This window comes from Canis lupus, chromosome X (genome assembly GCF_048164855.1).
Source record: "Canis lupus baileyi chromosome X, mCanLup2.hap1, whole genome shotgun sequence".
Lineage (NCBI taxonomy): Eukaryota > Metazoa > Chordata > Mammalia > Carnivora > Canidae > Canis > Canis lupus.
This window is the reverse complement of record NC_132876.1, coordinates 22,659,558-22,945,864: the sequence shown is the minus strand read 5'-3', so window position 1 is coordinate 22,945,864 and position 286,307 is coordinate 22,659,558. Positions and strand designations below refer to the sequence as shown.

Genomic DNA, 286,307 nt, shown 5'->3' with positions numbered 1-286,307 from the left:
TTACATTTAAATGATGTTGCATGAAAAAACTTAAAATATTTCAGGTAAAGTTTAAATCCCCTTTGATCACCACTCCAATCACAATTCCCACCTCCCCTCCTCAAGAATGTATACGTATTGGGGCACCTGGGTGGCTCAGTCAGTTGAGCAACTAACTCTTGGTCTCAGCCCAGGTAGTGATCTCAGGGTGGTGAGATTGAGACCTGCCTGAGTCCAGCTATGGACTCACCGCAGAGTCTGCTTGAAATTCTCTCCCTCTCCCTCGGCCCCTCCCCACACTCACTCACTCTCTCTAATAAGTAAAATCTTAAAAAAGAATATATACATGCTTTAAAGTTAATTTCTAAAACATAAAGGAAAAAAAGGAAAGCATGTTGAAGTCTGAGCAGTAATAGATGAAGTTGCCAGCATTAAAATAGCCAGGCCCATATTAAAAAAGAAAAAAATGATGTACTGAAAATCCTTCTACAGTAATTTGTATAACTGATTATTTCCCTTAAATAAACTCTAAGTAGAGTGGAATTACTGGGTCAAAGGGTATGAATCCTTAAAGCCCATATTGCTTATTGCCAAAATGCTTTCCAGACAGTATCAATTTGCACGCCCATCCATCTGCAGCATATGAGAATGCCTGTCTCGTTGCATCCTAGATATGCAGGATAATTCTAAAAACAGAATAATTTTTCAATTCACTTTGATTTTAAAAATATCTGCCATATGGAACTTTTTTCCTTTTTTTGCAGAGTGGGGTGGATGCTGTGAAATCAAACAATAACAGTGCATCACAAGTTTTAAAAGAATGGGGATAGCTATTCATTAGAGAATGATATAAGTACCATCATGCCACCTTAATATTCCTTTGCATGTGCTTTACATGAAGACACCTGTGAGACAGGGTTCATGGTTCATCTTCCCCATGAGGCGCTATGATTCAAGGGAATCACAATGTCATCTTCTGCCCCTCAGCCCCCAGGCACAGAGCATACCCAGAACTGGGATGAACGTAAGTTGACAAAAACTCACTAACATAAACATACGAATGAATGCAAAAAATGCATTCGTCTATGGAGAGAAACATACTAAAAGGAGAAGTCACAACAATGTGACAGCTCAAGCCTGGGCTCCAGGCCCAGTGATCCGGCAAAACAGAATTGACCTTGCTAACACCTGCTGTGAGATGCAAGAGACCAGTTTCTCTATATGTTAATGGAAAGAGGATGATAAAAGAATCATCCAGATGGAAAAAAGATGGCACATACAACTCTCCCTCCTATCTTGCTCCTAACTACTCCAGCTTTACCAGGTCTCCCCTGAACTCCAGCTGCACCAAGACACCCAGCCTCTGCCTTCTCGCCACTGTTTCCACTTTCACCCCATCCCTAAGCTCAGATGTGCACAAACCTATGTCCGCTTAGCTCAACTAAAACAGTCTGGAATTCTTCAAAAAGAAATTCACTATGAAGCTAGAGGGAGGGACACCTGGGTGGCTCAAAGGTTGAGCATCTGCCTTTGGCTCAGGGCGTGATCCTAGAGTCCCGAGATCAAGTCCCACATCGGGCTTCCTGCATGGAGCCTGTTTCTTCCTCTGCCTGTGTCTCTGCCTCTCTCTCTCTCTCTCTCTCTCTCTCTGTCTCTCATGAATAAATAAATAAAATCTTTTAAAAAAAGAAGCTAGAGGGAAATGCAGCTAAAATAAACAAAAGAAATACAAAAGATTGGAAGCTTTCAAACCCTTCTAAAAGAGTACCAAATCAACACTGTAAACTTACACAACGTTGTGTCAATTACATCTTGATAAAACTGGAGGAAAAAACATCAAATGGAAATAGGAGAAAATATTTCATTGATGATAGCATGCATATAAACATTAGGAATAAACTCGGGGGCAGCCTGGGTAGCTCAGTGGTTTAGCACCACCTTCAGCCCAGGGCATGATCCTGGAGACCCAGGATTGAGTCCCATGTCAGGCTCCCTGCATGGAGGCTGTTTCTCCCTCTGTTTGTCTCTACCTCGCTGTCTCTCTGTTTCTCATGAATAAATAAATAATAATAAAATCTTAAAAAAAAAAAAGGAATAAACTCGGGCAGCCTGGGTGGCTCAGGGGTTTAGCACTGTCTTTAGCCCAGGGCTGATCCTGGAGACCCGGGATCAAGTCCCACGTTGGGCTCCCTGCATTGAGCCTGCTTCTCCCTCTGCCTGTGCCTCTGCCTCTCTCTGTCTCTCTCATGAATAAATAATAAAATCTTTTTAAAAAAGGAATACACTCAATATGAGAAATACAGAAACTAGATTTTAAAACTATAAAAATGTTATTCGGGATCCCTGGGTGGTGCAGCGGTTTGGCGCCTGCCTTTGGCCCAGGGCGTGATCCTGGAGACCCGGGATCGAATCCCACATCAGGCTCCTGGTGCATGGAGCCTGCTTCTCCCTCGGCCTGTGTCTCTGCCTCTCTCTCTCTCTCTCTCTCTCTCTGTGACTATCATAAATAAATTAAAAAAATTAAAAAAAAAATAAAACTTGAGGAGCGATTTAAAGCATTAAAAAAAAATGTTATTCAAGGGCATAAAATTTAATCTGAAAATAGAGACATAGTATTTTCTTAGGCAGATAATATTATACAAATGTAAATTCTCTCAAAAATATAAATGTAATGTAATATCTATTATAACTCTAATATGTTTGTGTGTTTCTAGTTAAATAAAATAATATTAAAATCAAAAATCAAACAAACACCCTAACAATCCAAAGGCTAACCATAGATTGGTGGTCCATGGGCATACCTTCTAGTCTTACAAGTTTTGGGTCCCGTTCTTCTACTTTATCTGGATTCAATGCTGATTCAAGCTACTTGGGTACTGGACTTGCAAACAATTTAGGCAGGCACTGCTGTTGGTCTGGGGAGCTTCTAGTTCCTCCTAGTACTAGTATCATGGCCTTTTTTTCCAGTGCGAGCTCCTAGGATATTCCCTCCTTTAGCCTCTAGCCCTTGGGATCTTCTGCTTCAATTTGTGGAGCCATCCTGGCTTCTGGCTAGTGTAGCACTTCATCTCTATCCCAAAGAGACCTACCCTGAGCTGAAAACTGCACTGTAATGAGCCTGTAACTACTTCCTTTACCTTCTTTTACCTTCCTAGAATTCTCAGTGGTTCCTGGCACCACGGCTGTCTCCTCTTACCTTGCGTATTGCCTTAAAGCAGGAATTCTTGGTGGGGCCTATGAATGTGCTTCAAAAGATCTATGAATCCCTGAAATCACCAAAACTATGTGTATATGCAAATATATAAGAATATTTTTATGAAAAGAAGGCTTAAAGCTTTCATTTAAAAAATCCAATGAGTTCATGACCCCCAAAAGTAAAAAAGCCTATCCTCTTGGGAACAGTGCAGCAGGACTTTGGTAACAAACCCCTCCTGAAACACAACCCAACACAAGGAAGAATGAAGCATATAGCTTTCAAGTCTTGCTAAATCTGCCTTACCAAAATCATAGGGTGGTCATGATCTCAGATTCAGGATCTTGCAGGAAAAAAACTAAAAATGACTCTTAATCTGCAATTACCATTATGATTCCATTCCCTTAGTGATTAAAGTCACTCACTGCACAGCATCTCACCAGCTGGTTAGAAAACTCACCTATCTCCATTTCTATGAAAGCCGCTTCATCTGGGAGGGCCCGAGGGATCACTCCTGGGTCACTGAAGCTGGTCCTCAACAGTGTAGCCATGGAGAAAAGGAAGAGCATGGCAGCAAACACAGGGATGGCAGGAGACAGCTGGACAGCCAGGTATCGACATCTGAAGAAAGCAGGCAATTGAACATTTAGCTATACCTACATTAGCTATACCTCAAACTGTTACCAGCGTGTCAATCTTGTCTTCACAACAAAATCAGCATGACCTTGAGGGAAGGGCCTATGTTTTTTTTCTTCTCTTGAATTACCCATAACTCCTAATATATGGCTCTGCACATAGTAGGAGATCAACACTTACTTGATCGATGCCACCTATAACCTAGAGAAGACAGTCTCAGGGGACTTCCCCTTATCAGCAAGTCTCAGCCTGCTGAGAACCACATTTCCTCTGTGCCTTGGGAAAGGCTCACACTAAGGTCAGGGAAGCAACTGGGCCTGGACTGGTAATTACCACAGGTTTCTCTCACTCTGAGAATGTCTAGAGCTTTTCATGACCTCTCATCAGGCATTAGCCCTGAGCTCAAGGAGGAGGAAGAAAAATGAGTACGATCCATGAAGCGGGGTCCCAGCATCAGGCAGAGGGTACATCTGGCATGCTTCAAGGCCAGTGAAAAGCTTCAGGGCTGCTGACTGTCTTTGCAACATCCATCTTCTTCTCTCCTCGATCAGCTCTGCTAGTAGGTGCTTAGTGACCTTAGGCAAGGGAATAAGAAAATTGTATCTCCTTGGCACCCCTTCCCAACATGTTTGCTCCCCCTCTTTCCTCATAATTCACCTGGAAGGCCACTCCCCTTCCTCTCTGGATATCCCAGTTCTACTCATCTTTCAGGTCCCAGAGACATCAACACCATCACTGTCAACATCACAACTTACTGAGCACTTGGCATATGCCAGGCACTGCACTAAGCCTTTTATATGCATTATCTCATTCAATTCTCACACTAACTCTATGAGGTAGTCTATTAGACCCATTTGATAAATGAAGAATCTGGGATTTAGAGAAATCTTGCCTCCTCTGATAGGCCTTTCCTAAGGTGCCCTAATCTCTCCCTTCTCTAGCGTCGTCCTCACTGTCAGAGCTTCACATTGTTTCCTAGCTGTTTTTCACTATGTTGACCTCATCTCCCCAGCTGGACTTCATGAGAGCAAGAACCTTGTCTTTTTGGAGTGGGGATGTTTGGGATTGAATTCTGGCTCCACCAGTTCCTAGTTGGGTGACTTAATTAACTTCAGTCTCCTTAGCTGTGAAATGAGGATAATAATAGTACTACATAGGGTCACTGTGTACATCAAATGCATGCATATAAATGAAATGCTTAGAACTGCACCTGAAACATAGTAAACGTTAAGTAAGTGTCAGCTATTAACATCACCATCATGGTTCTCTATCTCCCAGAGCTTAATACAAGTATGGGGACAAAGAAGCTATCAACAAATACTTGTTGCATTAAACTGAATTTCAAACCAAATAAATAGGAATATGTGATGAGAGTTATCACTGACCTATTTTTATTCTCTTCCTCCTGAGGCACATTTTTTCCTTCAATACAGAGATCTTCTCTTGGAGGCAGACTATAAGTGGATGAGCAAGGGCCAGAGGGAGAGCAGAGAAAGTAAGCTAAGGAAAAAACGCTTACCTCATCCACATGGGGATTAAGCAAGCTGCTGTCCACTCAGAGCAAACATTTAACCCCATGTTGTACATTCGCTGTAGTTTTGAAACAATACATATGAGATCTTCCCTCTGCCTCCCTGCCACACACATGACTGCAGGGGCCGGTGCGAACCAACTATTATATTAGGCTGAGCAGTTTGTCCTGAAGGTGAACATATGTAGTGAACCTGCAAAATGATTTTTGTGGCTTTTTGTTTGCTTGCCTGCTTGTTTGTTTTTAACAAAATCTTTGGTCATAGCCTGATTTTATATGATTTACTTCCTCCCCTAAAGGCTAAGGGTAGGGGGTAAATTTTGAAGAACTAAAGAATCTAAATATAGGGTAATTAAGGCCCTTGAATTTCACTAACTTGTGGAACCCCCTCTTTTCCACTGTTTCACCTTCAGTAGCACAGTTAATCAAGAAGTGAATTTGGAAACAAAAGTCACCTCTGCTATCAGGGACCCAAAGGACACAGGAGAAACACAAGACTGTTTTATGAACAAGCCAAGTAAAGTTACCACACTAACAGAAAAGAGCCATCTTTCTAGTCACTGCCCGTTTCTAAGATCACTCTTGAAAACAAGTAAGTAATTTCTCTAGGACTCACATTGCTCTGGGGGTACAGTCTCCAACAAATGAACTTAGAAAAATCAAAACTATCTGATTGGCCACCAAAGGGATTTTAAATTGTTTTATTACAAGAAAAAGATATAGAGAAAATAGAACTCTCTCTCTTTTTCTCTCTCTCTTTCTCTCGTACACACACACACACACACACACACAGACATCAATGTTGCCCCCCATGCATGAAGGATCCGAGATTAACCAAGTCCCATTCCAACACCTGCTTGTTAACCAGACAAAGGACAACTTAGATTTGAATTACACTACACCATCAAGGATAAAGGTCTCTGTAATCTCCACACGGACTATCTTCTGCACCTGCTAAAACAATCCATTCTGTATGTCAACAAGTACACAATAGGCCCATTGTATTGTTCTCCAGAGATGAGGCTATTGGCAGCCAGTTGTCACTAGTGAGTGGGTGTGGCTGGGAAGGCAGATGTGGGACCAGCAGGCCTTTCCACTCCAAGTAAGAGGAAACTTAGAGAGCCAGTGGCTAAGACTGTTGTTAACTACAACCTATAGTGTCTGTCTTTAATAGTTATGGTCAAAAATACCCCCTTAGGTTAATCTGATAACTGCAGCAAGCTAGAGATGTCTCTGACAGGAATAGGGTACATGAAGATTTGGTGGCAATTCCCAATACCAACCTGAAAAGTCAGGAGTATCCTTTTTTTTTTTTTTTTTTTTTTTTTTTTTTAGTCAGGAGTATCCTAAATCACGAATTCATCTTAGTGGAAGACTGGATATGTCATCCATGAATATAAGCTAACTGTTTTTGAAATCCTCTAGCATTTTCCATTTATATCACTTCTTGGAATAATTATATCCATATTCTTAAAACAGAACTCTCTTTTGTCTTCAAGGTGCCAAGAGGCTTTCCCCCTTCCAGAAGGTTTAGAAGTTGCTTTTCTCCCTTTTTAATTTTTTAAACTCAACCATGTCCCTACTAAGTATTCATTTATGCCACCTGAAGAGATATCATTATTTTAAGCCACCTTCTACCAACTTCTTGATTGGCCTCAGGCTCCCATAGCTGGGTAACATGACTGGACTTCCACATGTCCCATGGGCCACATGGTGGTACTGTCTAGCAGTAACCAGCAGTGCCAGGCTGGGCTGGTGTGTCATGTCCCATCCCCCAACCCTAGCATGCTAGTTCATTGGAGGGACAATGATAATGACACAGACTTCAATTGAGATGAAAAAAACTCAAAAGAGATTCATGAGTAGAGCTAGTAAGAAACCAGACAGATTCCATAGCAGGGCTCTGCCTCACAGACTAGGAGCACGGAATGGTGTTCTTTAAAATACTCTACCTCTAAGTCTCCCTAATAGCTCAGTGCAATCAATCCGCCAACAAGTGCTGTGGGTCTAACAAATGAAGAACAAGAGAAAATAGGAGTTAATTTTGTTAGGAAAACATAACTAACATATGAAACAGCTAGAGAAGAAGATAAGACCAATAATCAAGTGTTAGGAGGGTGATTCAGACTCTAAAGACTATAAGTGGTCAGAGAAGAGCTCTCGTGGGAAGCTGATGGCTGCTTAAAACTGCTCCTATGGCAGCTGTTAAGGGTGGCTTTAAGAAAGAGCTGTGCTTGGAACAGCAGAAAGGGCCCAAGGTTAGAGCCCTACGATGGCCCTTGTCCCACATAATAGTAATAAGCCTTTACTATAAGTCTTCACTCATATGGACAGTTTTCTGTTCTCTTACATACTACTTACCTTTAAAGCATAGTAAACATGTAGAATCACCTATAAGGCTGGCTCAAGGGTCTTCTGATGACACTCAAGAGTCTGCTTATAGGGAAAAAGTTTCCTTGAACACTAAAAACATAATTTAAAATCAGCCTCCAGATTGACTGCTATGTGAAGGTCAGAGGAAGATGCATAAGCCTATTTTGCTCCAGTAGTAATGGGGAAAATTAACCAAACAGGGACATTTTCAATTCTGAGGCAATGAGCCATCCTCTCACTGAGGAGGGCCAAAATCTCTATCTAGGCAAACTTGTTAGGTAGTTGCTAAATCACAGTGATAATAGCAAATTTCACTTTCAATTATAACAAAAACAACAAATTTCAAGTATATCAAATAACAAATTTCAGTTATAATGTACTCCTGCTCAAAAACTTAGAACAAATCCCTGCTGCTTATTATATGAATCCCCAAACCCCACAAGCCAGTATTCTAAGGCCTTCCATTAACTGGCCTTATCTAATCATCATCATAAGGTTCTTGCGTTCTCATTGCTCCATTCCAGAAATATCCCCCTAATTATCCTGAATTCACTAGCTTCTTGCTATTGCAAAAGGCATAAGGTGTCTCTTTTGTTCTTAAACACAATACCAGCTCAGGCATCTCTGAGGAAGAAGATTTAGGAAGTCTCTTCTCTCCCTCGATAAACATCTCAACTGATGTCAGCATGCTGGGGGACATCCCTGTTCTTTGGGCTCACTTTTCCCAAAATAGATCACTATACTAAATTAAGACTCGTTCTCAAAAGATGGAAGGGGTGCCTGGGTGGCACAGTCCATTAAGCCTTCAACTCTTGGATTTCAGCTCAGGTCAGTATCTCAGGGTCCTGGGATCGAGCCCCACATGAGGCTCCATGCTCAGCATAGAGTCTGCTTGAGACTCTCTCTCTCTCACCCTCTGCCTCTCCCACTTATATCCTCTCTTTCTCTAAAGTAAATAAATAAATTTTTTTTAAAAAGATGGGAGATGCATTCAATAGAGACTGACAGTGTGAAACTCATTACCACAAAAGGTAGTAGAGGCTGAAAATATATAGATAAATTCTGAATGACAGAACTGCAAAGGAAGGAAAGCATACTGTTCAGAAGACATAACCCAACCCTTCTCCAGGGAACGTGCTTTATCAGGAAGTTGAACTTAGCTACACACTATAACAGATTGATATCAGAGAGGCAACTGTGACTTTCTAAAACTGCCTTTGGTTAGCCAAGTCATACACAGAATCTTGAGCTAGGTAAAGTACAAGACAGAATCTCCACAGAAAAATTTTCCAGAGAATGTTTTCTTGGTTAGAGATCATAATAAAGTCACTTTTTCCTCTTCCCAATCTCATCTAAGTAACTTCAGGAACCTGGACCTTGGTACTACAGACACAAACATTCTGCTGTGTCAGTTTGGCTTTGGTCTACATAACTGTGTTTCTTTAAACCTGGTAACTTTGTGTTGTCAGATTGCCTTTTCTCTCCCACATATCTGCAGGGATATGGTGCTCTTCTCATCAGGATTAGGATCACCTGCATGGTAATGAGGTAGGGAACACACACTGCTTAATTTTTCTCCAAGCCATCCTCATTGGGGCAGCAGGGACTATGAGTAGCCACAGAGGTGATGATCTGTCCTAAGTCACAAAGCTTCCTTTCTAGGTTCACACTTAAAGATGGGCTTCTCTGTTCCTGCAAGGCTACCAGAATGCCATGCCAGAATGCTATTAGTTTTCTACAAAGATGCCTTCATTTCCTAGGAGCATGAGCTGGGGAGGCCCAAATAACCTAGATGCCACTAGGAAACACAATCACTAGCTAGAAAGAACCCAGAATATGCTGGTCTAGCATTTGGCACTATGTTCGCTTTAATAAATCTAAATGTCTTCAGGATTTCACACCCAAAAGGTAATAATGAGATGAAAAGCAGTGTCATACAGAGGCATTGGCTGGCTGACTAATCTGATAAAGGGACCTCTCTTCTGTGGGCCTAGTTTCCTCACCTGCACAAGGATGGAGATAGTCTCCAAGGCCCCTTCTAGTTCTACCATTCTATGATTCTGTGAGTCAAGATTGTTATATTTTAAGTGTATCCAGAATGTATGAATTCAGTTACATTTATTGACCACCTACTCTGTTAGGTCTGGTAGAGGGCACTATTGGGGCTACATAGACATAAAAGATAGTCCCTGACATTGAAAGAGCTCAAAGTGTAATTATCATAGAACTTAGAAATCTAAGAACTGTCCTATGATGATGTGTTAAATGAGCAGTATGTACAACTAGTCTTACAAATGCAGAAGTTACTGGAAAGGTTTCATGAAGGAAGACTCAAGAAGGGACTTGAAACAGAGGTAGAATTTGGATAGGCTAGGAGTGGGTCAATTACTAGGCAGCACTACAAGGCTTTTTTCAGTTTATCCAATTCAATGACTCCTCTGCACATCAAAAGCACCTGTGAAGGTCAGTCCAACAAGGTCTGATAGTACCTTGATACAATTTCCTCTACACACAGCACAAGGAGGCATAAGCACTGATCATTGACACAAACTGCTTTTGTGTCAAGAGGGGGTCAAGAGTCACACAGTCATCCTTGCCACAAGAAAAGTCTGGGTACCTTGACCCCACCAGTAATCTGGTCATAAAATTAAAAGAAACAGCTAGGAAGCCAACTCTAGAAGACAGTGAATGTGTTCCTTCCTCCAAGCTTTATCAGGAAGTTGACTTTGACCAAATACCACAATAGTCTTTGAGTAGCTGGACATCTCACAGTTGTCAGCGTCATTCCACTAGAATGTCCTGACATTACCAGCCAAGCTAGTGGCAACGTGTTCATGCAAGCTAGACAGGGTTTGGGCAGAAAAGACTGAGAATGGTTCATGTGGTCAAAGCTGAAACTGGCACACGCACTCACATCTAAATACCTCACCCTAAAAATAAATTAGAAAATCCTCTTTTATTTTTATTTATGTTTTTAGGAAATCTTTTTTTAAAGCACTGCATAATTTTCATGTTGCTTTTAAAGTCAATACATTTAACATAGATATAATTACATTTAAATATGGAATATATTTAAATACAGCTATCTACTGGTAATCTATCCTTCCCTTTTCAGGGTGTGTATTTGAATCTTCCAGACAAACATAATGGTTATACAGAATTTCAGACTCTCAGGGGTGCATGAGGCTTAGTGATAATCTAGTCCAATTTCCCATTCCCAGCAAGAATTCACTTTGTGACAGCAGCCCTGAGAGATGGCCACCCAGTATCTTTGGAAACACTTATAACAATACAGAGCTAACTAGCTCCTAAAGAGACAAACTTTTCTCATTTTATGTATTCAACCTACTCTCTGTCCACTCAAAATTATAGGTCCCTCCTCTGAGAAGTCGAAACGTGTGAAGGCAAAATCCAAAAACAAAAAGATACCACTGGCACTACTAACATTGCATGTTTTCATCAAGGGGTGCCCGCGTGCCTGACCAGATTCCTCAAGCCATCTGGCTGACCCAGGGCTGTGCCGTGGGCAGCTATAAATCAACTTGCACTTGTTCCTAAGCACCTGCTGCAGGCAAGACCCTATTATGGAAATGCAGGTCCAGATGTGCAGCAAGATCTCGACTTCCCCAAGGCAAAAGTGCAGCAGGCAGAGGATGTGCAATCCACACCCCTAGACAATTTGAGGATGAAAACAGACAGCCCTCTGTCACTGGTGGTTCAGATGCCATCACCTGCCTAAAGACAGGAGATTAGATCAGCTGATTTCCTGACGTCTTCCTAAGCTTTAATACTAACCAAGGGGCCCACATTCTGCCCCCCAAGTCCTACCCCCACACTGTGTGGTTGGTAGTGAATTATACTCCAAAGGAAAAGGTCGACCAGAAAGAGATTTCATGCTTCAGAGGCATGCTGCTGTCCTTTGTACAGCTTGTCACTGGCTAGTCATAAGGCAGCCACCACCTAGAGTCTCTGTGTGTCTATATATGACAGACCCAGGCAAACACATATGCGCACACATACAAACACACACGCATGTGCACAAACAGATTTCACTACCCTCAATAAAAAGGATTTATCGCCAGGGTCCTCTCTCCTTTGGTTAGATTTATGCTTTCCCATTCCACTCATTCGCTAACCTGTTAACTTCCTTCTTTCTTCCCCTCTCCATTCTCCTTCCCCCAGCCCTACCCTCAAACATAATTATTCTATCTGAGTGGCTCTGTTGATTAAGCACTGGACTCTTGATTGATTGATTGATTGACTCAGGTCATGATCTCAGGGCTATGGGATCAAGCCCTGTGTTGGGCTTCACACTCAGCATAGAGTCAGCTTGTCCCTCTTGCTCTGCTCTTCACCCAGCTTTCTCTCTCTCTCTCTCTCAAATAAATAAAGAAATAAAATCTTTTTTTAAAAAATTGCTCTATCACACAGACAGCTGGAACTCATGGCAGTTCACAAACAACCTCACCCCTCATATCTGAGGGCAAAGCACAAGAAGTAACTTGGGGGGGAAAGTCATTTTAGTAGAAAATTCAACCTGCCTCCGTCAAACAGTAACTTGGCTAATTATAAGCTTCATCCCACAGGCAGTTTTGCTCAGAGGCCTTTGGGGCCCAAGTGGGACAGATCCGAATCAGACTCTGTCTGGCTCCCAGATACAAAGAGGGCCAAATGCCAAACAGCTCCAAATTTCAAATTCCCCTGGACAGCCAAACCAGAGGTTGCCTGGGCCCAGAATTACCAGATCACTCAGGGCCTGGAAACAAATCTCATCTCTGTTTTAAATGGTTCCAACCACAAAAATTTAACTCTAGGATGGAAGGGTGTGGTGGCAAAAAGAGCTAGTGTTTCAGCAGGGGAAAGACTGAAAGAGAGGGAGAATGACAGAGAGTAGAGTTCGGCTCTGCACTTCAAAAAGAAGCAAGGCAGGAATAAAGAAAAAAAACCTTGAAGAGTGACAGGGGAAACATTTTTTTTAACAGTACACATATGCCTGCCTGACTGCACATGCTCTCACATGGACCACACACAAGTACACACACAGACACACACACACACACACTCCACCATAAACCTCAGACTGGGAAGCAACTAAGAAGCCATCACCAACCTGACTTTGCCAAATACTTCACAAAGTCGGCAGCAACAGCAGCAGCAAAAGTGCCTTTGACAAAGATCCTCTCTGACCTTCCTTTCCTAGCCCTGTTATAAACTGCCCCCCTCCCCCTGCTGTTATCCAAGCCAGCTGCAACCATCAAAAAGTCTGGCAAAGCAGCCTTAAAAAATCACTCTTGATGCACCGGGAAGGCCTGGAGCCCTCACAGAAGAAGGGCAAAAATGAGCTCCAGGAGAGCAAAGCTCATTTTAATTACCCACAAAGGCTGGCTGAGGAGCCCCCTCCTCCCTCTCATGGCCACGCCCCAGCATGGGAGCTCCATTTCCAGGTCACTCTAGTATATGAACTATAGCAGGCTCATACCAGGTGTGGCTTACAGTCTGTACACACACCTCTTGGCTCCCCGGGGCTCTCATAATAATCTCAAAATTAGCATTGCTCCCATCCCTCAAGTATATAGCATTCTCAGCACACCCAGTAGTCATGCCATAGTACCCTAGAATCCAACTGGCCACCTCCCTAGAGCAGTGACCTATACAGGATTCAAACAGTGACTCTAGTACTAGCTATTACATCACAGAAAAAAAAAATAACTCCAAGGCTGGTATCAGGCTCACAGAGAATACGGAGTTGTTTATGTTGAGTGATCTTGAGTGAAACTCACATTTAATAAGCACATATGTGCCACACATTCAGCGAGTTTGTAGCACATTTGAGGCTGAAACTGGTCTGCAGGTCCCCAGTAATTAGCTTTTCAATTTAATAGCTAGCAGAGAGCTGAGCCCTAAGGAAATAGGACCCAGAGTAACAGAATAGGTGAGTTTTGTGGTACAGAGTAATGACCATGAGGGCTACCCTTAGGCCCAGATGGGGTGGGGAAGAGGGATTCTGTCACTAAGTGCCTAAGGAGACCACTGAAAAGGAGAGGCTAATAACAAAGAAATTCCTTTTTTCCCAAATGTGCCAGGGATAGTCCCAAATCAGTGCTATAAAATTGGGGTCAAAGGTCTTGGCCTTTTTAGGAAGCATGGACTCTGCTATAAGCACAAAGAAATGAATTCAGTCAGCATGATCTAAGGACATTGCTCAAGAGGATAGTGCCATCCAAGGACCATCCACAAACTTCCCAGAAAGAGAGTTCTTCCCCTAGACCCAAAGTAACCATAATCAGGCAACTCTATTCAATGGAAACTCACTCGAAGGCGAAGAAGAGTGTACATGTCCCCAGGATGAGGAAGAGGGTCAAATAGAAGATGCCCTTTTGCCGGGCCATCATGACTCGCCCATCACAGCAGAAGGTGTTCCTGCCTGGGAGCTTCTCCCATTTCCGTGTCACCTTCTTTCTCACCACCATCACAGACATGACTGGAATTCCTGGTCCAAAATGGGCTTTGTGATTACAAGAGGGAAGAAACAGAAGCTGAGCCCAGGTTTGAAATCACGATGCCTGCTATTGCTGCCGCAGGGTCAAACATCATCAAAAGTCCAATTTCTAGGCCTAAGAAAAAGCACAAAAGGTAAAAAAAATGAGGCAGGAACAAGAAAATGCAGTTCAATCCTCCTTTCCCAGAGGTGGAAAGATGAGCACTGCCTGAAGGGGTAGGGGTAGGGAAGTGGGAAAAGTTTATTTCTAATCTGTGTTAGCAAAGGAGAAAAGGTTAAAGGTCCTCAAAAAAAAGAGGGGGGCTAGCATACCTTCTTAAATAAATCCCTATGCTTCCAATATAATACTGATGATTTGATCATCATAGAACTTTGGAACTAGAAGGGATTTTATGGGTGATAACCCCAATTACTTTATTTTGGAAGTGAGTAAAGTTAAGACCAAAGAGAGGAAGTAACTTGTCCAGGGTCACACAGCTGCAAAGCTAAGCCAAGAAAATACGTCTGCTGACTTCCAGTTCAGGGCACTTTCCACTATACCACTGTTCTATAATCATCAGTAAGAGGACTCTAAAAACAATAGTAGAGTTTGTGTCCCTAAGGAGCTATTCCCTCCCCTCCTCCACTTCACCTTCTTTCTTCAATTAGCCACTCAAATATGAATCACACCCGGGAACAAATCACCCTCTGGCAGGGCTAGGAGGTTCTGGACACTCTGTACACATATCCAGGTTGTATTTACTCAAAACAGATTTCCCCTAATCAAACCCTCTGTAACTTCCTGAGTCCGGGAAATGAATCAATCTTGACAGTCTAGCCTAACATTTGTGGGAATCTTAATGAAACCACATCACAGACCCATAGGTGAAAGGCTGACTTAAGCAGGAGAGGTTCTGGAATGGTTAGGGGTGGGGGTGGGGGTGGTGGAGTGGACATGGCAGCAGCTAAGAAAAGTCATAAAGGTGCTTGCTTTCTGGGACATTTCATAAGTGCCATCCCTACTCGGCATCCTGAACCCCACCCCCCCCACCCCCCCCCCCCACCCCCCCCCCGGCCCAGCCTTTTTCAGCCACTGCCCACCTTCTCCTCTCAGGTGTGGTGCTGTGGCCTCTATTTACTGAAACCACATGCCCCACGCTGGCAAGAATGAGGTGGAAGCCTGCAGACTGCCTGACTGATGAGAAACAACCAACCCAAAATCATTCCGGGCTGGAGAGGGCAAGGGTCCAAATAGAGACCAGGAGATGAGCAGGGAAATGAGAAAGCAAGAAGGCTTGGCCAAGGGGAGGGAGCACCAGAGGTGCAGAGAACACTTCCTTTGTGTAAAACTAACCTGGAAAACAATCTCCTCCAGATAAACCGGCCCAGCGGGGGAAGAGAGACCAGGAAGGGGAGCCGGGCCCTGGGAGAACAAAGATCAAAATCCGTCGAGAGCCAGCGACCGGCTCACCAGCCGGGAACCGGAGGCCCGAGTCCGGGGCGGGCGGCGGGCGGCGGGCGGCGGGCGCGGCCTCGGGAGGCCAGCCCTGCCTCCGCCACGCAGCGGACCACCGCCCCAGGCAGGTTGGGACGCGCGCCACCTCCACACGCTCGTACACACTCACACACGCCCCGCCACGTGTAGTCACCCGCGGCCAGGGGCTCGGCGGCTGCCCAGATGAGAAGGGCAGCTGCCGACGTCCGCACGGCCCGGAGCAGCGAAGGGGCTGGCAGCCCACCATGCGGCCGAGCCCAGGAGACCCCAACCCCCACCCCTCGTTACCTGAACCCGGGAGACCGAACTCGGCCGGGACTGAGGGCAGGAAGTGGACCGTCCCAGGGGACCACGTCAGCTGCCAGAGGTGGCAGCGACTTCTCCTTCCCAGCCCGGAGGCTGCCTCCTCCTGACAAGGGGCCCCAATGGTCGGGGCCCTAAACCAGCTGTGGCAACCGCCCACCGCTGGCCGAATGGAACGCTCCTCACGTCACCAGGTCGTTCCAGTAGTTGCTCGCCCGCCATTGGCTGCTCGGCCTCAGCGCCTCCGCCCCTGCCACCCCTGCCCCAAACTACCATTGGCTATCCCGAATGCCACTCGACGCTGCCTCCGCCCCACTCCCCCACCCATCTCCCGGCTTCGTGCCCACCTGCCAAGCCACTGCCAGCCTCCCTTTGGGGTCCGAGCGCCAATGTGAGAAGCGTCGCTTTCTACTGTTAGAGTTACACAGAGACGGAGGTTAAGGGTAGTGCAGATGGGACAAGGAGGGATGGGCTACCAACCTCCCCCCGCCACACACACACGGTGAGACACTGAAGCAACACTGGCTCATAGATCCGGGTGCTCACCCCATACTAGGTCCGCCCTGGGCCCCTTTGGCCCTACGTGCATGAAATCAACTTGCGATTTTACTCTTTATCAGCATAAAAACAAGTCCTCTGCCTCCCAAGTCCCATTCAGTAGTTTAGGGACCTCACCTCTGTCCCAGTCACCCTGGCCTGCATCTCTAAGGTTTCCGGAACAAAACAAACAAACATAAAAAGGAACTTGAAAGGGAGAACTGTCCCCAGGAACATGCAATCATTTTGCAGCACTGAAAACAAATAATTGATGGTGATGAAGTTACAGAAACTCTACTGACAGGACTTAAATTCTTCCAGTTCGGTAATGAGGTAAGATTGCCAAGAAGGTTGCAAATTACTGTTCGCTTTGGAGAGCTTTAGATAACTGGAGGGGGGCGGGGATACAAGGCAGAATCCCCACCCACCAACCACATTGATTCTTTCCTTCGGCCTCTCCCTTCTGCAGCTACAGCCACAATGAGCCACTGCTGATCCCAGTGAGCCTCATCCTTTGGAAGTTCGAGGTGGGTGTGGGAAAAACAGTTGAGAACCAGGGCATCACTATTATACAGCGGACTTTAAAAGATACCATATCTGCTTCTACTAGTATAGTTCCTTACTTCCAAATATAAGGGGAAATATGAGAAAGGGCTGAAAGTGGCCTCTCCTTACCCGTCACACTGCTGGGGACAGTGCCTAGGTTGCCAGCCATTTTCCTGAGCTTGAATAAAGTTTCTCTAGAGTGAGAATATTTGCAATTAATATGCAGGAGACTGCCAAAGCTCTTCCCAAGACAATTTTTGTGTGTGTTAGTTGAAGGACCACATACATGGTCAGAAACTATTTCTCCTTTATAGTATTTGGGTCCCACATGATATGAAGAAAAAAACTATGTAATGATAATTACATTTGACACTTTCATGGCACCACCCTTCAATCAAAAATTTAAAAGGATTGAAAAATCACTAGGTAATTCTCTTATGAGAGAGATGTGTTATAATTAATTTTAGGGTAAAGTATGTCTTTATAAAGCTTCTATTGTTCCTTAGCACTCATACTGATTATAATCATTGCTTTATTCCCTATAACCTGCATGATTGGTAGTATCATTGTCTCCAATTCTACCCTCTTTGAATCCTGGAGGGTGCTGGTATTGCATACACTTGGTATGGAACAGAGAAGAACTTCCCTTGGCTCCATAAAACCCCTGGATTCCTCAGCTAGTGTACACAAGATGCCCTTAGGAATAGCATGTTTGTCCCAGCTGCCATCCCAGTCAAAGATAAATCTCTGCAGCTTCCAAACATACTTTGTCCATATCTCAGATGTAGGTGAAGCCCAGGGAGTCCTGGAATCAATGTGTCACAGCAACACATTTCTGGGCCCTGCCCCTCCCTGGTATGGGTCACATCCCTCCGGGATTAAGTGGCTATGTAGGTCAGGCTTGTTTTATTATTATCTGTTATTGCTTGTGTTTACCACTAAAAGAAACATGAGGAAGATTTATATGAACAAATATTCCATAGCACTTCCTTCTATGTACTTACATCAGTTTATATAACCCTGAAAGTCTTAACGCACACACACAAGTAAATTGTGACTATAAAATGAGATGGTTTCTTTTTTCTCTTCTCTTCCCAACAAACCTCCCAGATTTTATGTATCCAAATGAGCACTGGTTCCCTTCAAGGAGAGTTACAGGCACATGATGAGCACTAGAAACACCACTGCAATCACCTTCTGTTGTGTGGTATACTATACATTTTGGTATGCCTCTTTAAAGATATCTGTCTCCATATTTATGGCTCCCATGATAGTATGTGTTTGTGGATGTGTAGGGATAAAATGCTGGCCTGAGTGCTGCCAGTGGGCTGCAGCTTGCCTGTTAGTTTTGCTCCAGGTGTTTCTTCTGCAAACACCCAAAGACCCATTTAGCACTGCATGTAAGAACAGACCCCCCCAAATCAGCCTTCATCCTGCATTCTAGCTCATGATGACCCTTTTCGTTTGCTCCATCTTCTCAAGTTCCAACCCTCCTCCCCACCCTTGTGTCCCTTCCCACTCCACCTACCTGACCTGCACTCCTTTCCCAACTCTTTGGCTATAAATTAATATATATTTGTACCATGAATTGATGAGTAAAAGAAAGAACCATGAGACACTCTGCCCACACATAACCAACTAGCTCTTAGGCAGCAGCTATTTCCCTGAGGCCTGGGCTGCTATCACTGACATAGAAGAGGCAGAATGGTGTGTATAGCAGAAGGCACAAAAGCTTTATGGCCAAATAGACCTGGATTCAAATTTTGGCTCTTAGTAGCTTATATAAACTTCTGTAAAATAGAGCTAATACCTATTTCATGGAATTATAAAGGAGATTAGAGATAATATGCAAGAAACGTCTGGCACATAGGAGAAACACAATCAACACTATATGTTATGATGATGACTATATGTAACTGCTTTACTATATGCAACTACACCCCATCTCCCTCCTTTATCTACACTGCTGACTAAGGGTAGAAAGGTCAGAAGAAGGAAACCCATTCTTCACTTTGTTGAACCTGTGTCATCCATGTACCCTCATATTTTCAGAGCCTCTAAATTTGTCACTGAAGTTAATCCTTATCTGCCTGACCTCTTGGTTTCCCAATCCCAGGGGCACCCTAGTCCCTGATTAGGAAAAGCTTGGGCAGTAATCTTGTTCTGGCCTAATGGCTGCTCTATAGCACCATTGTCTCAAGTGAATCCTCAACATTGCCATCATATCCATTTCAACAGGTGAGTGATCAATGGAATCTCTTTCATTACATACCTCCTGTATTCATAGCACTGTGCTGGGATTGTTGGCTCCTGTCAGACACTGAAAAACACCTGGAAGATACCACTGCATGAAAGCCAAACATACAGAAAGCCCTCATCCCCAGAAAATGCCTGGAGTGGCAGGGAGGGTGATATTACAATGCAACTGAACTCAAACCGAGCCTCTGTTTCTATCACTGATACCTGTCTGCTCCTGCTGGTTCTCAATTTTGTTTCATCTCTGAACTGTGGATTTCTGACTCCAGCCTGAATGGTTTTAGGTGCTATGCTTGAACCCTCAACACTAGCCCTAAGACTACTCTCGCACCAAGAAAGACCACTTATTAAGAACTCATAAGAGCCAGGAACTAAGCTAGGTGCTTTAAGACTAACCTAGGTTCCTAGGTTCCTATCTAGGTTCCTTAGATATCTAAACTTGATATCTAGGTGAGAGCATCTGATACTGACCCGGCACAACCCTGGTCTCTGACTCTGCCCAGCCTTATCATTCCAGGAGCTGACCTCGAGGGATTGTGTAGCCCAAAATATAAACTGGCTTATCAGTCAATCATTAAGTATGTACTGAGCACCCACAGTCCTCCCAGCCTATACTAAGCACTATAGGAAATACCAAAGAAGTATATGACATGATCCCAGGCTCTAAGGAACTTGAAATATTCAAAGACAGAAAAGAACAGCTCATGTGAAGTCATTAAATATAAATAAAAAACAGTGCAGAGTCCAGTTCTCAACTATGCACAGCAGAGCCTCCAACCTTTTAAGGAAAGCTTGCCTCAAAAGTTTGTACCCTCTCAAATACTGTTAGTAGAAGAGTAAATTAGCTATTTTTTTCAGTAGGGCTATTTAGGAGTATCAATGTTTTTACATTTCATAGCCATTGACCCAACAAACGTACTTCTATCAAGAAATAACACAGGGGGGACGCCTGGGTGGCTCAGTGGTTGAGCGTCTGCCTTTGGCTCAGGGCATAATCCTGGAGTCCCGGGATCGAGTCCCACATCTGGCTCCCTGCAGGGAGCCTGCTTCTTCCTCTGCCTGTGTCTCTGCCTCTCTCTGTGTGTGTCTCTCATAAATAAATAAATAAAATATTTTTTAAAAGAGAGACAGAAAAAAAAAAAAAAGAGAGACAGAAATAACACAGGGGTGCCTGGGCGGCTCAGTCAGTTAAACACCTGCCTTCAGTTCAAGTCATAATCTCAGTGTCCTGGGATCAAGCCCCATGTCAGGCTCCCTGCTTGGTGGGGAAGTCTGCTTCTCCCTCTCCTGCTCACCAACCCCCACTCATTCTCTCTCTCTCACTCTCTCTCTCTCTCAAATAAATAAAAAATCTTAAAAAAGAAATACTAGTGCCAAAGTCCAAAGATATATGTTCCAAATGTTTACTATAGCATTGCTTGTAATTGCAAAAGTTAGCAAACAAAAAATTCTTTATTGTATAGCAGTACTATGCAGCTATTAAAAATAATGAGATATAGCATATATACAGAAAAGAACAGACCATTGCCTTGCTGTATGTGTATATATTTTAATCAAATTATACATTAAAATCTAAGTATTGAAAAAATAAAAATAAAATAAAATCTAAGTATCGGGGCACCTGAGTGGCTCAGTCAGTTAAGTATCTGACTCTTGATTTCGGCTCAGGCCATGACCTCAGGGTAGTGGGATCGAGCGCCACATAGGGTGCCATGCTAACCATGAGATTCTCTCTATCCTCCTACTCCTCCCCCACTCAAAAAAATTAAAATTAAAAGAATTAAGTATCTATGTGCTGATACGCAAATATGCCTAATATATTAAGTTTAAAAACCCATTATCTAAATGTTTATAAAATCCAACTCCTATCAAACAAAAGAATTTATCTTGTGTATATGTATATGATTTTGTATATGCATATTTTTAAAGTATGGAAGGATATTTACTAAACATTAGTCACTTCTGGGGAGTGAGAGTGGTGAACAAACTTTTAAGTTTTATTTTATACACTTTAATGTCTGAATTAATTACGAGAAACATAATTTTAGAACTTAAAAATTAAGATTTAAAAAGGTATTTTAATAAGGCTCTGTATTTGTTCAATATGTCAGAATGACCACATGCATTTATCTGCTCTCCCTCCTAAGACACCATTAGAATTATAGTGAAGGGATTTAAAAGGTATAAGCACATACCAAAGAAAAGGGGCATCAGATGACAATATATGTAAAAAATGAAGGGAAAGGTGTTGACAGAATACACAGAACTAAGGCTGATTTGGGAGCTGATCAGCTCAGGAAAAATGCCATACAGAACATAGGAGGACTCCAGGAAAAAGGGCAATCAGCAAAAGCGATGATATGATTAAGAGCTAGGAAAATTAAGGATACAATAAAGGCACAGAATGCAAGAAATAAATCCAAAAGGAGCAGTAAAGAAATCCCAGGGAAAACAAAAGCTGTACAAGAAGTCCATGGGTCAAACATGAAGAAATGGTTCAAACTAACACAGGAAGTGGGCCTTAAGGAGAATAGAATTTATTTTGAGCAATAAACAAAATGAGAAAGAAACTGGAAAATAGAGATACGATAAAGAAGGCATATGTTTAATCTACCCATAGCAGAAATACATACATACATACATACATACATACATGGCAATCAGAAATTCAAGGAACATATAAAACTGTTTAAAATGCTATTTTCCAACAATTAAGGCAACTGGAACGGAATTATATAGAGCAAGCAATGGAGGTTGTAACATTGCAACTACAAAGAAGAAAATGTAATCAAGGCCCATCCCTTGGCTTTACACAGATATATATTTATATAGTCATAATAACATAAACACTATCCTTATTGGTTTTCAATTTGGGGGATCCAGTCTAGAGGCAAATAACAGAAAACTTAACTGTGATTACAAAGTATAAAGTAAATGTTAACAAACAATGTAAAAAAATAGCATATAGAAATTGGAGAGTAGACAAAATTAGGGGAAATGGAAAATTGCTGTAAAGGCTAATACTTCAGTTTTAGAAAGTGCAGAATCAAGAAATACTATCTGTAGAAGATGGAACAAAAAAGAGTTTTAAGAGTTTAAAAGTCTTCTATAAAGGCAGAAAGATAGCCAGGAAGACATACAAACAAAAAGATACACATTAGAATCGTTGTCTCTGGAGAGGTATACTAAGTAGAGGAACTAAAGAGAGTGAATAAGAGCCATGTATTTGGAGGAAGAGAGTAGTGGTGCTGCTGTGTAAGTGAGCAAAATCCCACCTATTAGAGCAGCAAGTCACTAGATGATGTTTAGAGCTGGTAAACCCTGATGGGCAGTATCCACATATCATTTAGAGAAAAGGGATCATTGGAATACTCCCCTTACTGATCTCCCCATTTCTATCTTTCCCCCATTTGGTCTATTATTAACACAGCAGCTAGAGAGATTCTTTTTTTTTTTTTAAGTATTTATTTATTTATTTATTTTAAAGATTTTATTTATTTATTCATGATAGTCACACAGAGGGAGACAGAGAGGCAGAGACACAGGCAGAGGGAGAAGCAGGCTCCATGCACCGGGAGCCCGACGTGGGATTCGATCCCGGGTCTCCAGGATCATGCCCCGGGCCAAAGGCAGGCGCCAAACCGCTGCGCCACCCAGGGATCCCTTTTTTTAAGTATTTATTTTAGAGAGGGAGAGAGATCGTGGGGTAGGGACGGGGCAGAGAGAGAGAGAATCTCAAGCAGACTCTGTGTGAGCATGCAGACCAACTCAGGACTTGATCTAAGGACCCTGAGATCATGACCTAAGCCAAAACCAAGATTCAGATGCTTCACTGACTGCACCATCCAGGCGTCCCTAGAGAGATTCTTTTAAACATTAACCCAGACCTTCCACCCAAAGCTTATCCAATGGCTTCCCATCTGTGAAATAATAGGAAAAATATATATATTGGTCTCTGCTCCCCAGTTCATGTGTGGCACAGAGCTAAAACCCTTGTAAATTCCTAAGTGGTAAGAGTACTACAGCATGTTTAGCTCTAATGTTTGGTCTTTGACCCTGATTCCTGACATAGGGCTCCTGAAACCCTTGTAATTTCCTGGAAGATAGAAGCATCTTTTGTTCTAATGAAGCAACTCTAAGTGGGCTCTTGGATGATTACTGGATGGGGGCTGGTCACCAGCAAGATCAAACCATGATTAGAAGCTTGGAATTTTCAGCCCCATCTTCATCAAGAGAAGGGAGAAGAGCTGGAAATGGAGTTAATGATTGATCATGCCTACAAGATGAAACCTCCAAAAAAGTCCCAGAAGTATGGGATTCGGAGAGCTTCCTGGTTGGTGAACACATCCATATGCCAGGAGGCTGACACACTCCAGCTCCATAAGGACAGGAGCTCCTACACTCGGGACCCTCCCAGATCCTGCCCTATGTAGACATGTCATCTCTTTCTGGCTGTTCATCTGTATCCTTTAGGGTATCCTTTAATAACCTTAGATCAACCTAAGTTAAGTGTCTCCCTGAGTTCCATGAGCTGCTGTAACAAACTAACCAAACCCCAGGAGAGGGTCATGGGAACCTCAGATTTATAAGGAGTCAGTCTGAAGCACAGGTGACAACCTGAACTTGCCACCGGCATCTGCAGTGGGATGGGGGGAACCATCTTGTGGGATTGAGTCCTTAACCTGTGGGACCTACTGCTATCTCCAGGTAGATATTGTCAGAATTGAATTAAATTGTAGGACACCCAGCTGGTATGACAGAAAATTCCTTGTTATAGGGGGGAAAAAACCCACACACCTGGTGTCAAAAGTGTTGCAAATGTGACAGTAGAGTGAGAGTAAAGGAGACATACAGGAGGGAAGAAGGAGACTTTTCTAACACATCATCTCCCTCAGAACAAAAGCCAAAGTCATTACAAGGGCTCACTAGATCTTATACAATCATTTGTCTCACCATCTCCCAACCCCTGCATGTCCTGCTACTCCCCCTTGTTCATTCTGCACCAGCCCCAGTGGTCTCCTTGCTGTTACTTGAACATGTCCGCGATCTTAGTACTGGCTGCACTTTCCACCTAGAATGATCTTTCCCCAGATAGATGCATGACTTGCTCTCTCACCTCCTTCAGAAGGTCCTTACTTAAATGTCCCCTTCTCAGAGAACTTTTCCCTGGCTACACTATTTGAACTTGCAGCAGCCCCCCCACAAAATCTCCCTATCTCTTTTCTCTGCTTTCTTTTTCTCCCATAGCACTTAGTGTCTTTTAACATACTACATATCTTAACTATGTATTTACAGTGTCTTTTTTTTATGATAGTCACACACACACACAGAGAGAGAGAGAGAGAGAGAGAGGCAGAGACATAGGCAGAGGGAGAAGCAGGCTCCATGCACCGGGAGCCCGACGTGGGATTCGATCCCGGGTCTCCAGGATCGCACCCTGGGCCAAAGGCAGGCGCCAAACCGCTGCGCCACCCAGGGATCTCTTTACAGTGTCTTTTAACATACTACATATCTTTTTTAAAAGATTTTATTTATTCATGAGAGACAGAGAGAGAGAGACAGAGAGAGGGAGAAGGAGAGAGAGGCAGAGACACAGGCAGAGGGAGAAGCAGGCTCCATGCGGGGAGCCTGACATAGGACTCGATCCCGTCTCCAGGATTGGGCCCTGGGCTGAAGGAGGCGCTAAACCGCTGAGCCACCCAGGCTGCCCACATACTACATATCTTAACTATGTATTTACAGTGTATTGTTGCTCTCCCCCACTAGAATGTGAACTTAATAAGAGCAGAGACTTTTGTGTTTTGTTCACCACTTTATCCCTAGTGCTGAGAACAGTGACTGGCACATAGTAGGTGCTTATTAAAGGCTAAACTGCAGAGGTGCCTGGTGTCTCAATTAGTTAAACATCTGCCTTCGGCTCAAGTCATGATCTCAGGTCCTGGGATCGAGCCCTGTGTTGGGTTCTCTATTCAGCAGGAAGTCTGCTAGCCCTTCTCCTGCTTATGCATTCTCTCTCTCTCTCTCTCTCTCTCTCTCTCTCTCTTCTCTCCTTCTCTCAAATAAATAGAAACCTTTTTTAAAAGGGGCTAAGTTAAAAAAAAAAAAACAAAAAAAAATAAAAAAATAAAAGGGGCTAAGTTAAAAAAATAAAAATAAAAATAAAAAGGGCTAAGTTGCATCCCCTCAAAATTCATATGTTCAAGTCCCAATATTACAGAATGTAACTGTATTTGGAGATTGGAAGTTCTATAAAGAGGTGATTGAGTTGAAATGAGACCATTGGCATGGTCCAGAATGACTGGTATTCTTAGAAGAAGGGGAAGAGACACCAGGGGTACAGATACAGAGGGACAATCACATAAAGAGGCAGCAAGAGGGTGGCCATCCACAAGTCACGGAGAAAGGCCTGGAATGGAACCTTCCCAGATGGTCCTCAGAGAAAACCAAACCTGCCACTATCTTCATCTTGGACCTCCAGCCTCTAGAGGTCCAGAACTGTGAAAGAATCAATTTCTGGGGACGTCTGGGTGGCTCAGCGGTTGAGCATCTGCCTTTGGCTCAGGGCGTGATCCCAGAGTCCTGGGATCGAGTCCTACATAGGGTTTCCTCCGGGGAGCCTGCTTCTCCCTCTGCCTGTGTCTCTGCCTCTCTCTGTGTGTCTCTCATGAATAAATAAATAAAATCTTTAAAAAAAAAAGAATCAATTTCTGCTGTTTAAGCCTCCCAGGCTGTGCTATTTTGTTATGGCAGCCCTAGCAAACAGAGAGCTCAGTGAATATGTGGTTTGAATGAATGGATGAACAGGTAGGTGGGTACAGCAGGAACATTAGAAAAACTCAAACCAGAAACAGCTTAAAAGTGGTGGACCTCAGGGATGGGAATACAGGTGAGGAGGAGTGGGGCAGGAGATAGTTTCTTTTTATTATAAGTCCTTTGGCTTTATTGAATTTTTATCTACATGAATGTATTATTTCAGTAGATATTCTTAAATGTTGATTTTTAAAAAGGGATTTTACAGAACAAAAGAATATAGGTTCATGAGGCTTAATATTACTGGTTCTCAATCCAGAGCAATTTTGCCCTCCAAGGACATCTGGCAATGCCTAGACCTTTCAGATTCTTAAACTGGGGGAGAGTGCTACCAGCATCAGTTTGGTCAAGGCTGGGGACACTGCTAAATATATTACGGTGCGCAGTACAGCACCCCACAAAATGTCAATAGTGGTGAGATTGAGAAATCCTTTTACATAATTGTGTGGATGATTGTGCCATAACAAGCTGTTAAGGAAAGTTATGGCTATTTAGTAAATAGAATTAACCTCTGAGAAGAATATAATATAGGAGAACGACACTACAATCCATTCTTTGGTGCCTTTGTCAGAGAAATATTCTGGACTGCATGATAGTTCTAATGGCAGAGCTAGGAACATGGGAGGCACAGTAAAGATAGGAGGACTGACTTCTGTCCGTAGGTCTTTATCCAAACCTTCAATACAGACAAATGTAAATGGCCATTCATCCCACATTTCCTCACTCTCACCTCACTGCCTCTCCCTGCCATTCTAATTCATCCCCTCTGCTCTCTATAAATCAATATTCAACACTCTTTTTTTTCTGTTATCCCAGACTCCAATTCCAAGATCTGCACCAGACCACAGCTCATGCTGGAATGCCTTTTCTGCACCTTCCAGCCAAGATTTCTTTCTTCTTTTACCTCTCTCATAAAATCTCCACTCCCTGGAAAAGAGGGAATAATTCCTCACAGGTTCCATCTTGTATAAAAACAGAACCCCTTCCTTGTTCAAAAACCTACCAAAAGCACCTACTTTCCCCCACACACCACTAAGTAAATAATATCTAATATATGGGTTTATTAGGTGTTTTGATTGTTGTATATTCATGATAAATGTGTCTGTGGTAGTGTTGTCCAGTTAGAGGTGGTGTAGACAAATGTCTGGTGATCTGCTTTGGGAATATGTTTTCCAAGGGGAGGGGTATGAGAAGAATCAAGGGCAGTCACTGTTCCATGCTATTGGTCAGAATATTAATTTTGACCTCAAAGAGCAACATTTTCATGTTGCCAGGTACTAAGAGCCTGCTAGGGAAGGGGAAAGATCCTGTTCCAGAAACAGGGCACTATGGAACATCTGTAGAAGGAAGCACAAGAGACTGGTAACAGTGGTTGCCCTCAGAGGTCAAAACTGGAGAACTTAGAGATAAAGGTGGGAGAGAAACCTCTAATTTTCAGTGTATATCCTTTCATAGCTTTGGAATTTTGTTCCATGTGTATTTATTAGCTTAAAAATTAATCAATTTTTGGGATGCCTGGATGGCTCAGCGGTTAAGCTCTGCTTTCACAATCAGGGCGTGATTCTGGAGTTCAGGGATCGAGTCCCATATGGGGCTCCCTGAGGAGAGCCTGCTTCTCCCTCTGCCTATGTCTCTGCCTCTCTCTCTCTCTCTCTCATGAATATATAAATAAAATCTTTTTAAAAATTAATCAATTTTTATGTCATTATACTGCACAAAACTATAGTATTTGTATCTCAAGTCAAACTTCTACCCAGCTACAAATGGATATGAAAATATCATGTTTTTTTATACTCAGAACTGAGGTATTAAATATATATCCTGGCAATCTGTTAGACTTTGAATCACACACTGAGAAAAAGACTAAAAAGAAATTATCTGCAATGATATGCTCCTTATTGATATGATTGTCTTTAAATGGCATGGAAACAGGCAGAAGAAAATGGACCTAAACTAAACTGTTCATATACTTCCCTAAAGCAATACTTATAAAAATAATTGGAAGTCTGAAAAAATGCAGCGAAAAAATTTTATTTACATTTTAATATAATATATAATTGATTCACCAGGAGCTTTATTTAAGTGCTCTGTGTTCTAGATGACAAGAGAAGACCATTTTATCTAGGAATAAATAGTTCTTTGCCTTGTTTTATTTTGGATGCAATAATGATGAATACCAAATCCCTTGGGATGAAAAAAATGCTTTATCAATAACTCCACTTCCTCAAATTTCCCTCATTTCTCCAGTGCCTAAATATCAAATGTCATAAGCTTAAACAAAACAAAGATATGGAAATGTCCCTTGTTCAGCCTGAGCCTCTTGTATGAAGATATGCTCCTTTTTTAAAAATATTTTTAAAATTCATTTATTCATGAGAGACAGAGAGAGAGAGAGAGAGAGGCAGAGACACAGGCAGAGGGAGAAGCAAACTCCATTCAGGGAGCCCGATGTGGGGCTAGATCCGGGGACCCCGGGACCACACCCTGAGCCAAAGGCAGACACTCAAACGCTGATCCACCCAGGCGTCCATACACCTTTTTTTTTTTTTTTAACCTGACCTGTAAGGCCCTTCTGAACTTGAGGAAGTCTACCAGACCTCTGGCCATCCAAGGTAAAGGGTCATCATTCTGGTATACCTCCCCCTGGCTACTCCAGGAAACTGACTTTAGTTCCCACTAATGAACCTCATCCTACTGACACCTCCTATCACATTTTGCTTCTAATCTATGAATTAATTTGCACAGCAGGTGAGCTGGAAACTAATTTTCAAAAGGTGACATGAGCATGTTTTAAAAATGTGCTTCTTAACCCCTCTTATAAATGATGAAGGAATCAGGCAGGCTAAGCTGAATCAGCTAAACGAGGCAATCTACCAACCTGGAGATACTCGGTATATTTCTTTCCCTATACCCTGTGTGTATCTGTTCTGGGTTGAATAGACATCCCATTGGTTATTATATTTATCTGTGGAAATTTGATCTCTGTTATTCTAAAATTAGAAAGTCATCTCTTCACCCTTACAAAGTCTGTGTCTATCTGATGACAGCTTTATTGGTTGTGAATGTATACTGATACATTTGTCTGTTAAGACTGCCATAACAAAATACATAGATTGAGTAGCTTAAACACAGAAATTGATTTTCTCACAGTTCTGGAGGCTAGAAGTCCCAGATCAAGGTGCCAGCCAGTTCAGTTCCTGGTGAGGGCTCTCTTCCACCCTTATGACCTCACTTAACCTTTATTACCTAGTTATAGGCTCTATCTCCAATACAGTCACATTGGGGGTTAAGGCTTCAGCATATGAACAGAGTGGAGGAATTCAGTTCATAACAACTGAATTCACAGTAAAACGGACTGTTTCATATTTTAGTGAATTATCAGGTTATCAAAGATATACGCAGAAGCATGTATCTACCCACATAGATACAAACATTATTTGTAGAATTAGTGGGGATGGTGCATAGAATGTATTTGAGGGAGGAGGAAGAAGGGTGTTAGGGAGGAATGGAAAAAATCAGCTGCTTGGAAAGGAAAGGAGAAACAGCCAAACTCTACAAGGGTGGTCTCTAACCAGGGGAGTGTTAAGTTTTTAGTGTAATCTTGCACCAAAGCAAACAAATTCCACAGAATTGAATAGGATTCTTTGAATCCCCACTCCTCCTAATGTGCACAAAGTCAAAGCTCTGCCAGGCAGGCTGGAATATGAACATTGGCCTAACCTGTCCCATCCTGATTTCAAGCTGGAGAATGGCAACTATGTCCCTTTTACTCACTGTCTACACTATTGCTGGGCAAAGAAGCATTTAAATGTTTTTGATGGTGATGATTATGGAGAAAAATGGAATATAAATGGCTACTGGCAAGTTTCATCGAAACAACTTTTATAACCCCATTATTAAAGAGATGAATATCTTCATATTCCTAAATAAGAGGTAATCACATGTCTAAAGCCTCTTTGCCCCTCACTTATTTTCTTAAAATGCTATTCTCATTTATTCTCAATCTTTTCTCCCAGGTGTGCATTAGTTACTATGGAAACATTGGGATACCATAGTTTGAGCATATCAACATTCCCACATTCTATTAGAATATGAAGCCAATTTATACTGTGGTATTGGAGAGAGAGTTCTCACTCAGAGTTATAAATGAATGCAAGACAAAATGAAATGCATGGCACTGCCACACAAATACAAGCCCCACTTAGCACCACCAAATGGGCAAGGCTCATCATATCTGCCCACTCCATGTATCAGAATCCTGACTGTAGTTATCAATGTAATTGTCTTAGTCTGTTCATGCTGCTGTAACAAAATACCATAAAAGGGGTTGGCGGGGGCTTATAAACAACAAACAGTTATTTTTCACAGTTCTGAAGGCTGGGAAGTTCAAACTCACATATTTGATGTCTAGTGAGAAACTGCTTCCTAGACAGTCAACATCTTCTCACCGTGCCCTCACATGATAGAAGCAGCAAGGGAGCTCTATGGGTCTCTTTTATAAGAACACTAATCTTATACATGAAGATTCCATTCTCATAACCTAACAACCTCCCAAAGGCCCCATCTACTAATATCATCACTTTAGGGGGTAAATTTCAACAGATGAATCTGGGGGGGGGGCAAAAACATTCAATCTATAGCAGAGGTCTACCAAGTAAAGACATTTATCCATTAAGAACATCAGCACGGGTTCTTTGTTCTTTTTGCTGTAATTGTCATTTATTCATAAACAATTTATTTGTGTCATTTCCACTTCAATCCAAAAGCTTTTAGGCTAGTCATTTTAAATTTCAAAGTGGCCAGATTTTTTTGCTGTAGTTTTATTGTTAATTTCTCATTTTTAATTTCATTGTGGTAAGAATCTACACATGTGTGTACCAACTACACATCTCGACCACAATGTGCCACATACAACTAAAACTGAATGTATCATCTTCTCTCTTGAACTCGATGCTCCTCCATATTCTTTATCTCAGTTGCAATACCACATCCACCCAATCACTCAAGCAAGAAAATCTGCAAGTCAGCTTCGCCTCCTCTCTCTCTTATTCATTAAATTGGATCAACCACCAAGCCCTACAAATTTTACCTCCTAAAAACCCTTCAAATTTCTCCCCTCCTCTATATTTCTTGACATCTACTAGTTAATGCTATGAGACATAAGGATTAAGTTTACTTCCACCACTCAGATCTCCCATACATCCCTTCCAATATAGTTTTAACATTAATTTTATTTCCTTGAATGGTTGTCTTTTTCGCTTTTTTAAAAGAGTTTCTTTCTTTCTTTCTTTCTTTCTTTCTTTCTTTCTTTCTTTCTGCTGAGCATGGAACCCAATGTGGGGTTCCATCCAACGACCCTGAGATCAGGACCCAAGCTGGGATCAAGAGTCAGCCTCTCAACCAACTGAGCCACCAAGGCGCCCCTCCTTTTCACTTTAAATAATATGCATAAACTTACATTTCCTGTTTGATCAACCATAGGTAGTTTCTCCTAACTGCCCATTTTGTAAGATGAAGACATTAGTATTCCATATTTCCCTCTCCCTCTTCCCACACCTACCTCCCAACTTACTTCTGCTTCTCCACATCTGTTTTCACACTTATCTGTGCCATCATCTTTTTTAAAAAATATTTTATTTATTTATTCATGAGAGACACAAAGAGAGGCAGAGACATAGGCAGAGGGAGAAGCAGGCTCCCTGCAGGGAGCCAGATGTGGGACTTGATCCTGGGACCCCAGAATCACGACCTGAGTCAAAGGCAGACACTCAACCACTGAGCCACCCAGGTGCACCCTGTGCCAACATTTTATCAAACTCCCTACTTGGTCTTCCTAGTCTCATTCTCAGCCCCTCTTAACTCTTCACATAATAGCCAGAGTGGGGGCAGCCCGGGTGGCTCAGCGGTTTAATGCAGCCTTTGGCTCGGGGCATGATCCTGGAGACCTGGGATTGAGTCCCACATCAGGCTCCATGCATGGAGCCTGCTTCTCCCTCTGCCTGTGTCTCTGCCTCTCTCTGTGTGTGTGTCTCTCATGAATAAATAAATAAAATCTTTTTAAAAATAGCCAGAGTGATCATTTATAAACACAAATCAATCTCTACTTTTGTCAATGACAGACTAGCTTGTTTCAGATTAACCACTCCATTGAGAGCAACTCCAAAAGCTGAACACATAAAAACATTTTTAGTTACATTGAAGGGTCATCAAGGCAACAAGAAATTGAGACAGGCCAAGATTCTGGAAGAGAGAGGGAGGAGGAGAGAGGAGAGATGTGAACAAGCTATCTGGCTGCATTTTTACTTTTAAGCCATTTGGTCATTTGAAAGCTGTAGAATTATAAGCTAAGAACCTTAGCAAAAAACAAAGCAGAAAATAGTGCCTGAGAGCTAAGAAGCTGAGAAAAGCTTTCAGAAGTCTAATGAAACTGAGAAGGGAAAATGGAGTTGAGTGGCCATGAAGGAGAAGCTCTGGTAAATACCACAGAATTTCAGCTGAATCCCCCAAAGGGCCACAACCCAGAAGTAAGAGAATGGGAAAAAGATCAGCTCTCATAAAGATGGAAGCCCAGTACCAATCTCTAATCAGATTAAGGTGATGTATCCCTATCCTGAGTGCTTGTCAGAGTAAAAAGTAAACCCCCTCTGGAGGAAGATAGCATCAACCAGCACCTCAAATTATCTCTTTAACTTTTTATATGTGGTCCAACATTCAATCACTAGTCATAAAGCATGCAAAAAGGTAACCACTGGCCGAAAAGCAAGAGAAAATAGGGACAGAACACTTGGGTGGCTCAGTCAGTTAAGCATCTGACTCTTGATCTCATCTCAGGTCTTGATCTCTGGGTCATGAGTTCAAGCCCTGCATTGGGCTCTATGCCTAGCATGGAGCCTACTGGGAAAAAAGAAAGAAAAGGAAATCAGGAGAAAAATAGACAATAGATACAGAGCCACAGAAAACCCAGATACCACAGTTCTCAGACATAGACTTTAAAATAAATGTAATTAATACATTCATGAAATTAAATGACATAATGGAGAATCACAGCTATAGAAGATTAATTGCCTATAGAAGAATTAAGAAAAATTGGGAGCCAGATTTCCCCCTTTTAACCTAGTAAGAGGGCTTGGGAGCAGCAGCAGCCTGATTACTATAATAAATTGCCATAGACTGGGAGGCTTAAATAACAGAAATTTATTTCTCATAGTTCTGAAGGTTGGGAATCTATGATCAGGACACCAGCATGGTCAAGTTCTGGTGAGAAGCTCTTCCTGGTTTGCAGATGGCCACCTTCTCATGGTACCCTTGTATCTCCTCTTTCTTATAAGGGTACTGATCTTCCATCCTCATGACCTTATCTAAACCCAATTATCTCCTAAAGGCCTCATCTCCAAATACCAACACATTGGGAATTAGAGCTCCAACATATGAATTTTGTGGGGATACAAACATTCAGTCCAGGGTGCCTGGGTGGCTCAGTGGTTGAGCATCTGCCTTTGGTCCAGGTCGTGATCCCGGGGTCCTGGGATCGAGTCCTATATTGGGCTCCCTGTGGGGAGACTGCTCCTCCCTCTGCCTGTGTCTCTGCCTCTCTCTGTGTCTCTCATGAATAAATAAATAAAATCTTAAAAAAAAACATTCAGTCCATAACAACTTTAATGACAGTGAGCAAACCCAGTGCCCAGATCTTGGTTTCTAAATACTAACCTCCATTAAAAGGAACCAGGGATCCTTGGAAAAAAGATTAATCCTAGGACGGGGGCACAGAAAGTATAAGACGAGCCTGAACCTTCTTTTTGTCCCTAAAAGTAAAGAAGTGCTCAAAGAGTAATGGGGGAAATATCAAAAGGACACAGAAGCCAACCTAAAAGGGCTCCATTGGCCAAATTAGACCATCATAGTAAATGATAGTAATAGATTAAGACCTATTAAATAAAGTAGGAAGTCATGAGTGCATAATAAAATGAATGAATAGGGATCCCTGGGTGGCACAGCGGTTTAGCGCCTGCCTTTGGCCCAGGGCGCGATCCTGGAGACCCGGGATCGAATCCCACATCGGGCTCCTGGTGCATGGAGCCTGCTTCTCCCTCTGCCTATGTCTCTGCCTCTCTCTCTCTCTCTGTGACTATCATAAATAAATAAAAATTTAAAAAAATAAAAATTAAATGAATGAATGAAAAGTTTGATGAGGAACTGGGGATAGATATAGATATACAGTTATACAGATATACAGTTTCAAAGAACCTGTCCACAAAATACTTAATATTTGTGAAGGCAAAAAGAATCACCCTACAGTCGAGAAGCCTGGAAGACATCAACTTAATGCAATGAAAGAACAAAGCATCACTTCTGTGGTTTCCTGCCAAAAACTTATAAACCAAATATAATCATGAGGAAATATCAGATAAACACAAGTTTATCTTGTTGTGGGACATTTTACAAAATAACTGGGGCATAATCTTTAAGTGTCAAAGTAATGAAGTCAAGGAAAAACAGAGCAACTACTGTAGATTGCGGGACACTAAATAGGCATGACAACCAATTGCAATGCTTCATTCTGAATTCGATTCTTTGGCTGTAAAAGATGTTATTGGCAAGTTGGTAAAACTTGAATGGGTATCTGGGTACTGGATAATAGTGATATATCAATGTTAATGTTCTGATTTGATGGTTATATTGTAGTTTTTAAGAGAATTCCCTTTGTTTTTTAGGAAATACACATGAAACTATTTTGAAATGATAGAACATCATGCCAGTTACTTACTCATAACAGGTTCAGGCAAAAAATTCTTCGTAATGTATTTAAAACTTTTCTGTAGGTTTGAGATTGTTTCAAAATATTTTTAATGTCTTATGAAGTTAAAAACATGATGAATTAAAATTTATAACATTAACAGCATACAACAACAGCTCAATTTATAAGGGAATAAATAGAGTTAAAGAATTGAAAGGTTCTTACACTAAGCAGTGGTAAAAGTAGTAACAGTAGGTTCTAGTCAATACTACATGTTGTAATTTTTAGGTTAACAACTAAAAGAAAAACAAAAGAATGTATTACTAGTAAACTAAAAGATGGAAAGTAGAATAATAAAAAATACATCATACTTAGTGGCTCACTTCCAAAGGACAGAGTATGGGAGGGGGAAAACATAGTAACTTTACAGTGAAGTAACCTGGCAGACACCGTCTTTTTTTTTAAGATTTTATTTATTTATTCATGAGAGAGACACAGAGGGAGAGAGAGGCAGAGACACAGGCAGAGGGAGAAGCGGGCTCCATGCAGGGAGCCAGACGCGGGACTCGATCCCGGGACTGCGTATCACGCCCCGGGCTGAAGGCAGGAGCCAAACCGCTAAGCCACCCAGGAATCCCCCCAGACACCATCTTAATCAAGGTTAATAGGACCAATGATAAGTCATGTTGATAGCATGTACCCTCCAATATGATGCGATGAGAAAGGCACTTCATCTCTGGGATACACTCTCTCAAAACCCAATAATCTAATCCAACCATGGGAAAACATCAGACAAACTCAAATTGAAGGACATTCTACAAAATGCCTGGTCAATCTTGCTCAAATCCTGTTAAGGTCATGAAATACAAAGACTAAGAAACTGTCACAAATCAGAGGAGACTATAGGGACACGACAACTAAAGGCAATGTGGTAGTACAGACTGGATCCTGAAGCAGACTATTTGGACTCTTGAAATCCAAATAACATCTGAAGTTCAGTTAATAAAGATGGAGAAATGTTCGTTTCCTAATTACAACAAATGAGAACATCCCAGAAAATTGAAATTAGGAGAAATTGGACCTGAGTGTGAGGTTTACAGGAACTTTCTGTATTACCTTTGCAACTTTTCTGTAAATCTAAAAATATTTCAAAAAAGAAAGTTTATATAAAACAAACTTCATAAATCCAAAAGTAGACAAGAAAGGAACAAAAGAAAAGAACAGGTATAATAAAGATGCCAGAAATAAACCTAGATATGTCAATAATTACATTAAATATTATTAAAGTTCCAATTAAAGAAATGGTCCAGGAGTGCCTACCTGGCTCAGTCAGTAGAGCATGCAACTCTTTTTTTTTAATATTTTATTTATTCATTCATGAGAGACACAGAGAGAGAGGCGGAGACACAGGCAGGGAGAGAAACAGGCTCCATGCAGGGAGCCCAATGTGGGACTTGATCCCGGGACTCCAGGATCACGCCCTGAGCTGAAGACAGACGCCCAACCACCAAACCACCCAGGCATCCCAGAGCACACAACTCTTGATCTCTAGGTTGTGAGTTGAAGCCCCACATTTGATGTAGAGCTTACTAAGAAAGAAAGAAAGAAAGAAAGAAAGAAAGAAAGAAAGAAAGAAAGAAAGAAAGGAAGAAAGAAAGAAAGAAGAAAGAAAGAAGAAAGAAAGAAAGACAGACATAGTCCAACTATATGAAAAAATCAACCATATATTGCTTGTGAGAGCTACATTTTAAGTGTAAGAATACAAAATGGTTAAAAATAAGCAACATATGGCAAAACAACACATCATGCAAGCAATAATAAAAATATATCAGGAGAGGGACTCCTGGGTGGTGGCTCAGTCACTTAAACATCTGCTTTCGGCTGGGGTCATGAGTTGGGCTCCCTGCGCAGCTGGGGGCCTGCTTCTCCCTCTCCCTCTGCTCCTCCCTCTCTCTCTTGCTCTCTCTCTAATAAATAAATAAAAATCATGCTCATGCATATTCTCCCTCTCTCTCTCTTTCTTTCTCTCTCTCTCTCTCATAAATAAATAGAAATCTTTAAAAAATATGTCAGGATAGCTATATGAATATTAGACAGAATAGACTTTATATTCTGGAGGATCTGGAAGGCTGTGTGCATACAAAGGGCTGCACACATGCTCACGGGAGATCAGAGATGGCTGACCTTAGGCCCTATACAAGCAAAGAGTATAAACCAGAGAAGACTTGTAAACTGCCTGAACTTAGAATGAGTATACCAACACATGCACAGATTCCCTAGGAAAAAGGTGGAAACCTTGCTGGCTCAAAGTATTTAAGCAAAATCTTTGACAAATAATTGACTAATCATTAAGTTATGATGACCCAAGGGTGAAACCTAGATGGCTAGGCTTAAAAATAAGAACAAGATTTTTTTTAAAAAACTGAGCAAAGATTCCAGTTGTCACATACTACAGGGGAGATGCACACTAGAAAATTAGTCCAAGCATTATCTCTAAGCAAAAACAAAGGAACATAGTGCAACACAAAAAATCAAAATAGCTCTCCAGCCATCCAAGATGCTGAAAGGAAAGAAGGCTAAATGGAAGAAGATGGCCCCAGCCTCTGCTGTTATGAATAAGAAGGAGGTCAAGAAGGTGGTCAATTTCCTATTTGAGAAAAGTCCCAAGGATTTTGGCATCGGACAGGACATCCAGTGCAAAAGGGACCTTGCCTACTTTGTCAAATGGCCCTACTACATCTGGCTGCAGCAACAAAGGGCTCTTCTCTATAAACATCTAAAAGTGCCTCCCACAATTAACCAGTTCACCCAGGCCTTGAACGTCAGCTACTCAACTGCTTAAGCTAGCCCACAAACACAGATCAGAGACAAAGAAGGAGAAGAAGCAGAGATTGTTGGCCCAGACTGAGAAGAAAGCTGCCAGCAAAGGGGATGTCCCCACTAAGAGGCTGCCTGTCTTTGAGCTGAGGTTAATACTGTCACCACCTTGGTGGAAACAAGAAGGTCCAGCTGGTAATGACTGCACATGATGTGGATCCCACTGAGCTGACTGTCTGCCTGCCCTGTGTCGTAAGACAGGGGTTCCCTACTGCATTATCAAGGGGGAGGCCAGGCTGCGGCATCTGGTCCACAGGAAGACCTACACCACTGTCACTTTCACACAGTATAACTTAGAAAACAAAAGAGCTCTGGTTAAGCTGGTGGAAGCCATCAGGACCAATTATAATGACAGATACAAGAAAATCCACCGCCACTGGGGAGGCATCGTCCAAATTCGATGACTCTCATTGCCAAGTTACAAAAGGCAAAGGCTAAATAACTGGCCACCAAACTGAGCTGAGTGGATGCTGTTGAATTTTCTGTACATAAAAGTAATAAAAAGTTTTAAATAAATAAACAAATAAATAAATAAAACAAAGAAAAAAGTATAGCCTATACACAAGGGGAAAAGCCTGTATAATATATATAAATTATAAGCCTGTATAATATATATATATATTTTTTGCCTGTATAATATATAAATTGTCCGCAGCAGGGCCTCCATGATAGTATTAGTACATAAAGACTTCAAATAAGCTATTGATAATATGTCCAAAGAGCTAAAAGAAACCACGTTTAAAAAATTAAAGGAATGCATGATGACAATGGCTCATCACATAGGGAACATTAATAAAGAGATATTAATTATAAAAAATAAATGAATAGGGACACCTGGGTAGCTCAGGGGTTGAGTGTCTGCCTTTAACTCAGGGTGTGATCCCGGAGTCCTGGGATCAAGTCCCACACCAGGCTTCCTGCATGGAGACTGCTTCTCCTTCTGCCTGTGTCTCTGCCTCTCTCTGTATGTCTCTCATGAATAAATAAATAAAATCTTTTTTAAAAGAAATGAATAAAAATTCTAGAGTTAAAAGGTACAATAATTGAAATGAAAAAATTCACTCAAGGGGTTCAACAGCAGATTTGAACTGACAGAAGAAAGAATCCGTGAACCCAAAGGTAGATCAATAGAGCCTATCCAGTCTAAAGAACAACATGTGAAAAGAATGAAGAAAACTGCAGAACCTCGAAGAGAGAGACCTGAGAGACTCCATCAAACACACCACATATGCATAATGGGAGTCCCAGAAAAGAAGAGGAAGGAATAGGAGTATAAGTATTTGAAGCAATGAGTGAAAACTTCACAAATTTGATGAAAAACGTTAATCTACACATCCAAGTTGATTTTCTACATCCAACCTACATCCAAGATCAATGAATTCTGAGTAGAACAAATTCAAAGATATTTATAGCTAGAGAGGTAGAGGTCATCAAACTGTTGAAAGCCAAAGAGAAAATCTGAAAATAGCAAGAGGAAAATCACATGTGATATACAAATGAACCACAATGAAATTAACAACTGACTTGTCATCAGAAACAATGGAGAAAAAAGGTAGTATTATGACATATTCAAAGTGCTGGGGAAGAAACTGTCAAGAATTCTAGGAGGCAGGTCACCATGGCAACAGTTCATGACAACACTTTCTTCTCCCAAGTTTCTGGGTGTCCCTTCAGGTCTTCTATTGTAAGCTGTGCTGAGGGGAAGGTGTGGAAGGTCTTTGACCTGACACCATGGGAGACAGAAGAGAGGACAACTTTGAAGATATGAGCATTGACTGCCTTAAACTGGAGTTATTGGAAGAAATCTATATGAGAGATTTAGTACAGCTTTCAATACTTGAAATAAGACACAAGATAGCGGAACTAGAAGCCAAACCCAATACTGACAATGAAGGTAGTGAATGGAAAACTCGTTATGAGGCACAACTTGAACTAAATAATCATCTAGAAAAGCAAATTGCTACGCTCAAAGAGAAAATGGAAAAAATCCATGGAAATCCTTCAGATAGACTATCTTCTATTCGTGTCTATGAGCGAATGCCAGTGGAATCCTTAAATGCATTACTTAGACAGCTGGAGAAAGAGAAAAGGAGTCTTGAAAATCAAGTGAAAAACTGTGCACTTAGACTGGAACAAGAGTCAAAGGCTTACAACAAAACCAATGATGAACGCCGTACATATCTAGCTGAAATGTCTCAGTTCTCTGGCTCACACCAAGTTTCTAAAAGGCAACAGATGGATCAACTTCAGAAAATAAAAGAGAATCATGTGAAAACAGGAAGATATAATTCAGCTAATCAGAAGATAGTAAATGCCAAGAAGGTACCAGCAAAAAAGATTACAAAACCAAACCATCTTCCAAAACTCAATCCGTGATTACAGAACCGGATAGATTTCTATTTCTTCCCTTTCTTCATAGGTACTCAACTTGTGAAGTTAGCATTCACTGCATTTTTTAGGGAATTAAATAGATTTTTTAAAAGAGCTATTAAAACTTCTTTAGCTCCTCTTCCAGATGTTTGTTCCTTTATCTGCGTGAAAATAATATTTTTAGTAATTTAGTTTCAAAAATTACTCTAGAAAGTAATTTTAGTGACTCTAATATATCTAATAGCAGCATTTGCGATTCTTAAAAAGTCCTAGAGAACCTGAAGGTTGTCATCGTTATACTTGCTTTAAATAATTTCTCCATGATATGCTTTGATAAGTAACATTGCTATTTCATTTGGTTTCTGGTCAGCTGTAATCTTTTTTTTTTTTTTTTTTTTGTCAGCTGTAATCTAAAAATGTGAACTTGGGATGCCTGGGTGGCTCAGTCAGTTAGGCATCTGACTCTTGATCTCAGCTCAGGTCTTGATCTCAGAGTTGGGAGCTCAAGCCCGGCTTGGAGCCAACTTTAAAAAATAAATAAATAAAAATAAAAATGTGAGTTCAAAAGATAAATAAAAACTTAAAAAACCTGAGTTCACCAAAATTTTTTCTATTTTAGTCTATATCATGCTCATTTTTTAGCCCAAAGTTTAAACAAAGTGGTAAATCAATGGCATTTAAAATCTGACTTGATAAAAATAAAAAAGTAAAAATGAAAAAGAATAAATTTTGACTTGAAATATCACAGTATTGAGGAAATATACTTCAATCAGGAATCAGCTTGGTTATAGTCCCTACTTTGCCATGAACTTGGGAGATATGGGGAAAGTCCCTTTACCTCATCTATTTCCTGCATCTGTAAAATGACTGAGGCAAACTATGTTACTTCTAAGGTTTCTTACCATTCTAGAAAATCAATATGTATTCAACTACAAGGTCCTGCCACTTAGCACATGGTGAATTAAGTCATGTTTGTGATGTTTATTAGTTTATAGAAATGACCTTATTTTTTGAACCAAACTTGGCAAATGTACACAATACTCAAGTCTAGAAGTGGAGATAGAATGGGGATAGGAGAGAGTTATTTTTTTTTTTTAGGAGAGAGTTCTTTTAGAAAATTGATAAGTTCTCGGGGCGCCTGGGTGGCTCAGTTAGTTAAGCTTCTGCCTTCAGCTCAAGGTCATGATCCCGGAGTCCTGGGATTGAGCCCCACATCGGGCTCTCTACTCAATGGGAGCCTGCTTCCTTCTCTGCCTCTCACCCCACTCATGCTCTCTCTCTCTCTCTCTCTCTCTCTCCTCGCTCTCTCAAATAAATAAATATAAATTGAAAAAAATTAAAGAATAAAATAACTTCTAAAAACAGGAAAATTTATTAAACTCTCCTATTCATTCATATTTCGACTATTTTTGTAACCATCACATAGGTCTTCAATACACACATAATTTATTTGTTCAACTTCATAAGTGTATTTAAATTCCCAGAAATCACCCAATAGTACAGTTTTTAGTTAATGGTGTTCTCACTTTGTATCTGTCACTAAAACCTAAAATCTATTCAGTATCACCAGTAATGAATACCAAATGCATTTCTAAAGCTATATCTATAGTTATTCACTTTCTTTAAGGAGAATGCATAAATTCCATATAGCCAAATAATTCTTTTATAGGACTACAAAATGTAGTGTAGTGAAATATAAAGTCACTTCATATAAATCACTCTACATTGGAGCTGTTTGGAAATATTTTCTCATATTCTTAAGCTAACTATAGATATTGGATACTATGGCTCATATTATCAAATATTAGATTTTAATGTTTTACACTATCTTTCTTAGTATTAGCAACAAATTGATAATCTTAATATTAGTAATAAATATAATCAGAGATCATCACTGAAGAATAAAATAAGGTTTTTTTCTATCTTACAGAGGTAGGCCATTGTAGGGATTGAATTGAAGAACATTTAAAATTATCTCAATTATTGTGATGGCCTATTAATTACCATGGGGATCCCTCACATTTAAGTGTTAGTTCTGCAGGGGCTTCTTTAGAATACATTCCAGATATCAAAATATGTCTGTCTTAAACACAGTGATAGAATGTTGATAGGGTAGTGAAAAGGGAGACTTTTGAAGATCTGTGTTCTTATATCAGTTTTGCCACTTCTAAGCTTCTGACTCTAAGTAAATCACCTTTTATTGCCTCACTTTCATTATATAGAAAGCTGGGAATATTTACCCTAACTACCACCTTGAGATTGCTGTACAGATCAAGAGTTATTTACTAAACATTTATTTATTTACTTCTTTATACTTTATTTCCCTCTGAAGGAGTGCAACTGAATTTAGAGGCATAAAGGCAACATCCACAACATAGAAAATGAAAATAAAAGTTAAATAGTTTTGCAAGTATTTGTGACTAAGAAAAACTCTAGCTTTAAGCTTTCTAACAGCCAGCACAAAGAAGGAATGAGTTACAGAGCTCTCATTATTTTTGCAGATGGAATACACAAGTAGTGAAAAGGTTTTCCCTTGTTCCCTATTTCTAAGCTCTGAATATAATTTGTCATGCAAGGTTTTAAAAGAAAGTGCAATTATTTATTGCAATATTCAGAGCAAAGATGAGAGTTTGGGATCCTTCTTTGTTTAATATTGAAATACTAATATTGAAATATTAATATCAGTAATTTTTAAGTTTAGAATTTGTAAAACAAAAAAGTGATAAAATAATATTATATTTCAAATTTTTAAATGTCTAAATGTATTACAAAATATCAAGAAATACCATTTTAAACACAGATGTTGCTATAATCAAAAAGACAGGTAACAAGTATTAAGGATGTGGATAAATAGGAACCCTCACACACCACTGATAAGGATGTACAACGGCACAGCCATTTTGGAAAACAGTTTGGCAGTTCCTCAAAAGATTAAACACAGAGTTATCATATGACTCAGAATTCCACCCCTACGGATATACCCAAGAAAAATTAAAGCCTATGTCCACATAAAACTTTGTACATGAATATCATGTACATGAATATCATGTACATGAATATCAACCTTGTACATGAATTCATGTACATGAATATCAACAACCTTGTTGTTCTTGTTCTTTTCAAGTTGTTTCTTGTTCTTTTTCAATGTTCAATTCTTATTGTACATGAATATCATGTACATGAATATCAACCCTGTACATGAATTCATGTACATGAATATCAACATTATTCATAATAGCCAAAAAGTGGAGGCAACTCAACTGTCCATCAACTGATAAATGGATAAACAAAGTGTAGTATATCCAAACAATGGCATATTATTCATCCATAAAAAGAAATGAAGTATTGATATATACTCTGACATGGATGAACTTTGAATATATGTGAGAAGGCAGTCACAAAATACCACATATGGCATAATTCCATTTATATAAAATGTCCAGAGGAGACAAATACATAAAGTCAGAAAGTAGATTAGTAGTGCCTGGGGCTGGTGGAGCCAGAGGGAGGGTAGGTGATGGGGATGTGACTGCAAAGGGTACAGGGTTTCTTTTGTGGGTGATAAAAATGTTCTAATGTTGATGGCACAACTCTAAGTATACTAAAAACCATTGAACACTTTGAGTTAATCGTATATGATTTATATCTCAATAATGCTGTTATTAAAAAAATTATCTTATACCCACCAAAATAACCTTTAAAAAGAATGAAGGCGGGATCCCTGGGTGGCTCAGCGGTTTAGCGCCTGCCTTCCGCCCAGGGCGTGATCCTGGAGTCCCGGGATCCAGTCCCGCGTCGGGCTCCCTGCATGGAGCCTGCTTCTCCCTAGGCCTGTTTCTCTGCCTCTCTCTCTTTGTGTCTCTCATGAATAAATAATAAAATCTTTTTAAAAAGTAAAATGAAATGAAATATGGTGACAACATGGGGATCTCTGGGTGGCTCGGTGGTTTAGTGCCTGCCTTCAGCCCAGGGAGTGATCCTGGAGTCCCAGGATCGAGTCACACGTCGGGATCCCTGCATGGAGCCTGCTTCTCCCTCTGCCTGTGTCTCTGACTGTGTGTGTGTGTGTGTGTGTGTGTGTGTGTGTGTGTGTGTGTCTCATGAATAAATAAATAAAATTTTTTAAAAAATAAAGAATGAAGGCCCCACAGAAAAAGACATTCCCAGGATCCCTGGGTGGCGCAGCGGTTTGGCACCTGCCTTTGGCCCAGGGCGCGATCCTGGAGACCCGGGATCGAATCCCACATCGGGCTCCCGGTGCATGGAGCCTGCTTCTCCCTCTGCCTGTGTCTCTGCCTCTCTCTCTCTCTGTGTGTGACTATCAGAAAGAAAGAAAGAAAGAAAGAAAGAAAGAAAGAAAGAAAGAAAGAAAGAAAGAAAGAAAGAAAGAAAGAAAGAAAGAAAGAAAGAAAAAGAAAGAAAAAGACATTCCCAGTGCAGGGGAGAAGCTCAGGAGAACTAATTACTATCAGATCTGCCTTACAAGAAATTTAAAAAAAAAAGGAAGTTCATCAGGCTGAAGAGAAATTGTAACTTGAATCCACACAAAGAAATAGAGCATCAATAAAGGTAATTACATAGGAAAACATAAAATACAATGTAAACATATTTTTCTTTACTTCTCACAACTGATTTAAAAGCCATCTGCATAAAACAATAATTATTAAAATATTGGCAGGTTTAGAATATATAAAGTGTAACAAATATGATAATAGCACAAAGGAAGAGAGAGGAAAGGGAGCAATATTAAAGCATTTCTGTACACTACCGGAAATAAGTTAGGATTAATGTGAAGTATATTGTTTTCGGTTAAAATGTATATTGTAATCCCCAGATCGACCACTAAGAAAATAATTCAACAAATAGAGTAAATAAAGGGAAATAAGATGGCACACTAGAAAACATCTATTTAATGCAAAAGTAGGCAGGAGGAAGAAATAGAGAAGAAAAAATACATGAGACATAGGAAATAGCAAAATGACAGTTAAAATTACATTTATATTATAATCAATAATTATATGAAATGTAAATGAAATAAGCATTAAAATAAAAATAGATGATCAGATAGATTTTAAAATGGTACCTGGGGTGCCCGGGTGGCTCAATCAGTTAAGCATTCGACTCTCAATTTCAGCTCAGGTCTTGATCTCAGGGTCATGAGTTCAGGCCCCACATTGGGTTCCATGCTGGGCTGGGAACTCACTTTGAAAAGGGACCTAACAGTATGCTGTCTAGAGAGACACTTTAGATTCAAGGCACAGATAGTTTGAAAGGATAGAAAATGATATACTGTGCAAACTGTAAGTAACCATAAGAGAGCTGGAACAGCTATCTCAACCCATTAGTCTGCTATTGCTGTGTAACAAATGGCCACAAATTTAGGAGCTTGAAAGAATAACCATTTATTAGTTTACAGTTCTGCAGGTCATAAGACCAGGCAAGTTCTCTGCTTAAGGACTCAAAAAGCAAAAATCAAAGTATTGGACAGGCTGGTTTCTTATCTAGAATCCCTAAGGAATAATCTGCTTCTAAACTAACTAACTAACTACAGCATCTGTTTCCAAGTTCAAAGAATCTGTTTCCAAGTTCATGTTGTTGGCAGAAATTCCATTCCTGGCAGCCATAAAATTAAGGTCCCCATTTCCTTGATACGTTGTCCCTACTATCTTTAAGCAAGCAACAGAATTTCAAATTCTTCTTGTGCATTGAATCTTTGTCAACTTAATTCAGCAACAGCCGGGGGGGGGGGGGGGGAGTCTTAAAGGGTTCACCTGATTAGGTCAGGCCCACCTAAATAATCTTTGTATAAGATTAACTGACTTGGGGCTTTTCAAATATTTTTTTTATGTTTTAAGCAACCTCTGCGTCTGATGTGGGGCTTTAATTCACTGCCCTAAGATCAAGAGTTGCATGCTCGACCGAGTGAGCCAGCCAGACACCCCTGACTTGGGGCTTTGATTACATCTGGAAAATTGATCATTTCTTAACAATATCCAGATTAGTATCTCAATGAATAAGAAGGGAACAGGAATCTTGTGGGGTCATCTTTAGAATACTGCCTACCACAAGTAATAAATAACAGATAAAATAGACTTTAACACAAATAATGTTAGAGGAAAAAATTACATTTTATTGTGATAAAGAGACTTAGCAATTATAAATACACACCTAACAAAGGAGTTCCAACATAAATGATACAAAAACTGACAGCACTGAAGGGAGAATAGTCTCTAATATCTTACTCTCAATAATTAATAGAACAAGCAGCAATGTCCACAATAGCCAAAGTACAGAAAGATCCCAGACGTCCATTGACAGATGAATGGATAAAGAAGATGATGTAGTGTAGGGACGCCTGGGGTTGAGTGTCTGCCTTTGGCTTAGGGTGTGATCACAGAGTTCCAGGATCAAGTCCCACATCGGGCTTCCTGCATGGAGCCTGCTTCTCTCTCTGCCTATGTCTCTGCCTCTCTCTCTGTGTCTCTCATGAATAAATAAATAAAATCTTTATTAAAAAAAAGATGTGGGAGGAGGGGCAAGACGGCGGAAGAGTAGGGTCGCCAAATCACCTGTCCCCACCAAATTACCTAGAAAACCTTCAAATTATCCTGAAAATCTATGAATTCGGCCTGAGATTTAAAGAGAGAACAGCTGGAATGCTGCAGTGAGAAGAGTTCGCGCTTCTATCAAGGTAGGAAGACGGGGGGGAAAAAAGAAATAAAGAAACAAAAGGCATCCAAGGGGGAGGGGCCCCGCGAGGAGCCGGGCTAAGGCTGGGGCGAGTGTCCCCAGGACAGGAGAGCCCCGTCCCGGAGAAGCAGGAGCTGCACCAACCTTCCCGGGCAGAAAGGGACTCCCAGGGAGTTGGAGCAGGACCCCAGGAGGGCGGGGATGCCCTTGGGCTCCCTGGGACACTAACAGACACCTGCACGCCGGGGAGACTGCGCCGAGCTCCCTAAGGGCTGCAGCGTGCACGGCGGGACCGGGAGCAGCGCGGAGGGGCTCGGGCGGAGGCTCCGCGGAGGGGGCTGCACGGCCGGGAGCGCGAATCCAACAGCGCAGGCCCAGGAGCACTGGGCGCGGAGACACAGCCCAGGATCCAGCCTCCCCCCGGGAAAGGCAGAGGCCGGGAGGGCCCAGGACAGCGAGGACGCTCCTGCCCCGAGCTGAGCAGATCAGCGTCCCTGCCCGGAGCCTCCAGGCCCCTGCAGACGGAGAGCTCTGTAGTTACTGCGGGAGCTGAATCCAGGACTCCAGAGCTGGCCCCGCCATTGGGGTTGTTCCTCCTGGGGCCTCACGGGGTAAACAACCCCCACTGAGCCCTGCACCAGGCAGGGGGCTGAGCAGCTCCCCCAAGTACTAACACCTGAAAATCAGCACAGCAGGCCCCTCCCCCAGAAGACCAAGTAGACGGACAAGTTCCACAGGAAGTCAAGGGACTTAAAGTATACAGAATCAGAAGATACACCCCGTGTTTGGTTTGGTTTTGGGTTTTTTGTTTGTTTGTTTGTTTGTTTGTTTTTTGTTTTTTGTTTTTTTTGGTTTGGTTTGGGGGTTTTTTTGCTTTTTGATTTGTTTCCTTCCCCCACCCTTTTTCTCCTTTCTTTCTTTTTCTTTCTCTTTTTCTTCTCTTTTTTTTTCTTCCTTTTTTCTTTTTCTCTTTTCTTTCCTTCTTTCTCTCCTCTTTTTTTCTCCTTTTCCCAATACAACTTGTTTTTGGCCACTCTGCACTGAGCAAAATGACTAGAAGGAAAACCTCACCTCAAAAGAAAGAATCACAAACAGTCCTCTCTCCCACAGAGTTACAAAATCTGGATTACAATTCAGTGTCAGAAAGCCAATTCAGAAGCACTATTATACAGCTACTGGTGGCTCTAGAAAAAAGCATAAAGGACTCAAGAGACTTCATGACTGCAGAATTTAGATCCAATCAGGTAGAAATTAAAAATCAATTGAATGAGATACAATCCAAACTAGGAGTCCTAACGACGAGGGTTAACGAGGTGGAAGAACGAGTGAGTGACATAGAAGACAAGTTGATGGCAAAGAGGGAAACTGAGGAAAAAAGAGACAAACAATTAAAAGACCATGAGGATAGATTAAGGGAAATAAACGACAGCCTGAGGAAGAAAAACTTACGTTTAATTGGGGTTCCCGAGGGCGCCAAAAGGGACAGAGGGCCAGAATATGTATTTGAACAAATCCTAGCTGAAAACTTTCCTAATCTGGGAAAGGAAACAGGCATTCAATCCAGGAAATAGAGAGATCCCCCCCTAAAATCAATAAAAACCATTCAACACCTCGACATTTAATAGTTAAGCTTGCAAATTCCAAAGATAAAGAGAAGATCCTTAAAACAGCAAGAGACAAGAAATCCCTGACTTTTATGGGGAGGAGTATTAGGTTTAATACTCTCCACAGAGACCTGGCAGGCCAGAAAGGGCTGGCAGGATATATTCAGGATCCTAAATCAGAAGAACATGCAACCAAGAATACTTTATCCAGCAAGTCTCTCATTCAAAATGGAAGGAGAGATAAAGAGCTTCCGAGACAGGCAGGAACTGAAAAAATATGTGACCTCCAAACCAGCTCTGCAAGAAATTTTAAGGGGGACTCTTGAAATTCCCCTTTAAGAAGAAGTTCAGTGGAACAATCCACAAAAACAAGGACTGAATAGATATCATGGTGACACTAAACTCATATCTCTCAATAGTAACTCTGAATGTGAACGGGCTTAATGACCCCATCAAAAGGCGCAGGGTTTCAGACTGGATAAAAAAGCAGGACCCATCTATTTGCTGGTCTACAAGAGACTCATTTTAGACAGAAGGACACCTACAGCCTGAAAATAAAAGGTTGGAGAACCATTTACCATTCGAATGGTCCTCAAAAGAAAGCAGGGGTAGCCATCCTTATATCAGATGAACTAAAATTTACCCTGAAGACTGTAGTGAGAGATGAAGAGGGACACTATATCATACTTAAAGGATCTATCCAACAAGAGGACTTAACAATCCTCAATATATATGCCCCGAATGTGGGAGCTGCCAAATATATAAATCAATTAATAACCAAAGTGAAGAAATACTTAGATAATAATACACTTATACTTGGTGACTTCAATCTAGCTCTTTCTATACTCGATAGGTCTTCTAAGCACAACATCTCCAAAGAAACGAGAGCTTTAAATGATACACTGGACCAGATGGATTTCACAGATATCTACAGAACTTTACATCCATACTCAACTGAATACACATTCTTCTCAAGTGCACATGGAACTTTCTCCAGAATAGACCACATACTGGGTCATAGATCGGGTCTGAACCAATACCAAAAGATTGGGATCGTCCCCTGCATATTCTCAGATCATAATGCCTTGAAATTAGAACTAAATCACAACAAGAAGTTTGGAAGGACCTCAAACACGTGGAGGTTAAGGACCATCCTTCTAAAAGATGAAAGGGTCAGCCAGGAAATTAAGGAAGAATTAAAAAGATTCATGGAAACTAATGAGAATGAAGATACAACCGTTCAAAATCTTTGGGATGCAGCAAAAGCAGTCCTGACGGGGAAATACATCGCAATACAAGCATCCATTCAAAAACTGGAAAGAACTCAAATACAAAAGCTAACCTTACACATAAAGGAGCTAGAGAAAGAACAGCAAATAGATCCTGCACCCAGCAGAAGAAGAGAGTTAATAAAGATTCGAGCAGAACTCAACGAAATCGAGACCAGAAGAACTGTGGAACAGATCAACAGAACCAGGAGTTGGTTCTTTGAAAGAATTAATAAGATAGATAAACCATTAGCCAGCCTTATTAAAAAGAAGAGAGAGAAGACTCAAATTAATAAAATCATGAATGAGAAAGGAGAGATCACTACCAACACCAAGGAAATACAAACGATTTTAAAAACATGAACAGCTATACGCCAATAAACTAGGCAATCTAGAAGAAATGGATGCATTCCTGGAAAGCCACAAATTACCAAAACTGGAACAGGAAGAAATAGAAAACCTGAACAGGCCAATAACCAGGGAGGAAATTGAAGCAGTCATCAAAAACCTCCCAAGACACAAAAGTCCAGGGCCAGATGGCTTCCCAGGGGAATTCTATCAAACGTTTAAAGAAGAAACCATACCTATTCTACTAAAGCTGTTTGGAAAGATAGAAAGAGATGGAGTACTTCCAAATTCGTTCTGTGAGGCCAGCATCATCTTAATTCCAAAACCAGACAAAGACCCCACCAAAAAGGAGTATTACAGACCAATATCCATGATGAACATGGATGCAAAAATTCTCAACAAGATACTAGCCAATAGGATCCAACAATACTTTAAGAAAATTATTCACCATGACCAAGTAGGATTTATCCCTGGGACACAAGGCTGGTTCAACACTCGTAAAACAATCAGTGTGATTCATCATATCAGCAAGAGAAAAACCAAGAACCATATGATCCTCTCATTAGATGCAGAGAAAGCATTTGACAAAATACAGCATCCATTCCTGATCAAAACTCTTCAGAGTGTAGGGATAGAGGGAACATTCCTCAACATCTTAAAAGCCATCTACGAAAAGCCCACAGCAAATATCATTCTCAATGGGGAAGCACTGGGAGCTTTTCCCCTAAGATCAGGAACAAGACAGGGATGTCCACTCTCACCACTGCTATTCAACATAGTACTGGAAGTCCTAGCCTCAGCAATCAGACAACAAAAAGACATTAAAGGCATTCAAATTGGCAAAGGAAAAGTCAAACTCTCCCTCTTCGCCGATGACATGATACTCTACATAGAAAACCCACAAGTCTCCAACCCAAGATTGCTAGAACTCATACAGCAATTTGGTAGCATGGCAGGATACAAAATCAATGCCCAGAAATCAGTGGCATTTCTATACACTAACAATGAGACTGAAGAAAGAGAAATTAAGGAGTCAATCCCATTTACAATTGTACCCAAAAGCATAAGATACCTAGGAATAAACCTAACCAAAGAGGTAAAGGATCTATACCCTAAAAACTACACAACACTTCTGAAAGAAATTGAGGAAGACACAAAGAGATGGAAAAATATTCCATGCTCATGGATTGGCAGAATTAATATTGTGAAAATGTCAATGTTACCCAGGCAATTTTCACATTTAATGCAATCCCTATCAAAATACCATGGACTTTCTTCAGAGAGTTAGAACAAATTATTTTAAGATTTGTGTGGAATCAGAAAAGACCCCGAATAGCCAGGGGAATTTTAAAAAAGAAAACCAGAGCTGGGGGCATCACAATGCCAGATTTCAGGTTGTACTACAAAGCTGTGGTCATCAAGACAGTGTGGTACTGGCACAAAAACAGACACATAGATCAATGGAACAGAATAGAGAACCCAGAAGTAGACCTTGAACTTTATGGTCAACTAATATTCAATAAAGGTGGAAAGACTATCCATTGGAAGAAAGACAGTCTCTTCAATAAATGGTGCTGGGAAAATTGGACATCCACATGCAGAAGAATGAAACTAGACCACTCTCTTTCACCATACACAAAGATAAACTCAAAATGGATGAAAGATCTAAATGTGAGACAAGATTCCATCAAAATCCTAGAGGAGAACACAGTCAACACCCTTTTTGAACTCAGCCACAGTAACTTCTTGCAAGATACATCCACGAAGGCAAAAGAAACAAAAGCAAAAATGAACTATTGGGACTTCATCAAGATAAGAAGCTTTTGCACAGCAAAGGATACAGTCAACAAAACTGAAAGACAACCTACAGAATGGGAGAAGATATTTGCAAATGACGTATCAGATAAAGGGCTAGTTTCCAAGATCTATAAAGAACTTATGAAACTCAACAGCAAAGAAACAAACAATCCAATCATGAAATGGGCAAAAGACATGAACAGAAATCTCACAGAGGAAGACATACACATGGCCAACACGCACATGAGAAAATGCTCTGCATCACTTGCCATCAGGGAAATACAAATCAAAACCACAATGAGATACCACCTCACACCAGTGAGAATGTGGAAAATTAACAAGGCAGGAAACCACAAATGTTGGAGAGGATGCGGAGAAAGGGAACCCTCTTACACTGTTGGTGGGAATGTGAACTGGTGCAGCCACTCTGGAAAACTGTGTGGAGGTTCCTCAAAGAGTTAAAAATAGACCTGCCCTACGACCCAGCAATTGCACTGTTGGGGATTTACCCCAAAGATACAGACGCAATGAAATGCCGGGACACCTGCACCCCGAGGTTTATAGCAGCAATGTCCACAATAGCCAAACTGTGGAAGGAGCCTCGGTGTCCATCAAAAGATGAATGGATAAAGAAGATGTGGTTTATGTATACAATGGAATATTACTCAGCCATTAGAAATGACAAATACCCACCATTTGCTTCAACGTGGATGGAACTGGAGAGTATTATGCTGAGTGAAGTAAGTCAATCAGAGAAGGACAAACATTATATGTTCTCATTCATTTAGGGAATATAAATAATAGTGAAAGGGAATAGAAGGGAAGGGAGAAGAAATGGGTAGGAAATATCAGAAAGGGAGACAGAACATAAAAACTCCTAACTCTGGGAAACGAACTAGGGGTGGTGGAAGGGAAGGTGGGCGGGGGGTGGGGGTGACTGGGTGACGGGCACTGGGGGGGGCACTTGACAGGATGAGCACTAGGTGTTATTCTGTATGTTGGTAAATTGAACACCAATAAAAAATAAATTTATTTAAAAAAATAAAAATAAAAGAAAAAAGAAAAAAAGATGTGGTATACACACACACACAATGGAATATTACTTAGCCCTCAAAAATAAAATCTTACCATTTGCAACTATGTAGATGGAACTAGGGAATATTGTGCTAAGCAAAATAAGTCAATCAGAGAAAGAATTATCATAGGATTTCACTCATATGTGAAATTTAAGAAACAAAACAGGAGATCATAGGGGAAAGGAGGGAAAAATGAAATAAGACAAAACCAGAGAGGGAAACAAACCATAAGAGACTCTTAATTCTAGGAAACAAATTGAGGGTTGCTAGAGGGAGGTGGCTGGGGGGAACTGAGTGATGGGCACTAAGGAGGGCTCTTGATGTAATAAGCACTGGGTGTTATATGCAATTGATGAATCACTAAACTCTACCTCTGAAACCAATAATATACTATATGTTAATTAATTGAATTTAAATAAAAAATTTAAAAATAATTAATAGGACAATTAGAGAAAAAAATCAGCAAGGATAAAGAAGACCTGAATAACACTGCAATAAAATTTAATCTAAATGATATCTATAGGACATTCCAACAACAACAACAGAATACACAATTTTTTTCAAATATACATTGAACATCCCACATTGTTTATGTTTATGCCCTATGTAGGCCATTAAACAAACTACAATAGATTTAAAAGGATTAAAATTTTTAAAAATAATTGAAATCATGCAATGTATATATCTGACCACAATGGCATTAGAAATCAACAATAGAGGGATCCCTGGGTGGCGCAGCGGTTTGGCGCCTGCCTTTGGCCCAGGGCGCGATCCTGGAAATCCGGGATCGAATCCCACATCGGGCTCCCGGTGCTTGGAGCCTGCTTCTCCCTCTGCCTGTGTCTCTGCCTCTCTCTCTCTCTCCGTGTGACTATCATGAATAAATAATAAAAAAAATAAAAAAAGAAAGAAATCAACAATAGAAGGAAATTTAGGAAATCCAGAAATATTTACAAATTAAACAATATATTTCTAATAACCCATAGGTAAAAGAATAAATCACAAGGGTAATTAAAAAGAAATTTGAGGACACCTGGGTTGCTCAGTGGTTGAGCATCTGCCTTTGGCTCAGGTCTTCATCTTGGAGGTCCGGGGATCAAGTGCTGCAAAAGGCTCCCTGCGTCTTCTCCCTCTATCTATGTCTCTGCCTCTGTGTGTGTGTGTGTCTCTCATGAATAAATAAAATCTTTAAAAATAATTTTAAAATAAAAATAAATTTGAACTGAATGAAAACCAAATCACAATGTGTTACAATGTATAAGATAAAGCTAAAGCAGTGCTTGGAGGGAAAACTATAGCTTGAAATTATAGGAGAAAAGAAGAAAGATCTCAAATAAATAACCTCAGTTTTTGCCTTAAGAATCTAGAGAAAGTAGAGCAAACTGAGCCCAAGGCAAACATTAGATGGAAATAATAGAATTTACAAAGTAAATGTAAGTAAGAAGAAATAGAAAGAGAAAAAATACATGAGATACAGAAAACAGCAAATGGCAGTTATAAATAAATTTATGTCATAATCAATAATTATATTAAATGTAAATGAAATAAGCAGTACAATAAAATAGATGATCAGACTAAATTTATTTTTTTAAAGATTTTGTTTATTTATTCATCAGAGACATAGAGAGAGAGGCAGAGACAGGCAGAGGGATAAGCAGGCTCTCTGCAGGGAGCCCGATGTGGCACTGGATCCCCAGGACTGGGATCACACCCTGAGCCAAAGGCAGATGCTCAACCACTGAGCCACCCAGGCCTCCCTGATCAGACTAAATTTAAAAACGGGATGGGGGGGGCTGGATGGCTCAAATGGTTAAGCATCCAACTCTTGATTTCAACTCAGGTCATGATCTCAGGATCATGGGATGGAGCCCGATGTCGGGCTCCTTGCTCAGCAGGTAGTTTGCTGGAGCTTCTCTCTCTTCCTCTCTTTCTGCCCTTCCCCCTGCTCTCTCTTCCTGTCTAGAAAAAATAAATCTGTTTTTTAAAATAAATCATATTGGGATGCCTGGATGGCTCAGTGGTGGAGTGTCTGCCTTCCGCTCAGGGCATGATCCCCGGGTCCTGGGATCCAATCCCACATTGGGCTCCCTGTGAGGAGTCTGCTTCTCCCTCTGCCTATGTCTCTGCCTCTCTGTGTCTCTCATGAATAAATAAAATCTTTAAAAATAAAAATAAAAAATAGGGGATCCCTGGGTGGCTCAGCGGTTTGGCTCCTGCCTTTGGCCCAGGGCGCGATCCTGGTGTCCCGGGATCGGTCCCACCTCGGGCTTCCAGCATGGAGCCTGCTTCTCCCTCTGCCTGTGTCTTTGCCTTTCGCTCTTTCTCTCTGTCTATCATGGATAAATAAATAAATCTTAAAAAAAATAAATAAAAATCATGTTAAGAAATGACAAATACCCACCATTTGCTTCAACGTGGATGGAACTGGAGGGTATTATGCTGAGTGAAGTAAGTCAGTCGGAGAAGGACAAACATTATATGTTCTCATTCATTTGGGGAATATAAATAATAGTGAAAGGGAATATAAGGGAAGGGAGAAGAAATGTGTGGGAAATATCAGAAAGGGAGACAGAACGTAAAGACTGCTAACTCTGGGAAACGAACTAGGGATGGTAGAAGGGGAGGAGGGCGGGGGGTGGGAGTGAATGGGTGACGGGCACTGGGGGTTATTCTGTATGTTAGTAAATTGAACACCAATAAAAAATAAATTAAAAAAAAGAAAACTTTAAGGTGTCGATAATAGAGGTTTTCAGGAGTAGGGCTTAAGTTGTCCCAAATAAGCATAGACATTTTATTATGGGAGTAAGAAGGAGGAACACAAGTAAAGGCATGAATCCTTATCGGTCAGCCCATAACTAGGTTTCTTATTTATATGCTAACATCTAAGAGAATGGATTTGAAACTTTGGAGGTTTCTAACAATATCTTGGTGGAGTTGTAAAGTGTTTTAGAAATAGGCTCTCATTAAGGTGGCAGGCCTGGCAGTTATGTCGTTGAACTGGAAAGTCTATGTAAAGATTAGTGGTATTTGTGTGTAATTAAAGGGAAGGAGTGTTTGTGGTGGTCATGGTCAGAGATGCAAGGCAGAAGATTGTGATGGATAGCTGGAAGAGAGTAGCAGAAGGCACTTTGGAGTGAGTAGTCCTCTCCCTAGGAGGTCGAGGGGTTGACTCATATGAGGCAGGTGTTTCCTGGGGAAAGCAATGATCTCCATTACTTTTTAGAACAATGCAGACAGTAGTAACCTCTACCAGATTTCCCTTTAGACATGGGAGTATAGGAGTGTATATTTTAGCAAAGAACAAAGAGTATGGCAGGATCATGAGCTCTGCAGACAGTGAGCTTAGGAACATAATAGGATCCCTAATATCAGAGGAAGAAAAGCAAGAATGTTCTGTGTCCATTTTGTGCCTTAAGAGAGACAGTTCATGTGCACTGTTTGAGTGGAGGTCTTGGCACCTAGGGTGAAGTTATCTCCAGCACAGGGAGTGAAGTCATCTGCAGTGGTGATATCTTGCACTAAGGTGGTGTTGTCTGAGGTGCTGTCAACTCCAGGGGTAAGTTCCTGAGCCAGGGCAATGTCATCTAGGGAATTTGGGTATCCTTTTTAAGGCGATACCTACTCAGGTTGATGTGGGTCTTAGCATTTGCCATGTTTGGTTGAAACAATGGCTTGCTTGGAGAGTTGGGCCTCCAGATTATAAACAAGTGAAAAAGTATTTAGACTTGTGATAAGACTACAATCACCAGAACGGCGTGCAGCTACAATTAAATAATTTGAGGTAAAAGTTTAGGCTCAAGTAGGTCATAGATCACATGAGAAGCTGCCCTGCCTATGGGAAAATCTATGTTTAACAGGTCAGGAGAATATGCATGTTTGATCTGGCTTCCAGCTCTTATGGGATGGAGCAAGAGCAAAAATCTATAAAGATTGGTTAAGGCCCAGGATAAGATAAAAACTCATAGAGACTGAAATTTGAAAATAAGTTTCTTGAGAAGACCATTATGTCTCTTAAACAGGCTACTTGGGACTTACTAGGGACATGGAAGTTCTATTGAGTGTCTTTTCCAAGAGCCAAGAATTGTATATTTTGAGGAATTAAATGTATACCTTTGTTACTATTATTATTTCTAACCCCAAAAGTAATGAGTGTCTTGGCAAGGCCTTACATTTAGAGGACAAGTCCTTCCATATTTTGGGTATCCATGAGGCAAGAGATTCCCAGAGTTCTTTAACCTGAAAGAGACCATTTTAAGGCAATGGTCATCAGTTGACAATAAATGTAAAGATGGTACCATTTGTTGGCTAGGGAATCCTGTGTTAAGATGACTACCTGAAGTTTGGCTAAGTGTGTTGTTTTTTGGGGTCCCATCTTTTATATGGAATATCCCGGCTAAAGGATGGGAAGCAGCAACATTTCACTTAGCTCAATCATGTATGACAGCAGTGCCACTGGCATAGTCTATGAACTCTATTGTTGATCACTCAGTTAATCCCTGGGGGTTTCTGAGGTATCCAAGTGTCCAGAGGAGAGGTGACTTCTTCTAGAACCTTGGCATCTGGCAAAGGACTGAAGACAGGAAAAGCTATCCCTCTTGCGAGTAGAATATGTCAGAGGGCTCAGATGTGGTTGCATCTTATTTTGTTTTTGTTTTTGTTTTTCTTAGATTTTATTTATTTATTTGAGAGAGAGAGCAAGCAAGAAAGCACGCAGGGAGGAAAGGCAGGGGGAAGAGAGAGGGGGGAAGAGGGAGAAGCAGACCCCCCCCACACTGAGCCAGGAGCCCAATGTGGGGCTTGATCCCAGGACCCTGGGACCATGATTTGAGCCAAAGGCAGATGCTTACTCAACTGAGCCACCCAGGCACCCCAGTTGCATCCTATTTTAAGAAGGCCTCTGTAGCTGTGCCAAGTTTGTGGAATGCTGTTTCCATGACTCAAAGGACACTGGGCAGCAGAGTATGTAGGATCAAGGCTCAGAATCTATGAAAGCCTCTATTTTCAGGAAAGCCCAGTAGATAGCAAGTCATCTTTGTTGTTGTTTGTTTTAATGGTGTATAGTATAAGATTTGAGGGAGGCAGTTTCTTGCACCTGAAGCCCTTGGTCAACTCACAGCCAGCCATCAGAAGCAGCCCAGACTCCAGCAGGTATGAGAAGTCATTGCCAAAGTGCTTTTGGTGAAGGAGCTGGGTTGCAGTGGGGGGGGGGGAGGTGTGGAAAAGTAACTGACAAGAAGGTCTGTGGATTTTAATTTGGGAACAAAATTTGTAAATGAGGAATAATTGTCATCAGAACCCAAGATGGACTAAAAGATCTTGGATTGGTATGTCTTTAGTGAGTATGTTTAATGAATCTCCTTGGAGGAGAGTTATCAATATAATGTCATACCTGTGTTCCTATAGAAAGGTGGATGTAGTTAAGATCTTGTCTGTAAAGACTGCATAATGGCATATCGGTTGAGGTGCACCATAGGTAGCTTGGAGGTAGATTGTGTCCCTTCAGAGGTAAAAGCAAACTGCAGTTGAGAGGCTGCTGAAATAGATACTGAACAGAAAATGGTAGCCAAATCTATAAAAGCAAAATATTTACCAGTTGCTCACTCAACAAAATCAGTAATTTAATAATATTGGATGTCTGATGTGGGGGGCCTTGATGGATGGGACCACAGCATAAAGATCATAGCGATCTACCATGAGGACTACCTGCAAACACACAAGTTTTTTATTTTCTTTATATATAGGAACAGGCAAAATTGGACTGTCAAAAAGAGGCAGTGAAGATAATCACCTCTTTATTAATTAGGTTTTATATAGTGAGTTTTAATCCTTGATTCCCCCCGTTTTAACTTATATTGGGCTAGGTTAAGTATTTTAACTGGGAGGTCTATGGAGTTCCATTTCATTAAGCCAATTTGTAAGTCTCAAAGACCTACTTTATTTTTTAAAGATTTTATTTATTTATTTGAGAGATAGAGAGAGAGAGATAGCAAGAGAGACACAAGCAGGGGGGAGGGGAAGAAGGAGAGGGAGAAACAGGCTCCTGGAAGAGCAGGAAGCCCCATGTGGGGCTCAATTCCAGGACCCTGGAATCACAACCTGAGCTGAAGGTAGCCACTTAACTGAGCCACCTTTAAAGACCTACTTTAACTTTAATTTACTATTTATTGTGTCAGAGCATGTATGTTCAAATGCAATATTTTAGGTCAATGGGTATTATAATTTTGATAACTTAGGCAAGGCTGTAATTAGAATGAGGCAAACCAATTTTTTTCTTCACTTTATATTTAGTTATCTTCTTAAGATTATAGTGGACACAATGCTTAAGTGTAGTGGGATTCCAAGACACAGCTATAATTTGAGCCCCATCTTGATTAAGTTCATAAAAGTCTTATCAATTGATGTATTTCAGCAAATGTTAAATTAGAACAAAGGTTGTAGAGGCACAATAGCCAATCAGCAGTCTTTCTATCATTTAGTTATATAAATTCTTTAGTATATAAATTTTGGATTTCCAACTGGATCAATTTGGGGCTTTGTTTTAATTTGGTTATATATATATATTTCATATATGCATATATAATTAATCTATTATATATTAATATTAAAATCTTATATATGTACACATAATTACTTAATTACATTTAATTTTCTCCCCCTGTATCTAGAAGTTTCTTTTAAAATCAGTAGATAATTTAGGGCTGGGGCGATTGGGAGGCTCAGTCGGTTTAAACACCCAACTCATGATTTCAGCCCAGATCATGATCTCAGGGTTGTAAGACTGAGTCTCACATCTGGTTCCCTGCTGGGCATGGAGTCTGCTTGAGAGTCTCTCTCTCCCTCTCCCTCTGCCCCCCACCCCTGCCTTTTCTCTCTCAATAAATAAATGCATCTTTAAAATAAAATAGGGGCACCTGGGTGGCTCAGCAGTTGAGCATCTGCCTTCAGCTCATGGTGTGATCCTGGAGTCTGGGATCAAGTCCCACATTGGGCTCCTTGCAGGGAGTCTGCTTCTCCCTCTTCCTATGTCTCTGTCTCTGTCTCTCTCTCTCTCTGTGCCTCTCATGAACAAATAAATAAAATCTTTTAAAAAGATTAAAAAGAGAGGCACACAGAGAGAGGAGAGAGGCAGAGACACAGGCAGAGGGAGAAGCAGGCTCCCTGCAGAGAGCCTGATGTGGGACTCAATCCCAGGACCATGGGATCATACCCTGAGCTGAATGCAGATGCTCAACCGCTGAGCCACTCAGGTGCCCAAATAAAAATATTTAAAAATTAAATTAATAAGTAATCTAGGGCTAGCACTATGTTTGTTAGACCTGCATTTGCTTAGTATATAAGGTTTAAAGTTCCCCTTTTCCCCCTTGAGCTTATATCTGCCTAAAACTGCAGTCTTTTGCCCCCTCTGTTTTAGGCTTGTAGCCACCTGAATCCATTGTCTTTAGTTTTTGTCTCCAGTTGATAAGAGGGAAAGAGGGGAGAGAAAAGGGACCTCAAGCCCATAAGCAACCTCTTATTGGCACCATCCTTGTCCCCATTAAGCTTTTTCCTTTTAAAATGGCCTGTGTGCCTAGGTAGCTAAACTCCCTCCCCCCTTTTTTCTTTTGGAACCTAGGTGTGTCAAAGCAGGGAAATCAGATTTGGCCCAGTGGACCAAGCTGTCCAAGGTAAGTTGATAACTAGTGAATTGGCAACCACCAACCAAGACTTCAGCACCTGAGACTAAATGAGGAATGCCATGAAATGCTCATGCCTTCAAGGTCCTCTTTGTTTTAGCTGGAAGGTCATGGCAGTATTCAGCAGATATATCATGAAGCAGTGGCATCCAGAGTGCCAGCATGCCAAGAGCTAGCCATGCCTTCGCCAGTAGCGCTTGATGTTTGGTAAAGCTAGTCAGTAAGCCAAGAGCAGTCTGGAAGCAAGCCCCCTACATTGAACATTGAGTCACCTAGCTTACTGTACCAAATTGTTCTATGTCCAGGTCTTAATTTATAAAGGTGACTGTGTGATAAAGGAGGGATAGGTTTAGGCCACTGACTTAATTGGGATTTCTGTAGGAAAGGTGAGACAGGGTAACATAAAAAGTTTAGGATTGGCTAGTGTGAATAATTTTGGCAGGCTCTAAATTACAGGGATGGTCTCTAGTTGCCTGATACTTGACCCCAGGATGATTAAGGTAAAGGAATATTGCCTCTTGTTTCTAGAGGAACTGTAAGTAACATTAAACTTTTCTTTCAATGGCATTTATCTCTCCATGTTGCCCCTCAGTAACATTTATCAATTAAGACCCGGGCATAGAACAACTTCACACCCATTAGGATAGCTATGAGGAAGGAAGGAAGGAAGGAAGGAAGGAAGGAAGGAAGGAAGGAAGGAAGGAAGGAAGGAAGGAAGGAAAAAGAGTATTAGAAAGGATGTAGGGAAATTGGAATGCTTGTGCATTGCTGCTGAGAATGTAAACTGGTGCAGCTGCTGCAGAAAATGACATGGCAATTCCTCAAAAAATTAAAAATTAAAGATAGAATTACCGTATAATCCAGCAATTCCACTTCTGTGTATATGCCAAAAAGAATTGAAAGCAGGGACTCTAACAGATACTTGTACACCAATGTTCACAGCAGCATTATTCACAATAGTCAAAAGGTGGTGCAGTGGCCTGAATGTCTGTTTATAGGCTACCAAGTCTGTGCCATTTTGTTACAGCAGCCCAAATGGACTAAGACAGGTGGCAATAACCCAAGTGCCCAATAACAGATGAATGGATAAACAAAATATGGTATATATGTATGCAATAGAACATTATTCAGTCATATAAAGAAGGAAATTCTGACACATGCTACAATATAGATAAACCATGAAAGACATTACGCTAAGTGGAAATAAACCAGTCACAAAGAGACAAGTATATGAGTCCACTTATATGAGGTACCTAGAGTAGTCAAAATTAGAGACAGCAACTATAATAGTGGTTGTCAGGGGCTGGGAGGAGGAAAAGCAGGGAGTTATTGTTTAACAGGTAAAGAGTTTCAGTTTGGGAAAATGATACAGTTCCGGAGGTTGCTGCAGGTAATGAATGTGCAACAATGTAAATGTATTTTATACCACTGAAATGTACACTTAAAAATGGCTTAAATGATAAATTTTATGTTGTGTATATTTTAACATAATTTAAAAATTCTCAACGAAGTCAGAATAGAGGGTAAATTTCTCAAACTGATAACAGACATGAGAAAAGTCCATAGCTCACATCATAGCATTATCATAGTATCAACGGTGAGAGAGTGAATGCTCCTCCCTTTGATAGGAAACAAATCAAGGATGCCCACTCTTTTTTTTTTTTAATTTTTTTTTATTTATTTGTGATAGTCACAGAGAGAAAGAGAGAATGAGGCAGAGACACAGGCAGAGGGAGAAGCAGGCTCCATGCACCGGGAGCCCGACGTGGGATTCGATCCCGGGTCTCCAGGATCGCATCCTGGGCCAAAGGCAGGCGCCAAACCGCTGCGCCACCCAGGGATCCCCAAGGATGCCCACTCTTGCCACTTGAATTAAGCACAGAACTGGAGATTATTAAACCAGTGCAATCAGGAAAGGAAAAGAAATGAAAAGCATCCAGATTGGGAAGGAGAAAGTAAAACTGGCTTTTTTGAGAGATGACAATCACCAGTATAAAAAGTCAGATGAAATCCACAAAAAAACTACTAGTCTGATAAGTGAGTTAGGCAAGAATGGGAGATAGAAGATCAATATAAAAATTAATTGTATTTCTATATACTAGCAATGAAAAACTGAAAATGAAATCAAAATAATTCTATTCACAATAGCATCAAAGAGAATAAAATACTTAAAAATAAGTTTAGCAAAAAAGTGTAAAACATACACAAAAGACTATAAAAAATTGCTGAGGGGAATTAAAGATCTATATAAATGGAGAAAAAATCCATATCATGAACTGATTCTATAAATTAAATGAGATCCCCTATAAAAATTCTAGCAGTTTTTTTTTGTAGAAATTAACAAGCTGAAAAAAAAAAGAAATTAACCAGCTAATCCTAAAATGTATATGGAAATGCAAAGGATCCAAAATAACAGAATGACTTTGAAAGATAGTCAATAGGAGAATTTTAGCCTCCATATTTCAAAACTTCCTATAAAGTCAGTTATCGAGACAGTGTGATACTAACAGGAAGATAAGAAATATAGATCAATGCAACAGAATGGAGATTCCAAAATGAACCCTTAGGGTCAACAGATTTCTGACAAGGTGCCAAACGATTCAATTTGGAAACGACAGTTCTTTCAACAAATGCAGCTAGGACAATTGGATATCCATAAGCAAAAGATACATTTAGACCTTTATCTCACACCATACACAAAAAATGAACTCGAAATGGATCAGAGCTGAAGTAATAGTTAAAACTACAAAACTTTTAGAATTAAACACAAAAAAATCTTTGTAACTTTGAGATTTATTTCCTTGTGGTCATATGACTGAGTGCCATGCCAGTTTGACCTATCAACCAACTAAACAATTGACATTTATACAATACTCCAACCAACAATAGAATACACATATAGGGGTGCCTGGATGGCTCAGTCAGTTAAGCCTCTGCCTTCAGGTCAGGTCATGATCCCAGGATCCTGGGATGGAGCTCCACATTGAGCTCCCTGTTCAGCAGGAAATTTGCTTCTCTCCCTCCATCACCCTCTCCCTTTGTATGCTGATTTGCTCTTGATCTCTCTCTCTCTCTCTCTCTCTCTCAGATAAATAAATAAATAAATAAATAAATCTTTAAAAAGAATACACATGTATTTCAAATGCACATAGAACATTTACCTGTATATACCTTATTTTGAGCCATAAAACAAATCTCAATGTATTTATTGTAAAAAATTTACATTATAAAAAGTATGTTCTCTGGGGATCCCTGGGTGGCGCAGCGGTTTGGCGCCTGCCTTTGGCCCAGGGCGCGATCCTGGAGACCCAGGATCGAATCCCACATCGGGCTCCCAGTGCATGGAGCCTGCTTCTCCCTCTGCCTATGTCTCCGCCTCTCTCTCTCTCTCTCTCTCTGTGACTATCATAAATAAATAAATAAATAAAGTATGTTCTCTAATTACAATTAAACTAGAAGCCAATAACAGAAAGAATATTTGGAAACCAAACAGCACATTGCTAAATAACCCAGGAAAGCAAAGAAGAAATCAAATGGAAAATTAGAAAAATTTTTGAACTGGAAGATAATTTTAAAACAGAATATGAAAATTTGTGAGATGTTGAGAAAGCAGCACTTGAAGGAGATTTATAGCACTAAATGTCTATATTAGAAAAGAAGAAAGATTTCCAATCGGTAAACTCTGGTCTCCAGCCCCTCCTTGATGTAAGAGCAGGGGCCTGACATTAATCATGGTTGGTTCCCTGGCAACTATCCCCCACCCTTAGGGTACTTAGGGGCTTTCCAGAAGTCACTTCATTAATATAAACTCAGGTGTGATGAAAAGGGCTCCTTAAGAATGATAAAAACCACTTCTATCACTCAGAAAATTCCAAGGGTGTTGGGAGCTTTTGGCCAAGATCCAGGGACAAAGCCAAATATATTTCCTATTATATCACAGAGGGTGATTGCTAAAGACGGTACAAGGTTTGTTTTTGGAGTGACAAAACTTCTAAAATTCATTGTGGCAGTGGTGGCACAACTATGTGAGTATACTAAGAACCACCGAATTGTACACTTAAAAAAAAAAAAGAAGAAACTATTGATATGCACAATAATCTGAATGAATTTCCAGTGCGAAAATCCAATCCCAAGAAGTTGCATCCTGTATGATTCTATTTATAGAACATTCTTGAAATGACAGAATTATAGAAATGGAGAGATTAGTGGTTGTCAAGGGTTAAGGAAGCTGTGATGGGAGGGAAGTGGATGTGCTAAAAAAGGGCAATATGACTGATCCTTGCCCTAAAGGAATTTTTCTGTGTCTTGACTGTATCTCAGTATTAATATCCTGGTTGTAATATTGTAGTAGAGTTCTGCAAGATGTTACTAATAGGGTAAACTAGGTAAAAGATACACAGCATCTCTGTATTTTTTCTTACAACTTATATGCAAACCTACAATTATCTCAAAATTAAAAGTTTAATAAAATGCTTAATTAAAATGGCACAATGAAGGTAAAAGCACTTCATCTGTTCAGGCCACTATAATGAAAATACCACAGATTGGATGGCTTATAAACAATAGAAATTTATTTCTCACAGTTCTGGAGGCTAGTAGTCCAAGATCAAGTTGCCAGCCTGACTGGATGAAAGCCCTCTTCCTGATTCATAGCCAGTGCCTTCTTGCTGTAGCCTCACATGGCAGAAGGGGCAAAGGAACTCTCTAAGTCTCTTATAAAGTCGTTTAACTCATTCATGAAAGCCCTACCCTCAAGACCTAATTACCTCTAAACTGCCCCACTCCTTAATACCTTGGAGATGAGAATTTCAACATACAAACTCACACGATAGCAAGCACCCTACAAGTTCTAAAATTATGTACAGGCACACTTTGTTTTTATTGTGCTTCACTTTATTGCACTTGGCATATATTGTATTTTTACAGATTGAAAGTTTGAGGCATCCCTGTGTTGGGCAATTCTATTGGCATCATTTTTCCAATAGCATCTGCTCACTTGATATCTCTGTGTCACATTTTGGAAATTCATGGCAGTATTTCAAACTTTTTCATTGTTATTTGTTATGGTGATCAGTGACTGATGGTTTCTTGAGATGGAAACTATTCCTGAGGAAGATGCTGTGAAGATTGTTGATATGACAACAAATGATTTAGAATATTACATCAACTTAGCTGATAAAGCAGGGGCAGAGTTTGAGAGAATTGACTCCAATTTTGAAAGTTCTGCTGTGAAAAAAAATGCTATCAAACAGCATCACATGCTACAGAGAAATCATTTGTGAAAGTCAATCGATGCAGAAAATTTCATTGTTCTCTTATTTTGGGAAACCACCATAGCCACCCCAACCTTCATCAACCACCACCCTGATCAATTAGCAACCATCAACATCAAGGCAAGACCCTCCACCAGCAAAAAGCTTATGACTCACTGAAAGCTCAGATGATGTTTTAGCACAAAGTGTTTTTTTTAAAGATTTTATTTATTTATTCATGAGAGACACACAGAGAGAGAGAGGCAGAGACACAGGCAGAGGGAGAAGCAGGCTCCATGCAGGGAGCCTGACATGGGACTCGATCCCGGATCTCCAGGATCACGCCCTAGGCTGAAGGTGGCACTAAACCACTGAGCCACCGGGGCTGCCCATGGCACAAAGTGTTTTTTAATTAAGGCATTTACATTTTTAGATATAATGCTATATGTATGCTTAATAGACTACAGTATAGTGTAAAAACTTATATGCACTGAGAAACCAAAAAATTCATTTGATTCACTTTGTTGCAGTATTCAGCTTATTGCAGTGGTCAGGAACCGGATCCACAATATCTCTGCCTGTACACATAATTATCACTATGCATCTTTTATGAGAATGAATAGCATGGAACTATTACGGCTTTATTTAATCATGAATTTAAAAAAAACACTGAATCCCTTATTATTGTTCAAGGACTAGGTTCGATGCTGCAGAGTATGCAACACCATAAATTTATAGTAAAATCACAGTTGTTACTATTTGCAAGTTTTGGCTGAGCCTGGGTCTTCTTTGTGAAATGTTTAATCAGTTAATATATAAACATTAGGGATAAAACATATTTTTGTTTACTGATAATCACTAATAGCTATAGTTGAAATCAAAGGCCCTTAGCTAATTATCTTTCACAACTCTTATAGCCAATTACATACTTACTATCTCCACTTAGGTACCTTGCTTTCAAACCACAAAAGTACTGAAATGAACTTTGGGTCTCACTCCCCAGATCTATTTCCTTCATCGTTACTAGTCTTCTATATCTTTTTTAAGATTTTATTTATTTATTTGAGAGAGAGACAGAGACAGAGAGACAGGGATAGTGACAGGGAGCATGAGCAAGGAGAGGAAGAAGCAGGCTCCCCACTGAGCCAAGAGCCAGACTCAGGGCTTGATTCCAGGACTCTGGGATCATGACCTGAGCCAAAGGCAGATGCTTAACAGACGGAGCCACCCAGGCACCCATAGATTCTACATCTTAACAAACAGCCTACTGTACTTGCAAACCAGTAATGTAAGCATAATCTTTCTCTTTCCCTTACCCCCCACATTCCTCTGGTGGGTCCATCAATGACTCTATCTCCAAAGCCACCACCCTATTGCAAGCCATCACCATCTCCTGCTGTACTACACAATAATAGCTTCCCAACTGGCCTCTCGGCTTCCACTTGTGCCCCCAGCCCTGCCAATGCATTCTCTGCACAACAGCCCAAGTGATTTTAGTAAAATTTCTACTATGTCACTCTCCTATATAACCTCTACATAACAAATCGTGAAGTAAAATCCAAATTCTATTATGGCCTATAAGACTTTACACGACCTGAATCCTGCCCATCTCTCCATCCATCTCTGTTATATTTACCTTCTTGCTCACCACCATTCAGCCACACAGGACTTTCAGTTGCTAGAATATAGCAAACTCTTCCTAGCCCAGAGCGTCCAAGTATATACCATTTCCGTCGCCCAGAACACTTCCCCTTTCTCCGCAGTGCTGTTTCCTTCTCCTTTAGGTCTCAGCTGAAACGGCTGCTGTTTCATAATTCTATGTAAGAGAGAAATGGGGCAGCAATCTGGTTAGAGCTGGAGAAGGGAGTACCTAGGGAACTTGCCTAAAAGCTGCATTTGCATAGCAAACACACTGTCTTTACTTAGATTAAGTATAGATCAATAAAAAATGTCAATGTTTTCTTATAATGCTTTTATTCGTACTTTTTATAAGATTAAGAGAACATCATCTGTCCACAAAAATATAATTTGGAGTGTCTTGGGGGAAGCAGCAAGCAATTCCAAAGAGGTTGGAGAAGTAGGCGAAGACTAGAGATCTTTTAAATTTTATCTTGAAGGTGAGGAGAGTCTATTTGCATCTTTCTGGTAGGGGTGTGACATGATCAGACTTACAGGACTGGATGAGGAGAGACTAAAGACTGAAAAGACAGTACAAAATTCTTATTATAGCTAACATTTATTGAGCATTTAATGTGTGACAGATATTATTCTAAGAGCTTTCCATTTATTTTGGTGCTTTATGTATATGAATTCATTTAGTCCTTGTAACTACCCAATGTACTATCATGCCCATTTTAAAGGTGAGGAAATAAAGGCACAGGGAAGTGATTTACTCAATACAAAGCTAGTAAGTAGCAGAGATAAGATTCAAACTCAGAGAGTCCAGTTCACAAGTCATGCTCTTTATCGATATGCTATAATGCTCCCCTTCACTATAACAGTTTATGGCAATATGACAAGCTTGAAATTGCAAGGGTCTGATGGATGATGATGGAAAGCTGGGGAGATGCGCAAGAGAGATTTGGGAAGTAAAACGAACAATGTGAAGAGGAAAGGTACCTGGGTGACTCAGTTGGTTAAGGGGCCTACTATTTCAGCTCAGGTCATGATCTCAAGAGTTGTGAAATCGAGCCCCATGTCATGCTCCACTCTTGGCAGGGAGTCACTTGAGATTCTCCCCCTCTCCTTCTCCCTCTGCCCCTCCCCCTGCTTGTGTGCTCTCTCTAAAATAAGTAAATCTTAAAAAAAAAAAAACGAGGAGCAACTCTGAAGCATAAGGTAGAGAAGAATCAAGGATGATTCTCAGACTTCTGACTTGCCTAACTAGTAGTTTGGTGTCAGTCATAGAGATGAAAAATACAGAACTCTGGTAGAAAAGATAGAAGTTATTGGACAAATCATGTTTGATGTGCCTGTAGAACAAAAAAGACTGCCAAGAGGCAATCAGAAATACTAGTCTGGAACTCTTGAAAAAGATCGGAGTTAAATATAATAGAGTTGGGATTTCTCATGCAAGTGTTAAAGGCCTAAGAAGAGCATGTGGAAGGGCACCTGGCTGGTTCAGTCAAAGGAGCACATGAGTCTTGATCTCCAGGTGGTGAGTTCAAGCCCCATGTTGGATTTAGAGATCACTAAAAATAAATAAATAAATAAATAAATAAATAAATAAATAAATAAATAAATAAATAAATAAATAAATAAATAAATAAATAAATAAATAAATGAAAGAAAGAAAGAAAGAAAGAGCATGTGGAGTAGACAAACAGGCTGCGAACAGAGCCTGAGGAACATCATCATTTAAAGAGTTAGTACAGGGGATCCCTGGGTGGCGCAGCGGTTTAGCGCCTGCCTTTGGCCCAGGGCGCGATCCTGGAGACCCGGGATCGAATCCCACGTCAGGCTCCCGGTGCATGGAGCCTGCTTCTGCCTCTGCCTGTGTCTCTGCCTCTCTCTCTCTCTCTCTCTGTGACTATCATAAATAAATTAAAAAAAAAATTAAAGTTAAAGAGTTAGTACAGAAAAAGTATCCAGCAGAGAGGACTGAAAAAGATGGCCATAAAGCTAAGATGCCAGGAGAGAGTGGTGTCATGCAAGCCCAGGATGGATTTCCGACAACGAAAAAACCATCTGTAATCCCACTAGAAAGTCAGTCTATAAGCCATGGAATGTGTCTGTTTTGTGCACTAATGTCCCCATATGCCTAGAGGCCTGGCACATAGTAAATGGTCAAAAAAATGTCCTGAATATGAATAAGAAAACAAACTAACAGTACCAAATTCCACACAAAATTCTGGGAAGACAGAGTGAGAAATATCCATTTTATTTTAGCAACTGAGGGTGTCACTGAGGATCTTGTTTGGAGCAGTTTCAGTGGAACAGTGGGGCAAAAGCAAAACGGAAATAGCTTAAAACAGATGGCACGAACGTTTTCGTACTTTTCTACTTTTTAATTTAAAAAAGCATTCTTAACAGTTGATGGGAGGTGAGGAAGTTGCAGCCACCAACAGAGGCCCATTCTTGGATGAACCTTTGTTCCCTAGGGAAGGAGGAACTTGGTGCTCCAATTACAAGGGGGCACAAGACGCAAGGAGATTTTTCCTTTGGAGCGGAGGAAAACTTGCTTTGTTCACTGCCAAATCTCGGGGGCCTAGCACAACGCTGGCCACTTCTCCGGTATTCAAAAAAACCTTGAGCTGGCCCTGGCCGGTGGCAGACTCGCAGGACGCTGTGGAACACGGACGGTCGCCGGAGCCTCTCCTTTCGGATCAGGCAGGGACAACGAAGGCTCGGCCACTCCGGGACAGCGCGGTGCCCTCGCCCTAAGCTCAACCCACCTGGGGCCGCGCGGAAACCACGAGCCGGGAGCGCGAACACCGACGCTCCGCAGAGAAGATGGGAGTAGGGGCGGGGTGGGGGGGACAAAGCTCCGCCCGCCGACAGACTTTAAATTCCAGTCTCCCAGTGTCCCACAGGCCCCTCCGGAGCAATCTCCAGTTTCTCGCACGCCCTGGGGCGGAGCGGAAGTGACGCGACACGCAGCGCGTGATTGGCGGAAGCAGAAATTGCTTTGCGGCCGGCACGGAAATTGCTTTCCTTTCGGCTTCCGCTCCTGGCCCATGTGTGAGACAGGCTGCTGAGATGAGCACGGTCCGGGCTGCGGAAAGGTGAGGGATAAAGATCGGAGCGGGAGGTCTGGGTCTCGTTTGGGGCCGGGTCTGGAAGCTGCCTTTTAACAGACGACAGTTGTTCCTCCTCCAAGACTTCGTCATTTATTACAATTTCCGCGATAACATCCTTGAAAAGTCCTTTTCATTTAATTAATTCACTTTCTCCTTTCCCCAGCTTTTTGGCCTCATCCCTGTTGGTTCTGATGTGGCCTCACCCTTCTCCAGCTAATTTGTTGCACTTTCCTCATCACGTGACTCCTTTTTCTGCTGCTGCCGAGGCACATTTCGACTCTGCGCAGGGAGTGCCTGCGTTATAAATTCCCCTTATTTTGATTGGAGTCATTCCTGACATTTTCTCCTCTGATGTTTCATCCCCGCCCCCCAACAAGCGAGTTAAATATAATCCGTTTAGTAATGGTTGCCTTGTAAAGATTGGTACATACTGTTGTGTAATAGTGGAGTCTATAATTTGGTTCAGGGTACCAGTTAGGCATCCACTTTGCTGAGGAAACACCAGGAAAAATGGTGTACTTAGCTGCTTTCATCCAATTAACCCTTTCCCCATTGTTGGGAACAAGTGATCAATATGTCACTGTTGAGTAAGCTGCACCTATAAAGGTGTCTTCCTTTATAAGGTGGAGGATGCTTAGAAATATTAATGGCTAAACTGCTTTGCCTCAAGGGCCAGCAACAGTGCCTTCTGTCACCTTACCCAGAGTCACACATATTTACAGCCTCCCAGAGGTCAGTGGAAAATGCAGTACCAATCACTGAAGGTTAGTTCTTTTTCACTCCATACAATTGTATAGGGGTGTCACCACCCACTGCCCACCCCTTGGGATTGATGCCTGACTTAGGTCTAAATTTAATGTCTTGACAAATTTCTAAAATACCCATTCTGCTTGGTTTGTACCTCTTCCAGGGAAAAGGGCCATTCTTTGCTATAATAGAAGTTATTCCAATTGATAATAATTCTCTTTTGCCTCCTTTAACAGCCTTCTGGCTTTAAGCCGACAGGAAGAATTAGAGGATTTACCCAAAGACTATCCCTTGAGTCCCAGTGAAGATGAGGTGGGTGACAACTGCTAAACTGCCTTCTCTGTTTTCCCTTCTGCCTCACTATTAGGTTAGACAGCATGTGGCTAGACAGAAAAATGGTGGCAACATTGTTTATATTTGCTCAGATCTTGCAAAGAGATTACAAATAGTTATATAGTGTTTCATGTATAAGATACTGCATTAAGTGCTATGGAAATTTGAAGACTGTATAAGATACATTGTTTTCAAGTTGCCCAAGTATAGCTGAGTATGTAAGACCAAAACATGGGGTCTTCATTTTATGATTTCCGTTTCCCAAGTTTGGATTTTTGTAGAGTTATTTAATTACAAATCTTCTTCAATTTAAGATGGCATTACATCCTGATAAACCCATCATAAATTGAAAATATTTTAAGTTAAAAATGCATTTAATGCACCTAACTGCTGAACATCATAGCTTAGCCTATCCTACCTCAAACTTGCTCTGAACACTTACATTAGCCTAAAATTGGACAGAGTCCTCTAACACAATGTCTACTTTATAATAAAGTGGAGAATATCTTGTGTAATTTATTGACTACTGTACTGAAAATAAAAAATAGAATGGAAAAAAAAATAGAATGGTTGTTGTGTGGGTACAAAATGTTTCTAAGCGTATCAGTTATTTACCTTTATGATCCATGTGGTTGACCAGGAGCTGCAGCTCACTGCCAGTGGCCAGCATCACTAAAATCCTATCCCATGTTGCTAGCCCGGGAAAAGATCAAATTCACATTTGAAATACAGTTTCTACTGAACATGTGTCACCATCATAAATTCAAAAATATTAAGTCAGACCATCATAAGTAATGGCCTGTCTGTATCTGACTGAAATATACATCTACATAATTAAGCTGGCTCTCCAACAGATGCTATAGGAATTCCAACTCTATTCTCTTGACAAAACTACTTATTGTGGGTTTTTTTTAATGGCAGTATTTCTGTGTCAGATCATGCTATATATTCTATACTGAAACATTCTCATAGCACTTTTCTTCTTGATACTGATTAAGACAGACATGACATTAGCCACAGATCATCAGACACTGTGGTTCTTAATAATGAAGAAGTTTGGCTTTTGAAGCAGTTCTTTGTTTGAGCTTGAATGCCTGCACACTAGACCTCACCTGATTCCCCAGTCATCCACTCACCAAAAGAACAAGAGATTTCCATGCTCCTTTCCCTTATCATCCTGATGTTTTTTCCTTTTCTATGTTTAGGGGGACATTGATGGAGAGAGAAAGCATCAAAAGCTTCTGGAAGCAATCAGTTCCCTTGATGGAAAGAATAGGTAACATTCCCATCCATTTGGACAGGTTATAACCAGCTGATTCCATGAGACAAATCTGCAACTAACATTTATTGAGTGCCAGGACCCCTGGATGGCTCAGCTGTTAGAGTGTCTGACACTTGGTTTTGGCTCAGTTTTGGCTCAGGTCGTGATCTCAGGGTCCTGGGATCCAGCTGAGTTGGGCTCTGCACTTAGCACAGTTTGCTTGTCCCTCTCCCAACCCCCACTTGTTGTGCTCCTACCCCATGTGCGTGTGGGTGCGCATCATCTCTCTCTCTCTAATAAAGAAATAAATAAAAATCTTTAAATAAATAAAATCTTTAAAAATAAACATTTATCGCGTGCCTAAGATAATGAAGACACAAGTGTCAGCATCATTATTAAGATCACATACTTCAGAGACAGACTGTATAGGCAAATTTTTAACCTTTCTGCACCTCAATTTCAACTAGAAAATAAGATTAATTGACCCCTCAGAGGGTCATCATGACATTTAAATGAGTTAATGAACATGAAGATCTTAAACTAAAGCCCAGCATATAGTAAGCATTATGTAATTGTTAGCGATTATTGTGTTAGAGGCCTTTGTGTGTTTGAATTCTTCATCCATACTGAGTCTTTTGAAGGATTGACTAGGAACTTATCCCCATTAGAGGAGTTAATTGCCTTGCTCCAAAGTCATTGCTCATAAGTGGCAGATCCAGAATGTTTGAAGCCAAGTCCAATACCTTTTCCACTATGCCTACCTCATATTGCCTTGTGTTTTTGAGTGACTGAGTCTACATTAAGAGATGGCTAGAAAACCAAGCCCAGGTTAGGAACAGATTTCCTGGTTTCTTTGTGACAAAACCTGATTCTAGAAGAGCAATACATTAAACCAAAGCCTTGTTTGAAAAGAGAAGTGTTGGTTCCCTAGCAAAATGTGTCCGTTCCTACCATATTCTGCTTTGCCTAATTTCAGGTGGAAATTGGCTGAGAGATCTGAAGCTAGTTTGAAGGTATCAGAGTTCAATGTCACTTCCGAAGGTAAGTTAACAAAGGAAGCCATCTGTGTGTGGAGCTTGTGGAGTTAAGCATAATGGTCACTTCACCTTCAGAACGGTTTTCAATGTGGTTAATGGATCCTACCATAAATACTTATATGAGTGGTCAAAGAAAGTCAGATGCCCTTGAGTTTTTTTCCATTTCTAGAAGAAAGCCTTCAAGGTCATAGTCAAGATCTCCTACTGATGAGCTGCTTATAGGGTACAGGGACATGGATGAAGACTGCTGCCTCTCACTAGCTTAATCGCATTCGTGCTTTCATTTCTATTTCAGTTCTTACAGAGTTCGGACAGGCAGATAATCTGCTGGAGCTCAGAGAAGTCAAGTTACTTACTCAGGGGCCTTCGCCTAGTACAATGCTTCTCAACCTGTTTTATTCCCCAAGAAGTCTTTTTAGACTGTTTTTCATTGCCTCCCCCCGCCCTGACACACAGACATACTCCCACTCCTATAGCCAGGAAATCAGATACCAGGGAATAAGTTTTTTGTTGGATTGGGTTGAGCTTTGGAGGAACACAGAACTTGGGAACATTGAAGATTTTTTTCACCACTCCCCCACCTCCAGAACCAATTTTCATCCCTTGTGGGCAACTGATATCACCCTACTGGGAATACATGATCTAGGAAATTGCAGAGTTGGAATTTTAAGCTGATAGGAAGTCTGGATGCCATATCTTTTTCACCATATTCACAATTTAGGCAGCTTGAATGAGTTAAATGGTTCTAGTAACCACTAATGTAACCCCTCAGAACAAATAATAATGTATTCAAGCTTATTCATTCAACAGATACTTATTCTATTTCTACTATGTCAGTTTCAGGGCAGTTTAGATACTGGGGCTACAGTGATGTCTGTGAGAAAGGCTTCATGGGGGTCTAACATTCTTAGGGAAGATCAAGGTGGGAGACAATAAGGATTAAAACATGGTGATGCAGTAAAGTGACTAAGTGGCTGCTTTAGTTTGGCTGGGCCATGTCCTTTGGAATGATGTAATTCCAAGTATAAAGGCAGAGCCACTGGAGGATTTTCAGCAGGATCCTGACAGGCTGTGACTTACAGTTTCAAAATACCACTTTGGCTGCCTGTGAAGAATGAAGTGCAGTGAGGCAAAAGTGGAAGCAGAAGGACCAAGAAAAAAACAAGTGACTTTTTAAAATAAATAATAATTTTCTCCTCTTTGCTACCCTCCAACACATTTGGGAATGTAAGAAGGTGGTGTCATTGTGGCTGGTGGTTAAAGTAAGAGAATTATTCCTGCTTCCCTGCACATCTGCCTATCTACCAGCGTTTTATACTGAGGCATCTCCCAATGTTATACTGAGATTTTTGCCTCATTTCTCAGTCTGACCAGAAAGTTTGGCCTTTCTGCAGGATCAGGAGAAAAGCTAGTCCTTTCAGATCTACTTGGGCCTGTTAAAACTTCATCTTCATTGGCTGCCGTGAAAAAGCAACTGAATAGAGTCAGATCAAAGAAGACTTTGGAGTTACCCCTTAACAATGAAGAGGTTGAGCGGGTGAGTTATAGAGAAAGTGGTCTGTTAAGGGGAAGAAATCGGACTAACAAGGAAAAATAGGGTAAGAAGGGAAGAGAGGGAGCTGGGAACTGGGGGGAGGGGGAAATTGTGATTGCCAGGGAAAAGATTAAAACACTTCTTGGGGGAAGTGCATCCTGAGAAGTAAGCAAGAGCTTCTCTAACATCCTGACTCTTGGGCTGAGAAACATTGGCTCTTGATTCCCTACAGATCCTCTGAGTTCAGTGCTTAATTTCGTGGCTCTTTCCTTTCGTATACTTTGCCTGCTTCAGATCCACAGAGAAGTGGCATTCAATAAAACCTCACAAGCCCTCTCCAAATGGGAGCCCATCATCCTGAAGAACCGGCAGGCAGAGCAGCTGGTTTTTCCCCTGGAGAAGGAGCAGTCTGCTTTTGCTCCCATTGAACATGTGCTCAGTGGCTGGAAGGTGAGTGCAACACCAGGAAACTGCACCTTAGCAGGTGAGATTGATGTGATTGGACCTGGTAAGCTAAAACCCCAGCTGCAGTCTTTAATGAAGCAGTCTAGCAAGGGAGAGGAGATAGTGGGACTCATGGTCAGTCGTGCCATTGCCAGCATTGCTCTGTAGTCACCCTTCTGCTGGTAGCACACAGCACATGGTTCTTTCCATGTTTTTGTGTGAAAGCATCTGATTGCCCATAGAGAGGGAACACAGTGATGTTTTCTGTTTCACACCCATTTTTAAAAAGCTTTTAAACCTGCATTCTGATCTGGGGAAAGTCAGGAACTCAGCAGCATAAATGAGCCTTAGTAGGACTACATATGAGCTAGAGAACCAACGTTTGCTTGTAAAGGACTACCACGTTAAAATATAATGTATCCATGGGTAATGACTAGAAGTTTAGCAAGTAACTCCATACGACTCTGAGCTGCAGAAAATAAAAAAGTTATCTTAGGGCTGGGTCATCCAAACACTGATCCCTGGCAAATATTTCATTCGTCTGAAGCAAAAAGGATCATTGTAAGTACGACAGATGTAAAGTTACCAGTTCTTCTTTACTAAGAGGTCATGCTTTCCATTTAATAGTGTTGAAATAGCTTTTCTTTTATGAAATGATGGCAGTAGTAAATGATGGCACTTGGGTGAGTGGAATGGTAGTTATGCCCTTGTTGGTAATCCTATGTTGGTCCGCAAAGTCTCCATTTTTAGTCTGTGAACAACTTCATGACAATTGGACTTCCTTTTCCAATACACCATTGCTTATGGATTCTATAACGGAATATTCCGTCTTAAGTAGAAATAGTCAAAAACAGCAGTGCCCAAACTATGGATAGATGCTTCTTTATGCTTTTTCTCTGCTTTCTACAAATCCAGAAATAATAATGTTCTACGTGTCGGGAAGTTGAGCTAACACTAATCAAGTAAACATGGCTTGCTGCCATAGCTAGACATTAAGCAAGTCATTGCTTTTTTCGGGGATAAGCTCTGTTTTGGATATTGTTGTTGTAGTCACTACCAGTCTCTTTCTAGGATGCTTCCTTTTCCACATGAAAAAAAGATCAGGTTTAAAGTATGGCTGCAGGATGGGAGACTTTAGGAAAAAAAGTTAAGAGGTAATATAATTTGTAGGATTCAAAATTTTTTAAAAAAATACATAGCTAAAGGTCTGATCCCTGCCCCTGTCCCCCCAATCTGCTCATTTTTACCACCATACTCAGAAATAACCACTTTTGTAAGTTTTTGTTGTTGTTAATATAAGGATATAATTGCTATATTTGTGTTTACCTTGTTTTTTTAATTAAAGAGTAGTGATATGCTACTACACATCATTCTGCACCTTGCTTTTCCCAAATAATAGTGTAATCTTGGAGATAGCTGGAAAATGCCTAGTTGGTTATTAAACATGAGATGGTAGAGGAGGAGGGTTGCATTAAGAATAGTAGAACCTCAAAAAAAAAAAGGGTAGTACAACCTCTACTCTCCAAGAACTCCCTGCACAAGACAGAGTGGAGGCCCCCCCAACCCAGATGCTATACATGAACCCACTGTAGCATTTATTCTAAGATTCATTTTTGAGAAATCAGGCCAGTATGGTACAGAGCAATAAAGAAATGCTTAGTTCAGGGCATGCTTTCTGATTAGCAACTAAGTTCTCTTCTTACAACTTAGGATGCAAAGTACCAAGGACTGGAGATTAAGAATCCAAAAAGTATGCACTATAGTTTTAGCCCAGATTCCTAAAATTCCATTTTACTCCAAGAAGATTTAAATGGTATAATGCATAAGAAAGCATTTGTAAACTGCAAAGTGCTAGAAATGATGTAAGGTTACTTCCCACCCTACACTAGCCATTACCCAAAGTGTTCTTCTCAAAACCCTAGTTTCTCAATATGCCCTCAAAAAAGCGGGGTTCCATTGCTAGAAATGTTGCATGCCCCTGCTGGAGATTGGCAGTTCATAATAGACACTAGCATTTTAAAGGCTATGAGAAGACAATAAAGAAACCTCTTTAAAAAAAAAAAAAAAAAAAAGAAACCTCTTTGACTTCTTCTAACCCAGAGTGCACAAATGAAAATCAAATAAATTTAACTTTAAACCTTAAAATAATAAACTTTGTTAGTTGATGAGGAACACACTTTAGGAAGAGCTGGTCTTTGCTGCTGCCTCCGTACTCTCATCTTCTTTCCCTACTACTCTATTGAGTCTTCTCTCAGCGGGCATTAGTAAGAGGCCTCTGAATCACCAAATTCCAAGCCCTCTGAGGCTTTAGCCTTTTGGGTCCTATTGACACATCACATTGGTTAAAAAACAAAACAACAAAAACTCTCCCCCCTTGGTTTCTGTGATAACATACTTCTGGGGTTTTTTTGTTGTTGTTGTTGTTGTTTTTAAATCTATCTAACTTTTCCTTAGTTTTTATTCTCTGTAAATTCCGTGGCTCTTGGCTATCACCCATAGATACTACAGATCACTCTCAACGCCTTCTTCTGAGCTCCACTCTCATATTCCGTATGACCAGTAGGCCTCGCCTGGGTCTTTCATACGCACCTTAAACTTCACACACAACAAAGTAGGCTTGGCATTTCCTTCCCCAGACTCCCAAACCCTGAACCACCACCATCATTCTGTAACTGAATCAATAGCAGAACTCCCTACCCTGGTCCCTTATGTTGGAAACCTCAACCATCTGAATCATCTTCCTCTTCCCCTTCCTCCTTCTCCCCGCCACCCTTAGCTGCTATCCCTCCCCAGCCCACATAGTGGGCTACTCCTGTGCACTTTCTCCTTAATAGCTCTCAGATCCCGATTCCTCTTCTCATTTCCATTGTCACCTGTCATTTGACACATTATATATAACCCCTTACACGATCGCCATGATTTTCTTTCTGAAACACAAAACCGATTGTCACTCTCCTGCTTCAAATCCTTCAGAAGGCTCTCCACTTATAGAATAAGACAAAAGCCCCTAGCATTTTAGTTACACTGGACAACACATTTTCCTTTATATATCTCTCCTGTCCATATATCTGTTTTTATTTACACTCATCTCCATTTGCTACCACCACTCCCTGCCCTTACAGAATTGTACGTAATGGCTCAGAGCCACTCAAAAAATCCTTCCCCAAGCCTAACCCACCTCCTAATCAAAATTCATTGTTCACTTCCTTTGTTATCGCTCCTGTGGACTAACATGTGACCCATTATGTTGCCAGTGGTACATGTGTCTTTTCCCTCTGAATGGCTATGAGCTCTATGAGGACAGGAACGATCTTAATCAATTGTGTATTCCTAGCACCCTGCACAAGTGCCTGGAATGTAGCTGCAATCAATAAGTGTTTGTAAATTGAATTGGAGGAAGATTACAACATTGTAATATAAATCATTTTGTAGCCTGTGATTGATCACTACTGCAAATACTAAAAATGGAAGAACATTACACCTTTATCATTCACTAGAATAGGCTTATGGTTAAATCAATAGTGCCATGTAACATGTGATGATGTGTGTTTATGCATCTGTCCAGATATTTGTAAGTTTAATACCGACCATGATGTATATGGCTGTTAAAGAAAACTACATGTAATACATGTGTGAGGTTTGAAACAGGATCTGTTTCAAAGGTGCTATCTTTGCACCTTGCCAACCAAAGTGAACCACGGCATGATCAGCCTGATTATTTTAACCATCTACAATGGTTAAAATACATCAATTGAGCAGTAACAGCATCTTTTGTTAACATGTGAAGTAAGTGGTTCAGTCCATTCATTTCATATATATAGACTACCTAGCATGCAAAGTTCACTGGAAAATAAGGGACTGGAACCAAAGTTAGAAAATGACTAGAGTTAAATTTGAACTGTCAGGAAGCTAAGACTTAACTTTCCCTCTCTTCTAGAAATGTTCTTTAAAGGAGGCTTAAATGAGTCTTAGATTCCTTGCTATACAGTTAATACACATAGATACTTCAAATATGCATAATACAGGAACCATTTTGTTTTACCACTATCAAAACTGACAGTTTGGTACTGCTGTTCCTCCATCCTGCCAGCATTTACCTTAAGGACATCCTGCTTTGATATTTAAGAGAATGGTATTCTGTTTTACATATTCTGGTAATCTGAACAGAGTGATCCTCTTAGTAATATTAGAGAGTAGCTTTGGAATCCCCTTGCTGAAGTTGTCTTAAATCGGAAGAAAATGAGGTTTTATCTACACTGCTGAACAGTAACACTGGAACCCTTTCTCTTGCTGTAACAGCCGATCCTTTCCAGTTTGTGATTCCCATTATAGTGTCATAAAGCAGATGGTCATAAGATTGTACACAGTGAGGCTAGGAGCATGGATTAAGACTTAGAATGTTCTATTACCTCCTTAAGGCAAGAACTCCCCTGGAGCACGAAGTTTTTAACATCCTCCATAAGAACAAGCAGCCAGTGACAGACCCTTTATTGACTCCTGTGGAAAAGGCCTCTCTCAAAGCCATGAGCCTGGAAGAGGTAAGTGTAACAGGCCCTTTGATACACCCAGACATGCTCTGTTCCAGTATTTGCCCTCAAAGCCCAGGAGTCACTGTGAATGTCATTCATTGTAGGCTAAGATGCGCCGAGCAGAGCTTCAGAGGGCCCGGGCCCTGCAGTCCTACTATGAGGCCAGGGCTCGAAGAGAAAAGAAAATCAAGAGCAAAAAGTAAGGAGGCCCCTACTGAAGTGGCCACGGGTGCTCTGGAAGAAAGTGATCTGGCTAATCATGATTCCATAGGAGAGCCTTTGATGTAGCAACTGGGGTCATGTGGAAGAGGTCCCAAATAGGAATGACTAGCATTTTTTTTTCTCAGTCCAACCTCATAGTTTTGCCTGCTTCGGTAGTGCCCTCTCCTCTGGCTTTGGCTTTCAGTCTTGGTTTTGCTAAAAAGAGGACTGTTCAATTACTTTCTCTCCCTTCCAGGACATCACGGAATGGTTCTGCAGAATGAGCTCTGAATTCTACAGCTGTTGAGGCCAGTAGGGCTTCCTTCCTGCCTTTTTGCCTCTTTGGAACTTCTTCTACTCTTGCCTTGCGCTCTAGAAGCAGAGGGGACTCTTTGCTCTGCAGAGGTGTGCCCCTGGGGGCTGCAGGGACGGAGAGGCTTGCCAGTCCTCTCAGGTCCCAAACTGGTTCCCTATAGTCAGCCAGCTCTGTGATGTCCATTCTAGCCCCTGCATAGGGAAACCCCTTGGGGAGCGGGGACACCTTTTGTGTGTGGCGCCTGTGTTTTAGCTAAATCTCTGCCCTCTCACCCTGTAGGTATCACAAGGTCCTTAAGAAGGAAAAGGCCAAGAAAGCCCTAAAAGACTTTGAGAAGCTGCAGAAGGTCAATCCTACCGCAGCACTGGAAGAACTGGAAAAAATCGAAAAGGCCAGAATGATGGTGAGGCTGCCTCTCACCCCCACCCCTTGAACCAGCTTTCCCCAAAAAGTGGTAAGGAGCTCACTCTGCCCTTTTTTTCCAGGAGCGAATGAGCCTTAAGCACCAGAACAGTGGGAAATGGGCCAAGGCAAAGGCAATTATGGCCAAATATGACCTGGAGGTAAGAGATCATCGGGGTGAGAGAAGAGATGGAATTGGAGGACAGAAAGGAAAATCAGTCCATAAGGATGCTAGCAGAAGCAGAGTTAGGGAAAAGCCTTGAGGAAGAATGGAAAACCAGGATTCTAAAAAGACATCAGAAAATCTCTAAGGCAGAGAAGAAAAGAACCAGGAACAAGGTGGAAAAGGAGAGATGAAAGGGAAGCAGCATTGAAGGCAAGTCCAGTTAAAGGGGAGAGGAGCTGTTTTTTTTTTTTTTCCTACCTTGTTTCACATGTTCATTTCCTTGAGGACAAAGAATTTGTCTCCCACTTTATTCCATAGCTGTTAATGCAGTAATATATGTGCAATTTAAACAGTAGGCACCAGTAAGAAATACTTAAAGTCAAATTGAGAGGAGGCAGCTTTATGAAATGAACCAGGAAAGGTGTCATTGCAGTCACTAATGACAAGGCGCTTGTGCTGTGACTCCTTCCTCCAGGCTCGCCAGGCTATGCAGGAACAATTGGCCAGGAACAAAGAGCTGACGCAGAAGCTACAGGCAGCCTCCGACAGTGAGGAAGAGAAGGGGAGTGTGGAGGAAGAGGGTGAACTCCTGGTCCCCGATACAGTGAATGAGATTCAGAGGGATGCCGATGGGCCAAACCCCTGGATGCTCAGGAATCCCTTCAGTGGCCCAAAAGAGGCCAAGGTCCAGGACGCTGAGCAACTTCTGGAGCCTGTGGCCCATGAGGCTTCTGAAAGTAAGGAAGAAGAAAGACCAGGGGCCAAAGAAGACATCTTGTTAAATACATTTGAGGAAAGGCGAGCACTTAGGAAAAAGTCTGGGCTCAGCCAGGATGCCGAGCCTTTGAGGAAACAAGAGTCAGAAGGTGAGTTGTGGTGGGCTGGATAGGAGACCTCTGCCTGGTGCCAGTGCCGTGGACGGGCTGAGGCAGGAAAACCATCCACACACACATGCTTCAGTGTGGCTAGGCTCAAGGGACTCCCCACAGAGGGCCGTGGGTCCCTGAAGAGAAGACTGATTTCATAATACCCATCTTCGAAGGCATTACTATGTGATCATCAAAAGACAGAAGTGCACCATCCTTGAAATAAGGGCGGGAGTTGAGTTGACTGGTGCCCACAAAGTGGAGGGAACTGCGCTCCCACCAACAAACACGGATGGGTTTTGAGGCATTATGAAATTTCGAATCACTGCTGCAGTTTTCAGTTTTGTTGATAAAGCAGGAATGGCATTTTCAGCACTTCGTGATGTCAGTTGATAGATGTTGGGGGGGGTGGACTTTCTCGACAGGAACAAATGACTCCACAAGCTATGTGGCAAATTAGAATTGTCACCCCATGCTCAGAGTCGATTTGTATATTATATTTTCTGTTATCTTAAAGAGATTTTATATTAACAACCGTAGCACCCTTGAGATGGGTCAGAAGGCTCCCACTCTGGGGAGAAAGTCTGCTTAGGAAACTACATTCAGAAATCGTTTGGCTATCTAGACAGATTCCTTGGGTCTGATTTTATGTCCTATAAAAATAATGCATTCAGATGATGGCAAGAATCTCTTTTTCTGTGAAAAAAAATATCTGGAAAGAGCTGTAGCTTAGCATGTATCATAGGACCTTTGCTTAGGGTTCTCAGCTGGAGAGTGCTGAGATCAATAGTTACAAGCAGTCACCTCCAGGAGGACTTTGGGAAGCAGCACTGCAGGCCGAGATTGTGGGTCCGTCTTTAAATGACCCCAGGACATCAGCCGTATCCTGTTGAGCTTCCTCAAAAGCGGGTCATCTTGCTAAATGTATAGAGCAGTTGGTTGTGGTATGAAAGGTGGATTTGGATTTCTTTGGATGATAAGTTAATAGAATGTTCCCAAACCTTCAGGCAAATAGTCCTAAAATAGTGGAAAGTTGTGGACTCCAAATAAAAGGAGCAAGGACCTTGATCCTTGCGGAATAAACATACAAGTGTCCAAAGGGCAGACTTAAGTAGCTTCTTAGAGTGGCTTCAAGCCACAGCTAGGGAGCAGGATGAACTTGGGAATGGAGGCAACTCGAGTCAAATGAAGAAGAGTTTTTAAGATTTTATTTATTTATTCATGAGATACACACACACACAGAGAGAGAGAGAGAGAGAGAGGCAGAGACACAGGCAGAGGGAGAAGCAGGCTTCATGCAGGGAGCCCAATGTGGGACTCGATCCCAGGTCTCCAGGATCATGCCCTGGGCTGCAGGCGGCGCTAAACCACTGAGCCACCTGGGCTGCCCTGAAGAAGAGTTTATAAGTGTGTCACTGCCATATTTCCCTCCGGGCACTCCGAGCCTGGTGGTATTTGCTCAAATGTTGCCGGTGACTAAAAAATGCCAAGTGACTTGCCTTGGCCACAGCAGATGATGAGATGCTGCTTTTGGATAAAACAGTGCTGGATTTGGTTCGGACAAATAGGAAACAACGACATAAATGACAAATAATAAATTAGAATTACGTTGCATTCAGAGGCTACCTATAAAAATGGCTTTTTAAAAATTTGGAACTTGAGGCCATCTCTCCAAGTGAGGTTTACTGCAGGGGGAATTAAGCCACAGTTCCAGTTATGCCGTGAGTCACTTACATAGCTGGGAATAGGACCCAGGACATCTGCTTCCCAACATGCTTCTTTTAACTACTAAACTCTGTTGCTTGCTACATGATAGGCAATGATTAGTGAACTCTCCAAGAGATCTAGCAAATGGAATCCTCTCTTCCCTCTAGTGCCCGGTCCCATGAATGGGAGCATGTAATGCTCCTTGTCGAGTGTGCTCATTGGTAAGGCAACTTCTAGCCTCCTTTACTTGACAGCTTTCATTTCTTCCCCTAGATTCTAGCAGCCAGGAGGTGCTGTCCGAACTGAGGGCACTGTCTCAGAAACTCAACAAAGCAAACCAGCAATCTGGGAAGCAGAACATGACTTCACTGAGGACAGTTCTGCCAGTCCAGAGAGAGGAACCTACCGAGGCAGAAGAGGAGCCCCTGCTGATGCAGAGGCCGGAGAGAGCACACACTATGGAGGAACTAGAGGAGCTGGGGAAAGAAGGATGTTTTCAAAATAAGGAGGTCCCCAGGCCTGTGGTAGAAGGGCAGCAGTTGGAGAGGAACCCACATAATCTGCCTGGTGCTCCCAAGGAAAAGAAAAGGAAGGAGCAAATGATTGATCTACAGAACCTCCTAACCACAAAATCTCCTTCTGTGAAGTCTTTGGCAGTGCCCACAACAGTAGAGGAGTTGGTGAGCAGAGCCAAGGGCGTGGGCCATTGTGGGGGATCAGAGCTGGTGCAGAAAATGCCCTTCTTGCCCAAGGAGTAGAATCTGTGAAGTTTTGTTATGCCAGGGGCACATGTCAGTAGTTGAAAGGTCTGGAATAGTATGGAGCCAGGCTGGCCCCCGTGACCATTAATAGATGCAAATATGTGAGTGCTGCCGACACTCCCACATCTTAAATCCAGAGCCACCAAACCCTCCCTGGGGTGACTCTAAAACCGCCCTCAGAGGAAAGCGGGAGGCACTCAAAGCTCTGGCCAGATCCCAGGCAGGACAACTCAAAGGTGAGTCATTAAGCTGTTGCCAAGGTTGTGCTCCATTCACTGGGATCTGAAATGATTCGAGACTGCCCGATTAAGTAATTGAAACTGCTTGAATGAGGGGCTCTGGCACCTGTCTTTACAGGGATGTAAGCCAGAGGGCACCCACATTCTGTCCAGGCCACTTGGAGTTCCTCCTCCTACACAGGCCATTCCTTCCTCCGTGCTGCAGCTTCCTTACTGAAAGTTTAAAAATTGTGTCATATGATAATGAGTTAGGGATATTTTACCCTAGAGAAAAGAAAATTGGAGCATGATTGGCTACCAGTTCATTTATATAGCCAGACCATCATTGTTCAGCGCTTTCCCCCTAGGGGGCGCTAAAACGTCACAACCCAAAAATTCTAGCTTTCTCGCCAGGGACCTTGGCTCTTAAGGCAAGCAGTAGCTCTCACTCTTTCTTCCCAGGAAGATGAAGAGGAGAGACATCAAAAGCAGATGATAAAGGAAGCTTTTGCTGGGGATGATGTCATCAGAGACTTCTTGAAAGAGAAGAGGGAAGCTGTGGAGGCGAGTAAGCCAAAGGACGTGGACCTGACTCTGCCTGGCTGGGGCGAGTGGGGTGGTGTGGGCCTGAAGCCCAGTGCCAAGAAGAGACGCCGGTAAGAACAGGGAAGAAAGCCTGACAGAAGTGCACCAGGTTCTCCCACCTCACCCTCTTGCGTCTTCCCTGCCCTTTTGATTAAGTCCTTAATGCTCTTAGACGTCCTGCTGTTCTGCTTTCCAGGTTTCTCATTAAAGCCCCGGAGGGTCCTCCAAGAAAAGACAAGAATTTGCCAAATGTGATTATCAATGAGAAGCGAAATGTCCATGCAGCAGCTCATCAGGTGAGGGAGAGAGAAACTCTTTGCTACCTAGCTCCCTTGCTTAAGAGGAATATTCTAGTGCTGTGTGGTCAAAGAGGGATATGTGATCTTGACCACAGAATCAAAGCTGTTCTCTTTTTCACTGACTGGCTCTGAGATGAATAATTCCAGGTCAATTCTGGTGTTTTAATTTCAGAATTGGAAGAGGTTGAGGCTTAAAGGAAAATCTTGACAGCGATGGTGGAGCCCCAAATCTGAGTTTTCAGCTAGCACCCCAGATGATTCTGATGCAGATGGGTCTCACCAAACTAAGAGTTACTGTTCTTCAGGCTTGTATTCATAGTCAAGATAACATTGAGAGGCTATGCGTTTAAGCTGCATCTTAAGAAAAATGACAAAGTGGTACTCATTCAGGATAGCAAGTGGAATTAAAATTGTGTACTATGACAAGCCAGGGATGTTTACCTAAGAGAGAAGCAAACTGGAGCATGATCATGGTCTTCGAGTATATTAAAGGCTGTTGTGTGGAGTGCAGTCACATAAAGTAGCAGTTAAAGGAAAATCAGGGAGTTTAGTGCACGGAGAAACCTTCTGGGATGCCTGGCTGGCTCAGTCCGTAGAGCACGTGGCTCTTGATCTCAGAGTCCTGAGTTCAAACTCCACATTGGGCATGGAGCCTACTTAAGAAAAAAAAACAGGAAAAACTTTCTGCTGGTCCACAGGGAGAATGGGTTGCCCTGGGGATATGAGCCTGTGTAGAGGGGACTCGGGAATGAGACTGGCTGGACTCAATGATTTCTGTGTTCCTGTTCCCTTCAATTCTGAAAGTCTATGACCCTGAGATCTGTCCCCAGCCTATTTAATACTGAAATGAGTTATAGTTTTTCTTCTGAAAAAGAGGGGGAACTATTTAATAGGTATAAAGAAGAAGTGAGAAATGATCACTTCAATAATACTCTATCGATCTTATTTTGTGAACCAGTCCCTGCAGAAATTGAATTGTAACCACTGTTCATCCCAGTTGCAGATCTATAACCACAAAATAGGTGATGATCAGGCAGTTACAGAATAAAAGAGAGAGAGAAAGGGTGCTTCACCGGGATAGGAAGGGCAGTGTGGACCTCAGTAAAATCAGGAGCTTTGTCTTTTTAGAAAAAAAATAATACAGTCACGGTAAACTGACAGTTTTCCAAGAATCTCCCTGATTTTTTTTCATCTTTTTAATAAGCTATAGACTGCAGGTCCCAGGATGCAATAGAATAAAGTATGGTTCAAGCTGAAGGAAAAAAGAAAAGCCCCTCCCAAGACTATTTTGCCCAGGTGTTTTGTTCTCTCACTTTACGTGACATGCGCAAATTAGCCAGCAACCCCACCCAATAAGACATAAGACATTCCCTTAACCTGAAGAGAATCTGTGTCCTTCACTACCACCAGGACCACCCGGCAGTACTCCGCTTCTCTTGAGCATTCCACTGAGTATCTCCAGAGACTACTGATTATAACTTCCTGATTTTCCTGCTTATGTTGTTTTTCCCCTCTTCTTCAGCCTTCGGGTCAAGTGTTTAAAGGTGATTTAAATGTCTGAAGGTAGTACTAGGCAAGGAAAGGAGCCCTGGGTTCTGTTCTCCCTCACTGTTCATTAATTTACCTGGGTAAATCCCTTCCCCTCTCTAAGCCAGATTCTGGGACCAAGGGAGATGACCTTTTCCATTAGCTAGGGCCTTCCAGCTCTGACATTCTGTGATGCCAAAAGAGGATGAAGCTAACTAAGCATCACAGCCCAGTGAGGTTCACCATTTTGGGTTCTTTAAAACGTCAGTCCTGTGTATCAAAGAGGAAAAAGCAAGGTTGATTGAGAGCTCCAAGAGGGTTGGAGGGTCACAACATTCACAGGGATCGATAAATGCCCAGATGTTTCTTGCAGTCTCACAGTACTGGATAGGAAGACCCACTTAGAGTTATAGCAGCCCTGGAGCTTACTATAGTGTTCCTGCACTACAGGGGCAGTGTCAGGGTAGGTTTTCAATTCCTAGATTGTTGGGTAAGCCTCGGGGATGGGGGAGCTGTCTCATCCCTGTTAGATGTCTTCCAATCCCAGATGTCCTCAAGCACATTGGAACTTCTAAGGTTAGACTGGGGGTACTGGGATTCCTTGACCTCTCTGCAGCTTCATTCACTGCAGCCATGTAGAACTGTGGCTTATGCACTCAACTACCAACCAGTTGCCATTAGAGTTTACCAACTGCACCCCAGGCCTGACTCCTGACAAGTCCCTCTGCCTTCCTTTCCAGGTGCGAGTGCTTCCATATCCGTTCACCCACCATCAGCAATTTGAAAGGACCATCCAGACCCCTATAGGATCTACATGGAACACACAGAGGGCCTTCCAAAAGCTGACTACACCCAGGGTTGTCACCAAGCCAGGTCACATCATTAAGCCTATAAAAGCAGAGGATGTGGGCTACCGGTCTTCCTCAAGGTCGGACCTCTCTGTTGTACAGAGGAATCCAAAACAACTCTCCACACGTCACAAAAAACAGCTGAAGAAGAACTCTGTAAATTGAGTTGCTGGAGGAGTGACTGAATTCTTGGTGCCCAGAACTAGGAACCCCAACTGCTCCTCCGCTGGCCCGGATTTACTCCGAGCTGCAGGATCAATTTGCAGACTGGCTTAGCACATTGTGAGTGTAGTTAAGCCGCATTTTAGAAATAAATTCATTTTTATCTATTTAACTGGAGTGTATCCTGTGTTGTCACAAGTCAGACAGGACATCTTTGGGTGCTCCCCATTGCATTTTTCCAGTCACACTTGTCAGGGAAACCTCACTTTCTCACCTAAGTTTATGTAGTTAGTCCTAAATTAGAGAGATGTTACCATAGCCTATGATCTTAAATACATATCAGGCATGATCCACTAGAACAAATTTGAAGAGTCAAGGATAATGACTAAATACCATATACTCTTAACCTCTGAACCTAAAAACAGCATGCACACACACTGCAAGTGGATTGTGCCCTGGGCTGGTCCTCAGCAGGTGCTGAAGCTAGCTTGAGCTCTAGTCCAGCCACTACTGTTGTTCTCATGTGTGAGCCTCAGAGCTTGCAGGGGTTGAGCCTCGGAGCTTGCAGGGGTTGTGGTCTGGCATAGTTGGCACTTTTCTCATTCTTAAGACAGTTTTTACCTTTACCTTACAGACGAGGTAGATGAACTTCCAGAAGCAAAGTTCTGTTTTCTTTCCTTCCTAACTCAGGACCAGCATCTCATTCCAACTGCTTTATGGCAGTTCACAAGTGCTTCTCAGCTCTGAAGAATCTGCCTGTCTTTGATTGACATATATGGAAAGAGTCCCCCTTCCCCGCCCCCAACAGATATTTCTAACAAGGAATTGGAGAAACTTGCTAAGATTCCAAGAGGACATAACCACTATCGTATGACAACCCCCTGCCTTGGAGGTTGGACTCCTTGGCCCTTTTAGACCAAGATGTGAGTTCATTTTGTCTACACCTCTGAGAATTTGATGGGAGTTATGAACCCTCACCAGAGAAATGCACAAACATGCACACCATTTTACATACAGTTAGAGGAATTTCACAGACATTAGGGATTCCTGGGCCGAAAGCTCTACAACTCCACGGAGTTTTCTTTTGCAATCCTCTCCCAAAGCGGTATAGCCCAGGTTTTCGAGCACACCACTTGCCAGATCAGTTCCAAAATGTTTAGAGCTAGCTAGGTACCTAGTCTCAATGCCGTTATTTTATAGGCCAAAGAACACAGAGTAGAGTGATATATCTAGTGCTACACATTAATGACTGAGTAGACATTAGGAACCGAGACTAACTCCAAAGCCGATAGCCACACCATAAATTTCTATGAAATTCCTAGTGGTAGCTGTGGGCCCTTAATACCATTGCTTATCTTCTCAAAAGCCAGCCTGGGGCTGGGAAGGGAAATGAATATGTTGATCGGGTTTGGAGCCCAGGGTGTATTTTTTTAAGTTTTCCATTGGTTCGAGATTATCCTCCGTCCACTTGCTGGTTGACACTTTAGCCAGTGGGGGGGGACCCGGGCACACTCCTGCCTCTGTTTAAGAGGCCATAACCTTATCTTCACTCTTGTGCACAAAGCTCCCACCCTTGTCTCACCCACCCCCCAAACTGAAGCGCCCAATCAAGTGCCCCCAGGAAACGGCCAATCCTCATCTACTTTCCCGGGACCCTCCTCAGTTCCTTGTGCTCCCCAGCACCCAGGAGTGATGCAAGCGACCCCATCCTTCAAAGGGGAGGGCAGGCGCTGGAACGTGCTATAAACGACGCCCACTCCCAGCCTCTCAAGCCCCCAAACGGATTCGATTGTTGTTTCGTGGAGCTTTTTTTTTTTTCTTTTCTTCCTCCGAACCTCCGAAGTGTTCTCCCTTCCCATTGGTCAAAGCTGCCCCTTGACGCCACCCTGGCCTTGCTCTCTGATTGGTCCATTCTGGATGTGCCCAAGCCTTTTTCCCAGGGTGTGGCGCCCCCCCCCGCCCCCAACAGGGTTCTGACCCCTGGCTCCTCCCTTCCCCCCCAAGCCCCCCTCTCTGTTCCGAATGGTACCGCCCTGGCTCGGCTCCCCCGCGGCCCAGGCCGCTGCCCTTAGGGCCCCCGGACGGGGCGGGGCACGCTGGGGACGGGCAGAGGGCGGTGGTGGCGCCTTCCTGCCGAGCCCGAGGCCGCCCCCGCCACCCTCCTCCAGCCCTCGTAGGTCCCACTTTCCCCTGGGCAGTTTTCGTCCTGCCTTGGGAGCCCCGTCCCGTCTGTGCGGGCCCCCAGTGTGGTGTTTTGGTCATCCCGATCAGCAGTGTTAAATCCCTGCCCTCTGCGCTCCACGCACGCCCATCCGCCTCCACCCTCGGGTTCGCGCAGCACTCCCTTTCCCCGAGTCGGCTCACCCTTCTCCCGAGCCTGCCATAGCCCCGGCCCCCCTTCCTCGAAGACTGTCCATCCCCAGGATCCCCCTCCCTGCGTATTGCCGTTCCTCCCAACGGCCTCCCCCTCGTGGCCTCCCCCCCCTCCGTGGCCAGCGTGGTGGAGCACTCCCAGCCCACCCCCCCTTTCTCCGTGCCCCCGCACTCCCTTCTTATGTTGTCCCTTCACGTCCCTAAGTCCCTCCCACACCATGGCCCCCCCACACTCATACCCCTCCCTCCGAGGCGTCCCCCAGCGCCCCTCCCCTATCCCCGCTTGTCTATGCCCCTCCCACCCACCCCGTCCTTTTGTCTCCTCTTTGGTCTCTAAGTCCCCCGCCCCTCCCTCACTCCCGCCCTCGCTCCCTGCGAGCACGCTCTTATCTTCCCCAGGTCCCAGCGCCCCGCCCCCTGGCCGCGCCCCGCCGGCCCCCTCCCTCTCGCGGCCCCATCTCCGCCCTCCGCGCTCCGCCCTCCCCCCCGCAGCTCCGGCCCGCCAGCCGGCAGTCCTCCCGGGTTCCCTGCTCGCTCCTCCCGCCGCCGCCGCCACCACCACCGCCACCGCCACCGCCGCCGCTCCCCGACCCACCCTTCCCGGGCTGGTGGCTCGCGCTCCCGCGCGCTCCCCCCCACCCCGGCACACGCGCTCCCTCCGCCCGCCTCGCTCGCTCCCTCGCTCGCTCAGGCCGTGCGGTGGCACGGCCGGGAGCTGCACGCAGCCCGCCCTCGGGGGAGCCTCGGCGCCCTGGAGCCAGGGGCACCTCACGGGCAGGGACACGACCCGGGAGCGCGAACCCCGGCCAGGTGGCCCCTGCCCAGCCCAGCGCGGCCCGCGGAAGCCGCCCGGCAAGCAGGCGCCCGTCGGAAGTGTTTGGGCGACGGGCGGGCCGCGGCGCCTCCCGCAGCCCAGGCCTCGCCGGAGCGCCCGGTGAGACGCCGCGACCGGACCTCCCCGGATGGTTTTACACGAGCCTCCTCCCGGCTCCCTCCCCAAATCTGTGTCACCAGAGCGCGACACGAGGGTAGAGGAACTGCGGGGTGGGGGGAGTGGCTGTCCCGAAAATTCCGCGAGAGACCTCACTCAGCGGCGGACCGTGAGGCGGGGCGGGGCGAGGGCGGGTGACACGACAGGCCACCCAGGCAGAGGCCGAATGCCTCGCCACCCCCCCCCCCCCCCCGCCGCGACCCGGCCCGGGTCTCCCCACACCACGCCGCACAGAGCGATGTTGCCTCTGGCCCTTTGTACTGACCCGCGTGGAGAACTGGCAAAAACCCCTCCATCCGGGTTTTGGGGACGCGGCTCAAGTGGACATAAAACCCAGCCATGTGCCCATAGACACTTCAAAAAAAATACCTGTTCGTTGATGCCCAAGTTGACCATGTTTCCTCTCCTGAACCTCTTCTAAGTCCTCACTTAGTCTTAGGTATTTAGCCACCAGACTAGAAGCTCTTTGAAGGGGGCCCCGTTAGTCACTGTGGTTCAATCAATGGATCCCTTGTGACTGGCAGACAAGTGTATGTGTTAACCGCTGGCCTTTAGGATCTGTGTCATTATTGTGTGCCTTAAGGTTGTAAACTTGGGAGGGCCAGGACGGGGTAGGGATTATTAGCTCGTGTCAGGCACAGCATGATGCCCAAAGAGATGGGCCATGAATGTTTTTTGACTGATGAAGCTAATTATGCAGGAGGCAGATGCTTACTTCCTCCTGATCCCCAGAACTCCCAGTTCCAGAACTGGATGTCCTGAGTGAGGAAGAAACTAAGGAGCTGCCTTAGCTCATTCCCACTCTGAGACTAATTTGCTGGGGCCAGATCCCCTCGCACTCACTATCAGGACACATTGGGTGATGTGGCTTTCCAGTACTAGGAGTGGGTTTGCACGGAGCCATAAACTCTCCACTGTAACTTCCATCAGTTTGCAACTGGATCTGGAAGGAAGGAAGTAGCCAGTTTTTTTCTCAGTGTGAAGCAAACAGGTCCCATATATGGATCAAACCTGTAGTTCTTCATCCATTTACCCTAAGGCCAAGCTAAACCCCAATCTGTCAGAGGCAGAAAGCTACAAACAACTGGACACCATCAAGAGCAGTTAACTCCAGGGAAGGAGGAACAGTGCAAGTGCAAGACTCACTCTGGACTTTGCAGTGGCTTATTTGTAACCTGGTTGCTTTAGAGTCATTCCAGCTCCCTGCCCACCTCACACCCTGTTCCCAGGCAGACAGGTCCTCTCTGTCTCTACTCAGCCCTTACACCGTCTTCACCCAAGCCAGCCTGCTCTAAATGGACATGGTCAGTGATCCAAGCAGAAACTGAAACAGTAACAATTGGACAGTGTCAAGAGACTCGGGCAGAGATGCCTCGGAGCGCCCGGCCTCCTCCTCTGCCTTGGCACAGATGTTCTTATTGTCCTGGAAAGAAATAGGAAATTCCCTCCCCAAGCATGAAAGGGGGGGTGCTCCAGGGCTTAGCCCCCAAGAACAGAGTTGCCCGCCCAGCCCAGCCTTTCTGCCTCCTAATTATTCAGAATAGGACTGTCACCATTCCTCTTCCTCATACTAGCCAAGGCTGGCTCCCTGGGCCATTTGTCCCCCTCACAAGGAAATTAAGGGGAGTGGGACTAGAGCTGCATGAAAAGATTACTAAAATCTGGGTAGTTCTCTTTAGGGACCGTTAGCACATCAAAATACATATTTGGAAAATGCTCACAATTAACACTGGGAGCAAAACAGTAAACACAGTGTCACTTTGCCAGGCTCAACAGTTTTGTTTTGTTTTGTTTTGTTTAAATGCTAATGGCCTCAAATGGGGAGCAGCATCCATCAGTTAAATAAACAAGCCATTAGACTGAGACTAGAAGTGTCAACACATGACTAATCTACTAATTGTGAGCTGGTGAGGAACAAGGCAGCAAAGCATGCTGGAGACTGTGGAGTGAACAGCTAAAACACACAGTACGTGGGCTTAGAGCTGGTAAGATCCGAGTTTGAGTCCTGCCTTTACACAGTTGTTAACTGTGTGGCCTTCTGTTTCTTATTCTGTACAATGGGGACACTCGCAGGCCTGTTGTGGGGATGAACTGCTGTACTACAAGTCAAGTTCTTGCTACTGAGCCTGCCACATTGTAAGTGTTCGATGCCTATTAGCCATCATTGATAGCAAAAAGTACCTAGCAAGTGGTAGGCATTCACAAAACGTCAGCAATACAGATGGAAATGAAATGACTTATGGTTGCTAGGTATTAGCCATAAAAGGTGCATGTAGATCCCTAGTGAGGACCTCTGGTGTCCCCAAACCCTCCCAAACACAACTGGCAAAGGGATGCTTTGGTTGGTGAATTCCAACTTCTTAAGGCTATCCCTGTCACCTGTGTGCAATTAGTTCCAGCCCTTAAGGATCAATATCCGGTCCCAGGGTTGCTGGATTCTGGGGCGTTCTCTCCTGACACCTGCCTAAGAAGCTTGGGTTAAGCTGGCACTTGCAGGTGAAGACCAGCCTGGCAGCATCCTGGACATCCTTCCCCAGTCTGCCAGACCTGTCCTGTAAAGAGTATTCTGGGCTGTTTTTGACTGCCTTTCTCCTGTTTTGTGTGTAGACAGGAGGGAATCACAGTATTGAGAGGGGCCAGAGTGAGGATGAAGGAGGGTGGAGAGGGGTACACAGGACAACCAAGAGAGATAACCCTGACCTAGACAAAGTTGTTGGTCTTTGCTTCCTTGCCCCACCCTCTACTTTTGAAGCCACTGTCTTCCCCATCACCTGCCAAGAAGGTCATCCTCGGCCAAATGAAGTCTCCCTCTTCACTTGGCAGCCCTGTTCTCCACTGACACTCCCCTCTCCTCTTACCCGTTCCAGTTCAGAGTCTTGCTCTCCACCTGAAAGATTGGTAAGTCCTAGTTTAGATAAGCCTCTCTGCACAGGTAAAGAGTGAAGTTGACAGTGGCTTAACATGCCACCTCCTCCCTGGGTCTTGTAGCTGCGTAGTGGCCTTTTTAACTTGAAAAAAAAAATCCTCAAGGTGCCTAGAAAAGAATGAACACAGAGCACGGGGCTTTCTGGGCCTTCCACAGGCTGAGGTGGCTTGGGCGGAAGAAAACTTTCACCCCTCACTGTCCATCATGCTCTGTTCTGCCTGCTTGTACGTCTTGCCTTGAACTCAGGCCCCCAAGCAGACTACCCAGACCCCACCAGGCAGTCTCCTCTGCAGTTCTACATCTGGAGGACCCCCACCCCAGCAACCAGGTGAGTTCTCAAGCTCCATTCTCCATCATCCGCATCTCCCAGTGGAGCCCTGAAACAGGCACCTTCCTGGTTCTGCACTTAACCAGGAAAGAGCAGGTTAACTTGATCAGTTAAGCCCTCTCCACACCTGCTTATTGACTGCTAAGGAGTTAAAATGTGTTCTCCCTCCTGCCACACCCAACTGGACTGCAGTTCTCAAGGCATACCAGTCACGTTCTGTTCCAAAGTCTGTGCTGCTGGCACCTGCTCTCTGAGCCTGGACCACTATAACCAGGGCTCCCCCCACCCTTCTCTGCAAATCAAATTCCCTTTCTCAAAGGACAGGCTGAACTGCCCCTGCCTCCAGGAAGTGGCCCACCGTGCAGCAGGTGAGGTCACCTTTCAGCAGGGGTACAGGGTACCTCCTAGTCCTGTTTGAGGGCATCCTTGCACATTCTTCCTGACAAAAAAATTAGTTGCTGGCTTGCTTCTCTCCAATGAGATAAATGTAACCTTCTCCTGGACAAGAAATGCCTCTGCTTCCTTTTATAGTTTGCATCTCCAAGCTACACAAAGAAAAGGATCATCCAGCTGAAACCCCATCACCTGGATTCCACAGCTGTCAAGATTTTGCCACGCTTCTGCTTCATGTTTGTGCCCCCCCACACACAAATTGTCCCTGTACTGCCTGGCACAGCACTTTCAAGGGGGCTGGGACCTGTTGGGAAATGGGAATCCAGGTTTGCAGGGCAAGCTCTGGGACTGACAGGGGCTGGAAGAATGGGCAACTATTATAAAAAGTTGTCCCTGCTCAAGTACCTGTTTTGAACTGGGCGCTTTACAGTTTATCTCATTGCACCCTCACCACAACCTTATGGGGTAGGTACTGTGACCCCCATTTTACAGATGAGGAAATGAGGCTCAGGGAGGTGAAGGGTCCCCCCCAGATGGGCAGTGACAGAGCTGGGATTTGAATCCAAGTCCTGTGCACTCTCACTGTGCCCTGCAGCCTCCCTCAAAGGGTGCCAAACGGGCTGCCACCTGCTCTGCTTCAGTTTTACAGAGTACAAGACATGCTTTGTGTGTGCCCTTACAGAGTAGTATGCGTGCACACACGCACGCACACCCACGCAGCGAGCCGCATGTTCACAGTAGGATTGTAAAATAATACACTGAGTTTTATCTGTGGGATCAGTCTGCTCATTTTAGAAGTCACCCTTTAGACCTGCAAGCATGGAGGGGGGAGTTTGAGGGGGCAGAGGGCTGAGCCCTGTGTGTGTGTGTGTGTGTGTGTGTGTGTGTGTTGCCCAGGAGTTGAGGGAATTTAGGAAGCCTCCCTCACAGTCTCAGTCTCCTGGGACCGTCCTTCTCAAAAGGGAAACAAAGTCTCTTTCCTGCTCCCACCAGTACAGTACATTCTCTTCAGATCTCCACAATGACCTTGCAACCAGCACCCTCCTCTTCAGCCCTGCTGCCTCCCTCAACAAACATTGCTCTTTGCAGCCTTTGTTCTTTTACACAACCCCCCACCCCACATGGATGGCTTCACGGTGTTCCTCCAGCCTGGGCTATCCTCCCCCACCATTCTCCAAAACTAAATTCTCCAAGTCAAGTTTCAGTACTCACCTCCTCCCAGAAGCCTTCCCTGATTCTGCATGTCTCTCATCAACATTTTCATCTGGTCTGTTTTTTTCTTTTTTTTTTTTTCACCCGAATCTTGATGCTCTGCTCTCCTGCCTTGTTCTCTAGTTGTTTCTTGTAAGCTGTTTCCTTGACCACACTTTAAGCCCTGTGAGCTCACAGTTTCAGCTACAGAGAAATAAAGGAAAGTCTTTCAAGAAAGACACGTGGTCAGCTTCCTTTTTCTTCCCATGGTCCTCTTGCTTCCTCCATGTTGTTGCTTGGGTTTCCAGCTTTGCAGCCACTGGCATGATCTCTACAAAGATCATGAGGTGTAAAGGAGATCCACGTGTTTGCCTTGATCTCTCCTTTTTATTTTTTTCCTTCTTCTCTTTCATTTGCTCAGGTGGGTAGAGGGCTAACTGGGGTCCGAAAAGCCTTAAGCCACAGCAAATCCACCCTGAAGCTACTCTCTAACTTTGCAGGTCGTTTTTCCTAAGCATTTGTGGGAGGAAAAGCAAAATCTATTGGGCATGTTAATGCCTGCAACACTACCTCCCACTTCCCTCCCCTATATCTACTTCACCTCCCCCAGCTCCATTTCCTTACCCCCTTCCTGCAAAAAAAAAAAAACAAACAAACCACCCCACAAACAAAACAAAAAACAACCTCTGCTACACACACAATTACAGCTAGAAAGACACAGCCCACTTTCCAGATTTCAGGAGCTCTGAGCAGGAAAGTGTTGGGAGGACAGGGTCCTGCAGACCCTGAAATGGGGCCACATCATGCCACCAAAGGAATTCTTTCCACTTAGCAAATTGCTGGGCATTGAGGGATCACCTTAATCTCTGAGCAGTGACAGTTGGGATAGGTCTCCCCTGCCAGGCCTGGGAGGATTGAGAGGCAAAGGTAGAGCTCCCTTCCCCCCCCAATTTAAGCTGGGGGAGGGAGCAGGGGCGCAGAGTCCTGGCCCTTAGAAAGGTCTAAGCTAAATGCCCAGCCTTCCAGTGCCTGTCAGCAAAGGCACCAAAATTAACTGTAACTCTCTTACAGTTACCTCTGCTTCCCTCCCAGCTGAGCCTGGAACTAGAGATGCTGCAAGAATGTACCCAATTCTGCCTTGTCCATTCTTCTTTATTCCCAAGGTTATGCTGCCCATTGTACAGAAGGGCGGGGCTGGAGACTGAGGCACCGAGGGACACGCGACTGGTCAAATTATCTCGTAGCAAGGGAAATTCCTTGCTAGCTTTGGCGACCTCTTTATTCCTGGGGGAGTCCCTGTCACCTCCGCTAGGGTTCCCAGCATCGAGGAGTTTTGGCAGAGCTTCTGGAAATGGAGGTGAAGAGGGGATGGTCCATTCCTTTCTGTCACTCGAGTTCCTTTAACCAGGCGTTACGGATCGCATCTTCTTTTCCCTCGATCTTTTCTGGCGCTCCTCCAGCAGCTCTCAACACTCCCCGCCCCTGGGCCCCGCCCCTGTTTCCCAAAGGCCTTTCAAGAACCGCCCCGTGCGGGGCCACTCCCTCCCCGGGGCTAACTTGAAGACCCAGGGGAAGGCTCTGGGCCTTCCTCTGCTGATCCAGCCTGTGGAGAGCCCCCGATAGCCACATGGGCTAGCGAGAGAGCTGTTCTTAAGAGAAGCCAGACTCTCCCCAAGTCAGAAGCTAGCTTTGAGCATCCGCTGTTGGAGCCATGGACTTGCCCTTGCCCTTCTAGTTAAAAGGTGCCTGCACCTGCCTCTGCCTGCCTATAAGAAAGTGCCTCCCTTGACCTTTCAGGGGAGGAGGCTGTACAGATTTACATATATCCTGCGCTTCCCCCTTTGGAACATACAGATTTGGAGGATGGAAGATGGGGGGATGGGAGGGAGAAAAGGCTCATTGTACAATGGAGATGTGCAGAATTCAGGCTCTGGCCAGGGTTGGGGAGATTGGCCCGTGTGTGGAGTTAGGGCGTCCGTGGGTGCCTGGATTAACCAGGAGAGGATTCAGCCTGTGGTCAGGGTTAGAACCAGGATTAGAAGTCAGGGCAATTGTCTCATCTTTGGGGCATCCTATTCAAGAATGTCCAGTCCCTGTCAGGAACTGGGTTTAACTGGGATCCCTTGTTCTAAGAGGCAGTGAAAGGTCCCTAGAGTGGGCCTGGTGTCAAGCAAGTCACTTCCCCTCTTTGATCCTCAACTGCTTCATCTCAACAATTGAGGAACCAGTTTTAATCTCTAAGGTTCTATCTAGTTCTGAGAATGCACTACTTTGGGTCTGAGGGAATATTAAAAAAGCTGTTCTATTGATCTTGTAATGTTAAAAATAAGACAACATAAGGGAAAAGAATCTGAAAACATGCAAAGTACCAAAAAGAAATGAAATACTGCTTTTCCTCCACTAAAAATATTATCAAAGTATCACATGCTCATTGTAGTCATTCTTAAAATACAGGAAACTATAAAGATCATAAAAATCATTTGTAATCCCACCATATAACTTACCATCATTAACATTCCAGAATTTAATTTTATTTATTATATATATTTTTAAGATTTTAGTTATTTATTCATGAAAGACACACAGAGAGAGGCAGAGACATAGGCAGAGGGAGAAGTAGGCTCCATGCAGGAAGCCCCATGTGGGACTCAATTCTGGGACCCCAGGATCATGCCCTGAGCCAAAGGCAGATGCTCAACCACTAAGCCACCCAGGCATCCCTTTATTATATATTTTAAATAAAAATGTAAAAATGCTGTGTATAACTGATCTGTAACCTGTAACCTGTATTTTTCATATAAAATGTAACATTGGGGGATCCCTGGGTGGCACAGCGGTTTGGCGCCTGCCTTTGGCCCAGGGCCCGATCCGGGAGACCCTGGATCGATTCCCACGTTGGGCTCCCGGTGCATGGAGCCTGCTTCTCCCTCTGCCTGTGTCTCTGCCTCTCTCTCTCTCTGTGTGTGTATGACTATCATAAATAAAAAAATTTAAAAAAAATTAAAGTATGTGCTTTCAAAAAAAGTATGTGCTTTCATATTAAAAAAAAAATAATAATAAAATGTAACATTGCATTTTTAATGTCAATAAATATTCTTTGAAAACATGATTTTTAGAGATTCTGTACTATTATTCCATCCATCGAATGTGTCATAATTTATTTACCCTATGTTTTGTTGGGTATTTAGATTGTTTATCCTTTTTTCATTATTACGATATAATTCCTGTGAACATCCTTTGTGCATATCTGATTTTAGGAACAACTGGATCAAGACATATGTATACTACAATTTTATGATGGAAACTTTCAAACATATACAAAAATAAAGTAGCGTAACAAACACCCATATACCCATCTCTTTGTTTCTTTTGTTTGTTTCTTTTTTAAAGATTTTTATTTATTCATGAGAGACAGAGAGAGAGAGAGAGAGGCAGAGACCTAGGCAGAGGGAGAATCAGGCTCCATGCCAAGAGCCCGATGTAGGACTCAGATCCCAGGATCATGCCCTGAGCCAAAGGCAGATGTTCAACTCCTGAGCCACCCAGGCATCCCTCCTTGTTTTAATAATTATCAACTAATCATTAATCTTGTTTCACCTACACCTTACTCATTTCTTCCTACCTATGGATTATTTTTGAAGCAAATCCCAGACATCATGTAATTTTAGTAAATGTATTTTAAATATTTTGACACACAGTACTGAATTGACCTATTAAAAGATCTTGCTAGTTTACACTCCTACCAGAATATTCATACCAGCTTTATTCACAATATATCAGTCACCACAAACTGGAAACCGACCCAAATGACTACCACCAGGTGAAAGAATTTTTTTAAATGGTATATTTATTACAAGAGTAAACCCCCCAGTTATGGAAAAGAACAAACTACTGATACATGCAACAACATGGATGAATCTCAAAAATGTGATGCTAAGTGAGAGAAAGCAGACCAGATACAAATGAAACCATAATAACAGAAAGCAGATCAATGGTGACCTGAGGACAGAGGTAGAAGAAGAAATGGACTGTACAGGAGAATGAGCCTAATTTTGGGGGTGATGGGTATGTTCTATATCTTGACTGTGGCAGTGCTTTCATGGGGGAATACATATGTCAAAACTCATTAAATTGTACCACTTAAATGGATGTCGCTAATTATCTCTCAATAAAGCTGATTTCCTAAACTGACAGAATATTATTTAAATAAATAAATATTATGAAAATAAATAAAAATGTATACATATATATTTTCCACCCTGATGAGCAAAAAAGTGCATGTCAACCAGGATGCCTGGCTGGCTCAGTCAGTAGCACATGCCACTCTTGATCATGAGTTTGAGCCCCAGGAGAGTTGTAGAGATTACTAAAAAAAAAATGTATCTCAATATGTGATTCGTGCTTCTTTTGTAATATGGAATATTCTTCCTAGTTCAGTAGCCATTAGTATTTCTTGTTTTGTGGATTGCCAATTCCTGTCCTTTGCCTGGTTTTCTCATGAGATAGTGGTCTTTTTCTTGTGGATTTGTAAGACTTCTTTATATCTCAAAGTTACTACAACTTCATCATAAATTGCAAGTATTCCTTGCCTTTAGGCCTTCTAATTTTACTTTGTAGCATTATCACTTTTAAAATATAATTTTTTTTCTTAAGCCAGACAGGGAAACACAAATATCAAATGATATCTCTTACATGTTGAGTCTAAAAACAAAACAAAACAAGTTCATAGATACAGAGAACAGATAGGTGGTTGCTAGAAGTAGGGGGGATGGTGAGGGGTAGGGGAAAATGGGTGAAGGGGATTAAAATGCAGAAGTTTTACATTTCTACATAGCCAAATCTGTATTTTTGTGTCCTTTATTATTTCTTGGTTTATCTTCATGCCTAGAAAGATTTTTCCCTACTCTCAAGATCAAAGGAATATTCATTCACCTACTTTGTTCTAGGTTGCATATGGTCTTATTGTTTGCCTTTTTTTCTCTCATTCTTGACCTCTCTGGAGCATAATGGATAAATACTACAAGTTCCCACTCTGGGACCATACCTCAGTTCCACCCCTTACTTACTAGATATGTGACCAAGGGCATCTTCAGAGTCCTCCTCTATAAAGCAGGTGATAAATAAGTTTCCAATTTGCATGGTTGTTTTCAGGATTAAATGAAATAATATATGTAAGGCAATTGGCTCAACACCTAGCACATAGCCTAGTGCTCCAGAAACACTAGTGACTGTAACTGGACATTTTTGGGTTTGGTTGCTCAGTATCCACATACCCTGATGATTGGAAGCAAATCTCAAGAGACAAGGAAGGTAGATAGATATTCCCTCCCCCTATCCACTAGCAGCTGAGGTAGTGGGAATGTGGCCCAGGGTCTGCCAGTCAGATGCTCTCCTTCCCTTTGGACTTTGGTTCCTCAGCAGTACAGCATTGCAGGGGAGAGCATCAATTATTCCTGAAGGTCAGGGCACCTGGGTGGCTCAGTGGTTGACTGTCTTCCTTTGGCTCAGGGCATGATCCTGGGGTCCTGGGATCGAGTTCTGCATCAGGTTCCCTGCAGAGAGCCTGCTTCTCCCTCCGCCTATGTCTCTGCCTCTCTCTGCGTGTCTCTCATGAATAAATAAATAAAATATTTTTAATAAAATATTTTTTTAAATTATTACTGAAGTTCTCAGCAGCCAGGCCTCCAGAAAAACAGCAGCAAGTCTCTGGAGGGAGCCACACACTTGTGGCCTCCTGAGCAAGGCCACCCTGTGGCATGATCCTGACTGTACTTGCTTCCCTGGGTTCCTACCCTTTTCCTGAGGCTGGTTCTGTGTTTCCACTCACAGTGAAATCCCCAATAACCTTCTGACAAACTCCTTTTCTGCTTCAGTTAAAACTGGATTCTGTAGTTTGCAACCAAGAACCTGGCTGATCAGGTTACTATGATATAACTCTGGAATTTATTTTGGTGGATGGCATGAGGCGCTAATTCCCCCTCCCCTCAAATAATCAGATATCCATGAATCATTCATTAAATAATCCATTCTTTCCTCCACTGATTTGAAATGGGTGACATTATCTATTGAATGGGCTCTCACCCTTGGGACTATCCTATTGACTAGAATCCCACACCTCTCCTAGAAACCCAGAGGGTTTTCTATTCTCTTCTCTCCAGGAAAAGTGTCATGTTCTAGAACCCCAGACCACCTACTGGATACTGAGCCCTCTGGACAGGTAAGGATTTCCCTGTCTTAAAAGCTGGAGGACTGTATTTGGAAACACCTCTGCTGGCTTTGGGTATCCCTGCAGCAAGCCATCTATTTGACAAGCTCTGCTCCAGTTTGAAGAAACTCAAAAGGGTTACAGGGATTTACCTAATGAGAAAAAGAAATGGCCCAAGACAAACACCCATTCTCAGCCCACCCCCTCCCTGGCTCCCTGTTCTATAACTCTCATTCTCACCTGTGGCAAAACTGAAGTGAGGAGGGGACCTATTAACCTTCCTCCTGACACAGGAGCTTGATCTGGCCCTCCAGAGGCCTCCAGTGGCTACAGTGTTTGCCTTCTGGCCTACTTTCTTGGTGACATCAAAACTGATTTTGTAGGGCAGTGGAGGCTCCATCTCTGGCTGCAAAGGTGGAAACAGGACTGGCATCCTTGAGGAACCTCCAGCCCATGGTTAGGGGGCAGGCTAGGGAATTGATAGAGGTAAAAATGTGGAAGGGGGAGAGGAGGAGTCCTCAGAGATAGTGGTCAGTGTCAAGTTACAACAGGGTACCACAAGGTCTGAGAATGTCTTGGCTGCCAATGAGTGTATGATAGGGCAGAAATGCCCAAGTGAAAGGACCAATCCCAATTGATGTCTCAAGAAATAACTGGATCTGAGGGGGGTAGGGGTGGGAAACAGGTAGTTCCATAGCTGTCTTCAGTAAAGATTTGGTATGGCTAGGGTCATGACGGGTGAAGGATAAAGGAGACAGTGGGCTGGAAAGCTCTCATTCTTTATTTGTCTTCCAGCTTTACTGAGATATAACTGACATATAACCTGGGAGCTTTTAGAAAGGGACAGGAATCGGTCGCCTGGGTGGCTCAGTAAAAATACTGTTAGGCTGAGCACCTAGGTGGCTCAGTCGTTAAGTGTCTGCCTTCCACTCAGGTCATGATCCCAGGGCACAGGGATGGAACCCCTCAAGGCGCTCCCTGCTTAGCAGGGAGCCTGCTTCTCCCTCTCCCTCTGCCAGGGGCTCTGCCTACTTGCTCTCTCTCTCTCTCTCTCTCTCTGTGTGTGTGTGTGTGTGTGTGTGTGTCAAATAAATAAATAAATACAAATCTGAAAGAAAGAAAGAAAGAAAGAAAGAAAGAAAGAAAGAAAGAAAGAAAGAAAGAAAGGGACAAAAAAAAAAAAAAAAAAAGAAAGGGACAGGAATCAACACAATGGACTATTACGTGACCACTAAGATGATGTTATCATCATCTTGATATATCAAGGACCTTTTATGATAACATGAGGAAATTCTTGTTATAATTTTAAGTAAAACCAAAGAGTCAAGCTATAAAATAAAATGGCATACTGAGTTGAATCACAAACTGCTCACAGAAAAATAAATGCAGTTAAAAAAAAAACTGGAGGGAAATTCACCCAAAATGTTGGCAGCATTTGATTGGTTTTGGACGGTAGCTGTGCAACAGTACTAGAAACCTGCAAAATGTGAAGAACCTCTTGCATACCAGGTTCTGCCTTTGGCATTTAACTTACTTAAATTATTTTTTAAACTTACTTAAATTATTGCATGCCTTTGCATAACAACCCTGGGTGGCAATTTACAGGAGCGAAAAGTGGGGCTCCCAGAGGCCAACTCACTAAAATCCACACAGCTCAGAAGTGGCATCATTAAAGATTATTGATTACAAATTATGTTTCTGCTGTTCTCTATTTTCCAAATTCTGGACAGTGAACATGAGCTTTCTACCTTTTCCCAACTGTCCCTTTCTTCATCTCATTAATCCTTCTTGGATTAGGAACAAAGGGCAGCATTCTCTCCAGCTCCATAGAATCTATGATCTCTTTCTCAGCAGAGCAGGAGCTCCTGGTGGAGAGGGACTAAGTCCTGTGTCCTGAGCATAGAGGGGGTACACAATGGTGCTGAACAAATGTTTGGAGAACAAAAGACTGAATGAAGCAATACTGGAGTAACAGTTATGAACAAGTTAATTGTGATGATATTAATGTCTTAAGTACACAGGGTGCCTGGGGAGGGTTCAACTTTTTCACTAGAATGTTGAGAAGGGTGCCATGAAGTCTACAGTTTTCCTACGAGGCTTGGGTGCCCTTGCCTTGAGCAGCTCAGCCAGCCATATCTCTAGTGATATCCCTAGCCTTGGGGACTCCACATACTGGGCCTGCCATCCAAGGCTTATTGCTACTGTGTCCCTCCCCACATTGAAATACCCCTTTGTTTGCCAGGCCCCAGATCCTAGCAGGCTGGAAGGGAAAGAGGCTTAAGGTCAGGGAGATGCTGGAGCCTTAGAGCACCCTGGAAACTCCTATAGATAACAGGAAGTTGACTGTGTTTTTGCAAGCTAAAAAGGGTAACAGAGAAAGGAATTCACATGATTAATATGCCAGTAAGAAAGGACCAGGATGGCCAAAGAACACCTGACCTGCTTACAGGGACTTGGAATCTGGATTTAGAATCCCTGCTCAGTGACTCCTCGGCTAGGCCAAGCACATGATGAGAGGGAAGGGCAGGGCTAAGGCAAACCTCTGTGTCCCTGTTCTATACTCACCAAGGGGGTGGCCACCTCCTATTCCTGTGGGGCAGGGGGATATGGGACAGGATAATGATCTCATTTCCTCCTGGCCTGAGCTCCCCCAATGGAAAAAGCTCACTGAGGAAAGTTTTCATTGAACTGGTAGCACTTTGGAAAATTATAGCCAATTCCCAGTAATCAGCACCAACAAGGGGCCAGTGGTAAGGCCTGCAATTAGATAAAGAAAAATAGCAATGTTTACAATTCAATTTGTTTTAAAACAACAGATTTCCCTTTTTCATTGGGAACCAGTGCAGGTTCCCACTAGAAGGAACCTGCTGGTACTCCAGCCCTTCTGCTCAGAAGAAGCCCACCACCTGCATGCACATCCCCCAGAATCCAAAGCTCCCCTCACCCCACAAAGCCTTGTTCAAAGCCTACTTCCTCCAAGAGGACTCAGAGTTCTTCAGTCCCCTCTCTTTTTCTGCCATACTCCCTCTTGCACATTACTGGCATTGGGTAGAGCCCCTTTCACCATTAGCTGTTTCTGTCCGTGACCTCCTCTTCCTCCAGAGAAGCTCCCAGATGGGAGGCCTCAGCCTTCCCACTGGGTCATCCATCTCAGCAATTCCCCTGGACCTAACACAGTGCCTGACAAAGTGGGTTCCTAGCCGTGCTTCATTTGTTCTCACCGGCAGAATGGACTCATAGACCTGGTTTGGGTATCTCTATGGTCCGGGAGATTCCGGATTCTCAGGGCCTTGGAGGAACCCCTGCAGATAACAGGGAGTTGCCCTTCTTTTGCAAGTTAGCAAGGAGCATTCACCAGGCCTAATGATTCTGTCTTTCCAGGAGTGAGGAAGCCTCAAACCTAGCTTCATGGGCAGTGAGACCGCGAACAACCAGGGGCCCCTTGGGCAGGAGGAGGGGTCCTCCGGGCCCCACTCAGTCCCTGGGCCCCCCAAATGAGTGACCAGAGAGTTGAAGCTGGGGGGGCGGAGAGGGAAAGGGAAGAAGAGGGCTGGGCGCGCCGCCCTCCTCCCTCCCGCTCCTCCTTTCTCTCCCGGTCCCCGCCGGCCTCCCTCTAGGGCTCTTTGTCTGTCGGTCGGTCTGTCTGTCGGCTTTCTCTCGCGCTGGCTCTCCGGAGCGCTCTCTCTCTCTCTCTCTCTCATTCTCTCTCTTTTTTCTCGGTTCACGTGACTGCCTGCTCTCAACGGCTCCGATCACCTCTTCCTGAGGCTGCACCTTTCGGTTGGTAACAGGAGACACTCGGGTGTTGGGGGCAGGATGGGTTTCCTTCCTCCGCTTTTTCCTCCTCGCCTTCTCGGGCAGCTCCGGTCGCTCCTTTAGGCTCGGCCTCTGGCCCTCCACTCCTCCAGCCTCTCCCAGCCCCCATAGTGCTCGCTCCTTCTCCCCTCCCCCGCCCTGCGCCGGGACTCCCTCCTGCCCCCCGCCCCTGCCAGCCTGATTTGGGGAGAGGGCTTCGGCGCGAGGGACAGACAAAAGGGCCCGGACAGAGTGGGGGGCACCCTACTGCAGCTCCCCACCACGTGGCTCCCTCCCTCTGGGGGCGGGTGCTGCTCCCCCTTCCTCTCTCCAGCCAGAGGTCCGGGGAGTTCGCCACCCCCCTCACTGCCCACCCCCCCCCCATCCCTTCCCGGCCTTGTTCGCGCCAATCGCTCTCTGGGCGGGTGCTGAGCCTCCGGGCTTCTCGAATACCAAGGAATGTACCGGTCGCGGGTGGGGGGAGACGCTCAGAGGACGGAGGCAGCTCTCTAGGTTCCCAGGCTGGGGAACCGGCAGCCTCAGTGCTGGGGGTGGGGTGGGGTGAGGGGGTGACTCAGGGCGCCGCCGTCGGAAGGTTCCTGGTCTGTGGGGGTGACGAGGTCTGCAACCTAAAGGAGCTTGAGTTTCATGGGAGAGACAAACTCTTTGCAGTACAAACTCGATAAAAAAGGACGAATCTATAAGTGTGATGAAAGTGCCACGCAAAAGCAGAGCTGGACCTACATCTTCATGAACTTCTCTGGCAGAGCTAGATCGTGCTTCCCTGCCCACCATGCTCAGCGCTTAGCACTTACACCAGCACTGCTGCTCCGCACCCTACCAACCCCCACAGCCAAAATTTGGAATTTAAAAGTGAACTCTTTCATTCCACACCAGGGTAAAAATTTAAACAAAGGCCATTTAAGATGGAAGTTATCAAGTAAATCAGGCAAAACATTTTCAAAGCTGCCTCATTGTAAATGCGCACTTAGGTAGTGGCAAGAGCCATGGTGACTAGCCTGGCCCTAGATACCCCGAGTATGTATTTTAGAGCCTAGAGAGGGACAGTTGCCTGGAGCCCCGCAACTGACCACTTAAAACCTTTTTACTCAATAAAACTAAATCCTCTCGGGGGATATTGCCTGTGGCCAAAGCCACACTAGCTGTACCTTTTGCATATCCCAGGCCCATCCCAATAACAAATTATCCAAATGCTGGGAGAGATTAGGTGCCAGACAGAAATCCATCTTTCCAGGATTTTAGGGAGGAACTTGACCTGAGAAATGCCCCAGGCTTGACTGGTACCAAGAACAGTACTTGCTTGCAATAAAATCTAGTAAGAATGGGATGCCTGGGTAGCTTAGCGCTTGAGCATCTGCCTTCTGCTCAGGGGGTGATTCCAGGGTCCTGGATTGAGTCCTACATCGGGCTCCCCACAGGGAGCCTGCTTCTCCCTCTGCCTATGTCTCTGCCTCTCTCTGTGTGTCTCTCATGAATAAATAAATAAAATCTTTTATTTTAAAAGCTACAATTTATTGAGCACCTTGAAAGTGCCAAGTACATAGTGTGCATATTTAATACCAATAACAGTCTCATGTGGTAGGCACTATAAATACCCCAGTTTAACAGATAAGGAAAGTAAGGCTCAGAGAAGGTAACTTGAAGAGGTCACACATCTGGTTAGTGGCAGAGCTGGGTTTGGAATCCAGGCCTGGCCAATGCACGAGTCCAGGCCCTTAACCACTAGACTATCCCATCTCTTTCCCACAAAGAGTGATTCTAAAACTCTCCCAGAAGGGACAAGGACAATCACAGGCCAGGGCACAACCCCATTGAAATTGGCTATTCACCAAAATGTAGGTCAACAGGGTGGGGGCCGGGGGGGGGGGGAGGGTTGCAAAGTCATCCCGTTGGCTTCATAAATGCCACAGCCTCCCAAATAAAAGTCTAGACCCTAGATTTCTGCCAGAATCCAAAGGACCTGTCCTATCTGACCATCCCCACAGAAATCATCCCACTTCCGGTTTCTGTCTTTCTTGGGTATTGGTGAGATTTGCATGATGCCAGGACAAGAGAGAGCTTCTTGGAGGCAGTGCTATGGGGGGTGGGGGTGGGCTTGATAATGGACCCCCACTGCCCTACCCCCAGTCCTCCCTGGAGGGAGGACAAATAGGCCCATTGATTCGAAACTCTCCCAGAGGGCATTCGAGTAATGACTCTAGACTGTGTGATGCCTACACCCCCGTTGACCTCCCGACTGACCCCTGCCCTGGGAGGTTCCAAAGGCCACAAATCTCTGTTGCTTGTGGGCCATGTGGTTTGTGGCTGTTTGTAGTTTTGGAAGGGAGGGGGAACCGACAGGGGTAGGGGACACTGCTTCTCACTGTGCCCGGCTTCCCGAGAGAACTAGCAAGGGGCGGACAGGGCCCCTTCCAAACCCTGCCAAGACACACTGCAACTACTGATACGGGCTCCATCATTTATTTTTGAAAGCAGCAGGGCTCTTGGCTCATTTGCATACATGTTTGCACTGCCTGCTATATTTTGGTTCAGGAGAACGGCACCAGGGCACAGAACATAATATACATAACAGATTTGTAACTGGGCAGCTTGAGCCTGCCCTTGGGTAGGTGAGCTCACCAGCCAGCCCAAGATAGCCCTTCACCTTCTGTGCCTACTTTTGAAAGCCCCTCTAAGTTCAGAATCCAGCACCAGCCATATGTAACAATAGAAAGATCTTGTCCCTAAAGGGGTACTTCTAAGCCAGGTGTGTAAGTGAATAAGGAACATTTTGACTTGAAAAGGGCCAGAGTCTGCACTCCTAATTTCTATTCAGTAAAGAAATATTTAATGAGTGTCTTCTACATGCCAGGCACTTTACTGGGCACTGAGATAAATAAGTATTAAGACCCTGTCTCTATCATTGAGGTACTCATAGTTTAGCATGGGTGACACAAACAGACAGCCCTGGCTTGGTGTGCCATCAGAGGGAGAATAAGAGAAGACTGCTAAGGTAGCATTCATCTAGCATTGAGAAGGGAGTTTGCATAGACTTGGTAGGGGTATGATTGCTTAATCTGAGTCTTTTTTTATTTTTTTAATTTATTTATGATAGTCACAGAGAGAGAGAGAGGGGCAGAGACACAGGCAGAGGGAGAAGCAGGCTCCATGCACCGGGAGCCCGATGTGGGATTCGATCCCGGGTCTCCGGGATTGCGCCCTGGGCCAAAGGCAGGCGCCAAACCGCTGCGCCACCCAGGGATCCCGCTTAACCTGAGTCTTAAGCATCAACACCACCAGCAGCAGCACTACCACCACCACCACCACCACCATCTCCACCATCATCTCTAAGCTGTGTTTTAAACTCTATTACTAACGCCTGGAGTGTGAGCTCAGTAAATGTTTAAGCTCTTGGGGCTGCCTGTTTCTTCATCTTCAAAATGGGAGCCATCATCTGTGAAGTGAGCCCCTGTGTGTCCTGTGTGCCCTACTTCCCACCTTGCCTGGTCCTATATCAAACATCGACCCCAGAGTGAGAGCCAGAGTGGGAGCCGTAAGTGCTTCCTCAAGATGCACGCAAACATCTGGCAGAGCTGGAGGGAGTGGGAGCTGCAGGTTGCACACATGGGGTGTGGGCCCCAAAGGAAGGTGAGGGTAGGGGTGGGGGGTTAACCTTCTATTCGGAGGTAACCATCTTTATGGATCTAACCATCATTCCACGGCCCCTCTTCTCCCCCACCATCTTGAAGCAGCAGCAGCACTGGGGAGGAAAGCGGGTTGTTGGGGAGAAGGCACCTCAGGAACAGCAGTCAGGTGTCGCTTGCTTCAGCTCCGCCCCCCTCGCCCCATGCAGTCTATCTTGAGGATGGAGGCACTGAGGAATCAATTGTCCGTCCCGACCTCCACTCTTCAGTGATTGGGATCGCCTTAGTTTCTCTCTGGAGTCACGCTTTTGCCCGCACTTTCTTTTAAATCCTCCATGCGGCCCGCCTTTGGGGTAGGGGTCACCAGTTCCGTTAAGTTTTCTCCCCACAGAGCAAACAAGGGCTTCCTTCTACTCATCCTAAACGACCCCCTTAGGGCTTCGGGAGGGGGGCACGAGAGCTCGGGGCCCGCCCGGGCCGCGCCCGCCGCGCTGGCCGCGCTGCTCCTCCAGGATTTCCTGCGCTCCGCGCCGCGAGGTCTGCTCGAACTTCGGCCTCCGACGAAGGCAACTCGGCTTCCCTTGAAAATGCAGAAACTCCCAGCCCACACCCCCGCCCCTGGGGCCGCCTCCTCCCCCTTCGCCCTCCGCCCCCGCCCGGGCGGAGGCTCCGCCCCGGGCCCTCGGCGTGGGGGCCTCCCTGCCACCTGCCCGCTGCCCATCCCACATGCAAAGCGTGACCGCCGGGGAAGGAAGCCGAGCGCGCGCCCACACCGGCCCTGCGCCGCGGCGGCAGTGAGCAGCTCGCCTACTCCGTCCGTCTGCGCTTACCCAGCATGCACTTCCAGGCCCCGAGCTATCTCGGAGCTGCAGCCCCGGGGTCAGAGCGGCCGGAAGAAACAGGAAGTTTGGGACGGTCCTAGTCGTGGGGCCGGGAGTCCTAAACGGCAGGCCCAAACTCCGCGCTGCCTCTCCCTTCCCCCGCCCCCTCCCTCTGGCGCACTTCCCTGGGGTCCGTTTCGGGGGCTGGCCTGAACTCCAAAAATCCAGATGTGTTCGGGGGTCATTCAAGGCACACTCCCAGGGTTCCCTTCGCGGTAGCATCTCCGGGCTTTATGGATCGAGGGGTGGGAGGAGGAGGGAGTGCTCCCGCCCTGGTGGGGTGGTAGGCCCCAAGGGTGCTTCGCCTTCTGCCCCCGAGAGGGAGAAAGGCGCTAGCTTGGGTGGACATGGAAGGCTGGAGCTTAGCCTCCCATGGCCATCTCTTGGGCAGGTAGGGCCCAGGGTGGAACCTGGTGCTGAGTCCAGGGTTACTGTCTCCCCTCCCTCTGCTAGATAGCTTTGCTCCCATCTGCCCTGCACACTAAGGCTGCCCCATCATCCTCAGCAACCATCTATGTCATTAGCGGGCACTGCTGTTCACCAGGGGCACGGGGCACGGGGCAAGGGAGAGGCGATGCCTAATGCAGCCATTCTGGGGCAGAAAACGCAAAGGGCATGCCCTGTTGAAGGTGATCTCTTTCCTCTCTGCACACTCCTTCGGCCAGGCAGGAAGGACTGAATTCTCAGTTCTCTTGGCCTCCCTCTGAGTCTCCACCCCCACCCCAACATGTTACACCAGTGCCAAAGGCAACCTCAGCTAGCCCCACTTGAGCCTCTGGGCTTGTAGCTGAGAGGGATATAGGTCAAGGTGGATCCCAGTGGGCCTTGTGGATCTTAGTATGCCACTTGGCCAATCCTTTTCAGATGGTGAAGACATCTTCCTAGATTTCCTGAGAGGAAGAGGGTGAGGAGAGCAGGATGAATAGTTTGGAAGTAGGAAGGTGAAGGTAAAAACTCACTAGCTGTGGAGTGCTCCTGAAACTGTCAGTTTCACCGCCAGGCAGAATTAGTCTTCTCTCTATGTTCCCATAGCACAGTAGGATTTATTCCTCTATTATTACATTGTATTGTAATTATTTGTTTACATGTTTCTCCTGCTAGATGGTGAGCTCCTGGAGGGCAGAAACTATGCCTTATTTATCTCTGCAGCTCCCTGCACAGATAGTAGCTCACAAAGGGGCTGTTAAATAAATGAACCAGAAATGGAAAAGATTCAATTTGATGACCTCCAGGATCTCGTTCAGCTCTAACATTCTGTGATACAGTTTAAACATGCACCCATAGATGCACTCGTACATGTGTAAACACACAGACAGCAAATAGACCAACATCATCATGCCACAGTCTGGGTGTCAGTGTAAGACCACTCCTTGGGGGGATCCCTGGGTGGCGCAGCGGTTTGGCGCCTGCCTTTGGCCCAGGGCGCGATCCTGGAGACCCCTGGGTCGAATCCCACGTCGGGCTCCTGGTGCATGGAGCCTGCTTCTCCCTCTGCCTGTGTCTCTGCCTCTCTCTCTCTCTCTCTGTGACTATCATAAATAAAAAAAAAAAAAGACCACTCCTTGGGAAGTGAACAGATGTTACATGATGCCAAGTAACTGGCCTTTTGAAAATTGAATCTCCAAACTTAAACATCTAAAGTGTCAACGGCCAACGTCACAACTGGTTCCACTGTTGTTGGTTTTTTTCACTGCCCTAACTTTTTTAAACAGCCATAGCCCTATGCGTAGAAATAGTGAACATTTGGGCTGAGAGGGCCCTCTGAGATGCTCTGCCACAACACTCTTCATTTTACAGATGAGAATATCCAAAGTCCCACGGCAGCAGAAATGTCAGTCCCGCCTTCTGACCACTTAGAGCCTGCACATGTATGACACATGTTTGTATGCAGACAACTGCCTGGATCTGCACAAGTGGCTGCTGACATGCAGAGATGTGGGTGCATCCTCGAAACATGTGCCACCACTACACCCTACACACGGGAACCCCCTCCCCCAACATCCACCTCACAAATGAAGATGGCCCCACCCCCATTTGTCTGCAGATCTGGGAAGGGGGGGTGGGGGTCACCCTGGGCCCGGGCATCCCTTCCCAGAGCGGGAAAGGGATAGAGAAGCCTACAGGTTTGCAGCTGTCATTGAATGTGCTTGGCTCGCCCCACTCCCCTCGGCTCTCCTCTGTCTGCAGAGGGCGAGGAGAGGGAGACATTCCGGGCTCATTCCAGCGAGCCGTGTGCACGCTGCAGGCTTGGTATGTAAGTAAGCAGCGCACTTCCAGCTGCTGCCTTACACTTCGAGGGCTGACAGGCAACCCCCTCCCCCCCAACAGAACTGTTACCCACCGCTGGCCTCTCTTCACATGGGCATGATTAAGGCAACGAGGACTGTTCAAGCCCTTCTCAGAAGGAGAGAAATTATGGCTTTTTCTCCACCTCGCCTGCCCGCCTTTCCCTGGGGGATCTCCTTTCTCAGAGCCACCTCTAACTGGAAGCGGACGCAGACTTAACCCCCCACCGGCCTCTGGTAGCCCCTTTACAGCATACTCTTTTAACGTTCTCATGGATACCTTCACCCTAGTTGTTGGTGTCTACTCATTTTCCCCCATCAGGGTCCTGTCTCCCATCGCCACCCCACTTAACAGCAGCCATAGCAGGACCATCCCTTCCTTGCCTTTGTAGAGTGCTTTATAGCTTTCAAAGCGCTTTTCCATGTGTGTCTGACTTTATTGTTACTACAACCTTGTAAGTCAAATCTTAGTACCTTCATTTTACACACCAGGAGACTGAAGCTCAGAGAAGATAAGCAAGTTGCCCAAGGTCACCCAGCAAATACCACAATCTCCATCTTTGACTACAGAGTGCACACTTTACCCTCTTGCCACTCTAGTGCCCAGTTGATGTCCAGCTCGCCAAAGGGAGAGAGCCGCCTTTCTACTTCTTTTGTACCTCCAGGCTACCTGCTGTAGGACTGGCTCTGTGCACGATGGGCATTCCAAAGTCTGGGTAGACAGACGAGGATACAAACAGCAAATCTTGGAATCTCCAGGAAGGGAGAGGCAGTTACCAACCCTGGGTGTTGTGTACCAAAGGGGTCTTTTCAGCAGTCCCCACCCGTAATGTCTTCTCTCTGTCCTAACTTGCTCAGAGAGAGCAGCGCCAACGCTAGAGTGGAGATCACCCCTATGGGTGTAGACCCCAGCTCTCCCCTCCTGTTCTCCTTTTGGGCTTTGGAGTGTTCAGATCTCATGAATAAAGCTAATATTGGAACTGGTGGAATACCAGTCCGAGAGGGACTGTTCTCTGGATCCTTTGCAGGGACGTATTGTGCCAATTGAATGCCCCGAGAACCCGGCCCTTTCGCGGTGGCTGGCTCGAACCGAAGGCACCCCCTCCCTTTATGAGTCTCAGCTGATTTCCCTTGAGAGCCGCCCTGCTCCGCAGCCCCCCCACCCCACCAATCGGACTCCCTTACTATACCTGGGCTCCGCCCCGACTGTTTCAGGGGCGGGGCCAGCCCTAGGGCAAGCTGGGGCAGGAAGTGGTTGCAATTACACACTCCCGACCCCGCACTGGCTGCCACTGCCTAAGCGACAGTATAATTCGGCTGGCCTCAGCCGTCAGGGTAGGGGCTGGAAGAGAGCTCGGCCAGGGCTCCTGAGCTGGAATGAAGCTCCTTCTCTGATGGAAGGGGGTTTCCGAGGCTGGGCGAGGCTGGAAGCCTCAACTGTCTGCTGGTAACAACCAGGGGTAAAGGGAGGGGCTTGTGGGTCTTAATCCCCAGCCCAGCAGGGCAGCCACACAGCATCACCATCTCTTTTTAACAGGGCCACTAGCTAAAAGCAGCTTTTCCCTGCTATTTGGCCCCTCTGCTTGCGATGGCCAGGACAGCCCTGACCCCTCCTACCAAGGAGGACAAGCTTTGATCTTCTACTGCTGCAAACCGCCAGAGCAGTGGCTTTATACCTGCTATCGCTCCCTACTTTCTCAGGCATTCCCATGTGGGGCCAGCTCTGGGCTAGGTGGAGGGTGTGACTGGTGTGGCCATCGCTATGGGCTAAGTACCTTGCAGGGAGAGAGATGGGAGAGTTTGAGAATGTTTGGCTGGGGTGGCTTGAGAACTCTCTGGGGTGGCCTTTCACTAAAAGCATCCTTAGCTCAGAAAAATCGAGGCTACTATGTTAGAGGAATGAAGTAGAGGGGGGGCTCAGTGAAGAGACTAGAGGAATGAAGAAGATATGGAAGTACGAGAGGTAATGGGGATGAATGAAATAGTTAGGTTTTTTTTTTAAAAGGGTCTACAAATCCAGTGGTTACAATGGGGACTCCTCTTCGCCCTCCAGGACGATCCTCGCTTGCAAGCCCAGGTTCCTTCGGTATGCCTGCACCCTGCAAAGCCTGCACTTAGCGGTTGCCTCCCCAGCTTCAAAGCCCCATTTCACAACCTACTAATAGCTTCGCAGCACACTCCTTTCCCTGTTCTATTGAAACCCTCCCCTTCTCAGGGGCCTGCCCAATCTGCTGAGGTGGGTTGCTGCTCACTTTAGGGCTGCCCAAAGAGGAAAATCTTCCCTCCCCGTGACACTGATTCTGGCAGAAGCCAAAGGCTTTGTAGCCCAGCTTGGAGAGCTACTGGTCAGCAGCCCCTTTCTCTAGGGTTCCAGTCTGGGAAGCTGAGTCAGAGGCAACTTCCCCAGACAGTACAGCAGGAGAGAAGGAAAAAAAGGTGCAAAAAACAAACCAGGGGGCAGGACTCTTAGCCCTGTCTTTGTCTTGCCTCGCTCACAGATGGAGATCACAATCAGAAGATTGTCTTTGAATATGAGATGATGACAGGACACAGGATCAAATACAGGAATAGGGATGGAAGTGTTTTGTAAACTATTAAGTTCTATACAGATGTGAGGGATTACTATTATTATTACTATGCATTACAAATTTTCATTTTGCTCCCATGAATCTAGTTTATTCAATACTCTCCTTAATAGATGTATGTGACACAGACAGGTTAGCCTTGGGGCATTTGAAGCATCGTGTGTGTGTGTGTGTGTGTGTGTGTGTGTGTGAGAGAGAGAGAGAGAGAGACAGAGACAGACACAGAGACAGAGACAAAGAGACAGAGAAACAGGAAAGGAAATAGGAGGGGATGATTAGGTGGAAACCCTTCCCTCATCATTTGTCCCCTGGCAAAATGGGCTATGATGAACAAGGAGAGACTTGAAGGGGAGAGCTCAGGAATCATATGGCCAGAGAAGTCTAGGAGACAGATCTTGTTTGTCTTTGTGCCATCAATAGCTGATAAAAGCTGGGGGATGGAGCTAAAAGATCTAATGTCTGCCCATTTAATGACTGATAGAAGGAAAACAGAGAGGGGTGCTCCAAGCCTTCTGCCTCCTTTGCTGCCACTACAGTTCTGATCATGTGCAAATGTATTTCACTTCTTTCAGCTATAGGAGTCCCATCCCACCAGCCCAGTCCCCAAATGCTGGTAGATCCTTGCAAGTCAATAGCAACAAGTCACTGTACCCCTGATGTGTCTGCCACAAGAAAGCTGGTGTTCAGAGGCCCAGCACGCAGCCAAGGCCTCTGACACCACACATACCATTACTATTTGATTCCTCATAAGGCCTTCCAGATGCTTAAAAAGGCTCAGGACCATTCTGAACATCAGTCAACAAACAAATGGGGTCTTGGGTGGGGAAGCCCTTTGTGACCTGCAAAGCCCCACGTGAATGTAAGTGAGTTTTGCACTGTATTGCAAAAAGAACATTCTGATTCTCCAACAGTTGTGGTTATTTGGATTTTGGCAAACAGGAGTTTACTGCATTATAAAATATGTGTGTTGGGGGAGGTGGTGTCTGCACACGTTTGTGTTCAGTGATAAGACCCATAGATAGAAAGTTACCTGGCCAAAAGGCACAGAGTCATTTAGATCATGCAAAGCCAGTATGGCTCAGTTAACAAGAATTCCCTGGCTCTCTATCTTTTTCAATATGCTTTTATACAGATGCTCTCATCGGATTCTCCCTATAACACTATGCCACTTTTAAGTCCTTCTGACTTAAGTTCAGTAAAATAAAGCACCCAGTGATCTCAGAGGAATCTACTTTTGAGACTTGTAGGCTCTGAGAACTTTGCCTGGGAGAAATTTTCAGGCAGAGAAAAACATGGTCTGTGTAGGTCCTGGCAGGGCACTCCATACACATGCCAACCTCACTCCATTCTCCATCCCCAGAGAGCAGCTCTACAATGCCTCCACAATGACCTCCAGACCAAGAAGAAAGTTCTCTTTCAGTCATTCAATCAACAAACACGTTTTGAGTGCTTCCTCATCTGTGCCAAGCCTTCCTCTAAGGCCCTGGGGCTACGAAAATGAAGAAGGATTCATCGTTCACCATTCCTCTCTCACCTCTCAAACAATATGTTTTGTGGCATCTTTTCCCCTTCAAAGGCTCGCCTCCATGTTCATTTTATTCTGCTGAGGGAAACTGGGGCAATTAGTTTTGAATCTAGTCTGGTTGTTCCATCTCTAATGGGGAAACGAAGGACTCCTTTGGAGAGAGAAGTGCTCAGAATATCAAATGGGGCTCTCAGACATGGAGCACAGGTGTCACAAACTCCAGAAGAGACGTGGCTTATTTATTTATTTATTTATTTATTTATTTATTTATTTATTTATTTATTTATTTTTTGGTCCACACACATGACAAGTCAGCAGAAAAATCATGGGATCAGTGTTGTTTTGGAATAGAATTTTCACCTCAGGTTTTGTCAGAGCAGATGCTTTGGATCTGGAAGGCCTCTCTGCTAAGTCCATCTCACGCTGTCACCTTTCAGGGGGCAGTTACAGGGCTGTCTTATTGGTCGTCAGTATATGGCCATGTGTATCCTTGGTGGCAAAGCTCTGGTTAGTTAATTAGAATATTCAGGAAGAATGAATGGATTCCTGGATTTTGGAATTTTCTTGTTTAGTGAAGGTTAACTTCCAGCTCCTTTCTTGTTTACCTTCTTGGTGTGAAAAATCTTTCTAACGGGCATGAGCCCATTTCTTAAATTGTCAGTAGAGTCTACTGAGCAACTTGATGGAACCTCTCTTTGTTGATCAGGCATCTCACAGGGAGTTGTCATCAATAGATCCCAAATCAGGGACTCCAAACCCATAAAATCCTGGGAGAGAGTCTATGAATTATGTCTGTATCTCATAAAATCTAGTGAAACATACCTGCATGACACTGCAGAGATTAACTACAACATCAAGTGTTGTTGGCTTTAGCTGGAGTTGAATGACCTCAGTGTGACTATCTTGGGCTGATCAGAAGTTCTGGCATAGTTTTATTTGTATAGGATACATTTTTGTTTTTCCACTTTTGAAGTTTTTCATTTATTTAAGTAATCTCTATACCCAATGTGGGGCTTGAACTCATGATCCTGAGATCAAGAGCCCCACATCCTTCTGACTAATCCAGCCAGGCATCCCATCTCTGATACATTTTTAAGGGTTTTATTTATTTATTCCTGAGACACACACACAGAGAGGCAGAGACACAAGGCAGAGGGAGAAGCAGACTCCCTGCAGGGAGCCCAATGTGGGACTTGATCCCAGGGTCTTGGGATCACAACCTGAGCCAAAGGCAGATGCTCAACCACTGAGCCACCTAGGCATCTCTCTGATACATTTTTTTTAAGATTTTATTTATTTATTCATGAGAATTTGACCTCTTTTTATTTTTTATTTTTATTTTTTTATAAATTTATTTTATTGGTGTTCAATTTGCCAACATACAGAATAACACCCAGTGCTCATCCCATCAAGTGCTCCCCTCAGTGCCCGTCACCCAGTCACCCCAACCCCCTGCCCACCTCCCTTTCTACCACCCCTAGTTCATTTCCCAGAGTTAGGAGTCTCTCATGTTCTGTCTCCCTTTCTGATATTTCCCACTCATTTTTTCTCCTTTCCCAAGGACAAACATTATATGGTCTGATACATTTTTTTTTGGTCTGATACATTTTTAAATGGCAAATTATTACTTGAAAATACATCCTGTTTAAGTAGATAAGTATTTTGAACACAGAGGGTTAAGAGCCCAGACTCTGGAACCAGACTGCCTGGCTTCAGACCCCAACTTCAAAATTTATTAGCTAGGAATGGTCTATCTATACAATGGAATACTATTCAGCCATAAAAAGGAATGAAGTACTGATACATGTTACAATGCGGATGAACCTCAAAAACATGCTGGGGTGCCTGGCTCAAAACATGCTCAAAAACATGTTGGGGCACCTGGCTAGCTCAGTTGATATAGCATAAGACAGTTGATCTCAGGGTCACGAGTTCAAGTTCTGCTTTGGGCGGGTAGCCTACTTTAAAAAAAAATGCTGTGAAAGAAGCCAAAAACAAAAAGCCACAGATATATGATTTTGCTCAAATGAAATATCCAGAATAGGTAAATCCATAAAAATAGAAAGCAGATAGGAGGTTGCCAGAGGCTAGAGGTAGGGAACAAAGAGGAACAACTGCTTAACAGGTATGGAGTTTCATTTTGGGGTGATGAAAAACAACCGTAAAAGGGGGGAAATAATAGCACTTAGCTTATGAGATCGTTAAGAGTATTAAACACGTTACTATTTGTAAAATCTTCCGAACAGTGCCTGGTACATACTGAGCCATATATAACTGTGTTTAATGGGATCCACGAGGGGAGAGACGTAATCAAACCCTTGCAAGTAATAAGTTTGGTGATCCCTGGTGAAGATGAAAGAGGAAAAGTGCTCCATGTGTTTCAGTGTATAGTCCAAGAGCCCGCTGTTTTCTAATTCCCAGTAGACATTGCTGGAAATTCTGAGTAGGAGGCACCACCCAGACCTATTCAGGAAGATCCTGGGTGGAAGGGTGCCTTGGAATTTGAATTTTAACAAGCTCCTCCCAGTGATTCTTATGTATATTAAAGTTTGAGAACATTTGGTGTGAGAGTTTAGGCTGAATGTATGTGACAGGCAGAACACTGTTCTCTGAATTTTTCAAAAACTTAAATCCCAGGTCTCAACTTATTTTTTGATCATCTTGGGACTTTCTTCCCAAAATGGACAATTCTTCCTCTAGAGCCCCTTGCAGTTTAATGAGCAAGAACAAGACACACAGGAATACATATAAACACACACGCCCGAAATAAGAATGGTATATTTACCAAGTTATCTATAGCAGCAAAACTATGTGCTTCATTCGGTGAATGTTGGAAGTGCTATGCTGGGCTGTGTGGACACAGTAAAACGTGGCCCTTGCCTTCTGGATGCTGACAAACTCTTGCATACAAGATGGCTACTGAAAAGGCTGGGACGTCATGTGAGAGCTGGATTTGAGAAGTGGTGTGTAAGTGGGGAATGGGGGGTTGGAAAACTGCATGCTGGGCAATACTTGAGGGGACCCATGCCCCCATTGAACGCTTACTGTCAATCACTCCCCAAGTATTCATGGAGTGCTGTCTGCTCAAACACTGCCAGGCATTGTGGGGGATGCTGCTTTCTGTGGCAAAGTGCCTGCCCTCAGATGGGTGTGTGTGTGTGTGTGTAGAACTAAGTCACACAGCACAGAAAATCACTAAGTGCTAAGCAGTACTTACCAGGCAAAAGCCTTCAGAGACAGCTCTGTGGAAGTGGGGCTTGAAGTATTTGGCCAGGTGGAACAGAACTCAAGTGTAGGCAAATGGAGAGGAGTGAGCATCGAGATGTGTAAGTTCAATAGGGTATCTCGGTCCCATGCCAACATCTCTGAGCCTACAAAGAATTACCACCATAGCCAGAGGAAGTGGAATTGAGTGAGCCCCCATAGAATGTGGGCTACTGAACTGGGTGCTATTCTCAATATCCTTTAGCCTCTTTGGGGGAAGAGAGAATAGTTTCGCTGAAAGGTCTTGCTAAATTTTATTCCATTCCCCTTGCCAAAAATACACTTTTTTTTCCTTTATGTTTGGGTTGTGCTTTTTTCCCCAGGCTTGAATTAAGCAGGTGCTCCCAAGTTCTGGACTCAAAAAACTCCTTGTGCTTGGGGTGCCTGGCTGGCTCAGTTGGTAGAGTGTGCAACGCTCCATCTCAGGGTAGCGAGTTCAAGTGCTGCATTGGACATGGAGCCTACTTAAAGTAAAAATTAAAAAAATAAATAAAAATAAAAACTCTCATGCTTAAAAAAAAAAAAAAACCTACTGCAGGGTATCCACTAGGTGCCAGGCACTGTTCTAAGTGCTTAACATCCAAGAACTCATCTGATCTTTGTAATATTTTCGGGAAGTATTTATTAGCCCCCATTTTATAAGTGAGAAAACTGAGGCTCAGATAGAAATTAAGGGTCTAAAGTAACATCACTAGGAAATGGCAGGGCCAGGATTCCAACCATGTCTGTCTAACTTTAGAGACTGTGTGTCGGCGCTAAATGGGAAGAGAAAGACTAAAGGAAGCTAACACTCAGAATTGAGTCTTTAATGTGCAAGAAGAGAAGCCAGGTCTGGGCCTCAGTTTCCCCACTATGGAATAAGAGGATTAGATTAAATCATCCATCTATTCATTCACTGACAAATTACTTGTAGAAGGCCTACCCCATGCCATAGTAAGAGATTTTGGCAGGAGAGAAAGGAGGCTGTGATAGACAGTTGAGAAATATTGGGTCCCTTCATCCAAGGAAGTGGGAATATTGTTGGAGAGTCAGCAAGCAGACTGTAGAAGTGCTTAATAAAGAGCCAACCAAGCTCAGTCTGTTGGGGGAAACCCCCAGGAGCAGTTAACTTCCATGGGGAGGGAGTGGGGACCAGGGAAAATGCATGGAAGAACCAGCTTGAGTAATGTTTGAATGGGATTTCAACAAGCCCAGAAGGGCATAGAAAATGCTGAAGGAGCAGTCAAGAAAGCGCTTATCTTGTCTGAGGAATGGTGAGAGGGCTGGTTTGGTGGTAACAGAGACTTTGTGAGGGACATGGATGAGAAGGAGGCTGGAACAAGATCAGGAAGGGCCATGGAAGCTAGGTGAAGGCTTATGGAGTTGATTTTGTTGGCGGTGGGCAGCCACCGCTGGTTTTCCAGGAGGCAGATGATATCTTAGTTTCTTCCACCTCTAACACTGTCTGTTTGATTAAAAACCTTGTTAAGTGCCTAGGAGTCTTAGGGAAGCAGGGAGGCTTGACCTCAAGAGGCCTCTGGGGTGATTTTAGCCCCCTTCCTCATTTTCCCCCCTTTGGCTATAAAATCCAGAAAGGCTGTTAGTTGTTTACAGAGTTAAGTTTAACCAGACATGCTGTCTCCCCATCTAAACCTAGGGCTCGTAGGGGGCAGAGAATAGGCTTTCCTCAGCGTGCAGTGGGCTGTTGGAATGCATCTCTAGCAGCAACCTGCTGCAGTAGGGTTTGTGCATGAGAGATATATGAAGAGTGAACAGGGTCAAGGACTTCTCCCCCACGGCCCTTCCCAGGGCATAAAGGGAAACACTACCCAGCACATAGTGTGTGTAACTCTCAGTCAGCCCTGCTAACTTAGTACCATCCTCACTCTTTCTTTTCTGAACTTGCAAGGCTCTTTCTGTACCCTTCTCTCCCCTAGTCTGCTTTCAACTAAGGTGGCTTAAAATGAGCCCTTTGACAGTCCTGAAACTGAGTTCCAAATCTGACTTCACGTTCAACTGACTGGGGCCGGCAGGGGACAAAGAGATGACCAGAAGCTTCAAATTCGTTTCCTTCTGACACTCTAATGAATCTAAACCACTGAAATTGTTGTCATTGTTGTTGCTGTCCTTGTCACAGGACTGGGCTGTTTTACCAGAGACACAAGGAAGGCCTCTGATTTCAGAACAAAGCAGAGAATTGGAGCACTTATCCTATGAATTAAGTCAGAGGTTGGTTTGAGGTCTAAATTACCCGAGGGAACCCCAAATGCCCTGTTTTGTCTGGTTGGCTTCAGGAGGGCAGAGCCCAGGCCTGTGTCACCCCTAGATCTCTGCTCTAGGGAGGCTGGTGATGCTGATTCTGATAATAGTAACACTTGCTTGAGTCCAGTAGTTTATGGTGCACAAAATTCTTTCCCATACACTATCACATTGTATGCTCAGGGGTGCGCTTGTGAGAGAGGCAGGGCAGACACATTGATTTCCATATTTTAGAATTGAGAGGAAGACCCAAAACATAGTATCTGGCATTAAGCTAGCACTACTCCAATGTTGGGTCTTGCTTGAGGTCCTACTGCTAGCCATCAACAAGACAGAACTAGGATTTGGTTCTCAGAACTCTCTAAACAGTCCTCTTTCCGTTACACCATGCGGACTCTCTGAGAGTCCAGGCCAGTAGCTGTTATTGATGGAAGAAACAATTATTTAAAAATCTGCATGAAAAGGAACATTTTGGCATGACATGGGGGTGCTATGCCATGTTGAAAAGAACTCTGGATGTGGGATCAGGATTGCTGGGATTGAGTCCTGGTTCAGGAACTCACTAGCTATGTGACTTAATTTTATTTTTAAAAAATTTTATTTATTTATTCATGAGAGACATAGAGCGAGAGACACAGGCAGAGGGAGAAGCAGGCTCCATGCAGGGAGCCTGATGTGAGACTTGATCCTGGGCCTCCAGGATCACAACTTGGGCCTAATGCAGTGCTAAACCACTGAGCCACCCGGGCTGCCCCACCATATGACTTAAATAAGCCACTCATAGATGCTCAAAGACTCAGTTTTCTCAATTACAAAATCAAGAGTTGTAGTGAGAAACAAATGAAATAACACAAGTGGAAGGGCTTTGTAGACATCCTGACATTGTACAAGGGTATTATTATGATTGTGTTGTGGTTCTAGCCTCAAATAAAATAATCATTAATCTCTACTCTTTACAAGGTTTCCCACAGCTCTCCCTACCCTGCTCCTTGATTTCCCATCACCTCCCATAGGGCAGGAAGTGTGGCCCCCAACAGGAAGGGCTCAGAGAAGCTGGAGCTTGAGCCAGGAAATAACCATCTTGCCCCAATGTTCATTTCACCAGATAAATGATGCAGCCAAATGGTGAGATACAGATGAATGGAGAACAGAGGTGTCCAGAATCCATTTCAGCCTCAAAGCAAAGAAAAAAGTAGCCCCAGGGCCCCAAGACCCTTAAGAGAAGTGGAAATTTAGTAATTACCAGATGAATTAAAATCAGCAAAGACAGCTAATTTAAATCAAAGCAGAATCGGTGGGGCCTGCATTATTAGGCCCAATAGAGGTGATCCCTCCGACCTTAATAATACCTTTAGAATTTGTATGTTGATTAGTTTAAAGGAATCTTTTTCAAATTTTCACTTTCCCTTGGTGCAACTTAGGTCAAACATTTTTTAAAGTGTGTGTGTGTTGGGGGCGGAGTATGTACAGGAGGGTGGGAATGACCAAGTAAGACAGCTAGGGAAGAAGTTCCCAAAGCAAGCAAAATGGCAAGTGATATGTTCACGTTGCTGGCAGTACATTTTGAGGCTGTTGAGGACAATCCAGAGGGGTCACAGAACACCAGGCCTTAGACAACAGAAAAGCCACTGCTACCTTTGTGGCTTACCCTCCTCCACAATACTCCTCCTTTAAACCAGGTGAGGGAGACATACCCGGCAAGTCTCACCTGCCATCTCTAAAGTCCTTTCAACAGAAAGAAGACACCCCATAGCTTAGAGATGGAACCTCTGTGGGCCTGGGACAAAAGAGGGGGGCAGGGAGGAGGAGGAGGAGGAAGACATTAATCCATCAGGGCTTCCTTCTAGTCCAAATGACCCTCTGGCTTCCTTAGTATAGATAAATATATAATAAATAATATCAATATATCTGCACATAAAGATTTTTTTTTCAAATTCCTGCTATTCATTTTGCATTCCGTGTTTACAAAGCCCTGAACCCTCCAGGAACTGCTGGGCACCTCCCCGAATACCCTCTATGCTGAGGCGATGCCTTTGAAGTCCCAACCACGGGTTCAGGGTTGGAGCTGCTAAGAAACACCCTAATACTGAAAGCAAGTCTGCCGTTAGCTTCAGCTCCTTCGCAAGCTACTCTCCTCCTCGGAGTTAATGTAAAGTCATCAGAGTTCCAATGTGGACCGCAGGCTTTTCAGCTCTTCAGTCCTGGGGTTGGCAGGATGGCCTGGGATGTAAACACATATGAGGATTTATTCCTTTGGCCAGGCGGGGAGTCATTAGAGTAAAGGGTAAGGGTCAAGGGGGCTCGGTTTGGTGACTGAGGAACCTGGGAGGGTGGGGGGGGGGAGCGGGCAGAAGCCAAGAGTTTTCCTCGAGCCAGGTTTTCGGCCCCAAGTCGTTCAGGCTTCCCCATTTACAGACCTTTCATCCCCCTCCTCCTCCCTCCTCCCTCCTCCCTCCTCCCTCGGGCCTCTCGCTCCAGGCACCCCCTCCCCAAAGGTGCCTCCACGCTCGGGCCAGGGGCTATCCTTTGAAAGCAGCCCAGAGGGTTTGCAGCACCGAAGGTTGCCACGAAGGGTGGGCCGCTCGGGAGACGCGAGGCAAGGCAGCGAGCCCCGGCATTTCCCCTTCCCCGGCACCTGTCCCACTTCGGCGCCGGGGCTGGGGCTGCGCCCGCGGGCGGCCTCGGTGCACGAGCGCCAGAGCCTTGCACCGAGGTCGCCCGGGTTAGGGAAGTGGGGGGCCGGGGAAGGGGCGGGGCGTCCGGCGGGCGCGCGCCGCCCCTTGCATGCAAGACCCCACGCCCCCCCATATACGGAGGCTAAACGGAGATAGAGAGTCACACATAAAGCACGAGCGAAAACGCTCGCTCTCCGACCCCGAGCGGCGTTGCTCTCCGCCCCCCCCTTCCTGGAGCTGGGGGCTGGCCGGGGAAGGTGGCTCCGTTCTTCCCTCGTGGCCAGTGCGGGGTCTGTGGCTGCCCGGAGAGGTTCCGGCTTCCCCGGGGCTGGCAGGGGGAGCCCCGAGAACTGCAGGCCCGCCCCCCCTTCCTCCTCCTCCTCCTTCCCCTCCTCCCCCACGTGTCCTCCCGGAGCCCAGAGGCCTGATCCCAGCACCCCCCCGCCACCTCCCTCCTCCTCTCGCTTCGCCCGCTTCCCCGGCGGCGTGGAGAAGAGCAAAGTTGCGACAGCGGCCGGGGGGGGCTCTGCCCAGGTGAAGGGGCGCCGTGGGGGGTGGGGGATGGCGCGGCCCTGCGGCGGGGGCGGAGGGAAGATAAAGAAACTTGCTTTCCGCGGCCCCCACCCCGCGCGGGTTCAGATCTTGCGTGGACCGAGCCCTCGTGGCGAGACGCGGCAACGCCGCTGGGACCGAGGCCGGCACCGGGAGCCAGACCCGGACCGCGCGCCTGGGCCGGCTCGGCGGGCGCAGGCAGCGGGCCAGGCCGGCACCCAGGCAAGGGCGGGGTGGGTGGCCGTACACTGGACCGAACCAGAGACTCCAGTGGCCTGGGCGCGGGCCGAACCCGGACCGGGCCGAGTTGGGTGGCGAAGTAGGACGTGGATTCGGGGGCGGGGCGCGGCGGGAGGGGGAAACCAGGCCCCGCCGGACTGGCCTGGGCGTGGGGGCGGGGGGCGAGTTCGGGGCACTTGCTGGGCTGGGGACCGAGCGGTAGGGCGGGGCGGCGCTAGGGGCTGGGCCGGACCCGCGGGGAGAGGGCGAAGGGGGGAGCCGGGGGTGGAGTAGGGGCGTGGAGTTGCGAGCGGGGTCTGGCCTCGGCCGGGGGCGAAGGTAGATCCGCGGGGCCGACAGCGGAGGGAGGGAGGCCCGCAGCGGCGCGGCGGCGGCGAAGGCCAGCTTCCGCGGAGTTTGTGCCCGGGCTTCCCGGGCTCCGGCCGCCTCACGCGCACAAATGGGGCTAGGGGACTGACTGGTAAGCAACTACGAGTGTTAGACGGTGTTTGGCGGCGATTCCGGGAAAAGCAAGGAAAGACACCGTCTGCATTTATGCCGCACCCCCCACCCACCTCCTAGCATCTGGATTTTGCTCTCAGGGGGCCGCGGACCCTCCTTACCACAACCCTTTCACTCTCCTGCACTCCCACCGGCTCCCCCCACTTCCTAGGCCATCTGACTCCCCTAGGGGTGTGTGTTTGAGGGTGGACGACGGCGTGGCGGGGGCGGCAGTATACTCTCCCTCCCGCGGCAGCAGCCTAGTTCGTATCTTATTCCTATATGTAGCGTCGCTTCGAGTCGTGTGGACATTTGGGTTAAGATAACGTACCCCCTTTTCCCCCTCAAGCGATTTGATGGCTTCTAAGGAAAGGGAGGAATCCCTGGGTTTCCACGCCTACAGCGAGGTTTGAGGATTGAGATTCACCCCCAGCTCACTTCCACTACCAACCCCACTTTCCTTGTAAGCCTTTTCCCCGGGGATCTGAACTTTGGGGGGGGGGCGGTATTAATGTGCTTCTCTTCTCTACACAGGGTCGGCGTGGCCAAGGACGGCTAGTCTCTGAGAGAAAGTAGCCACCAATCCAACTTGGGTCGCCCCCACTATTACTTCGGTGAGGGGGGCAACGCTAAGGAGATACTGGTGGGTAGCGACCCAGTATAAAGGAGGGGGCTGGGTAGTCGCCCCCGGAGGGACTCCGTTTCTTGTGAGGTAGGAAGAAGCGAGCCCAGGCTTCAGGGGAGGGTTCTGGAGAGGGGCATGGGGGGTGGCGACGACCGGGGCGGGGAAGAAGGGGGAGTCACGCCCTGCCAGCAAGGGGGCTTCCCTCAGGTCCCTGGGAGAAGGGGACTGAATGTCTGTTTTGTGCTGCCCGACAGGGGAGATCTGGGGTCTCTGGATTTGCACATTGGATCGGGCACCAGTGGCCTGAGAAAGTCAGGTCGGGGCATATGGTGGAGAGCCTTGGGGGGAAAGAAACAGAAACCCCTGGCCTTAGCGCCCTGATCTTTTCCTTTCCTCAATCTTCTCATTCGAGGGGCATTGAGGGCTGGGGGCGTGGGGCTCTTGCAGCCCCTAGGATTGAGCGCCTCCGCCTCTCCTGGGAGTCTAGCTTTTTGCCCGGCTTGCTGCAGCCACTGCTGCTGCCTCCCTCTCCGGAATCCGCTTGGTCCTCGCAGCGATCCCCTCCTCCTCCCCTCCCCTCCCAGTGTCACCGGGGCTGCTTGGCTCTGCCCCCTTCGCCGCCGCTTGCTCCCTGCTTTCGTCCCTCCCTCTCTCGCTCGCTCCCTCCCTTCGCCTCCACCTCCCCATTCCTCCCCCCCGACAGGTGGCATTCTGGGAGTTGTAGTCCCGTGGAGCGGCGGCTGGCGCCGCCCGCGAACCCCGCCGGACTCCACTTCCCGTCGAGCCCTGCGACCGGCACCCACTCCACCAGGCTTCGCTCGCACACACAGACACACACACACACCGCTCTCCCCCTCACTCTTTCGCTTGCCGCGGCTGCTGCCAGTGTGTGGCTCTGTCTCTCCTCCGCTTTGCCGAGCCCTCCCTTCTTCCTCTCAGTTCCTAGAGTCCGACCGCCGCCGCCGCCGAGAGAGAGGAGAAGGAGGTCGGTGGCGATAAGGGGCGGAAGGGGGGCATCAGATCGGGGCAGTATTAGGCGGGTGGAGGCTCAGAGTGGGTGAGAGGGAGCCCGGGTGGCGGCCTGAGCCTCCCCGCGGAGCCGACCCGGGAACAGGTGCGTCTTTTTTTTCTCTCCCCCAACCCCTCCACCCCTTTTGACTCCCCGGCTTTTTCGTATCCCCCCACCCGCTTCTTTCTATCTTAAGCCTTTCCTCAACCCTGTCCCTTCTTCGCCCCGCGGCCGCTCCGCTTGCCCCCCGGGGGCGCCGTCCTCTTCGTGTCCCCGGACGTAGCGCTCCCTGGAGCTCGCTCTGCCCTCGCCCCTCCCTTCGGGACAGCTCCCCTCCACTTCCACCTTCGTACCCCGTCCCTGCCCTACCCTACCCCCTCCTCACCCCCTTCTCCCTTAGCCAGGTGAGACTTGTTCGCCACGATCTGAGAGTCTTCTTCCTGGCTGGGCGGGGGTCTCCATGGAAACGGGGGTCGGGTTGATCCTGGGGGGGAACCATTGGAATTACCCCACTCCTCAGAAAGGGAGGTGGAGGCTACGGTCTTGTTAACTACCTGGCCCTAACAGCACCCCCCCACCTCGCCATCCAAGGATCCAGTGATCCGAAGGGAGGCTGGCCAGGAGGGCAGGGCGAGAAAGGGCTTGTTTTTTTGGGGGGGCGGCTGTCCGTGATGAAGTCTTGAAGAGACCTGGAGAAAATACCCTCCAACCTCTGAGGGGAGGTGCGACGGTTGCTCTTCAGGGCTGCTTTCTCCTCAGTGTTGGGGTGCGGAAACCATAGGGTAAGGGGTACCCCTAGGTGGCGGCGGGGCCTGGGTTCGGGAGTGGGAGTGCTGTGATGGGGGCAGGGGCAATTATCCGAGTCCCTGGAAAAAAGGCGGGGGATGACTTCGGAGCACCCTGGCTCCGCTGCCCTCGCTGTAGGGGCGGGGGCCGCCGGGCCGGGCGCGGCGGGGAGGGGGCTTAAATTGAAGGAGGATGAGATGGGGGCAATTCATACTAGCCCCGGCAAGCCAGGGGGAGATTCGGCGTTCAAGCTCTCCACCCGCTCCGCGCCAGGCCTGAGGCAAGGGGTCTGAGAGCGAAGCCGAGGGGTGGAAGGAGGGAGGCTCCGGTTACGGGGCCGGGTTTCGGGATCAGGGGCAATCCCTCAGCCCTTGAAGGAGGGAGAGGGATGGCCGCGAACCCCAGGGCTCCCCACCCCGGGTCCTAAGGGGCGTGAGGAACAGACAGCAGGCCCAGCGGAGCTGGATTCGAACGGATCGCGGCTGGGAAGTGGGGGGGGCTCACTGGTGGGCTTCGGGGGGAGCAGTCCGGCGGCGGGGCGGGCGGGCGGGGCGTGGGGCTCCGGCGGGCGGCGGGGCGGGGCCGGGGCGGCGCTGCTGCCGCCGCCGCCGCTGCCGCCGCCGCTGCTGCTCCTGCTGGGGCCGCCGCAGCCGTTGCTGCCGCCGCCGCCGCCGCTTCTGGGCGGGGAACGGAGGCCAAAGGGAGTCCCGTGCCGGGGCAGAGGGCGCAGGCGGTGCGTGGTGGGGAGGGGGCCGTCCTGGGGGCGGGGGCAGGCGGGGGGTGGAGCCCCCGACGGGGGGCGGTACGAGCCCGGACGACGACGACGAAGAGCCCCGGGGGCCGGGTGCATGGAGGACGAGGTGCTGGGAGAAGGAAGGGGGGGTGGGTCCCGCGACGGGCCTCGTGGGCTTGGCTCCTTGAGGTTCTGCTTCGGGACAGAGCCCTGCAGGGGCGCCCAGAGGCCCGGGAAGGGACAGGGAGGTGAATTGGACGGTGGAGGGGGCCCTCCTCGCCGGGGTCCCGCCGAGGGGAAGGCTGGGCCAGAGGGACGTCCGGGGTAGGGCTGGGAGGAGCCGACCGCACCTCGGCTGGGGATTTCGTGTTATGGAGGGGCGGGAGATTTTTGTAGGGAAAGATGTGATCGAGGGGAAAGGCGAGAGGGAAGCACACCGCAAGCCGGGAGGCCAACAGCCCAGGCCATTGGAGGTGCCCTTCTGTTCCGCCCGCACCTCCCCCCTTCCCCAGGGCCAGCACTATGTTTTTGTTTTATTGTTTTGAAATTTTCAGTGTTGGCTGTAGGAAGCTGTCGATGTGGTGATACTTATTCATTATTGGTGTCTCCTAGAGTAGACAGTAAGGACAGGCGTCGCTTGGCGAGGATGCGTCTAGCCCGGGGTTTAGGGGCTCTTTACGCGAGAGCGGGAAGGGGGCTTGCTAACTTCGTGCTGGAGCTGAATACTCTCAAGGCAGTTTGGAGATTGTCCCCGTCGCACAGAGGTGGAGTACAATTGCAAAAATCTTTGATGAGACTTCTGGGGGTGCAGTTGTACGTTAGTGTTATCCTGGTTGGCCACATGGCTCTTTCAGCTTAGAAGGGGATTTCTCAAAGTCTGGCCCCTGACAAACGTTGGGAAAATGAACAGGGGACGAATTTGGTGTTGGAAGTGGACTAGGTTTGTAATAAAATCCCAAGGTTGGAAGGGACTTTAAAGGTCATCTCATTCTCTGTTTACCTAACCTGTCCTTGAATGTTGGGATAGAGGGAGCTTTATTTTAGGGGAGATGGAGCAGAGTTTAGGGTTACTCAAATTGGATGGCCATGTCAGCATGTGGTACTAAAGAAATTTGGAGGATCCCACTGGGGATTAAATGGGATAACCCAATCCCCAAAATCACCCAGAGGCTCCAAATAGAAGCAAAAGTTTGGGGGAGGAACCTGTAAAATTTTTATGGAAAAGCAAAGTTAGTAAGAAGGACTAGGGGAGCTAGCAGAAGCAGGGGACTTAGTGACTCAAGTTAAGAGAATCTGAAGGTTGATAGAGTTTAAGAGGGACATGGTCGTTTTACGTAAGCCGCTATGTGGCCATTGATAGGCAGACTCATCTCTTGATAAAGCAACTGAGGCAGCCACCTTTGGGATAGATGGGGAGGATAAGAGGCACAGGCCATTGGGCACAGAGCCTTACTCAAATTGACTTTAAGAGGGCTGACCCTGTTACCAGCTATGCAGCAAGGGTAGGTTTCTTTCTATTCTGGCTCCCGGTGTCTTAGATGGAGGAGGAGGTTAAGAAGGACTGTTTCCTTAGAATAGGCCATAAGGAAAATACAGCAAATTATTGGGATAGAGCAGAAGAAAGCTAAGTCCCTGGCGAGTTCTGTTGTTGGAGTCTGAATTGGGCAGAATGGAGGGGAGTTCCAGAGGAAATGGTGGCAGCAGCAAGGACACACAGCGATCTGGCTGTTTTGATGACCTAGAGCTGGTAAGGCATAAACTCCCTGTGGCCTAGACTTTTTGGGGAAGCAAGAGGGTTTCCTTCAGGGGTCTGTTTGCTTTATTCATGCTGTAGTTCACTACATAGGAAAAAAAAGTTTAGTACAGGTGCCAGAGAACCTCACATGATGAGTTTGGATTATGGGTTTCAGAGAGGGGCTTCTTTTAGGGGAACAGAATTATGGGAGGAAATGATTTGAATACTAGAAAGAAGGAAGACAAAAGGAAAAGTCAAGAGGAGGTTGTTTAGGCAGTGAAGGGGGAAGAAAAGTGATCATCACTGGCTTCATGTTAGGGCCAACTAAGGAAAAAGTGGAACCCTGAAATTTCCAGGCTAAGGTTTTCCAAAGTAAAAAGTTTGAAGAACCTTGAAGGCTCTTTACACTTTCATGCTAGAATCATTAAGGTTGGTGCAAGACAGAGGACGATCTTGAGTAACAATAGGGTTGGAGAGAAACTGGCTTATAGGAAGAAATATACATGTATACCCATAGGGAAATAGAGAATTTAGAGATAGTATATAGGCTAAAAAATGCAGAATGTGAAAGAGGGTGGAATAAGGAGCCAAAGGGGGAAGATGTTTGTTGGCTCACATGTCATGTAGAGCTAGTGTCAGGGAAAGTAAAAAGTTGCCTTGGATAGCTGTTGTCCTGGGAGAGCCCAGGAAGTAGAGGTTAGCTGAGATCCAGGGCTCACAAGTCTAAGCATTAGTTAGAAAATTTAGACTAAAATAAGGGTACTGGATGGGGTAAGGAATTCACTGACCTAAGTAGAATGGCCTTAAAAGAAGGAGAATGTGGGAATACACCAGTTTTTCCATCTGCAAGTGGAAGGAATCCTAGATATAGGGAGGTGAATTATGGAAATTCCAGAGTGAAACAGGATAAAGAACAGCGGCCCTAGAGCCTTGGGCCAGAATTGAGGGGTGGGGTGGGTGTATGGAGGAGAGGTGCTAATCAAGGGTTGGGCATCTGGACTGGTTCATTGATTACAAGCTGAGCTCAATTTGAGAAGGAATAGAACGGCCACAGTAGGGTAGAGAGCTGTTTTCCAGCACCAGCCACCATCTGGGATTGAGAGAGGAGGAGTTCATGGTTAAGATTGGTGGGAAAATGAACACTAACTAGAGTGGCACAGAGAGAGCACGGGGAAAGTGGACATTGTTGGTATAAAGCAGATGGGAAAGGGGAGAAGCCACTGATGATTACGTAAGTGGGGAAGGAAGACCCTAGACCTTCGAGTTTTCAGAAGGAAAGGAAATTTCTTAATGCTGGAGTTCCAGTGAGGTATGAGTCTGTGCTTGCCAGAAGGTTTAGTGTCAGGATGGCCAAAGAGGGAGGTAATAAGAGGTAATCTATCTTTTGGCCACTAGGATGCTAGTACAGTATTTTACATAATCTTACATACTAACTGGGATTTCTTAATGCCAGTTTTTGAATGGTTATCCTTTAAGTAATGTAGAAACTGTTCTTTTTCTAAATTGTACCCTTTCCCACTGTTCATAACTTGAAAGCAGTCTTTCATGACAAAAACTTTCTTTGGTGAACTGAAGTTGAATTTTGGTCAAGAGTAAAATTTAACTCTGCCTTCAATCCCCATAATTCAAATATGCTGTTCTTTTTCCCTCTCCCCCCCCTTTTTAAAAAGATTTTATTTATTTATTCATGAAAGACACAGAGAGAGGCAGAGACATACATAGGCAGAGGGAGAAGCAGGCTCTCCGAGGGGAAGCAATGTGGGACTTGATCCCAGGACCCTGGGATCAGGCCCTGAGTGTGAAGGCAGAGGCTTAACCACTGAGCCACCAGGCATTCCCCCACCCCTTTTTAAGCAGAAGCCATCCTTTCCCCATAAAACATTTAAAAATGGATAATTGTTTAAAAAGTGGCTGCAGGCTGCATGTCAAGGTCATATTTTCCCTGGTCAATGAATTGTGATGAATTTGAAGAGTGATGATTTATTATTTGTAAAATGTGGTGATTTTCAGATTTATTCGTTGAGAGTATGTGAGGCGGGATATGTCTTCATTTGGATTTTAAGAAGATCTTAAGTTAAGTGTCCGTGAAGAATTGAGAGTACTGAGGGGCAGCAAAGTTTTGTGTTTCAGGATTCTTTACCAACTGTCGGCTAAGGAACAAAATTTGTTACCTCATTGCTAAGGTATGCCTAGAAATCTTAGTGCCATTTAAGGGTATAGTCAAGTTTTGCTATAATGTTTGTGTCCCGGGACCAGGAAAACAAGCAGGCTTTCATTTTTCCAAGTTCTATAGAGAAGTGCACTGTACATGACTCTGATCCCCAGGATGAGTCAGTGCACTCTATACCTGGATCCATGAGGTGATTAGATGTCTCATGATGATGAGGCTTTACTCAGTTTAACTTGGTCGCACCTCATATAGGTTAGTGTCTTGCAGTGGTTCTCAAACTTTAGCATGTCTCAGAATCACCTGGAGGGCTTCGGAGACATACTGCCTTAAGTTAGAGTCCTTGCTGTTGTACTCCCTAACCGTGTGACAGGAAGCAAATCACTTAACTTTCTTGAGCCTCAGTTTTCTCATCTATAAAATGAGGATGATAACCCCAGTTTCACGGTACTCTGAGGATTGCACAAGATGATATCTACATAGCAGACCAGGTCCATAGCAGGAGCCCAATAAATGGCATCTATTATTATATTATAATCTAGTTTTTCTTATTCCGTTGAGTCCTATGACCTTTTATATTACTCTATGGTAAACATGGTGGCAGAATAAAAACCATAAATGGCTCTTGAGCACTCCCCATATATCTTGATTCTCTGTGCTCTTTCTCCATATTCCTGTTGTATTAGTACATATTTAGCATTTACAGTGTGATAGGAAGAAATAGCTTGGCTCATCACTCCATTATTGCATCCACCTTTGAGGTGGAAGTGGCAGCTTCTTTAGCAGCTGTGCTGTAACACTGCTCAGTATTTCAGGGCAGGAACTGAAGACTGTATATCCAGTTGAAACTTTAGGGGACATTTTGGGCTATGCTTAAAAAATGACCCAAGCCTAGTTTACTAGGGTGACATTTTAAACAACCATTGCTTTCTGAAAAGGGCTGCTGTATTTAATTATGACTGGTTGGGCTTTCCAGATGTCTCTGACATCTGGAAGTTCTACAAAGGCTGGTAGATAGAGCCTGGGTCTCTTATGGCTCTATGACAAGGATGTTCATCAGTGATTGGATGGTTGAAAACGTGTTTCAAATACTTCAGGTATCACCAAACCAAACTTCTCAACACTGAAAAAAGATGGACTATAATATAGAGATCCTTTCTGCAACCAGAGTGGACTTTGATGCCAACAGTCAGCTATGCCAATATAGGGAGAGAGTGATAGCAGGCCAATTTCAAACAATAGATTAGTTCACAAATTAATAAATTTTTTTTGGCTTGGAAATGTGTTATTATTCTCTACCTGTCCCCCTACCCAGCAGATTTACCTTCCAATTTATATTCTGCTCAGGCAGACATTAAAATGCGTTGTTCCCTGAGTACACATCTACTATAAGTAGCAGAAGGCAGTCCATCAATTGGCTGGGTTTAAAAATTAGCTGCGGCTAAACCACGCTCAGATAACTGGAAGTTGACTTTGTTTTGCCCTGGCCTGATTGTATTTCTGTGACTGTCTTTATTGTGGAAGCAAGGAAAAGAAGGAAGAGAAAGTGTATGTGAGAGTAAGGGAAGTAAAAGGCATCCACAGACCCAGTGCTTTTTACAGGGATTCTTGGTTTCCATATGACCTAGAGAGGATTTCAGTTTTTCCCAGTAGTTTAGTAAGTATTCACTGAGCACATACTATATGCCTTGTATTATGCTAGACACTATTGGGAGTGGTGATTAAAAGAAATAGAAAATATTCTTTCTAGCCTTGGGGAACCTGTAGATTGGTAAGAGGTTGAGTCAATACTGAGAGTTCGAAACTCTGTGAGGTAATTGTGTGTGTGTACCCACATACTATATATATATACTATATGTTATTATATACACATACACATTACATATACACTATGTGTATGCATATATATTATATAATATATATGCATACATTATATGTATGCGTATATATTATATAATATATATGCATACATTATATGTATGTACTATATATTATATATACACATACACATAATGTGTATAAATACTATATACTGTATATACACATACATATGCATTATATGTATATACTCTATCGTATATATACTATGATAAGTATATATGTGTATATATACTATATATGTATGTGTATATATTTATATATATGAGTAATTTATATAAAATGAGTTGGTGAGAGTAGAAAAAATAGTCTGATAATGGCTTTTCCAAATATTTGTGTGGGAGGTCCAGGAGACAAAAAAAGGCAAAAGTTTGTTGAGGAGGAATCCTCTTTAGATGAAAAATTCCATATCATGAATGCAGTATATTGAAATGGAGATGCCCAAGGGCCACTGTCAAAGTCCGTGGCATGGAAGACACAGAAGCTCCCAAAAGGGATTCAGGTCTCAGATGGCAATGATCCAACTTTCAAGTGTGAAAGACACACCAAATATTCACATGGTTCTTCTGAAGACCGAGACTGAGGAAAGCCAACTCTTATTTTTCATCTAGGAGAAATGAGAAGTGCTAAAAAAAAAAATGACCATAGTTACTTAAAGTGCCATTTTGAGGTGGCTTTGCATTTTGAAAAGGACTGATGAATTTCATGGTGATCGCTTAGGTTTTCTAGCAATTGGTGATATCTAGAAGTGGCATAAAGTCTTGTGGCTAGATCCTAGGTCTAGCTAGTATAAAGCTATGATGAGATGTTTTCCTTAAATGGGGTAAAATTATTTCCTTACAGCAGGAGATGGAAGTACTATTTGAATAATAGGGAAAAAGTACGGCAGTGGGTAGAAAAGCTAAACAAACTGGTGGTATGAAAATGGTGAGAGATAAAAAAGAAAATGGTGAGAGATGAAAACTTTTGCTTTTTTCCTCCTTTATTGTTGGAATTGATTACCTTTGGTCCTTCAACTTTATTTTTTTAAAGCAAGCTCCACACCTAACGTGCGGCTTGAACTCATGACCCTCAGATCAAGAGTCACACACTCTCCTGACTGACCCAGCCCGGTGTCTCCTATTCTCAACTTGAAGTAGGGACTCATTTATTCCCATTTTGCAGATGATGCAGTAAATGGACATAATGGGGGACTAGAGAGGCTGGCAGGTAGGGGCTGAAAATGCTCTCCCCAACCACCCTCCAACACACACACAGTACAGGCTCTGGATAATAGACTATATCACTCTTCAGCAGTGTTGCTACTGTGTGACTAGATCTAGGCTCTGAATGGATTTTGGCAGGGTTGTTTTGTTTTGTTTTGTTTAAGATTTTATTTATTTATTCATGAGAGACACAGAGAGAGAGAGAGGCAGAGACACAGGCAGAGGGAGAAGCAGGCTCCAGGAAGAGAGCCTGACATGGGACTCAATCCCGGGTCTCCAGGATCACACCCTGGGCTGAAGGCGGTGCTAAACCACTGAGCCACCTGGGCTGCCCGATTTTGGCAGTTTTTAAACATCAAATTGCCTCTGAATGAGTGGGGATCCAGCACTAGTGAGGCAATTGAGAAAGAGTATGGTTGGGATTGGAAAGGGTTAGGATGGTAATAGTAATCTCCGAAGCGTGCAGGGAGATTGCAAGCCCTGGCCAGTCAAGGTAACTACATTCATTTGAATGAGTAAGCTCTTGTATGTTTGTTTGTTTGTTTGTTTATTTATTTAAATTTTTATTTATTTATGATAGTCACACACACACACACACACACAGAGGCAGAGACACAGGCAGAGGGAGGAGAAGTGGGCTCCATGCAGGGAGCCCAATGCAGGACTCGATCCCAGGACTCCAGGATCACACCCTGAGCCAAAGGCAAACGCTCAACCACTGAGCCACCCAGGCGTCCCAAACTCTTGTATGTTTAACAGATAGTTAAAATAGTTTTGTATCCAACAGTCTCATAAATGTTTATGGGCCAGGTTTTTAAACATGGAAGTAGCAAGGAGTCTATGAAGGTGTTCATGCTATAGCCGCATGCGGGCAACTACTTAGTCTTCTCAGTAAATAGAGGAATTAAATGTATCTGGGAACAAGATGCAGTGTCTCCTATAAGACTTATCCCTTGGGGTAGAACCAGTAGAAATATTTGGGTAGAAAAAACCCCCCAGGGGAACTAGAAAGTGCTACAGTAGATTAGTCAGGCAGAAGGCTGGGATGAACAGTGCAGAGGGCCCCTTCCTCCTTTCAGTTGCCCAGCAGATTATTTCTAGTTGATTGTGTGTGTGTGTGTGTGTGTGTGTGTGTGTGTGTGTATTTGTGTATGGTGGTGTGTAGTGATAGAGGAATCTATTTGCATGAAGGGAAGCAAAGTAAAGTGATTGGGGCATGTATAAGGGACTCTCGAGTTTCAGGGAATGATATTTGGTTAATGGTAGGGAAAGGTAAGGGGATGTAGATATTGGAGGGAAAGCCTGTGGAAGATATTAGAATATCTTTCTATGGGAAATCATTAAATTAGGACAATTTACATTGGGAGAACTTCCTCATGAGGGGATGAGGTTTGGGATATACGATTAAGTAGGGAAAACAGGAACACTAGTCTCCTGTTGAGTACACATGGAAGAAGGCAAAGCAACAGGGAGAGTCAGATCTGTGGTAGGGGTTCCATATCTAAAGGCAGGTAAAGTTATCCTTATTAGGTATGGGTACACTTTCCTGTTGAAAACACTGATTTTGAGACATTTTGACCTCTCTCTAAAGGCACTTCAATGACTAGACGGAAGTCCTAGCCTCTTCCCTTCAGCCCTTGGATCTAAATGCCAATGGTCTCTTGGATCTCCTTGGGGGTGTCTTAGAGGCCACTTTTTCCAAAGTGGGGTAATGGGCTGGCTTCTCCTTTGATTTTGTGAGGTTTGAAGGTGGATGTCTCTGTCTTATGGGAGCTGTGCCCAGAGCTCTGAATTTCTGCTGGAGCAATAGGTCCCAAAGTTGGTTTTCGTTACACATTAGTCATCACTGACCCAACCCTCCTTCTTAAACATCTACTGGCCCCGCCTATTCTCTTGAGAACAGATTCAGGGCCAGGCTTCAAGAAGAATATTTTCCGGCTCTTTCATTTTTTAAAATCATAATTGCTTCCAGGTCACCAGACAATATGAACCAAAAGAAGCCTGGAGGAGTACTACCAGATTTAGTTAACTGAGACCTTAATCTTGAATTTCTAATGTATTGGCTAGGTGGTAAGAGTCCAGCCATGAATAAACGGGCAGGTTTCGTGCTATATGTAAGGGGCCTAGTTGTATTGCATATGTTACCAGCGCCCAATTGTTCTGCACATAGAGGGTCTTTGGTTACCAAGAAATCTACGTGATTCTGGGGAACTCACTGGAGAAACACCCTGTCCAGCCATGTTCAAGGTTAACGTTTTACCAAGGTAAAGACATTTTGTCAGATAGATGCTGTGTTACCACCTTTCATGCCCTTCTCTTCCTCATACGCATGATGACCATACTTTTGCTTGTAGTTGTTGTGAAATATGCTTGTTTTGGCATCTTCATTTCAAAACAAAACAAAAAATGTCCACCCAATCTGTAAAATCTCCTTTGAGATTTTTGTGCTGCCCATCTCCTGTTACCAGCTCCCCTAACCCTGACTTGGATTATAATTTGATGTTCTTCCCCTTTTGATAACATATTCTATCTAAACTTTTCTAAAATGTCTGTGTTCAGTGCTTCCCCATAGTGTTTCAGTTTGGCCCATGATGGTGAAATATCTCAGGTTCCCCTATTTCATTTTTTCTCTTTTAGTTGTTATATTCTGTGGGCTTCTCTTTTATGCCTTCCACACCTGCCCTTGTCTTCTAGTGTTTTTTTCTTTTCTTTTGGATTTTCTGGGGGAAAGATCTCTGCTTCATTATGGTTTGTCTTCTACTACCTGCTCGCCCTTAGCTTAGCTGCTATTTTCACCGTTTTAAAGTTATTGCTCTCCTGTTAGTCCATTTTCTTTTTGGCTTCCCCTGTTTTGTGGTGTGCCAATTATGTCTGACTGCTTACTTTCTGCTGTTGGCTTGCTAGATTCATCCCCTTGGATCTTGGTCGGTCCCTCTACTTAAGGTGTGTGCATGTGCCTGCTAAATCGAAACGGTGCATGTCTTTATTTTTTCAGCCAGTGCTTTATCCCGTCGGGTTGGTGGAGCATGTGCTCTCCTTTGTTCTCACTGTGAGTTGGATGTGCCTTTTGAGTTTTTCCCTCCAAAGTGGGGATAGCTCACAGTGGTCCCACTGCCTTCCAGGCAGTGACCAGCATTTGAGTCTGGGGCCATGCAGCTGTTCATTTCTTAACAATTACATGGTTGTGATATCTGGGAAAGTCCTTTGAGGTATTTTGTATCCTTGTGCCTGTGCTTCCTGAGCCACTCGGGATTACCAGGTTTCTTCGAAGTTCCTTTTAGGAGCTTTGCCTTCAGCCTTTCATGTGATGGTTCCCATCGGAAAGAGCAAGAGAGACATTGAGAAAGCATACCACATGTCAGTCGGGCTCTGTGAGCAGAAGCAAGTCGGTACCTAAGTGTGTACACCAGCAGAATCTACCAAGTGTGGTATGTCTGTAGGGTTTTTCCTTTTTTCTTACCTCTCCTGAGAAGTAGTGTACAGTAGAATGGTTACTAATTTGATTGGATATGATAAGGACGAAACAAAACACTAGGCCTACTGAACCAGAATCTCCAGGGCTGAAACTTACGAACCTCTAGTTTGAACAAGTACCTTGGTGATTCTGGCTTAGGAAACATTGGTGTACATTAGCCATTTTGACTCCTCCTGTGCTGTGTGGACATTGACACCAGTCAGTGCTTCTTTGGAAGTTCCCTTTGCTTGTTCTCTGACTCAGGAGGACTAGTCTTGTCTTCTTATGTAGACCATTTAGCTCAGTGCCCTCTTGTCTGTGAGTTCTACCCCTCTCCTCCCCTCCTCTGCAAAGGCTACTGTTAATAGCAGCAGTGGGCTCTACATAGGAAGAGAGGTTGCCCTAAGAAATTCCTAACAGAAGATTGGGAAGCCAAGGTGAAGGAAATATTCTGTCTTTAGGATCTTGTGAAAATGACGGTGCCTCCAGGTAGTGCTAAAATGTGTGGTTTTGTCTAGTAATTACTTTGGTTTTTGCTTGGTTTTCTTTTTGTTGTTGTTGTTGTTATTGTGGTTTTGGGGGATCTAAAAACTCCTTTATCTAGGTGGAGATATTTTGTATGTTCTGTTTTCAAGTGCCAGGATTCATTCCCTGCCTGCCTCTGATTCCTGTCCCAGGCCCTACAAACTACCAATCCTCTCTAAATAGAACAAAAATAAGCCCAAGAGTGAAAAAGCAATGGTGACTGACTTATATCTGCTGCCTACAGGTATTCAGATAGATACTAAAACTTATACTTTGTGTTAAAATTCATTTTATGCAAGTATGACCCCTTTTATTGCTTGATTCTTCTAATGCTTCATAGGGAAAAAAGATTTTTTAAAAGTACCTGGCATATCAGTCAGTAGGCTGAACTGTTGTTGTGTTTTGGTTTTTTATTTAAAGTAGGCTCCATGCCCAGCATGGAGCCCCAACATGGGCTCAAGCTCACTACCAACCATGAGATTAAGACTTGCGCTGAGATCAAGAGTTGGACATTTATCTGACTGAGCCACCCAGGTGCCCCTGAGCTGTTGTTGAGCTAGGATATTCCAAGATATTCTAAGAAAAAGTTAAAACTTGATTGACCAGGAGGCTCAGTGATGGGATGGGGTCCTGGTAAACTGATGTGAAACAGGGGGGACAGTCAATCCATTTGTCTTACCCTTTGTTGAAATCTTTCTAAAATTATGTGTTAACCCACATAACTGTCTTAGGAATGTTAAGGATAATTGTCAGAAAAAGGTAAAACCATGAGTCTTGTACAGATATAAAAATGAACATGCGTTGAAGATTTTATTTTACTCATTAATCAACAAGGGAACCAGATAGATGTTAGAGCTGGTTCAAAGAAAAAGTCCAAAAGCACAAATTTATATGGAGTAAAGGAATTGAATTGCAAATGGAGGCAAAACTGGTTTTTCCACAATGGGGAGGGAAGTCAATCCAAACTCTATGGGACAAGACAGAGTTTGCATATCCATCAGTTACCTGCAATTTACAGAGGTGCAAAATAGCTCAGAGACAATGAACTATGCTGGAATGGCGTAGCTGCCAGGGGTGAGCTATGGGCAATGCATGGTGCTTTCAGGGAAATACAGCATTCTTGTCTACAGTAACTAAGCCTGGTGGACACTTTTAGGGGGGGTTGATTTTGCTTCTTGTAATTTCTCAGGGTCACCACCTCAATTTCTCATCCAGGATTCAGTTCCACATAACACTCATTTACTGAGTACTTACTATCTGCAAGACATTGCAGAGAAACCAGAGACAGAAAAGACAGAATTTCTTACCTTATGTAGCTTGATTGGTGGAGACACATGCCACACCCCTGGCTAACCACACTGCAGAGTAAGAATCAGTGCCGTGAGGAGAACCAGAGAGGGAAGAGTTAACCGATCAGGGGCCGGGGAGATGACACGATGACATTTAAGCCAGGCTTTGAGGGGTGACAGAGGAGGAGGGGCGCAGAAGAGGCCATTTCAGGGTTAGTGAGGAAACAGCAAAGTCCTGAAACTGGATGATCTATTCAGGGAAGGGTCAGGAGCTGGGACGGCAGAGGCAGCAGGAAAATAGCAGGATGTGGCCAAAGAGGAGACCAGAGGAGGTTTGAGGCCAGGTCAGGGAGGCTTCTTAGCCCACGTTGCTGTGCTAAGAAATTTGGGCTTGATTCTGAAGACAGGAAAGCTACTGAAAGCTTTTGAGGAGGGAGGGGGTGACGTGATCGAACTGGTGCTTTAGAAGATGAATTGATTGTAAAATCAAGAAATTGGAGGCAGAGGGACCAGTTAAGAGGCTATTGTAATATTCTGGGTGAGAGATGATGAGGGCCTACATCAGGGTGGTGGCAAGAAGGGGCAGAAGGAGAGGATGGAGATGGCATTATTAAGGCTCGACTCCTGATTGGCTGTGGGCAGCGATGGAGTTGAAGACAAGCCGCTGAAATTTCCAGGCGGGGGGATAGTGGTGCCATTAACTAAGATAGGAAACATGCTGGGCGTGGGGGGTGGGGAGCAGGTTTATGAGAACAGATAATGAGTTCGGTTTGAGACACATTGAGTTTGAGGGGCTTGGTGGACATCCAATTAACAGCGAGTTGCTGGCAGCTGGAAATTCTGGTCTGGGTCTAAGGAGAGAGGTCAGGGCTAGAGATACAGATTTGGGAGTCTTTGGTGGGGGGGGTGGAAAGGGAGAGTTACAACTAGGGGAGCTCAGGAGCTGGAGAGAAGGAGGGACAGGGTTCACACACCCACCTGCCCCCACACACACTCATGAAGAGAGGTGGGGTAGGGGAGGGGTAGGGGAGAGCCAGGCTGAGCTAAGAGAGACAGAAAGAGGCAGAAAAAGGGCAAAGGAGACAGAAGGAGACTGAAAGACTAGAGAGGGAGACTGAAGGCTGTGGCGGGGACAAAGAGTAGAGGGGAGGAGGCGCAGGGGGAGGAAAAAGGGAAGGAGGAGGAGGAGAGGGAGGAGAGAGGGGAGCCTGGAGGGAAAACAAGGATGAGGAAAGAAAGGAGGAAAGGATGGGCAAGAAAGGTGGGAAGGGGAAGAAGGTGGGGGTGCGCCAATTGTGCCAAGAGAAATGGGAGAGGGAAAGGAGGAGCAAGGAAGAGGGGGGGCTAGGAGAATAATAGGGGGAAGAGGGAGGTGAGGAGGAGCAATAGAGGGGACTAGAAAGAGAAATTGAGAGGAAAAGGGGAAGGGAAAGAGAGAGAAAGTGAGATGGAGGTAGGGAAAAAAAGAGGCAAAGGGAAGAGATGGGGCCTGGCAGAGGTGAGGAGAGACAAGCAGGACTCAGGCTAGGGTTCTGGGGAGGGAGGAGAGAGAGAAATCCCTGGAGAAGCAAGCAGGCACCAGGTCAGGAAAACCAAGAGATGGGCAAGTACAAAGACAGGCAAGGGCAGCAGTATCCTATGCTGTGGAGAGAGGAAGCAGGATATGGACAAGGACGAGAATGGGGGGCTGTGGCTCTACTGTCCCCATATTGCCTCCCTCCCTTGCTTGGAGCCTCTGCACCAGCCATCTGGCCTACTGGCTCTTTCTTGATCTTGGCACATAGCCTCCTGCCCTAGGACCTTTGCATAGATTATTCCCTCTATGGGAATGCTCTTCCCCCAGATATGCACATGGCTCACCCCTTCGCTTCCTTCAGGATGTTTATTTGTTTGTTTATTTATTTTCTTTAGGATGCTTAAATGTCTCCTCAGCCAGGCCTACGCTGATTACCCCCCTCTGAAAACCATAGCCCATTCTGTGCGCCCCCACCATCGCCATGCCCCTTAGTGTGTGTTACACCACCTTCTAACATCCTATAATAGGAATCATTTAACATGTGTATTGTCCGTCTCATCCCGCTAGAATATAAATTCCATGAAGGCAGGGGTTTGGGGTCTTTTTGGGTAATGGTTGACTCCCCAGTGCCTAGGAGAGTGCTGGCACATAGTAGGAGTTCAATAAATGTTGAATGAATAAGTGCTCTTATGTTGAACATGGACAATCTCTGAAAATTATATAGAGAATAAGTGAAACAAACCCCTGATGTGACTGTATTGTACTGATTTACTTCTTGGGAAAGTGGAGAACAGCAGAAAATTCTGATCACTGTAGGGTTCTGTTCAGTCGAGCTTTGATGAAGAAGACTTTTAGCTAACTTGGGAGTTAAAGGGTCTCAAGACAAGCTCATTGGGTAAACCTCTTTTTCCCCGATGCGTCTTTCTCTAGGTGAATTGGCTGTGCAGTGGTTGTCAACAGCGACAGCTGGACATTAGCTGCTGAAGGGGGTGGTAGGTCACAGGGATGACAAGGCTGATAGGGACAAGGACAGAAATGTGTGGTTTGTGATGGAACATTGTTTTTTGTTTGTTTGCTTGTTTGTGGTCAGAGTAGAAGGAGTATTGCATCTGATTTTGAGGGAGCTTTAAACCCGCTTAAATATGTGTGTTAGATCTATAGAATTCCCAAGTCAAAATCAGAACAGTATTTTTGAAGGACTTATAAAGAAAGTGTGTGCTTCCTCTGGAGAACTTAAATTGGTACGTCACTCAAATACTTCAGTACCCATGGATTAGAGAGTTGACGAGAAAAAGATCCCCAGTAGTCTTTCAATGCATTGTTCATATATGGGAACAACCCTCTAATTGTAGTTGGTTAGGCTAAATGTGTGTGGAAAAATATACTGTCATCTCATTTGTCTGGAATAGATTGAATTTCCTTGAACACTCTAGCATATCTGTCTTTAAGATAATTTTAAAAATCGCTCTAGGTGATTAACAGCACCCTTGTCTCCATCCTGAAACCTATGGATTCCTGGAAAGCTGGTGTGGCCTCATCCTCATTTGGACCTTAATTTTCCATAGCAGGCTGGCTTGTGGGAGAGACTGCTTTGCCATTTTGGTGCTATTATTGCCTTTATTTCAATGTTTCCCCAATAAAGGTGGTTCAAGCAGCTGTCCCTGTCAGGAGTTTTGATTTTTTGGAGTTCTTTTTCCTCAGGGGGAGCGGCCACAGCAGGTCCTATCTGGTGGTGAGTGGCTGTCATGATCTCGACAGCACCACTCTACAGCGGCGTGCACAACTGGACCAGTTCTGACCGGATTCGCATGTGTGGCATCAACGAGGAGAGGTGAGGAGGCTGGGAAGGTGGCCGTTCTGGCTCCCTGTGAGCTGTACCTACTCACCAGAGGGCCAGCTGCGGCAAGGTCCTGGGAGGGACCCTGGGGCAGAGCTTTCCGGTTGTTTCTAACTCCCCTGGGATGGGATGGAGCTGGGGCCGTGTGAATGGCTTGCCCTGCCTTGCTGTCCCTGTTCAGATGAAGGTGAGGAGGCCAACATATGACCTTTTGCCAACTAACATTTGTCTACTCATTAAGGACTGTCAGGCTGTAGAGTAAGGGGAAGCTCAGGCGATTGCAATTTTTATTTGCTGCATCCATGTTCGGTGCTCAAGGATACGCATAAGATATTTTTGGTCCTTGATCTAAGCCTGGAAGAAAGGCAGTTTTATTATTCAGCTGTATACTGGGAGCTGTTAGTGGGTATTCTGGTGATCAGCGCTTTCCTGCCTCACGAGGCTAATGACGATTCGCAGTACGATCCTTATGAAGTATCTCAGGAAGATCCAACCGCTTAATATAGTTGTCATACGAAATTGAGAGTTGGTGATGCCTGCCTAATCCGCGTGTGTTTTAAATGTTCTGTTCACCAGGATATTTGGTTGGCCAAGCTATGCCATTTACTGATCATGCCCTGTAGGAAGGACACTCAAAATGGCCTTCAGATTTTATATTTGACTTTCATGACCTTTGGCCAAAGCAAGAGCTATGTGTGATAGTTGCATTGTCTCTCTCATTTTTAGAAAAGGCACACTTGCTGGTGTTTAGCTGTTGTTTCAGTCCATCGACTGTTTATTTTTTTTAAAGAATTTTATTTATTTACTCATGAGAGACACAGAGAGAGGTAGAGACACAGGCTGAGGGAGAAGCAGGCTCCATGTGGGAAGCCTGATGTGAGACTCGATCCCAGGACTCCAGGATCATGACCTGAGCTGAAGGCAGATGTTCAACCACTGAGCCACCCAGGCATCCCTCATCGACTGTTTAAATCCAAATGCATCAGATCAATCCCTTAGAACACGGAACATTTATGGCTTTTCCTGGGATTCAAATCCGGTGTTTCCTTGGGTGAATCTCGGAAGTGTGCATGGCTGTGTATGCACATGGGGGATGTTGGCAATTTTGAAGGGTAAAGGAATGTGTGTCTTTGTGCGTATCTTCTTTTTTCTTCTGCTCTCCACAGGAGAAGTGTGTACTTGTCTGAGGTTCAGGTTAGGAGAATAGACCTTTTTATTTTTTTTAAAGCCATTAGTGCCTAATAGTTTAATGTTCTCTATACTGAGGAACAGGTTAGAGATGGACTTAAAAGGAATTTTATTTTAGAATATAAAAGTCAGGACTAAAGAAAATAAGACAGAATTCTTCTCAGATCTGCAGAAGAAAGATATTTTCCTTTGCATGTGAGGTATGTCCTTAGATAATTACCAAGAGGCTGACTGGGGGAAGACAGGGTGGTGGTACTGATTTGCGTAAGCATTCACTGGCCACTTGTTCTAGGCAGTTGAGCCTTGGGTGCAGAGATCTAGATTAGAGCCTTTAACAGATCAGTGTACAGGTTGCCTTGGTTCACTCTCCATTCTAAATCCCTGCTGAAAAAGGAACCAGAAGTGAGCCCCAAACTTGCTTTTCCCTCTTTATGGACCTTTCTTGGGATGTTAAATTACCAAATATGCCTACTAGTTAAGATGACCTTTTAAGCATTGTCACTTCTGATCTCATCTACCCTTTATTGTTGCCTTCCTCTACAGTCTAGGCTGAGCTAGAGCTGCATTCCGAAATGTGATCTCACTTTATTTAAAAACCATCTTCCTCAGCCCTTTACAACTTGTAGAACTTATAAATTTTGGCTATCAGGCTGTACAAGGGGGTCAGCTCTTAAAAGTGTTTGAGAAACCTGCCCATCTTCACCAGAGGCATTTGACTACAGGAACAGGGACAGGGGCTTCCTATGGGCCCTAGGGGGCTGACTGTAATTAGACCTCCAGCTAACTCTCTGTCTCCTCGCTTTGCTTGCTTGCTTCCTTTCTCGTATCCATTCACTTCTTCATTGGACACACATCTATTAAGAGCAAACCAGCAGCAGTAATGGGGCACTGATGGCGAGTGCTGTAGCGCGACACGTACAGGTCCTGTGGGCATCTAGATGCAAGAACAGCTGGCTTCCTGGGGGGAATAAGAGAAGGCTTTCCAGAGGTGGTGGTATCTGAGCTGGGGCTTGAGGGATGAGTAGGAGTTTGAGGTGAGGGTTGGTATTTCCCACATGGTTTGTTTGGGGAAGACCCTGGCTGGCATGAAGGTGGTCTTGGGGTGTGGTGGGACTCAGGCAGGGAAAGTCTGCAGGGGCTGGAATATGAGGAGCCTAATGATGTGTGTGGTGAGGTCAGGACCCAACGGGAATGAGAAAAGGTCTGGTTTAACAGTGGTGCTAGCCCTTCCTAATTAGGAAAACAACCCTGATAGGTTATGGACATTTCTGGTTTAAGTTCAACAAAGCCTTGAGCGCAATAGCCTGGGGTCATCTCTACTGGGAAGAAACATAGGGATTGATTTTCAGGCCTGACCAGAGCCTGCTTTGACCCTTGCTCCCTCCTCCCTGCCCGCCTGCACCCTCCTAACCTTGCCTGGCTGACCCACTTCTCTTTGTGCACCCCTCCTCTGTAAAAGCTATTCCTGTCCCAGGCTCTTCTCTCCATGGAGCAATTTAATGTTTGCTTAGCTTTGCATACCCCTCTCCTCAGAGAATTTGAAACATGGCCACATGATGATTTCCCAGAGCCTTGGGGACTGGCACTCAGGCTTGGGTATGGCTAGAGTAGCCAGGACTGCTGCTTTCACTGCTGCTGCCACCTCCAGAGTCCCCAGGCCTGGCCGGCTGTGCTGGTCTGCCTTTGAGGGCAGGTGGCTGCCTCTGAGGGTGGGGTTTCTGCCTTCAGTTCAAGGTGATTTTATGTGGGGTGGGGGCCTGGCAAGGGCAGGGGGCGAGTATGCAGCTGGCTCCCTCTTTGAATGGTCAGGACAGGACAGGATGGAAAGAAATAACATCTTTCCCCTGCAGTTGTCAGGTGGAGTTAGTGAAGGGAGGTGGTGTCACTTGTTTCCCCTTGCTGCTGTCCTCCCCAAACCATCACTGGCCAGGCTAATTGGAATGCGCTTCTCCCTGGCCCAAGGCTGAGTGTAGGCCTCGCTTTTCTGGTCTCCCGAGAGCTGATGTCCAAGTGTGTTTTCCCTTTCCCTTAGGGCCCCCTGCCCCTTGCCCCCTCCCCTGCCTCAAGACCCCTGACTGCTTCTCCAGCCCTTGCCTGTCCTTACAGTCATTTCTGTTTGTCACCAGCAGTCATTGCCAGCAGTGGAACCCTCCCACTTCTGCCAGCCTAGCTTCCTTTTAAAGGGAACAGATCTCCCCCCGACCCCAGTTAGCCCCCTCCAAAGCCTTGAACCGATGGGGAGAGGCCTATGGTGACCTCCCTTGCCTTTTTTTGCTTCTCTTGCCCCAGGTACAATTTTGGATCCATCAGTGATGGCCTCTTCCAGTGAAAGGGAAGGGGTTAGCAGGACCTTCCCCATTTTTGTGGAGGTTGGCTGTGGGCTCCCTGACCGTCCTAGGCTGGGGTGGCTGGTGAGGTGGATGCTGGCTTCTTCCTGGGCTGTTGTAGAGCTGAGGGAAAAGAAGAGGGGCAAACTCCAGGGCAGTCCCCCTTCCCAGAGGGCTACAGAGCATTCCTGTGCTTCTCCCTCTCAGAACTGCACCACAGCACTTCTGCTGGAGCTTTATTCTTATACTGGGACCTTCTGCTCAGCCACTCACCTGGGCTCTTGCCCCATCAGTGTCCTCCCTTGGGCAGACAGTGGTAGGTTTCTGCTATACCCAAAAAAACTAAACTTCTAGTGGGTGTTTGTCCTGTCTTCAACTTCACCCTCCTAGTCTTTAGTTTTTTCCCCTAAGGTTCTTGCTGAAAATCTGGAGAAGACTTTTTGTGTAGCTTGGGGTTCAGTTAGGTTTTCCTCCTTTGTGACCCAGCTCTCTGTCCTTGAGCCCTTCTCTTTACAACCTGCTGCATTGAATTTGGGGTATGTGGCCTTGAAGGCCTTCCTTTAGGATAGGAAAGAATGTGGTGGTGTGCTGGGAGAACCGAGGGAGAGTGAAGAGCTGGTCAGACATGGGATGCAGGAAAGGATAGAAAGGTAGGAAGTCAGGCACTGGCTGGAGCTTGGTGGTACCCTGGAGGGAAAGAAGTCCTGCCCTTGAAATGCTCCTCAGCACCCAGTGACCTGGTGGCCTCGAATCAGTAGCATTATATTGCACTAATAAATGGGTATCTGCTCTAGGTAACCCCATCGGCTGAATAGGTGATGATTCAGATTTAGAACATGACACACAATGGAGGTGGTTATTTGTTTTAGAAAAGGATTACCCTTATAATACCAGCAGCCAGCTTCCCATATAGACTTAAAATAAGATTGCACTTAAGAAAAAACTGGTTTGCATATGCCTTTTGAGATCTTCTGTGATTCACCTATCCCTTTTTGGCCATGCCCCATAACTCCTGGTTGGTCACCTTGACGGGTAAGCTCTGGGGACAAGGCAAAAGGGCTGGGCTATTCCCCACACTTCTGGTGAGAGCCCCAGAGAACAGGATACACAGCCCAATAAGGGTAGTCTAGTCAGATTGAGCTCCTTTGCAGGAATTTGCAAAGCTGGGTTTGGAGGCTCTGGCTTGCAACCTGCTTCCCCACCCCTGATTCCTTATGCTTTCGTCCAAGTCACCCAGGGCAGTGAGACAGTAAGGTTTCATGGGAACCCAGGCAGGCAGGAGGCATTCTGCCGAAGGTGGTGGTGGCCGAAAGACTAGGCCTCATGGCCCTTCTCTGGTTGTGTCTTCCATACTAGAAGAGCACCTCTTTCTGATGAGGAGTCCACGACAGGTGACTGCCAGCGCTTTGGATCTCAGGAGTTTTGTGTCAGCAGCAGTTTTTCCAAGGTAAGGGGCCACGTGGAGCCACATGTCACCCGCCAAAGGGCGGAGCTGAACTGTCCGGGCGATGTGCCCAGTCTGCCATCCCAAGAAGGGGGGCAGGAAGGAACAGGGTATTTCCCGAGTTGCTGTATGTGAGACAGAAATTGGCCAGCTGCTCTTTGCTTCTGCCGAGACCCGGTTGGTCGAGTTGCAAAGAGGACCCGCAGTCGCCTCTCCTGGGCCTCGGGACACTTGCACCATCCACAGAGAGCTAGCTAAGACGGGCACGCTGCTCTGTCGTTACAGGTGGAGCTCACGGCAGTTGGAAGTGGCAGCAATGCCCGGGGGGCAGACCCAGATGGCAGTGCAGCAGAAAAACTTGGGCACAAGTCAGAAGACAAGCCTGACGACCCCCAGCCGCAAATGGACTATGCTGGGAATGTGGCGGAGGCTGAGGGCCTGTTGGTGCCGCTGAGCGGCCCAGGGGACGGGCTCAAACTGCCTGCTCCTGACGGCACTGAGGCTGGCGACAGCCGGGCCAACTGCTCCTGGGCTCCCCTCGGCACCCAAATGAGCAAGCAGGTGGACTGCTCAGCAGCTGGGGTGAAGGCTTTGGACTCTCGGCATGGCGTAGGGGAGAAGAATACTTTCATTCTGGCAACTCTGGGAACTGGAGTCCCCGTGGAGGGAAGCCTGCCTCTGGTTACCACTAACTTCAGTCAGCTGCCTGCCCCCATCTGCCCCCCTGCTCCCAGTTCGGCTTCGGTGCCCCCATCTGTTCCAGATCCGTTCCAGGTTCCCCTTTCTGTCCCCACCCCGGTGCCCCACTCTGGGCTAGTTCCCGTCCAGGTCGCCACTTCGGTTCCGGCCCCTTCCCCTCCCTTAGCACCGGTCCCGGCACTGGCCCCAGCACCACCGTCAGTGCCCACGCTCATCTCTGACTCGAACCCCCTTTCAGTTTCAGCCTCCGTCTTGGTGCCCGTGCCAGCTTCGGCTCCCCCCTCAGGTCCTGTTCCCCTGTCGGCTCCAGCTCCAACTCCCCTCTCAGTGCCTGTTTCAGCTCCTCCCTTGGCTCTGATCCAGGCCTCTGTGCCCCCTTCAGCCCCAACCCTGGTCCTCGCACCTGTCCCCACTCCGGTTCTGGCTCCCATGCCGGCATCCACACCTCCAGCAGCCCCTGCCCCTCCGTCAGTGCCGATGCCAGCCCCAACTCCATCTTCCGGCCCACCCTCTACCCCCACCCTCATCCCTGCCTTTGCTCCTGCGCCGGTGCCTGCACCCACCCCAGCCCCAATCTTTACTCCGGCCCCCACGCCCATGCCAGCGGCCACACCAACTGCCATTCCCACTTCTGCACCCATCCCAGCCTCCTTTAGTTTGAGTCGAGTGTGTTTTCCTGCAGCTCAGACACCAGCTATGCAAAAAGTCCCCCTGTCATTTCAGCCAGGGACAGTACTAACCCCAAGCCAGCCGCTGGTCTACATCCCGCCTCCGAGCTGTGGGCAGCCACTCAGTGTGGCCACACTGCCGACCACCTTGGGGGTCTCCTCCACTCTTACACTGCCTGTCCTGCCTTCCTACCTTCAGGACAGGTGTCTCCCTGGTGTGCTGGCCTCCCCAGAGCTACGATCTTACCCATACGCATTTTCTGTGGCCCGGCCTCTGACTTCAGATTCCAAGCTGGTCTCTCTGGAGGTGAACAGGCTTCCCTGCGCATCCCCATCCGGCAGTACCAGCACCCAGCCTGCACCCGATGGGGTCCCGGGGCCTTTGGCAGATACTTCCCTCTCTACTGCTTCTGCCAAGGTGCTTCCAACCCCACAGCCTTTGCTGCCAGCCCCCAGCGTGAGCTCGGCCCCACCGCACCCCACCAAGATGCCAGGTGGTGGTGAGCAGCAAACAGAAGGGACTTCCGTCACCTTCTCTCCCCTCAAGTCACCTCCACAGCTGGAGCGAGAGATGGCCTCTCCACCTGAGTGCAGCGAGATGCCCCTCGACCTCTCCTCCAAGTCCAACCGCCAAAAGCTTCCATTGCCGAACCAACGCAAGACGCCTCCCATGCCTGTGTTGACCCCCGTGCACACCAGCAGCAAGGCCCTCCTCTCCACGGTCTTATCTAGGTCACAGCGCACAACCCAGGCTGCCGGTAGCAATGTCACCTCATGCCTGGGCTCCACTTCCTCGCCCTTTGTCATCTTTCCTGAGATCGTGAGGAATGGGGACCCAAGCACCTGGGTGAAGAACTCAACCGCACTGATCAGCACCATTCCTGGCACCTATGTGGGAGTGGCCAACCCAGTGCCTGCATCCCTGCTGCTGAACAAAGACCCTAACCTGGGCCTCAACCGAGACCCCCGCCATCTTCCCAAGCAGGAGCCCATCTCCATCATCGATCAAGGAGAGCCTAAGAGCACCGGTGCCCCCTGTGGCAAGAAGAGCAGCCAGGCTGGGACTGAGGGACAGCCAAGCACAGTTAAACGATACACCCCAGCCCGCATTGCCCCTGGGCTGCCGGGGTGCCAAACCAAGGAGCTCTCTCTGTGGAAGCCTACTGGGCCAGCAAATATTTACCCCCGGTGTTCAGTTAATGGGAAACCCACCAGCACCCAGGTCCTGCCTGTTGGCTGGTCACCATACCACCAGGCGTCTCTGCTTTCCATTGGCATTTCCAGTGCTGGGCAGCTCACCCCGAGTCAAGGGGTTCCCATCAGGCCCACCAACGTCGTTTCTGAGTTTTCGGGTGTGCCCCCACTTGGCCCCAGTGAAGCTGTGCATGGACTTCCTGAGGGGCAGCCACGGCCTGGGGGCACCTTTGCTCCAGAGCAGGACACTGGCAACAAGGGCAAAACCTGCCGGATTGCTGCGAAGCCTTACGAAGAGCAAGTCAACCCTGTCCTCCTGACCCTCAGCCCTCAGACAGGGACCTTGGCGCTGTCTGTCCAGCCTAGCAGTGGGGACATAAAAGTGAATCAGGGGCCCGAGGAGTCAGAGAGCCACCTCTGCCCTGACAGCACTCCTAAGATAGAAGGTCCCCAGGGGGCTTGTGGCCTGAAGCTGGCAGGAGACACGAAGCCTAAAAACCAAGTGCTGGCCACCTACATGTCCCATGAGCTGGTCCTGGCTACCCCCCAGAACCTGCACAAGATACCTGAGCTGCCTTTGCTACCTCATGACAACCGCCCCAAGGAACTCATCTTGGATGTGGTCCCGAGCAGCAAGAGGGGCTCCAGCACAGAGCTTTCACAGCTTGGAACCCAGGTGGACCTGGGGCGGGTGAAAATGGAAAAGGTGGAAGGTGATGTGGTCTTCAATTTAGCCACCTGCTTCCGGGCCGATGGCCTCCCAGCAGCTCCCCAGAGGGGCCAAGCTGAAGTTCGGAATAAGGCCGGGCAGGCTCGAGTGAAACAGGAAAGTGTAGGTATCTTTGCTTGCAAGAACAAGTGGCAGCCAGACTCAGTGGTGACCGATGGGGTGACCGAATCTCTGCCGCCCAAGAAAATGAAGTATGGCAAAGAGAAGGATGGTGAGGAGCAGCCACCACAAGCCAAGGTCATAGCCCGGAGTTCCCATGGACCCAAGGTGAGTACCGGGTAGAGGTCGAGGGCAGGGCCAGGACACTAGAGGTCTGCTTTATCCTGCAGATGTCAACCTCCCCATGGCGGTGTTCTTGAGTAGCTCTGTGAACTGAACTGATTGGAAGGCTTGTGTAACGTGAATAATGACCTGCTGTCCCCTTTTTTGAGTCACGTTGTCCGTATATGGTATTGTAGCAGGGAGGGGCTGGCTTGGATTTGTAGGATGTGGGAAATGATTTGGTCCCTGAGGCCAGGGAAGCCATTGTCCCAGATGAGAGGTTGGAAAGCGGAAGAAGGGATTGACGAGGGAAATCAATTAATAACAGGCCCTTCCCCCATAACCATTCTTCCTTTTCCTTTTCTGAGATAACTGCTGGCCTTGAGAACTGGGGATTCTCAAGGGGAGGCAAGGGGCCTTTGACAGGGTTGTTCTCTGTACCACTGGGGGAACCTGCTCGGGGTATGCTTGGAGTTTTGTGGGGGCTGAAGCCAATTTGGCTTCTGTGCTCATCTGCCAGTTTCCTGTCCACCCAGGGCTTGGGGTGGAAGCCTTGTGTTTAGGCCCATGGGGAATTTAGTGTGCAAGGCAGGTGGGCATCTGAGTCTGGGTTCTTTTTTTTTTTTTTTAGATTTTATTTATTTATTCATGAGACACACACAGAGAAAGGCAGAGACACAGGCAGAGGGAGATGCAGGCTTCCCGCAGGGAGCCCGACATGGGACTCGATCCTGGGTCTCCAGGATCACGCCCTGGACCAAAGGCGGCGCTAAACTGCTGAGCCACCCGGGCTGCCCCATGGGTCTGGGTTCTTTTTTTTTTTTTTTTGGGTCTGGGTTCTTAATGGTGGCAGGGATCTAGGAAAAAAGGTGGACCAGGAGGACCTGACTTGAATCCGTTGGTGCTCCAGAGGGGGCCCAGAAGCCACTGGTGATCCAAAGAGATTCTCAAAAACGTGGAGTGTTTTAGGGGCTCCTGGCCAGCTTAGTCAGAAGAGCACGTGACTCTTGATCTCGGGGTCATGAGTTCGAGTCCTGCATTGGATTTAGAGATTATTTTAAGTAAATAAAAAAACTTAAAAAAAATGGAGCAATTTGAAATTATGTTAAATCTTTAAATTGAATGTTTTTTTTAAATGTATTTATTTATTTGCTGGCGGGGGGACACAGAGAAGCAGACTTCCTGCTGAACAGAGAGCCTGGCGTGGGGCTGGACCAGGACCCCAACATCATGACCTTAGCTGAAGACAGATGCTTAACTGACTGAGCCACCCAGGCACTCTGCTTTTTTTTTCGGGCTGCTGGTTGCAATATTGTAAATTTCATTTTATTATTTTTTTATAAAGTTTTATTGGAATGCAGCCATGCTCTTTTTTTTTTTAAGATTTTTCATTTTCAAATTGAATGTTGACATACACTAGTAACAGATTTCTAGCCAGAGTACCATGAATTCGGGTTTGTGGCAGAAGCTTTTTCTTTTCTTTTTTTTTTAGATGCCCTCCCCAAAGGAAGGAGCTGTGAAAAGTCCCACTTATTTTTTTTAAGATGTTTTTATTTATTCATGAGAGACAGAGAGACAGAGAAGCAGAGACACAGGCAGAAGGAGAAGCAGGCTCCCTGCAGGGAGCCCAATGTGGGACTTAATCCCAGGACTCCAGGATCACGCCCTGGGCCCGAAGGCAGGCACTAAACTACTGAGCCACCCAGGGATCCCCCAGAAGATTTTTCTTAATCTTTTTTGGATCATAGAGTGTTTGAGAAGCTCATAAGACCCTGTCCACAGAAACATGACCTCAGAATTTTGCTAGTAATTTTAAGGAATTCATGGGCCCTCCCCCTCCACAAAGCCCGCCCATGGGCTCCAAATTAAGAACCCCAGGGATAGAGTTTGGGTGGGTTTTCTCAATGACCTCACAGCCACCTCTCTATGGCAGAGACATGCCAAGTAGGAACATAGGTCATGACATAATCATAGTTACTTTGCTCAAGTAACTGATTTGGCTTTGGTGGTAATAGGAATAACAATTCATGTCATTAGTACTGTATGCTATACACGCACACGTGCACACACATATATACAGCATATATACTGCATGCCAAGTGCTTTCTACAGATGTCCTCTAACTTAATCCTTACAATAACCCTATGAAGTGAGTGCTGTACCCAATTTACAGATAAGAAAATGAAGGAAACCGACTGAATGGGTAAGCTACCGAAAGTTGCACAGCTACTAAATGGCAGAGCTGGAACTCAGACGCTGGTCATTGGCTCCAAAGTTGACATTCATCTTCAGCTATCTTCTACTGTCCTTAGGCACAACTGTTTCACTGACCATTTGGCAAGTGTTTATTGAGTGGTTACTACATGCTAGCCCCTCCCAGGCTATATCTTTAGGAGGGCAGTACAACATTGTGGTGAGGAGTATGCTTTCCAGAGCCAGGTGCAGTGCCCAAGTTCAAATCTCAGTCCTACTTTTTCTTAACTGTGTGCTGTCAGTCACATGACTTAATCTCACTAGCCCTCAGTTTTCTCATCTGTACAACAAGACAGTAATAGCATCTCTTCACAGGGCTGTGTCAAGATTAAATGAGATGGGGATCCCTGGGTGGCTCAGTGGTTTATTTATTTATTTATTTATTTATTTATTTATTTATTTATTTATTTATTTTTTATTTATGATAGTCACAGAGAGAGAGAGAGAGAGAGAGGCAGAGACACAGGCAGAGGGAGAAGCAGGCTCCATGCACCGGGAGCCCGACGTGGGATTCGATCCCGGGTCTCCAGGATCGCGCCCTCGGCCAAAGGCAGGTGCCAAACCGCTGCGCCACCCAGGGATCCCTGGCTCAGTGGTTTAATGCTGCCTTCAGCCCAGGGCGTGATCCTGAAGACCTGGGATCGAGTCCCATGTCGGGGCATGGAGCCTGCTTCTCCCTCTGCCTGTGTCTCTGCCTCTCTCTCGGTGTCTCTCATGAATAAATAAAATCTTTAAAAAAAAAAGATTAAATGAGATGATGTGAAGTGTACAGAATAGGCAAATCGATAGAAACAGAAAGTAGAATCGTGGTTGCCAAGGGCTAGAGGAGATGGGGAAATGGGTGAGGTTTCCATTTGGGGCAGTAGAAAAGTTCTGGGAACTAAATCATGGTTATACGACTCTGCAACTGTACCAAAAGCAATTGACTTGTAAACTGAATCAAATTAATTCTATGGTATAGGGATCCCTGGGTGGCGCAGCGGTTTGGCGCCTGCCTTTGGCCCAGGGCGCGATCCTGGAGACCCGGGATCGAATCCCACATCAGGCTCCCGGTGCATGGAGCCTGCTTCTCCCTCTGCCTGTGTCTCTGCCTCTCTCTCTCTCTCTCCCTCTGTGACTATCATAAATAAATAAAAAAAAAATTAAAAAAAATTGTATGGTATATCTCAAAAAAAATTACATATCAATAAAGCTGATGTTAAAAAAAAGCAAATGAGGTGATACATATGAATGCTTAGAACAGTGCCTGGCACATAGCACGTGAGTGCTCAGTAAATTTTCATGGATGCTGGTTGTTATTGTTAGTATTACTAACTAAATAGATGTGCTCCCTGCTCTCGTGGAGCTTATGTCTTACAGGCCACCAGCCCTTTCCTATAATAAAGCAAGCAGGCACTGCCCCTTGCTATATTAGATGACCAGTTCACTGGGCCCACCAACAGATGCCAAGAGCAGAGAATAAAGTTAGAAGATCAGGGTGTCTTGCAGCAGCTCTGAGCAGCTTCCTGGAAGGATTTAGCAACTGTCCATTTTTGGGGAGAGAGTAAATAACTTTGATCTTTTGTTTCTTATCTTCCATTTTTCCCAAGAAAGAAACTGTTGATAAGCAAAATAAGATCAGTGTTTAATTGCAAATAACCCCTTTCAGGGTATGGCCTAGAATCAGAATAGTCTCCAGTCCCCTACACCACCTGCCTCAAGGCCTCATGGAATCCTGAAGGGCTGGCTGAATCATCCACAGAGCAAGAAAGAGTTCTGCTTCATCTGGCACTGGGTGTATCTTATTGTCTTCTCATCCTTTGGAAAATTCTTTGGAAAACCTTTCAAAACTCAGTTAACCAGAACATTCGTCTTACATGGTCTCCCCATCCGCCCAACTTTTTGCCTAAGTTGGAGCATGCAAATACATTTTTCCTTTCGGTGCTGCCCTTGCAGAACATACAGACAGAAATCCCTTCTAGATGTTCTGTTTTACTTGTTTATCTGAGGAAATAAAACTTAATGATCTGCACTTGAAAGAGCTAGCTAAAAGTGGTATTCAGAAATAAATAGGACATGTTCAGATTCATGTGCATTTAACTTTTCCCCCCTGACTTTAAGTGGTCTCTCTCTGGCCATTCCTGAAGGTGAGATTTTAAGCAACAGTTCCCCATATTTCTCTCCCCCCATCACAGTTCTTTCTTTTTCCTAGCACTTTGGTGCTAGGAACCAGCAGCAAGCCAAGGGGGAAAGTGAACTTGAATTTTTAGCTCAGCCCTCTGCTGAGTAAGAAGCAGGAGTTCATGGGATAGTAGGAGTCCCGGGAATTTGATGGGGAACAGTCACTCCCTATCCCTGGAGAATTGAGAAAAAAACTCCACCCACCCACACAACACCCAGAAAAGTGTTTCATTGATAAGACATCTGCTATCCCCTTAGTTGGAACTAGACAGTGATAACCTTCTAGAAGGTACACGTGGGTCTGCTTAGGGGAAAGACAACTCTTCCTTTCTTCCTAGGGCCCACTTTCATTGTTAAAACATTTTTCTTATTCTACACTCCCTGGATGCTAGAATAATGGAAATCCCTACTTTGCCCTATTTCTTGTTTGGTGGCGTGGAGAAACCTCAAAGTTTGGGAGCATATGCCACTGCTAGGCTGCAAGTGTCCTTATGCTGCATAAGCATGGCCATTGTGCCTATCCAAGTGAGCAGGCCTGAGCACAAACAGTAGAGGACAGAGTAGGGAAGGAGAAGAGTAAGAGCTGCTGCAGAGGGCGGCCCAGGCGGGGAGCCAGGAGTCCTGGGTCTCAGTCCCACCTCGGCCACTTGCTCACTGCATGCACAAATGAGCTTATTTGCAGATTTGCCTGGTAAGCGGCAGCTGCCCTCAAGTGAGTGGACGCCCAGGGTAGTATGTTGCCCCAGACAAAGCATTTAAGCTCTTGTCTTGGAGCCTCAGTTTCCTTGTCTGTTCAGTAGAGATGATATTAGCTTTTCCTTTTGGAGTTGTCAGGAAGATCAAATCAAATAACAGAGAAGAGGACATTTTGAAGTGTCAAAGATACTGCAGAGTATAAAGTGGCATCATTAACGATGCCTCGGCCATTTCCTTGTCTTCCATACATACAGGGAGATATGAATTGTTCCCGTGTCATGCCTTTCCTCTCGCCTTCACTGAATCTGTTACACATGGAGATAGGCCATTTCTTGAGTGGGCCCGGATGAAGAATTGTTTTCAGTTGTTGGTGTCTGTATCACTTGCAGTGAAGTTATTTGACCAGTGTGGTTACCTGACTTGCCAAGGAGGCATTTTTGTTCTCTGCCAGTCTCTCTTACTGTTTGGATAGAGAGCATGGGCGTAACTTTGCATCTTCGAAAATGACTTTGGAGGTCGATGTGGCTTGTGAATGCATCCTCCATAGACCTGTAAAAATAATGGTGTATGGATGTCCATGGGGGTTAGTTAGACCATGGGGTTCAGGCCCAGAAAGCCTTGGTAGCCCACAGTGGTGGGCAGTAGGCAGTCCCTTCCCCTGTACCCCCCTGTTTCCCCCACCCAGCAGCTCCTGTCTGTATCAGAATGGGGCACCAGACTTACCAGTGGCAAAGTTTTCTTAGGACAGCCAAACTGATCTCAGACTTGACTCTCTCTCTACCTTTCCACAGTGCCGGAAGCCACCTAGTGACCCCCAGGAACCCACCAAGAAAAGCCCCAGGGGGGCTTCAGATTCAGGAAAAGAGCACAATGGAGTCAGGGTAAAGCACAAGCACCGGAAGCCAGCAAAGCCAGATTCCCAGTCTCCAGGAAAACGAGCCGATGGCCACGAGGAAGGTAGGCTCCACAGGTCCTTGCCCTTTGGACTGGGCTGGAGAGGTCCCTGTGGCAGGTCGGTGGCAGGTTGTGGGGAGTGGAGATGGCTCTGGACTGCCCAGAAAAGTGAGACTTCCTCAGTATGGAAGGAAGATATAATTGACACCTCTGAAATCCAAGGGAAGGGATAAGGGGCTGATTCTCTTCACCCTGGTCACTAAGGATAAGGGACACCCTGAAAGCCAAAGAAGGCGGTTTTCAGACAAAAGTCAGTCCTACAGTGGAGGAGCTGACCCATTACCCTGCAATGGGTCTAGGCTCAGAGAAGAAACAGTTCGCGGGGATTGGGACTAAAACAGCAGGACGGGGTTCGTTATTACACCTTTTTTTCCTACCTTGGTATATCTGAAAACTCCTATTATAAAAAGTTAAAAATTAATACCCAGCTAGCTAGCCAGAAGTGCTTAGGGAAATCTTGAACCCTTACTATTGAGGGACACACAGTCTGTTTGGAGTAGGGAGGTGTGTACTTAACCTGTACGCTCTACCACTACCAGTTCCTTGGTGCCCTCATCTGAGAGAGACACCCCAGTGTTCCTGTGCATGGTAGCCTGTTTTCATGGCCTTGCCTGTCTGACATGACCTGCCTTTTTCTAGTCTGTTCTTATACAGTAGTTTTCCTTTGTCCACCACTCCCTCCTCCCATCTTCCTGCCTCGCTCGGTGCTCTACAATCCATTGAGGTTGCCCTTGTCTGGGACCTGCCACAGCTTAGTTCTAACCTCGTAGAGGTGCTGTGGCCTTGTAGTCAGACAGGCAGCCAGGCCTTCAGCTTTTGGGCATGCGGCAAATCGATTCTGTACATAGTCTTTTCTTGGGGTCATCAAAAAAGACTCAACTCCCAGTTTTCGAAAACCACCGGGGAGTGCTCCTCCTTCTCCAGGAGATGTACAGAGGTGAGAGCAGCATCAGGAGAGCTAATAAATGTGATCCAGGGAAAACACAAACCCTCCCTTGATTTTTCCACCCAAGCCTCTCCAGCGGGGCTTTCAGTTCTTGGACTCCTGATTGTGATATTTCTGCCTTCTGCCCTAAAACCACACATCGCTCCAGGTTCCTTGGAGAAGAAAGCAAAGAGCAGTTTCCGTGACTTCATCCCCGTGGTTCTGAGCACGCGGACGCGCAGTCAGTCTGGTGAGTGAGGCGGAAGCCGTGGCCCATCTTGGCTCTTCTCTGCAGAGAGAGGTAGAAGTCCGGTCAAGCAATTTTGCTGTTGGCCCAGGTGGAGAGTTGAGAATTGGACCAACTGTGCTTAGATGCTCAGCTCCTTGCAGAGTCAAGAGAGCCCAGGGTGGGGAGGGGAGACATGGCCCAGAATTGTAGGACTGCTTGCTTAGCTTTTCCAAGCAGGGCTTTTCCGAACAGAGATTTGACATCTCTGGTTGGCAGCCAGTGGTGGAAAGAGGAAGGGCCTGTGCCACTTGGGTAAATGTGCCTACTCCAAGCTTTGGCACCTCCTGATTATCAGGGCCAGTCTCATGCACAGATACACAGCCTTTGGACTTACTGCCCTATGTGACAGGTATCAACAAAATAAGAAATGGTCATTGAGTTGTCAGGGCCCATAGAATCACATTTGGTTCCCTGGTTTTGTATTCAGTGTCTAAAAAAAGATAGTTCTCTCTAGCCACCACTGTTGTCTGCTAGTTTCCACATTGGTATGTAGCACTAGAAGTGGTTGCCCTGGTTCACCCGTATTTCCATGCAAAGTGGATAGAATGGGGAAGCAGGGCATGGTGTAAACTCGGCTATCTGACATTCTATTAACTGGCATCTCAGCACATGGAAAGCGCAGTGGTAATTGGGGCTCGTAATGATGGCCTGGAGGCCTTGCAAAATCCTGAAGTGTCTTCTGAATCATCAAAGAGTGATTACATTATGCCCAGTCCCGTTTTACTGTTAAACACATTGTACTGTATTTGATTCTTTGGAAATTGGTGATCCCTGTGTGATCTCTATGGTGATTCCGCATTAACCAGAATATTAGATTAACCAGAACACTTCGTTCCCTGCCCGGTCTGTATATGGAAATTTTACTGGATATTTGCTGTCTTTTAAACAATCTGACTGACTTCAAGCTTTGGTTAAGGGCTGCTCTGTTTGCCTTGAAACCATTTCTTTCTTCTGCTGACCTCGCTTGTGTTTGGGGATTGTCGAGTTAATAGCAAGTCCTTGGGAGAAAGATGGTGGTGTCTCAGAGCTACTTCTGAAGAAGATTGTCAGATCTGCTGTTGTGCTAAACTGGGCCAATTTAGGGTCATATTTTTGTGGTTAGCAGAGTTGAAGGAGGGAGTGGGGATGAAATGGCCTCTGGGCAAGATGATGGAGGTGGGCAGGAAGGGTACCATGACACTAGGGTCCTGGGGAGAGGGGAGAGCAGTGCCTGCCCAGTGGCAGTGAGTAACAGCTGCAGTGGGGAGGAGGGGGCATGCAGGGAGGGAGCTCCACCCCTGGACTCTTGGCCACTTAATAGGAGGTGGGGTCAATGAAAGGGAAGAGGGCCTGGCTGGAGGAGCTTTTGAGTGGGACTAACCCAGGCTGTGTCACATGAAAGGGACTCCTGGCTTCGATCTTCCTGAGACTCTTTTGTGACGATTCTGCTTGTCCAGAGTAGCTCTTTCAGTGAGACTGGTGGTCACATAGTGAGCAGGGGTGGGGGTGCCCTGCTGATCTGCCCTCCCTCACCTACTGCTGAACCCTAATTTCCCGAAGGGCAGGGACCTATGACCCCCTCTTGCTCCTCACATAATGCTGGGCAACTTGTAAGCCACTAAGTCAGAGTTTGTGCAATGAATTAAAGTCATGGCAACATGGATAAGGAAGGGCATGTGGCTTGGATTCTCAATATTTGTGTGGTATACTGGACTCTGTAAAGTGCTTATGGGCTGATTATCTCATTTGAGCCTCATAACAGTCCTGTGAGGCCAGTAAGGCAGAGAACAGTGTCCCTGTTTTATAGAGAAGGAAACAGAAGTGAAGGAACTTTCCCAGAGCACACAACTAATAACTGGCAGAGCCTGAACTTGAACCCAGACCTTCAAGCTTCTAATCCAGGGCACTTGCTTCGACATCGTACTCTTTGTCCTTTGAAGAGGTACCTGACCGTCCTCTGTACATCCCGTCCACAGGAAGCATCTGTAGCTCCTTTGCTGGTATGGCAGACAGTGACATGGGAAGCCAGGAGGTCTTCCCCACAGAGGAGGAAGAAGATGTGACCCCCACCCCAGCTAAGCGTCGAAAGGTGAGGAAGACCCAACGGGACACCCAGTATCGCAGCCACCATGCCCAGGACAAAACTCTGCTGAGCCAGGGCCGCCGGCATCTATGGCGAGCCCGAGAAATGCCCTGGAGGACAGAGGCTGCCCGTCAAATGTGGGACACCAATGAGGAGGAGGAGGAAGAAGAGGAGGAAGGCCTGGTGAAGAGGAAGAAGCGGAGACGACAGAAGAGCCGAAAATATCAGACTGGAGAGTACCTGACAGAGCAAGAAGAAGAGCAGCAGCGGAAAGGGAGAGCAGGTAAGGCAGGCTGGGGGCTTGTGCCCCAGTGAGCTGCTGTCACTCGTCCCCAAACCACAGTGATGTTGGCCTCTGGGGACCCTCGGGCATTCTGGGTGTTCCCATCTCTGCCTTCTCTTCGCCAGCCAAAGGCCTCTGCACCCATAGAAACCTGGTGCTATGAGCTCCAGCTGCCAGAGGGGGTCACTCAACTCCAGTCCCAAGGTTTTGGCTTGGGGTTCAGATCGAATGAGTCTGGACTGACCTGCAGGTGAGCGGAGGACATGAAGGCCCGAGCCCTCGTATAAGAGTCTGAACCTGTGGGCAAGGCCACAGTGGCATCCTTGGCCTAGAACAACTCGTTACCAGGGAGTTCTCTGGTTGGCTTGAGGGGAGCTGGGTCTTGGGAGGTTGGATTCTCTCTCCTAGAATCCTGGGTTCAAGAAGAAAGAGGCATTGGCTGCCTTTCCTGGGATGCCTCCAGCCCCTACACTAAAAAGAAGTACAAAGTTTCCTCAAGTTAACAGAAGAACTTCAAGTAGAAGCGGGCACAACTTTGCTTTCTCAATTAAAGCTACAAAGGTTATTAAGAGGCAGAGTGAAGCTTTGAGGTGACCTGAGGTGGCATCATTTTTTGTTGGACCTGAGTTGGAAAAGCAGGCAGACCAAGGAGAAACCCAGGCTTTCTTTGGCTACATCAGATGCATCATATGTAATCGTGGAGGCACAGACTGTCACCAAAGTTAATTTATCAGTGTATCAGTATGTTCGGCTAAGTACTGTTTGGGCCCATTCCTCATGGTTTTTTTTTTTGGGGGGGGGCACATTTCTGTAGTGGATTTCTAGATGAGCAAAAAGTGTGTCTCTGGGTTCCATAAGAGCACATCTGTCTCTTGCTCTCTCCCTCTGACCTCTGCCCTTGAAGCAACAATTGATTGTCTCTGATAATGTATGTATCTTGAGCCACTGGGAAATATCTACAGTCTCCCTTTTCTTGAAAACTGAATAACTGCGTTCTGAGGGGGTAGTAGATTCTGGCTTTGCTGCAATGCAAAGACGGCTAAACCTCATTTCCAGTTCTGTTTAAGTAGAGATGTATACGATGCCATCCCTACACTGCAGAGGACAATGGAGCTCATTTTCATCAACTGTATGAGAGAATGGAAATAATTTTCCCTTTTTCCTGCCAGAGCCATAAGGGATCGGTCAGGAATGAGGTGTCAAGCCATTGGTCTCAGCCACTTGTGTTAGGATGAAGAGGAACTTTTGTGTCACCCAGTCTTCTCTAAGGAGAGCTGGTTTCCTACAAGCTTGGACGCTTCCTGTGGAACTTACTGGTTTTGGAATCAGAAGGACCTTCGAGGTTACCTGGTTCTGTTTTCCACCCAAAGCAGAGATCTCTGGAACACTGCACTGTTGACAGGTGGCCTTTACTTAAACACCTCCAGGATCATGGAGAACACTGCTTAGCAAGGCATCCTGTTTGATTTGGGGGCAGCTTCAATTGTTGGAACGCAGGTTATTATCCCTCCACGCACATGTCTAAGGGTCTTGAGTCAAGGCTGTTGGCTTTGGCTTATGGTTTGGTTATCTTTCTCCAGACTGATGGTGACACCTTCATGAAGAGATTGCCTGGCAAACATCTCTCTTCTCAGGAAAGCTCGGATCCTTCCTATTACTACCTATCTTTGAGGTTGACATCAGGTAGTCAGGCAGAGGCCAAACTATAGATAGGTCACCCTACTTCTGTCTGAGTCTCATGGCCTTTTCGTTTTTTTTTTTTTTAAGGATTTTATTTATTTATTTATTTGAGAGAGAGAGAGAGAGCATGTTGTGCACTAGTAGGTGGGGAGGGGCAAAAGGAGAGGGAAAAGCAGACTCCCTGCTGAGCGTGAAGCCCAACGCTCCTCCATCCCAGGATCCCGAGATCATGACCTGAGCTGAAGTCAGACGCTTAACCGCTTAACCGGCTGAGCCACCCAGGCACCCTCATGACCTTTTGTTTTGTCCTGGACTTTGGTATCTCCCTCCTTGACCTGCAGAGGGGATAGGAAGAGCCACTTCCACTCACACACCTACTACTTCCACTCTGTTTCTTTCCGTGCTACTCTGAAGTTCTTGCTCCACTGCAATTGAATAAACTCTAGAGCCTGCCCTGCCCTGGGTAAACGGTGTAGGGAGCTACTGCTTTTCCTGTGGTGGTGAATGCTGTAATATGGCTTCCCCATGTTTCCTGAGGTCCTCCCTCACAAGGCATAGTTCTGTTCCTTCCTCTTTTGCCTCAGCCCAGACTTGCATCAAAAGCCCTGGTTTAGAATGTTCTGGTTGGAATTGCCATTAGAAGCCATGTAACACAACAGTTATTGGACAGATGTGGGGACCCACTGGTGGGTTGGGGCTAGTTGGGAGAAAGGACTGGTATGACAGCTGGCCTTCTAAGAGCTGTATGTAACCTAGAGCCAATTCCTCATACTCTAGTGATGGCTCCAACATCTGGATTTGCCCTTGGTAATGTCATATGTAAGAATACATGCCATAGTCGAAGGAGGCGAGTTAAGAACTCTTGGATCTTGCTTAACCCCCTTGGTTCACAAATTGGAGAAACTGAGGCTGCAGTTATTCATTTCCTAGACATCCTGATCTTTTGCCATCTGTTCAGTTCTGTGGGGGAAATAAAGAACACATGGGCAAGGCCCTCCCTAAGTAGCTTGCACTGTGATAATACGATAAGGATGACTTCTTTATAGCACCTTATAAAGGGGTTTTGTATATGTTACTTCATTTAATTCTCACACCAATCCTCTGAGGTGGAATGTATCTTCTCCATTTTACAGACATAGAAACTGAGGCTGTAGGAGATTATGACTTGCCTCCAGCCAATCATACAGTAGTGGCCAAGCCATGTAACACTAATATTAGTTAAGAGATGAGGGTAAACCCAATCTATCCCCTCTATACATGGGGTTTAGGACTGACCTGTGAGATGAGGCTGTTGGCACTGAAGCTCCCAGTGCCACTCAGGGATCTGTGCTCTGCATGTGGAAAGAGCTATAAGAATCACAGCACACTTTCTCTTTCATTGTTTTTTTTTTTTTTACAAAAGATTTTATTTATTTATTGTAGACAACAAGAGTATATGTGAGTATGTGTGCCAGGCAAGTTGGGGGAGGAGCAGACTGTGAGGGAGAGAGAAGGGGAAAGAATCTCCAGCAGACTCCATGCTGAGCTTGGAGCCTGACTCGGGGCTCAATCCTACCACTCTAAGATCATGACCTGAGCTGAAACCAAGAGTCAGCCACTCAACTGACTGAGCCACCCAGGGGCCCCTTGAATCGCAGCCATGCTTTTTGAATCCAGAAAGTGCTTTGTCTAGTGAGCTGTGGCTGAGATGTTGTCCAGTGTATTCCAGTGACTTGATTTTCAACCAGGGCAGACAGCAGCTTTCTGTGACTGCCCACCAGCTAAGTAGGCCCATGGCACCTTATGGTTTCAGGGAATTTTTGTGGCTTCGATCTTGGTATCCTCAGAGAGTGACCAACCAGGCAGTCAGGTAGGAGAGCTGAGGCAATGAAGGAAGACTTCTCCATTTACGCCCCACCCTAGTATACTTCATACTTTGCTTCAGCAGAGCTGCTAAATTTGTTTTCACACTGGAATGGAGAGAGAGACCAAAGCGATGGGGGAAGAGCTGAAAAGAAAGCTCTGATTTGCTCTGGGCTACGGGGGAAATCCTTTTAAAATTACCCTCATCTTGGGGACAGTTAGATGGGCTGCCCCCTGCTGGCAGGGCTGGGAGTCATCACCAGCTTGGAGAGAAGGGATTTTGATACTGAGGTAGTGTCCACTTGAGAGACATTTAGTGGAATTGTTGGCACCACACTAGACACTGGTAGCTGATAGACAACTTGGCATTGAGATTCTAATCCCCAAAACCTTCTGATTCATCTTAGAGGAAGGCATTGCTTTTCTGTGTTCCATTTCCCTGATACCCATTTTTTCCTGTTTCTTGCCTTCAGATTTAAAGGCCCGTAAGCAGAAGACTTCCTCCCAAAGTTCGGAGCACCGCCTCAGGAACAGGAACCTTCTCTTGCCCAACAAAGCCCAGGGGATCTCAGATTCACCAAATGGTTTCCTCCCAAATAACCTGGAGGAGCCAGCCTGCCTTGAAAATTCAGAAAAGCCATCGGGAAAACGAAAGTGCAAGACCAAGCACATGGCAAATGTCTCAGAAGAGGCAAAGGTACCGTTGCCATTGAGGGGAGTTGATGGGAAGGGAGCAGGCTAGGATGGCGGGCTTTCTAGAGGCTCCCCGATCCATAGTCCTCTGAGTGAGTGAGTGAGTGGATGGGGAGGACCAAATTAACTCATATATTGTTTTAAGATTTTATCTCTTTATTTCAGAGAGAGAGAGAGAGAGAGAGAGAGACAAGCATAAGCATCAACAGTGGGAAGGGCAGAGAGAGAAGCAGACTCCCTGCTAAGCAAGGAGCCAGACACAGGATTCAATCCCAGGACCCAGACACAGGACTCAATCCCAGGACCCTGGGATCATGACCTAAGCTGAAGGCAGCTAGTTTACTTGACTGACTGAGCCACCCAGGCACCCCTTAACTCATATTTATTAAAGTATTTTGAAGTGGTTCTAGAAGAGTTGGGGGTTGCATTTGAAGAATGGAAACTAAAGTTATAGTTAACAAGAGTCTGCAAGCTCTCAGGTTTGGTTCTTAATGGCTTTTCCTCAACAGTCCTTGGATCTCCTTTGAGTTAAGAAAGAGTTGAAGAATATGGCAGGATGTTAGCCTGAATAGCTTGTTAACATCCAATCAAGAAGCTTTTGTCTGAGCTTAACTCCCTGGAAACCAGTCAGAGTTTTCTGAATCAATCAAGGTAGAAAACAACTTGTAGAAGCAAGGATGTTGATGTCCAGACAAAGGTTACTTGAGGGTAGAGCTGAAGGAGTTATAGCTGCCCTTCCCCATCCCCAGCTCACCAGTTCTTTGCTTCTACAGGAAGCAGAGGAACAGGCAAGTGGGCACTCACCAATCAGTAGCCAGGCCAGCATTCTAGAATCCCTGTTCATAATTGACATCTTTTTGGGGGTCTGATGTTCACATCATGGGTTTCGGGTTCTACATTGTACCATTTGAAAAAAAAAATCACATAGTCCTCAGTCCTCAGTAAGCTTTACATTTGAGAGAATCAAAGATCCAGGCTCAAATGTCATTGGCGACCCCCCCCAAAAAAAAAAGATCATACTGGGTTTGTTTGGTGGTTGGATTTTTCTAGCTCTTTCCAGCTCCAGAGCAGGGATCCCTGGGTGGCACTGGCAAAAGGTGGGAGACCCAGGTGTTCATCTCCCCCTCTTTTTTCCCTTCCTCCTAGAATCTGGTTCTAGCTCAGACAAGGTATTCAAGCTTATTTCCTCATCCTTAAAAATGGAGATGATACTTCACATCCTTTCTATCTCACAAGGGTGCTTGGAGGAACAAAGGAGGCAATGGACTTAAAAGGCTTTGATAACTGTAAAGTGCTCTTTGAGGTTGGTGTACACTCTTGAGCTTCAGGTCAAGGCAAGGATGAGAGAACAGAGGCATGGAGTGGCAAGATAGTAGTGACCATTCCCTCAGACCCCCGGGGCGGGGGAGGAAGAAAGAACTCTGCTTTGTGCTGAGAGCTCCGTTCACATGGTTGTCCTTAATTCCCACAACAGCTGTTAGAGGTGGGCATTGTTGTCCTCATTTTATGATGAGGAAACTGAGGCTCTGGGAGGCTAGGGGTCTTGCACGAGGTCACCCAGTGGTTCTAAGTGACAGAGTGGGGACACGAAACAGACCTGACTGCCCAGGCTCTTTCTATGGGCCTCCACCCTATGAATGGGTGGCTTCTGTCTGTATCTGGGAGACATCGGGGGTGGGGGCGGCCAGTCAGGGACACACTGCAATGCTGAGCAGCTCTGGTGAAAGGTGGGTGTCCCCCTCCTCTTCCCCTGCTACTCCTCCCCAGACACTCAGATGGCCCTGTCCCACACAAAGGTGACCAGCCTCCTGACATTCAGCGGCACACGCTGATAGTTGTGTCTGGTTATTCCGCCTGGCACTGTGTCTGCTGAAATGTTCCTCCGAGAGAGGTTCTGTCCCTTCACAGAACCTCCCTTTCTCCCTCCTGCCTTTCTTTCTTTCCCAGTCACCACCACCTGCTCTGGATGCCCCCATGGCACGGTGCTTTGTAGTGGGAAGTGAGGTGGGGGGAGGGTGGGGGATGTGCCTGCAACACTAAAGCTGGGGCACTGGCCAAAGACTTCTTCCCACAGGGGCTCTTAGCCAGGGGGGATGAAGGGAGGGGCGGGGCCCCCCATTTATCCTTGCTCCTCCCCTTCTCAGGCAGCTTCCGTTGTCTCTGGCAGCTCTTGCCCCCAGAAGGAGTGTTACCCTTTGGCTCCTGACTTGGCTTAGCAAAAACCTGGGAACTTTACCCTGCATTCTCCAGTATTGCCATTATCTACCTCTGTCCTCGTGGCAGTAGAGCAAAACTCTACACTCATAGGCAGTGCCTTCCTGCTAGTGACTGGGCCTCTCCTCCCTTTAGGAACAGGGATGGATAGCAGCTCTGGTTGTCTTGGGATTTACTAGAGGAGACAAATGCCCTGGGCTCTGGTCTTTTCCCTGCTGCCATTACTTTCTGGACTTTATGATTTTCTAGGTAACTTTTCTGTCTGCCCAGGGCTCTGCACAGAGATGGCTTGAATCAAGTCAACAAATATTTGTTGTGATGATGTGTCCAGCCCCGAGAAAAGTGTGTAAGGAACAAAAGAGAAGATGACAATATAAAACCAACCCTGAAGGAGCTTCAAATCTAGAAGGGGAGACCAGACTTGTCCATGAAATAGTGGAAGGAAGTTAAAAGCCTGGCACCAGGCACCAGATTGTTGTAGGCTAGGTGTTCTGAGTATGCGGAGAAGAAGGCTAGAGTGTTGTAGAATGTTATAGAAGACATAGGATTTTCATGAGATTTGGATAAGTGGTATGTATGAGTTGATTATTGTGGTCTGACAGATTACCCTCAAACTTAGCAGCTCAACACAACAAACATACTATCTTCCACAGCTACTAGGGTTCAGGGACTCATGAGCAGCTTAGTTGGGTCTGGCTTAGGGTCTCCCATGAGGTTGCAGTCAGGGTATCATCCAGGGCTCCATTAAACCAAAGGCTTGACTGGGGCAGGAAAGTCCACTTCCAGAGGGGCTCTCCCACATGGCTGGTCATTGGCAGGAGACACCTTCTCTCCTTGCCCTGTGGGCATCTCCAAAGGACTGCTTGAGTGTCCTCGTGATGTGGCAGCTGGTTTCCCCCAGAACAAGTGATTCAAAAGAGAGTGAGGCCGAAGTCACATTGTCTTTTAGGAAATGGCTTTGGGAGTCACACACTGTCACCCTTGCACTCTCCTGTTGGCTACACCAGTCAGTCCTGTCCAGTGGGGCGGCAGGGGGTGCTATGTAAGAGCACAAATATCAAGAGGGGTCATCAGGGACCATATTAGTAGCTGGTGAGGGCAAAGTCTGCCCCCTGGGTGCCTAATGATTCATGTCCCTCCCACATGCAAGGCTGACCCACCTCTCCCCAAGGCCCCCTGAAGTTTTGTCCAGTTAGGATGTCAGCTCCCAGTTTATTTATTTTTATTTTTTAAATTTTATTTATCTGAGAGAGAGAGAGAGAGAGAGAGAGAGAGAGAGAGAGCATGAACAAAGGCAGAGGCAGAGAGAGAAGCAGACTCTCTATTAAGTGGGGAGCCCGACACAGGGCTCCATCCCAAGACCCTGAGATCATGACCTGAGCTGGAGGCAGATGCTTAATGGACTGAGCCACCTAGGTGCCCCCAGTTCCCAATTTAGAATCTCATCATCTAAATTAGGTCCAGGTGCAGATGAGGCTCCTTGGGTCTGGTTACTTGAGTACAGTTGCTAGAACACAGTACTTCCTCATCTGATGAGCCCATGAGGGAGAAAGTGAAGCTCAGAGAGGTTAGGCCTTAACCCAGGTCTTGTAGCTAGTGGGTGGCATAGGCAAGATTCCAGACCTAGGTCTGTCTGACTCTTGAGCCTGAGTGCTTTCTACTACCCGATGTGGGCATGAATGTGATCTAGGGCTGTGGTACAGAGGAAGGTGGGAAGAGGCTGGGGCAGGTTATTAAAATTTTATTTATTTATTTATTTTTAAAGATTTCATTTATTTATCCATGAGAGACAGAGAGAGAGAGAGAGAGAGAGAGAGAGAGAGAGAGGCAGAGACACAGGCAGAGGGAGAAGCAAGCTCCACGCAGGAAGCCCGATGTGGGACTCGATCCCCGGTCTCCAGGATCATGCCCTGGACTGAAGGTGGCACTAAACCACTGAGCCACCCGGGCTGCCCAGAAGGTAGGCTTTTGCAACAAGAGTGAAGGCCTTAGCAGCTATGCCTCTCCAGTCAAAGATACCTGTCTCCGCTTCTCTATTCTCAGTTCACTTCGATGATTTAGAAATAGGACTTGTAAAAACAAATGGAAATTGAGGCAGGTAAAGAAGGCACGCAGGGTCCTTGGGGGAAGCTGGGATGTCTCCTCCGTCTCTGATTTCCAATCCCTTGATCATTTGCTGGCGTATGTGATTGAGGAGTTGAGTCCCTTGGCATCTACTCCTTGGGTAGGAATAGATGGGAATCTGCGCTGATCCAGGACCCCATTTCTGCTTTCCAGGGCAAAGGTCGTTGGAGCCAGCAGAAGACACGATCTCCCAAATCTCCCACTCCAGCAAAACCCACGGAACCATGCACACCCTCTAAGTCCCGAAGTGCCGGCCCAGAGGAGGCCTCTGAGTCACCTACAGCCCGGCAGATCCCCCCAGAGGCACGTCGGCTCATAGTGAACAAAAATGCAGGCGAGACTCTCCTGCAGCGGGCGGCCCGTCTTGGCTATAAGGTAGGGAAATCCCCCAGTGGCATGATGCCACTGCCCTGGCATCTGCAGAGAAGCTTCCATGACTCTTCTGGGGCTTGGGCAGGGCTTTGTTTGGGGCTTCAGCCTCCACTGGACTCTCTTCTACTGCCCACATGGCCTCTGGGGCCACCTGGCTGCCCTCATGGAGTATGGGAATGCAGGCTCGTTTGAATATCAATTGGGAATGAAAATAATTGAAAAATTGCTAATCCAACACATTCTTAGACCAGAAATGGGATTTTGATGTTGTCTTGAATTTTTCTTTGTGGTGCTTCCCACCCTACTCAGAGAGGAACAGGGGCTCCTGCTTACTCTTCATACCCTCTGGCTCCCCCTCATTTCGGCTTCCAATAGCAGACGAGTCAGTAGTGCTTCGGAGGGGCAGGGCTGGGCTCCACTTCCGAGAGGCTACTTCCCTGTGGGTTGGAAAGAAAGCAGGAAAGGAAGCTGGCATTTGTCAAGCATCACTTTTGTCCCATTAAGAGCTCTGAATTCTTCATATCATTTTATCTTTACCACTGACCTATGGAGATAGGTTTTATTAGCCCCGTTTTACACACAAGAACATCAAGGCTTAGCACTACTAAATGATGTGTCCAAGACCATTCAACTAGTCTGAGTTCACACCAGGGTGTTTTTGATTCCCACATGCCAGGGTAGGGTGGAAGCCTACTCCAAGACCATAATTCAATTTTGTTGTCAGATATTTTTTTTTTTTTAATTTTTATTTATTTATGATAGTCACAGAGAGAGAGAGAGAGGCGCAGAGACACAGGCAGAGGGAGAAGCAGGCTCCATGCACCGGGAGCCCGACGTGGGATTCGATCCCGGGTCTCCAGGATCGCGCCCTGGGCCAAAGGCAGGCGCCAAACCGCTGCGCCACCCAGGGATCCCCATGTTGTCAGATATTTTTGTTGATATGAACTCCTTGACCAGGAATCTTTGCCCACCACACTGATGAGTTCCTAAGGATTTGCCCTTAAGGGTAGAGCTGCTGGGTTTTAGAGCAGGCCTTGATTTCTTTAAGGCTTCCAATACGTATAACTGACTCACTTAAAGATGGTTGCACTCCCAGCCAGGCTGGTCGGCACAGGAGAACTGCCTTGACAGTGTCTCACTGGCAAGCTGCCCATCTTTCTTGAGCACCTAGTGTGGGGGCCGGGATAGGTGCCGAGGGAGATCTAAGGAGAAAAGATGACCAACCCCTGCCCTCAAGTTTAATCTTCTTTTACCTGGGGCCAAACCAGCAAGTAAGAGACCACAGCAGAGAGAACCAACCAAGACAGGCCAGGAGCGGGTTGGGCAGCCTGCCACGGGAGGGAGGAGTAGTCTGAGGCCTGAGGGAATAGGTGAACGCTGTCTGCATTGGTGCGGGTAGGGGGCCTTGCACTCTCCCGGGTACAGGGAGCATGATAGTTCCTATATCCAAGAGATGGCAGCTCCAGCACAAGCGCACACTCCCTTGCATGTTCGCTCATTTCCTCACTCACCCGTTCTAGCCGACCAGCCTGTGAGCTAGCTGTCAGACAGGATGCTTAAGCCACCCATGTTGCCCAGGCCTGGGAGAAGGCTGGTAATGGGCCCCTGGTCCTGCTGCCCACTTCTTCCCCTCCCCCTCAGCTTATCCACTGACTTCATGCCAGACTAGCTGGGGTGCTTGCTTCTAGTCCTGGAGTCCTGCCTCAGGTCCTATGCTGTAGCCCAGGGAAACTAATCACTAGTATATGAATGAATGGCCACACTGGATTATTCTCAGAGCAATCCCGATTTGAGGGGAGGGCTAGAACTGGGACAGCGCTTGAAACAATTAAAACCAGCATCCATGGATAGCACTCAAACCAATTCTTTCCTCCTTGTACTCCAATTACCATCAGAGGCTGTGCTTGCCACCACCTGCCTTATCTCTGGTCTTCTGCTGCCTTGCAAAGCCCCAGACTAGGGAACCAGTGCTCAGGGAGTTGAGGCCTGAGAGTTTGAGCTCTGGGCGGGCAGGTGAGTCTCTCTGCGGACCTCACAACAACAACTCACACCAGATCAGTGAGTATTCTTGGTCAAAAGAAATGTCTCCCCACTGCTAAGGAAATAGCCCAGAATGGAGACCCTGGCCATGGCATCTCAAGACTGACTTTGTCGACAAAAGATTTCAAGACATGCCCCTTAGTCCCTGGAATAAAGTGCAGGCCCTACGACTTCCTCTTTGGACATTTGGAGACCTTCGAACCTACTTGGGGTGATTTCAAGAATTTAGGCCTCTCTTTGCTCACGGAGCCATCCCTGTCCCTATAGGACGTCGTGCTCTACTGCCTCCAGAAGGACAGTGAAGACGTGAATCACCGCGACAACGCTGGCTACACGGCCCTGCATGAGGCCTGCTCCAGGGGCTGGACTGACATCCTGAACATCCTGCTGGAGCACGGGGCCAATGTGAACTGCAGCGCGCAGGATGGCACAAGGCAAGAAGGCCACTCCCCCCCCCTCCTGTCGTGTCCCGTCCGTCCGTCCGTCCCCCCGACCTCTCTCCAAAGAATCTGCTGCAGCCTGGACCTTCCCAGCACACCAGGCCTCGTCAGGAAGTATTTCTTGGGAAGACCCTGGACTGCAGGGGGAGGCAGTTTAGGGCAGGAGGTGGGGGGAATATATTCCTAGCTGGCCAGTCCACACTGGCAACTAAAGGGAGGTGAGGGTTATCCAGGGATCATCCTATCAAATGTAGCTTTACCAGAAACAGCACTCAGGTGTCCCTCCCAATCCTCCCGGTGGTGCATCTGTCTCAGGTAGTGTCTTGGGCTCTAGGAAATGGGAGACTGACGTAGGGTATAACATCCCAGATTTGACTCTTGATTTGATGTCTGTATGCTTTAAAAAAAAAAAAGATACCTGCTGTGTCTTCAAGAAATCACACTCATTCCCCTCTGTCAGAGGACCTACTTCCTGGGCAAAATTGAGACATGAGCTGCTTACCAAGCAGGGGCACTTGGGTTAGAAGATGCAGGTTTTGCTTCACTGCCACCTGGCATGTGGAGTCACTCTGCTCAACCCTGCTCCTGGGTGGTCATTCAGATCTTTCTGTTCATACCCCTAGCATCTGCTTTAAGTTTATTTTCAGGTTATCCTGAACTCCAGAGCTTCCAGTGGAGCTACATTGTTACCTTAGGGACTGTCCCAAAATATCGAGGGAACCTAAGAGAGAGAGATGGGAGAGAGGAGAAAAGAGGCAGAGGAGAAGGAAGTGGGGAGATCTGAGTAAGGGGTGCAGTTCAGAGGTGGTTCTTCCACACTGACTTACCCATATGATTCTGGGCTCATCTTATTTGGCTTTTCCCTGATAAAGTAGCTCGGGGCTAGACATCCACGTTCCCACTTGGGCCCTGTTGTCCTCACCCTGTATCACCTCCACAGGCCAGTTCATGATGCGGTGGTCAATGACAACCTGGAGACCATCTGGCTCTTGCTGTCCTATGGGGCTGATCCCACACTGGCTACCTACTCGGGACAGACAGCCATGAAGTTGGCCAGCAGTGACACCATGAAGCGCTTTCTCAGCGGTAAGCACAGCCCGGGCTTGAAGCCATCATCCTTGGGGCTGGCCTCTGATTCCTGAACTCCTGAGGAGATTATCTTTCATCTCCCTCCATCTCAAACAGCTCCCATGAGGGGCGTCAGCCCTCTTTACAGGCTTTCCTTGAAGTGTCTCAGAAATCTCTATACACTTTGAAAAGCCCAGAGGTCCACTTCCTCTTGTTCCTGTGCCATGAGCATCCATATCGCATGCATCTTCTTCAGGAACATGGCAGCCCACAGGGACCTGTTTCCCAGCGAGATATGTGGGGTAGGTGTGGCCCCACTGATAGATTGAGCTGGGGCAAAATGTGTTGACCCCAGTTCTGAGTGGGATGTTAGCTACAAAGAAATGACACTTGGCATTTACCTTTGTCTTTGTACTTTCTCCTTTTTGGTGATCAGAGTGGAACCCTTGGGACCCATCCTGATGCGTTTCTTTTTTTTTAAGATTTTATTTGTTTAGAGCAGCCCAGGTGGCTCAGCGGTTTAACGCCGCCTTCAGCCCAGGGTGTGGTCCTGGAGACCCAGGATCCAGTCCCACGTTGGGCTCCCTGCATGGAGCCTGCTTCTCCCTCTGCCTGTGTCTCTGCTTCTCTGTGTGTGTGTGTGTCTTTCATGAATAAATAAATAAAATCTTTAAAAAAAAAGATTTTATTTATTTATTTGAGAGAAAGAGAGCAAGCATGAGCAGCGGGGAGGGGCAGAGGGAGAGGGAGAAGCAGGCTCCCCACTGAGCAGGGAGCCTGACTCCAGGGGCTTGATCTCAGGACCCCAGGATCATGACCCAAGCTAAAAGCAGATGCTTAACCCCCTGAGCCTCCCAGGTGCCCCTTGATGCTCAATTTCTCACAGCCCCTACCTATGGTCACTGATGTTGCCTCTGCACCCCCGTTCCTTTTTCTTCCTCCCTCACCTGGCCTCTCTAGAAAAGTACCTTATATTTAGGCCCATGGCAAGGGCCACAAGCCAACATGCATTTATCTTCTCATTAGTGGAGAGCCACTGTTTGTCTACAGTTAGATAGCTCTACTGAGCCGGGCAGCAGGGCAGAGGGCAGGACGGACGTCTAGTATGGGCATGCTCACTGGGATTCTCCTCAGACTTGATCTGATAAAGGAACCCCCCCTCCTTAGTGACATCACAACTCGGCCCTTGCTCTAGCAGTTTCTTCTTCAGACTGCCAGAGTGCTGGACAGATGAAGCAGCTGGCTGTTGTCTCATTGACCCTGTGTGGAGGGTCCCGTGTTTGTGGTGGAACCCCTCTTAGACCGGGAGCCCATAGGACCAAGGGTTTGCCCAAGGCCACTCACTCTGACCTAGGCTGTGGCCCTCATTAGTCCTGGATTCCTACCTCCCCGAAGATCCAATTCAGGGCTCCCAACCAGGGGATCATTTATTTACTGAACAAAGATTAACTAGATAGCTGATGATGGAGGGAGAAACAAAGGAATGTGAACTAAAGGTCCCATGGAAGGAGGACTAGGTGAGAAGCACCACTTCGATACTAATAAAAACTGAGGGAAAGTGATGGGAGGCTGTGGAGGGAGGCCTTGACTCCTGCTCAGCCAGCCTTCATCTAGTCTCCAGTCAACCTGACTAAACCCTATAGTCACCGTCTACAGGCCTCAGGCTTCCTTTGGGACCCAGTCCCTGCTTAGGGGCAGAACTGCCTTTTTCTTCCTCCCAGCTCTGAGGTCCGAGGCCCCTGTCCGTGAAGGGCAGAGCAGTTTGGGGATGCTCATTCAGTCATTTGTCCTGGGCTAGTGATGACTTTTGTTTACTTTGGGTGCACCATCATGAGAGCGCAGGCTCAGGGCAAGCCACACTTTGTGGCCTTTTCTCACATACCATGTGCCGCACGGACTGTTTTTACACACACACACACACACACACACACACACACACACACACACACTTTGTGGCCTTTTCTCATATACCATGTGCCGCACGGACTGTTTTACACACACACACACACACACACACACACACACACACATTTACATTCAACTTGATTCCCAGGAGAAGCTGGCACTGAGGAACACCTAGAACTTCTCTACATGATAAAAGTACTGCATGAAGCTCTGTCTCTGATCAACAGATTTCATCCAGGAGCCTCTCTTGGGGCTAGAAACTGTCCTCCTGGGGGTCTTGGGCTGCTCTGGATCCAAAAAGAGCCATCTCTGACCACATTAGTAAGCAGACAAACTCTTTTCTTCCCTGACCCGTTCTCCAAAATCCCAAAGGAATTCAAATGTTGAAACCATTTTCAGTAGTTAAAAATTTAGAAACACGTTTTTTCCTACTCTCATTTCTGTTAGTTAATTCCAACTACTAGCCAGCCTTTTGATGCCTCTTTAAGCTAACCCGAATGCCAGCCCACGTTGCAGAGTTAAGAAAAGACTTTTTTCTTTTTTTTAAGATTGTATTTTTAAGTAATCTCTGTAACCAATGTAGGATTCGAACTCACAACTCCAGGATCAAGAGTTGCATGCTCTACCAACAGAGCCAGCCAGGTGCCCCAAGAGAAGACTTTTCTTAATTCTGGCACTTGGTAGCCTGTCCAGGCCAAACACCTTCATTCAAATCTTAACATTGCTTCTCGACTTCATAGGCACTGAGCTATAGCCTCCTAGTGGGGGCCAGGAAATGAAAGGAGTGTTAGAACAGGGCCACCTCTCGACCATGTAAATATCAAGTGCTGGTCAAAGGCAGACCTCTGGCTGGCTGTTTGGGAAAGTGCTAACAAGCCAGGCTAGGGCCTTGGCTCCACACTCCAGGGAGACAGTCACTGGCAGGAGTCAGCTGGCTCCTGCGAGAGGGCACTTGGGGCCCAAAGTCTGTTTTGGGGGAATGAGAAGACAATACTCAGGTTTTTTTTAATTGAGGTGAAATCCACCTAGTATAACCATTTGAAAGTGAATGGTTCAGTGGCACTAAGTATTCACAATATCATATACACATCATTAGGAGCTTAATTCCTTGAACAGAGTATTTTCTTCTCTTTTTGAATCCCGGTAGCCCCCCACACACAAACCAAATCTCACAGAACCACTGGATAGGGCCGCATAGTGGCTGTAGGAGGCACCATGGGGTTGGAAGTTTGGGAGGCGTTTCCCTCACTGCCCCACCTCACCAACCCCTAAACCTGGATGCATTTGGGTGGACTTCTGGATTTATTTTTTTTTAACCTTGCCTGTCTGGCTGAGGTATTTAAAAAGGTTTTTGCTTTCCATCCCCAAGCATTTGCCTGACCAGACTCTCTGTAGATTAATTGTCTTCTTCCTCCCCTGGTGGAGATCCCACTGGGCAGAAGATGAAGGCAAATCGCTGTAGGGTGCAAAGGGCTCCATTTTCTGCAGGTGGAAAAGCTGAGCAAGAGCCTCTGTGTTGCTCCTGCTGTAGAGCTCCCCTCTCTTTTGTGTGAGGCCGCTGTTTTGGAAAAGTCTGGGAATCGAATCCTCTTTTAAAATACACAAAGGAATGTCACTATTTACAAGTATCCTGTAGTGAATCCTTTTGCAAAGCAGAAGATGCTGGCAATTCATCTGGGTCGTAAGTGTGGGTTTTTCTGTATTGAGTTGGCTTAAAGTTTCTCATTTCTTTCCCTCTCATTTCTCCTGAGACCAGGAACTGTGTGGTGACACCCCTCATCCATTCATTCATCTGTGTGGTTAGTGAACCCCTGCTGGGTTTTGGGTACAGCACTGGGTACCGGAGGTCAGGCAGTGGACCCTTTCTCTCTTGTCCTCAGGCTGGAAGCACTAAGCCATCCAGACCCTTGGGGAGGTCTTTGAAAGACCTCCTCCTTGAGCCAAATTACAGGCAGGCATGTGATTGATTTGCCTTTGACCCTTTGAAGAAATGAATAATATCCACACTAGTCAAGGGAAAACAGATTTGTGTCCCTCTTCTGTCAGAGAATGTGGGGGCTGAGGGAAGTTGCCGCCGTTTAGTTTGAGGCCTCCAGGGAAGTATCGGGACTGCTTTTCCTTTCACCGACGAAAGGGTTAGTAGGATACCCCTTGGGGTCACTGCATCACAAGTTCTGTTTTTCCTGCCGGAGACCTCTGCCATGTGACCCCATGTCGAAGACCAATTGTTTTTGGTTTTGGCCTCCTTTCATGTCCCTTGGGCTGGTGACTTGCTTGGTGACACAAGGAGTGGTATGGTGGGACTGTGAGGAAGAGCGAATCCCTGATGACTAGGGGGCCGCTCCACAGTGAGTACTTAAACATTTTCTTTTGTCAAGGTGAAATTCACAGAATGTAAAATCAGCCACTTAAGGGAGCAATTGAGTGGCATTTAGTGCCTTCACAACGTCCTACAGCCACTGCCACTCTCTGGTTCCAAAACCTTTTCATCAGCCCCAAAACAAAACCACAGCCCATGAGCAGTTGCTCTCCATTCCCTCCAGCCCCCCAGCAACCACCCATCTACTTCCTATCTGTGAATTTGTCCCCTCTGGACATGGCACACAAGGGAATCACACACCGTGGGGCCTTGCGCCTCTGACCTCTTCCACGTAGAGTCACGTTTTCAAGGTCCATCCACGTGGTGGCACATCTCAGTACTTCCTGCCTTCTGATAGCTGAATAGTATGCCGTCGTCCGGCTCTGCCACATTCTCTATATCCATTCATCAGCTGGTGGACATTTGGGTTGTATCTGCCTTTCAGCTATTGCGACTAGTGCTGCTGGGAACACAGTCTGTCAGGGAATGGTGTGAGTGCCTGTTTTCCATTCTTTTGGATAAATACCCAGGGGGTGGGGCTGCTGGGCTGAGGGCCTGTATTGAAGAAGGGGAAAAGTAAAGGACTGAACATTGTGAGAGGGCGAGTCAAGTTTCTTGTGTGTGGCTTGTGGGCCTGCTCCTGCGTCTGCATCTCTGCTCCTGCCCACTCATGTTGGGCTGTTTCCAGAAGGCAGATCCACCTGCAGATGACAAAGATTCACTGGCAGGAGCATTAAGGCATGTGCTGGGGAGGTGGGGCAGGCAGGGGTGCTCCGAAGGCAGGCCCTAGAGAAGAGCCCCAGGAATGTGGTGAGCTAGGGTTGCTGTGATGGAGTTGTCGTGTGGCCTCCCAGCAGTTGGGGGTGGGGTCAGCAGTCATCAGGACCACGTGTTCTGGCCCGTGCTGCTGAAGCGAGTATATTACTTTTTGGTGTCGCCTTGTAGTCATTCCTCCCTCCCTCTTTTCCCTGTGTAGTTATTACACTCCTACTACGTGCCAGGCACCCGGGTTTAGGCCATGGGGAGATCATGATGAACAAGACAGGCATGGTCTGTGTGTCTTGGCAACTTACGATCTTGTGCCACTGTCTCCCAGGACACCTAGCACAAGGCCAGGTACAGAATGGGCATCTGCCTAACTGATGCTTTTGGAAGAAACCCCTTCCAACTCCCAAGGGACATGGGGTACAGAAAAGCACATAAACTGGCAGTCATGACCTCCAGAGTTTTTTTTGCGGAGTACATAAAAAAGATCTCTTGTACGTGACTAAAGGTTTTCCACTGTAGCTGCTCAGCCATTATTTTGAAAGCTCTCTCTGGCGGCTTTTTCCTACGAGAAGAAACCCTTCATCTCCTAGAAGGTTGCTAAAAAGTTACTTCTTTCAGTAGCTCACAATAGCTAATAGGCATTTTTGCTGATAGCATGTGTGACCCAAAAGGAGAGGAAATAGCGCAGCGGCACCTTTCACCGGGGGAAACTAGCTTTGTGCCTTGAGGAGCGGCCGCCACGTACCTGCTGGGGTTTGGCTTCCCGAGGGCACCCTCACATCACCTGTACACTTTGGACTCTCGCCTGTCCTTTCTCCCAGGTGTCACTTGAGGGCACGTAGCAACCACACAGAGCTCAGTCAGCTTGCCAGCCGTGCGAGGTGGCATATTGGCAACCACCAGGCCATGTGCCCCCAGATGACACAGTTGAATTTGTCAGGAAAACCTGCTTCTTGCCCATGTGGGGCTGCACGGTGAGACAACAGCCTAGGTGCTGTTGAGCCAGGAAATGAGGAGGCGAGGGGGCAACCTGCTGTCTGTCCTCAGGCCAAGTAAGAGAAGGTGGTTAAAAATGTGTTTATTGCGGCAAAATACTTATGGCAAAAAATGCATTATTTTTAACCATCTTCAAGTGCATAATTGAGTGACATTAAGTGCATTCATCACCCCAAACGGAAACCCTGCACCTATTAGGCAGTCACTTCCTGTTCCCTTCCAACTACCAGTCTTTCTGTCTCTCTAGATTTAACTATTCTGGACGTTTTATATACATGAAATCATACAGTATATGGCCTTTTGTATCTGGCTTCTTTCATTTAGTGTAATGGTTTGTTCATGTTGTAGCACACGTCAGTACTTTTTTTTGTTTTTGTTTTTGTTTTTGTTTTTTACAACTGAACAGCACTCCATTATATGGCTAGACCGTGTTTTGTTTATCCCTTCATCAGCTTAACAACATTTGGGTCGTTTCCACTTTTTTTTTTTTTTTTTTGGCTATTGTGAGTAGACCTGCTATGAACATTCATTTGTGTATAACTTTTTGTTTGAACACCTGTTTTCAATTCTTTTGGGTATATACCTAGGAGTGGAAGCAAAAGGTTTTTATGAGGATAAACTTGGCCCTCTCCCCCATGTTTTTCAAAGATGAAACAGAAGGAATTATGCTCCCTTATCTTACTTTGAATTGGAGAGATCCTGATTGGCTCTGTGAACATTGTAACCTGCGGGAAATTGAAATCTTGGGATAGGTCTAAGATTCTGCTGGCAGAGTCCATTCCCTACACCACTGAAAGTAGGGATCACAGACCTAAATGCCTTTAGGCTGATCATGTAAGAGAGCAGAGCAGGCTGGGTGGGGACTGTTGAAGCAGAGCACGCACATGTCGCTTCTGCCTCCAGCCAACTGTTGACATGCAGGAATGTGGGACGCAGTGTTGCCAGATTTTCTGATTTTTTTTTCAAGAAAAGTTGGAAATCTGGATTTTTAAGTGAAATCTCTCAATTTTAAAATCTTTGACGTTAATTAACTTTTTTTGGGGGGGGGTTAAAACACTGGGCCACACCCCAGGTGGTCAGTGGGCTAGATTTGGCTCCTATTTGCTGTTTAGCAACCTCTAATCAATAGCAGGAAACATCTCTCTCTGGTAGCTCCCAGGACTTCTTGTGGTCCTTCCTTCCCTTCTCCCATCCTCCTAGCCCCCTATGGACACAATTTGTTTCTAGATTCTTCTGCAGCCTACCCTCCTTGTCTCACTGCCTTCTCTTCTTTCATCAGATCACCTCTCAGATCTTCAGGGCCGGGCAGAGGGTGACCCTGGCGTGTCCTGGGACTTTTACAGCAGTTCTGTGTTGGGTAAGCTTGGAGTCAGATTCCTCCCATGCCTCCCATGCTTGTCTATGGCTCAGAGGCTCAGAGATAGGGGGTGGCTTTGGGTTTCCTGGATTCTTCTCAAAGACAGGAGTGACCCTGTGGAGGCAGCCTTTCTCCACCTGTTGGTAACTTACAGACCCTTTCAACGCAAACCCTAGCCCATGCTTCCCCCCGGACTCTGATGCCACAAAGTCACCCCTCAGTAGCCCTCTCCCACTTCTGCTCTGGGTATTGTTTTCATTCTCTGTCCCCCAGGTGCCCTCCTCCTCCCTTGTTTTGTCTTAACACTGCCAGAAGCCCCTGTGTGCATCATCCTCTCTTTTGGCGTTGTTTACAAGAGCCCCAACCCCTCACCTGGCCGCTCTCAAGCCCTCCCTGCCCTGCCCCCACCACACACGCTTTCTGAGGCAGCTGCTGTCTCCGGAGCCCTAGCCCCTGATCCAGGCTTTCCTCTCTTGGGAGAATCTTTATCTGTGACCGTCAGCTAGCACTCATCCCTTGGGCCAGGGCCGCAGATTGGGGGAGGTGCCCACCCCGAGCCCCTGGGAGGCTGGAGTGGGAGAAGGTTGGGATGGAATGAACTGAACCACACCCAGACATGCCGGCTGGAGAAGAGAACTGGCTGAGGGGCCCCTCCGGGCTTCTGAGAGCCCAGCAGGCTGGGCAGGTGTTTCTACCTTGCCTTTGACTGCTGGTTATATCGGCAGGCTTCATCTCCAACAGCCGAGCAACTCACCCTTTACATCACCTGGCTTTTTTCCAACTGAAAGGTGGAGGAGGATAATGAATTTCTGGCCACAAAATAATGTCTTCCAGGGATAGAACTTTCATGTGCCCTCCCACCCTTGGGATCAGCCGTGGGATCAGCAAAACTGGGCCCCGACCAGGGGTGTGTGGGTTTGGCGTCTAAATCCTAATCACCCACCTTCACATCTCTTTTCTTGTTGGAGCATTTCTTTTTAGTTTTGTGCATGTAGCGAAGTCCTAATATCCTATGTGCTCTCCTTACAGAGGAAAAAGATGGCTTTGCCTGTGACCTCCTGCATAACCCTCCTGGGAACTCTGATCAAGAAGGAGATGATGTGGAAGAGGATGATTTTATGTTTGAGCTCTCAGACAAGCCTCTTCTCCCTTGCTACAACCTCCAAGTGTCAGTGTCCCGCGGGTAAGTGTCTAAGAGATCTCGAGGGACCGAGTGCCAGGATCCTGGCAACTCCTGGCCTGCCTCCCTGGGAAGGATGGAGTTCTCCAGAAGGAAGCAGCCACCTGGTGAACAAACGCTGGAGCTTGGGAAAGATGCCCTATGACCAAAGCCAGCCTGGCTTTCCCACCCCGGTCAGTTATGTTCAGAACAGAGGCTGTAAACTTTAGATATACTGACTATATGTATTTCCCAAACCCTAAAGCTAGATTCGCTCTCTGAGGGATCCTGTGCTGTTCCTGGGTGTAAGAGATGATATGGGAGATATTTGGGCTGATGAACTATTAGAATCTCTGGAACGTTTTTGTGGTTTCTGGGAACAGCCAGACAGAATATTTGAAATTGAGATTCTTGGAAAAGCCACAACATATGGTTGCCATAGCTAAGGGGCTGCTGGGGTCCTTAAGTAATCCACAGGCTGCTTCCTCATAGCCTTCATGTTGGTGAGGTGATGGCACCAGCACTGTCCTCTCAGATTACTGTGTATGTTATTAATGGGTGTCACCCAGCTTCGGGGACTAGACTATACCTGACACCATTAGATGGAACCCGGTCTAATCTGTGTTTGATAGTCCAGAAAGGGATCGGACAGCCTGCAGGGCCATGGTTCTGGCCGGCTTTCACCGGGTGGCAGAGCGTGGCAGTGCTGCTTGGGAGGATGTTGGATGGACTGTCCTCTTGTTCTTGGCATCCATCATCAAGTGTTTTCTTCTCCTTGCTGTCTTCACATAGTTTAAATACCTTTGTAAACACTCTTAAGGAGACTTTTTCTTTGATATCTATTTTTAAAATATCAGACCCTGTTTTTTTCAAAAAATGAAAGCACATAAAGCGCGCACGGGTTGGAGAGGGGTGGGCAAGGGGTTAGGAGCCCTTCCTGTGAGTCCCTCCCAATCTGACAACTCTAACCATTGGGCCACCAGTTTCTGTGCATCCCTTCCCCCAGGGCCTGATAAGAATAAAAATAGCCTATATGATGATACTAGTTGGCTTCAAGTTTCAGGGGCTTTTGGTCCTTATTCTTCTGGGCATCAGTTGATCCCTGAGGGCAGGGCGGGGCCTCTGGGATATAGTATTGCACAGTTAATTAATTCCTCCAGAGTATTCAGCACCTCCTTCTCTGAAACAGGATCTTGGGACCCAGGCAGTAAAAGGACCAGGGTAGTGTGCATTAGGTGTGGATGGAACACAGAGCAACCGAAAGCCACTTGCCACTCAGCAAGCCAGGCAGCAAGCAGCTTTTCAGTTGAGATCTTGGCACAGGCAGAGCTGGTTCTCCTGATGTTAAGTCCTCCCATGCCTCTTCTGAATCTGTCCTTCCCCACAGCTGCAGCACAATGGGAAATGTAGGTTCTTCAAGAAGTAGGGAGGGTGTAGGAGCGCCTGGGTGACTCAGTCGGTTGAGCTCCTCACTCTCGTTTTTTGGGTCATGAGATTGATCTCCCAGTTGGGTTGTGCACTCAGCCCCTGAGTCTGGTTAGGATTCTTCCCCCCACCTCCGCTCCTCCCCCCACTCCTCACTCCTGTGTTGGTAGGTGTGCACACGTGTGTGTGTGTGCACACTCTGTCATAAACAAAATCTTAAAAGAAGTAGGGAGGGTGTAGAATGATGACCTTGAGGCCCTGCAGAGTTCGGAACTGCCTTCGGAATCATCAAAGCAAAGCTGAATTCTGATTACCAACTGTTAATGTTCAGGGGCTTCTTTTCCACTGTTTGAAAGTGATGGTCCAAATGTATGGTATCTGTAGTCCTTTTCTCTGAACCCAGAGCACCCCATTTCCTGATGGTGTGAGAAGAGCATTTACTGTCACTGGGGAGAGTGTTGCATTTTAGGGAGAAGGGGTGTGGGTCTGGGTAGAAGTGGTATGTGTCTTGCAAGACACTCGCTTCTATAACTGTCTTCAGCAGGCACACCAGGTCAAACCATGAGGGCCAAAATACAGCCTTAAAAAAATCTCCAGTCTAGTGGAGGATACAGACAAGTATGTAATCAGCTCTAATAAAAGACAAAATTTCCAAAGCATATTTATTATTATAAAAGTGTCACACAGTTCAGAAAGGTATCGGGCAAATAGTAGAAGTTCCAGTCTACCCTACGCCACGGAGAGAACCGCAGTTTACATGGCTTTTGTATCCTTTCTGAAACAAGCTGTGTTAGAAGTATGATAAAAGGGATGTGAACCAAGTGCCATGAGACTATGGAAGATGGGATGAGCGACCAGTTTCATGGGGAAAGGCTTCACAGGTGATCCAGCATCTAAACTGGGCTGAGGATATGGATGGAGGGCACGGGACAAGCAAAGGCTTACAAGTTTGGAAAGTTTAGATAGCAGGGCTTATCCATCAAATGGCTGGCACTTGAGAGGTGGGGGATACACTGTGTGTGTGACCATGAGTGTGTGTGTATGTTATGGGGGGAGATTGGGCTGAAGAGGTTGAATGGGGTCATGTTTGAAAGATCTTATAGGGGCATCTGCCCTAGGCTTACTTAGGTCATGATCCCAGGGTCCTGGGATCGAGTCCCACGTTGGGCTCCCTGCTCGGTGGGGAGCCTGCATCTCCCTCTCCCTCTGCTGCTCCCCCTGCTTGTGCTTGTTTTTTCTCTCTGTGTCAAATAAAAAAAAAGGTCTTGTAATAATATCGTGGTAAAGAATTCGGATGGTTTTTTGGTCTTGGTTTTTTGGTCTTGGTTTTTGGTTTTTATTGCTGGAGGTACTGGGGATCCATCGAAAGCAGTTCAGAGAGTGAGAAGGTCAGATTTTCTTTGTAGAAAACAAATAGTAACAGAGGATCCAGTGAGGGTGGGTGGGGGTGCAGCAGAGTGACTCTTGGCAGAGGGGAACCAGTTTGGAGGCCGATGGGGACGCTGGGAGCAGGACAGTGCAATGGGAGGAGGGAACGCCTTGGAATGGAGACTGTTAACATGGGGATGCAGTATGTCTTCCTGGTTTGGTCAAAGGGAGCGCGTGGCCCCTAAACGGCCTCCCCAGCACCCCTCCCAGCTGTCCCCAGGCCGCCACCGCCACCGGGCTGGTGTGCTCAGCAAAGTCAGCCTGGCTGTAACGTGAGCTCTGGCCCTGCAGAAAGGACGGTGCTGCCGCTGGAGAAAAAACTTGTCTAATGCATTCCAGAGCCAAAGAGAAATGCCTTTTAGATTACCCACAGTTTAGGCCTTTCTCCACGGCTCCCCGTCTGTTGGGGAAGGTCTTGGAGAACAAGGGGAGGCAGGGGAAGCAGGAGTGAGAACAGGAAAAAGAGACCAGGTGGGGGTAGCCGGGGTTGGTTGCGGGGGGGGGGGGGGGGGGGGGGGGGGGAAGAACTGGCCCAGATGGTGAATTCCAGGTTGTGGGGTGTGGTGGAAGGCCTGGGGATGCCTGCTCTGACTTAGGTTCTGGAAGGTCCCTTTCCCTCCTGCTCTCCCACTTTTTGGGGAGAGGTCAGTCATGGGGTTGAGGGCCTGTGACTGGGCTGAAAGATGGTTCGGCCACTGTAGGGAAAGGGAGAGTTTGCCTCAGCAACATGCCAGGCACCTTGGTTGAGTTTGGTGGGGAGTAGCCGGACTGGCAACCTGCCCCGGCATTATAGCACCCCACTGCTTCCCCCCAACCCCTTTCCCTAACTCCCACTCTTGCCTCTTCCAGGCCCTGCAACTGGTTCCTTTTTACCGACGTCCTGAAGAGGCTGAAGCTTTCCTCCAGGATCTTTCAGGCTCGGTTCCCGCACTTTGAAATTGCCACCTTGCCCAAGGCTGAGTTCTACCGGCAGGTGGCCTCCAGTCAGCTTCTGACCCCAGCCGAGAGGCCCGGAGGCATGGACGACAGATCCGCTCCAGGCTCCTCTGAGACTGTGGAGCTGGTGCGGTACGAGCCCGAGCTCCTTCGGCTCCTGGGGTCCGAGGTGGAATTCCAGCCTTGGAACAGTTGACGGGGACACAGCCCCTCCCTTTTCTTTCTCCTCCCAAGTTCGCCCTTCCCCACCTCCCATGTCTTTCACCCCCACCGAGCACCAGACTGCAGAATGAGGCAATAATACGGACCAACAAGAAGCCGCCTTATCAATGCCAGCATTAGTGACTGGATTTTGTTCTTTCCGGTTATGATTAGTTCTCATCTCCCTGTCATCGTCTTTGTTGTTGTGGTTGGTGATGGGGGTGGAAAGTTGAACTTCACGTCTGAGGGCAAGAGGTCCTGGGGATATTTGGGAGGTGGCGCCAGGGTCCCTTGGACTGGCCTCCTGGTGTATGAACAGGACCACACGTGGGCCCTGGGTGGCCTTGGCCTGTCCGGAGGAGAAATGAGCAAAGCCCAAATCTCTGAGCGCCCCCTCCATTCCCCTGTGTTCTTCTGTCTTCCATAGTATTTATTTTATTAGTATTTAATTTGTATTGTTTCATTGGTTTCTGATAAGTCTGTATCACTGTGACGATTTGAGACAACTTGTTGTATTGAGGGACTTTCTTCACCTCCTTTCTTTGTCTTTCTTGATCAGCTCTGGAACTGCCCCTTTCCTCTGACAAAGTGATGCCCAGGTTTGTTTTCACCCCACTGGGGAGGGGGCAGGAGAGGTGGGGGGGGCTCCCCCCCCAGGACCCATGACTAATGAAGGTGGCTGGTGCTGGCCTGGGGCTGGGGGGTGAGGGTAATCCTGAGGCTTTGGTGCTTCCCTCCCCCCCCATTTTTTTTCTTGTTTCACCACTTGCCCTTTGCAGCAGCCCTACTATATTGAGATGAGTGTTTCTGGGGAGGGGTGGGTTGTGAGGGGGAGGGGTTCATGGGTTACTGTATTTGGGGAGAGTCAAGAATGGGCCCAAAGGCTGAGGTCTCCCCCTCCTCACACTTCCTTCACTGCTCCCCTCAGAGGGCACAATATGGGTTTGTTCCCACATCTCCCCCCACCCGCCGCCTCCTCCAGCCACCTTGCCCCTTTCTGCCTTCACCCTTTCTGGATGCTGAGCCTCTCAGCCCCAGCCCTTGACCCTCACCTCTCCCCGTTGCCAGACTCAGCAACCCCTTCCTCCCTGCTCCCTGCTTCTCCTGCCCCCATCCTCCTGTGGAATGTGCAGAGGGCTCAGGGATGGATTGCCAGATGTGAGATCCAGGCCTCAGCTGTTTCCTGGGCGAGGGCAGGAGGCAGAGCTCCAGCTGGGCTCCACTTCCACCTAGGGACCCGGGGGCTGATTGTGTGGCCCTGGTGGGCCTCCCTTTTGGCCTCCAGTGCTGGGTTTGTTCTGGGAGAGAGAGGGTGAGAGGGAGGAGCTTGGGCCCTTTCCCTGTCCCTGCCCCCTCTGTGGCATTGTCTTTCCTACTCTTGTTCTTATTTTTCTACCAATTGCTATTTTTTCCAAACAATCCTTGTAGAGAGTATGTACCATCCAAAGGCAGGAGGGCCTCGCTGTGGCCGGCTCTGGTTGGAGATGGTACAGTTTTATTGTACAGGTGCTAAAACAACAACAACAAAAGAAGAAAATGGAAAAAAAAAGACAAAAAAAAAGGCAAAAAAAAAAAGCCAGTTTGAGGATGGGACAATCTGTTCTCTGGAGACTCCTGACCCATGCAGGAGCATTGGTGGTTATTTTCTTTGTATTGTGTTTGTTCTTTGTTCCCAGGGGGATGTTCTCGGCCCCCTTCTGTAGGACTGCTCCCCACCCCCACCATACTGCCCAGTTGGTTTTGAACAGTTGTTCTCCCTTTTTAAAAAAAAATATATATATATAAAGTTGAGGGGTTTTGGGTTTTAATTTTTTGGTTTTGTGGGGGTTCATGGTATCGTGTGGTTTATTTTATGTTTGCCTTTACCTTTTTGCATTTGGGTGTGTATTCTGGCTGCCCTTTATGTTTCATTTTAAGCAACTGGCTGTGGAGTCAAAAACACTTGCATACTGAAAAACTTGTGTCAGGGCTTCTGTCTCCTGTCTTTACTCTGCTCCCCGTATTGGATTCTCTGTGGTTAAAACAGACGGGTGTCCTGATGAAGTCGTGGGAAACCTCCTGATCCTGCCTTGCAGTTTGGGTACGACGAAGGAGGACAAGGTGACAGGGCTGGTAAACATTTGGGCCACTGGGGCAAGATCTGGAAAGAAAGGACAAGGCAGGGGCACATCCTGAGGAGAGGGGAGCGGTGGAGAGAATTTGACCTGTATCCGTTCAGGCACACGTGTGTGTGCATGTGTGTGCACGTGTGCGTGCATGTGTGTGTGTTGCTTGTTTGCTGTAGGAGTAGCAAGACTGGAAGGAGGAGCCCTTTTAGGTGACTATACGGAATGATCCTCTTTAAGTCAATCACTTGCCTGCTGGTTCTCTTGCCCTGGGCCACCCACATCGGCATCTGACCACAGTCTTATTACCGCCCTCACTGTTGTGCTCCCCCTGCTCACCAGCACAGGTTTTCCACTTATGAAAAACAGTGGTAGAAACTCCAATTCCTTCTGACTCCTGCCTCCAGAATGTACCCATTACTGGTTGAGGGGAAGGGGATGTTCGACAAGTCTGGAATGTTTCAGCTATATTCCTAGGACCTCTCCCTGGGGCTTAACTCTCTGGAGAGCCCTGTGAGTGTACAGGTGAGGGGATCTATGGGTCTGGCCAACTGTAGTCTAGCCAACCCCAGGAGTGAACTGTGAGCTGCCCTTTACCCAGGCCCCAAGGAGCATGCTTCGAGCCAGGTCTTTCTGCCTAGACGGAGGAACATGTATTCGTTCTTTGAGCCACAGCATTAATTTTCCTTTTTGGCCTTTGCTTACCCACTTTCTGATCTTGTTCCCCTGGAATAATTGTTTTCTCATGTTCCCAAACAACCTCACAACACTGATTTTAGCTCAGTCCTCTGTAACTTGCAGTCAAGAAATCCGCCGTGTCAAAAGGTCATGAAAGCTATGTGGTGAGTGCAAGGATTCAGTTCAAAGGGATGAGCAAGAGCACTGGGGTGGTTGGAAGGAATTCCGGGAGAGAGGCTGCCCAGTTGACACTTTAGTAGAAACACAGGAATTAGGGGTGGCCAGGAAGAGTCCCTGAACTGAGGGGACAATCGGGGAAAAGGTTTAGAGACAAGAGGGTAGTGTGTGCAGGGAACTCCAACCCACTTGAGTGTCACTGCAGTTGGAAGGGACAGATGTGGAGGGAGGGGCATGAGTCCTGCCAGGCGTGCCAAGGAGCACAGCTTGGACTTTTGCCTTAGGTGATGGGGAACCATGGGAAAACTTTAAACTGGGTAATGAGAGGGGTTTTGTTTTTGTTTTAATAAACTGGTAAAAATGTGTTAGAGGTGGGTCAGATGGAGAGGAAGAAAGGAAAGGCTTGAGATTCACAAGAAAGGCTGAAGGGAGAGTGGTGAGGGTACTCAGGCTTCCATTTAAGAGAGAGCGAGATGCCATGGGCAGTGTCACAGTGACCCCAGGGGATTAGGCCAGGGTCCTTTGGGGAGCCGTGGACAGCCATGGGCATCTGGGTTCAGGTGTGTGGGCACACAAGCCCCTTCATTTCCCTGCAGAAAGGAGGCAAGTTAAATGCAAAACCAACCAGCAGTTCCTTGTTTTCTTGCCTTCGGGCTCATGTCCCCACACCTTTCCTTAGAGCATCTCACTGCCCCTCTGCCAATGTGGGAAGATCAGGATACTAAGCCTGCATCCCTGCTCCAGACTGGGGTGAGGGCAGTGGCCTCTTTTCCAATAAATCTCTTCATCCTTCCGGTGAGGCCAAGGGGAAGGGGCCAGCTCCAGCTCAGCACCTACCACCTAGGCTGACCTCCGGTGAGAACCTAACTGTTCTGTTTTCCTTGCTCCATCTGGCAAACAGGGCTCCGTTTACCCACCAAGGAAGAGACTCCTACCGAGCAAACAGCGTTGTTTAGCTGAAGTTAGTTCCTCCTGCGCACCGAGGTCGCGGGCCTACAGTTAATGATGGTTTTACCAGAATGTTCCTCTTTGGGGTGCAGGGTTAAAGGGAGGCCCTGTTCAAGTCTCCGTACTTCCGGGGACAGGACCATCGGCTTTCCTTGCGTCCCCACCTGGGCTGGAGGGGGGTTGATTTGGGCAGTATAGTGTCCGTTCCATAATCTAACCTGCAACAGGGAAGACTGCTGAGTGTTCTGTTGTGTCCCGCCCCCGCTAGGACGAGAGTGTGTGTTGGGGGGGGGGTGTTTAGGGAGAATGGGGTCCGCCCTTGGGGCGGCCTGCTTAGCGGCCCGGGGGAGGTAGCTGCTCGGGCTTTCGGACCCCGCAGCGGGGCGGGCCGGGACCGCTCGTGCTCCCCAGACCCCGGGGGCCACCGCGAGGGGAGCTGGCACGCCGCGGGGCGCCCGGGCTCACGCCGCCGGCGGTCGGGGCCCTCCGCCCGCAAACGGACGCCGCGCTCGCTCTCTGATCTCAAGGTGGAAAGCGGCGCCTCGCGGATGTGCAGCTAAGGCGGCCCCGTGGGGAGGCGGGGAGCGGCGCTGGCCGGGGCCGCCGCGTGCTCACCTGCGGGTCCAGGAGGCTGGGGGAGGGGACCGCCGCGGGGGGCGCGCGCGACCGGCCAATGGGGAGAAGGCATTCGGCCCCAGCTAAATGCTCCCTGGAAAGTGGAGGGGTGGGGTCCGGGAGGGGAAGTTCGAAGCTCGGGAGCACTGGAAGGCCTGGGTGGGGGCTGGAGCCACCCAGGGACGGTCGGGGGCGCAGTCAGGCGGGAGGGGCGGGAAGACGGCGGCCCCACCCCAGCCGCCTCTCCCTTCCCGGGCCCTGCTGGGCCGTCAGCCCCCCATCGCCAGCTCGACAGCGCCACCTGCTGGACATTGGTCCCTACGCCCGGCGCCCCTGGGGCCGAGGCTCTCGGAGGCTGCGACCTTCTGGGCCTCTCGGCCTTGGGAGAGGGGAATGAGCTCACCCACCCCGGGTCACGGCTTTGGAAACAGCGACAACCGCCTCTTGAAAAATACGTGATGGGGTCAGAGAGAGGCACAGCTGATAGCGGTCTAGGGCTCCCCGTGGACCCCGTTGCGGGGGGAGCGTAAGCCTGGGCAAGGAAGAAGGAAGCAGCTGCCTGCAGTGTTACACGAAGGGCCAAAAAGCTGTGAAAGCTCTCAAGTGTGGCTTGCCTTGCTCCTCCCCCTTTTGTCTGTCACAGTCTAGGGCTGAAATCCCCATGATTAGAGACAAAATTCATTCGTTCTTTCAATAAACATTTATTGAGCACCTACTGTGTGCCAGGCACTGTGCTAGGCGCTGGGGATACATCAGTGACTAACACACAGTCCCTGTCCTTGAGGAGCTCACAGTCTATTGGAGGGGAAACGTACATAAACACATAGCTAAGGAGCTACCATGTGCTAAGTGCTACAATAAGAGGTATACACAAAGTGCTGTGGGAGCCCAGAGGAAGAGTAATACATCGGCTGCTAGCAGGTGAGGAGTGTGTCTCCTGACTCCATTACACACCATCACAAAGGCAAGGATGTTGTTGCCCCGTGGCTCTGGTGCAAATGCACCTGTCTCCTGAGGGTCTCCTCCAGCCCTCTCCCATAACTTGATCAGCACAGGTTAGTCGACCAGATTAGCTAATTTAACACTTTGAATTAGGAAAGAAACTGGACAGGGAAGTTTCTTTAGGGGCAGGGGACGTTCAAAGTAGTAACAACTCTTGGGTGCCAGGCTGGGGGGTGGGAGTGAGGATACTATGAGGGCACTGAGCCAGGGAGGCCTGGCCCTGGGCAGTGGAGCACCTAGGGTGAGTGTCTATGCAGAGGGAAGGTCAGACAGAGGTCACCAGCCTCAAACTTTGGTCCCCGTCTCTCACCAGCTTAGTTCAACCCATGATATCTGCTGGTGCTCACTAGATGCTTCATAGCGCGCCCTGCTCTGTGGGTGATACAGCCCCCCTGCCCTCAGAAGGTAACACACTAACTGCGGAGACAAAATAGGTCCAGGTCATGAAGATTTAAGTAACAGTTTGTGATCTTAACACAGGAGATGTCACAGGCTGTTCTTGATCAGTTGCCAAAAGTGGCAATTTGCTACAAATCTAAAAAGACTTCATGTAAGGGTAGGCTGGTCTGGGGAAGCAGCTTCCACAGCGTCTTAGAGGATGGATATGATTGAATTGGTACCAGCAAGGTGTGAGGAGCATCCTGGTCGAGTATAACCAAGTAAAGCGAAACCACAAAAGTGAGAAACTTGGAACAGAGGCCCGCTCGGAGGACAGCAAATCCCTGACTCTGACTGAAGCACTACTTTGGGGGTCAGGGAAACGAAGTGAGAGATGACGGGGGACTTCATGGGGAGGGGCCTTGTCAGGTCAACGACTTGAAATGAAAGCCTTGAGTCCTCCTCCCAGACCCCTGGACTGCATCGAGATTCAGCAAATACGGGGTTAATGCCCAGCTGCCCAGAACAGCCTGGCAGCTCCCTATCTTGAGCATCACCTCCACCGATGGGCTATGGGGTGCCACCGGAGGCTTTTTAGAAGAGAAAAGAACAGAACTGGTGCCCTGGCAGATCGGAGGGGGTGAAACAGGTCACGGTGCAGGGCGTGTTGATGTGTCTGGGAGCGGGGACGAGCTCCGGGTGTAAGCCAGGTTGGAGGCTCTGGGAATGTGGAAGAAAGGCTAGATGTCAGAGATGTGGCAAACAGTCTGACTTCAGGAGCCGGGGGAGGGGACAGGGTCACACGAAGGCGGCCATCAGATGGCTCTGAAATGTCAAGCTTAGAAGGTCAGGAAAATGGTGGTATGATTCATAGAAGTAGGCAAGTCATGAAAGCTTTTCCTTTGGCTTTTTGAGGGGAAAGGTGGTGTGTGTGTGTGTGTGTGTGTGTGTGTGTGTGTGTGTGTAAGGAAAGACTCTAAAGTCCAGTATGTAGGGACGCCTGGGTGGCTCAGCTGTTGAGCATCTGCCTTCAGCTCAAGGCGTGATCCTGGGGTTCCAGGATCGAGTCCCGCATTGGGCTCCCTGCATGGAGCCTGCTTCTCCCTCTGCCTATGCCTTTGCCTATCTCTTTGTCTCTCATGAATAAATAAAATCTTAAAAAAATAAGGTCCAGGATGTATATAAAGACTTCACAATCCATTTCTGATAGAGGGGCTGGCTTTGGGGCACAACAGGAGTCTGGATGGAAATGTCCAGCAGGCAGGAGCCGAGGACAGTAGTAGGGGCTGCTGCTCTCAACTCCAGACCCATTCCCAAAGAGCCAAGCTAGAGCCAGGAGAACGGGTGAAACCCTTCGGGGGCGCACCCACATTCACGGTGGCAAGTGGCAGACATGGAGCCACCCCAGGCACAGGGAGCAGAGCAGGCAGCGGGGGAAGCACAAGAGCCCAGCTAGTGCGGGAGGGGGTAGTAAGTAGTGTCATGAGCCGTGAAGGCTCATGGGGACCCAGAACCGTGAAGAAGACATCTGACGTCACTGTGAGGGTATCAATGACCTTCAGCTGATGAGTTCTGTGGAATTGGGGGAGGCAGGGCCACCCCTAACCCTAACCATCGTGCAAATTTTTTACAGGTGACTCTTGTGGGATGTTTCCCTTTCCACCATCAGCAATTTGTCTTGATAAACTGATTATATTAGAAAAAAGCGTTTTGATACCAAGTGCTGGAGACATGTGATAAATGCACGTGCATGCCCATAAATGGTTCCTTCCCAAGGAGGGAAAGGGGAAGAACAAGAAGAGGGTGGGAGAAGACTTCAGAGGCTTGGCAGTGACCCGAAGGAGAGAAAAATCTGGGGAGGTAGTTGGTCAAGTGGATGGTTTTTTTACTGAGGACGTAGCAAAGGGCCCGAGGCACCAATTCACACTAACCAGATTCACCAGATAACAGAATTGTTTCTGAGGCTGATGTGTCCTAGCTCTTAGCCTTGCCCCCAAATTTGGCTTGAGAGAGGTGAGCTAACTCAAAGGGGAAGGAGAACTTAAGCAGAGAGAGGTTCACCTAAGAGAGGATTGGCTGATGCTTCCTCAGGAGGAGGAAGGAGAGAAGCAAGGAGCCAGGTAGAGACAGGAGAAGTGGCAGGGGCGCTCACATCCGCTGGCTCCTGTCTTCCTGGCGTAAGAGTCAGGGCTAGGTGCGAAAGTTGGAGATGAGGGCCAACGGTCCACTTGAGATCTGCGGGAGCCATCGTGTAGGTAGGTGGGCTGGTAAACCTACAAGGTGAGTAGAAGGCAGGCTGAACAGCAGGCACGCACAAGCACGAAGGGAAGCAGCCCTGGTGTGCATCGCTACACAACTACCCCAGCCAGGCCAGAGAGCAGGGAGCTAGTGGGGCAACACGGACCGGCAGCGATCCCCGGCTCGGGGGGATAGGCTGGTATTACGGCCCAGGCCCTTGTCCCTTTGAACACCATCTTCCCCAGCACACATGCCCACTGAAATTCTCCTACCCTGGACCTGCTCCAGCTGTGACATCTCACCCAGTTGGGGGGATCCAGCCTGTACCCTGTAGCCTCAGAGCGACTGAATGGTTTGTACAAAGGGAACTAGAGAATGCTTTCTCTTCAAAACAAATCCTCATCTCTGCAGCTGACCTGTGGAGACACACACCCTCGAAGATCTCACAGCTACACCCCCATCCTCCCCAAAGAAACAGAGATACAGACCCACGAGTACACACAAATACATACAGAGATATTCACATATGGGATAGGAGGTTCCCCTCGGAGCCCCTGCATCGGCCCTGGCCACAAACTTCTCAGGAGGTTCTCCCTCCGTCACCAAGTCAGCCCATTACCCTGACAAGAGCATATCCCCTAGTGCTCTTGAAGGCCATGGTCTGACACCAGGGGTGCTCCAGCTGGGCATGGCTGGGCCATGGTGACACCGGGCAGGGGTCGGGGACAGGGGATCCGGCGGACTGAGATCCCATGGGAAAAGAAGGGCAGGTGTGCTGCTTCAGTCTCTGCTATAGAAAGTCCATATAAAAATGCTGCTCAACTTTGCCTGGTGAGGCATACTGCCCTCAACCCCTTTGCTTACAGGTCATGGGGCTCCATCTTAATAAGAGAAGTGGGGTTGAATGGGGAGAAGGGGGCTGGGGTCGGGGATCTGGTCAGCAGGTTCCCAGATGTGGTCACGCCAGGCTCAGTCATGAACAGGGACCCTGAGCCTGAGGAGAGCTCAAGTTCAGCCACTGGGGTCAGCCCAACAGTGGGGCAGCTGGGAGAAGAGAAAGTCTGGTTCCCCAGAAGGCTCGGATTGTGGGAACCCCTTGAAACCACCTGGGTTGGAAGTGGCTGAAGGTGAGCCCGATCCCTCAGGAGCTCCCTCAGGGTCTCTTCAGGAACCAGCAACCCCTCCATGGGGGCCCCAGTTACCATCCCCTGCATGTACGAGGAGGGCCTCAGCGGCCCCTCCTTGCCCCCAGAGGCTGCCGTGGCACCGGAAGTCCTGATGAAGGCAGCGATGACAGTCCCAGGAGGCTGAGAGCTGGGCCCGGCCGGTCCGGCCCCAGTGACGGAGGATGGCACCGGGTTGGTTGGACGGTTGGCCCCGGCCAGAAGCTGGGGGAGACCACTAAGAATCAGCGGAGCCCCCGGTGCTGCCACCTGACTTTCTTGGAAACTTGTGTTCAGGGGGAAGGAGGCCTGCAAAGTGAAGGTGTCCTTGAAGGTCGAAGCAGGCGGAACGCTCTGGAGGACAAGCTGGGTTGAGGCAGTAGTACTGGCAGGAGGCCCGTTGGTCAGCACTGTGGTCAGTGGAATTGTCTGCAGGGTCAAGGCTGAGCCTGACCCCACTGGGGCCACTCCTAGGTGGATGTTGCTGGGCACTGAAGTACTGAGAAGAGAGGAAACAGATTTGATTAAGGCAAGAGGCATCTCCCAATTGGCCAGGAAGGAGCACCTGTGAGGAACAGAGCCAGCTGAAGGTGTTCGGTTCCTCTGTGGTTGGATCAGTGAACATCTACCGAGTACCTAGTAGAGTTTGGGAATCATCCTAAAGGACTGGCATGCACTATTTTGAGCCATCTTCCCAATAGCCCACATGCTGAGTAAGATTAATAACCTAACTTTACAGCTTGCGGAAACAGAAGCCCAGAGAGGTTATGCAACTTGCCCTAGACCACACAGCTAGTTGCAGGGACCCACATCTAGGCCTTCTGACCCCAGAACCCATGTTCCTCACCACTCTGCTCTATTGCCTTCCGTCCCCAGAAGGGCACATCGCCCATGCCAGTATAGTGAGAGCAACATACACATATCTCACAGCCCAGCCTTCTCAAGGAGAATCTGGAGACATGTGGCATGGATAAGAAGTAGCAAGAGCTTGCCTAGAGGGCCCAAGGAATGCAGAACAGGCATCTCTGTAACATTCTCTGTTGCCTCTTTTCCAGAGTGGAGGAGGCTTGGGGAGATGGGCTCAGATGTGGAGGTCCCTGGTGGCTGCTGGGGGAGCACTCAGAGATAACTGGCACAGCCCGAGCTGGTGACAGATGCTACCTAGGCCAAGTGCTGGCTTTGCCATTCTTTTGGTATATGACCGTGGGCAGGTCACTTTTCCCTTCTTGACCAACAAGTGCCCCAGGGGCTTCCCAGGGATTCTGTGAGGTTCCCACGAGACTGGAGACATAGCAGAACTTTGCAAGATGTTGAAAACTCTCCCCACTAACTGCCCCCGCCCCACCAACACAGGTATGATGGGAAGACGTGTACTTTGGGGCCCTTACCTCACGGTTTTGGCGAGTTTGGGCTGGCTCTCAGGTAGAGAGGCAAGCACACTGGAGGTAGTGGGGGTCTCCTCATCTACAGACAGTCCCAGTTCCAGATTCGCAGATGGCTGTAAGCCAACATTCTGAACCTTTGGCTTTTCCCAGGAAGGGCCTCCCTTGCCCTGGGGAGCAGCTCTGGCGGAGACCCTGGAGCTGGCTCGGCGGGTGGTGCTGGTGGAGGACGTGGAGGGAGTGGAGGCCTGAGGGGAGGCCGCCGTGACTTCACTTCTCTCCTCATCATCTTCAATCACCACCAGGTCCTTGGGCATCTCCTTAAACTGGTACACCAGCCTCTGCCCTTCCACTTTGGCAAGGATGCCTCTCTGGTAGTAATATCTGGGGGACAAGGGGCACAGAGTGGGGAGTTAGGCAGGGCGGGCAGTAGGAGGAGGCTGGCTAGGTGGCCAAATGGGAGCCCCAAGGTCAAAGGAAGGGGTAAGGTCAACTCTTGGACTTAGAAGGCTTTTATGAAATTTCTAAGGTTTCCCCCTGAGGACACCAAGGGCCATGAAAAGGGGTCTCAAATGCTAGCCATGCCCTGCTTTGGGGAGAAGGACAATGGGTGAGCAAGGGATGGGAGGGGATTGCTGATGGGGAACTCCGCTGTCCCCCAGCCTGAGAGATCCCTGATGGGTAACTGGGGCCTGTCTCCCTAGGTCTCTGGCGGGCAGAATGCCCTTCGTGGGGACGAAAGGCCCTAAAGGCTCTTCTGCTATAAAAAGAGGAAAAAAGCTAGGACACAGCTATTCAAGGGAGGGAATTGTGCCTCCCAGGAGGGGCCAGGGGATGGGCATAGGGGCAAGAACAGGGGAGAGTTAGGAGACCCTAAAGCAGGAGAGACTTCTGGGCCCCCAGGGCAGGCACCAGGTGCCCCAGCATCCCCTACCTTAGTGCCCGCCCCATTGTCTCATAGTTCATGTCAGGCTTGTTTTTCTGCTTCCCCCACAGCTTGGACACAGCTTTGGAGTCCACCAGCTTGAAGATGCCTTTCTCTCGCTGGGTCCACTTGATGTATTTGGGGCAGGTGTTCCTGTCTTGCAGAAGCGCGAGGAGGAACTCCCAGAGATAGATGGTGCTGCCTGCGGGGGAGGGGGAGGAAGCAGGTGGTAAGGCACAGCCTGGGGCCCTGGGCCCCCTTCCCACCCAGCTGGCCTCCCAGCTGTACCTTTGCCATCCTTAGACTTCTTCCGTATGGGGATGCTGGGGTCAGTGACTGGTGAGGTACTGCGGTTGCCCTTGGTCTTCCGGACTGTGAGGGGAAGGGAGGCGGGGTGCAGGATGAGAATAAGGCCACACCCAGTCCTCCAGGGCAGGCTCCCGGGAGGGAGGGCCCCAGGGATCACTGGAGTGGGTGCCATGCCAGAAGGCAGAGTGGGGGAGAGCCAGGTCACTAGGCCCAGAGGCCTGAGATCCGTCTCTGCCACCACAGCCCTCAGGTTCCTGCACCTGCCCAACGGCCTGCTGTCATTTTCAGGCTCCCAAAGCACAGCAGAACCCTCCTGCTGATGCGGGGCAAGGAATGTAGTGTTTACAAATGAGTCACCTCTAGAAGAACCCAATGGGCCCAGCCCAATTTTGGAAACGAAAAGGTAGCCTAAAGGTGTAGCTGTTGTTCAAGTAAGTGTGGCACTGGGGGTTTGGCTGCCACACTAGCAAGGCACTATCAACCAGTCATTGCCTGAGTAAATCAATAACACTGGGGCTTGGGAAAGCCCAAAGTCCTCTCCCACAGATGGCCCCAGTTCCACGAGTTCGGAGAAGGAAGATAAGCACGCAGCCTAAGGTGTCTTTTACAGGCAGAGGGCACTCTCCAACCCCCACAGAGGGCCAGGGACTGGCCAGGGGGCCAAGCCTGGTGTCCGAAACACCTAGACTAGGATTCAACCCATGTGGGGTCATTGGCATTTCTGCACGATTTTCCGTACATGCCAGGCTGACAGGAGTGGCATGGGAAATGTCAGGCTTTGGGCAGGCCAACCTATGAGGCCAGGTTTTACAGGAGGGAGGACTTTTCATCCATCCCTGTCACACCAGAAAGCTGTCCCCTTAATGTGTCTATGATCCTTGACCCACTCATCCCTTATGGTCTCCCTGACCTGCCCCCCTTCCTACTACACGCCCCCCCAAGCCATGTGCGCGCGCGCACACACACACACACACACACACCCTCCTTACTTCTCTTCTTTGATTTTCCAGTCTTCTTGGCACCTTCCTCTCTGGGGACTGTCTCCTCCAGACAACGCCCCTCCTGGTCATCAGTGTCACCTGCCCTGTTCAGGGCATCAGGCTCAGAGACAGGAAACAGGTAGTTGGGCAGAGTGGCAGCCGGAGCAGGGTCTGAGTCTGGAAGCATCTCGGAGGCGGAGGCGCTGACTGCAAGGAGAAAGGCCTGAGGCGCCCACCCGAGGCCCAGTGCTGGGCGAGTGTATGATCCACCCTCCACCCAGCACTTCAGAGGATGGCACGCTCCCGGGGAAGGCTGAGGAGCCGTTCCCCATAGCCCCAGATACAGGATACACCTGAAAATGCCTCCTGCATCTCACACCATGAGGAGAGGAAACATCTGCAGGGCTGTGGGCATGAGCTGGCCCCAATCACAGCTGCCACATTCACAGCCCCCTGCTGGGAGTGGGGAGTTCCAGGCAACACCCAGGGTAAAAGGCCACCTTGATTTAGTCATTCACTTGTTTTACAACTGGAAGGTGCCTTAGATATCATTTAGCCCAATTCCTCTGCTTTCCTGATAAGAAAACTGAGATCCAGAGATGGCAGGGCATGTGTCCAAGGTCACACAGCAAGTCAGTATCAAGTGATTCATCAAGTATTTGCTGAAGCCCGAGGGAACATGAGTGACAGGATTGGAATAGAAGTGCTAGGACGCTTAACTGGCAGCTGCAGGCTCTCTTCCCCCTTGCCGGATCCTAGCATCCCCTTGGGAAGGGGCAGTTAGGGCCAGGAGTCCTTGTGTCCATGAATCAGGGAAAGGCCTCAGAGGGAGCTGGGGCAGGAGCCTCCCTTGGGGGCCTTCTGGGGTGATGGGAGGCCAAGCTCTGAGCCTGGCACATTTCTAGATAAGCCATCCCCTGCATAGTCTTCCTGAGGGCCCGGCAAGAGAGCAGAGAGGACCGAAGAGTCACCCTGGCCAACAGTAGTCAGCCTTAAAAAGGAAGGCAATTCGGACATACGTGACAACATGGACAGACCCTGACGTCATTATGGTAAACGAAATAAACCAGTCCCCAGAGACCACTACTTCGTGATTACACTCATGTAAGGTCCCCAGAATAGTCCAATTCATGGCGACAGAAAGTAGAGTGGTGGCTGCCAGGGGCTGAGGGGAGGGGGAAATGGGGAATTAGTGTGTAATGGGCACATAGTCTCTGTTTTGCAACATGGAAGGTTCTGGAGGTGGATGGTGGCGATGGCTGCCCAACAATATAAATGTACTTGATACCACTGAACTAGTCACTGAAAAATGGTTAAGGCAGTCAATTCAGTCAATTTTATGTTATATGTGTTTTGCAACAATTTAAAAATTGGAAAAGGGAAGTCCCCCTGGCCACCTTTCCCTTGTCTACAGTGCCCCTCTGCCCTCTCCCATCCTGTCACAGCTCAAGAGCACGTTGACATGTGTCAATGCCCGTGTGCACAGGTGCCTGGGACTCTAGTACACAATATGATATTTTTAAATGGCGTTTTTTTGTTCCCTTGAGTTAAGGCACCAGGGTTCAGACTTACAGATCTGCTTCTCATCCAGGATGTCGTTGGGAGACTCGACATTGAGCAAGACTTCAGTGGTTGACATGGTTTGTGAGGTTGCTTCATTGTCATCTGGTTCCAAGTTCCATGGTGTGGGGTGGGGGAGTGAGCAGAAAAAAAGTTCCCTCAGGATATATAGGGCAGGGGTATAGCTATCACCAGGGCCAACCCAGAGGATAGTGTTAAGGAGCCAAGGGACCCCTGGAAGGGGCTCGTGTGCCACCTACTATAACTCTCCAGCTTTTCTCTACACTCACCCCAGCTGATCTCCACTCCTCCTTGTCCCACTCCATCCTGAAAGACCACAGATCCATTTGGATGGTTTCCTCCTCTACCACCTTTTGCTTATCCTAACCACCCTATCTATAATCTCCAACTCTTGCGGCCTGGCTCTTGCTGCATGGGGTCACTGAAAGCCATCGTGGGCTACTATAGTTCCTGAAGGCACAATCCCTTTCTCTTCCCACACTTCCCTGCTCAGGAAAGAAACAAACCTGCCAGCAAAATACTGCCCTCCAGGATCTGATCCTGTGTCATGCACAAGGTTCCATCTGTTATGATGCCATTGTGAACGTCGTCTAGCTCCAGTCCTGAGTACAGATGCAGTAATTCGGGGTAGGGCACCTGCTCCACGATCACAGCTGGGAACACTGAGGGGTCTTCCAGCTATGGACAAGAGAGGGATCCGGTTTAAGGCTCACCTGCCTCTCCCAAGAACCCCTCCCTACCAGAATCTGGCCCTTCTTGCAATTCCTAAATCTTGGAGCCCTCAGGGTTGTCTTTTGTATGGGATGACATTGCTCTGGGTCCAACCTCACTAGGTGATGCTTTGAGTGGATTCTTGATTAACAGAGACATGCTAGCTCTGTGCCACTTGCACTCAGTCAAGAGCAGACATTTTTAATTGGTTGTAGTTTTCGGGCTCAGTCTCTGGCAATGAAGACAGAACAGAGGCATTATAGAGGTAAGGTGAGGGCCCAGTCCCTGTCTGGATGGAGGAGAGGGTTCCAATTTCCAGCTTGATTCACTGGGTGCATAGGGACACTGCTCATGTGGAGGAGGAGAAACAGGTTTTTGGAGAAAGAGAAGGGGAACAGTGTCTGGATATTGTGAGTTTGATATTTAACACAGAAATACCTATCAGTGGGTCAAAAATACGTGTCCAAGAGCTTAAAAGGGTGGTTGCTAAATCCCTTAGAGCGGATAACAATGATCAGGATGAGAATTTGACCCCTGGAAGACGTAGCTGCTCTCAAATCAAACAAAGCTAAATGAAAAAGGAGTGTGATTGGGGCGACTGGGTGGCTCAATTGGTTTGGTATCTGACTCTTGGTTTCAGCTCAGGTAGTGACAACCTCAGGGTCATGGGATAGGGCCCTGAGTAGAGATTATCTCCCTCTCCCTCTGCTCCTCCCCTGCTCATGCTCTCTCTCTCTCAAGTGAATAAATAAAAGCTTTTTTTAAAAAAGGAATGTGATTGCAACTGTCTTCATTCATTCATTCATTCATTCACTCATTCATGGGAGACACAGAGAGGCAGAGACATAGGCAGAGGGAGAAGCAGGCTCCCTGCAGGAATCCCAGGATCATGCCCTGAGCCAAAGGCAGTTGCTAAACCACTGAGCCACCCAGGCTGTCTTTAAAAAAAAACAACGGTCTTTAAAAAAAAAAAAGTTATTTATTCATTTATTTGAGAGAGCGAGAGAGAGTACGCTTGAGCAAGCATGGGGGGAGGAGGGGCAGAGTGAGAGGGAGAAGCAGACTCCCAACTGAGCAGGGAGCCCAACTTGGGCTTGATCCCAGGACCCTGGGACTATGACCTGAGCCAAAGGCACACGCTTAACCAACTGAGCCACCCAGGTACCCTACAAACTCTTTAAAAATTATGTAGAGAAAGGATTATATCAGGAGCAACTTTGGGTGACTTTTTTCCCTTTCTTTCAAATTTTCTGTATTTTGCAAATTTTATTTCATGGGGCTGTTAATTCTTTTTTCATGAAAAAAGAATGAGAATGCTCAGTTCTGCCTAATGTTTCTGAACAATCCAGAAAAATAAAAATTGATAAACCGCCATTGGGTTCGGCCAGTGGGCAATCAACCCGGCTAGAACACTTTCAGGGGACACTTTACAATGGATCTCAGAGAGGCTGGACTGAGTGCCGTCCTACTACACCACTACTGGGGTGTTGTGATGAAGGCCATGGAGTTGAGGGCCATCTGCCCAATATGGTACCCACTAGGCATGGGTGACTATTTAAATGTAAATGTAAACATTTTTCAAAATTAAAAGTCCAGTCCTCCAACTGCATTAGCCATAGTTCAAGTGCTCCATAGTCTCTTGTAACTAGTGGCCCCATAACTGGACAGGGCAAATATAGAACACTTCTAGTGTCTCAGAAAATTCCATTGATTTGTCCTAATCTAGAGCCAGACAGCCTGGGCTTGAAAACAAGCTCTGCTACTTACTAGCAGTGGGGCCTTGGGCAAGCTACCTAATCTTGCTGTGCATTGCTTTCCTCATTTATAAAATTGGGGTGGTCATATTAACCCCATAGGGTTGTGTGAACAGATCAATGCACATAAAGCCCACAGAACAGGCTCGGTGTAGAGTAGGCTCTCATCGAGTGTTTTAGGTATCAGGGATTTCTGGGATACTAGTAATGCTTTATTTCTTAACATGGGTGGTGTGTGCATGGGTGTTCGTTTTATAATTATTCTTTAATATATATATGTATACACCCTTCTGTATTAATGACACATTTTTCAATACAAACAGTTTCCTGAAAAGGGAGAGAAAGGAGGTAAGAATGTAAGCACAGAGTGTGGAGACCATACTGATGAAGAGAAAGGAGTTAAGGAGGCAGTGTTTTGAAGGAGGTAGGTAGAAAGGAAAGAAGGGTTTCTTCCAGGGTTGGGGAGATGTTCTAGGTTGAGGAAAAAGGTCTGGAAGGTCTTAAGGACTTATGAGAGAGATGTTGGAAGTGACCATTGGGTTGAGTTCTTGGAGGCAAGAGAGAAGTATAGGTAGGAGATATTGCTGGAAGGAAGAGGGACAGTTCTTTCTCCTGGGCCCACGGGAAGGAAACTGTTCTTGTTATTTCCTTATCAGTAAAAGGAAGAAGGGAGGGAGACAGAGGGTGTCCTTGGCTTTGAGCTTCTCTGTGAATTGGAGGAGAAGCTGGCTGAGGGCAGAGGGGCAAGTGTGAATGTGGAAGGGAACAGCCTCCATGAAGCACAGTAACAGCTGCTAAGCAGACCAGAAACAGGAAAAAATGACTAGCAGTATTGAGAACACAGAGATGGTTAGATTTTTCTTCCCTTTCCCTTTTCTTCCCATGATACCTTCCACAAGGGAAGGCATAGCCCAGGTGTTGGATCAGACTGAGCGCTTCTAGGTGAAGACCCAGGACAGAACATGCAATGCGCTCAAGGCCCGCTAGGGGGCAGCCCTCGGTAGGCCGCTAGAGAGAGGACAAAGTTTTCTGTCCTCAAAAGGATTTAGCACAGAGAATGGCAGTATTAAGCTGGGATGCCCTTAGAGATAATCCAACTGGATCTCTTCTTGGTGAAGATGGGGAGATATCAGCCAGATAGGGTAGGGGATGGGACTTGCCCACGTGACTCTGTGGCCAAACTGGGATGAGAACCCAGGACTCCTGACTCTTAGCCTTCTGTTCCTTCTACCATACCTGGCTGCCTCCAGTTTGTGGAAGGAGAGGAGTTGAAGGGGCCAATGAGTGTGCCAAGACACCATCCAGTGGGTACAGTCAAGCGCCTGGAAAGCATGCTCTCTTAGCCTCAGCACATAGCAAGATACAGAGCGGTGGGGCCTAAGTGCCGAAATTCTGTCCTATTTTTCTTTCACCTTTCCCCCACCAAAGAAACTCATTTCCAGATCTGAATCCTCCGATTGAGGCTGAAAAGATGGTTATGGAAGGGCCCATCAACCAGGCTAGACAAATGAGTCTGAAGGGACTGGGGGTTGGTCTTTGCCCTGTGGGTCCAGCTGGCAGCGCTCACTCTTGCTATGTGGGTGTCCCAGCAGCTTTCTCACTGTGACATTACAGGTGAGGGGAAGGGGATGGACATGCACGTGAGGGTCCATGTGCACCGGTGCATTCAGCCCACATTGCTGCCTGCCCGACAGCTCGGCTGCTGTGTTTAATAGCTGCACAGCTGGCTTGGTGACTGTTCTCTGGGGCCATACCTGGTGGATATCATCCATCCCGTTGCTTGCAAACTCAAAGATCAGGTCACTGGGCTGCAAGGTAATAGCCATGCTGTCTCCTCAGAGAGATGACAGCAGGATTCGCAGGGCCCTCTGGAGCTGCAGGGGGTATCCTTGACGAAGAAATGCTGCTCAGGTACCTTGGAGCTTAGAGCCTATACCCCGAGCCACAGTAAAATAGGGGGTGTGGAGAGCTGGAGTAGGTGGTGGCCTAGGCCAGGTTCAAGGCTGCATGCTGGGCTGGGCAAACCGCAGGAGTGACCTAAGGAGAAGGGAGAGATGGGCAATGAGCAAGTCACCTTCCTTGAGATTTGTTCCCAGGACAGCTAGCCAACTACAGGGACCCCACTGCCCGGGGGCAGACTGCCATCTAGCCTGGGAGGGATGGGAGAAGAAAGGGGAAGAAGAAAGGAAGCAGGTAAAAAAAAAAAGGGAAAAAGAGGAAGTGAATTGAGCTGCGTCCAGTGGGAAGTGGAAGCCTGTCACCAGCATCTGCCCCTGAGCTGGCCCTCCCTTCCTTCTCTCCTGCCTCCTCTGGAGGTGACAGAGGGACTCTAGGCTCTCTCCACCCTGAAGATTAATCCCCAGGGTGTGGCCACTGGGGAAATCAGGGCACCCCATACGTCCCTATAGATGGGACAGCAGCATGAAGAATCCATAAGATTTCCTTGGCTTAGAAAGAATCTTGTGTAAATGGGTGTGGGTTAGGGATACATGGGTGGACCAGGTGCGCTTCCAGACTCTGCCTGGCTCAGTCTACCTTGGAACTGGAGGCCAGTTAGCTCTGAGGGACAGAGTCTATAGAGGAAGAAATATCTCACCATGTGGGGGGCGGGGGGGGGGGGAGGTTGTCGCCAGGACCAGTGCTGATCTGACTCTGCTCCTGAGGAGGGGACTCTCGGAATTGGCCATGCCCCCAGACAGCCCTGAGCTGGAGGGACAGGTGGGCCTAAGGCTCTGTGCCCTTAGCCCTTATCGCTGCCTGGCACCCTTGCTAACCGCAGGAGAGGGTGGCTTCTGTGCCTTGTGTGGGTTCACGCTCTTGGTTCAGCTTTGCTTTCAGTTTCAAGACTGAACTGTCACCCTGGGAACTTGAGAGGAGAGCCCCAGCTTGGGGAGGGGCCCCCAGAATCTTCTCTATCCTCCAGGGCTGGCTCTGGCCCCCCTCCCTTTCCAGGAAACCTGTGTGCTGCAGCCCACATGCCTCTCCAGGCCCCAACTGGCCCCAAAGCCTCTGGTACTCCCAGTCTGCACCTCAGGTGCTCACTCACTCGACACCAGGCCTCCAATTGTTTCCTGTGTTTGCTGCGTGGTCACACCCACGCCTCCCTCCCCCGTGTGTGTCCCTCCCACCAGCCCACTCTGCTCCTCTACTCCTGAACACTCAGACCTCGCCCCGTCCAGGTACCACAGCTTCGGTCCTTGGGCTTGTTTTTGATGGTATCCTCATGCTGCCTCCATGCAGTGGGTCTGCGAATGGCCTGGTTCAGCCACCAATGCCTGAGGAACTGGGTCCACGGCCCACAGTAGGAGCAACACATCTGACTCCTATCTCTCTGACAACACCTTTACCGGTGCCAGGGTGGCCAACCCTTCTCCTGGCCCCGAAAGAAAGGAGGAACTGCAGAGAGGGGCAAAGGGGAGGAAAGGGAGGAGGACCACGGGTGACCTCTGTGATGACCGCTCCCCCCACAGGAGACACCCAGGCCTCTCCCACTTCCTTTCCGTTAGCCCACAGGGCTGGCTCCGCCCGCTCACCCCCCCCCCCCCCCCCCGCTCACCCCCACACCTTTCCACCCACCCTGAACACAAAACTTCAAGACTGTCACCCAACTCAACCTGTCAGGTCTGAGTTTCCCTTGGGCAGAAGGAGACCGCCCTGCTAGGACGAAGAGGAGGCCCTGGGGAAAATACGGTCTACAGTCGGGGCCTGAGTCCCCCCTACCCCCACCCCACCCCACCCCACCCCCACCGGGGCCTGCCGGTGACCCGGTCTCCTGTGACCCGCTGGAGAAGCCTCCCAGGACCATTTATGCTTGGAAGGTCTGTCTCTGCTAGCCCCAGCGCCCCGAGGCCCCGCATTCCGCAGCTCCCCGCCCTCCCTCAGGCCGGCTGTCTGCCCCCAGGAAGCATTCTCATACTAATCAAATGAAAGGGATCACTTTCACCTAATCCCACTTTGTCTAAACACGAAACTCCAGTGTCTACCCCCCCACACACAAGGTCATTCTGCCGCAGCCCTTCCCTCCAGGTTTGCTCATCTCTTAAGGCTTCTCTTCACAGATCAGCACCTCACGTTTGCGAGTTCACTGGTGCTCTCTGCCTACGACCTCCCTTCCGTGCACCTTCCCGACCTCCCCCATTAGGCAGTGGCTTCCTGGAGGGCAGGGACAACTGTGCTGGTCATCAGTGAAACAGGAGCACCTCACACTGTGCTGCCTGTAGCAGACACTCAATTTATTTTTGCAGAACAAACACATGAATGAACAAACGAACGAACTAATGAATGATATTGGTTGGTCAGTACCGGTGAGGTGTATTTTCTGGGCAAGAAGTATTTCCACGTGGGGCGCCTGGGTGGCTCAGTCAGTTAAGTGTCTGACTTTTTTTTAAGATTTTATTTATTTATTCATGAGAGAGAAAGAGACAGGCAGAGGGAGAAGCAGGGTTCCCCGTGGGGAACTTGATGCAGGACTCAATCCCTGGACCCTGAGATCATGACCTGAGCCAAAGGCAGAAGCTCAAACACTGAGCCACCCAGATGCCCTAAGTGTCTGACTCTTGATGTCCGCTCAGGTCACTATCTCAAGGCTGTGGGCTGTGAGATAGAGCTCTGTGAGTCTGGCTCTGTGGGGAGTCTGCTTGAGAGTCTCTCTCTCTCTCTCTCTCTGCCTCTCCTCCCTCCCCCTCCCTAAAAAAATATATCCATGTATACATTGGTTGTGGGGTGGGTGTTGTGTACTCAGGCTTATGAGAGAGAGAGAGAGAAATGTGTGCTCTGTGCATGTTAGTTACATCTGTGTATTTTTGCACTGTAATTTACAATGGGAGCTCTCACTGTGGGTGTGCAAGCACACCACAGATGTACTTGTGTGCAGGGTGTGCTGGTGTGTCCCCAGTGTGGGGATGTGTGCCTGAGGGCCTCTGTGTGTCAGAGGGCTGCCCTGGTTGGACCAGCAGCGCCACAAGCTTGCTTGTGGGTTCCTCCTCCAGGCCTGCCTTCTCCAGAATAAGAATGAAGAGCCTGGGCTAATGCTGGCTCCAGCAGGCTGTGGCAAACAGGGCTGGAATGGGCTGCCACCGCTAGCACCCCCCTCCACCCCAGCTACCGAAAATTCAAAGTCCTATGCTTCCTGGGAAGAAAATGCCAGCCGCAGTATATGGAGGTGGTGGGAGAAGGAAGGCAGCCCCACAGAATATTGGATGGAATCCTTGGCCATTGATGTAGAGAGGTTTGAAATAAAGGAAGAGACTAATCCAATTGCATTCTTTAAGTGTCTAAATGTCTAAGTATCTAAATTCAGGACTTGGTTGGTGCAGGTTCTGCTGACCCAGGGTTGGGGGGCATTGTGAGGCTGCTGCACTCAGCACCCAAGGCTGATCCTGGTTGTCTGGAGCTCCAGCCTACAGCTAGGAAGGTGAAGGGGTTGTGGGGGGAGGAAGTAGCCGTCCTACTTTTCGGCCAAGGCTAAGAAAACTCCCATCCCAGCCCCACCACGGAACCTTCCAGTCCAGAAAGTTTCTCCCCTCCCCCCTCAGATGTTTGAGGATTTGAAAGTGAGAGGTGGGGAGAGGCTCATTTGCATGTTCACTCACTCTCCCCAGCAGAGGAGTGAACCACCCCCTCCCCAGTCCCTCAAAATAACCTCCCTCTCCCAGGAACCTGAAACCAAAAAAACCACCACCCCAGAAGGCCCGCCCTGCTGGAGGCCAGAGAGGCCCACACCAGGGGCACTCCTCCCTGCTGTCCTTACAGACACTGAGACACGATGGGGAGTGGGGCACTAGGTGGGTACACACAGATACTTGGCTAGACGCGCTTGGGAAGCTCCCCACCCGCCCCATCATTGTACAGATCACAGCTGGCTCCAGGCAGAGCCTGCTCCCAGGGTGGCAAGAGCTCTACTCCCTTCACTCCCCTGGAGGCCACTGTAGGATCCCTTGCTCCCAGGGCCTGTCCTACTTGCACAGAAAGCAAAGCGTCTGGAGAGCATATGGCCCCGGACACCATGTGTGAGCGAATGAGTGCCACAGGAGGGAGCAAGCAAGCGAGGGCGCCTGCATCCCCAGCCTGCGAATGCACACCTTTGGCTCGCTGTGGTTCTGAGTGCATTTCAAAACCAAAAGCGCTAAATAGAAGTGGTTTGGGCTGCTCCTGCGTCATCACAGCTGGGCCCCCTTCAGACGTACAGACCCTTTCTGAGGTTGTCACTGGAGCGAGTCAAGCGGTGTCCAGCGCCCACCCCTGTGGGCCTCCTCTGTATACAGGAAGCAGCCCCTATGTGAAAGCCACATCCACAGGCTCTGTGGAGCTACTTTAAATCTACAGCTGTTCAGCTGAGCCAATGGCTCTCACAAAATTGCTGGTAACACCCGTGGCATTTTCACGCACGCCAGGAAACATGGGAGCCAGATGGTCAGCCAGGCCACAAAGCAGAGTTCTCCTTCTCCGGTTCCTCATCCTCTCAGAGCCAGCCTTCACTCCCGAAATACCCAGGACTCCATGAAACCTTTCTGGAATTCTCTGGAAAGGAAGTGACAATTTCCTTCATGCCATTTCCCACTCTCTCAACGCCCCTCCCCCACAACCACAAACAAAATGGAAACTACCCCAGGAACAGCTGTACCCTCCACTTAAAAACAGCCCCTCCTCTGGCTAATAGTCATCCAGAAGCAAATTTGCATGTGGCACCACGTGACCAGTGGTGTGTATTTAAGAACCAGAGGGCCAGAGCCAGGGGTCCAGTCTGTAGTCATGGTCTGAGCAGAAGTAATCCGTCCATGGGACTCCCCCACAGCCTTGACTCCCATCAGCAAGCAGAGCCCTCCTCCTTGAGCAAATGTCCAGCAAAGGGGCCCCAGCCACAACTATTTGGTCAGCTCCTTCTCCTCTATCCCTTTCTTTTCACCACCCCCTCCATTTGAGAGAAATCAGGAAGAGGGAGGAAAAAAATAAAGGTTTTGCAAGCTCTGTTGGTTGGGGTTTCTCTTTGCTTATTTACAAGAAACCCAGTTTCCTTCCTTGGCCCTGGGTCACTGCCTGCTTCCAGTGTAGAGTTTGCCACAACTCCAATGGCGAGGGAGGTCCAGAGCTCATCTCCAATTGCCCTTTCTTTGCCTTTTCATAGTTCTAGCCTAGCCTCTACCTTCCCAGGCCCTGAGCTCTCCCAGTGGAGGGACCATTAGGGCCGCAGGAGGTGACGGGTCTCCCCTTTCTCCAGGAGTCTCATAAGCTCACCCCACGGTGTGCGCTGCCCCGTCCCAGGGAGGAGGAATGATGTATCCCAAGCAGATGTGAGACCCTGGAAAAGTCGGCCATCTTTCTGGGTTGTGGTTTCTGTCACCCTTACTGTGGGGGAGGGCTGAGGGTAAGCCAGCTTTAGCAGATGCTCACTGGGGAGTCTCGGGTGAATGAAGATGGTGGTGGGAAAGCACTTTGGAAATTAAAAATCAGTCATCCATAAGATGAGTTTCAGGTGACCTCCCGGAGAGCAAAGGGGGCTTGGCCCCCCCACCCCGTGAAGCCCCCGGAAGTCCCCTGTTGGCTCCAGAACATAGACAGGGCAGGGCTGGAGGCTTCCAGTTGTTGACTTTGAAGGGGCTGGCTCCTCGAGGGGGTTGGGGGCCCCCCCGCGGGGAGAGGCAGGCTGCTTTGGTCAAAGAGGTGTTCCCAGTCTGCTGTCCTCACCACCTTCACCCCGCCCCAGCCCTTGGGGTTGTGGTTATGTGGCAAGAAGAGCTCTACAGAAGCCCCAGTACGGGAGGAGGGTCAGGGGGGGAAGGGTTACTGACAAAGCGAACCTATTTCTCCAGGCGTCCTGTCTCCCAGGGGCCTTGTCTGAGAAAGCCAAAAGAGCACCCCCTGGAGGTGCCTGCGGCCTCCACATCTTTATCTCTACCGCTCCAGGGACCCACCAAGGGGTCACTAGGCTCTTCTGGGAAGTGAAGGACAAGCCAATTGCAAGGAGAACACATTACAGGAGAACACATTACAGGAAATAAAGCAAAACCTAGTCCAGAGCAGCTACCGAAACCCAGTACTGTGGGCTGCCAGTACAGTCTAGGAGGGGACCCCAGAAGTCCCTGCAGACCATAAGGGCATGAGCCTCCCAGTGAGAAGATCTAGCCTTGCCTTGAGGTTTGGCTAGGTCACCTTTTGCCTCTGTGAAATGGGGACATCCTTCCTAGCTCACAGGGTTGTCGTGCAAGGCCAGTGAGTTAATGTAGGTGAAAACCCTTTGTTATGTCCCAAACATGTTTTTTCAATTTCCTAATCTGATTTGTGTCGTTTTGGCTACAGTCACTCATCAAATATTCAGTATATCTTTACCTAGACAGACGGGAAGACAGCGACATGGAGATGATGGGGTGAGCCGAAGGTGAGGGAGGACATAACCGACAACCACAAACCTCATGGAACAGAGAGGAAACCAGCCTGGCTATGGGGAAGACAGACTTGCTGGGAGGTCTGGGAAATCAGAGGGATAAGTGCATAGGCCCAAGATCCACCAGTTGGTGGAACTTGAACTTAACATAGACAGCTACTGAGAGTTCCTGGAGATTCTTGAGCAAGGGAGCGGCCTAAGGCAAGCAGTTCTTTAGGCAGATCCGTTCAGTCTGAGTGTAGGGGTGGAGTAGATGGAAGGAGACCTGGTGATGAGGCAGCTGGAACCCAGGAGGTGAAGCCCAGAGCCACCCTGAGGAAATAAAATGACAGAGTGTAGGGCAATACAGTAGTGATAGGGCCCCCAAGATGTGGAGCTTGTTCTTATTGTAAACAATGTTAAAAAATAAGAAGTGATTGGGGCAGGAAAGATGGCAAGAAGATAAACTCACCTTGGACATTCTGAAGTTGGGATTATCTTGAAAAACCCAGGTGAAAAAAGAGGACCTGGAGAGTCATTTTGCTACACACACACCCACCCACACACACACACTTACGCGCACGCAGATGCACACACCCCATAGGCAGGAAGGATCTCTACAGGCCTTCAGTGGCCAAAGGAGCAGGCCTGGCCCCGTGAGGCTGGGAACCCAGATACAATACTGTGGTAGAAAGTAGCATGTGATGAATGAAAGGTGGCCTCAAATGGCACACACCTCACCCCTGCCCCCAGGAAGGCCTGCTTGCTTCCATTGGTGGGGGGAGGGGGATAATAGAAACATTGACCAGAGACTTAATTAAATTCATTAGTTGGTTTTTTAGAAGCTGGGGTAATCTGTGACTCGGCACCAACAGGATATTAAGTCAGATAACTTTGATTGAAGGGACAGTGTTCTTTGTCAAGGCCCGTGCCAGCCCGTGTCCTAGAAACTGATGCGGAGGCTCCTTGCTCAGCTCTGGGACTCCTTCAGATGGCAGGGGCTGGGCTGGGTTCTCTGCTTGCTCGGGTGCCCCTTCCAAATGCCCAGTACCCTACCCCACCCACCTACCCTTGGGACCCGGCTGCTTCCCAGGCCAGCAAAAGCAAAGGGTAGTCCAATGTTGCTTGCACAGAGGGGAGGGTGGAAGCAGAGGTAGAAAGACAGCCTATTAGGATACAGGCAGACAGGGAGGGCAGCTTCAGCTCTGATGTCACCATGAACTCTTGGGGTTCCTCCTCCCCCACTCCACCCCCACTGCTCAAAGCCTCTTCCTGACTCAGAGTTCCAGGGTATCAAAGTTAAAAGGGACCTGAAAGATCATGGCATCTACCCATCCTATCATCCAACTGCAGACACCAAACCCCTGAGGGAGGATAAATGACTTGTCCAAGGTCACACAACCAGTCGCTATGACTCCCAGGTGATCTTTCTTCTTCCCCTCCTCATTGTCTCTCGGCATCCTCAATAAAGCCAACCCTTTCCTCTGGTGAGAACAGACAGCAGCCAAAGACCCAGGGCTGGCAATAGCAATGAGGCTGCACTGTGCAGAACACATTTAACTTTTGCAGCAACTCCCCCACCTCCATGCCTTTGCTCACACCATGCCTTAGGCCTGCTGTGCCCTTCCTCAAATTTCTGCAGCTCCAATTCCCACCCAGTATGCAAGATCTGAAGCAAATATAGCCCCCTTTTCACAGCCTTACCTGCTTCCTCCCCACCAAGTATATTCTCCCCCTGCCCTCCCAACACTTTAAACATCTTAGACTAAAGTACTGATTGGCAAACTACGACCTGTTATGCCAAATCTAGCCCACCGTCTGTTTGGGATGGCCCATCAGCTAAGAATGGCTTTGACATTTTTTAACGATTAGGAAAGAAATAAACAGATGAATAATATTTCATGCCACATGAGAATTATTCGAAGTTCAAATTTCAGTGTCCATAAATAAAGTTTTATTGGGATGCAGCATGCTCATCCTTTACATATTGTCTGTGGCTGCTTTTGCATTATAAGTTGAGTTGTTGTGACAGAGTTCGTAGGGGCCATAAAGCCTAAAATATTTACTATCCATTGGCAGGAAAAGTGTACTGGCTCCTGGACTAAAGGCTTCACCACCACCACCCCCCAGGGTGAATAGATTGATTAAGTTCATTTCTGAGAAGAATGTCACAGAGCCCTCAGAGGCGCCAGGAAGGAGGTGTAGAACACCAAATACAAACTCGGCAGATTTTCATCAGAAAGAAAATCCTGGCCTCTGCTCAGCCCACGGTGTGACCTTGAGCAAGTTGCTTCTGCTTCGTGGGCCTCAGTTTCCTCCACTGCCCAGTGAGGGGTTTTGGGCTGGATGGTCTAAGTCCCTTCCTAGACCTACAGAGTCAGCCATCTGTTGCATGTCCAACTCACGCAGTTTTGAGCATAGTCCTGATCATCTTCTCTCTGAATAAGAGCTTACAGAAGGTTCCCCTGCCCAATTGTGGTTTTCCGCTACCACTGCGTGTGCGTGTGTGTGGGGGGGGATTCACCCCATACCCACCTGCCCCACCCCACCTTTCCCTTCTATCTGACCTGTCTGCCCTTCTCTGTGAAGTCCTCTCCCGTCAAAATGGAGATGGCTTCCTCTGGGAGCCCCCCACCCCTCCGATCGGGTGGGCCAGGAGCATCCATTTTTGGTGGGGGCGGAGCCAGGGGAAGAAGGGTGTGTGGCTCTCCCCAGCCTCCCCAGCCCACGGCAGACAGGCAGTCAAGCAAGAGAGAAGGCCAGCTCTCACTGCACCCCTGCTCTGCCAGAGGAAACAGCCCCTCTCTGCCACTTCCTGTCCCAGGGGTTTCAGTAGTTTCCCCTCCAGGGCCTGCAGGCCCTCCTGCCCCGCCCCTGCCCCACACAGGTCAGAGAGTGCAGAGAGGGGAGGAGGGGCCCTGCGGGGGATGGGGGGAGGATCCCTAGCAGGAAGGCCTAGGAGACAGCTGTCTATACAAGGGGACGCCCCAGCAGTTCCATTGCCTGCCCGCCCGCTTGGGCCGGGCGTGGGGACCGGGAGGGTGTCTGGGCAAACCCTCTCCTGCTAGTGGTTGAGAAGTGGGTTTATCACCTTGCCTAGCTGTCGTCTTGAGGGAGCGGGCACAGAATGAGCCTGGCCTTTCAGGATTGGTTGCAAGACTGGACTCTGTGCTCAGGTCAATGTCCACCTGGGCTGAGGACCAGCCCTCAGTGGCTTAGGATGTAGGGGTGGGCTGAAGCAAGAGCCCAGGGAAAGCAGGCTAACAACAATGGTTAACTGGGAGGGGCAGGTGACAGTGAAATCGATGCCACTTCACAGTTTTGCATACTTTTGTTCCCAGTACCAATGGCCAGAGACAACAATGGAGAACAAAGTATTATAGTACATGTGGGTCAAGGGTAGCGGCATTTTCTGGGTGATGGAACAGGAAGCGATCACATTCCATAGCTGCTACTGATTTGGTGTGGTGACTTCCACTTGTAAATACCTCCCAGTTGCCCTTGCAAGGTGGAGCTCTTAGCACTGGGGCTATGTGCCCGTGAGGGATCTGCAGGCATGCAACCAGATCTGCCAGGCCTTCCCTTGGCAATGGGTCAGAGGAGCAGTAGAAGCCCGAGGCCCTGGCCCTCTGCCTAGCTGCCAGTCCTCCTGAGAACAGGTTACAAGTACGTGATAATGGTTCTAAAAGCCTTGATGCTGGGGACAGGGGCCCAGTAGTAGATAGACACAATCTCTTTGGTCCCCCTGTGGTAATATTGTTCCTTGAGCTCCAAGCAGCAGTAAGAGAAGTTAAAGGGACCCCCTAGACATAATGGTACTGAGTGAGCCAACAAAAATGGATGGGAAGATGGTCTTGATACCTCTCTCAGTTCTGAGAAGTCATCCTCTTGTGACTTAGCTCTGCCCAGCCAGTCCTCCTGTCAAGAGAACAGAGTCTCTCTTTTCCCTGTCCTCTCTCCCTACATGACCCCCGACCAGGGCAAACAGGACCCAGTGCCCCAGTGATAGGGCGCCACATAAGCCTGCGTCTCCACCCTTGCATTTTGGAGTATATACTGTTTCACAGCTGGTATGGGGGATGCCAAGGAAGCCTTGGAGACAACATCTGGATGTGCATCTGGGCTTTTGCCAGCCCCTCCTTACATCTGCAGTGCAAACCCAGAGCCAGGGTTTGGTTACAAGCCCGACTCAAAGCTGGTGGCACGTGTTTGGAAAGAGCATCTAGACTGGGTGGAGGGGGTGGAAGCACTTGAGATCAGTGCCAGCTTGGGGCAAGTGCTTGCAGGGTTGGCACTGATCTGAGCTGGTGCTGGGCCTGGGATGGCGGGTGTGGCCACTGTGGCCTTGCCATGGGCCTGCTGGGGGAAGAACAGAGGGGTTTGGGTATTGTTTAAATGTGGGTAAGATTTTCTTGTGTGCCCTCTGATATCACTTCAAGTTGTCCCCTCTGCATCTGGGGAAAGGGGCCAAATGGCAAAAATTACAGGGTGACTGGGTGAAGCACAGGGAAGGTGGCAGGGATTTACATTTATTGGGGATGAGCTGTGGAGCTCGTGTGGTGCCAAGCACTTCACCGAGACTATCTTCTTTAATTCTACAAAATCCTTACAAAGTAGCTAGTCAGTGGCAGAGCTGGGGTTTGAACTGCGGTTTATTTCCAACTGCTTTGCCCTCTGAACTTCATTTTTAGTGAAATCTCTATTGATAATTATCCCATTTCAATAGTTCCATTTTAAAAACAGCAGAAGTGAGGCTACGAAAGGATTAGGTAACATGACCAAAGTCACACTGCCCGGCAAGGTGGCGGGGAAGATGGTGGCCATTGGGACACAGTGCACCTACCGAAGGCAGCTGACGGTCTTTCAAGATAAGAGGGTCCTTCTTGGAGAAACTGGCAAGAGGACACTCCCGCGATATTACAAAATCATCACTCTGGGCTTCAAGACACACAGCGAGGCCACTGAGGGCACTTCTACTGGCAGGAAATGCCCCTTTACTAGCAATGTCTCCATGGGAGGGCGGATTCTGTCTGGCATGATGACGGAGATGAAGATGCAGAGGACCAGTGTCCTCCACCAAGACTGCTCCCATTACATCCGAAAGTACAACCGCTTCAAGAGATGCCATAAGAACATGTCTGTACACCTGTCCCCTGTTTCAGGGACCTCTAGATTAGTGACATGGTCACAGTGGGTGAGTGCCAGCCCTTGAGCAAGACTGTGCTCTTCTACGTGCTTAAGGCCAGCAATGCTGCCAGCACCAAAAAACAACTCCAGAATTTCTGAGACTCGGCAGCTGCCCATATCTCCAAACAAACCTAAATTATTTTCCTAGTCCAAAAAAAAAAAAAAAGAAAGAAAGAAAGAGAAAGAAAGAAAACGAAAAAAAGAAAGAAAGAAGGAAAGAAAGAAAGAAAGAAAGAAGGAAAGAAAGAAAGAAAGAAAGAAAGAAAGAAAGAAAGAAAGAAAGAAAGAAAGAAAGAAAGAAAGAAAATGAATGGAGGCAGAACTCAAACACAGGCTGTGTGCCCTTTATCTCAAAGTCTGTGCCTTTCCCACTGTCCCATGCTGGTGACCATTTGCTCAGATCCCTAGGCCAGGACTTGCTCACAACACACAACTTTGAAGGCCCAGAACCTCTGTGATGCCCCCTCAACAAAAGCTTCCCAACCTCAACCAAAGTTCCATCTAATAAGTGAATCCTAACTTTCTGGGCCAAGTCTTCACCAAAATGGTGACAAGTTGAGCCCCTGTGGCCAGCTATAGGGGAAGGGTAAGTGGAGTAGGAGGCTTTCAGCTCTGATGATGAAGGACGCTGACTCTATTCCTGTACCTCAAGGGGCCTACTGTTTCCAGAGAATTCCTGGATCCAGACCTGGAGTGGCCATGTCATGGCCCTGCCCCATAAATATACACTTGCTCTCAGCTTACACATAAGTCTAGGTTCTTATCTCGGGGTGTTGATTAACATGTTTATTCAAATATTTATGGAAAGTCAGCCCTGAGCACCTCATAGATGGCAAGCAGGCCCATGGTCAGGGACTTATCACCAGGCCCACCCTATTCTTCTCAAGGTAGGTTCTCTTTCTATCTAAGTTCCCGGTAAACTGGGCTACCCCATCTGCGTAATCAATATTGCTGGGGTTTTCTCCCCAGAATACATCTACAGCAAATATCTCTCCATAACTGAGGCCCAGGGGTTGGCAGAAAATGGAGAGTGATTGCTATTGGGTAGAGAGTCTCCTTATGGGGTGATGACAATATTCTATAATGGATTGTGGTGATGGAAGTAAAATTCTGTGAATATACTGAAGCCATTGAATTGTATACTTAGATTATATAATTGAATTATATGGCAATGAACTAAATCTAATTAAACTGTTATTTATTATTTTTTTATTTTGAAAGAGAGAGCTGGGGGTGGGGAAGGGCAGAGGAAAGAGAAAGAATCTTAAGCAGGCTCCATGCCCAGCACAGAGCCCAATGTGGGGCTTGAACTCACAACCCTGAGATCATGATCTGAGCCAAAATCAAGAGTCAGAGGCTTAACCCACTGAGCCACCCAGGTGCCCCTAATTAAAATGTTATTTAGAACCAGCAAACAAATGATGAGGCCCAGAGAGAGGCAGCAACTCACTCAAGGCCATGTGCAAGTTGACAGAGCAGTTCAGGCCAGACTCCAGACTTCTGATTTCTGATTTTGAGGATCTTTCCTTCTGTCAGCCTCCCCACAACCCTAAGCAAGGATAAATGCTGAGGTTCAGCGAGTGTGCAAAGCAGGCCGGCTGCAGGCATGAGGGCTGGTGGCTGGGCCTCAAGCAACAGGGTAGGCAGTGGAAAATGCTGTAGACCAGGGGCTTTAATTTAGGTCTGCCACGGGCATCATCAAGTCTCTGCCCCTCTCTGGATCCCCGTGTGCCCATCTTTAAAGTAAAGCAAATGAATCTGATGCTTCCTTGTGAAAGGCTCTGCGAGCTCTGACCCTCAGAGGTTCTAATTATAAAGTACTACAAGATGCAACAGAATGGCGTGTCAAATATGTGCTTCTTCTCCAAGGGCTGCAGGAGGTCCTGGACACAATTAGGTGTTCCAATTGATGCGCCTCACTGATAGTGATGACCGGGACTTTTCTGTGAGAGTGTGAGAGTCAGATTCTCTCAGACAATTCCACTGCTGGGTTTCTCCGTGGTGGCAGGGGGTGTGGTGGTGGTGGGGAGCTTGGTTCTGATTCCCCGACCCCCCCCAGCAGCGTTAGGTGGTAGAAAAACCCATAATAGAGACCCACTGATCATGTCCTCTGGAGATGTGGGGAGCAGGGTTCTTGGCTTAGTGCCCCAGCAGCCCCACCTCGTGCTGAGCTCACCTCCTTGGTAGAGGGAGTGATTGCTGAGGGCCACAGCTCTAGCCCCTGCTGGACAGGATATTTCCACATCAAGCCCCACTTCCTGCCACTAGGCCTGGGCTCCGGTTCCCCCCTTCTCCTGCCATCTGGTGGCCTGCCCTCTGCCCCCTCCCCTTGCTGGGTGTTTACAGGCCATCTTATCAGCCTGGGGAATCTGGGCCTCGCCCAGCCAGGCTGCCCCGCCCCACCCAGCCCAGACAGCCTGCCCAGGGCCCTACCTGCTGTGGTTTCATCACTAGAGGCACTCGTGTCTGGAACCCCCTTGCACCTCTAGCAGTCAGGGGGTGTGGATGAAGGCTTACTGTCTGCCAGAGTGAAACCTGAATATTCACGGCACTTAATCCACTTTGCCCAAGCTGGAGGAGGGCATGCAGTCTTTGTATGTTGTCATTATCTCTATCTGCAGGCTATGAGAACAGGAATGAGGTGCTTGGGTCACTGAGGATTACTTTGGCCTGGAAGCCTTGCCGGCTCTTCTATTCTCAGCCACCAAAAGATGAGCAGGGGCGATGCTAGGCTCTGAGAACATACAGGCAGGTTTTCTTTTTTCTATCTGAGAGTACTGTAAACACTCCATGCTAAAGGTGGGACAGAATGAGGGGCCACAGGCTGAGCATGGTGGAGGACGGAAGGCTAGGGGAATCTGTGGGCACAGCCTCAGCCAATCCATACCCACTTCGGAGTCTCAGGAGCCCCCAGTCTCCATCCCATCCTAGGATCCACTCACCCACCAAAGGCTGGGATAAGGCCAGAGCTAACCACTGAGCAAGTCCAATGATTTTCTCCGGGGAACATAAGAGCTTAGATTTTTCCAACAAAAAAGTTTGAACCAAGGAGGGGGACTGGGATAAGGACAGCAGGCAAATGAACACGTTGCAGGTGACGGACATGTCTTTCAGCACTTTGGGCAAAGATACTGAAAGTGTAAGTTCTGACCTGTCCATAAGCAGGTCTCAGAGGGACAGGGCCTGCTTGCTAAAAGCTGACCAAGTGACACAGCAGGAGTCAAAGCCGCACTCCAAACCCAGGGCATCTTTCAGGAGCTTCCATGTTGTTTGCTGATAAATCAATTAAAATATATTTAGACAATAGGCTGCGCAACATTCACACTTATAATAAAACGCCATACTGGGGGATCCCTGGGTGGCGCAGCGGTTTGGCTCCTGCCTTTGGCCCAGGGCGCGATCCTGGAGACCCGGGATCGAGTCCCACGTCGGGCTCCCAGTGCATGGAGCCTGCTTCTCCCTCTGCCTATGTCTCTGCCTCTCTCTCTCTCTCACTGTGTGCCTATCACAAATAAATAAAATAAAATAAATTAAAAAAAATAATAAAACGCCATACTTCAAAGAAATGTCTGAGACTGTGTCCTTCTAGGCCTCTAGGAGATAATTCAATAGTTGGGGACACTTAGGTGGGAAAGTTTGGAAAAACTCTGCTAAGGCAATTTTGTCATTAATGGGCCCTATAACCACAGGCAAGCCAAGTCACATGGCTCTCCCAGCCTTGGGCCTCCTGCCCTCCTCTCCACTATACACTTCATGCTCCTGAGCTCTTCTGACTGACCCAAGTAGCAGTTGGGACTCCATAGGCCACCATCCCCTCTCCCCAGGAATGACTTTCCCACCACTCTGAAAAAGCACAAACCATTTGGTGTTAATATGTTTATGGGTGATATTAGGTTAATGTGTCATGTCACCTCCCTCCTTGACACATTTTCATTGAAAAAGGCCATCTGGAGCTACCTTGCCTTAGCCTAAAGAATGACTCTGGGGCAAGAGTAGGGCAGGCCAGTAGGCAGGCGAGCCAGGTGGGTATTTTTCAGTGGTTCTGCCTCCCCTCACACCATTAGCTATGGAGTGATATGGCCTTCACCACCCACTCCCCATGCCTGAGGTCCCTGTTAGGAAGCTGCATGGAGCAGATGTGAAAGGCTTCGAAAAGCTAACAACCAGACCTGATGCAGCAGAAGGCCCACTCAACTGGGTGTGAGGAAGATGAACTTCCAGTCCTGACCCTGCCTCTGCTTAGCTCCTTCCTCAGCCTTTGAGCTGGCACCAACTCCTACCCCAGGGCACACATTGAGATCTATGGCTGTGGCCTTACCAGCTGTACTCGGCAGAGATTTACAGTCCAAACTCATCTGCTTGGTTTCCAAAGGTCCTTCACAGTCTGACCCCACCCTACCTACTCAGCCTTGTTTCCCATGATTTCTCAACTCAAGCCTGGGCTTGAAGCCCAGTGGTCTCCTCATGGTCCCCTGAGGGAACATTCCAGGCTCATTCACGGAGTTTCTCAGGCCTGCCATGCCCTTGCTGCTCTGTTTTGGTTAATCAAATAATGCCCATCCAGCAAGGTCCCAACCAAGTTCCCCAAAACCACAGAGCTGGTTGCACCCTGATAAGTAGAGTGCACACCTATGGAGCACCCTTTTCTAAACACTCATAACCCAAATTCGACCAAATGATCTCTTAATGCCACACAGGCTTGAATTGCTCTTTATTTCATGTATGTATCTTGTTTCCCCAACAGGCAGGCAGATCCATGGGACCAAGGCCTAGCTCTTCTTCTCCTGATTCTAGCACAGACAGGTCTCGGCATTCATGAATTAAGTTCACATAAAGTATCTGTCCAAGTGAGATCTCTAGAATAGGGACCCCAGGTACTGACAGATCTGAGAGCTACAATCTAAGAGCAAGGATAGGGATAAAGTTGGGGGACAAAGGTCCCCAGCCACAAACATTACTTATCCTCGCTTGCTCCCTGTCTCTGTTTGAGGAAACACATACCAGCTAGTGTCATTTATTCCAAGCTGCATTGAGAAGGTGGTTGATGATCAATAAAGTCATCTCTCTTTGTACAAAACCACAGCATTTCCACCGTGGGAATATTAGGTGCTGATTTGATCACTGAACTCTCCGGAAAGATTTCATGATTCTGGATCAGGTCTAAGACTTAAAATGATTCAGAAGAACAGGGTTGGGTGCCTGGGTGGCTCAGTTGGTTAGGAGTTCTGACTTTTGATTTTAGCTAGGGTCATGATCAAGCTCTGTGACCAACCACATGCTCAGTGGGGAGTCTGCTTGGGATTCTCATTCCCTCTACACCCTGCTCTGCTTGCATGCTCTCTTTCTGGAAAAAAAAATCTTTAAAGAAAAAAGAATGGAGTGTCAGGGTAATTATACAAAGATAAGCTTTTTAAAAAAGAGGCCTTATGTCATCTAGACAGAAAAGGTTGGAAAGGGATATGATTGACGTCTATAAAATGACCAATAGAGCAGATAATCATGGACCCAGTCACCAAACATGGTTTATAAATGAAGGGCAAATAATAAATGGTCCTATTTTGCAAGTACATAAGTCTGTAGGGACGCGTGGGTGGCTCAGTGGTTGAGCATCTGCTTTTGGCTTGGGTCATGATCCCGGGGTCCTGGGATCAAGTCCTGTGTTAGGCTCCCTGAAGGGAGCCGGCTTCTCCCTCTGCCTGTGTCTCTCATGAATAAAACAAATAAAATATTTTTTTAAATACGTAAGTCTGTAAACTTATGGAACTTTTTAGCTGAAGAACATCAATGAAAAGATTAACCATCTTCTAAAACGACAATTACGTCAGGGTCACCCATGATTATAAAATAAGATCACAAAAGCACAGCCAAGCATATGTTATAACAATTACTGTAAATAGGATAAATTTGAGTATTAAAAGAAAATGATATTGACAATTTCATTCTAAAATTCATATGGAATTGTGAAAGAATTAAAATAGGCAAAAACAACTTTGAAAAAGAACAAAGTTGGAGGGCTAGCACCACCTGATTTCAAAAGTGATTATAAAGTTACAGTAATCAAAAAAATTGGCATTGGCGGAAAGATAAACAGACTGATCAGCAGAACAGAATATAGAGGGGCACCTGGGTGGCTCAGTCTGTCAAGTGTCTGCTTTCTACTCAGGTCACGATCCCAGAGTCCTGGGATTAGAGCCTGCTTCTCCCTCTCCCTTTGCTCCTCCACCCCCCACTCCTGCTCTCTCTCTCTCTCTCTCTCTCTCTCAAGTGAATAAGTAAATAAAATCTTAAAAAACCAAAAGAACAGGGGCACCTGGGTGGCTCAGTCAGTTAAGCATTTGCTTTCAATTCAGGTCATGATCCCAGAGTGCTAGGATGGAGCCCCATGTCAGGTTCCCTGCTCAGCAGGAGAGTCTGCTTCTCCTTCTGCCCCTGCTCCTGTGCTCTCTCTCTTGCTCACTCTCTCTCGCAAATAAATAAATAAAATCTTTAAAAAAGAACAGAATATAGAGTCCAGAAATAAGCCCACATTTATAAGGACAACTCCAGTAGCCTAACAATAGCTTTTCCAACAAATGGTACTGGAATAATTGGATATCCATATGTAAAAACAAAAAAAATGAATGTGAATTCATACCTCTTGATATATAGAAGAATTAAAATGGATCAAGGACCAAAATGTAAAGCCTAAAACTATAAAAATTATAAAAGAAAACCTAAGATAAGGAAGGTAGTAGTGACCTAGGGCTAGGAAAGAGTTCTTAGAGATCTCACCAAAAGCATGATCCATAAAAGTAAAAATTGATTAGTTAGACTTCAATGATATTAACACCTTCTGCTCTGGGGCGCCTGGGTGGCTCAGTGGTTGACCATCTGCCTTCAGCTCAGGTTGTGATCCTAGGGTCCTGGGACTGAGTCCTGCATCAGGCTCCTCAGGAGGAACCTGCTTTTCCCTCTGCCTATGTCTCTGCCTCTCTCTGTGTGTCTCTCATGAATAAATAAATAAAATCTTTAAAATAAATTAAAAAATAAAACCTCTGCTCTTCAAAAGATACTATGAAGAGAATGAAAAGGCAAGCCACAGACTCAGAGAAAACCTTTACCAAGCACGTATCATCTGATAAAGGTCTTGTATCCAGAATATATAAAGAATTCTCAAAACTCAACAAGAAAAACAAATCAATTTTATTTTATTTTACTTATTTACTTTTAAATATTATATTTATTGGGATCCCTGGGTGGCTCAGCGGTTTAGCATCTGCCTTCAGCCCAGGGTGTGATCCTGGAGACCAGGAATGGAATCCCACATCGGGCTCCCTGAGTGGAGCCTGCTTCTCCCTCTGCCTGTGTCTCTGCCTCTTTCTCTCTGTGTCTCTCATGAATAAATAAATATAATCAATCTTTAGATTATATTTATTCTTTCATGAGAGACACAGAGAGAGAGGCAGAGACATAGGCAGAGGGAGAAGCAGGTTCCTCCTGAGGAGCCTGATGCAGGACTCAGTCCCAGGACCCTAGGATCACAACCTGAGCCGAAGGCAGAGACATAGGCAGAGGGAGAAGCAGACTCCATGCGGGGAGCCCGATGTGGGACCTGATGCCAGGACCCCTGGGATCACAAAGGCAGATGCTCAACTACTGAGCCATCCAGGCACCCCTAAACAAATCAATATTAAAATGGGCAAAAGATTTAAACAGATATCTCACCAAAGACTATATATTGGTGACAAGTAAGTACATAATTAGGGAAGTACAAACTAAAACCACAATGAGATACCACTGCACACCCATTAGGAGAGCTCAAATTAAAAAGACTCACCAAGTGCTGGTGATGACGTGGAGCAACTGGAAGGCACACACACGACTGGTGAGAACGTCAAATAGTACAACCACTTTGGAAAAACAGTTTGACAGTTTCTTAAAAAGCTGAACCTACAACCCTTGTATGATTCAGCCATTCCATTCCCAGGTATTTAACCAAGAGAAAAGGACATCTAAGAGCTCTGGAAAGATTTGTACTCGGATATTCATAACAGCTTTGTTTGTAATGGCCAAACATGGGGAGAGAAAGCCACCAAATGTCCATCCACTATGAATAAACAACGTATGGCATCTCCATACAATGGAATGCTACTTAGCAATAAAAAGGAATGAAATATGGATGTATGTAACAACATGGACAGATCTTAAACACGCCAAATGAAAGAAGCCATACAAAAAGAGAGTACATGGTATATGACTCCATTATAGAAGAACCTAGAAAATGCAAACTATTACAATGAGTAGTAAATAAGCCCTAGAACTCTAATAAACAGTATAGTGAATATAGATAAAAATATATCATCATCAAACTTGCTAAGGGACTAGAGTCTCTTAATCCCACACAGTCTTGCATTGCTCTTTAATCATGAAAAAGAAAGGATAATTAAGGGAACCCTGGGTGGCGCAGCGGTTTGGCGCCTGCCTTTGGCCCAGGGCGCGATCCTGGAGACCCGGGATCGAATCCCACATCAGGTTCCCGGTGCATGGAGCCTGCTTCTCCCTCTGCCTGTGTCTCTGCCTCTCTCTCTCTCTCTCTCTCTGTGACTATCATAAATAAATTAAAAAAAAAAAAAGAAAGGATAATTAGGTATGGTGATAGAGGTGCTAATTATCATTACAATGGCAACCATATTACAATATGCAAATAGCCCACTATGAGGCTAAGTGCACGTGTATTACTACAGCTCTAGAACTGGGTTTAGATTCTTCAGAGCAGGGGGCTGGGCCTGCTGTGGTGGTTTGTTGTTGTTGTTGTTGTTGTTGTTGTTTTGGATCAGCGTGGCACCAAGAAAGTGGTCACTGAATGTAATGAGATAGGGGTTTTCTGTGCATGGATTCTCACAGAATCAGCAGAGCTGAACCAGCCTCTTTTATCCTCTGGGGGCATTATGGGAAAAAAGGCAGATTATCTCCTAAATCTATGTCTAAGTACCTCCTTGCTATCAGGTCATCGGGACTTTGGGGAGGTTAAGACTAATTGCCCACTCTCCCATCCCCCCAAGGCCTAGTAGTTCTAACCTGAGGTACGGAGACCAAGGGACTGAGTGAAGTGGCTCCCAGGTGGTCCATGGGTGATCCATTTTATCCTGGGCAAACACAAAATCCATCTGATAGCAGATGGAACCTCCAAGGAATCTTCTGGGAGGCTTCTGGAGTGGGGATGGTGCCCAGGCCCTGGGAGCTCTACTAAGCAAACGCAGTACCCCAGCTCCAACCCGAGACCTCTGGGCACTGGCCCAGAATGGATGCATCATCTAATTCTAGTGAAAGGAGGGAGAAAGTGAGGAGTGGTTGGTCAGTTGGCTCCCAGAATTCAACACCCAGCAGGGTAATAACAACAGACTATGGTTGTTAAATTCTTGCCAGCGGTGCAACAGGAGGCCTTCTCTCAAAGGAACTAACTTCTCCCTATTCCTGCAGCAGGTGATACTCAAGATGAGAGTGGCCAAGAGATAAAGATGGCAATGTTAATAAAGACATTAAGGACTTGATTTTTGGGGACGCCTGGGTGGCTCAGCGGTTGGGCATCTGCCTTCGGCTCAGGTGGCTCAGGTCGTGATCCTGGGATCCAGGATTGAGTCCCGCATTGGGCTCCCTGCGAGGAACCTGCTTCTTCCTCTGCCTATGTCTCTGCCTCTCTCTCTCAGTCTGTGTCTCTCATGAATGAATAAATAAATAAATAAATAAATAAATAATAAATCTTTTAAAATACTTTTTTTTTTAAAAAAGAACTTGATTTTTGGTCTTCACAGCACCACTGCCTGCCACTCAAAAAAACTATTACACACACACACACACACACACACACACATCCCCTCCTACTCCTGTGTGACAGCAGACTTTAACAAAGGGTTAGCGGAAAGAGATGGACAGTCTCCCTCACAGTTTGGAGAATGAATATGGCAGGCCCTGCCAAATGATCCCTGGAGTTAGCAAAGCCAAGGGTGTGCGAAGGGAAGTGACAGCAGCAACAGCCACAGGAATAATAACAGCTAACACCTGGGGGGCAGTAGCTATGTGCCAGGCACCGTGCTGAGCGCTGACCCTGCACTATCTCATTTAATCCTTATCGTGACCCTGGAGGGTGGGCACTTAGACCCAGGGTGCTTAAGAGACCAGCCCACGCTCACACAGTCACTAAGCGTAGGTCTGGAATATTAATATAGAGAGACTGTGCTCTTCCCCACTTCTAGACAACGCACTTCTCTGGAAGATATTAGGTTAGACTGGAAGAGGAAAGGAAGCTTCAGGAAGGGCAGCTGGCCTAAGAAGCAGGAAGTACCAGTTTTGGGACAATAAAATGGTCCTCCAAGAAGGTGGGAATCTAAGGCATAGCTTGCTCAACCCGGGTAAGCTGCTTAACCTTTCTTCTCGTTGGTTTGAGAAATGTTCCAGCACTTTGCCTTGCAGACCCTCTTGCGTGAAACACCTTTCCCTGAACCTCCTTCTCCGATGGAAGGCTGAAGTCTCTGCTAAAAAGCTCACCTTAGGACATGATTCCCCAGCCAAGAAGCCAGGGCACTCTCTGGTGTGTCCCAGTGGTGTTGCAATGTGCTGGGGAGGGGGCAGGGAAAGAGGGCAGTGGGAGAGGAAAAGTGATGTGGGGGAGGGGAGGATATGTGTGTGTCTGAGTGTTTTGCTCCAGTTAAACCCAGAAAGAGCCAAGTTCCCCTGTACAGTCAGCCATGGGAGACACAAAAGCAGCAGAAGAAATGTATAGCTATCCCTTGCCCTTGCCAGGGTGGTCTTGGTAGAAACATGTGGGACTCTCTAGACTCTTGGGTTCCCAGCTGGCTGAGAAAATGAAAATCTCTGTCCTCCACCTAAGCCTCCTGGCTTCCAGAGAAATCCCAACACCCTAGGGAATGGTGGGACCTGGCCAGCTCATGCCTGCTGCAAACACCACTGGTGTGTCAGTTTTCCTGTCCCTTTGGTGCCTTCTACCTCTCTTCCTCTCTCTCCACCCACCTTTCCCAGGGTCCGTGTGTGTGTGTGTGTGTGTGTGTGTGTGTGTGTGTGTGTGTGTGTGTGTTGTGGGGGGCAGCTCGAAATCAAATCCCCTCAGCTTGGGTGGCAGGGAAGCCTGCCTACCCTTTGTGTCTTATCAATACCCGCCAGGCTCCCCCGGCTCCCCGTCTGGGGTCTGGGCCGGCCACTTTCTATCTCCTGGAGTGGAGATCGGGGGTCTGCCCTGAGCCACCCACGCTCGCTGACATGGTCTTTTATGTGACACGCATTTGCCAAACAATTATCCAGCCTTCGAAGGTCAGTCTGTGGCCAGGGAAGACAGAGAAAGGCCTCTTTTCTCCCTTTTTGGCCCAGCCAAATCTCCCCCGCGCCCCACCCCCAAGGTCTAGCTTGCCTAGGCCCTCACAAAGCCTTCCCTCCCTCCTCCAGATGCCGACCTCAGAGCCCTGGCCGCCTCTGGCCCCTGCTTGGAGGAGCACAATTAGCACCTGACCAGCCACTGACCTGGCTGCCCGTCCTCGCCTCTGATTGTTTCAGCATCTTAGTCATCTTTCCCCAGCACCTCCTTGGCTCAGCCCCTCCACCAGGCCTAGCACAGGTTGGGCACACAGTAGGTGTTAATAAATGGCTGTTGAATTGAAACTCAACAGCGCCTGTGAGGTCAGAACCCTCATGAGCACCCCGACCAGCAGTTCCTTGGCAACCAGCACTGGGGCGGGAGCTATAGGGCATTACTGGCGCAGCCACTATTACCGGCCATCCGTGGCTCAGCGGCCAGAGGTTTGCAGGCAGGTTGGTGTTGATGAGAAAAGCCCCTGACCTCTAGGAAAGTGCCCATGGGATTCTGGGTACTTCGGATGAGTTTTCTTCCTCCCCTGCAGAACTAGTTTTCAGTCTGAAAACCACAAAGGGAATAAATCGGCAGTGAAGCCAGAAACCTCTTTGCAGTTTAGAAATCCTGGAGAGATAACCAAGCCCAGGCTAGGGTCAGGCCCAAGCTTGAGGAGAGAAGGCTGCCTGAAGCCCTTCCCAGCTCAGCAGAGGACCTCCGGGAGGTGGTGGGGGTATGGCAGAGGGCTAGAGGGGTGTTTGGGGATGGCGCTAAGTAAATGTGCATCCTGCCCTGGAACCCAACAAATCATGCCACCTGCAGCCCATGAAGAAAGCAGGTCTCCATCTCCCCATCATTCATCCAATTCCCAAAGCAGTTCAGAGGGTACAACCAGACCAAGACCCAGCCAGGGTCCCCAGGCAAGGAGACCTAGGATGCCTGGTTCCCCACACTAGCTCAAGTATTCCAGCCTGGCTTTGAATTATGGTTATTTATATATGACCTTGCCACTGTCCCTGGCTCCCTCCCACGCCCTGCACCCCAACTCTGGCCTACAGCAGAAGCTATACACAATCCTGGAAGGCATGTGGAGTCTTCTTCACCACCATATTTCCTCATTGCCACTTCACCCATGCCTGCCACGGGGACTGGCTCTCCACAAATGTTTGCTGAGTGGAATCTGAGTTTTAGACACTGTATTAGATAATACTATAGTGCTGGTCCCTGCTCACTATGTGCCATACACTGTTCTAATAAGCAGCTTATGTTTCTCGATATATTTGATCTTTGCAGCAATCTTATGAGGTAGGGCTCATCTGACAGATGGGTAAACCAAGGCATACAATAGACTGAGGTCACATTGCTAGTAAATAACAAAACTGGTTTTTAGACCCAGATAGTCTGGCTCTAGGCATGGAAGTTGGGGCTGGGGGTGAGGAGTGGCAAGGCCCAAGGCCAAGCTGAGGAGCCAGGATTTCCCTGGGCAAGCAATCCCCTCAGCCTGTGCCTGGCTGGGCCTCTTCAGAGACAAAAGCCCTGAATTTTGCAGACTATGGGCATTTTGGATAGTCTATCAATCAGGCGTATGAATGACAGACCACAGCACCTTCATTTTTAGATCCCAACATGGGACAGAGAAGACAGAAGCCACCGTGCTACCACTTAGCATTTGGCAGGGGGAGAGTGGATTGTAGGCCCCCACCTTGTCCTGGGGTGGGCGCCAGCTCCTGAGCAACCACGAGCAAACAGTGGAGCAGTGGGAGGAATGCCAGACATAGTTGCAAACAAGCCACTCCTTCGGCTCACAGTTAGAGGCTGGGTGAGGGTGGCAACGTGGAGCCTGCTCAACACCCCCCGAAAAAACATCCTGGAGTTTGAACAGAACCCAGCTCCAGAAACTACCACATGCAAGGCAGCCTCTTCCCCACATCGGTCAGGATAACCAGTCCTCCAAGATAGTGAAGCCTTTCACTTAACTCAAGACAGCACCCCCACTAGGCTCTGGGTCCACTGAATCAATGGTTGAGAAAGCGCCTTCTAACCGGTAAAACCCTGTGTAACCAACTACAAGGAGGGATTTGCATTCTTACTGGGCATACGTGTTCCCTGGCCATTTTTGGTGCCAAAGTGTCCTGTCTCCCCCAAGGGGAGAGCCAGATCTGTTCCCTTCACCCCTCTCCAACCTGGCACTCTGGCCAGGGGTCAGCCTGCAGGGGGTGAGTCCCCGATGGGCGTGCCCACCAGCTGTTGGGGCCAAGCAGTGGTGGCTCAGGCCCTGAGGTGGTGACCTCACTTCCGCTCCTACCTCCCCACCTCCCTTGCACTCCTCCCATTTGAGGCCCCACCAGGCCAAAATCGAGAAGTCCAAGGTTAACTGTTCCTCCCCACTTTAAGAGCTAATTAAAATGATTAGCCACAATGAACTGTCAAACATTAACCATAAGAAGCTGCAGGACCAGACAGGCCTCAATCTCAGGCACAGGGATGAGGGGCAGGAATCAAACTGCCATCAAATCCCAAGGCTGGGGTGTGTGTGGTGGGGTGGGGAGCAGCCAGGGAGAACCTGGCTCAGTTTTGAGGTACCAAGGGGTCAGGAGGTGACTCTGGTGAGGAGGTCTATTTCCCTACACACAGTCCAGAGGAAAGCACAGCAGAGTTAGGGCGCGGTGGAGGCACCAGAAATTCATAAAGCAGACACCGCCCGGGCAGTTCCCCAAAGCAAGGCGCTGCCGGCAAGGCACCCCGCGCTGTGTGGCCGCTCAATCCCCTTGCCTGCAGCAGAGGAGGGAACCGAGAGGCGGGAGAAACCGGGAGAGCGGGAACGCGGGAGCGGGAAGGCTGGCGTCTTGCTCACACGGAAACTCTGGCCCCTGCCAAGAGGTCTCTATTTTGGCAATCCAATTATTCAAGTCATAGGGGAGTGTGTGTGTGTGTGTGTGTGTGTGTGTGTGTGTGTGTGTGTCCGTCCGCGCGCGCGCGTGTTTTACACTAGTGAGTGTGTGTTTTACCAAGGCGCCTGGCCCCAGAGGCGCTGGGGGCCGCCCGATCAATCTGGCAGCCCTGCCGCTTCGCGGTCTGACCTCCCGCCCTCGAGCACCGAGCGCTGAGGGGGCCTTCTGTCACCATCGGCCCCGCCACGGAACCCCCGGGGCCCGGGGCGCGGGAAAATCGGCCCCCCACCCCCGACTTGGGAATTCGATTCCGTTTCTAACCCTGGCTCAGAAGCCCGGGTTCCCCAACACACACGCGGTGGGGCGAGGCAAGGGCGGGACTCAACACGCCGCGGCTCTCCCACCATTCCCTGGGCCCCCAAGCCCTACACTCCGGGGCCCCAGCGTCCCCGATCCCGCCTTCAGGCAAACTTTTCGAGGTCCCCGAAAGCTCGAAGAACCGGCGCCATCGACGTACCTGAGGCCGGGTGGGCTCGGTTGCAGGGCTGGGGTCAGTCGCTCCAGTCCCCTCCCCGCTCCAGGGGCCCAGCCGAGGGTCCCCAGCGGCCCCCACCCTGCCCCCAGCCCGCCTACTCCCCTCGGAAGCAGGGCCGGGCCAGTGGCGCCGGGACCTCGGCGCCGGCGAAAGGAGAAGTGGAAGTTGAGCGCGGCGCCCGGTCGGTCCCCGCAGCCGCCGGGGCCACCGTCCCCCTCCCTCCTTCCCTCCCTCTTTCCTCCCTGCCCGCCTGCCCCCGCGGCCCTGCGCCCGTGACTCACCTCGGCGCCGGGGCAGGCTGGTCCGGGCGGGCGAGGCGCAGGGCTCTCCCACACGTCGCGCCGCCAATGGCAAGTTGGAGGGCGAGATGCAAATACCAGGTGAGACGGCGGCGCCCCTGATAAAACGACTCCGGGGGGCGGGGTGGAGTGCGGGGGGGGCCGGGTGGCCGCCGGGGAGGGCCACGCCGAGGGAGGGGGCGGCGGGGGCGCCCGGGGAGGGGGCGCGAGCCAGCGGAGACCTGCACTGAGACACCCGAGCGAAAGGGGAAATTGCACTAGAGACACACACGTCCCCGCAGGCGGCGGCTAGGGCGGGCGCGAAGGAGGCAGGGCGGGAGGGAGGGAAGAGCCGGAGGGAGGGACCGACGGGAGGGACCGCGGGCGGGCGGGCGGGGTGGGTGAGGGAGCGAGGGAGGGACGAGGCGTCTTGGTGGAAACAGCGCCCCTCCACCCCCGGCCCGCCGCGGTCGCCAGCACGGCAGGGGGAGCCGTGCCAGGGGCCCGCGCGGCCTCTCCTTCCCCTCACGGCTCGCTCGCCCCCGGGGACCGCGAGAGCAGGGACCCTGCAGAGCCCACGTCGCGCGCCCCTTTCTTGGCCCGCGCCCGTCATTCCCCGGCACGCGGCGGGGTCGGGGCTCCTGGCGCCCTGTCGGGGCCCTTCCCGCCGGGAAGCCCCCACACAATGCCTCGGAGAGAAATCTCTTCTCCGGGGACCCTGGATGGCTATGTCCAGCCCCCTCGGCCTCCACACGCCACTGGCTTGACGCCTTTGGCCCACACCCTTGCACTCCAGAGTATTGAGCGCCTGCTGTGTGCGGACCTGGCGGGAGGGCGGGCGGAGCGCGTGGTGAGGCCAGGAAATGCCCAGAGGATACAATTCGGGAGCTATATGCCAAACACTGCAGAATCCTGGGCCAAATGCATCATCCTCGCTTGGAATGACTGGAGGGCTTGGAGGACTTCTTAGGGAAGTGGAGCCTAGGGCTCCTGGTGGGGGAGACCCGGCAGACAGGAATCAGGGTGGGGAGGCTGGGGCGGGGGGCGGGGGGGTGCGAGACTGCCACAGCAGGTGCAAAGGCAGCCAGATTGGGGTCCTGGGAAAAAGCTCATGCCCCCTTCTCTCCAAAGACAAGCTGCCCTGCTTGAGGCATCCCAGTCTCCCATCCTGTCTCCCCCTTTCCCTCTCTTCTGGCCTGCCTGGAATCCATACAAACCCCCACATCCCAACCTGGTCCCACATTGAGGAGGCTCTAGGAGGAAGATGGCTGGAAATAGTCACGTCTTATGGTTCTACATGGTCTGGAAGAGGGGCTCATCCATGCCTCAGCCCTGGCAGCTCCTTGGCAGAAAGCAGGAAAGCTGAAGGGGCCCTCTGAGGGGCAAGTGTGGCCAAAGGGCCCGAAGTTCAGGGATCTGCCCAACCACCAGCATCTACCTGCTTCCCCAGCCTTGGGAAAGGATGGTCCCTGGCACAGGACTGGGGGGGGGGGGGGGACAAGAATGGTGGTGGATGATGGCTGTGAAGGCAGCTGCAGATCATAAGTTTCCAGGGAAAAGCCAAGGGGCTGAACTGGGGCACTGACCCTTGAGATCTCTTGGCGACTGATAGCCAAGGCCCTGAAATAAGCACCAAGAGCAGATTTTCTTTTTTTTTCCTCTCTTTTCTAAGTGGCCATGCTTTCTCCACGGGATTCCTGATCTTGGAGCCACACCATTCTCTGCTGGCCTCTTGTCCCTGAGGCACCCCTCTTGAAACTGTGGTAGCTATCCCTAAACCCTCTTTATCTTGACCTTGAGACTCACTGATGGACACAAACACACATACTCTTCCATTCTGCTAAGAGTTCAGTGGTCTCTAACGTCAGACAGACCTGGTTTCCTACTTCAGCTGCATCACTTAACAACTGTGTGTCTTTGCGCAAGTCACTTAAACTCTCTGAGCCTCACTTTCCTTATTTTTAAGTTGGGGATAATAAGAGCCTACATCCAAAGGCTGTGGTGGGGGATGCCTGGGTGGCTCAGCAGTTGATCCTCTGCCTTTGTCTCAGGGCCTGATCCCGGAGACCTGGGATCAAGCATGGGGCTCTCTGCGTGGAGCCTGCTTCTCCTCCCTCTTCCTATGCCTCTGCCTCTCTCTGTGTGTCTCTCATGAATAAATAAATAAAATCTTAAAAAAAAAAAAAACACGGGCAGCCAGGGTGGATCAGCGGTTTAGCACCGCCTTCAGCCCAGGGCGTGATCCTAGAGACCCAGGATGGAGTCCCGCATTCGGCTTCCTGCATGGAGCCTGCTTCTCCCTCTCCCTGCGTCTCTGCCTCTCTCTGTGTCTCTCATGAATAAATAAATAAAATTTTTTTAAAAAGTCTGTGGTGATTGGACACCTGGGTGGCTCAGTGGCTTAGGCATCCGACTCTTCATTTTCGCTCAGGTCATGGGATCAAGCCTCTGCCCCTCCCCACTTCTCCCTCTCTAAAAAAAGAAAGTAAGTAAGAAAGAAAGAAAAGAAGAAAAGAAAAGAAAAGAAAAAGAAAAAAGCTGTGATGATGAATGAATGAGATAACCTATGTTTTTGGCAGTGGCACCTGGTGCCTAGTAAGCCCTCAATCGATGTTAGCTACCTTCAGTGGTATCTTCAACCTCATTTCAACTTTTCTCAACCCCAGCTTTTGGAGAAAGTCTGATAAGGCTAGGCCAGAAGCTGCTGAGGACTTAACGGTGGATCCCTCCTAAGAGTGTTTGTGGTTTAAACCAGAGCTGAAGCCTAAGGCATGGAAAAAGCAGAGGAGAGATCTTCCTCTTGGAAAGGGCAGGGAGAGAGGGCAAGCACTGCGCTGACCAATTAACCACTAACAGTGACTGGCCCGGATACCCGCCAATGACCTGGAGCCCACCTGTGGGAATCTCATAGGTTCCCACCTTCCCCAGCCACCGGGAACTAAACACAGCCCTAGGATCTGGGAGTCACAGCCAAAGCAAACCCCACCCCCCTTGACGGAAATCTTGTGCTGACTTCCCCATGGGGAGCCACGGGCCACAGGAGTGACTTTCCTGGCTCAAGGCTCCAGGTCAGCCAGGCTGCCCTTCCCAATGACCTTGCTGCTCCCCAGCCTGCCAGCCCTTCCCCACCTAGCTCCTTGCTCTTCCATTTACCCATTGAGTGAGCCCCAGCCAGGTGGGGCCAGCAGACTGAGATCACTCCCCCAGAAGACAGCCAAGCTGTCTCTGCCAATGGCTCATTCCCTGACTTGGCAGGAATTCCCCTTCTCGAGTTGCCCACGGATGCCCAGGCTGCACCATCCATGGTGCACTCTAAGCCTCTTGCCTTCCAGTCTTCCTCCACCCCCACTCTCCAACTCGGATTCAGTCCTCTCAAGCCTCAGAACCTGGGTCCTTCCAAGAGTGACAAGCAGGGGGCCTCCTGGCTTCCTGGCTGCCCATGGCCCGTGCAGAGTCAGGTCGCTGCTTCTGTATTCAACATGCCTTTCCACCTTGGCAGTTTTCTCAGGCCCTCTTTTTCCCCTCTTTCAAGCAGCACCTATATTCTTCTGCAAATCACCCCAGGTTCTTTAGAGACAAGGTGGCCAGTTGCTTCCCCCTCCCTTAACCCCTTGGCCTCAACGAATTCTATTCAAACCTGTGGCTAGAACAAAATACCACAGTGCCACAGCTTCTATAGCCATGGCCCTTACTTTGCACCACAGACACAGGCTAGGAAAGTCTACCCATGAATCAGACTTTCAGAATGAGAAGCATATTCAAAAGCCAGAAGAGAAGTTATAGTTTAAAAGAAATCCTCCCATCTGTAAAGCTGAGAAGCCCCCTATAATCCTTTCTGTACAAACAGCAACCATTCCTCTGATACGTTCAATAGTTCCAGATTTGCCTCTATTGGGTTTGCATGACAAGGCCCTAGAAAGCTCCAAATGACAGACAGAAATCTCTACATCCCAGGTTGTGGCTGAGCATCATAAAGAGTATTTGTTCTAAAAAGATTGTTGAGAAAAAAATAATAAAAAAACCAATAAGATTGTTGGGTAGCTGCAAAGGATAAGAATTCTTTGCGATAAGTTATACCAAAGTGCTCCTTCCCTGGATGGCAGTCGCTTGCCCAGGTCCACATGAGGACTGGAGGTTAACAGGGGTGGGAGTGGGGTGTGCCCAGGCCAGAGCACAGGCATGCAGATGCGAAGGTGTAGTTGGGAGCAACTTCCCTGATCATGACTTTTATCTGCCCAGCCACCTTCCTTTGCTGAGTCTCTTGGAAAGCCACTTGGTCTCCCCACCCCCACCCCACGCTGCTCTCGTTAAAATGGAGAGTTATTCATTTCCCCTCCAGGCCTTTGCTGGGACACACTTTGGCACCATAATATCCCCTAAAAAACTTCAGAGGACCATCGGGTTTCACTTTTCTGAGGGCTGGATGGCAGTTCAGGGGTCTGCCTGGAGTGAGAGGACAACCTGACTTTCAGGTGCTGTGGGCCTTGAGTCAGTGCTTCATATGTCCATCCTGGGGAGTGCTGCTGGGAATGTTTGGGAAACCAGAAGGGCCCTTCAGGCCAGCCCTCTAGGGTTGGTGGGAGATTTTTGAGATGGGGTGGGGAGGAGGAGGGACCGGATCATTTGGTTCATTTGCCAAAACCAGGAAGAAGTGGCTTCCGGCAGACTTCAGCAAATGAGGGCAAGTCCCCCAACATCTAATCCTACTGGCCCCTAGTCCCTATCTTGGAGTGAGGGATCAGCTTGGGAAAGTCCCTGGGACCAGATCCAAGGGCAAGCACTTATTCAGGGGCACCTATCACAGGCAGAGTGGCATCCAGTGTTTGAGGGGCACTGTCCAGTGGAGCCAGATTTAGGTCTTCAACCTCTGCCATCTGCTAGTCCAACACCTATCTTGTGTGGCTGGCAGCCCCACTGTGCTCCACAGCCTTGTGGAGATTCCAAGTGACTGACACTCTAAAGGGGCTTCCCCTCACAACATTCAGGAAAAAAACAAGTGGGCCTAAGGGGACCTTGGCCTAAGGGGCTGCTGCTAAGGGCCAGAGACTGGGATGGGGGCACAGAGGGATGTCATAATATAAAGGCCTCTCTTTTTTTATTTTAAATATTTTATTTATTTATTCATGAGGCACACACACACACACACACACAGAGACAGAGAGAGAGGGAGAGAGAGAGGGAGAGAGAGAGGCACAGACTCAGGTAGAAGGAGAAGCAGGCTCCATGCAGGGAGCCCCACGCAGGACTTGATCCTGGGTCTCCAGGATCACACCCTGGGCTGAAGGCAGGCACTAAACCGCTGAGCCACCCAGGGATCCCCTAAAGGCCTTTCTTGAACAGGGCACCAAGTGATTTCTGTGGCCCCTTGAGTGTGCTGGGGGACAGGGAGCAGGCATTCATCAAGCTGGGTGTTCCTTTCTCAGTTGGAGAGGAGGCTCAGGGGAGTGGATGAGGCACCAGTCTCAACCCTTGGGGTGATGCATATTATAAACATGGTGAATGGCGCCCCCTAGAGTTGTGCTCAGAGGTGGCAGTCCTGACAGACCCAGGAGGGGTGGGAAGGGGTGCTGGATGGAAAGGGAGATCAGGAAGGGTGGAGACTGGGACCCCAGAGTGGGGGCACCAGGCCCGACTCCAGAGAGTCTGGGGATGAAATGGAGGAGTGGGGAGAGGCTGTGAAGGGGGCTGGTTAGCCAGAATCTCACCCACTGCACATCCTGCCTAGGGGCGGTTCTGGGCTGAGGTCTGTATCAGGAGGGAGCCATTCTGCTCTTTCAGGATCGCCCCCTCCCACAGGGAGGCAAGGACAAGCCAGAGATGTGCACCAGACAGAGACCCAGTAGGAAGCCAGCCATGAAACTTCCCCACCCTGCCATCACAACGGGGGTTGTTGTTGTTGTTTCATCCAGAAAAATACAACATTTAATGTCTATAAAGGTGCAGTATGAGTCATTTCGCGGAATGTCTAGGCCCCTTCGTTGGCAGCAAACAAACTTTCCAGCCTTCTTTTGAGGAAGCCATCCAACTCGGGCTGCTGCTGCTGGTCTGTGTGTGTCTGTGTGTGTTTGCGCGCGCGTGCGCGTGTGTCTGTGTGTGGGACGAGTCTCTGTAGGGCCTTGCCTGCCCATGTGTGTGTCCGTGTGAGCCTCTCAGACGTGAGTGAGGGTGCAAGCATGGCTAGGAGGGGGGTTGTGTGTGTGTGCGCGCGCGCATGCACGTGTGTGAGCTTGACTCTCGGAGGGGAGTGGCGAGTCCCCTCCTGCGTGCGTGTGTGTCTGTGGAGGGCGTGCGCATGTGTGTGTGTCTGCGAGGCAGCGTGGTATGTGAGCCTGTGCGTCCGAGGGTGTCTACGTGTACATTTTTTCCTCATCACTGCCAAATTATCTTCCCATCTCTCCCCTCACAGAGCGAAGGGCTGGCCGAGGGAGGCTAGCGATCCAAAAGGGGGGCAGCTGGGGAGGAGAGAGGGCCTGGACGCAAAGCAAAGCAATTCCACTCGGCAGCGGAGGAAAGTGTCAGCCAAGGATGAAACTGAAACCGAGGCACCAGCGCTCTGGGATCGGCCGGGGCTTCGGTTCCTCCCCCTCCCCCTCCCCCGCCCCCTCCAGCGGCCGTGGGCATTAGTCAGCCAGAAATTCCCATCCCCACAGCCTCCACTCGGGGTTGAGGCAGTGAGGCCGGCCTAGAAATTGGCCTGTGGCTAGCACGTGACCCCATTAGCGCCCATTATCACATTAACACAAATTAGTATATCAGCTCCTCTCCCGGTCACCTAGCGGGGCGCAGGGCCAGGCCAGAGGGAGAGGCCGCGGCTCAGGCCTTGTTCCCAGAGGAGAAGCCAGCTCGAGGGCGTCGAGACAGTGGGCAGGCCCGGACCGCCACGGGTCACGTTAGGGCCATAAAGAGGGGCTGGGGACCTCAGGTTTGACAATACAATCCCTTTTCTCAGGTCGTGCTCTGGGAGGAGACACCTTGGGGAGGGGGTTGGTGGAAAGGAGGGGGTTTCCAGGAATAGCTGGGCACCGCCCTGTAGGAAGGAGGCCCGGGCTCTGAGGTCTGGGCGGGAGACAGACGGTATTTCTCCTGGCACACAGTGAACACAGTGAAACGTTTAGGATCCTTTGGTGTTTTTTTTTTTACCCCTTTCCTCTTCGTTATGGAAAATCCTAAGGATAACTTTCTCAGATGGTTTTGCACATCTTGAAAGCCGGGGAGCTGGACTGATAGAGAAGACGCACCCGGAACACTAGCAGAGGGCATAGCCCTGATGTCTTGGCACGAGACACACTCTACCCATATATTTACATGTGAAGTTGTATCATGGGAATAGCCAGGGGAGCCTCTGGAAAGGATGAGGCTGGAGCCCCCAACAACTTTTTTTTTCAGCTTAAAGTTGTCTGGCCACAGGTTATTTTTGTGCCTTGATACTCTCAATATGTTAACTAAAGAGCCACCACATAACCATGAACCAACATGGGAAGGTCAGCAGCATCACGACTTCTAGAGCTCAGGGCCTGCAAAGAGGTAGAACACAAGGGTCCATCTACTGAGAACAAAGTTGCAAGTTTGAGCCCCAAAGGGGCCTCTTAGCTTTTTTCTTCTATAGCTGCCAAAGACTGGATTGACCCACGCGGAATCCCTAAGGCTCGCCCTACCTCCAGCCCAAAGCTGAACCCCTGCCCCTCACCTAGGCTGAGCCCAGGCCCCAGACTGCACCCCAGCCCCAGCCCCAGCCCCAGCCCGTCCCTGTGCAGGAGATGCATTCTGGGTCTCCGGGGGGCCAGGCTAGAGAGTTCAGGGAAACCCACCCCCAACGCCCGAGACGCGACTCAAAGTTTCCATTCTACTGCCCGCGGGTCAAGAGCGCCATCCGCGGAGAGGAAAGACAGCCCCTAAACCACAATCCCTTTGCCGAAGGTGAGCGCCCTAAGCTCTGCGGGACCCGGGAAGTGGCCGCGGGGACTAACTATTAAGAAGCACGCGGGAGCCAGCCCCATGCCGCGGTGCTAGCGCAGCAGGTCGGGACTCCGGACTCTCCCGCCACTTGGGTGGGAGCACGGGATCCGAGAGGCAGTGGAGGTTCTGGCGGCCCCTCCCTCCTCTCTCTGGCCGCCGAACCCCACCCCCGACCCCGCCCCGCCCCGCCCCGCGCCCTCTGGGCTCGCGCGCCTTCCAAACCCGGGATCGCAGCTGGGGCCGAGCTCCACCCCCGACCCCCAGCGGTGCGCCCAGGGCTCCTCTGCAGCGCCACCTGCAGGCGGAACGCGCGCTGCACGACGTCTCGGGCCAAGGCGGGAACTGGCGACCGCGAGGGTGGAGGAGGAGAGGAGAGAGGTCGTCTCCTCTGCCCAGAGCTTTCCTGGCCCCGGCGTGGGCCTCCCGTCCCCGCCCCAGCCCCCCGAGCGACCTGGCCAGGTCCCGAGCTCTTGCCCGCGCCCTGCCTGGCGCAGGCGGCCAGGGGCTCCGACCTTCCACTCCTGCTGCTGCACTCTGAGCGGCCTTCTGCCCCGGGCGCCTCTTCTCGGGAAGCAATGAAGTCACACTGAGCTAGCTCCGCTGACTCATGAGAATCCTCCCCCATCCCCGGCACACCCCTTGAAACTTCCCCCTCAGTCCCTTCTTTCCTTCTCCCCCGCCCCTTCTTCCAGTCCTGTCAGAAGAGCATGGGAGGACTCCCGGGGAGGATTCAGTGGGGCAGCTGGGAGATGGCGGGAGAGGGTCATCTCACCGAGACCTCTGCGCTTCAGTCTCAGCCCGGCCACTCCGCGCCTTTCTGGGGCGCATAGGGAATGCTGGGGGAGCTGCGTGTTTGCAGCCTCCGGCAAAACTCCCAGCAAAGTGTTTTTTTTTGCAATTATCCACTTCACAACAGGGCAAGCCTGCTGAGACGAGGGCATCTGGGGGCCTCCTTCCCTCCTCAAGGGCCAGGAAGTTCACCTGGTAGCTGAGGTCTCTTTGGAACCTCCTGTTGGAATGAACAGACCAGCTCCAAGGACATTCACCACCAAAGGGACAAGTGTAGAGTGCTCTGAGCCTTGTGCTGCCCTCCACTCCTGCATTAAGTCAAGCTGATCTCCTGAAAGGTCACTGTGGCCCTTCCTCCTAAGACTTGGTACTGGCCCAGGGGCACCTGGGTGGCTCAGTGGTTGAGCCTCTACCTTTGGCTCTGGTCCTGATCCCCACATCCCAGGATCCTGGGATCCAACTCCCACATCAGGCTCCCAGCAGAAAGCCTGCTTCTCCCTCTACCTATGTCTGTCTTTCTCTGTGTGTCTCTCATGAATAAATAAAATCTTAAAAAAAAAATAAAAACTTGGTAGGGGCCCAGCCCAGGCTGAGGTGGGAGTGACTCTGAGACCAAGGATTCCCTGTTTGTAGCACTCCTCTCCTCCCCCTACCCCTATTGTGCCACTAGTTTGAGGACTTCCATTAGGGTAGAAGACCAGAATCCCATTCCAGTTGCTTGGGATATTAGTCTCAACCAGGTGGCCAGGCATTTCAGGGCCTGGTCAGGGTAGGCTTCATGCTGGAGGGGTTCTGCTGGCCTCCTCTGAAACACCTGAAGCTCCCCTTTCCCTCTGGAGGGGCAGTGATCCTTTAAAAAAATTTTTTAAAGACTTTATTCATTTAATTGTCAGAAAGAGAGCCGACACAAGCAGGCAGAGCAGCAGGCAGATGGAGAAGCAGGTTCCCCGAAAAGCAAGGAGCCAGATGCAGGACTCCATCTCCCAGACCCTATCTCCCAGACCTGGGATCATGACCTGAATGGCAGGCAGATGCCCAACTGACTGAGCCACCCAGGGGTTCCAAGGGCAGTGATCCATAAGCATTCTTGTCCACCCAGCAAATCATGATGCTGGATTTTCTTTCCTTCCCTGTATACAGTTCCCAGCTGTCTCTATGGTAAGAGCTGGGTGGTAAAGCTTGCAAGCTTCCTGGCTTGCTTGTTACTGCACTTCAGGGCAAGGTTCTGCCAAGGCCATAACCGGTGTAAAATGGCTATGGACCAAGAGCAAAGTGGATGTACAGGCTGGTCTAGGGGATCAGGGCTTATGTGGCATGAGAGGTGGCATTGTGAGCTCCTCTGTCAGCATCAAGGTGACAGCTGCCCTGGGTTATGGTGGCTATCCACCCGCCAGCTCTGCAGGGTGTGTTTGTTAGGGACTGGGAGCCATTAAATGGTTGGGTAGGGATGTATGTGCTAAGATCACTGCTAAGAACAGTCCCATCATAAAGCCTTTCTGGGGACATTCTGGGCTTGAAGCCAACATTTGTTAGGGGCTGAAGGATGCCACCTTTCATGGATCCCAGTTTTGAGGCTGTCAACCTCTCCGTGGAGAGCAAATAAAGCAAGATGCAATTCCTAGGAGTTGTAGGGGTTCTGGTTATAACTTGCTGAGTCAAAAGAGAATCACAAGTCATAAACTAAAAAACCACACCAAAAAAACCAAACCTGTAAATCTAGTTGAGCTAAAGGGACAGCAGAGGCCATGTGGGAGACATTTGCCAAGAGCTTTGAGTCCATTTAGCGTCTGCTCTAGACCTTAGAAATGAAAGGCAACTGAGTCCAATGCAAGGTGAGTACCTGTAGAAGTACTGAGAGATTTTTCCATACACAGGAGGTTAAAACTGAGGGTGGAGGGATAATCTAGTCTGTTCTCCTCATTTTACAGATGAAGCTATAGAGACCTAGGTAAGTAGCTGCCCTGGGCTATCCAGGCTCAAACAGCAGAGCTGAGATTCAAATCCAGGGGTCCACTTTCCACTGCACTCTACTGCTTGAGAGGAAAAAAAATATGGGCAGAGAGCACTTACTGGCACCTGAGGAAGACACATAGGGAGAAGGAAAACAAGCGGGGGAGACTGCAGAGATTCTGAGAGGAAAGAAGGAAAATGAAGGGGCTGAGGAAAAGTGAAGAGAAAGAGGTATAATCTCTTCAGGCAAGAAGAACATTAGCTGCATCCTCTGTAATAAGCTTATCATACATGTTCACTTAAGCATAAACATATTCATGTTTTGTTCAAAGAGACGACAAGATACAACCATAGGATGGAGTGATTTGGTCGGTGAAAGAAAAGCCTAGACTAGATAGAAGCAGAACAATGGAGCAATCCTGAAGCTCCGACTTGAACTCACACGTCATACTCCTAGCACTGGTGCTGCCCATCCTGTGTCCACCACTAGGTTATACGGCCATGAGGGCAGGGACTATACATTACTCACCCTCTTATCTCTAGGGCCTATCGTACCGTGGCATGCAGTAACTGTGCAGCACATGTTTGCTAGCTGACCAGTAAATCCATTTATGAGTTGGTGTGTTTATAAATTCAACGCCCATGTTTGGTGCTCTTCCAGAAGCATCTCTGTGTTGAGTAGCAAGTGCCCAAGGCATCGCAGTAGGTAGGAACTTGCCCAGGAAGCCCGGCACCTCTGTCCACAGACAGCAGATGCGACTCCTGGGCTTTTCCCAAGTGACACACAGCCCCAAGTGACCTTGGGGGCTCCACTGGGACATCTTGGGGCAGGTACAAGATGAGGAAAAATTCAGGAGGGTCTCTTCCTGGTGGCTTCTGGCAGGTATTTTGGCTTTTTGTCTCCAAATTGCCAATGCCCACCAGCCAAAGAGCAGTGGGATGCTCCTGGTCTTGGACAAGTTATGTTTAATGCTCACTGCTGTGATGGGGAATGCACAACATGGGGAACCACAGAGCGGGGCAGAAGGGTACTAGGAAGGATTTATTAGAAGATTTGGGCCAGGCTGGGTGACTGGGGGGAGGGTTGAAGGAAGCAGGGCTTTGCTTTGGATTGCACGCAGTTAAGAAGCACGAAAAATCCAACGATTGGATGCCTTATTCAATAAATTTTATCCTATAGGAGGGCAGACTAGAGTGAAGCAAAAGCTGTAATTGGTAAAGAAGTAGCAATCGGGATCCCTGGGTGGCGCAGCGGTTTGGTGCCTGCCTTTGGCCCAGGGCGCGATCCTGGAGATCCGTGATCGAATCCCACATCAGGCTCCCGGTACATGGAGCCTGCTTCTCCCTCTGCCTGTGTCTCTGCCTCTCTCTCTCTCTCTCTCTCTCTCTCTCTGTGACTATCATAAATAAATAAAAATGTAAAAAAAAAAAGTAGCAATCGCTCACATCAGACAGTATGGGGGGTTGGGTGTTGGTCATTTCTGTGGTTTGGTCAACGTTCATGTTTTTGCCTGTATTCACACATGATGATGAAGTGGTCTTGTTTCCGTCTGCATCCACCATGGTCAGAATGGCCTCATATGAAGCAAATGTCTTGCGAGTGTGTTTACATTAAACAGAATATCCGGACCTAATGGTGAGTGCCAGGCCCATTTGTCGTAATGCCACTGCCTCGCCACCAGTCCCAGGCCCACCCACCTCCGGATGTCAGGGGCTGCATTTCTCTTTCTCAAAATATCCATTTTGAGATGATTCCTGTTTTCCAACCAGGGCTTGGCAGTCCAGTATCTAAATGTTAGACCCTCCCTGTACTCTGACCCAGTCACACCCATCTGTAGAACCAGCCAGGCAAGGGAACGTCATCACTGGCTTGGGCTGTGTGTCTCTGTGTGGTTTTGTGTACATGTGTCTGTGCCTGCCAGAAATTCCCTGATAAGTTGGCAAAGAGGCCAGAAGCGGTTCTACTTCACCTCTGGGCCCAGTAGGACTTCCCCTCTGCCTGGAGAGCGAGGTACTAGGATGGAGTTCTAACAATCTCCAGGGAAGTAAGGGTGCCCAGCCTTAGGTGGGGTCAGGGAAGGACAGGAGGGGATATCACAGCAGCCAAACTTTAGAGGAGTGGGAAAGGGAAGGGGTAATGGTGGAAGGGAGGGGGGAGTTCTTTTGTATAAATGGGTCTCCAGAGAAGCTGCGAACTTTCCTTCAAGGAAGCAGCCTTGCAGTAGGTCACCATGAATCCTCGCCCCTACCCCTTTCTCCTCCAAGCCTCGTCTCCTAAATGGGCCCTCTTGATTAGAACAACAACCAATCACATATGTTGACCTCATCCTCCACTAAGAGGCTTACTGTGCCTCTTTTCCAGACAAACATGCTTTCCTCACTCAGGTCCATCTCTCCAGCTAAAGTATGAGGACATCTCCCGGGTACCTTACAGGTGGCCAGGCAAAGGCCAGGACCACCATGATGTGGTGCTGAAGTGCCATCAGAGATCCTTGGCAAAGTGGCAAAGCAAAGTAAAATTGAAGTCAGGCAGGTGGGCTCCAAACACCAGTGTTTTGGCAGAGCCTCAGCCCTTCTCTGCAGGGCATGAGGAGCTGTGTTCTGCACTGTGCTGTGGCCCAGCTACTCACAGGCCAGCTATCAAGAGTCAGAATTCAACTGGTACTGCTTCTCATCTGTATGGTTAGAAATAGGTCCCTGCAATCCTTGGGGGCCTGGACAGAACAAATGCATCGTGGGTATATGTGGTGAGTCTTGGCAGTGGGTGAAGTGATAGGGGTGGGGGTCTGATAACCTGGATTAGAGAGAACAGAGGTTACAGGGTAGAGGGTCACTTTTGCAGTAAGCCCTGTTATCTACATTGTCCAACCAAGCAACCAGGGACTTGTTCAGGACTCTGCCAGGATTCAGGGGGATGGGGCATGCTGTCCTCCTTCTGAGAAAAAAGAAAAGTCTCTGTTCTGGGATATGTTACTATCAATTTAGGGAGTGAACACTAATAATGCAGAGAATGACTTAATGAACAACAATCAAGCTCAAAGGTAATAGGTACAATTGGGAGTTCAGAGATGAAATCATGCACGGGTGCTAAGCCAACTGGTACCGTGTTACCAAGTGCGATTTCATCTAAGCAGGATGGGTAGGTAAAAGGGAATGGGGATGAGCATGTGAAGATGTGAAGAGCATGAACCTAAGTGTAAAGGTGTCTACCAAATGTGTATGTGTGCACACGCATGTGTGTATGTTGTGGGAAAGGAGGCTGGGTGGGATGGGGGCAGAGTGGGCTGAGATCAGGAGCTCTATGGAGGACTTTGGACTTGGTATGGTTGGTGACAAGGAGTCACTATACGTTCCTCAGTGGGGGGTGGGGGTGGGAATGTGGCTGGGAAGACGTGGACCAAGGGACACTTCAGGAAGTGATCTAGCAGCAATAGTTGACGAAGGACAGTTGCGCTGGCTGGTCTCCATCCTTGGTGTGTCCACAGTATTTTGTCTTTTTGTGGACACATCCTACTGTATTATACTCCTGTGTACACGTGTCTGCCTTCCTCAGCTGATGCCAGGAGTTCCTGAAGTGGTCATGTTTCCTCCATCTTACTGTTCTGACATCTACCTGACTCACACTAGGCACTCAATGAACACTGACTAGGTGAGTAAGTCATTTCATTTTACTTAACTGAATTACAATGACACTCCATACAAGGATAACAACTGTCAAAAAATTGGACGAAATTGCACAGAACACTAAAAAAAAAGACACATCACAATTTGATCTTTTTAAATCTTTGATTTGTGAAGCGCTTCAGGATCTTAGAACTACCACCATCTTTGTAAGTAGTGATTATTACTGTAGAATAATTCCTATTTCATAGGATGCTAGGTGAGTTTTCTACATATGGATTTGGGTGTGCCACGCATCAGATCCTATTTCACTAAACCTGTATACATATAGTTAAGAATCTGTCCTAGTGCAGCAGATTCTTTTTTTAAGATACTATTTTTAAATAATCTCTACACCCAACATGGGGCTTGAACTCGACTCTGAGACCAAGAGTTGCATGCTTTTCTGATTGAGCCAGCCAGGCACCCCAAGATTTGATTTTTTTAAAAGGTTTTATTTATTTATTCATGAAAGACACACAGAGAGAGAGGCAGAGACACAGGCAGAGGGAGAAGCAGGCTCCATGCAGGGAGCCCGATGTGGGACTCAATCCCGGGTCTCCAGGATCACGCCCTGGGCCAAAGGCAGGCGCTAAACCGCTGAGCCATCCAGGGATCCCGCCAAGATTTGATTTTTAAAAGTAATTTGAGATGTAAAAAATAAGTTGATTTATGAAACTCTGACTTCTGTTCTCAGGAAATCATCTGTACAGCAAGGCTTGTCTATAAGCCTATTATGTAAAAGGAGTTAGGGGAGAGCGAATTTCTAGTTTGAGGGGCAGTGCATGGAGGGATTGAGACGGGAGTTCAGAGATCATGATCCCTCAAGGAGTCTGTCTCCAGGTCTAGCCATGAATCACCAGGTCTCTGAACCCTTGTTTCTTTTGCAGTAAGTGACCTTTTTGACCCCTCGTGGGTCCAAGCCAGTTCTGAACAGGACGACAGGAATTGTTCTGGGTAAAGCAGAGTCTATTCCATGTTTATGTGTTCGCTCATTCAACAATGGATGGGGCAAGAGAGACATTCAGGGAACTGAAATAGTTGAGAGTGTGGAGCAGGGACGACAAAGCTGAGAAAAATCATGCACTTGCTAGTAGCTCCGGTGTGCTTGCCCGCTAATATGCACAGCTCTCCTCCCTTCACCCACCCGTTCCCTCTCAAAGAGAACAGAATTTAATTTAGAAGAATCAGGTTTTATTTAGTGATGTGAACATTAAGAATTTGCCTACATGGTTGAAATATTCACAAAGGACTTTGCCATTCACACTCATACATACAGAGGGAGTCTGCTGAATAAAAAATGCTCCTTTACTCATCCAAGCTGCCATCAAGGACAGCAGGGAGTTTGCCTGTTCTGCTGGGGGCTTCAGTCTTCATGAATGTTGAACAGTTTGGCTACTTCGTTGAGATCTTCGTGTTGCTCACCATCCTTAATGATCTGAGGAAGAGAGTGACAAGGGGTCACTGACTCACTTTGCGTGCACTAGGGCTGGCCTGCACAATGGGGCAGCCCAGGCCAGCCCCCGCATTGCACCGGGAGGAATCTGTGTGAACAGCTTTGTCAACCCCAAGTGAGTGCATACCAACTCCTGAGCCACCCAGCCAAGTCCTGCGTGAAAAAGAAATGCTCCTGAGCCAAGGCTACACCTTTGTTCTGCTCAGGCACAGTCTGACCCAGGTGGACAATGCATAGCAGGGCACCCGCTGAAGTCCCAGGTGCATACTCTGGCCCGTGCTTCCCATCTTCCTCCAGGAGCCCTGGCAGGTACCCACCTTCCTTGCTATTGGCATTCGGTTGAAGATGTTCCACAGCACAATCCCCACCACCACTTTATCCCTGAGGTAGAAGATGACACCTTTGCCGTAGTCTTCCCCTTGGGCAGGGGTCTGGGGGACTGCAGGATTGCTGGGAGGAACAGCAATTTCTGAGGCCTCAGACTCTGTCTCACTCTCTGAGCGGATACCAGTCCCTGTGGCCAACCCCCAAAACAAACAAAATCAAAACACAACAAAGTCAGTTACGAACTTAGGAAATTCTAGCAGGCAAATATCTTTTGACACCTGCTTCAAGCTGCTCCTAGAGGATTTGTTTTTTATGCTCCCCTCAGTAAACACTGGCCTTCAGCTCCTCTCCATTGACAAAGCCAACAAAAGCTCTTCCTTGCTGACTCTGGGGCACTGGGTCTAGTCTGACCCAAAACTTCCCCTATTATCTCATTTTAAATTTATGCTATTAATGATTTCCTGGTATCTGGATTTCTTCAGACTGAAGAAGACTTGCTTTTGTCCTCTGAGAAACATTCTAGAGCTGCACAGTCCTGTACAGTAGCCACTAGCCACAAACAGCTTTTCTAATTAAAATTAGTTAAAAATTAATTAAAATTTAATCTATTTTAACCAAAATTAAATAAAGTATAAAATCCAGTTCCTCACTTGCACTAGCCACATTTCAAGTGCGAAACAGCCACATACAGCTAGTGGCTAATGTATTGGGCAGAGCAGAAATAAAACACTGCCATTAGAGAAGAAAGGTCTATTGGACAGTGCTGCTAGAGAGGCACTCTGGCCAAAGCAGGAGAGGGCGCTTCCATATGGGAAAACCACAGTAGAGGTGTCTCCTCCTGGGGAGGGAGCATGTTGTCCTTTGAGAACCACCAGGCTGCAAATAATACTATCCGGTGTACAGAGTAGTGATCCGGAGTTTATAAGTCTCTGGGTCCCTCTCCTGGATCTGATTCTCCAGAGAGGGCTGAATGAAGGAGTAGGTGTATGTCATCCACCTGGAGTACATGGAAAAAGGACCTATATGTCCATATAATATCCTGCTCTCTCCTTCCTAAAGGACAGCCTGTTCTCAAAAAGCCTCTGACAAGAGGACACAAAGGTTAAATAACTTCAGCTAGGGTCATGGAAGGGAGAGAGAGCAGGTCTAAGAGTTAATGAAAGAGATGTATGTGGGAGAGAAATTCATTCCATGAGAGGTGCCTCCCATCTAAAGAAAACCCGGTGGGAAGATGTGACAAATGGAATTACAGGCAGCTCAAGAATCACTCAGCCCAGTTCTTCACCACCCAGGTCCCATGGAGGATAGAAGGTCCTACACTAAGGTTCTCAGGCCTAAACTAAGGTTCCTGCGATTAGTGGGAAGTAAATAAGAATGATAAAAAATATAAAAATCTTAAAAGTTCAGGTTTTCTGCAGTGCACAGGGCATCCCGGTCCCTAGAGGCACACTGAGCAAGAGTGGCTGAACTCACTACCGTCCAGAGGCGAGGACGAACACCCACATCTGAGTCTCCATACTCACCAGGGTAGCCTGATTTTGCTAGCTCTCAGACCACAAAGGAGTGTGGACTTCGGGCTGGGTTTATTTTAAAGCACAACATGAAGAAAGGCTTTCACAGACACTCTGGCCAATACAGAAAACCCTTGTTTGGGAGGACTTGGACCACTGTTTCTCAGCACTCTTCCAAGGGAAGCAATTGGCTTTCCTTACCTGACTGCTCTGTGGCAGATTTGGGGTTGTCTTGTGCAGTTGCTTTTGCGAACACACCAACTGTGGGCAAACTACTGTCCACAAGACCAATAGCTTCATAGCCAACATCGGGACCCAAGTCACTCCTAAGGAAGGAGAGAGAGAGAAGAGGGTGTTCTGTCAAGGGACTGCAAAGAATGACACGGTGCTGTATTTTAATTTTGTCTAAGACACCACATTTTGGGTTGTGCCAACCAAAGAATTTGGTATGTGCAACAAGAGAAACGCCAAACCGATCAGTCAGCTTGCTGGGGCATCTGGGGACAACTGGGAGAAAGCATTATTATCCCAAAGCAGCTTCTATTTTCCTTTCCTTCTATTTTTCTATTATACATACATATCCATACAACGATCTACACTTGCTTAAATGTAGCCACACTTTTACCCCATACCATACTTGGAGAGTGATGGGTTCTTCAACTTTACTATTTCCTACCTTCCTTTATGTCATCCTAAAACTGCGTTTTTGAAGCTTTAACGAGTATTCCATACTTATGGAATTCACAATCTGAGATATTTTAAAGCTTCGTTAATGGACAGTATTTCCTCTGAGCCTTCATTTTTCAAGATTAGAATGCCTCTATCTACTTGGTTGTTTCAACTGTTCTTGGAAACTTTTCCTATCAGCATCACACTATTCTTAATATGCCAGCAACTTCAAGAGTACTTGTGGCACAGACACCATGGTTTTGTAATCATGTGAGGCCACTACTCGTGGTTTTGTTTCTGGTACTCTACCTTTTGTCCTCATTTAATTAAGTGATTAAAATTTGAGTATAATTAACACACCACGTTACAGTAATTTCAAATGTACAACTTAGTGATTTGATGAGTTTATGTATTATGCTGTGTTCACACAAGCATAGCTACCATTTGTCCCCTTACAACACTATTAGAATATCATCGACTAAATTCCTTATGCTCTGCTTTTTATTCCAGTGTTGTCATTTCTTGACCACAGAAGCTCATTGGACTGGTGTCTTCAGGGAATGGTGTACAATAACTTCTTGGATTCTGCTCCTGTGACCTAACTGCTAACTCTATAGCTATGGACTATTTTTTTTCCTAACTGTATTCTTATATGTGTTGACCCTGAAATCCATCTGTTATGTTTCTGCTGCCCACTCACAAAACTGTGTGTGATTGTCCTAAAATGTATTCTCACCAGCTGAGAATTTCCTCAACTGAAACTGCTTAGAGGCTTCTGAAACCTTGAAGTTTTTTATGTATCCCATCTTTCAAAGTAACAAGATGAGAGTGTGTCGAATAAGGCCAATCCCAGTACTCAGGAACATCCATTGGTAACTTTTTGTTATCCAAGTGTCTATATGTGCCTGACTTTGAACTGCTGATCTTAAGGACATATGGGTAGGCTGCCTTTTTTTTTCTTTTCTTTTTTTTTTTTAATTTTTTTATTTATTTATGATAGCCACACAGAGAGAGAGAGAGAGAGGCAGAGACATAGGCAGAGGGAGAAGCAGGCTCCATGCACCGGGAGCCCGACGTGGGATTTGATCCCAGGTCTCCAGGATCGTGCCCCGGGCCAAAGGCAGGCGCTAAACCGCTGCGCCACCCAGGGATCCCTGCCTTTTTTTTTCTTAAAGTAATCCCTACACCTAACATGGGGCTCAAACTCATGACCCTGAGATCAAGAGTCTCATGGTTCCAGTGACTGAGATAGCCAGGCACCCCTGGGCTTCCTTTTTTTGTCAGTATGTTGTGCTCATTAGGGTTAGCACTAAAGAACAAATAAAAAATATGCTGCCATTTATAGCTAAGAGTACATGTTTGTATCACCTACTGTAGCTCAAATTCTGAGCTATTTTATCAGAAGTGTTGATGCCATCTACACTCATTCACCCAGTCTAATTTATGCCAGGTGAGGCCTTTTACCAGAAGGCTGCTTGGGTGGAAAATGCATGGAAAAATGGAATCTCTCCCTCTTCTGCATGAAGCTAATTGGCCCACATGGAAAGGAAACTAACTGAGTTCCATTAATTCTATGTTCTAAGCAGCTGAGTCCACAAGGTACAAAACTATTACCAGAACATTGACTGATGCCAATATGGCTTAGCAGCTCCAGTCATATTTTCTCCAGCCAATCTTCCACTCACGACAGCATGATCATGATGCTCTACTCGCCTCCTACCCAACTTTATATCGTAGAAGCATGCAGCATCTCCTGCCTTTGGAAACAAATACATTACATGAGCACACGATAAAAAAGCAAACTAAAGACAGAATATATATTTTGAGGGCTCAAAAAAAAAAACCTTGTATTGTTAACAAATTAGTGTTTTCCATTTATAGGCCAGAATCGCACCTACGCTATTAAAAAAAAGTTGTGATTCCATCAAAAAAAACCAAAACTATTCTATGCTAACCCCCCCAAAACAAAAAACCATTCTATGTTTCCACAAAGTGAAGCTAAATCTTTTATGCTGCAGCTCACACCTATTTCTGCTCTCATTCTGCCCTTAGCAGAGACCAAATATTTAACAACCATGATTTGCAGAATATTTTTTCCTGTGCATGGAAACCATTTTAGGTGTGAGACCTAGAAATCTTTCCCAAGATACGATTTTCTTTCAGTCAATTCAGTATCTATTCGTTCATTCACCAAATATATGGAGAACTTATTTCTGTACAAAGTACATACTGTCTGGGTGGCTGAGACAAACCTGGCCCCCCACAAAGAGCATAAAATCTAGTGGAGGAAGATGCAGTGTCATTCCTCACTATAGTGCAATGCAAACCAGCAGGGTGTCATGGGACAGGTACAGATGAAGTGAGATCAGGGTTTCAAGCAGAGAGAGAGAAAGCGAGCGAGCCTTGGCTTGAAGGTGAACAAGGCCAACTTCACTGAGGATGTGGCATGTGAGTGCTCTAAACCTTTGTGGTTATTCAGACTCCCCCAAAGCAACCTAGAAATCCAATGTGTGAGCAATGGTGAAGCAAACTATGAAATCTATGTGGTGGACTATTATACAGTTATCAGACCACAGAATCTGAAGCAACATGGAAAATACATGAGAATGGTAAGTAAGAACAAGGATACAAATGTTTATATATAGCACATTTATCATGACCAACTACAACAGGGAAAAAAACCCTATGCACAAGAAAACGAAGGGAAGGAAATACACCAACATATTGGTGGTTGCTATAGGTGATTTCCTTCCTTTTCCATTCTTGTCTGTGTTTTCCACGTCGAGCACATATTGCTTTTTTATCGTTTATTTTAGAGAGGTGAGGAGAGGGGCAGAGGGAGAGAGAATCCCAAGCAGACTCCCTGCTGAGCACAGAGAAATCAAGAGTTGGACTCCCAATCAACTGAGCCACTCAGGCGCCTGTGCATTTGCTTTTATAATAAGTTTTAAAAAATTCAGTACACTTTAGGGGTACCTGGGTGGCTCAGTTGGTTAAGTGTCTAACTCGTGATTTCAGCTCAGGTCATGATCTCAGGGTCCTGGGATGGAGCCCCTAGGTGGACTCTGCACTCAGAAGTGGGGAATCTCCTTGGGATTCTTTCTCTCTGCCCCTCCCCCTGCTCACACACACTCTTTCTCTAAAATAAATAAATATATATATTTTAAAATCCAGTACACTTTATCTTTAAAAAAAAAAAAAGCTTTAAGGGAAAAATACCCTTCAAAGTTTCTATGTCCTTAGTTGCAGAGTCCATAATCAAACACAATACACTTGTAATGATCTAACAATGGGGAAATTACCTCATGGTTCCTACATACTATAGTCTTGTTTGTGTCATAACGGATTTTTTTAAAACAGCTAAAAATAGTGCTCAAAGATAATGAAAACAGAGTAATTTTCCCTTCTAGAAACTGTTCTAAAACTGCCTCATTCTCCATTCCCTGGGCTCACTTTCGGGCAAAAGGAAGAGCAGATCAATCTGAAAGTTGGGCACATGTCCATCAGGGGAATGCCGATGGTGGCTGCCAACCGTAAAACGGGAAGAACTCTATTTCTGTAGGCACACACATTGTTCATTTCCTTTTCCACTAGCTTGTGGCATGAGGCCATACCTGATCTTGTAAATCAAGTAGTTGGATTTCTGTTCTTTACCCTTGGCCTCCAAACATTCTGACTCTATTTGGGCAAGGTGCTGATGAGCTTTCACACACTACCGGGCAGATGTGCTCATGGGCTGGGGACAAGGAACCATCCCTGCCCGTGCTATAGCACACTTACCACCCAGATGTTGGAACGTGCTTGGAGCTCTGCATTTACTCGGAAGCCACCAAAATCAGAGTCTATCTCTAGTCCACCAGTCTTGGCCAACTCAACATTGGGCTCCAGGCCCACAGCTGCCACTATGTGGTCAGTTTCTACCTGAGGGGGAAAAAAAGGGTAATTCAGCTAATTACCACAGTTTTCATGTATGTCTATCGACATAGCAACTGCATATTATTTTACTAAGAATTGGACCTTTAAAAACAAATCACTGATTAACTTACATAACCCTGGTAAACAGATTTAATGTTCTACTTTATAAAGATCCTCTGAACACAAACATACCCCACATCATCAGAACAGAAATCTGCCACCCTTGTAAGATCTCAAAAATCTGTGATATAGACAGGAAGGGGAAAGTAGTTCACAGGTGTCTACTCTGGCTCTCATCATTCTTATTTTTTTTTGTTTTTTTTTATAAATTTATTTTTTATTGGTGTTCAATTTGCCAACATGTAGAATAACACCCAGTGCTCATCCCATCAAGTGCCCACCTCAGTGCCCATCACCCAGTCACCCCCACCCCCCGCCCACCTCCCCTTCCACCACCCCTAGTTCATTTCCCAGAGTTAGGAGTCTTTCCTGTTCTGTCTCCCTTTCTGATATTTCCCACTCATTTTTTCTCCTTTCCTCTTTATTCCGTTTCATTACTTTTTATATTCCCCAAATGAATGAGACCATATGTTTGTCCTTCTCTGATTGACTTATTTCACTCAGCATAATACCCTCCAGTTCCATCCACTTTGAAGCAAATGGTGGGTATTTGTCATTTCTAATGGCTGAGTAATATTCCATTGTATACATAGACCACATCTTCTTTATCCATTCATCTTTCGATGGACACCGAGTCTCCTTCCACAGTTTGGCTATCGTGGACATTGCTGCTATAAACATCAGGGCGCAGGTGTCCCGGCATTTCATTGCATCTGTATCTTTGGGGTAAATCCCCAGCAGTGCAACATTCTTATTTTAATGGAGGGAACAGTTCATTCAGAAAATTATGACAGGCTAATGGTGGCTGCCATGAAAACTGTCTACTGTTATCAAATGAAGGAGTAAGAATGAGAAAGGGGAGGGCAGACCTGGAAGGTCTGGCAGCCCATCTTCCCCTCCTTACCTTCCGGCCGTCTTTCAACTTGATGAGTAACCTGCCACCGCTGACTCCAACTGATTGCACAATAGCATTGGGAAGCACTTTAACCCCCTCTGTGAAGGCAAATAAGACCTGGGGCTGAGCCTGTGAGCACCTCCCCTTCATGACAAGTAGGGAAGCTGACTAAAGGCACCCCATCATAAAACCAGTAATCATCAGTACACAGGCAGCCTCAGAGAACTGTAAGAACTTACACCCACAGCTCATTTCCAGTACTTCTGGGAATTTGGTGCATCAGATGCAGAACACCTACATGAACTTGGCTGAGCAGAGAATGGTGGAAATATTTCATCTGCCAGGTGATATGGCATATGTCAAGGGAGTTCCCACAGAAGCCAACTTTGCATTAGGCCTAACTCAAAGGAAAGAGTGGCAGCATATGGAAAGAAGTCTCTCTACCTCGTCTGACTTTTTCTGTGGTCCAGTTGCTGAGGTATTCAGGGAGGATCTTTCCCATATTTCCTTTCTCAGGAAAGAGTTGAATCACTTCTGTACCCAAAGCTCGAGCTGGGAAGAAGAAATAGAGTAGGTACAACAGGAGGCAAAAGCCAATCCTGGGAAGATAGGAGGAGAAGTGAAGGAGCAGCAGGTAGTCATTCACTACACATAGGACAATGCTGTGACCCAGGCCAGACCTCCTGTTTTTGGGGCACTGGGGCACGAGGACACCAACAGGGCAAACACAACAGGTGCCAGATCTGTCGTCCCTGGATTTAACTACACACCATGAACTGAGTGCATTATACCCAGGTGTCAGCTCAGGCTCACACATGTGCTTTGTGATCTCTGAAGAGGAAGCACCCTCCTGAGAAGACACCCTGATTTCACACAGCTGAAAACTAACATTAAGGAAAACGGTTGCCATGAAACATTCAAACTGGAACACAAAGATCTGCCGAACTGGGAACCATCATGTATCTGAAGAAAGTCTTTTATAGGGAAGAGGAGTTCAGATATACATACAATTCTGTAGTCTACGTTGCCCTCCCCTTACCATCTTAATAACTCACTTTCCTTTATATTTTCTTTTTTTTAAAGATTTTTAAAAGAGATTTATCTATCAGATGCTTATTGGGCTGAGCCACCCAGGTGCCCCTGAAGATTTTATTTTTAAGTCATCTCTGTACCCAATGTGGGCCTCGAACTCACCACCCTGAGATCAAGAGTCACGTGCTCTACTGATAGAGCCAGCCAGGGATTCCCTTAATATATTATTTCTGAGGTGTCCTGGCTTAGAGTCTAGAGGAAGGGAAACAAAGCATTTCTGCTCAGTTGCTCATGACAGCTTTTTGGTCACTAAGGGATTCCTCATGAGAACTAAGCTCCATGCTTAGTTTTTCACCATATAAGTCTTTTTTTTTTTTTTAAAGTAAACTCTGTCCCCACCGTGGGGCCTGAACTCACATCTCCAAGATCAAGAGTCACATGCCCTACTGACTGAGGCAGCCAGGTGTCCTTTACCACATAAATCTTAATCAAACTCTTTCTACAGATCCTGGCAAATGCACCTCTGGAATTTGTGAGAGCCCCACAAAGTATGGGATATAAGACAAGAGAAGAGGTGGCTCAGTCAGTTAAGCGTCTGCCTTCAGCTCAGGTCTTGGTCCCAGGATCCTGGGATCGAGCCCTGCATTGGGGGTCCTGCTCAGCAGGGGAGTCCGTTTCTCCCTCTTTATCTGCCTCTACTCTCTGTGTGCACACTCTCTCTTTCTAAAATAAATAAAATCTTTTAAAAAAAGACCAGAGAAAGAAAAATCGAGGTCACTGCCCAGTACTCACCCTTTCTGCCAAGAGCGCAGGCGAGTTCGCTACCAAGGAAGCCCCCACCGATTATCGTAATTGACTTGACTTCCCGGGAAATCTTCTCTAAGGTTCTAAAGTCTCCAATCTGCAGGATCACACCAGTTTAGTCCACTGATTTCCCAAAGGGGCATAGGATAATACCAAGAAATATTTTCTGCTAAATCTTTGATATGTAATTTGCACATAAAATTATCTCCTTGTATGAAGTTAACACAATTATATAGCCTCTGTTATTGATGTAAATATCTCTCTCCATTGTAATATTCCTTCTAGCATCAGTTGATTCTCAACTGGGGGCAGTCTCGCCCCCTCTCCCTCACAGGACATTTGGCAATTTCTGGAGACATTTTTGGTTGTCACAACTGGGGGTGAGGAAGTGCTCCTTGTAGCTAGCAGGTGGAGGCTAGGGATGCTGCTAAATATCCTACATGCACAGGGCAGCTCCTCACAACAAAGTTATCTGGCCCCAAATGTCAATGATGCAAAGGATGATAAACCTTATTCTATCAAAAATTTAAAAGATGAAACCAATCTTTTCAAATGTCTGTAAGAGTGGCTGGAAAATTTCAGCAGGTGTCATGAGTAAAAGCACAGTGTTAAGAAGCAAAGCCGCCTCTTCCTTTTTCACTTAGGTACTTGAGTTTTCTCCTCAAAGTCTCCACAGTAGCATTTGCAATGTAAAATGCCAAGAGGCTATAAGGAGTTTCAATGACTCAAATACATCAGGAAAAAACCCACTATGGAGGGGCAATTGGGAGGATCTAGAGCAAGCAATAAAAACACTAAATGTATTTTTCACCCAGGAGCTGAAAACTCTTGAGTGAGATATTTGAGGTGCAGGGAGAGGCATTGACTTGCTCAAGACCAGATAACAAGTCTATAGAAGAGCCGTAAATAGAATTCCCATCTCCCAATTTCTAGGTGATCACTTGGGGATCATAAGATTATGCCACCTCTTCAAAAACCAACACATTGAAGGCACTAAAGCAATTACCTTTCTGAAAAGTGTTGTTCTACTCTTTACCTCCGCTCCAGCCCTATCAATGGCAGACAGACTTCTTGGAGTGCCTCCTGGAAATAGGAGGAAAACCCTTTAGCCCAACAAGCGGGAAGCTAGTTCAAACGACCCCCCCCCCCCACACACAAAGGTAACACAGTGGCAAGCATGGTCCTTGCTGGTGTCGCCTAAGCATCCACAGGGCGGGGAGGCTTTGTTTCCTTTTCCCTGTCCTCCCAGCAGGCTTCTGTCAATTTCTTTTGAGAAGCCATTTCGAAGTCTCTCTACAAAAGGGCCCATCCTCCCCTGAGATGGCCACAAGGCCTCAATTTTTGCTTCCCCAACCCCTTCTAGGGGTGTCACCAGAAAGCATGCTATGTTGGTTTAAGCGACTGCTTCAGTCTCCTTTCTTGATTTCTGGTTGGAATCCCGGCAATGAAGCCATGAAGCTGTGTCACTTCCGGGGCACAGGGCAGAGAGGAGAGGGCGAGGGCTAAATGGCGAGAGGGGAAAAAAAAGGCCATCCTCTTCCGTACGCATCTGTGCCCTTACTGGAAGGAAGAGCAAGGATAGTCCAGAAGGATTGCTGATAAGATCCCTGTAGTTAGCTGGGCTTTGCACCAAAAGAAGACACCCATTTCAGAAAGATTGGGTTTTGGTTTTCTTAAGATTAAGTAATGCCTGCTACATTAAAACTCGAATGAGTCCTACCAGGGAAGGAATTCGTCTCGAGAGACACTCACCTGTTGCAATCAAGCACTTTTCATAGGTTATCTGAGAGCCATCATTAAGTTTCACCATGTTGCCTCTCACATCAAGATGCACTACCTGGGTCATTCACAGAAAGATGGAGAGATGAGTTAGCTTAAAACTCTTTTTATATGGAGACATAATTCACATAACATTAAAGTTACCATGTTAAAGCAATTCAGTGGTTTTTGGTATATTCATAAGGGTGTGCAGCCACCACCACTATAATTAGAGATCATTTCTATTACCTCCAAAAGGAACCCTTGTACCTTTCAGCCATCAGCCCAGCAAGAAGAATTTGTTCTTGACCTAAGGTGATCCTTAAGAAGCAGGCTCCCTGCAGGGAGCTTGATATACGACTTGATCCTGGAACCATGGACTGAGCCAAAGGCAGATGCTCAACCACTTAACCACCCAGGCGTCCCAAGTAGTCATAGTTTCTTAAAGCAGCCAACATGAAAACAAATCCCCATAGTCCCCAAAGTCCCTTCCCAATCTGTGGAAATGGCAAACAGAGACAGACTTTCACTTGGCTTATTTAGAAACCTTATTTGTTAATAACGTTCCCATATCCTCAACATTTTTACAAGATGTTCAGTTTAACTCTTACCCTTCCCTCAAACTCAGCACTCCCACCAAGGATGGCTCACATGTAGAGGCTGCTCATTCATGCACACTTGTCCCCCATCACACCCAGGGGTGTGGGTACTGGCTGCTGCCTCCAAATTCTTGCACCCTCATGCCCCTCTGAGAAGCATCAACCTGCATCCTACTAATCACTGTTATCCAGCCATCTCCCGGTCACTCCTCATTCACTGAAGACGTTGGAACCTGGCTCATGCTTTTCCTCTGAACCACACCCAGAATCCCATCTCTTCAAGCTGTACTTCTACCTTGAATAGCCCATTTTGGGGTCACAATTTTCCATTCTTCCAGCTTTTTTTCAGTTCCGCTGTCACCTGTACTTGTTTTGATTTTCTCTGCTTACCCAGTGGGCTGGCTGTTCCATTCCAAGTAATCTGGGCCCATGCTAAATCACCTGAACTGTTCTTCTGCCACCACCTATAATTTCCTTGCACCCTACTCTTTCTTACGGTGAAAAGACTGAGATCTGGAGTCAGAGAGACTAGAGATTCAGTCTCTACTACCCTTCCTACTAGCTGCGAGGCCATTCATTCAAGACATACTTATTAAGCACTATGTCAGGAACTGAGGTAAGTGTTGGGGACACAATGGTGAAAAAAACATACATTCCCTGTCTCCAGAGTCTGGTAGCCAAGGCAGACAATTTAACAAATACTATAATCAAGAGTGAGAAATGCTCTGGTAAGGGTAGTACAGGTAGTTTTAGAAACATGGGATAGGTGCCCTCAGTTGAGCTTTCTGGAGGCAATGACATACACTGAATGACATAAATAATAGGATGGGTGACATAAATGACATGAAATGATTAGATGGGTGAGTAGCTTCTACAGCCACCTTTGGTTTGTCCTTGGGTAAGCTCTCTCTTCAACCCAACCTTACTAACTCAACCATCACGCTGCTCACTCTCAGACAACCAACCACCTGGTATCCTACTTTATTATAAGAACAAGTGAAGCCATTAAATATGATCTTGCTTGGCTTCCCACCTCCCAAGCCCTAAAGAAAAACTTACTTACTTCCTTCCAGCTTCTGGGATGAGGTGTCCTTTCTGTGCTGTTTCTGTGCCTGACACCCATCCCCCTCCCTTCTCACCTAGAATCATCTCCTGGTAGTTACCACTCATTCCCCCTTTCTCTGTGGCTCATTAACACACTTACCTCTTTCTCATCCTCAGGGTCACACCTCTGACTCTATGTCCTCCTCAAGCTCCGACTAACTGCTGTCTTTCTTTCCTCATTTAAACTTTTTGAGGGGGTACTTTAGCCTCTTTTCTGACTTCATGATGACATCTGAGCCACTAAGTCTTTATGGCTCATTTTACAGTTCTTTTCCTGCCAGACCTCTTTGCTGCAAGGAGGACTCTTTCTAACCTCGCTAAGCCCCTGTCCTGGTCTTTCCTCCTTTAACTTCTTTCCTAGTTTCCTCTATGGTCTCTTCTTCAGCCTGCCTCTAAAAGTTGGGTTCCCCCGGGTTCCATCCTTGCCCCACTCCCCTCTGACTGCAAAATTCTCCACAGGAGCTCTCATCCACTCTCATGGTTTCAATTCCTACACATACGTAGATGATTCCCAAATCTCTGAGCCCAGACCCCTTGTCTGAGAGTCATTATCACATAACCAACTTCCCACAGGCCATCTCCACAGAAATATTCCATTTCATATCCAACGCTCCAAAACTAAATTTTCTTTCCCCCTTAAACTAGGTCTTTTTGTAATGTCTCTCTCAGCTGGGGCTACACCACCATCTACTACACAAGCTGGAAATCAGAAAGGCAAGTTTGCTCCCTCCCTCTCCCTCATATTCCACCTTCAATCTATCACCACAGCCCATCAAGGCTGCCTTCTAAGTATGTCTCCACTGTCTCCCACTCCGTCATTTCTCTATCAGGAAGTTATCCCATGGTGTTATTATGAGCTTGGGCTCTGGAGTCAGAATTCTGGAGTCAGACAGATCTGGGCTCAAATTCTGCCTCTACCATGTATTAGCTGTATGATATTGGGCAAGTTAGTTGACTTTTTTTTTTTTTTTTAGTAGGCTTCATGCCCAGCGTGGAGCCCAATGTAGGGCCTGAACTCAAACCCTGACTGAGATCACGACCTGGGCTGAGATCAAGAGTCAGACGCTTAACTGACTGAGCCACCCAGGAGTCCCACAGTTAACCTCTTCTTTTTTTGTTTTTGTTTTTGTTTTTTTTTTTTTGTTTTTAGTTAACCTTTTCTTAATCTCAATTTCTCTCTATATAAAATGGCAACAATAATAGTACCTGACAAGAGTATTATGAGAAAATGAGAACGCTCATAAAGCATTTTAAAATTGTACTTACTACTGCTACTACTACTTCTTAATCATCCTTGCCACTACTGCCCTAATTCGGGTTCCCATCGTCTCTCACCTGGATTATTGCAATAGTCTTCAAAATGGTCTCCCTCTAGTCTTGTCCCCCTGAAATCCATCCTCCTCAGAGGCAACAGAGGGAATGCTTAAAATTCAATCTGCTTTATAACCTTATCTAAAACCCAATAGCCCCTTGGTGCCCACAGGATAAAGCTCAAGTTCTCCTCCATGACAGAGTTCTCCATGGTCAGGCCCCTGTGCAACTTCTTGGTTTCATCTCTTGCTGTTCTTTAGCCTACACTTTCTGCTCTGTCAGTAGCTAGCTGTTTGTTGCCCTGTATGAAAGGTGCTTTTTCATACCCTTGTACCTTTGCTTATGCTGTCTTTTACTTGAACTCTCTTCACTTATCAGTAATCTGGTCAATTCTTCATTACATAAAATTTCCCATTCTATCAGACCTCTTCCTCCAGGAAGCCTTTCCTGAAATCACAATACTGGGCATGTTTCCCAATGATTCCCACAACACATTATGCCTGTCTTTCTTACCCCACATCTATGTGTTATGATTGTCTGTTCATGTTTTTCCTTAAATACTGTTAAGCTGGGAGACACCTTGGTAGCTCAGCTGTTGGGAGTCTGCCTTTGGCTCAGGGTGTGATCCTGGATCTGGGGATCAAGTCCCACATTGGGCTCCCTATGAGGAGCCTGCTTCTCCCTCTGTCTATGTCTCTGCCTCTCTCTCTGTGTCTCTCATGAATAAATAAATAAGATCTTGAAAAAAATACTGTCAGGCCAGGCACCTAGGTGGTTCAGTTGGTTAAGCGTCTGCCTTCAGCATGGGTCATGATCCTGGGATCAAGCCCCAAATCAGGCTCTCTGCTCAGTCAGGAGTTTGCTTTTCCCTCTCCTTCTCCCTCTGCCTTTCCCCACTACCACTCATGCGCTCTCTCTCTCTCTCTCTTTCAAATAAAAAAAAAATAAAAAAATAAAAATAAAATAAAATAAAATAAAATAAAATAAAATAAAAAAAAAAATAAAATAAAATAAATAAAATAAAATAAAATAAAATAAAATACTGTTAGGCCCTAGAGGGTAGGGCCTGTGTGTTATTTACACACAGAGGATACTTAATACCTAACGCCTCATTACCAGCTTATCCATAAACCTATATCCACCTCCTCTGCTTAAGTCTCCTTATAGAAGTGGGCTTATCCCTAGCAAAGATCAATCCCTCCACTTGTGCTCTGGATCCCATCTACTCTGGACTTTGCTCCTTCTGATAACCCTTCCCTCTCTACTGGAACATTGCCATTAGTTTACAAACACTTTCTAGTACCTCACATTAACAAAAATGAAACATAACACAACAAAATACCCTCCCTGGACCCCACAAATGCCCTCCAATAACTGCCCCCATTACTCAGGCACTAGTTTTTGTAAAGTCTAATGATATTTCCCATGCTGACCTAATGCTTATTTTACTATCTTGAATAATATAGTCTCTTGTCATCAATAATCTCAAAGAAATGTTAGTGTGGAAAGTAGAAAGAAGAAAGAAGGGCAGAGGAGCAAATCTGCAGAGGGTACAGCTTCAGGGCCACTGTCTTCCATGGTTTGACTTCTCTTGGAAAGTTGACATGTGACTCTAGGCTTTAAGATTAGCACTTCCCCCAGGAAGAAACACTAAGCAGTGAAGATTGGCAATATTAAACCTAAAATGACTCCATTCTTCTTCGATGAACTACAATGGCAGGACAGACTTAAACAAAAGTGGGAATACAGGTCACCATACTTGCTGCCCACATGGCGCTTGACAAGGGAAGCAGTCTACTAGCTCACCTTCTTCCCGGTGAGGACAGCCACACCACCATTCTCAATGTGAGGCAGGTCCTGAGCAGCGACGTAGAAAGATGGTGGCTGGAAATATATGCTGTGCAGAGAAGAGAGATAAAATGCTATAAGCACTTGGAAAATGTTATAGCAGTTCCCCCATAGCTTTAGTAAAACTGTTGCAATCATGAAAAACTTTTAGGAACATTTTCCAGAGTAAAGTTTCCAAGGCTGCTTTATCTTGGTCATGACTTATTTACACAGAGGTATTTCAGACCAGTGGTTCTCAGCTGGGGGCAATTTGGCAAGGTCTGGAAACATTTCTGGCTGTAACAGCAAAGGGGAGGGAGGCTTCTGCTATCTAGTGGACAGAGGCCAGGGATGCTATGAAACATCTTACAATGCACAGAGCAGCCCTCACAACAAAGAATTATCCAGCCCTAAATGCCAATAGTGCCAAGGTTGAGAAACTCTGCTCTGGATTTAGGTTCATTTCAAAACTAGACGAAGAAAGGGCCCCTGGTGTGGCTCAGTCATTTGAATGTCTGCCTCTTGGCTTTGGCTCAGGTCATGATCTCAGAATAATGAGATCAAGCCCTGCATCAGGCTCTGTGCTCAGTAGGGAGTCTGTTTGAGATTCTCTCTCTCTCCTCTCTCTCTCTTAAATAAATCTTCAAAAACAAAACAAAACAAAACAAAAACAAAACAAAATTAGAACAAGAAGACCACCCAAAGAGACCACCCATTCACACCTCCACCCAAATGTGTGTCCAGAATGGTGCTGGTCAATGGACAGCTAGGTAGGTCTAGCTCCCGAGAAGATTTTGCCTTAAATAGTAGACATTACCTATGAAGTATTATTTAAGGGATGGCTAACATAACTGACAGTATGCATCCTGCTTGACAATAGAAGATGATAATGGGGGTGAGGGGGATGGGCAGAGTTGTACAACTTAGTCCAGTATCAAAAGTATCACTAGTGAGAAAAAACGGACCCAAAACATGGTACTGGAATCAAGAGATCCATGGAGTCCTTTAGAAGGAAAACGCTTCTGGACTTGTATTTCCAAGTCTTCTGTGCAAATGTTTTAATAAAGAGTTTCTTCCTTACAGTGTTCCCACTTTATTCCTGCAATTCTGAATGCCTGCTAGGGTGTCAAAGAAAATGCCAGAGAACAGTGTCTTTTCTTTTGCTTTCATGGGAGACACCTCAGCAAGTGGAAATGACAACACAGGCCAAGTTGATCTTCACAGCAGAGGTCCTGGAAATAGGAGCATTCGTACTTCAGAGGCCAACATTACAGCTTTACTTGTTGGCAGATCTGGTAACAGAATCCAGGACTCCTGCCACGGGAGCCTGCTGCCTCTAAGTTGTACCAAGTGTATACCCCAGCAGACTCCAGTGTGCAGCCAAGACATCTCTCCTATGCACTGTACACAGTCTGTAAAATCCTGACTGATCCCCTGTGCTTAGATGAAGTTGCTAGTCAGGCCCATTTTATTTAAGTGAACACACCTTCTCTCTTTTCCATTCCACTGTCTGAATCGCAGCGTCTTTGTGACATTTGGATCATCTGAAAACCACAGCTCTTTTGAAAGAGGAGGTCGCATGTATGGCAGCTCAGGATCTTCAGACACAATCAGTACCTTCAGTGTAAAATAATGATACTTATTATGGCCAAGTCACTTAAGAGGCAGATGTCAAAGGTTTTACACTGGCCAAGTGCTTGCAGACTATACCCTCCGTGCCAAGCAAAGTAGTGTGTGCCTTACCCTGGCCCCAGGATCCCGAGCCCGGATGGATCTGGCTGCAGCAAAAGCAGCAGTGCCTCCACCGATGAGCAGGAATGGAACATGACTTGGTACCCTGACTTGAGGAACTGGTTCTCCTTCTGGAGCTGTTAGCAACAGATCAGACACAGTGAATTTTCTTAAAATCTCAGATGACTCCTTAACACTATTTAAAGTTTATTTATTTACTTTTTTAGTAATCTCTTCACCCAACATGGGCTCGAACTCATGACTCCAAGATCAAGAGTTGCAGGCTCCTCTGACTGAGCCACCCAGGTACCTCTCCTTGCTGCTATTAAAAAAAAAAATCACCTTTCACTTATTTCAATCCTTTACACAAAGCTAATAAAACACTGTACCTATATTAATCTTGGCAAATTCACAGGAGCCTGATGGGACAAGAAAAGCACATATCTTTTTCATTTCATAAGTAAAAAATATCCCCCAAAGAGGTGAATGATTTGGCCAATGTCATTCATTCATTAAGTCTTCACAATTAGAACCTAGCTTAAATATCTATTTCTAAAATATGTCAGGAAGTATGTATCAGAAAGCTTCTGCTCTTTCCATTAACTTCCTAATGACCAACAGGAAAATATTAAGCTCAGTTTCACATTTTGTTAGCAGTAAGGGGGGAAAACCCAGCAAGTCAACTGGGGATGATTATACGATGTTCAAGAAAAAGGAGTTATTCTGAAGAAAGCAATGTAAATTGCCCACCTAGAGTTGTGGGGCTTATTCAAGGATTAAAACATTCCTCTCTCTGAAAAATTAAGCCAGTCATGGGGATGGAAGAGGATGGTTAGGGCTATTTGCTTTAGGAAAACAAATATATTTTTAACAACTTGAAACTCCAAGGACTCTAAAGCAGAACAAAACAGACCAAAATAATTTCTTCATTGAAAAAAGGCCTTCATGTCTTTCCCAACAATTTTCTTCACCAAGCTTGCCTTTTGAATTTAAAGTTTGCATTTTAAGAGTCTAATATAGAAAACCAACCAATCATAATCATCATTAATGACTATTCTCAAACCCAAATTCCAGTCAAATACCTTAATAAATTGCTCCCAGGCGTGGGGTAATTCCATAGTTTCTAGAGCTTACAATCTCACAGAATCATTGTGTAAGACATCCGCAAAGCATAGCACCCAAACTGTTTTTAACTTGCCCCTCAAATACTGAGTCTCAAGTAATACTCACCAGGTGACGTGGCCCTTTTCTGTTTCTCTTCTGGTGTTAGCCCTAACCCTGACATTCTTTCATCATATCTTTTTTGATCATCCTTTATAGTCTTGTAGGCCTGCAGATCCAAACATGGAGAAAATTTCATCATAGAGCTAGCTCGTATCATAAGTAATATCATTATCTTTCAATTAAATGAGAAGCTTTTGTCTAATGAAGTTTTTCTATGTTAAAATCACTAAGGCAAAATTATTTTCTCAAGAAAAAAATAATCGGTATATACACACTTGGTCTAGAAAGAATAAAGGTATGCAGATAAAAAGGTTCCAGTTTCAAATTTCCTTAAGCTACATGTAAAGAATTTTCCTTATATTTAAGTCTGAAGGTATAGCTAAAGAAAAAAAAAGAAAATCATTTTATACTAGAAGAATAAAGGACTAAACTTCATTGGATTTTAAAGTTTTATCTATTTATTCAAAAGAGAGAAAGAGAGAGCAAAAAAAAAAAAAAACGAGCAGGGGGAGGTGCAAAGGGAGAGGGAGAAGCAGACTCCTTGCTGAGCGAGGAGCCTGATGTGGGGCTTGATCCCAGGATCCCAAGATTGTGACCTGAAGATAGTCGCTTAACTGACTGAGCCACCCAGGTGCCCCAGGGTTAAATTTTATAAAAAGGAGGTTTGGATCATGCTGGAAATCATGCTGTGAAATCAAGCTATACAGTTCTGGATAGGAAACTGGGACATTATGTTTTCCTAGTAGATGTCCAAAGTTTTGCTGGGTACTCCGCTGCTGTCCTGAAACATGATTGCCTATATCCTAGTCTCATAGAATAACTCATCTTTCCCTTAACGGTCTATCCTTCTTCTGACACTTACTGATATTTACCAAGTGTCAGACACCTTCCTTAATCACCTATTTCAAATCTACTATCTTCTCTAGCTGTTCAACTTGAAGATAGGTCCCTTAGCATTATGACTAGTTTTTTTTTAAGACTTTATTTATTTATTTATTTGTTTGTTTGTTTATGAGAGAGAGAGAGAGAGAGAGAGAGAGAGAGAGAGAGAGAAAGAAAGAAAGAAAGAAAGAAAGAAAGAAAGAAAGAAAGAAAGAAAGAGGCAGAGACACAGGCAGAGGGAGAAGCAGGCTCCATGCAGGGAACCCGATGTGGGACTCCATCCTGGGTCTCCAGGATCATGCTCTGGGCCGAAGTCGGCACTAAACCACTGAACCACCCAGGCTGCCCATAATTTTGTTTTGTTTTGTTTTGTTTTAAAACATATAGCATTGGAGTTTTTTGGAGATTTAAAAAATATGGGCAAGAATGACTTGTTTTAGTTACAACACTTTTGCTCTTTTGTACCCCAAAGGCTTAACAAGACAGAAAATTAAGGCACTGATGTCAACTGAAATCCCAGATCATTAATTAATCAAAGGAGAAAGTAAGGACATAAAACCTGTTTGAAGAATATTTCTATGAGCCCTTTACAGAGCAGCCTGTTAGGCAGTGGGCTCTAATGAGGAACCTGGACCCTGAGACCTGGACTTAACATTTATCAGCCTGGAAATATCTAACATATAATATGAATGGATTAGAAAATTAAGCACTGAGGTGCTTGGGTGGCTCAGTCAGTTAAGTGTCTGCCTTCAGCTCAGGTCATGATCCCGGGGTCCTGGGATCGAGCCCCATGTCAGCTCCCTGCTCAGCGGAGAGCCTGCTTCTCCCTCTTCCTCTGCTGCTCCCCTTGCTTATGCTCTCTCTGTCAAATAAATAAATAAAATCTTAAAAAAAGAAAATTAAGTACTGTACATTAAAAGTGAATGGCTATTCCTTGAATTCACCACTAAATTCATAAAATTAATAAACTGTATTCAACTGATATCTATTTCAGGAAGAAAGCTTTTACCTTGCCATCAGATACTACACACGAACCCAGTATTTATCCATACCTAAAAAATTTTCTTTTAAGAAAGGAAATTTGACCTAAACAGATGGCTTAAGCTGGTCAACATGAGTGAACAGAGAAATAAACTGGGGTCATGTTCAGACAGAGATATCCAAAAATAGCCTAGGCTCTCTTACACCTCCTAATGCCTTCACACGTGAAGGGTAAAGCAGACCAAGAAATACCTTGAGGTTTAGTGGAGAAAGGACAAAAATGAGGTTTGTCGTATATTTCTATACATATATATTTATGTATCTAGCTTTTAAGTAAATATTCTGATATGAAACTGTTTATAGACATACTAAATAAAAACTTACTTTTCCCCCCAATTTGCACAGATTTCCAGTTGGTGACATGAATACATGTCAGATTAAGAAAAACTACAAATCTGTGAAAAATATCACTGGACACAACTTTTCTAAACAGATTTATATGGTGGTGTTTATCTGCCATGAAGAAATTTGAAAGGAAAAAGGTCATTTTGTGAGGCAGTTGGACAACAAGTTGGACAAAGGGCCCCAACTCTAAATCTCATTAAAAAGTTTAAAGGCCACATAGGTCTGCTCACTGACAAATAACAGGACTGAGGTCAGAAGATCTGCCTTCGGTCCTAGAGAAAGTCACTAGAAAGAGGAGGAGGAATGCCCACATCCATGCCAATCAGGAGTTCCTATTTGCGAACTAAGCCAAAGAAGTGCTATTCAGATCAGTGCTTTTCAAACTGAGGTTGCAACCCATTGGTGGGCTATAAAATCAATTTAGTAAGGTTATAATCAGCATTAAAAAACAAACAGAAGAGAATAAAACTATCAGAGTATATCATATATCACACCTACTAAGTATTATTTTGAATTTTGTTTGGTTTAATGTATTTGTAGTTAGATAATGGGTTGCCAGATAAAATGTAATTTTCTGTGAACTGTGGCAAATAAATGTAAAAAAATAACTGGTTTAAAGTACAGACCTCAAACAAACATTTCAGAAAAATGTCCCTTGTTCTAAGTTCCACTCCCTTGGTTTTGGAGGGTAGAGTGGGTGATAAAGAGATCCCAAGTCAGGAGTCCCTAAAGTAGTGTTTGTACTCAAATTAGGAACACTTCCTCATGTGAGAGAGAAGTTATGAAGGAATAGCACTGTGTATTGAATGTCTGTGTCTTCCTCCAATTCGTGTGTTCGAAGCCCTCTCAATGTGGTGGTATTTGGAGATGAGATATATGGGAGGTGATAAATCGGGGTGGGGCCTTGATCCAATAGGGCTGGTGCTCTTATAAGAAGAAGAAGAGACTCCAGAGCTATTTCATTCTCCCTCTCCCTTCCTCCCTCCCCTATGTGAGGACACAGAAGAAGGTGGTCAAGCCAGGAACAGAGCTCTTACCAGAACCTGAGCATGCTGACACCCTGATCTTGGACTTCTGGCATCAAGACCACAAGAAAATAAATATCTCTTGTCTAAGCCACCCATTCTGTGTTCTTTTGTTATGGCAGTCAGGGCAGACTGACAAACAATAAATAACTTATGGCTACATCTCATCAAATCTGAACTCCGATTTTTAAGTTACCAGTTCTTGTGAGACTAAGAGCAATTTTGGAGGATAAAAACCTAAGTGACCTCAGATCACATTTTAAATGATGTAAAACCTAATATAAAACTTTACAGAATGGTTCAATAACAGTGGTAGGTAGACAAAAGCTTATCATTTAACCTGAAACCACTATAATCTAGCAGCTTTACTATTACCAGTGTTGGATAAACACAGAGGGCAATGAGGCATTTAAGTGAATGGCTTGAGAGGAACTTGTGCTGTGGAGGTATTTCCAAGGCGGAAGAAAGCAACAGTGACTTGTGGCTCTGACTTGTGGCCTGGCATCAAGAAATTTGCCTGGCCAGCTCTGTGAAGGCCATCCAACTCTGGTACAGCAACATAAACCAGAGGTTTAATAGGTTTCAGCTGTTACAAACATATCAGATGCAAACACTTTACACCTATTTTTGAATGAATGGGGTGGAACTGATGGCAAAAGTCAAGAGCTAGGAAATGGAAAGGTAAAGAATCAGAGGGTAGTATCTAAATTGTGAATGAGAGGCATTTACAAAAGCAGTCAACATGAACGTGTTAGCTTATACCACTTCAGCCACTAGTTTGACCAAATTAGAGATTACAAAAGGGACACTGCCAAATGAATTTACTTTGAAATAGAGGCTGGGGGTGGATGGGGAGAGTACTGTAATTCTGTGGCTTTTTGGACCTCCTCAGAAGCATTCAATAAAATGCCTTTTCACAATAAAAGTGGGGTTATTTCTGACAAAACACAAAAATTAAGTTTTACCTAGAATGATCCAAAATGGATGGCATTCAAGCTACTTTTACTTGCTTATTCAATATTTACTCTTTGAGACTATCTTGTTAGGTATGCAGCACTAAAGCACAATATAATTTAGCATCTTAAAAAAGGTTTATGAACTTGGTAAAAGTTTCAAAGGAAGGGTTAATGATGAGGTTTTAAAATAATCATTAAATGTATGGCTTTAGATATATCTGGTAGGACTTCAACAGTTTGAAAGATGAGGTCTGAGGGCTCCCTAGTGACTGACAATGTCCCTTTAATAAATACCTAGAAAGCACATGCTGTGATATTTCATTATATTCTAATGGATCAAGTTTTCATTAGTGCCATGGTCTCACCCCCCCACCCCAAAATATATTTTAGTGTAAGCATCTTACATAATAAACTCCTGCCCCAGTGACTGTTGCTCCTACAATTAAGAAGTATACTAGGCTGCTGCCATCTTTCACAGAAGCACCTGTAGACGCTAGTGATCTAGAAGGGGATCCTAGATGATCACACTGCACGACTGTAGGTAAAGATAAGGCCAAGAAAGAAACAAAAGGAAATAGAAAAAGCACTAAGCATTAATGAAGAAACATTCCACACAAAGGCAGGGAAGCATTTTTGGTTACCCTGTGCTTAAAAAAGAAAAATGTGCTGCTCCAGGACTGGAAGAGGATGTGTACTTCCTCAGAGTCTGTTATCGGCCAGAGCTCCCCTACTTCTGACTCTGGGTTGATTCACAAGTGGCAAAAACTGTCTCTTTGTGCATTTGGGAGTCAGGTCAGGGAATGACAATCTAGGTAACTTTAAGTAATTTTCATCTCCCTGTTTTTATAATCTAGTGACCAAGGAACAAAGATAATTTCACCATCTTACCAATGTGGAAAAAACATTGTAATGGCATCCAACCATTCACTCTTGGGGAGTGAAACAAACAGCTTCCTTCAATCAAGGGTATTACTAGGTGTTATCTAAGTTGGTTCACTCAACCTTACGTGATCCAATTTTAGATGATCTGCTTAGTCACAGTAAACTCTGCCAAGTTAAAAAAAAACACCCACAGAATAATTCCTCTGTGGCCAACTAAGCCAATCAGAGTTCATTTAAGGAGATATAACTGTGTTAATATTATATAGCATTTAAAACTGTATTTCTCACCTCACACAAATTCCATTCTAAAATTGTAGATCTTAGGCCAACTAACTTCCATAATTTAGTCTTTGGGTGAGATTCTTTGGGTGAGATTCAGGGATAGTTCTCCTTTTAGGAACATTTAATATTTTGGATTGAAAGCTGTTGTTGTTTTTTAATGTCTATCCCAAGCTGAGGAAGAAGTATTTGACAAATGGGTCAAAATCAAATATTGTGCTAAGGAGCTGCAATGCATTCTGACCTATTCACAGGTTAGTGTGTCATATCCAAGAAAATGGGTACAATATTGTGTATTAGTCCAATCTAAGAGAACACAGTAGCTTTCAAGTAATGAGTAAAAAGACAAGTGAAAAGAGCAAAGCTAATCAACACGAGATTAAAGTTCCGTCATTCCCAAATTGGCTCTCCCAGGATTATTAGACAGTAGGCACTTTAAAGAAGGCTCTTTGGAAATTTTTCCAAAAGGAGAAAGGGGAATTAGTTGCAAAAGTGTTAAAGCAGAGTAGTACTGAGTCTACTAATGGGAGCTGTTTGGCAGCTTCTTCACACAAGCTGCTTTTCTACTTACATATGCACCAGCTCCTATTGTTGATAAGCCCACAATAAGGACTAACACAGAATTATCGATTTTGCCCCCTGATGCACCAGAGCTAGCCATTTGTCTTGCCATCTGGAGTTCTAGAGGAACATGCCATCGCTGGAACAAGTTGCCTAAGGAACACAATTTATTAAGACACACACACACATACAAAAATAAAATAGTTAATACATGTTTATGACGAGAGGTCAGTGCATTGTACAAGTAAAGGCTTAACTGCCCAATGGGCTGCATGATGCTCACTGTTCAATGACCAAGAAAAAAATAATCAAAACTGTACAAATACTACAGGTATTATAATCTACACACTTAAATTGTTGGAGTTTTTAAATAAGAGTATAATTTAATGCTGCCAGGGAAGAAATTTATAGCTTCCAGAAAAGATAATTAAAAACAAATGGGACCTTCTCTGATTGACTTATTTCACTTGGCACTGAGGGGGCACTTGATGGGATGAGCACTGGGTGTTATTCTATATGTTGGCAAATTGAACACCAATAAAAAATAAATTTATATAAAAAAAGAAAGAAAAACAAATGGGCAGTTCATCAAAAACCCTTGTCTCTTCACATTCTCACTATAAATGAAGTAAACACAGAGAGATGACTGAATATGTACAAAAAGTTAACTGTAGGCTGCCTAGGGCATTATAACTACCACTTAAGGAGTAATTTAAATGGCTGGCTCAAACCTTGCACAAAATAATAAAGCCCTGCAACACAACCTAACCAGGACACGGTTCAGTTTTTTGTGAAAGGTGACATGTTCTGGAAGGCAGAAATGTTAAAGCACAAAATAAGAAATAAAAGTATTTTTTAAGTGGGTATATCTTTTCCAAAGAACTAAAGAACTTCAGGTTATAAAATATTTTTAAAATATTTTTTAGAATGATGAAATTTAAAATATCAACTACTTGGCTCTTAGTCCTCCAAAATAATGCAAAAATTATGTTGATGTAAAACTCTGTACATCCATGTAATTATCTGATAATTATAACAACTCTCATACATGGAAAAAAAGGAAGGTCTCAGTACCTTCTCTGCTTATGATAGTCCTCATGTTGACTACTGACCTTGAGCAGGGGGTTGCAATTTTTTTCTGTAAAGGACCAGACAGTAAAGATTTTCAGCTTTGCAGGCCATACCGTCTCTGCTGCTGTTGCACAAAAGCAGCCACAGACAATGTATATGTGGGCACGTATGAATGGGCTCGACCATTTTCTAATAAAACTTTATGAGCACTAAAGTGTGAATTTTAAATAATTTTCATGTGTCACAAAACAGTTATTTTTAGTTTTTTTCAGCCATTTAAGAAAATGTAAAAACCAATCTTAGTTCAAGGTGCATGCATACAAAAGCATGTGGGTTGGGCCTATGGGCTGCAAATTGCCAATGTGGATCCAGAGCAGTGGTTCTAAACCTTGAGCATGCATCAGAATCCTCTGCAAGGTTTGTTAAAACACAGATGGCCAGACTCACTCCCAGAGTTTCTGAGTCAGGAGATCTAGAATGGGGCTCAAGAATTTGCATTTTAATAGGCTCCCAGGTGATGCTTATGCTGCTGGTCTGCACTTCTAGAACCAGCGGTCTAGAGGCAGATTCCTGGTCTGACCAGGCTTTTAAAGACAACAGAATGGGCACTGGTTGTAGCATCTCATAGAAGAAATATGGAGCTTCCCTCCTTGCTTCTACAATTTCAGGGCACGGAAGAGTAAAAAAAGGTCCAAATCAGGTCTGCAGTCTCTTACCTGAAATCCTTAGGAACATATGTATTCCAGAACTCAGAACTGTTTAAGTATACAGCATATATATCATACAGTAAATAACGCCCAGCACAGAAAGGGGCAGCAACTCACAGTCACACACATTAATGTTTCCATGAAAAATTTCAAAGTGGGATGAACAGAAGATTATAAGCAGCCTTTCACTCCAGTTTGGGTCAGGTTTCACTGGCAAATGAGTCATAAAAACCTGATTTTTAGTCTTATTGATTCCTGAATTATACATAAGAGACTATAAACCTACACCCTTAGAAGTGGAAATGCATTTTTCTTTACCGTTTTTATTTCTTACCTGCTTTAGAATCCTTCATCATATGAAAAAAATGGTTTATATTTGGAAATAACAAATCATGAAAATAAAAATGTGCAAGGGTAGAGAAGCGTATCTCATATGGGCAAGCTTTTGATTTTCAGAAACCCATAAAATGATTAAGCACCAGAAGTAGAAACTGACAACTCCCAGAGCTTAGTAAATGAAACTGGGTAGAAAAAAATTCCACGTGGTTTAGTTAAACAAATCTAGTTGTGTCCCCCACCTCCACCCCAAGTTTATTTACTGAAAATAAGTTGTTTAAAACAATTTCCATTTATTATCCCTCTAGAAGATCCCACATCCAGATGTAACAACGTTGTTTTAATGTGATACTAATGTGTTCACTCTGTTTTTGCTGGCTTTTCACAAACCGATAAAACAATGTAGATTTGGGAAAGTTCAGCAGTTTTTGCCTTAATTTGTCAAAAAAGACACTTAAAAGTAAATTAATTTTTAAAAAGTAAATTGGATAACATTTAAACTACTTCCTGAAAAGAAATGTAATATACTATTATTATTAACAAACCAAATTTTTACATACCTCCCAAATGACTTTAATTTTGCAAGAGTGTGGTAAGTATTGTATGGATGTTTATATTTCCCTTTCCCTCCCTCCCCCACCGCCCCTAGTTTCCTTTTACCCATAAAATTACTCCCACACCTTTCCCTCATATCTTCAAAATTTTAGGAAACTTTACATCGTGGCCAAACATGTCTTTTCACTTGTCTTGCTAAGGTGGAAAGGAAGCCAACTTACTCCTTGACTTATGGAACCAGTGTGTTTTAGATTTTCCTTGAGATTTTCTGCAATCAGACCACACAAAGCAGTAACACTTTCTTCTTCACACTCGGGATTCAATTTTTTTAATTTGATTCATTTATATTATGATTGCCATTGTAGCAATAATCAGCACCTCTATCATATAATTATTTCTTTTTAGTGGCTGGAATAATTAAGGTCTAGAATCTTAGCAAGTCTGATTAGAATACAATATTGTCTATATTCACTATATTGTTCAAGGATTTGATTCTTGAATTGTTGTTACAATTGTATTTAGTGCCTAACACACAGTAGGTGTTTGCTCAATAAATATTTGTTGAACCAATTAATGCAGGAAGGAAAGAAACTCTTTCCAATTCTACAATAAGTACTGAACAATTGATGAATTCTTTGCAAAGAAGTTTAGCCAGATCTCATATATTTCAGGTTGCTTAATAATAAATTAGTAACCTCAAATACTATAGACTAGCATTAGAATAGTACCTAAATCAGCAAGTTCATTTCTGTAGATTTCATAATCTCTTGTTTTTCCATACTCCCAGAAAGCCTTTTCCAGAAACACATCCACAAAACTGAAGCTCCTAGGGTTCTCAAATTGTTAAGAGGTCCACATGCTCTTAAGTCTTGTTTTCTGAATGTCAAACTGATTTTTCTTACATGGATAAAACACAAGACAGGACAAGCCTACACGATCTGTCCACTGTAACTAGGTACCTCTTTATAAAGAATGTAACAACTATTTCCCTTCATCAGCTCCCTCATTTTTCTTTAGCATCAACCCCTGCTGTTATTTTATTTTATTTATTTTTTATTTTTTAATTTTTATTTATTTATGATAGTCACACACACACAGAGAGAGAGAGAGAGAGGCAGAGACACAGGCAGAGGGAGAAGCAGGCTCCATGCACTGGGAGCCCGATGTGGGACTTGATCCCGGGTCTCCGGGATCGCGCCCTGGGCCAAAGGCAGGCGCCAAACCACTGCGCCACCCAGGGATCCCCCTGCTGTTATTTTAGATGAATCATAGTAGTAATAACTAGACAGTAGTGTGAACCACACTGAAGAAAGGCACCAGAGGAAAAATGATTTAGATGACAAAAAAGAAATCTCACTCTGTTCTGCAAATTCCTTCACATTACTAGGGTTCGGCCACTGAGAATCTATTACATGCTAGAGACTATCCAAAGCGCTGAGGACACAAAAATAAATGGGACATAATCTCTGGCCTCAGGTAGCGCGTGGTATAGGATGGGACAATGGCTGTCACTATTCTGAGTATCAGAAAATGGACTTAATACAAACCATGAGACTCAAGGTTGCTCAGTTTGTTTAAGCCTTAAAACAGTATTTCCCAAATTGCCTGATCATAAGAATTACATCAAGGACCTGTTAAAATATAAATTCCCAGGGCTGTCTCTAGGTCATTCCCATTCAGTAGGTTTGGGGCCAGCCCTCCACTTGTTTCACAAGATCAGACAGCTTTTGGAAACATGATCTAGAAAAAAAGTTACACTATGCAGCAACTCCCTTAAAATGTTAAAAAATATAACTTATTAACTGGATGCAGAAAAGGCTGACTTTCCACAGATTTTTCTCCTGGAAAGCTTTGCCTCAGCAGAAAAAGTGGGGAAAGGCTCAACTTCTAGGCTTCTAGGCTTTGGGGGAAAAAAAGTATCATTTGCCAGTTCTCAGAAAGTCTGGATCCTTGCCCACAAGGAGTCCAGCTTCCTTTTTAAGGAGGTGAGAAGGATTCCGAATAGAGAAAAATGTTCAAACATTTGACCCTCAGGTCAGGGGTCGGTGATCACTTTGATCACATGGGCAGCACAATGTTTGGTAACCAAATAAGATACTACAGAACAGAAGATATCTATTACCTAACCTATCGGCTCCTCAGTGCCAAATGCAGGCATAAAATAGTCACAATTAATTGCCTTCAATCGGTTCTGGAAAGAGCTAGAGCATCCAAATAAAATAAATAAATAATAACAATCATGGTTTTAAGGCAAAAGGCAGCATATAATGAAAATGAACCTGACAATGGTGACAGATATGGATGAGGTCACTTTAAGATGGGTGTCAAGTGGGCCGCCCAGTGGCTCAGCGGTTTAGCGCCGCCTTCAGCCCAGGGCCTGATCCTGGAGACCTGGGATTGGATCCCACTTCGGGCTCCCTGCATGGAGCCTGCTTCTCCCTCTGCCTGTGTCTCTGCCTCTCTCAATCTCTCTGTCTCATGAATAAAAAAATAAAATCTTTAAAAAAAAAAGATGGGTGTCAAGTTTGCTAACATCCTGACAAAGAATTGGGGATAGGAGGAGAAAGGAGAAAACTGAGGAGAAATGGCATATAAAAAAAGAGGGCCTCTCCTCTACCTATGCAAAAACATACGGGAGATGCTATGATGTGAAAAAGAAATCAGATTATAAACAATTAGTAATCAAGCTACAAAACAGGGCTAATTCCTACAATAACAGAATCATTTCTTTTTTAAATTGTAACCCCACCCCGCCCATTTTTAAAGGCATATGATGTTGTACTGTGGAGCTTGGCCAAAGGACAGTAAGTGTATACAAAGAGATGGATAGGTATGTCAAGAAGTCAGAATATATTCTACAGACTGCCTTTAAACAAAATAACGCAATGGAAGAAACCATTTTGAGTCTGTATTTTTCAGGAGTTCTAATATCACCAACCACCTTCAAATATCCAATAAATCAGTTTAGCTTTGCGGATCCATATTATTTAAATAAGAACTTTTGGTTAGACTTCAGAGTGCTGGTAAAAGTTGTGAACTGTAAGCAAAATAAGTACACAAAGTTTGAAAGGCTAGTATGGATGATAATCTTCAGCTTACCAAAGTTTCTGTGTAAATTTCTATACAACTTACATGGAGCACTATCATTTCAATGCATAAAACCCATACAGATTATACATAGGCAGGGTGTTAGTTTACAAGCTAAGGCAGAGGTTTTTTAAGTTCCAAAAGCAATTTGTTTCAGTGTATGTCTTCAGGAAGACAAATTAGGAAATGCTTTCATGAGGCATAGCAACTGAAAAAAAAAAGCACATTTGCAAATACTCTAACATTCTAAGGGAAATAGTTTCCACATTTTATTTTTAAAGCATCCAGAAGGTGGTTCCACATTGGAAAGGCCTCCAAGGACAACTTCTGATGTAGCAAATGTGAGTGTCCTAGGTGGTCATTCAAAAACAGATCTTTAAAAATCCAGCATTTCCTACAGGTGGATAATTCATTATCCCCATTAAGTTGTGCAGGCTGAAAATGAGCAAGCTCAAGACATGCTCAGATAAATTCATGGAAATCTCATGCACAGTGTGCTAAAGGGGAATTGGGTGTATTGGTGTATTCTTAACTTTTTGAGGTCAAAATATAGGAAGCACATGGAGTTGTGGCAAGTGGATTAGGGGCATAAAGACTGGAAACTATCCTTTGCCCCACCTATTAGTTAGGTATGTGACCTTGGGCAAATAATTTCACCTATCTGTGTCTCTGTTTATTATCTATAAAGTGAGTGGGTTGAACTTTACCACAAAATCTCTTCCAGCTTTAAAATCTGGTGAAACAACTTCACGGAGGGCAAATACAATGCACTCTGCAAACTGTTTCTTTGAAGCCATAAAGACTATCAAGAATAACACGGACCAGACATTTCAAATTAATTCTGGGTCGACTCTCCTGGTGTCTGGCGCACAACCGACTGGCTCCTTACTTGAACTGCACTGTTTCTCTTTCACAGGGCACTCAAATCTATGGATCTCATCTGGGGTTTGGAAAGTAGAACAGGTAATATCCTCATTTACAGAAAGAATTAAGGCATTGGGCTTAAATGCCTTGTTTCAAGTCTCACAATCGGCAAATGACAAAGTCTGCTTGACCTCATTGCTCTAAAAAGGCAGACTGGGGGTGGCCGGGAGGTGGTATTGGACAATACGAGACAGCCAGCTCTTCTGTTATCTCTGAACAGCAAACCCTCCCAGGAAAAGGCCCCAAGCGGACTACTGGGTTCAAATCCCTTGAAGGTCAGGTCGGCACGGCTCGCGAAACTCATGGTTTGGATCCCGCCAATTCAGAATTCACGCGGCTGTGAGTGGGTTAAGTTTTGCCCGGGGAGGAGGCAGGGGGAGGACTGCGAGGCACAGGGAGCCTATGGAACCCAGGCCCTTGGTCTGCGAGGTCGGGATTGCCTGGGATGGGTCAGTCACCTGGGAGCCGGTTCCGCTGCCTCGGGCCTCGGACGCACACTGTCCGCACCAAGGGCGCCAGCTTCTGCTTGAAAGCACCTGCTGCCAGACTTCCACACCGGAACATTTCTGCAACCGCTACTCTGTACCTTCTCCTTTCCTTTCTTCTCACGGACCGACTGATGGGTCAAACACCGTGGGCCCGGCCAGTTCCCCTCTCAGCTCCCTTCACACGCACTCTACGCAGACTCCTCCTCCCAGCCCCGGGAGGGCATTGGACAGTTAAGCCGGCCTGCTAGAGCAGGGGAAAGGAAGAGCGACTGGAGCCCTACTGCGCAGGCGTCATACTCAGCGCGCATTGAGATTGGCTCGCACGGCGAGAGGTTTGCGCACGCGCCTAGCTGCCCGCCCTGTTGCAAAGAGCCCGGCGGGAGGTGTTTGCAAGTTTCTACGGCTTGGTGGTAACGTTTTCCGCTGAGCAAGTTTGGAAAGCTGTCCGAGGAGAGAGCCGTGGGGCCGCCTTGCTTGGCGGTTGTGGCCAGTGCGGCCCCGGTGTCGATGGCGGGAACTGATAACAGCACCTCACAAAGCTTGGCCGTAGCACCGCATTTTGTTCTTCTATTTTAGGCTACGAACTATTAGGTACACTAAGCCTTCCGGATTCTCCCGCTGTAGTCCACTTCCAGTCTTTCCATGGGTCCGAGCCAGAGTACCTGGCTTCCAGATTCGGAGTGGACTTCTTCTGCCTTTTACAAATTGCTGGCACTTTCCCACCCAGCCCCTTTTTCTAGGAGAAGTAATCATTCCGTTCTTTCCCCATATCGTTTTTATATTGTGCAATTCTATTCCTAGATGCTGTACCAGGTGCTGCGGATAGTCTCCTACTATTAAGGCTTCTGTGCTTGAAAGCAAGGATGATGGCAAAAAGTTTTTTTGCTTTGCAGAGAAACCCTAAGCAGGACCTTCTAGTTGTGGGAGGAGTAGGGTGAGGGGCTGAGTGTAAATAGGTGTTTTGATTCTCCCAACTGTAAGCTAAATTGGAAATAAATTTTTGACTCTTGCAAAACATAATCATATCCCTTTTTCGAAGTTTGGGGTATTTAACACGTATTTACTGAGCACTTGCCACTTGAACTATACTATGAGAGGGGTTCTGGGGCATGTGGAAAGTATAGGAAGTAGTCACTAGTTGGGGAGATGACATATACTATCATTTAAATAATACAGAATGTCTTACTCAGTGCCAGAGCAAGAGAAAAGTGTATAGGATGGAGTAGCTGAGGAAGGACTTCATAAAACTATTACTTGAGCTGTGGTGTCTGGAGGGATGAATAGTAAAATTCAAATAGACAGTAGAGGCGGAGGAATGACATTTCAGATGGTGAATACACTGGGACCAAAGGTAATATTTTTAGTGGTTAGGCACCCCTTGACTTTAGATCCAGTCTTGCCCAGTTGAATCCTGGTTCTACCACTTGGACAAATTGCTTAACTCTCTGCCTCACTTTCCTCATCTACCAATCTCCTAGGGTTGTTGTTATGAAGATTAAATGAGCTCATAGTTGTCAAGTATCTTAAAGGAAGCACCATACTGTTTAAAAGGATTAGAGGTATAAAACAAGTAAACCAACCCCAGCATGTTTTTTGGGACAATGGCAAAGAATACATACTAGTAAATAGATAAGGGCAGGCTAATCTGGTGGGGCCAGATCTGACCCCGCAAAAGAGTTTGGCCCTAATCATGTAGGTGATGAAGTTATTACTATTTGTTTTTGTGGAATAGGGATAGAGAATGAAATCACAAAGTCCTTGTTTTAGGAAGTTTAACTCAGGAAGCAGTTTTAATTGGGTGAAAATGATCTAGGGTTCTCTTACTCATTACAAATAATATTCAGAAGTACAAATAATGGGTGACTTTTTAGGGCTGTTTAGGGGCATAAATATTGAAAATATTTCTTCAGTAAGGTAAAATTATATTTGTTTAATATATTAAAAGGCCTTATAGACGTTGATATTTATTGCCATTTCTAGAAGCTAATAACAATAATAATCATGGAATACACAATCATATCTGTTGGTGAAAGAGACTTTGGAACACACTGTCACAATCATGATCAGGTGCCTATGAAAACAGCTGGGTAGGGACACCTGGGTGGCTCAGTGGTTGAGTGTCTACCTTTGGTTCAGGTCGTGATCCAGGGGTCCTGGGATTGAGTCCTGCATCAGGCTCTTTGCAGAGAGCCTGCTTCTCTCTCTGCCTATGTCTCTGCCTCTCTGTGTCTTTCACGAATAAATAAATAAAATCTTTAAAAAAGAGAGAAAATGGCTGGGTATATTTGAAAGGCATTTAGCGATGCACAATTAACACAAAGAAAAGGTGCTGTATAGCACATTTATTTTTGCAATAGGTGCAATGAAGTACTTAAAAAAAACATATTTAGTGGGACCTGGGTGGCTCAGTCATTTAAGCATCTGCCTTTGGCTCAGGCCATGATCTCATGGTCCTGGCATCGAGCCCTGCATGGGTCTCTCTGCTCAGCTGGGAGTTTGATTCTTCCTCTCACTATCCCTCTATGATCTCTTTCTCTCTCTTCCTCTCTCTCTCAAATATATAAAATATTTGAAAAAAATCTCTTTATTTTTTAAAAGATTTTATTTCTTTATTCACGAGAGACACACAGACAGAGAAGCAGAGACATAGGCAGAGGGAGAAGCAGGCTCCATGCAGGAGCCCGATGTGGGACTTGATCCCGGAACCCTGGGATCATGCCCTGAGCCAAAGGCTGACGCTTGACTGCTGAGCCACTCAGGCGTACCTGAAAAAAATCTCTTTAATTAAAAATTGTATTTCATCATTTTTTTTTGCAAAAGCAATATACACACAACAAATTAACTCCAAAAGTATAAGTGGAATTTCCCCAAAACCTCACCCCACACAGGTAACGAGCACTTTTTATTAGGGCATGGTGCCCATTTTGAGATACCATATTTCCAGCAATCAATGTTTCTACCTTACGACTATAAACTCTTGGACTCAGTGACAAGTTTTTGCTGGAAGTGTATAAATAAATGTACTTCTCTAAATAGTCTTATGCAGATGTAACTTCTTTTATATCACTCAGAAAGCATTGATTCTGGCTATGAGTTGGCAGAGCTTCTTTCCACTGTACCTACTGGATATGCCTAATTAATAGTTACCCCTCCCCTTTTATAACTACTCTTCTGTAGATAATGATCACCAGGAGCATTGTAAATACAGAGGAGAATGATGCAGCAAACTATATTTAGACATCAGCCAATCAAAAAACCAAAATACTGTACAGTGAAGATTGCTATTCATACTGTACAACAGTAGCTGGTATTCATCATGATGACCTTGGATTAGCCACCTAAGATTAAATCCTTCTCGAGTTAATTCTGTTCTCGAGATGGTTTTAATACTGAATAGTATAGTCTAGGGTTTTACAAATGGGTGACTCACGTGTATTGGAAAAGAGTTAGCTATAAATATATCTGCTAACTCAGCTAAAAAGCTTATTAACTAGAAGACCCCAAGTTTTCCCAGCCATTTTGAGTAACTTGGACTTGGCTGAGCAATCACGTTCCAATTTGCTTACAGATCTATCACCGATGCACTAAATTGTTTTTCTCATAGGGGGAATGGACTGTGAGGATTGTCTCTTCTGCCACTCAGCTTCACACACAAGTAAGATGGCAGTGCATGTGCACTGCTGGAAACCTGACTTTGATGGCATTAGCAAATAACTCGTATGTCCGTGCTACTGACATATGTCAATATTGCCTTGCCTTAGCCTATGAAATGCGTTAGAGGAGGGATAAAGTCGTAAAAGCAAACAAAATGGGTGCACTTTATTGTATGTAAAATGTACCTCAGTAAAGTTGATTTCAAACAAGCCAATTATGAACCTGCAAATCACCCTCAGGAGAAGGAATGCAGGTCTCCACCAAGATGTATGATGCTTAGTAAGCTTTGGGAAGCTGCCCCTTAATACCGTAAGAAAGTTCTGTTCATTTATCATCTTCCAAGCATAATCCAGGCTTCTGGCAA

At 46.6% G+C, this 286,307-nt stretch overlaps 5 protein-coding genes and 3 pseudogenes across 17 annotated transcripts in view; 5 read left to right on the top strand and 3 right to left on the bottom strand.

Moving 5' to 3' along the window:
* The window catches only part of ZDHHC9 (zDHHC palmitoyltransferase 9), an 86,588-nt gene extending 16,202 nt beyond the window's left edge, over positions 1-70,386 (bottom strand). The window contains exons 1-4 of one of the 3 annotated variants that reach the window (XM_072816403.1): positions 70,221-70,386; positions 67,463-67,642; positions 14,025-14,326; positions 3,633-3,793 (exon numbers count right to left, since the gene is read on the bottom strand). In XM_072816403.1, the coding sequence (XP_072672504.1) occupies positions 3,633-3,793; positions 14,025-14,191 (328 nt within the window). In that variant the 5' untranslated portion in view covers positions 14,192-14,326; positions 67,463-67,642; positions 70,221-70,386. Of the gene's footprint in view, positions 1-3,632; positions 3,794-14,024; positions 14,327-15,544; positions 15,614-15,973; positions 16,181-67,462; positions 67,643-70,220 lie in introns of those variants that run through there. The other 2 variants (XM_072816401.1, XM_072816402.1) reach the window with 2 other exon arrangements.
* Positions 37,429-38,211, top strand: LOC140628417 (large ribosomal subunit protein eL8 pseudogene; annotated as a pseudogene).
* Positions 39,358-40,257, top strand: LOC140628766 (coiled-coil domain-containing protein 169 pseudogene; annotated as a pseudogene).
* Positions 70,387-70,405: 19 nt separating the features above from the next.
* On the top strand, positions 70,406-88,680 carry UTP14A (UTP14A small subunit processome component). 2 transcript variants are annotated; one of them, XR_012026392.1, is made up of 15 exons: positions 70,406-70,550; positions 71,549-71,624; positions 72,851-72,921; positions 73,883-73,947; positions 75,338-75,480; positions 75,772-75,927; positions 80,340-80,459; positions 80,555-80,649; positions 81,247-81,370; positions 81,453-81,530; positions 82,011-82,401; positions 84,382-84,788; positions 85,550-85,651; positions 85,869-85,968; positions 88,239-88,680. XR_012026392.1 is itself a non-coding variant. In XM_072816400.1 (15 exons), the coding sequence occupies exons 1-15, from the start codon at positions 70,525-70,527 to the stop codon at positions 88,509-88,511; spliced, it is 2,319 nt and encodes a 772-aa protein (XP_072672501.1). In that variant the 5' UTR covers positions 70,406-70,524; the 3' UTR covers positions 88,512-88,680. The 2 variants fall into 2 exon arrangements, 1 of the variants encoding a protein (XP_072672501.1); XM_072816400.1 differs by having other exon boundaries at positions 85,550-85,743.
* Positions 88,681-126,254: 37,574 nt separating this feature from the next.
* BCORL1 (BCL6 corepressor like 1) lies at positions 126,255-190,769 on the top strand. 6 transcript variants are annotated; one of them, XM_072817380.1, is made up of 15 exons: positions 126,910-127,059; positions 127,614-127,693; positions 145,703-145,832; positions 150,710-150,800; positions 151,083-154,355; positions 160,250-160,415; positions 161,507-161,587; positions 163,582-163,971; positions 167,967-168,190; positions 172,678-172,899; positions 175,204-175,370; positions 176,317-176,462; positions 183,752-183,829; positions 184,859-185,012; positions 188,691-190,769. In XM_072817380.1, exons 3-15 carry the CDS (start codon positions 145,747-145,749, stop codon positions 188,971-188,973), a joined length of 5,361 nt encoding a protein of 1,786 aa, XP_072673481.1. In that variant the 5' UTR covers positions 126,910-127,059; positions 127,614-127,693; positions 145,703-145,746; the 3' UTR covers positions 188,974-190,769. The 6 variants fall into 6 exon arrangements, with proteins under 6 accessions (XP_072673484.1, XP_072673481.1, XP_072673482.1 ...); XM_072817381.1 differs by having other exon boundaries at positions 127,614-127,791; XM_072817383.1 differs by lacking the exons at positions 126,910-127,059; positions 127,614-127,693 and adding an exon at positions 126,255-126,341.
* A 3,417-nt stretch (positions 190,770-194,186) lies between these two features.
* Positions 194,187-243,020, bottom strand: ELF4 (E74 like ETS transcription factor 4). 4 transcript variants are annotated; one of them, XM_072818080.1, is made up of 9 exons: positions 242,981-243,020; positions 207,679-207,961; positions 203,966-204,137; positions 203,451-203,543; positions 201,888-202,085; positions 200,878-200,961; positions 200,599-200,791; positions 199,671-200,048; positions 194,187-198,781 (listed from the first exon to the last, which is right to left on the bottom strand). In XM_072818080.1, the coding sequence occupies exons 2-9, from the start codon at positions 207,748-207,750 to the stop codon at positions 197,980-197,982; spliced, it is 1,992 nt and encodes a 663-aa protein (XP_072674181.1). In that variant the 5' UTR covers positions 207,751-207,961; positions 242,981-243,020; the 3' UTR covers positions 194,187-197,979. The 4 variants fall into 4 exon arrangements, with proteins under 4 accessions (XP_072674181.1, XP_072674178.1, XP_072674179.1 ...); XM_072818077.1 differs by lacking the exon at positions 242,981-243,020 and adding an exon at positions 234,516-234,696; XM_072818078.1 differs by lacking the exon at positions 242,981-243,020 and adding an exon at positions 234,217-234,385.
* Positions 219,097-219,611, top strand: LOC140627725 (small ribosomal subunit protein uS17-like; annotated as a pseudogene).
* Positions 243,021-250,039: 7,019 nt separating the features above from the next.
* On the bottom strand, positions 250,040-282,556 carry AIFM1 (apoptosis inducing factor mitochondria associated 1). 2 transcript variants are annotated; one of them, XM_072817211.1, is made up of 16 exons: positions 282,260-282,556; positions 275,132-275,274; positions 269,157-269,256; positions 267,939-268,063; positions 267,682-267,812; positions 266,175-266,265; positions 261,349-261,433; positions 260,603-260,679; positions 259,585-259,693; positions 258,205-258,312; positions 257,770-257,858; positions 256,611-256,751; positions 254,445-254,587; positions 252,363-252,487; positions 250,641-250,837; positions 250,040-250,305 (listed from the first exon to the last, which is right to left on the bottom strand). In XM_072817211.1, the coding sequence occupies exons 1-16, from the start codon at positions 282,363-282,365 to the stop codon at positions 250,234-250,236; spliced, it is 1,842 nt and encodes a 613-aa protein (XP_072673312.1). In that variant the 5' UTR covers positions 282,366-282,556; the 3' UTR covers positions 250,040-250,233. The 2 variants fall into 2 exon arrangements, with proteins under 2 accessions (XP_072673312.1, XP_072673313.1); XM_072817212.1 differs by lacking the exon at positions 275,132-275,274 and adding an exon at positions 273,804-273,934 and having other exon boundaries at positions 282,260-282,553.
* Between the last annotated feature and the right edge of the window lie 3,751 nt (positions 282,557-286,307).

What these genes read in the sequence shown, in the direction of transcription:
- UTP14A (XM_072816400.1), top strand. Translation starts at nt 70,525, where the DNA reads ATGAGCACGGTCCGGGCTGCGGAAAG. An exon ending in ATGTGCTCAGTGGCTGGAAG is followed by an intron (nt 75,928 to 80,339) that starts GTGAGTGCAACA and finishes TACCTCCTTAAG; the next exon opens with GCAAGAACTCCCCTGGAGCA. An exon ending in CCACAACAGTAGAGGAGTTG is followed by an intron (nt 84,789 to 85,549) that starts GTGAGCAGAGCC and finishes CTTTCTTCCCAG; the next exon opens with GAAGATGAAGAGGAGAGACA.
- BCORL1 (XM_072817383.1), top strand. Translation starts at nt 145,747, where the DNA reads ATGATCTCGACAGCACCACTCTACAGCGGCGTGCACAACTGGACCAGT. An exon ending in TTACAGCAGTTCTGTGTTGG is followed by an intron (nt 183,830 to 184,858) that starts GTAAGCTTGGAG and finishes CTCTCCTTACAG; the next exon opens with AGGAAAAAGATGGCTTTGCC. An exon ending in CAAGTGTCAGTGTCCCGCGG is followed by an intron (nt 185,013 to 188,690) that starts GTAAGTGTCTAA and finishes TGCCTCTTCCAG; the next exon opens with GCCCTGCAACTGGTTCCTTT.
- ELF4 (XM_072818080.1), bottom strand. Translation starts at nt 207,750, where the DNA reads ATGGCTATTACCTTGCAGCCCAGTGACCTGATCTTTGAGTTTGCAAGC. An exon ending in GAAGTCTAAGGATGGCAAAG is followed by an intron (nt 200,792 to 200,877) that starts GTACAGCTGGGA and finishes CCTCCCCCGCAG; the next exon opens with GCAGCACCATCTATCTCTGG. An exon ending in AAACTCGCCAAAACCGTGAG is followed by an intron (nt 198,782 to 199,670) that starts GTAAGGGCCCCA and finishes CTCTCTTCTCAG; the next exon opens with TACTTCAGTGCCCAGCAACA.
- AIFM1 (XM_072817211.1), bottom strand. Translation starts at nt 282,365, where the DNA reads ATGTTCCGGTGTGGAAGTCTGGCAGCAGGTGCTTTCAAGCAGAAGCTG. An exon ending in GCAGCGGAACCGGCTCCCAG is followed by an intron (nt 275,275 to 282,259) that starts GTGACTGACCCA and finishes TGTGTTCCTTAG; the next exon opens with GCAACTTGTTCCAGCGATGG. An exon ending in GAATGCCAATAGCAAGGAAG is followed by an intron (nt 250,306 to 250,640) that starts GTGGGTACCTGC and finishes TCTCTTCCTCAG; the next exon opens with ATCATTAAGGATGGTGAGCA.